The 264337-nt window shown below is 40.8% G+C and overlaps 12 protein-coding genes and 1 long non-coding RNA gene across 47 annotated transcripts; 10 read left to right on the forward strand and 3 right to left on the reverse strand.

The window, feature by feature from the left end:
* The first annotated feature begins 1138 nt into the window (after nt 1-1138).
* On the forward strand, nt 1139-35019 carry LOC119501315 (hemicentin-1-like). The gene is made up of 20 exons (XM_037791621.1): nt 1139-1319; nt 4067-4342; nt 4418-4744; nt 6131-6367; nt 6839-7066; nt 7145-7408; nt 13229-13498; nt 13581-13739; nt 15389-15607; nt 15713-15955; nt 16992-17193; nt 19871-19887; nt 21965-22240; nt 22336-22656; nt 22773-23030; nt 23632-23787; nt 31655-31921; nt 32008-32340; nt 34195-34449; nt 34526-35019. The coding sequence occupies exons 1-20, from the start codon at nt 1265-1267 to the stop codon at nt 34531-34533; spliced, it is 4371 nt and encodes a 1456-aa protein (XP_037647549.1). The 5' UTR covers nt 1139-1264; the 3' UTR covers nt 34534-35019.
* Nucleotides 8048-9429, reverse strand: LOC119502479 (non-receptor tyrosine-protein kinase TYK2-like). Its single transcript, XM_037793491.1, has 2 exons — nt 8726-9429; nt 8048-8529 (listed from the first exon to the last, which is right to left on the reverse strand). The coding sequence occupies exons 1-2, from the start codon at nt 8958-8960 to the stop codon at nt 8522-8524; spliced, it is 243 nt and encodes an 80-aa protein (XP_037649419.1). The 5' UTR covers nt 8961-9429; the 3' UTR covers nt 8048-8521.
* A 1485-nt stretch (nt 35020-36504) lies between the features above and the next one.
* On the forward strand, nt 36505-37803 carry cmc4 (C-x(9)-C motif containing 4 homolog (S. cerevisiae)). Of its 3 annotated transcripts, none has more exons than XM_037793493.1 (4): nt 36505-36641; nt 36723-36786; nt 37381-37527; nt 37645-37803. In XM_037793493.1, exons 2-3 carry the CDS (start codon nt 36729-36731, stop codon nt 37509-37511), a joined length of 189 nt encoding a protein of 62 aa, XP_037649421.1. In that variant the 5' UTR covers nt 36505-36641; nt 36723-36728; the 3' UTR covers nt 37512-37527; nt 37645-37803. The 3 variants fall into 3 exon arrangements, with proteins under 3 accessions (XP_037649421.1, XP_037649422.1, XP_037649420.1); XM_037793494.1 differs by having other exon boundaries at nt 37648-37803; XM_037793492.1 differs by having other exon boundaries at nt 37381-37803.
* Nucleotides 37804-39067: 1264 nt separating this feature from the next.
* On the forward strand, nt 39068-44554 carry LOC119502478 (hsp90 co-chaperone Cdc37-like). 2 transcript variants are annotated; one of them, XM_037793488.1, is made up of 9 exons: nt 39068-39188; nt 39301-39491; nt 40388-40669; nt 41028-41133; nt 41224-41339; nt 41485-41607; nt 42901-43083; nt 43179-43250; nt 43366-43596. In XM_037793488.1, exons 2-9 carry the CDS (start codon nt 39384-39386, stop codon nt 43519-43521), a joined length of 1146 nt encoding a protein of 381 aa, XP_037649416.1. In that variant the 5' UTR covers nt 39068-39188; nt 39301-39383; the 3' UTR covers nt 43522-43596. The 2 variants fall into 2 exon arrangements, with proteins under 2 accessions (XP_037649416.1, XP_037649417.1); XM_037793489.1 differs by having other exon boundaries at nt 39107-39491; nt 43366-44554.
* A 1646-nt stretch (nt 44555-46200) lies between these two features.
* On the forward strand, nt 46201-59734 carry LOC119501700 (non-receptor tyrosine-protein kinase TYK2-like). Its single transcript, XM_037792269.1, has 24 exons — nt 46201-46396; nt 47984-48186; nt 48287-48407; nt 48492-48624; nt 48723-48886; nt 49785-50160; nt 50251-50427; nt 50700-50857; nt 50942-51059; nt 51138-51321; nt 52108-52214; nt 52303-52473; nt 52760-52847; nt 53093-53220; nt 53452-53587; nt 55392-55543; nt 55636-55786; nt 55864-55955; nt 56039-56228; nt 56499-56617; nt 57590-57762; nt 58564-58681; nt 58788-58898; nt 58984-59734. The coding sequence occupies exons 2-24, from the start codon at nt 48003-48005 to the stop codon at nt 59125-59127; spliced, it is 3495 nt and encodes a 1164-aa protein (XP_037648197.1). The 5' UTR covers nt 46201-46396; nt 47984-48002; the 3' UTR covers nt 59128-59734.
* A 3408-nt stretch (nt 59735-63142) lies between these two features.
* On the forward strand, nt 63143-90052 carry raver1 (ribonucleoprotein, PTB-binding 1). Of its 8 annotated transcripts, none has more exons than XM_037792492.1 (15): nt 63143-63574; nt 64995-65061; nt 66590-67059; nt 70743-70934; nt 71485-71605; nt 71688-71788; nt 71923-71994; nt 72331-72409; nt 73213-73415; nt 73527-73608; nt 74108-74274; nt 74471-74542; nt 75496-75630; nt 75823-75888; nt 89773-90052. In XM_037792492.1, the coding sequence occupies exons 1-15, from the start codon at nt 63230-63232 to the stop codon at nt 89803-89805; spliced, it is 2205 nt and encodes a 734-aa protein (XP_037648420.1). In that variant the 5' UTR covers nt 63143-63229; the 3' UTR covers nt 89806-90052. The 8 variants fall into 8 exon arrangements, with proteins under 8 accessions (XP_037648420.1, XP_037648419.1, XP_037648421.1 ...); XM_037792491.1 differs by lacking the exon at nt 89773-90052 and adding an exon at nt 81639-82858; XM_037792493.1 differs by lacking the exon at nt 89773-90052 and adding an exon at nt 79591-79812.
* Nucleotides 90053-94405: 4353 nt separating this feature from the next.
* On the forward strand, nt 94406-149040 carry pde4a (phosphodiesterase 4A, cAMP-specific). Of its 4 annotated transcripts, none has more exons than XM_037792151.1 (15): nt 94406-94707; nt 127740-127925; nt 128321-128357; nt 128500-128570; nt 129361-129410; nt 130425-130537; nt 136403-136496; nt 137260-137423; nt 138141-138239; nt 139642-139806; nt 139911-140010; nt 141638-141792; nt 141887-142009; nt 144629-144811; nt 145016-149040. In XM_037792151.1, exons 1-15 carry the CDS (start codon nt 94406-94408, stop codon nt 145541-145543), a joined length of 2370 nt encoding a protein of 789 aa, XP_037648079.1. In that variant the 3' UTR covers nt 145544-149040. The 4 variants fall into 4 exon arrangements, with proteins under 4 accessions (XP_037648079.1, XP_037648080.1, XP_037648082.1 ...); XM_037792152.1 differs by lacking the exon at nt 94406-94707 and adding an exon at nt 122175-123877; XM_037792154.1 differs by lacking the exons at nt 94406-94707; nt 127740-127925; nt 128321-128357 and having other exon boundaries at nt 128502-128520.
* A 1512-nt stretch (nt 149041-150552) lies between these two features.
* Nucleotides 150553-162258, forward strand: prkcsh (protein kinase C substrate 80K-H). Of its 4 annotated transcripts, XR_005209870.1 has the most exons (19): nt 150557-150672; nt 150954-151104; nt 152563-152679; nt 152891-152986; nt 153075-153132; nt 153295-153412; nt 154387-154516; nt 154784-154868; nt 155761-155839; nt 156606-156689; nt 156780-156944; nt 157028-157121; nt 158462-158531; nt 158688-158777; nt 158860-158934; nt 159034-159133; nt 159236-159395; nt 159656-159769; nt 162028-162258. XR_005209870.1 is itself a non-coding variant. In XM_037792158.1 (18 exons), the coding sequence occupies exons 2-17, from the start codon at nt 151002-151004 to the stop codon at nt 159380-159382; spliced, it is 1611 nt and encodes a 536-aa protein (XP_037648086.1). In that variant the 5' UTR covers nt 150553-150575; nt 150954-151001; the 3' UTR covers nt 159383-159395; nt 162028-162258. The 4 variants fall into 4 exon arrangements, 3 of the variants coding, with proteins under 3 accessions (XP_037648086.1, XP_037648083.1, XP_037648085.1); XM_037792158.1 differs by lacking the exon at nt 159656-159769 and having other exon boundaries at nt 150553-150575; XM_037792155.1 differs by lacking the exon at nt 159656-159769.
* Nucleotides 162259-168200: 5942 nt separating this feature from the next.
* On the reverse strand, nt 168201-183453 carry elavl3 (ELAV like neuron-specific RNA binding protein 3). Of its 15 annotated transcripts, none has more exons than XM_037792161.1 (8): nt 182877-183451; nt 176262-176481; nt 176058-176161; nt 171751-171904; nt 171396-171621; nt 171072-171125; nt 170521-170559; nt 168201-169762 (listed from the first exon to the last, which is right to left on the reverse strand). In XM_037792161.1, the coding sequence occupies exons 1-8, from the start codon at nt 182883-182885 to the stop codon at nt 169414-169416; spliced, it is 1155 nt and encodes a 384-aa protein (XP_037648089.1). In that variant the 5' UTR covers nt 182886-183451; the 3' UTR covers nt 168201-169413. The 15 variants fall into 15 exon arrangements, with proteins under 15 accessions (XP_037648089.1, XP_037648087.1, XP_037648090.1 ...); XM_037792159.1 differs by having other exon boundaries at nt 171396-171624; nt 182877-183445; XM_037792162.1 differs by having other exon boundaries at nt 168201-169741; nt 171396-171624; nt 182877-183444.
* LOC119501659 lies at nt 173087-193451 on the forward strand. 2 transcript variants are annotated; one of them, XR_005209871.1, is made up of 5 exons: nt 173087-173967; nt 177993-178084; nt 181183-181272; nt 184098-184204; nt 192121-193451. It is a non-coding gene; the product is annotated as an uncharacterized LOC119501659 (long non-coding RNA). The 2 variants fall into 2 exon arrangements; XR_005209872.1 differs by lacking the exon at nt 192121-193451 and adding an exon at nt 190762-191308.
* Nucleotides 193452-194601: 1150 nt separating this feature from the next.
* On the forward strand, nt 194602-231356 carry LOC119501653 (dedicator of cytokinesis protein 7-like). Of its 4 annotated transcripts, XM_037792149.1 has the most exons (50): nt 194603-194826; nt 197142-197229; nt 199075-199253; nt 199434-199502; nt 199645-199771; nt 200209-200421; nt 201625-201710; nt 201827-201893; nt 202157-202306; nt 203109-203189; nt 203413-203569; nt 203695-203825; nt 205081-205174; nt 205282-205444; nt 210579-210696; nt 212195-212265; nt 212354-212492; nt 212609-212710; nt 212795-212881; nt 213890-214121; nt 214775-214939; nt 215066-215238; nt 216755-216856; nt 217229-217315; nt 217778-217873; nt 218610-218750; nt 219043-219156; nt 219256-219426; nt 219615-219754; nt 219901-220070; nt 220205-220356; nt 220660-220842; nt 222195-222321; nt 222412-222496; nt 222607-222703; nt 222793-222927; nt 223047-223199; nt 223374-223532; nt 223615-223715; nt 224744-224936; nt 225698-225841; nt 225983-226114; nt 226239-226253; nt 227177-227302; nt 227396-227485; nt 227579-227815; nt 227997-228140; nt 228303-228409; nt 228508-228681; nt 230087-231356. In XM_037792149.1, the coding sequence occupies exons 1-50, from the start codon at nt 194777-194779 to the stop codon at nt 230127-230129; spliced, it is 6360 nt and encodes a 2119-aa protein (XP_037648077.1). In that variant the 5' UTR covers nt 194603-194776; the 3' UTR covers nt 230130-231356. The 4 variants fall into 4 exon arrangements, with proteins under 4 accessions (XP_037648074.1, XP_037648076.1, XP_037648077.1 ...); XM_037792146.1 differs by lacking the exon at nt 217229-217315 and having other exon boundaries at nt 194602-194826; nt 215063-215238; XM_037792148.1 differs by lacking the exon at nt 216755-216856 and having other exon boundaries at nt 194602-194826; nt 215063-215238.
* On the reverse strand, nt 206058-209275 carry si:dkey-114l24.2 (uncharacterized protein LOC107990273 homolog). The gene is made up of 4 exons (XM_037792175.1): nt 208763-209275; nt 207729-207872; nt 206607-206717; nt 206058-206514 (listed from the first exon to the last, which is right to left on the reverse strand). The coding sequence occupies exons 1-4, from the start codon at nt 209072-209074 to the stop codon at nt 206497-206499; spliced, it is 585 nt and encodes a 194-aa protein (XP_037648103.1). The 5' UTR covers nt 209075-209275; the 3' UTR covers nt 206058-206496.
* Nucleotides 231357-235133: 3777 nt separating the features above from the next.
* Nucleotides 235134-260935, forward strand: kank2 (KN motif and ankyrin repeat domains 2). Its single transcript, XM_037792132.1, is given in 15 exon segments — nt 235134-235248; nt 251991-252073; nt 252370-253734; nt 253948-254157; nt 254241-254349; nt 255054-255235; nt 255238-255311; nt 255313-255599; nt 255697-255784; nt 256188-256407; nt 257020-257162; nt 257345-257386; nt 257388-257546; nt 257656-257754; nt 259406-260935. Coding segments are annotated over 14 exon segments (3072 nt in total). The 5' UTR covers nt 235134-235248; nt 251991-252036; the 3' UTR covers nt 259463-260935.
* The last annotated feature ends 3402 nt before the right edge of the window (nt 260936-264337 follow it).

Raw genomic sequence — 264337 nt, forward strand, 5'->3', positions numbered from 1 at the left:
GCCCACGCCTCCAACCTTAGATCCAGTTCTTTTAATACATCCATGGGGCTTGGGCCAGCTCAGTCGTCGCCATGTTGAGAGCCCTGTAGAGGCAATAGAAATACTCCCAATCATGCATTTAGCACCTTTAAAAGAAACTTCAGTGGTACTAACTCCTAAAACACTCTATATGTATTTGTAATCACTCATAACAAACAGATTCAAATATTTTCAGATTTGACAAATAAATACAAACATGATTTTATGTAAATGTGCTAAAAATAAGATTATGACAGCACTCATGAATAAATCCCACACACACACAAACCACCAGAGAGAGAGAGAGAGAGAGAGAGAGAGAGAGAGAGAGAAAGAGAGAGAGACACACAAACCACCAGAGAGAGAGAGAGAGAGACAAAGAGAGAGAGACAGAGAGAGAGTATGTGAGAGAGAGAGAGAGAGCGAAAGAGAGACAGAGAGAGAGGGAGAGAGAGAGAGAGATGGAGAGAGAGAGAGATGGAGAGAGAGAGACAAAGAGAGAGAGAGAGGGTGAAAGAGATGGAGAGAGAGAGAGACAGAGAGACAGTGTGTGAGAGAGAGAGAGGGAGAGAGAGAGAGAGAGAGAGAGAGAGAGATGGAGAGAGAGAGAGACAGAGAGAGAGTGTGTGAGAGAGAGAGAGGGAGAGAGAGAGAGAGAGAGAGACAGAGAGAGAGAGAGAGAGAGAGGGCGAGAGAGAGAGAGAGAGAGAGAGAGAGAGAGAGACACACAGAGAGAGAGAGAGAGAGACAGAGAGAGAGAGAGAGAGAGCGAGAGAGAGACACAGAGAGAGAGAGAGAGAGAGAGAGAGAGAGAGATAGAGAGACACACAGAGAGAGAGAGAGAGAGAGAGAGAGAGAGAGAGAGAGACAGAGAGAGAGAGAGACACAGAGAGACAGAGAGAGAGAGAGAGAGAGAGAGAGACACACAGAGAGAGAGAGAGAGAGAGAGAGAGACACAGAGAGAGAGAGAGAGAGAGAGAGAGAGAGAGAGAGAGAGACACAGAGAGAGAGAGAGAGACAGAGAGAGAGAGAGAGAGAGACACACAGAGAGAGAGACAGAGAGAGAGAGAGAGAGAGAGAGAGAGAGACACAGAGAGACAGAGAGAGAGAGAGAGAGAGAGAGATGGCTGTATATGTCTCTCTTTCTTCATTGGTTTCTAGGAGGATCCGGATCAGGACAGTCCAGCCTCAGAAGAGAAGTGGAGCAGATCTGGACTAAACGACAGAAGGACGTTTTTCAAATCAAATGAGTGAAACCGCTTCATTAGTTCTCTTCGTGGGGTTCCTGCTCAGTGCGACAGGTAGGCTTTATAATTAACTCATATAATGTATGTGTGCGTCTTATATTTAACGATAACTCCTATACAATGAATTAAACACAGTGAAATGTGAATTATTAGCATCTGTGCGTCACTAACAATAGAACAGCTGCAGGTAAAGTGTTGCATGTCAGTCTGGAGGTGCACAACTTTAGGTTTAACCAGAAGGGAGCAGTAAAGAAAGATACTGATGGGTCACTGTGTACCGAGAAAACAAACAAACAAACAAATAAGTTATTAGAAAACCACATATTTTAGACTCATTTACACTGAATAATCCTTTAATGAGAACAGTAAACCTTTGGTTTCAGCAGGTATCAGGGGAAAAAACAAAAGGTTTCTATGATTAAATCAGACCTAATTTTCTCAAATGAATAGTGTTAAGTAACAAGATAAGCTTATTTCTGTAACAGTGTGTGTCACACTGGATTTACTGGTACTATACCGGTACTGTGAATTTTAGTTCTAGTGAGCTATCGTACAGATTCAGAGGAATATGATGAGACCACAGAGATAATATTGCTTTAAGTGCAAACTTATTAACTTTTTAATTTGATCACACTGCTGATTAAATTATAAATATACATTTTTTAATCTTCCAATAATTTTTTTGTAGTATTTTCTAGGGCTGTCAATCGATCAATAAAGCATTTAATTACGATTAATCGTCCATAGTTGATCGTGGTTAATCGCACATTTTTAATCTGTTCCAAATGTACCTTAAAAAGGAGATTTGTCAAGTTACTCATACTCTTATTAGCATGTGAGTGGGCAAATATAATTGCTTCATGCAAATGTATGTTTACATTTATCATTAGAAATCAATTAACAACATAAAACAATGACAGATATTGTCCAGAAACCCTCACAGGTACTGCATTTAGCATAAAAATATGCTCAAATCATAACATGGCAAACTCAAGCCAAACAGGCAACAACAGCTGTCAGTGTGTCAGTGTGCTGACTTGACTATGACTTGCCCCAAACTGCATGTGATTATCATAAAGTGGGCATGTCTGTAAAGGGGAGACTCGTGGGTACCCATAGAACCCATTTTCATTCACATATCTTGAGGTCAGAGGTCAAGGGACCCCTTTGAAAATGGCTATGACAGTTTTTCCTTGCCAAAATTTAGCGTGTTAGTCTGGAGTGTTATTAAGCCTCCGTCACGACAAGCTAGTATGAAATGGTTGGTAATGGATTCATTAGGTTTCTTAGTTTCATATGATGCCAGTATCTTCACTCTAGCTTTAAATCTCAGCCCGCTACAAGGTTAAAACAAATTTGCATTGACACGTTATTATTGCGTTAACATTGACAACCCTAGTATTTTTGTGTAATTAAGTCATCATGGGGATAAGTAATTTAGGGACAGTTTGGGGAAAGCACCCAGCTGGCAGGACATGATGTCTTTGTGCTCAAAATAAAAAGTGAAAGGGCATTTCTTTCTTCATAACCTACCGCACTACTAGATGTCTTCTCAGTGGGAAACACTGCATGGGTATATGATGATGATATACAAAATGCTTTAACTCTTCGACACATCAGGAAAACCAGGATTTTAGAGATGAAGGGTTGATGCTTACTTGGAGTTAAGTCGAAATTTGTCAACCTTTTTATTACATAACTACAGTGATAAAAGTCTCTGTTTTGCTGAGTGAAAAGTCAAGAAAGTCATTAGTCTTCCGTTGTCTTACAATCGAGTCTAAACAACACAATGTCTGTCTACAAACTGTCTTATAACCTCTCTGGTTAGACAGGTCGGGACATCTTCAATTTGCTGACAAAGTAAGGGAAAGGACTAAAACGACCAGTGTGTAACAATTAGGGGGATCTATTGGCAGAAATTTAATATAATATTAATAAGTATGTTTTCTTTAGTGTATAATCACCTGAAAATAAGAATCGTTGTGTTTTTTTCGTTACCTTAGAATGAGCTTTTAGATGAATTAGTATGAGAATAATATTTACATACGGAGCAGGTGTTCTTCACGTCATATTTCTACAGTAGCCCAGGAGGGACAAACCAAACACTGGCTCTACAGAGGACCGTTCGCATTTTCACGTCGGCCACCTTAGTTCTCCTACACGCTTGGCACGCGGGAGAAGTTTCAGCAGGTTGCAATCTGCACTGCTAGATGGCGCCAAATCAACCCGTTCTCACTCCCAACTCATGATTATACGAGAGATTATGTAAGTGCCCCTCGCCTTAGTGACAGTATGTGATGAACCGGGCTTTCATCTAACTCCAATGTAAACCCATCCGTTCTTCGACGGTTGGAGCAAGTGACGGAGTATTAATAGCGAGACAGTCCGTTCAGGGTGGGCAGGCAGGTGGGAGGTGTGGTGGATGGGTCAAACAAACACAAGACTTTCAACCCGGAGACCGCTGTTCGTGTCCCGTGTGAAACTATAAGTAACATTGATTTTATTCGTCACGTCAGTCTTTAGTCACGTGACTTGGCGGTATCGTCTGCCCCGTGAGTCGGTAGTCATGCGAGTCGTTAGTCGCGTGAGTCGATAGTATCGTCAGCCCTGTGAGTCGGTAGTAACGTGAGTTGTTAGTATCGTCAACCCCGTGAGTTGGTAGTCCCGTGAGCCGTTAGTATTGGTAGCCCTGTGAGTCGGTAGTCACAGATGTTGAATTAATTACCTTACTGATGACACATAAAAGGCAATGAAATGTTTCTCTGGCATCTATACATGACACATATACTCCCATGCTGTAGGTGTGCGTGCCTCCTGTCCCATTGAGTTGAGCCCCCCCAGTGTTGTGGTGAGATATGGAGACTCGGTGTCGGTCAACTGCAGCACGTCGGCGAGCCTGTTTGAAGGGATGGGCTGGGAGGCTACAGAGGGAGGCATCAGTCTGGAAAAGGTCAACCATATGGTCTGGACTGTGCCGAGTCTCACAGAGTGGACCATCTCCCCCTTCTGCTACATCAACCCTGCATCAGAAAGTCAGTTTGAACAGTGCACCCAGAAACCAAAAGTCGTACTTTACAGTAAGTATTGCTCATTTGGCACAGAATCCGATACTTTGTGTACTATATGTCTGATAACGTCTGCTTTTCCTCCAGCATTCCCAGATAACATCAGTATCCGCTCCAACAGCAGCGCAGGTGGTGTGATGAAAGAAGGGAAGGAATATCACTTCACGTGTGACGTCCACAATATAGCTCCTGTTCAAAACCTCACTGTGAGGTGGTACAGAGGAGATGCACTGGTCAAAACGGATACTGTTGACAATCCCAGTAAGAAACCAGAGAATCACACATCTGTATTCAGCTTCAAACCGAACAGACAAGACGAAGGAGCCACGTTCAGATGTGAGGCACATCTGGACCTGAGGCCAGAAGGACCACAACTTAATGCATCTTCACAAGACTATAATATCACAGTTTACTGTAAGTATGTCATCTGTGTACTGACCACTCACAAATATGTCCCCAAAGGCATACAGTATTTAGGTCATTTAAAATGGGCAATTTCAATGTCTGTTATGTTTTTCTATACTATTTTCACTGGAGCTGCAACGCTTATTAAATTATTATTATTATTATTATTATTAATAATAATAATAATAATAATAATAATAATAATAATAATAATAATAATAATAATAATAATAATAAATTTAAAAAATAATAATAATAATAATAATACTCACAACATAACAAAATAACTTTTTTTGTATAGAACCTTTCATTCAAGAAATGCAGCACAAAGTGCTTTACAATCAAGGAAAATATAATGAACATAAAAAGAAAACCATAATTAATGGAAAATAAGAAATAAAATAAAACACACTTGATAAAATAAGATGAAACTGGATATAAGATTTAAAAAAAAAAGAAATAACAGCAGCATATTGCTGCCACACCAGTAAAAAAACAGATCAGTATCATGTTATAACATGAAAAGTTTATTGTTATAACAAGATATTTTCACGTTATAACAACATACAATCTTATCACGTTATAACAAGAAACATGTTATAACAATATGCTATTTATCTTGTTGTAACGTGAAACATTTCATGTTAAAACGTGATAACTTATTGTTTTTCACGTTGTAACAAGATTATCACTTATATTGTTGTAATGTGAAATCTTAAAACCCACAAGTCTCCCCTCTACAGACATGCCCACTTTATGATAATCACATGCAGTTTGGGGCAAGTCATAGTCAAGTCAGCACACTGACACACTGACAGCTGTTGTTGCCTGTTGGGCTGCAGTTTGCCATGTTATGATTTGAGCATTTTTTTTATGCTAAATGCAGTACCTGTGAGGGTTTCTGGACAATATCTGTCATTGTTTTGTGTTGTTAATTGATTTCCAATAATAAATATATATATACATTTGCATAAAGCAAGCATATTTGCTCACTACCATGTTGATATGAAGCGTATTGAATACTTTAAGGTACATATTGAACGTGCAATTAATTAGTGATTAATTGCGATTATGTATTCTAATCGATTGACAGCCCTAGTTATAACAAGATAAATAGCATATTGTTAGAAAAGTTTCATGTTATAACGTGATCTGTTTCTTTTTCTGGTGTGGCAGCAGTACGCTGATTAAAATAATCGTTTTTAAGCTCTAATTTACACCCTTCTATAATACGATTTCAGGTAGTGTAGCTGTAAATGATCTTACATGTCTAAATGTCTAAAAGGAGAAAACACCAGTATTTCAGTCAGTTCTTCGTGTCTCATGTTTGTCTCAGCTGCTTTTAATCTGTAAAATTAAAGTCAAATAATTGTTGCTGTGTCTGCTTCTCTTTAGTTGGACCAGATGTACAATGTTCTCCTGGTGAACCGGACAAACTGGAGTTATTGGAAGGAAAAACACTGGAGAGTCAATGCAACGTGACAGGAAATCCCAGCCCCGAAGTCAAATGGCTGAAAGATGGACAGCCCACAAACTCGTCCGTCGCTCTGAGCCGGAACGATGCAGGCCTGTACACCGTTAAAGCTGAGGGAGCCAAATTAACCGATATGACATTCAGGGTTCTCATACTGTGTGAGTGTCACATCCCGTCATCAGCACAAACAGCAGCATAGATATTTAAAATAAATAAATATAAACATACATTTGCATAAAGCAATTATATTTGTCCACTCCCATGTCGATTAAATACTGGACAAATCTCCCTTTAATTGAAAAATGTGTGATTAATCGTGATTAAATATTTTAGTCAATTGACAGCACAAATAAAAATACATCATTTTTTATACATACTGTATATAAATTGATCATATGTTTTGTATGTAAAATCCTCTAGTGAAGTAAAAAATTACAATATTTGCCTCTGAAATGCAGTGGAGTAGAAATATAAAGTAACAATATAAATATTCAAGTAAAGTTCAAATATCTCAAAATCATACTTAAGTACAGTACTTGAGTAAATGTACTTTACATTCCACCACTGGCTATAGGTGATGTATTGTTACTACACTCTAAGTCTAAAGAACAAAGTGTTTTTGCTCTCAGATGGTCCAGAGTTGAAGTGTCCAACCACTTACACAGCACTGGAGGACACTCCTCTAAACTTCACCTGCACCAAGGCGGGCTATCCTCAACCTAACATCACCTGGTCCAAAGACGGCGAGGAGGTGGTGCTCCCAGACAACCTGAAAAGAAGTGATGCAGGGCAGTACTTGATCACAGCTTCAAGCAAGCTGTCAAGCGTCAACCTCACAGTGGAGATTAATGTCATATGTAAGTGATTTTGATGAAAACACCTGAATATCTACTGTTAGTATCTGCTTTACTCTGATTTTATATTGTTGCCTCTAGACCCGCCATCACAGATAGTTGAGCTTGAGGACTCTGAAGTTGACGTTGGTTCCACTGTGGGACTGAAGTGCGCCTCTACGGGCAACCCACGACCACAATACGTGTGGAGTTATTACCGGACCGACAATGTGATAGAGGAAACTGACGATGGAGTGTCCCGTCTGCACATCCACAACGCTACTGCATACAACATGGGCTCCTACACATGTAACACCTGGAACGACGCAGGAAATGTCTCTAAAACAGTCAGAGTCACCGTAAAAGGTAGGCTCAATATAATGTAACCAGTGTCTCATCGGTAGCCTGCTCATTACATTATTACATCTAACTAGAGAGATGCTGTGGTTTGTTATTGCAATATGATAGTATGTGTGATATAAGTACATCAAGTACATGATGTAAAATTACCTCACTCCCTTACTTTTATGGTAAAATGTATGTGGTTGAATCATAGACTGTAAGAAGTGGACGTAGTCACAGTGATGTCACCTATTGCTTTGTGGACTGCTGTCTTGAGGCCTTGAGTTCGGCATTTTGGCCGTCGCCTTTTTATTTTTTTTTGCAACCAGAGGTGACACAAGAGGGTGGAGCTAAGTACAACCGAACGTTGAATAAGAAATTTTTAGCCGACCAAAATGTTACAATTAACTTACGTGATCTGAAAACACACTGTTTGAGGAATACTACCGGACTGGACAACGCCGTGGTAGCGACCTGTCAATCACAAGGTAGCCACGCTCTAAAGCATACCCTGCTTTATGGTCTAGCTGACTCTAAATGGGACCATAATTTACTAAATGAACATCATGCTGTATTGAAGACTTGAAACTAGTGATTGAGACCATAAACTCATGTTTACAATGTTTACTGAGGTAATAAATCAAGAGAGAAGTAGGCTCATTTTCTCATAGACTTCCATACAATCTGACTTATTTTTGCAACCAGAGGAGTCGCCCCCTGCTGGCTATTAGAAAGAATGACAGTTTAAGGCACTTCTGCATTAGCTTCACTTCTCAGACCCGGAGGTCACCGCCTGGGTTGAATATTGTAATATCAGTTGTTTTTTTAGCCATGACCAAATGTCAGAGGAAAAGGAAACATTGGACTGTCCTCATCTTCGCGGTCACAATCTCTAGATCTCGCCTTCAGGGATGTATTTTGTCATTTTCCATTAAGACATTACAGACACCTCTGCAGTTTGCACACAGCATCAGGAATGTTGTAAAATCAATCGGGAATGTAAATAATTAGCACAATTAAACTCACCTGACAGATCTGCTGAGCAAACATAAGGCTGCATCAGCTGCACAATGCAACAGTGCTTGTCCTCCTGTTTCCATCACTGTTCAATGGCAAGACTGACCGGCTGCCTGGTGCTCAGCATGCTGTGTGTTGAAAGCTCAAATTATTGACATACAAGGGAAACCGTGTTGCACTTCCAATAGATTTTGATTATTTACAGAACAACAGCAGGAACCAGAAATCAATGAACCATCCACTGAGACAGAGCACTGAGCAACCTTTGCACACGCAGACACTGTATGTTGACGTATTAACACATGATGAGAGCTGAGGACTCACCCAGTTCAGTACAACAGCCCTTGTACTTGACGATGTTGCTGTGATAAAGAGACTTCAGGATCTCGATCTCCTTCATCCAGCCATCTGGAACGTGACCGTTCTCTTGTTTCAGAGCCTTCCCTGCCACGTGCTCTCCTGTCCCATCGTTGGCCAGGTCATACAGGTAGAGAGTCACCTCTCCAAAGTGACCCTGCAGACAGAGCAACCAGCAGTAGCTTACTCTCTGGATCGCCATGAAATCTGGTCCAGATGTTCATGTCTCAGGATCAGTTGTTGGTGAACTCTGGTGACCCCCTCACTAATCAGTTCAAATTGTCAATTTGCTCAACAACACTTCCAGAACTTATGACATGCCTATCTTTGTACTCTGCACTTTGAATTTAGTGCTAATTAACAAACGTTACCATTTTAACACTCTAAGATGGGGAATGTGGTAAACTACACCTGCAACCTGTTAGCATTGTCATTGTGAGGATTCAAAGGTTTTGAAATCCTCCCTCTTCTTGAGGTCTCAAAGTTGGCAAGTATGCACCGTAGTTTTTTTGCACACTGAAGGAGATTCAGTTGGCTGCAACCTGCAGACTGATCAATCTGTAGATGCCACCAATAGTTAGGCAGTTAGGCATAACAATTGTGCATTTTGCGAAAAAAAAAAGCAACAAATTTGGCACAGATGTAAGTTTATACGTTATGAAAAGATACTGTATACAGTAGATATCGGGGGACAACAAATTTGGCCCCTGAGGGCCATGGCAGCCGTTTTGTTTGTCAGTTGCCATTCTATTATGAAGGCAAATGTTTCTTTAAAAAGTACCCTTAAAAACTTCTGATCTCATCAGCTTGAACACACCTTGGAAACCATCAAAAGTCATAATATCAGTTTTCTGCAACATTTAGAAATATTTAGCACCTATTTGGTGGCCATTTTGAAAAATGGTTGCCACAGCCGTCAGGGGCCAAATCATGGATGTATTGAAAGAACTGGATACAGCGTCGGATGCAGGGCCCCGGTCATTCCTATGAGAGTTACTCATTGGCGCATGAAGCCTAAATGGCTCGACTTCCGTCTGGAAAAATACCCGGATCTTGGCGGAGTGGCGTCCGCTCGGTCACATGACTTGGTCGAAGGGTCCTAACGTCACGTCACCAAATTTGCAGCGCCCCGATATCTGTCTTTTCATAACATATAAACCTACATCTGAGCTTTTATCGCAAAATGCACAATTGTTATGAACATTTCAGTTAAGCGGCCCCACTACAAATCATACACACTGCACCTTTAAATGTTACCTTCATATCTATCCATCCATCTATCTATCTATTTATAAAACTAAATGGTGCTCTGGCATAACTTCTAACTTGTTGCCAAGTGGCACAACTGCAGTAGTGTATTTATAGAGCCAGTGGGTGTGAGGAGGGCTGGCAGCAGGCAGGGTTGGGGGGAGGGCTGCTTCCTCTCTGGTGATGAAGACCAGCTCATTTAGCCTAGCTTAGCTTAGCCTAGCTTAGCTTAATTTAGCTTAGCCTAGCTTTCCCCCAAAAAGTCAACAAGTCGCTTCTGGCTGAGGAGAGGAAGCAGGAGGAGAAACCTCAGAGGAGAAACCTCAGAGTAACAGCAGAGAGGCTCGACAGACAGCTGCTGTTGGACTAACTTTATTTAGTTATTTATACAGTAATGGAGGATTTAAAGAGTCTTCGTCTGCTTTCAGTCCTTTTGACTTTACAGCTGCTGTCGCTTTCTAACGGGATCACACCGAGTGAGTTATAACGGAGTTATATTCACCTCTTCTGTGTCGAGATTCAACCGGCTCCTTTACACTTATAGGGAACAGAAAGCAGCATTGTTTTAATCTATTTATGATTGTTTTGGTCTATTTATGTAGCTTGATGAGTGATGAGGAGCTGTAACTTAAAACAACACAAGTAAAGTTTTAAAAAGTTAAAAGTTCAGAGTGTAAATGTGTAGCTTTGTGCTTTGAATGGGTGAGTAATGTTGGTGTGAGTGGTGTGTGACTATGAGTCAGAATTGTGTCTTATCTAATCTAATGTTTTATCCTCTCACATTCTGTGTATATTATAGTTTTTCTTGTTAAAATAAGTGTCTTTCCAAGTTGTGATTATAATAGTTGTGTGTAATGTGACGCATTTAACTGGTATTAGAGTTTAAGTCCAGCACAAAGAGAATGGTGGGCAGCAGCAAGTGCATACTTTCCTATGGGAGGGTCACATCCTTCCTGAGCCTTTTTCCTGTTGCCTCTTGAGGCTCTTGTTTTGTTTCACCACAGCTCTGGATGTGGAAATGTTGTGTTAAGATAATGGTCAGCAAGCATTACTATCAAAAGAGCCATTTTAGGCAAAAAAAAAATATGAAAGCCACAAAACATTTGAGCATTGTGATGAAGGTAACACAGTTTATAGTCTAAGTATATAGTATATAAGTCTAATGCAGTGAGGGCCAAAGAGCAAATGTACTACGGCGTATTAGGGTCACATTGAGGGGAAAAACATCTGAGATTTCCAGAATAAAGTCATAACTTTACGAGAAAGAAAGTCGTAATATTGCGAGAATAGTCATAAGTTTACGAGAAAAAAAGTCGTAATATTACGAGACTAAAGTCGTAACGAGAAAAAAGTTGAAATATTGCAAGAATAAAGTCATAAGTTTACGAGAAAGAGAGTCGTAATAATGCGAAAATAAAGTCATAACTTTACGAGAAAAAAAGTCGTAATATTGCGAGAATAAAGTCATTACTTTACGAGAAAAAAAGTCGTAATAATGCGAGAATAAAGTCATAACTTTACGAGAAAAAAAGTCGTAATAATGCGAGAAAAAAGTCATAACTTTATGAGAAAAAAAGTCGTAATAATGCGAGAAAAAAGTCATAACTTTACGAGAAAAAAAGTCGTAATAATGCGAGAATAAAGTCCTAAGTTTACGAGAAAAAAAAATCGTAATATTGCGAGAATAAAGTCATAAGTTTACGAGAAAGAAAGTCGTAATATTGCGAGAATAGTCATAACTTTACAAGAAAAAAAGTCGTAATAATGCGAGAATAGTCATAACTTTACGAGAAAAAAAGTCGTAATAATGCGAGAATAAAGTCATAACTTTACGAGAAAAAAAGTCGTAATATTACGAGAATAAAGTCATAACTTTACGAGAAAAAAAATCTTAATATTGCAAGAATAAAGTCATAAGTTTACGAGAAAGAAAGTCGTAATATTGCGAGAATAAAGTCATAACTTTACGAGAAAAAAAGTCGTAATATTGCGAGAATAAAGTCATAACTTTACGAGAAAAAGTCGTAATATTGCATGAATAAAGTCATAACTTTACGAGAAAAAAAGTCGTAATATTGCGAGAATAAAGTCATAACTTTACGAGAAAAAGTCGTAATATTGCAAGAATAAAGTCATAAGTTTACGAGAAAAAGTCGTAATATTGCAAGAATAAAGTCATAAGTTTACGAGAAAAAAGTCGTAAAATTACGAAAATAAAGTTATAACTTAACGAGAAAAAAGTTGTAATATTTCGAGACTAAAGTCATAACTTAACGAGAAAAAAAGGCGTAATATTGCGAGAATAAAGTCATAACTTTACGAGAAAAAGTCGTAATATTGCAAGAATAAAGTCATAAGTTTACGAGAAAAAAAGTTGTAATATGATGAGAATAAAGTCATAATATTACGAGAAAAAAGTTGTAATATTATGAGAATAAAGTCATAATATTACGAGAAAAAAAAGTTGTAATATGATGAGAATAAAGTCATATTACGAGAAAAAAAAGTTGTAATATGATGAGAATAAAGTCATAATATTACGAGAAAAAGAAGTTGTAATAATGCGAGAATAGTCATAACTTTACGAGAAAAAGTCGTAATATTGCAAGAATAAAGTCATAAGTTTACGAGAAAAAAGTCGTAAAATTACGAAAATAAAGTTATAACTTAACGAGAAAAAAGTCGTAATATTGCGAGAATAAAGTTATAACTTTACGAGAAAAAAAGTCGTAATATTGCGAGACTAAAGTTATAACTTTATGAGAAAAAAAGTCGGAATATTGCGAGAATAAAGTCATAATTTTACGAGAAAAAAGTTGTAATATTATGAGGATAAATTCATAACTTTACGAGAAAAAATAACACGTAGAATTACTATTTTATAATATATTGACTTTATTCTCATAATATTCCGACTTTTTTCTCGTAAAGCTTTGACTTTATTCTCGTAATATTATGACTTTATTCTCGAAATCTCAGATTTATTTTTTTTCCTCAATGTGACCTAATACTCCGTCGTACCGTCGTACCATAGACCTACAACAATGATAAATAACAATGAATATGTAAACAAAAAACAGTTATTCATTTCCATTTTTAAAAATCCACAGGGAGCCACTGGAGAAGGGCTAAAGAGACGCATGTGGCTCTGGAGCCGCAGGTTGTAGACCCTTGTGCTAAGATAATGGTTGTACTGGAGAATAACATTTCTACGTTCCACAGGTGCCAGAGGAGAATGCCCCATCTATATAACTCCAGACAGGATGGTGATACAATACCAAAGCAGAGGCCAGCTAAGTGCAACATGCAAACCAACATCCACCGACTCCAGCCATGTGAAGGAAATCTACTGGCAGGATCGGCAGGGCGTCAGATTTAACAGCACAAGTTGGTTTCCTGACACCGATAAGGACTGGGACCCGAGGCCTGTTTGTACTGCGACGTTTTATATCATAGAACCATGCTCGAAACATCTAAACTTCACCTTCTACAGTATGTGTTTCTAACATTTGTACTTTCACTGTCTTCTTTTAATTTTGAAACAGTCCTGACTATTATTTTCTCATCCCTTAAGAAACACCAGACAGCGTCTCCATCCATCTTGACAACGGGAGCTCAGTGTGGGAGGAGAGAACATTCCAGCTGCGGTGTGACATCACCAACGTCGCTCCAGCAGAAAACCTCGTTGTGCGTTGGTACCGAGGGAATGAAAGCTTCGAACCACTTATCAAAGGTGGGAAATCTTTCCTAAAGGGTAACTTAGGTATTTTTCAACCTGGAACCTATTCTCTCATGTTTTTGTGTCTAAGTGACTGATGGGGACAACAATTTTTGAAAGTGGTCCAGTATTGAGGGAGAGCGCTGTAACCAGCAGCTGCTAAACGAGCTGTGAGGGCAAGTAAGCAGCGTCACGTCCACTATAAGTGCTTGTTTTTGCCACTTACAGGCTCAGATTGTTATTATAAGTGTCTGACAACATTATGGAAAGGACCCTACAGAGAAATAAAACCTTTTTGTTACCTGACCTTGAGCGAGACTCTTTCCATAATGTCAGACACTCATAACAACATTCAGAGCTTGTCGTGGCAAAAACAAGCACTTCTAGTGGATGTAAATGATGGTGCCAGCTTTCCCATATAGCTCCATATTACAGCCTGTGAGCAGCTGCCGTCTACAGCGCTCTCCTTCAATACTGGACCACTTTCAGAAATTATAGTCCCTATTAGTCAGTTAAACCCAAAACATGGGAAAATAGGGTCCAGGTTGAAAAATACAGAAGTTACCCTTTAACACAAGTTCTACCTTTTCTGTGAGAACAAGGACGTCTACCAGTGCTACTGTAGCTCAAAACAATACAGCATCAACAGACGTTTGCTAACATAAAATAATTATTCCGCATTCATTAAGAGGAACAATTATGGAAGACAAATTGGGGGTTGTATTCACCGAAGTAATGACTGCAGATACTTCACAAGTCAATATTAATTAGTTATCCTAATGATGCAAAGCTTAATTTCCTTTTTCAATCAGATATTGCTCAATAAACAACCAGCATGATTAGTAGGAAATGATTTTCATAAGCATTGTGTGCTGTGAGGGAAGTGTGTTGAAGTGATGATGTTTTGATGTGACATCCAAAAGATCGACCGCAGTATTCAAAAAAGAACAACCTGGTTTCACGCCATCTTATCTAGGGCTGCACAATTAATCGAAATGTTATCGAAAGAGCAACATGGTCTACTGAAATTTTCAAATCGCTTGAGGTGCAATATTTGTTAAAGGCGAAATGTGTGTCTAATTACCATTTTTAATTAAATATAGTTGTGCTACAAAGATGTCCTGGCCTACAAATCATATACTACAGACTTAAGAAAATATCTTTGTTTGGTACAGATCCCCGCAAAAATAATTGCAAATCATTATTGTCATTGCAATATCCAAAATTGTTCAGCCCTAATCTTATCTCTTACTTGCGTCAGTGTTTCATCAGTGTTCTCATTTTAAGATACAGAACTCTAAAAATCAGCAAATTAATTATTTGTTTTTGTCTGTCTGTACTCATCACCATGGGGACAAGAAATGCATCATGATATCAACTAGGGGGGCATTCGGAGAGCGCAGACCTCCGCCAAGGCCAAGTGCCCTATCTCGTAATGTTTACCAAAACTGAAAAATGATTTGTGTATCCGCCCTGTGATTCGGATCTGCTCCAAAATGTAATGGCTTCACCCTTCCACCAAGTTTCATGAAAATGGGGCCGCTTGTTTTTCTGTAATCCTGCTGACAAACAAACTGAAACAAAAACATTAACTCCTTGACACAATCTACTTTTAGTCTTTTTCTTATTTTATATTTCCTCCCAAATGTTCATTCATCCATCAGACTCACTGCGAGTGACTGGCTGCCCGCCTGACAACGGCACAGACTGTGACATCAGCGATGTCCGATCGCCGCTGAACGTGTCGTCGACCATCAGCGTCACTCTAAACAGGACCCAAAACGGAACAGAGTTCAGCTGTGGGGCTCAGTTGGATCTTGGACGTGAGGGATCACAGCCTCTTCCAGACATGATGTCCGTTCCTCTGAAAATCTCCGTCTACTGTGAGATCACACTCACATCTGCTTTACATTACGTTTGTTTTCTTACAGTCTGAAATTGTAAAAGTGCATATTCATACTGTTTTATTGGTGTTTCTTTCTCAACAGATAAGCCCATGATTAACACCACAAAGCTTCCAAAGAAGGTCCCAGTGTTCAAAGGTTATCCAGAAGAGCTGGTCTGTGAAGCCGATGGTCACCCGCCTCCAGAGATCAAGTGGGTCTACAGCTCAGACAAACCACCCCACGTTTCTGGAGACAACCTCATCGTGTCTGAAGCCGGCGTCTACAACTGCAGCGCCACCAACGAGGTTGACTCCATGTCCCATGAGGTCGTAGTGATTTTAAAAGGTACCAACACCCTTAATGTAAACGTCTTCCTATAAAATGTTCTAATAGATCTCTTTCCTAAATATATAAAGTGCCGCAGCTGTGAAAGCCAGTAAATATATCCTCCACTCTGCTCCCCTTCATACAAACTATATAAGAACTTTCATGGGTTTCTGTTGCTCAAAACTTTATTTAGATATAATTGTTCTCTGGACAGCCTCAATTTATTTAAGTAGAAATTAACCTTAAAGGAATACTTCACCTCCAAAATGACCATTTATCTATCAATTACTCATCCCGTGTTACCTTGAGTTCTTGAATATTGAATATTGCAGCAAAACTGCACGAGTTGTGTGAGGGTTTGTAAACGGATGTTTTGATATAGTTTTGCTGTTGTTAAACGCGGCCCCCATTCACTTCACTTCATCAAGACTTTTATCCATTTTTGGATTCTTTGTTCACCGTGGAGGCGTGAAAGAAAAACAAAGTTCTCTTCAAGAGTTCAACGTAACACGGGATGAGTAATTGACATACACATAGTCATTTTGCAGGTGAAGTATTCCTTTAAGTAGCAGAGCAAAAGACATACAGCTTCAAGGAGGATCCTATCCAGACATATACATTTATTTCAAAATAGCGACGTGTGACTTCTTTGAGCGGTTTGCGTTCAAAGACAGAAACAAAAAGGCCAGTGGAATGGTTGGAGGTTTAGGTAAGTTTTGTTGAAAATGGAATGCTCTTTTTTTAATATACAGTGACTTGTTTTCTGCTGTCAGATGTTATAATTAGAAGGGCTTCCATGTTTTCATTATACAAATACAATTAGCCTCTCTTCCTCATATGTCATGTGTTATAACTGTAAGTAGATAATTAGCATCATTTTCATGATTTTCTTTTGTTTTCTGCATCCACATTGTAAAGTGCATCTTATTGATTTTAGGAATAAACGTTCTCATAAATGTAGTGAAGCATGATAGAAATGGAGACACTTGCATTTATTACAGTTTATTTTGACATTCTTAAGCATTAATATGTTGCCTGTTTGGTTTCATTACAGAGGACTACCTTCCACTCTTAGCTGGATTCGTGGCCGTCACAGTGGTCGCCATCTCCATCGTCTTCGTCTTCATCTACTCAATCTACTACAAGAACACCAAGATGCGCCGCTACAGTCTGAAAAACCCCAAACTCGACACCCCCAGTGGCAACGTGGCTCAAAACGGCTGGGACATGCAGTTCCCAATGACCAAACTGTCTTAGCAGTAGATAACACAGGACGGATAGCTGACCACTCTGAGCTGCACTTCTCTGCCAGAATTATAAGAATGAGCAACCTTGGCTTGAGATGTACCATTTTATATTTACTACTGGATTTGACCTGTTTTCACTGGACACAAAGAAGAGGACTCGCCAGAGAAACTGTTTAGATATTTTTCATGAGCACAAAGGGAATTTAATATGAATGTTTTTTGATCACCTCGGCTTCACTAATGCTTGACCTTTATTTTTATTATGCCCCCTTAATATTCACCCAAACTCAGATCTCAGTATGTAATTATTTTTATAAACCGAACATGATTTTAGCATGCATATAAGAAGCGGTTAACAGTCACTAACGGGCAGTGCACTACGTCTGGCCTCTCTGAAGGTGTGACACATTACATCTGTGAAAAAGGAGACCTGCTCTGCTCAATTTGTGGACACTAATGTTTGTGCATACTTTCCATTGAGCCTTTCACTATTCTTTATAAGCCACTCTGCACTTCTTTCTGCCTTCTCTGTGGCTGGCGCCTTGTTGTGCCAAATTGTGCCATGCTCTGGCCTTAAAGGGACAAATTGTCTTGTTCCACAGTTCTATGCTTTTGTATGAATGACTGCAGGCATTTTAGCCTAATGCCTATCAGAAATGTATATTCAGGAGGATATTTTATGTAAATGCAAAACATTATATTTATTTATGAGAAACTGCAAAGATGGAACAATTTAGTATTGAAAAAGGACTGCAGACAGGTTTGTAAAAAAAAAGTCCCATCTGCGATGTTGGGGACATGAAGACATTGTAACACATTTGTGAATACGGCTGTAAATATTTGAGACTGATGTAAAACTGTATTTTATTATTAAAAATTTGGCTTTTCAAACAGATTGCTTCTTTATTGAACCCTTACAGCAGGCCTGAATAGGGCTGGGCAATATGATGATATATATATCGTCAAAACTACATAAAAATGTCTATCATACCATTTCTATTGCAATATAGGCTAGGCCTAGGCTTTACTATGTGACTATTACATATATATTATTTATTTAATTATTACCAGAAAACATTCAATATCATGATATACAGTATATTGTTATTGAGATATGAACGTACCTGTATCGTGATGGAAGATTTTGGACATATCATCCAGCCCTAAGCCTAAATGTAAGATCAGAAACACGAGACTTGTTTTGTTGTGTTTTCAAACAATAATACAGTGCAATAGCTTATAATAAAAGTTGTTTTGTCTGGTAAATCCACCTCAGAGCACAGACCTGTATTTTAATTTCTATCTTTTTGGAAGGGATCTAAAGATTTAATATCGAAATAGTTTTTAAAAATAACGAAGAGGGGGCATCTGTCTCCATTTACCTAGGCTGCACCAGCAATATGGTATCCAGCAGACTTGTTTGATGTTTCAGAAACAAATCTGTGGAAACCACACAAGACAAAAATCATCCTAATCCTTGTGTTTAGGTGGTTTTGGTAGCCCTACTCCTCAGGAGGGTGCTATAATCGTAAATTTGTGAGCCTGGTTTGATAGCTCAGGGCTTTTGCCCTTTTCTATCCATAGGCAATCATTGAAGGGAGGAGAGAGGAGATGGAGGAGGAGCACAGTTGGTGTTGAGGCAGCATGGCCCATGCCCGGCCAGTTGAGGAGGTAACAAAAATAACACATAACAAAATAAGATAAAATGAAAATGGAGAAAAAATTGGAGAGAAAAAAAAAAAATGAATAAAAAAAAATAAAAAAATGTAATTAATGAAAAAGAAATAGATTAAAATAAAGAAATAAAGAAAGAAAGAAAACTTTAAAAAAGCTAACAACTGGGCAAGATCAATATCATGCGACTGTGTACAGTGTGTGCGCTTGAGAGGGGGTGGCTGGCTGTCAGTCAGATTAAAAAGAATAAGATAAAATAAAGTAAAATAAATATAAATAGGTAGATAGAAGTAAAGAATGATGGATAAAAGGATGGTGTTTAATAAGGTAATGGATAAAAAGATGATGTTTTAAAAGGTGCTGTAAACTGCAACCAGCAGCTTTTACAGCTGGACTGTATGTATGCTGCCTTCCGGTGCCATCGGAAATACTGCTTACATTAAATTACTCAAGAACTACTTCCTACTTGGGAAAGAGGGGGATTTCTGATACTTGAATTGCTGGATGTGACTTTTTTCGTGTGGGGGGAGTATGGGAATCATGTGGCTGGAAAGTGAAGTTTTTTTTCATTCAGGGGAGTGTCTAGTGTTTTAGTGTCTAAGCTAAACTAACTGGTTCCTGGCTCCATTACCGCCAATTAGCTACTGCTGAAAACAAGAGACTGATATCAATCTCATCTAACTCTCTGTAAGACAACCATTTCCCCAAATTTGGAACTATTCCTTTAAGGGTGCTCAAGTCCAGTCCCCGCCTCGACCACCCCAAAAATGGTGTTGACATGCTAAAACTACTGTTTATATTCCGACCAACGTCCTCCAGAAACTGCAGTTTACAAGGAGCACTTTAACCCATCCCGACAGTGTTCGGGACTTTCTGTGACGTCAGCTTCCAGGTGAAAGGAAAAGTACGACTGCGAGGCGACAAGGACCTGGAGACTGGACCATTTACATATTTAATTTAGTCGTTAAAGTGTTTCTGGTCGGTGCATCATGAAGTTGTTCTTCATATTAAGCGTCATAGCGTGGACAGGTAACTATTTTCTGCCTTGTTACCTTGTTTTTGTGATCATTAATGTTACTAGTTCCATTAGTGTGTCTCAATAACGTTACAGCGTCGACTCCTCAGTCCAGCCTACGCCCAGTGTTTGTTTGTTGAATGCTTAAACCTGATGATCACATCAGTTTGCTTTTTTTTTTATCAGGGGATCAAAATGTGTAACCATGTTTTTGGTGGATCATTTCTGAGTGTTTTTGGACAACTTGCAGATTATCTACTTAACTTTAACATATGTGCACACCTTTTGTCATTATTATTATCCCAAATATCCCATGTCTGTACAAGAGGTGCTGCAGCAAACAAGACATGGATTTGTAGTAAACAAGGCAAATATTGTGATTGTTATGAATATTATTGAACAATTTAAAAACCTTTTCAAGCACCAGAAGGAGCAGGGTCCCACATATTGTTAGTGTAAAAACAAAAAATGCAGTTTTATAATAATGAAAACATGTATTTACATCAGGGGTGTTCACAGTTTGAGACTGTCATGGCACCGCCCTTATTTTACTTGCTTAATTTTGCTCAATTCCTGGATGTCTGTGGGTTCATAAATATGATATTTGATCCCATAGACATTCAATAATTGAACCAAGATAGCCTAATATTGCTGTTTGACTTCACCTAACTACACCAAATACATAAAAAAAAGGTCTGTCCTATAAGACATGTATTGGTTTCTGACTCTGGGAATGTGGGGAAAACAGTCAAATTCCCCCAAACTACTGCATCTCTGAACTATCTCTTAACCAAATCACACACGTAGGTTAATGTACCTTAAAGGGAGATCTGTCAAGTATTTAATACTCTTATTAACATGGGAGTGGGCAAATATGCTGCTTTGTGCAAATGTATGTATATATTTATTATTGGAAATCAATTAACAACACAAAACAAAGACAAATATTGTCCAGAAACCCTCACAGGTGCTGCATTTAGCATAAAAAAAATGCTCAAATCATAACATGGCAAACTGCAGCCTAACAGGCAACAACAGCTGTCAGTGTGTCAGTGTGCTGACTTGACTATGACTTGCCCCAAACTGCATGTGATTATCATAAAGTGGGCATGTCTGTAAAAGGGAGACTCCTGGGTACCCATAGAACCCATTTTCATTCACATATCTGGAGGTCAGAGGTCAAGGGAACCCTTTGAAAAGGGCCATGACAGTTTTTCCTGACCAAAATTTAGCGCAAGTTTTGAAGCGTTATTGAAGCTAGTACTGTATGACATGGTTGGTACCGATGGATTCTTTAGGTTTTCTAGTTTTCATATGACACCAGCTTCACTCTAGCTTTAAAACTGAGCCTACAGCTACAACCTCCGAAAGATTGATTGCATTAATGTGTTAAAGAAGGTTGGTTTATATACTTCATCAATATCTGAGATCATTGAACTGGTTTTAAGTTTAAGTTTTAACTGGTGATCACTCTGTAATTCATTCAAAGTGTCCCATGAGCCTTCGCTGGGTCAAAATCCAGACAAACTTTGCTATAATGCTTCGAAAAACTGGTCTTATTTCACCCATCAGCTGCTATATACAATACAGACTTAACTCAACTGTACAATTATATGTGAAATAATTCAACTGTGCAATATTGTCATTAATACTACAATTAGACTGTACATTTCAAGAAATATTCTTATTCTTATTAATACCATACTGGCATTTATATTGAACACACTTCTCAGCATTTTGTATTTACTTATTTGCACTGTGGTTATTTGTTATATATTGCACGTCTTAATGCAAATATTTGTACATATTTCATATTTCTTATATTCTCATTTTCTTATTTTTAATTTTAGTGCTTAATTATATTTCTTTACATATATTGTTTTTTTTATAATGTAGCATTATGTACATAATTTACATGGTACATACTCCTTTATTTCTATTTTCTTACATTTCTTTATGTTTATACAAAAGCAACTGTAACGCCCCAATTTCCCCCCCGGGGATCAATAAAGTGTTTCTGAATCTGATAAAACTCTGTTTTGTACATGTCTGCTTGTACTGTAAGCTATAACACATTCTGTGTATTTTTAGGGAAGCCTGTGAGGTCCTCCTGTCCATTCGAGATAAGTCCTGCTAGGGTCGTGGTGAGATTTGGAGACCCCATCTCGGTCAACTGTAGCTCACAATTAGACCGTATCGAGTCGATGGGCTGGGAGTCTGTAGTCGGCGGCACGGGAACTCAATTTAATGTCTCTTCTGTTGTCCTGGAAGTAGAATCTGTGAAATACTGGGAACTAAGACCGATCTGCTTCATCAACCCGGTCGTTGGTGATCAGTGTCATCAAACCCTATCGGTCACCGTTTACAGTAAGTAGTCCTTAACTTCATCTGAAGTGGCCCCTTGTAGTTCTTCATCATTTAATACTTCTGATGTTGGACTTGTCTTTTATTTTTTTATACAGATCTGCCGGAGAGTGTGTCCATCTCTCAGCCAAGTGAAACGGGCCCCATGGTCGAGGGCGAACGGTACCGCATGCAGTGTGACATTGTTAATGTTAAACCACTAAAAAACCTCCTTGTGCACTGGCACAAAGGAAATAAGATCATCGCCACTGACACGTTTGACCAGTCCAGTCTGTCCGATCCAGTCAGTACGTCTTCTTTCTACAATCTGACCGCCCAGAGGGGTGACAATGGAACTGAGATCTGGTGTGATGCAAAGCTGGACTTTTTACCAGATCTCCACACGATCCATTCAAAGTCACGTGAAGTGATCGTGCTGTGTAAGTTTTTAATGATTCAACCATCACAGTTGTTAGAGCATATTGGGTGTCCTTCTCTTGATTGTATGTTAATTATTCTGTGTTTTTCTCTCTCTGTCTGTATTTAAATTCCTCAGACTCACCAGCCTTCACCAAGCCTGAAAGTGAGACGCTGGAGCTGAAAGCTCGCAGTGAAATAATTTTAAACTGCACTGCTGAAGGAAACCCAACGCCGGTATACAGCTGGCATTTACCACACGCAATACAACGGACCAATCAAAATGAGAATCAACCCGTTTTGACGCCGTCCCCTCAGCTTCCAGGCACCTATAACTGCACAGCGTCCAACAGCCAGGGCACCCAGACCAAATATTTCACCGTCATCGAACCTACAAGTAAGATATTGTTCAAAATGTGATTAACATAGACTGTATATATAGATGGATGACGCATGAAGTGATGCCAAAATATCCCAAATACGACGTCTTTGGAGCCAGACAAATATACTGTATAACAAAGATCACGCCCCGTCCTCACTTGGAAGTATAATGTATTTATATTTTCTTTTGCTAACATTAGATATTTACACAGCTAACAGACATATTTAGCATTACGAAAATTAGTTAGCCAGGGCGTTCGCGAATGTTATCGAGAGAGTGTGTTGCTGAGACAGATGTTTTGGCTTCACTTTTGGGAAGCTGACATGTCGTCCATCTTTATATACAGTATCTATGTTCATTACCTTCTCAGCTTGTTCTACTCCATCATTGTCTTGCAGTGTTGATTATTCGATAATTTCCTCATGCTGTTGTTTTCCATCAGGTAGTCAACCTGGAACCACTGCTGGGATTTTAATGGCTGTGTTCTTTGTTTTAATTTTTATTATGGGATGTGTGGTTTATCACAAACAGAGAAACTCTTCTGTAACGAGAGACCAGAGGGTCTGAACAGATGAGCCGAGAGAGAGAATGTAACAAAAACTCTCATCTCCCACAGGGAACTACACAACCATTGCAGCCCTGCTGGGAGTAGGTTTGTCCCTGGGAGCCGGGCTTTTCGTTGGCCTTCTTTTTCTTCTCACACCGGACGGAACTTTTTCTTGCAACAAAGGCAGCTATATGCCAGGACGGCCTACCTCATCAGGACCCGTATGAGGCTGACTTTTTAAAAATTCAATTTTGCATGGCTTTACAATGAAAATGGTACCTGTTTTTTTGTGCTTGGATAAATACTAGTATCATGTGTGTTAAAGGCCTAGAGGCATTATCTGTTCTGCATGCTCAGCTGGTGGACTTCTGCTCATGCTTGGTTGCTGTTGCATAATCCAATCAGCTGTCTTTAAAGCTCAACTAATCAATATTACTTTAATAACAAACTGTACATTTACATGCACTCTAGAAATCAGGTGACTTAAGGCCCAGACACACCAACCTGACTTCAGAGAAATAGCGGCGACGAAGGCCGCCTGTTGAGTCGCCTTTGTCTTGGCCAAAAAGTTGCACTCGAACACACCACAAAGACTACAGCCGACGGCCAACTACCACGTACATTCTGCGCCTGCGTGAGAGGAAATAACTCTCCACACCAGTAGGTAGCGGTAGTCTGCATTTGTCATTGAAAAAGGGAAACCGGATCCAACATGCTGAACTAGAGCCAACGGTGCGGGACACACCGGAAAAACTAGGCCGACAGACGCTCACTGACGGCCCAAAACTGTCCGACGGCCGACCGCCGGCTTGGTGTGTCAGGGCCTTTAGATAAACCAGAGTACGCAAGTAAATTGAGAACACATTTACATGCACTGTGGTAACCTGTAGGGAAGCCTGAGATATATCGGGCTCGATAAATTATCGGCTGATAACCGGAAATGTATATTATTATGTATTATATTATTGGCTGATGATACAAAGCCAAATTACTTTCATTGACGTAACAAGCGCAGCATCTAAACGCTCCGATGCGGTAGGTGGTTTAAAGTTTCTTTGCGATCCGCCAATACACACAGAGGATAAGAGTTACAAGCACAGCACGCTGACTAGAGAGACAAATATTTCATCGCCGGTGTAGATGTTTTTCACAGCTTCAGAGGAAGACAACAATTTAATTGTTTTTAGATGTATTTTACTTGAAAAAATTGTGATTTCAGTTTATCTTTGCTCACTACATCTCCACTACATCGCCCTTCTTACCCTCAGGTGTGCATAAACTATAGGAAATGAACTTCTTTCTAAAATATAAAAATGTGAAATTACCGGTTGTCGTATCGGCCACGAGAATTTGGTAATCATCAGTTATCATATCGGCTGAAAAAAATCCATATCGTGCATACCTAGTAACCTGGATACTGTAATCAGTGTATACAGGCAGCAAGTAAGTAATCAGATGTCTTCCCTACACCCGACCTTATTTTAGACGTTGTAGTGATTCAGCTTCCTGGCTGACCCACTTGTTCAGACTTCTAGAGGCTACGCTGTGTTCACTTTCAGTTTTGGTCTGACTTTGAATGGAATCATTTTGTATAAACATCAGTACATGTCACTCCTTTCCTCCTACTGCTCTGCTGTTACAACAATTAATACTCTCCCTGTCTGAAGTCTGTGTCCTGCACATGCACACATGTAAAAAGCTGACTGTAACCTGTTTATTTAGGTGCATGCAAACGCACTGACTTGACCAAATTACTGTTGAACCCAGGAGCATTAATACCCAACTCTGCAGTGCTTTTTAGCTTCTTTCAGCTCCTTGTTTTGGTTTTATGACCTGCATGTTTGCTGTATGGTTCAGTCTGAGCCACTTTGAATCAACAGGAATTTGTTTCCAACAACACTACTGATAAACCCACTGTATGCTGCCTGTCCAACACCAAAGTGACGAGATGGTGATGAAATTCAAATATGGAAAAGACACATATTCTCCATATTTAGTCTCCGGTGGAGACTAAAACAGAGCTGAAAGAAGAATCTATAATGGACACAGTAGACGTAGAACATTTATAAGGCCATAGTGGGTCCAGACAGTGGGTTTGTCAGCTTGTTGTAGAGTTGTTCTGCCTCCAAGTGGCCAAAACGTTAATGCTTTGTGTGTTCCTATGGTCAATCAGTAGCTGCACTCCAGTCTACTTTTATTGATTTAACAAACTGTCTGATGATAATTCATAATAGGTAGTACTTAATGGTGCTGATTCAACAGCCATTGTTGCCTTATTGCCTCGTTAATTATCCTTTTCTTAATTCTACAAACAACACAAGAGCTCTAACCCCTTTGCACACAAGACCAGATTTTAAAGGGTAACCCTGGTATTTTTCAACCTGGACCCTATTTTCCCATGTTTTGTGTCTAACTGAATGATAGGGACAACAATTTCTAAAATTGAGGGAGAGCGCTGTAGACGGCAGCTGCTCACAGGCTGCAATATGGTGCTATTGGGGCAAGCTGGTACCGTCATTTACATCCACTAGAAGTGCTTGTTTTTGCCACGACAGGCTCTGATTGTTATTATAAGTGGCTGACATCATGGAAGGAGTCTCGCTCAAGCAGAAATCTCGTTGTGAAATCTGGCGAGGTGACATGATGCCGGAAGACAACGGTGTAATAGTGGAATACATCCAATGGTGGAAACGTGAGTGCCAGCCGGGCAGAGTTTGTTGTGTTGGAGCACAGAAAGCATAGCTTAGTGTTATCTAAAAGATTTTCAGTGTCATGGCTGAATATTTAGATGATTTCAACAATGAGGATGAGGTCTTTGATTTCAATGGCCGCCCGTATTTATTTGAACCAGAATATACAGATATTCAGATTTCACAATGAGACTTCTCCTTGAGCAGGACTTAGATACAATAACAAATAGACCGGATCAAGATAAAGGTAAGAAAACGTTTTATTTCTCTGTAGGGTCCTTTCCATAATGTTGTCAGACACTGAAAATAACAATCTGAGCCTGTCTATGGCAAAAACAAGCACTTTTAGTGGACGTTACGTTACGTTGACGCTGCTCACTTGCCCTCGCAGCTCATTTTGTGTCTACCGTCTACGGCGTTCTCCCTCAATACTGGACCACTTTCAAAAATTGTTGTCGCCATTAGTCACTTAGACAAAAAAACATGTGAAAATAGGGTCCAGGTTGAAAAATACCAAAGTTACCCTTCAAACAAACTATCTGGTGATAAGTCATAGGATGCATGACTGGGTACTACTTAATGGTGCTGATTCAAATGCCATTATTGCCTTGTTAACTAATCATTTTTTTAATTCTACGAAGCCACAACAGATCACATTTTAGGACAAAACTGGAGTTGCTCTAAATGATGTTTTTATGCACTCAGGTACATCTTGTTTTTGTTTTCCACTACATACTTTCCAGACACTACAATACAGCCACAGTCATTACTTGAGAGTGCTCTGCACACTGCAATGGGGCACAATGTTGATAACAGTAGTTTTATTATTATTATTATTATTATTATTGTATGAATACATTTCATGTTCTGCAAAACTATTTTTACCAAATGATTTTTTTATTATGCGCTGGGGCTGCTCTGGAATGTTGAATTATTTTTGCACTGAAAAGACTGACTGTGCCATTTCTGTGATGATGTGTGTACAATTTCATACGATAAGAAAATCAGTTATTGAAATGACTTGATTATGAGACACTAAATCCTGTGTTAGACATACGTGTACTGTACAGTTTGCCTAATGTACCAGTAAAAAAAGTACAAAACTCTGATTTCTTTTTGCAAACCTTTATTATGAAAGTTGAATTAATTGAAAACGGGATAGTTGGAGTAAGAGAAGATATTTTAAAGGGACTGTACAATCAAGTGGAGACACTACAGGTGAATAGGGTAAAACTTAACAAAGAGATATTGCCATGAAAGCTCCCCAGTTGATTACTTACATTAAGACAATTTTTTCTGTATTACAAGTTGTATGTTTAAACATGCAAATGAGGCATCATCTTATTAAATATGTGCTAATTTTTATACATTTCCAGAACAGAGACTGAACATTGGATAAAACCAGATTCAAAATTCTTGTTTCATTTTGTTGTCATATTAGAGTCAAAAGTTTTTACAGAGGGAATATCTGTATTTATCAATCCATAAATCAGAAAATACTGTCAACAGTCATAAAAAAACAAAACATTTCACCATGTTTTTAGAAATCAAATGTTCTATAAATCAGGCTATGAATGATATATGAACAAACCCCTCTGTAAAAACCTTCAGAATATAGATAAGAATGAAAATGAAAAGTATATAAGTACTACTGAAGAGGAGATTTCTGGCTCAGAGTCTGAGAAAAAACTCATTTTGAGAAAACGGCCTTTAAAGATATAGATTGTAAATTTTGTAATTTTAAATATTGAACTAATAGATATCACCATGAAACATCCTCAGTTGATTACTGACATTACGACAAATATGTTTTCTGAAATTTTATGTTTAAATATGCAAATGAGGCATTATTTAATATTAACTTTTGATTAATTTAGGAGAAATCTACAGACACAAATAGACAAAGTGGTAAAATAAACACCTAAATGTGTATTTGGATGTTTTCTTTCCACTAGTCTGAAAGAAGATGTGTTATGGAAGCAAAATAGCCCAAAATCTTGCAAATTGACCAATGCATGAAAAGCAAATCATTTTTCAAACAATTAGCTTCTCTGTCAGTGACATCCGGGGGCAGAATACTGATTGAGGCAGTCAAACCGGTGTCTTTCATTTCTATGTTTCACTGCCACCTTTTGTCAACTTCTTTCTCTCTGGCTCACATATACAGTGCTGAGGCTGCCATACTAATTAGTCCTGCACAAAGTGAATGTAAAGGAGAGCCCACGGTTGCCAGTATAAACCTATTTCTTTTCTGAACCATTTTCTTTATGTTCAGTCTCTGTCATTCCCACTAGAGGTTTTGCCAGAAAGCACTGTTTGTGTACGCTCTCACTGTGTTGCCATAACAACCTGGCAGAGTGAAATATTGCTCAATTTGTCCTGGAGTTATAAAAAGAGTTGTATTATAGACACACAAGCTTAACATACTCCTCTAGAGAGCTTGAAGAGAGAACATGAAATGTACAACTGTACATTGAGACTCCCCAGCTGTGCTCTCCATGAACACAGCAGAAAAAAAGCATCCGATTACTCGCTCACTTGCACTGCGGTTGCGGTCAAAGCGGCTACGCTGTGTAGCATTCTGGTCACAGTGTGAGGCTTACAAGCTGCACGCTGCACCAACACTGCTGCCTGCTGGGATTTCACAAAGCATGGAGTTCAGAGGAGACGAGTATGCAAGCAGAACCCAAAAAAACTGTCTTTTTGACCACAGCCAGTCATGATTAGACAACCAAACAACAGATTAAATCACTGGGTTGAAAGCATAACATGGTCACACATAAGGCTGCAATTAGAGAATATAGTAATATATAACTATATAATAGTAATATAGTTCAGATTTATGTCTATATTTACATGGGTCAAAGGTTATTCTTTCAGTTTAAAGAAGAAAAGAACGATTTCAACTTTCAATACATGATGTATTGGTATACTTCAAATATACATTTTGTCAACAACATTCTGCTCTGCTTAGACTATAATAAACCAGACAATATTATCCCCTCCCTGTACTGTACAGTACTGTGCTCCTGTGGTAGGCCTATTGTATGCCTACATTATCCCTGTTGGGACATTTGCTGTAGTGTTTGTAATTTCCTGCTAAAATGCTTATAAGATCAGTGCTGTACAAAGGATCAGGCTGTGTTTTTCAGAATCCTGCCACCTGTTAAATTTCCCTCTTTCTCTTTCACCCCCCACCCCCAAAGTCAGCTGGGATGAAGGGGGCCCTTTTGTCCCAACATAGTTCCCTGCAGAGTTGCCAAGTTGCTTGTTCTAGTTGGAATTTTCTCTCTCTCTCTCTCTCTCGCGACGGCTCGGTGCAGAAAATAACATGGGAAACAACTTTCTGAAATGGATTCTGACGCTTTGCATGTTTTACTCAGGTAAGATGTTGTTGTTTTTATCACTTGTTGGGGTTGTAGATTATGTTTAGTGCTTATGAAATAGTGGTGATGTAACAGGCAAACTATAACCTTTAGTCGGTGATAATATGAACATGAGAACGACCATCAGAGCAACAACAAGTTAATCATAACATTGTGATTAGTATTGTGTGTATTATAGATCTTTGTAGCATGGAAATACGCCTGCTTGTGTTTGGATGGCTGCACTATATTCTACAACTAACTTTATGAAACTGTAGGTCTAATTCTGTAGTCCTGTACATCAGGGCTTCTCAAACCTTTGGGGCCAGGGACCCATTTACAGGGGAGAAGATTTTCCAAGGACCCCCGCATATTTGTAACACTGATTACACATACTAGTTTACAACAGGTGATCTAAGATAAAATAATCCTTTATTAGTCCCACAGCCGGGAAATTTGAAGGATTACAGCCACAAAATGGTATAGTGCAAAAAACAAAGAGACATCAGTAAAAAACAAAACAAGATCTAATAAATAAGCAGGTAAAGAATAAATATGTATTAAAAAATTAAAACAACATATCAAGAAAATAGACTGAATGAGTGGGTGGGTTATTATTTCACATATGAATATGACATGTTGATATTGCACATCTGAATCATTTGATAATTACCTCAGTCAGCCAAAATGAGTGTGGAAAAAATATGTCTCACAAAAGAAAATGAAGACACAATCCCCCTGTGACATGCTTACTACCATTTGTACTCTTAGATGCCATTGGAGCTATATGTACTCTATAACTACTTCAGACCTGTTTCATAGTGATAACCAGAAACACATTTCAATTGAATCATATTAAGATGAGATAATCCTTTTAGTAAATTTGCAGTGTTAATGAATGTTAATACCACTTATATACCTTTAAACAGAGGGTGATTTTATTCAAATTGCATTTGGACTCAACTTGACAGCATTTATAGCCTATATTTCAGAAAATAAACAGTAGCAAGACTGGCATTGTCAGAATAAATCCAGATATTTAATCTTCTAAAGCTCTAAAGCTGACTTTCAGTAAGTGCTTCAACTTTAAAACACTTAACTTATTGCTGTGTGTCACAATCATATCAGTTTCTATTGGCCCAAAGCTGACATGGGTGGGAGTAATGGACACAATATGTTGTTTTATTGGTGCAAATAGTCCCCATCTGTATATATGTACTTTTTAATGATACAGCACGAAGAATTTAGAATATATATCAAATTATTTTGCAGACCCCCTGACAGAGTGCCACTTTGAGAATCACTGCTACAGATTAAAGGTCTAGTGTGCATCTATAAGCAGAAATGTAATATAATATTCATAACTAGGTTTTCTTTAGTGTATAATCACCTGAAACTAAGAATCGTTGTGTTTTCATTAGCTTAGAATGAGCACTTCATATTAACATAGGGAGCGGGTCCTCTTCACGGAGTCCACCATGTTGCACCACCATGTTTCTACAGTAGCCCAGAACGGACAAACACAACAATGGCTCTAGAGAGAGACTTTCATATTTTTACGTTACATGAAGGCCACCGTAGTTTTCAAACACGCTTGTATGGGCCCAGACACACTAACCTGACATCAAGAACTAGTGGCGACAAAGGCTGCCCGTTGCATCGCCTTACGTCGCCTTTGTCTTGGCTAAAAATTTGCACTCGAACACACCGCAAAGACTACAGCTACCAACTCAGTTGGTTGCAATCTGCAACCACACCACTAGATGCCGCCAAAAACCAACACACTGTACCTTTAAGTAGGCCTACAAAGTGCACATTTTGTTGCCATGGCATAGAAATAAATCATAAACAAGATAGCTATGAATTAATTATTATACACCGGCGTATTTTAGAAATATTAGTCAATTCCTGATGTACAGTGTGAGTTTCCTGTGTGTGTTGTAACAGGGTTACATAATAGCTACAGCCTGCTTGTATACTAAAAATGACAGGTGTAAAGAAGGTGATGATGATGCGGACTGCTGCTGTGTGTCTCAGTGTCAGGTGAAGGTTGCTCACTCATCCTCAAGCCCTCCAGGGTCGTGGTGGGCTTCGGGGAGCCGGTGTCGGTCAGCTGCGAGGCTGCTCGCCCGGTGCGTGTGCTGGGCTGGGAGTCGGCCATCAGTGCTGCACACACTCAGCAGGACCTGTCTGTCCAGTGGAAGGTAGACAGCCTCATTGACTGGATAGAGGAGCCCATCTGTTATGGTGTTTTCTTCACAGCTCCCAGACAATGCGAGGAGAAACTCAACCTGGTCCTGTACAGTGAGTTAGCCCCTGTTTTAATACAAAGCGTTGAAATGGATGGCTCACATTGTTTGACTTGAACTTTGTGTGTATTATTCATTTAGAAACCCCGGATAGCATCTCCATCCGGCCTGTGAACAACACCGGCCCCATGGTGGAAGGAAAGGAGTACCAGCTGCTCTGCGAGGTTCAGAACATCGCTCCGGTCCAGTACCTCACCCTGAGGTGGTACAAGGGGCAGACTGAGGTTTACAACCACTCCTTCACCGAACTCACGTCTTCCTCGCCTGTCCAGGTGTCCTCCATCCTCATGGTCACACCAACCAAAGCTGAGAATGGAGCTCAGTACAGGTGCGTAGCAGAGCTGGAGCTCGGACCAGAGGGACCACAACCGCCTCCTACTGTGACCTCGGAGCCTCTTAATGCCTCTGTGTACTGTAAGTCATGAAGTTAATCTGAAAAAAGAGATCATATGTTTTATACATTTGTGCCCGCAAATCAAAAGTTTAATTTCCTTTAGTGGAAGTTTTCTCTGGGCTTGCATAAGCACAAAGACATTTTCTAAATTCCATTTGGGCACACGCGGACTACAGTTTTTGCAATAGACTCTGATATATTTTAGGAAAAAATAAGTAGTCACATGTGTTCAAAGACTATATATATATGATAATAAAATGGCTGTATCTCAGAAACCACAAGGAGCACAATCAAGTATCTGGTATCTATGAACTCATAACAAGTTCAATATCAAAGATATTAGGGGTTGTGAGTGCCCAATCTGTCCCAGCTGCTCGATCCGTTCTGTGCATGTGCGGGCGCACCAACCCAGTATACCTTTGCGGGAAGACCTGCCCATACTCTGCTTCTATTGGCTACTGGCTTCCAACAAAGAGATGCAAAGAGACGAAACTCTTTTGACAACAGCAACATTTTGGACTGAAAACCCTTTTTATATTTATAATATTTTTCAGTTTCAGTAGAATACAATAGAATAGAAATCATTTTGTTTTACTTTTGTACGGCACTTATAGGCGGACGTTTTACTGCCATCCGGGCGTCGCTTTCAGTCCAAAATGGCGGAAGCGTAGCTCAGCTGCAGGGCGCTGACGTTGTAATGGAACGAACGATTGACTTTCACTTCTTGATAATATACTGAACGTTCTTTGCTTATAAACCTAAACACTAACGGTATGCAGCCAAGCTATGATGCTAACCGGAGCCTCGGAGCTGCTGTGGCTGAGGAGAGCGACTCAACCACAGCAGCTCTGAAGGCAGGCTACCCGGTCCGAACACCGGTTGTTTCATCATTAAATTCACCTCTGAGAACTTTTGGGGCGAGAAATCAACAGTGTAGATTTCGAATATCAGTTTTACGAAAATTGATTGAAGTTTTCGGAACGCTCACAGAACCAGAGCTTGCTGTCACACCAGTTTCTGGAGCTTCTCAGCTCTGAAGATGTCAATCAATTTTCGTAAAATTGCCAATATTCAAAATCTACACGGTTGATTTCTCACTTCAAAAATGTTCCAAAATGAATTTAATGACACCGGTGTTCGGACCGGGTAGCCTGCTTTCGGACTGCAGCTCCGAGGCTCCGGTTAGCATCATAGCTAGGCTACTGACTATTACCATTTAGGTTTAAAAGCCAGTAGCCGATCAGAGGCAGAGTAGGGGTGGGTCTTCCCGCAAAGCATCCTGGTTAGGTGAACCCACACACAATTTAATATGAAAAAACATTTAATGTGGTAATTTGGAGGGATTATTTATCCTTTTTATCAATTCTTGTGTAGTAAAAAAAAGGTTTCCAAACCCAATTATTTATAATTATTTATTATTACAACTTATAAGACATAAGTCAGCACGTGAATGGGGTTTATGACTAGAACAATTTGACACACAGTGCTGAGCAGCATCTCAAATTAATCTTCAGGTTCCCACTTTTCAGATGATGTACACCACTTCTATGTGACATCTACTGTTGACCTGCTATCTCCCCCTAAAGACCCCCTGTACCCTTTTAACAAAAGACAAAAACAAATCTATTGTCAGTCTCAGAGGGTTATGTTAGCGTTTTTTCTCATTTAAAAAAAAATCCTGACTATTGATAAAAATGTCAAAGTTGTACTGTTAGCTACTTGCCCAAAGTATGTCCGTTCCAAATTTCAAGACTTTTGACCAATCAGAACAAATGTTGTGGCATTTGTCCTTATCATACTAAAGCTAGTCTTTGGACACCAATGGGTTAATACATTGAAGATGGTGCATCTAATCCCTGTGATCTTTGCTCTAGTTCCCCCAACATTCCTCAGTCCTGAACCAGAGGTTTTGGACCTTGTAGCGGGTGCTGAAATCACCTTGAACTGCGCTGCCACAGGAAACCCCACACCTGTGTACAGCTGGCAGTCCTCCAACCCCATGCAGGACAGGATGGAGGATGAAGCAGCTCTTACCTCCTCCTCACTGCTGCCAGGGACCTACACCTGCACCGCCTCCAACACGCTGGAGAAGAAGAGCAAGCAGTTCATTGTCAAGGCCATGACCAAAGGTATAAGGAGACTCTGAAGTGCACATGGTGTCTTTTTACACGGCGTCCTATAATAAGCATCTTCTTTTGCTTTTAGGTGTTTGAAACAAGAGATGTTGAGATGGGATCAGATGACCACATTGGACACACAATCACAATCCAACTAAGGGGATTTTACTGCTGCTGCGTGGAAATGACAATGCATTCATGACTCAACAGATATTTATGACGATCTTGCAGAATTAGATCTCATTTATAAAAAAATATATTTGAATATACTATGTTTGGTAACTGTCATTTAATTTGTCAGTATTTTTAACATGAATGTTTTCTGTGAGATAGACTTGTGGTTTAGGGTATAGTTTATGCTTTCCATGTGATATCCTGTCTCTAATTTATATTTTTTTTGGCTAGACTTATTTTCGTATTAATTAAATCATCTTGTAACATTGCAAATGTGTAGCTTGATATAGCAATGATGACTACATTATCATTAATGTTTGCTGGGAATTTAATAGAAGATCAGCAGGCCATTACTGTAAATATGAACTGTTTCTTAATTTTCTTATCTTTATGAATAAAAGTTAAATGAAAAAAAACTGTGTTTTTCACTTATTTATATAAGTCTTATTAAAGGTAGATTATGTATTAATATTACAGTTTTTTGTACTGCCAAGACACAAAAATTGGCACTTGTGGCACAATTATTGAAACCACTCATATATGCATCTATTGACCACATATGCTGAACCAGGTTCACATTGTCTGCTTTACACTGAGTTTGAAATTCTAAAACACACTTTTTGCAAATAACTACACAGAGTACTCTACATTAGACACATCATTCAAAGCTAAAAGCCTGTGTGTTGTTTGCTAAACACTGACATTGAAATACCACACTCAATTGTCAATCACCTGCACCCAGAATGCACCTGTTAAAAAACACCTTGAACCGATCGAAAAATCAGAGCTTGAACACTAAATAGGATTCAGGTTTGCTCTTTGTTGTGCACAACAATAGAGGCCAATTTTGTAGAGAAAGTTAGAAGACTGTAATTGCATTGCACTGAGAATAAACAAATGTGTTTGTTTCACCATTGCATTAGTGTTCATATATATATGTGTGTGTGTGTGTGTGTGTGTGTGTATGTATATACTGTATATTAGGGGTTTTGGATTAAAAACTACCTTTAAAAATTACAAAATTATAAAGATTATATAAAAAATATGATTTTGTATTCCTTTATATGTTTTCACGTTTATATGTTTTTTTGGGGTTTTTTTTCTATGTGTGTTTTCCAAAACCTCCCTTGGATAATGTTAATATATATTATATATGAATACAGATCTGAATGATGAATGAATTGGTTGCACTAATTACTTAGGGATACATTTATATTAGAGGAAAAAATTTCTTTTTCGGCAAGGGATTTGCACTTAAACTGCTTCAGGGTGCAATGGTAAAAAAATGTCATACTATGTGCATGTGTAGAGAATTTTTTTTACATTAAATATTTATAAATATATATATATATTTATATAATCAAATATAGTCAATTTTGCCTCTTTCCTCAAGTTTATTGAATTTTATTTTGAAATGTGGCTGTATATATATATATATACATATATATATATATATAAGGGGTTTTGGATTAAAAACGACCTTTAACAAGTCCTGTTCAAAGCAACTATTTATTCATTTGTGCCTTTTATTCCACTTTGAATGTCTTTGGTGTCCTCACCTTCCACCACCAGGTATATATACTGTATATATATATATATATATATATAGTGTACTCACCCTCCACCACCAGGTATATATACTGTATATATATATAGTGTACTCACCTTCCACCACCAGGTATATATACTGTATATATATATATATATATATATATAGTGTACTCACCCTCCACCACCAGGTATATATACTGTATATATATATATATATATATATATATAGTGTACTCACCCTCCACCACCAGGTATATATACTGTATATATATATAGTGTACTCACCTTCCACCACCAGGTGTCGCTGCTGCACTTTTTTTATCAGATGATTTAATTGGCTGTCGACTCGTCACGTGATCAAAACATTGCCTCATCACGGAAGTGGCATTAGTTTAGCGGCTAACACTGGTAGCAAACGACCTTTAATCTCAGACTTTACCGGACTAATACGTCCTTGACAACCATCCTGATCGATAAAGGTGTGAGTCAGTCCTTTGTGATGCAGTTGCCTGGTGTGTATTGACAACTTCTGAGTATGTTTCCTCTTTATTTCCTTCCAGGTAACTATGCCACAGAAAGATCCGTGTCAGAAGCAAGCATGTGCGATCCAACACTGTTTACAAGGTACATTAAAACACTTCAATGTGTTGTTAAAAATAAGGAATATGGAGGATGTTTTTGAGAAGAGATGGAGTCTAACAGAAGGAAACATATAGTTACATGGGTTAACATGCATACACATATATATATATGCTTGGAGGTGACATGACGTTAAGGAGGATGCATGTGTGTGTGCCCATGTAAATGATATTACTATATATTTGCTTTTTATTTTCTCTTAACTTATTTGTTGATTTAATTTATTATTACTCTCGTATTTTGTATTATTATTGGGGTTTTTTTTGTTGTGTGTTTTTTTTTTCTTTTCACTCTATTCTTTCTGTTTGTCATTATTATTATTGTTAATTATTTTTTTGGTTTTGTTCTGGTTTTGAATGTTGAGGTTGTTTTCTCTAGAGTACTTGATGGGTTTGTCTGTAAGCTCACCTACATAAAAGTTGGTTTATAGACTGTTGTAATTAGGCACAGTGGATTGCATGTATGAAAACAGCCTTGAAAAAAGGGGGGAAAAAAAGATTAAAAAAAGAAAAGAATATGTTGTTAAAGCAAATCCCACATCATCGTTTAACTGACTATACTCCGTCCTCCTGTTAACAGCTAACAAATACGTGGAGAGCATGTGTGAGGATGTGATCAGGGATATGAGGCGGTGCTGCAAGATTCATGCTGGAAACTCCATCTGCTGCTCCGGGTTCAAGGACTCCAGACCTCCGGAGAACAAAAAGTGACACATAGCAGCCTTTGGTATGCTTTTGATGGGGATAGTGGAGGAGAGAACATTGTATCAATGTGCCATTGAATGTAAAAGTGCACTTACATTACCTTTTATTATCTAAATTATCCTTTAATTTCTTCTTTTAGCAGAAAGACATATAAGAACCATGGAGCTGGCAAACTAACAGAAACCATTATTAATGTTGTTAATGTTAAAATGTCACAACTCTCTGGTGCAACATAAAGTGGAACATTATAATGTAAGCTGGCAAATGTTGTATTTATTAAATGGAAATGTTTTCTGTGGCTTTTCATGTCATTGTGTCCACACCCTGTTATCAAGTATGAGGCACATGTTTGTGCATGTCAGATCTGAACTACTGAGAGTCATATTACAGATGTCCCTTTGTTAGAGGCCCTGCACACCTCATGGTAAACCCACACAGGTGATTTAAATTATTTTTGACTGATTAGATCAGGGGTCTGCAACCTCGGGCTCCGGAGCCACATGCGGCTCTTAAGCCCCTCTCCAGTGGCTCCCTGTGGATTTTAAAAAAAAAATTAGTGGAAATGAATAACTGTTTTTTTGTTTACATTTTCAATTTTATTTATCATTGTTGTAGGTCTATGGTACGACGATACGACGGGGTATTAGGGCCACATTGAGGGAAAAAAATCTGAGATTTAGAGAATAAAGTCATAAGTTTACGAGGAAAAAGTCGTAATATGAGAATAAAGTCATAATATTATAAAGTAGTAATTTTCCGTGTTATTTTCTTTTTTTCTCATAAACTTGTGACTTTATTCTCATAATATTACAACTTTTTTTATCGTAATATTATGACTTTATTCTCATAATATTACAACTTTTTTTCTCGTAATATTATGACTTTATTCTCATAATATTACAACTTTTTTTCTCGTAATATTATGACTTTATTCTCATATTACAACTTTTTTCTCGTAATATTATGACTTTATTCTCATAATATTACAACTTTTTTCTCGTAATATTATGACTTTATTCTCATCATATTACAACTTTTTTTTCTCGTAATATGACTTTATTCTCATCATAGTACAACTTTTTTTTCTCGTAATATGACTTTATTCTCATAATATTACAACTTTTTTCTCGTAATATTATGACTTTATTCTCATCATATTACAACTTTTTTTCTCGTAATATTATGACTTTATTCTCATATTACAACGTTTTTCTTGTAATATTATGACTTTATTCTCATAATATTACAACTTTTTTTCTTGAAATATTATGACTTTATTCTTCAAATCTCCGATTTTTTTTCCCCTCAATGTGGCCCTAATACTCCATTGTATATTTGCACTTGGGCCCTCACTGCATTAGACTTATATACTAAATTATTAACATTATGCCAGGAAGGTTTTGGAAAACACACACATATAAAAAAAAAAAACATATAAACGTGAAAATATATAAATGAATATAAAATAATATTATTTTTTTATATAATTTATTACGTCTGTTAAATTAATTTATGAATGTGAAACAAAAAAAACGATTGCCAAAAGAAGCTCTTCTTCTCTGTCTTCCGACGTCATACGTCGTACGTGTGACGCAGTGACGTGCTGACGTCAAACGGAAATTTGCAGCAGCAATTCTTTCTAGAAATCAGTAGCAGAGTCTCGACCAGTCTAAACCACGTTAGGTGCGTTTATCCAAGTTTATCTGTGCTAGAAACAGCCTGCTGCTGCTCTGAATACTAATACACATTATCTGAAAAGTGCTGCGTTTGAGTGATATCTGTTATCTGATTGTAGATTGGAGTTATCTTCGTTTAGCCCACTGAACTTAGCCGAGTCATAGCTCGAAGCTAACGCTGTTCGGCTGCTATACTGGCGTCATGTCGAGGATAGACTACAGCGTGTGGGACCACATCGAAGTGTCTGATGATGAAGATGACACCCATCCCAACATCGACACACCCAGCCTCTTCAGATGGAGACACCAGGTATTTAAACATGTTTATAGTCACTGGAAGTGGTGCACATTATGCTATGACCATTAGCTGCTTCCTGTGCTGACTCCAGTGCTGTATATACAATGATTAGATTATTATATACTTTGACTATAAAACTGTGTTACCTTCATCACAATGCTCAAATGTTTTGTGGATCCAGATAGTTTATTTTTTTAATTTTTTGCCTAAAATGGCTCTTTTGATAGTAAAGGTTGCTGACCTTTTTAAATAAGTGAAAAACACTTAACCATTTAACTTTTATTCATAAAGATAAGAAAATTAAGAAACAGTTCATATTTACAGTAATGGCCTGCTGATCTTCTATTAAATTCCAAGCAAACATTAATGATAATGTAGTCATCATTGCTATATTAAGCTACACATTTGCAATGTTACAAGATGATTTCATTAATAAAAAAAATATAAATTAGAGACAGGATATCACATGGAAAGCATAAACTATACCCTAAACCACCAATCTATCTCACAGAAAACACAATATTTATAAGTATTTAATGTAAAAAATGGATTAGACCCATAGACTGTAGATAAAGAGATCAAAACTCTTCTCAGAACTCTGTGAGTGTGTACAGACTTTTTTATTCTATTTGTGTTGTGTTACCACATCCACCACCTTCAGCTCATCAACAACTTTACCACCGGTCATTGTGAAACCCCCATCCAGCAGCTACATGGCACTTTGTCTTCTATGTTCATTTCAGATCTGGGAACTGTTTGTCCAGTTCAGCCTTCCTAGACAGCTAGAGACACACAAAATCATAAAGTAGAACTTGAAAACTTGCAATATCTAGATACACAGACAACATGAAACTCTTGTAGCTGTGGTTGGGACTGATATGTGACCTTTTTTAATATTTGTACTTCAGGCACGTGTGGAGCGAATGGAAGATTTTCAGAAAAGAGGTGAAGACATGACCAAGGCGCTTGGTGACAGCCGGCGTAAGCTGGCAGAGGCACAGAAGAAAATGCAAGAGCTGAGCTGTTCATCAACGGATGACGCCAAAGCAGAGCTGAGCAAAGCCCAGTCTGAGGAGAAGAAACTGAAAAGAGAGGAGCGGGATATGGAGAAGAAAGTGGCGGAGCATAACCGGGAAGAGAAGAAGATGCCGTGGAACGTGGACACGCTCAGCAAGGTGGTTTTCAGCAAGGTGAGGCAGATAAAGGGGGGCGCTGAATGGATGACACACCTAACAAAACATAACTTAATGTATGGTATGGTGATAATTTTCAACCACATTATTCACCAGCCCCTATTTCAACAAAATCATAAGGCTTAGAAGATTGTAATAATACAATAGTAACAGCTAAATCAATGTTAACAGGACTTCAGACTATCTTTTTTCATTGGTTGCACTGGTGCGCCTAACCTTTTCTTTACTTTACTTTACATATCTCTGACCCTTCTTGTAAGTTTCTGATATGACATTTCTGATGATGACATTAGTTAATCTTTACACCCCTAATTTCCATTTCTAATTTCCCACTTCAACTGTTTGTCCACCACAGAGCGTTGTCAACGTCAAACCTGATTCTGCTGATGAGACCGAAGAAGAGAAGGAGAAGAAGCATAAAACCTTTGTGGAGAAAAATGAGAAGGAGATCAAACATTTTGGTAAGGATCATTGACATCCATTCTTCCATGCATGTTACAGGGTGTTGGTATTATAGGAGAGATGGTCCTTCATTGCTGTCTTTACTACAGGCATGTTGCGACGTTGGGACGACAGCCAGAAGTACCTCTCTGACAACTCTCATCTAGTCTGTGAAGAGACGGCCAACTACCTGGTCATCATGTGCATTGACCTTGAAGTTGAGGAGGTAAACACTGCAACTCGTATTACAAGTTAGTGTTATGGGGTGTAACTCAGAGATACTCTATATCTGCCACAACTTGTTTTCTTTACACAGCCATTGTGTGTTTTTTAAAATATGTTCATTAATCTTCTTTCTTTTTTTTTTGTAGAAACACGCATTGATGGAGCAGGTGGCTCATCAGACCATTGTCATGCAGTTCATTCTAGAGTTGGCAAAAAGCCTCAAGGTGGACCCCCGCGCCTGCTTTCGGCAATTTTTTGCCAAGATTAAGGTGACTTAACTGGGTTTTTATGCTACAATATCTAATGAAATAACTTAAGGCGTTTTTTGACCAATCGTTCCAGGAACTATGGAGAAACTAACTGAAAACTGAGAAACTAAACTCAGAACATAAACTAGGATTTAAGCTTTCCACATTGCTGTTTGCGTTTCCTTCACATCTGAAACAACTTTGTGAATATTAGGCAAATTAGTCCAGTGATGTTTTGAAAACAACAGCGTTTAGAAATTAAATTTTCAATTTTACACGCGAAGAATTAACACAGAGTCATCTTGATGTTCTGTGTATTTATTTTTGCGACTATATGCGTTTCGGACAAAACAGTTTTGGGGACTCCCTGACAGGAACTGCCCACTGGGGAGCTCCCCCGAGAACTACATACCTTCAAGGGCTATTTTTCTGTGAGCATTCGCACCGCCAATAGGAACGCTGAAGTGACGTAAGCCGTCCGGCGACGCTGGCAGCACACATCTCCAGCTGGGAGATCGGCAAGCTCGCTACGTTCCACAAGCTCTCTTAGCATTTTTTAGTAATATAAGAATAAACAAACAACTCTGTTACATGCCACAATCATATAAACACAAGCAAAATAATCATCTCGACAGTATCTTTTGCGATTCAATATCGATTTACAAGTGGGTGTAGTTTGTCTACTATGTTAGCCCGCCGAGCAGCGGCTCTCACTCGTTTTTTTCGCTCAGTGGGAGTGTTCTCATGAATGAGTTAACTTCTCGTGCACTCCTCTCTTGCACAAAGCGTCATGTTTTTCTAGCGTTTTTTTTAGAAAGGTTTAGATATTCTCAACATTCAGTGCCAGGCACGGAGTCGCACCGCTCATCAATGTCACTTGACTCAGGCAGCCAATCAAATCAAGCAAGAGGCGGGCTTTATTACTTTACCACTTTACCACTTACTTCCTGTTTTGATGCTGGTAGATGTGGTAGGGCTAGCTAGCTAGTTAGCTGTTGGACTTTGAGAGGGAAACAGGAATTCATATCTTATGTCGTGATAGTTTCATGTAGGCTACTGTCTTTGAGAGAGAGAGAGAGAGAGAGAGACCACATTTCCCATTAATCACATTTGATCGCTCGGTTGCAAGCACACAGCCCCACTCCACAGGCACACTGCTGTTTTGCAAGGTCAGCAAAAATAAGACTTTCAGGGGGTGTTAAGTTTCTCTTTAAGTTCCCGAGTTCCTCAAAAGATCCCTGTGTTGGAAACGTCACAATAAAAGCAAACACTGAAATGTTCAATTAAATGCTAATGATGTGTGTCCCATCACAGACAGCAGATGTACAGTACCAGGATGCCTTCAATGACGAGCTGGAGTCATTTAAGGAGCGGGTTCGGGGCAGGGCGAAGATCCGCATCGAAAAGGCCATGAAGGAATATGAGGAAGAGGAGAAACAAAAGCGCTTGGGACCTGGAGGGCTAGATCCTGTTGAAGTGTACGAGACGCTGCCAGCTGTAAGTTCTTTAGTTTTCAAGAAAACTCGGGCACCCTCGTTTTCGTATTATCTTGTCAGTTTAAAATGCCTCACAAAATGTGTTCTTAATCACAGGAGATGAAGAAATGCTTTGATGATAAGGACATCGGGATGTTACAAGATGCTATTAGCAAAATGGACCCAACGGTAGGTTTCTTTGTTAAAGCCTCTGCTTGGAATCATATTTGAGTTATGTAAATGTATAGTTATCTGATTCATGTGTATTTTCAGTTAATAAGTATGGTTGTTTTCCATGATTTAGGAGGCAAAGATTCACATGAAGAGGTGCATAGACTCGGGGCTCTGGGTCCCCAACTCTAGGACAGACGATGGGGACGAGAAAGAGGAAGATGCTACCTACGAGGAGGTGAAACTGGAGCAGGAAGAAACTAAGAAGGAAGAAACCAAGAAGGAATGACCAACATTGATCCCATGATCTGTTGCTTCTGCAAATGTATTTGTCCCACTGTATTGCGACTCCACTATGTGTATGACTAGTTTGCCAATCATGGAACAGTGAAATAACTTCTCTTAAATATTTAGCTGACAATTAAGGGATTAGCGTTCACCTATCTGCACAACTGCGTTGCATCGGTAACTCCTGCTTGGAAAAGAAACTGCTGCTCTTGTTTAGCTCTTTTATTTGTTTCGGCTGTATTCTGACCTTTATTTGTGTACACCTGTCAGTTTGTGTGGGAGTGCCTGCCTGCTTCACTTGTGCTGTTGTATAGTTGGTCTATACAGTTTCAGGTTGTGCATACAATGAATTGGATGGATGGATTTTTTTTTTTTTGTCATTTCCAAATTTAAGATTTTGTTTGTTAGACTTTTAGGGCTTGAGCAACCAATGTATTCAGATAGTTATTTCCCCAAAGTGACATTTTCTACAAACTTGCTTAACTAAAGGTTGAATTATATCCAACTACTCAAAACCAAGGTGGTGTTGTGGTTGTCTCTAAAAACTCAAGGTGTGGGCGACTTTTCAAATCATAAAGTTAGAGGTAAAAAAATGTGAGAAAATGATCCATCTGCAAGACATGTTTTAATTTGGAGCAACTGCATCTGTGCATGGGTTCTCTAATGAAGCAATACATCAACATTCAGTGGTACTGTAGGTAAATAGATGGATATCGATGGCCTTTGGTGCAGCACCTACAGTGTATTTTAATTGTTAAAAGGACAGCTAGCTCACAGTTGATGTTATTTTTCATTTAGTAGTTAATTTAACATGTTATGGTGCTGCAAACATGTAAACAAACATGCTTCAGTTAGCCAATATAATAACATGTTATAGTTACATGCTATTTTTTTTATCAAGTTTATAAATTAGTTTATTATTATATTTCTGTTGTCATTCCTTTAATAGTCATTGTAACTGATAATAATGTGAAAATCTCACACCGTTGCAACCTACAACAAATATCAAACACATAAAGTAGTCCCAAAAGTGCTATATAGGTGTGGTTGGATTCTGAACTTTCACTTTCAATGCTTTTATTTTGAAGGTGAGAGTGTTTAGTTGGAAATATGCTTGATGTCAGAGAGCTGAAATTATAGAAATAAACTAATATTAAGTGAAACAGCTTAAACAACAGCACCTGACACCTGAATTGTGACACCAAAAAAAATCAACTAAATGATGGACAGTTGAACCTCCATTTAGTCTGACAAAAGGCAGAACAGAGGACACCTATGAAATTGAAATGACACAGACAAAGGTGGCTGCGATGTCCTGAAGTAGCTACTGAATTGAGGTGGAGGCATGACAGTGCAGTATTAGACAACACCTGACATCAAACAACAAATACTCATGAAGAGAAGTGGCCAGTTGAAATGATAAAATCCTGACATCTAGTGATGAACAGTAGACCCACACCACAACATGAAAACTGGATGAACCTGTTTACTACAGGTGCGTTTGAGGAGGGTTTTTAATTTGACTGTTGGTGAATGATAATAAAAGTCCAGTGTATATATAGACTCATTCTATACTTTCAAACATGTCAGGACATCAGCTTGATTAACGTTGTATATTGTTATTGCAGGGTAAGCACAGGTGTAACTGAAGGGGGGTGGGAGGAGATTGTGTTTTGGCTTAAAGTAACAATGAAAAGTCAAAGTGAAACTTAAGGTTGTGAACACAAAGACAACTACATGATGCTGGTTTCATGCGTGATGCAATCCCCCTGTCTCCTTGGTGATATTATGCAACACATCTGTGATTTTCATCAAGTCAAAATGAATGAAAAACGGTCTGTTGTGGTCACATTACAAGTGCCCTACAATACTCAAATAAGTACGGAGATATCTCACTCAATTAAAAGTAGCAATACCAAGATGTAAAAATGATCCACAAGTAAAAGTCCTGTTTAAATTCTTAGAATACTTAAATCAAAAGTAAAAGTTATCATTATGCAGAATGGCTCCCTCTAGATCATTTTCACTCATTCTTGTGTATGGTGAGTAATTTAATCAATAACATCTTTATAAATGTATCAATGTTTTTTTTATGTATTATTAATGCAAAGGGAAAATATTGCAGAATTAAATAAATACATATACTGTACATACATGCATACATACACATACATACGCATACACATATACATACCTATATACACACACAAATACATATACACATACACGTATATATACACATACATACACACACAAATATAAAGAGGAGTAAATAAAAGAATAAATAAATAAATGTAGAAATATAAAGACAATTAAATAAAATAACAAATATATGTGGAAATATATATATATACATATATATAAAATGAAAAAAAAACATGTGAAAATAAATGGAAATGCTTATAAATATTGTTTAATATTTTGTTATTTGTCTTTATATTTCCACATATATTTGTTATTTTATATATATATATATATAAATATAAAAAATAAATAAATGATTATAATAATAAAAATAATAATGATGAAGATACAACTACTGGCTACTCAGAGATTACTGTAGTGGGTTTCTCAACAAATTACAAAACCACACTATTCTTGACGTTTTATTTTGAAAGGTCAGTTCTTGTGTGTGTATGTGTACGCCGTGCGTGCCAGCTCGGAGGGCGTGGCCATGTTGGTTTCAGGAACCAGCGGTTTGTCTCGTCGCTCGCTTCACCAGAACCTCAGAGAACACGAAGAAGAAGAAGAAGAAGAAGGAGAAGAAGAAGAAGAAGAAGAAACACGCTCAGTAGATATAATAAAGCCATAATGTGTCAGGTCATCTCTCCGTGTGAGGTTGTTGTGTAACACCGTCAGAAGCTCTCCGTTCAATGGTAAGAGACTTATTAGTCACTCGTTGTTAAGTTCAGTAGATAAAATAATGTTTACATGTTTTATTTCTCATATTTTCGGGTACAGAATGTGTGATGACGCGTTCACGGGCCGCTCGGTGACGCAGTTTATTATACATTAATATATATAAAGACAAGTTAAATGGGAATATAAAGAGTATTGTGTAATGTTAACTAGTTAGATGAGGAATAATTCCCGGAAGGCCCTCTGACATATCGATCTGCTTACCTGACGTCATTTTTATTAAGTTATTTCTACATTTTTTCATGTCATTTGTCAATAAGTTAGTTCTTCAAAACTAATCATTGTGTAAAAATGAAAATTATTACAGAGAAGTGCAAGGTGTCGCTTTAAAACTGGTCTTACGTTCGTGTTTACGTAAGATTGCGTACGTGACCTCTTCCAATGAAACAGCTGATTCACTGTAACAGTCATAATAATACTGTGGAAGAAGTACTCAGATATATTATACTGAAGTAAAAGTAGTAATACTACAGAATAGAAATACTTTGTTACAAGTAAAAGTCCTGTTATCAAAATCGTATTTAAGTAAAAGTACAAAAGTGTCACCATCAAATATACTTAAAGTACAAAAAGTAAAATTACTCATTATAAAGCGTGTGTGCGTGTGCGCGTGTATATAAATGTGTGTATGTATATATGTATTTATATATGTTTATATATGTGTACATATATATATATAAATATATATAAATACATATATACATACACACATTTATATGTATATAAATTTGTATTTATATATAATGGTTGTATATGTGTCAACATAGATATGTATATATGTATATACTTGTACTGTATGTATATATATATATATGTATATATGTATTTATATATGTATATATATATAATGTTTGTATATGTGTCTATATATACATATATACATACACACATTTATATGCATATAAATGTATGTATGTATATATATATATATAAATATATAATGTTTGTATATATATATACATATATATATATAAATATATAATGTTTGTATATGTGTCTATAGATATAATGTTTGTATATGTGTCTATATAGATATGTGTATGTGTGTTTATATGTATATACTGTACATGTACTGTATGCATATATATATATGTATATATATATATATATGTATGTGTGTAGGTGTGTATATATTTATGTATCTATGTGTATATATGTATTTATTACACGGCTGTGTTGAATACTCTTTTCTTATTGGTCAATCACGGGCGCTCGCTGTACATTATCCCTTACATGTTGCTGGGTAGCAGTCAAGTCTTTATCCATAAAGCTACATCATAATTTATTTGTTGATTATATTTTGGATTATTAATCTGAATTTGCAAAATAACTAAAGCTGTCAAATGAATATAGTGGAGTAAAAAGTACATTATTTCCCTCTGAATTGTAGTGAAGTAGAAGTATAAATTAGCAGAAAGTGGAAATACTCAAGTAAAGTACAACCTCGAAATTGTACCCAATTACAGCACTAGAGTAAATGTACTTTTTTCCACCACTGTTTACATTGATATGGGTGTCTCTCTCTCTCTATGTGTGTGTGTCAGTGATTTGGCGTTCCCCACCATGTCCAGAAGTGGGTTGGCCAAGTGTTTTAGGTCAGGGGCGACCCCGGGCCTGTGTGAGCCCCCTCAAGGTCCGGGCATCCATGTTTACCTGTTCTGGTCTAAGGAAGGGGAACGATATCTGTCCCACACGAGTGGAAGAGTCACAGCAGAGGGGCTGTGCATCTCAGCTGCGGAGGCTGTAGGTGAGAGTGACCACATAGACAGATGACCGGTATGGGGTTTCTTTTCGTGTTGGTATTTTAGCCTGCTGGCTGTGTGTAACATCCGTGTGTTATTCCCCAGGGATAACTCCTCTGTGCCATGTGTTGTTTGCTCTGTACAATCCACAATCACGTTGCTGGTACAGTCCAAACCACGATTTCAGTCCTGAGGACTTCAGCCTCGTACTTCACTACTGCATGAGGTTAGTCTGTGGTTTTTATAACAGGAATATAGATGAATCACACTGAGCATGTTCACATTGTTTGTCTGGTTTCCTTGTATCTAGGTTTTACTTTCGGAATTGGCACGGATTAAATGAGAAAGAGCCAACTGTATCCCGCCATGCCCTCAGGTCCGGATCAAGTCCGGGGGGTTCCCCTTTGCTTGAAATCACATCCTTAGAGTACTTATTCTCCCAGGTTGGTGTTTATATTATATTTTTTTTTACTGTGTATTAATTATGTTGTGTTCACAATAATTAAGAACTTAACCTCTTTGCTTCTTGTGTCTCCAAAAGGCAAAATATGAATTTGTGAACGAAGTAGTCCAAATGGAAGACGTTAAGTCAGAGGAGGAGATGAGTCGCTTCAAAAATGAGAGTTTGGGGATGGCTGTACTCCAGCTCTCACACCAGGCAATGCAAACAGGCTGCACCTTACAAGATGTTGCAGAAAAAGTCAGGTAATTACTTTGGAAGGAGTGAAATAGTAACAATATTGTTAATAACTGCACTTAAAGGGAGCGTTCGGGTGTTTTGAAGGGGGGTTGTATGAGGTACTTATTCATAGTCAGTATATAATCTACAGTAGATGACGGTCGGTACGCCTCCAGTTTGGAGAAACAGACAGGAGTACCAGCACAGGAGCAAAGTAATGTACTGCTGTGGACGGGGGCAGCAGCAAAAGTATTTTAGACACCTAAAAAGATCAATATCGGTTTAAGTCTACGCTATATTTAGAATAGTTTCACCACTTTATCTTGCTGGGAGACAGCTTTCCGATAGGGAACTGATGCTGTTTTCTATGGTCCCGCCAAAGCCACCAGACTCCTTTGGAAAAAAACTGTTATTTTACATCGCAGAACACGGGGTTGCTGGTCTGCAGTCGTGTCTAGAAGGTAATCCGCAAATTGCGAAAACTTCCAAAAACTGTCACGATACTCGCTGCCCAACGTGAGAGTTTCGCAATTTGCGCGTTACCTTCTAGACACAACCGTCAACCAACTCCTGTCTGTTTCTCCAGACTGGGGGCGTGCCAACCGTTATCTACTGTAGGTAATACACTGACTATGGATTAGTACTGTACCTCATACAACCCCACTTCAAAACACCCGACCTATCCCTTTAAATCTGTTAATTTGTCAACAAGTACGTTAAATGGCCTATATTAATATTCTGATGATAGATAAGTACAGTATTTGTTTCATTATAATTAGGTTGTTTGTTGTACTGTTATTTCTATCCTATTTTCTGCTACTGTGACAATCCAGTTTCTCCTCCGGATCATCAAAGCTTCTTATCTAATTTAATCACTGGATCGAGCATTAACGTGGATCATTAAGATATCTATTTTTTTTTCAGCTACTTGCGATGCATTCCAAGGTCTTTCGCCAAACACATTTCCAGAGACAACTTCCTGACAAAAATCAGGATCAAGCGGGTGTTTGCAGAGTTTGTGCGGACCTTCCAGCAGCACACTGTGGATAAGGGGCGACTGGGCGCCCACGAGATCATGTACAAGTACATCTCTACTCTCGAACACTTGGTGCCGCGTTTTGGAACGGAGACCTTCGCAGTGCCCTACCTGGAGCTGAGAGAGGACGGGGATGGAGGTTACTCTAACAACGCCCACGCGCAGGGTGGTGCCTCTAAGGACAACTTCATCGGCCCCGCCACACATGAGATAATGGTGTCTGGCACCAAGGGGATTCAATGGAGGAAGGTGTCTGTGCAGAAGGTTTGTCAAAACACAAACATCAAGCTTGTGACGGTCTAATTCTGTTTGTGTATTGTGGACATTTTGTTCATTCAGTCTGTTTACCTCCAGGCGCAGGAAAACACTTACCTCAGGAACGACTACATGAAGAAAACAAAACAACAGTCCAGCGAACCGAATGCGAACACTCCCGACAAATGGACGTCCTTCTGTGATTTCCCTGAAATAACTCACATAGCCATCACTGGAGATAAAGTGTGCATTAGCACTCTGGACAATCACTGCATGGTGAGAGCACTTGTTTACCCTGTTATGTAAAAGCTGCAGTACATTTATTTAATTGGTAAATGTGCTTGTGAGTGATGCATTAGTCCAGTTGATATTAGTCATTCTCCTGATCAGAGTGAATATACTGTGCAGTGTGCCTCATATAGTCTATATGACTATAAGAGCTTTGGGTTTTGGTACGCTTGGGGCATTTTATTATGTTTTGAATTTGTATGTGTCTGTACGTGGGAGCTCTGATTGTAAGCTAGTGGTGTTTCTGTATGTGTATGTAGGAGGTTGAGATGAACTCCAGCCAGGAGGCCCGTTCCTTCATCTCCCTCCTCGATGGATACAACCGGCTGACTGCATTCGCCCACCACTATCTTTGTCATGAAGTGGCTCCCCCAAGGGTAGTGCTGAGTGTAGCAAATGGACTGCATGGACCTATGCAGTGAGTTTTCTCCTCTTACACATGCATGCACAGGCACAAGCAGGCTATAGCGAAATTATATCACAAATTCTGGTGTGTTTCCAGTGATGATTTTGTGCTGCTGAAGCTGAAAAAGGAGGCAGCAGAGGAGGGAGCTTTCCTGGTACGTTGGAGTGCTCTCGACTATCGCCGCATCATCCTAGCTGTCCTGAGCAAAAGTGAGGTAAGTCAACGCCCACACTCCTCTGGAAATGATCGCAGTGCAGTGATGGTGAAAATGTACTTGTATTTATGCTCACAGAACGGATCAAAGCCGAGCCACAAGCAGTTTCGGATTCAGCTCAAGGGTTTGATGTTCTGTCTGGAGGGCTGGGATCGAGAATTCTCCACTATGAAGGAGCTCACTGAAAGCCTCAAGACCTTCATACTGAAGTCTGGTTCAGACAGCTTTACCGTCAGGAAATGCTGTTTGCCAAAACAAGCAGGTTTGTGTTTATTGTAGGGCTGTCAGTCGATTAAAATAGTTAATCACGATTAATCACAAGTTAATCGCACATTTGTATCCGTTCAAATTGTACCTTAAAGGGAGATTTGTCAAGTATTTCATACTCTTATCAACATGGGAGTGGACAAATCAGCTTGCTTTATGCAAATGTTTGTATATATTTATTATTGGAAATCAATGAACAACACAAAACAATGACAAATATTGTCCAGAAACCCTCACAGGCACTGCATTTAGCATATAGATATGCTCAAATTATAACATGGCTCTAGCCCAACAGGCAACAACAGCTGTCAGTGTATCAGTGTGCTGACTTGACTATAACTTGCTCCAAACTGCATGTGATTATCATAAAGTGGGCATGTCTGTAAAGGGGAAACTCGTGGGTACCCTTTGAACCCATTTTATTTTAAGGGACCCCTTTGAAAATGACCATGCCAGTTTTTCCTCGCCAAAATTTGGTGCAATTTTGGAGCGTTATTTGTCCTCCTTCACGACAAGCTAGTATGACATGGTTTTCTAGTTTCATATGATACCAGTATCTTAACGCTAGCTTCAAAACCCTAAAAACCCCAAGTTTTGTTAATGCATTAAAGAAATTAGTGGCGTTAAAACAAATTTGTGTTAACACAAATTATCGCGTTCATTTTGACAGCCCTAGTTTATTGGGTTTTCAATCCTAGACATGTTTTGCTGCTTTATACCACAATCCTCCCGTGTATTTAAAATATTTAAGTCTTAACATATGTGTGTTTATGGGATGTAGAGCTATCCAACCTTGTGGTGATGAGGCAAGGTGCTTCCACTGAAAACTCGTCCCTGAACATGACCCAGTTACGCTTCCACCAGATCAAGGACACGGAGATCGTACAGGTGATAAGAGACCCACTTTATTTCCACCTGACTAGCTTTGTTGTTCTCAGCTCTATGACTGACCAGTGGGTGTTGTGTTTACGAGCAGGAACTGCATCTGGGCCGCGGAACCAGAACTAACATCTACTCAGGACGTCTGCTGGTGCAAGGTGGAGGAGAAAACAGAAAGGATGACGAGTTCAACAACAACTCTGCTGAGCGCCAAGGGATCCAAGTGGTTCTCAAGATTCTGGATCAAAGCGATAAAGATATTGATATAGTGAGTCTTGTGATCATTAATAGCCATAAAGGGATAGTTTGGGTGTTTCTCATACGATTTTGTCGACTAATACGATTAGTTGATTGACAGATCTGAAGAGTTTCTCCACAAAGAATCACACAAAGTTGAGTTGAGTACCTCAAACAACCCCACTTCAAAGCATCCAAACTATCCCTTTAATGGTAACCAACACTCAAAGAGAATAACCGTGGTAGCATGTACTGTATATATTAACATCTAGTATCATCCTAACTCTTCATGTATTTGATCTTTACTTTCCTTTTAGGGATTTTTGGAGACTGCAAGCCTCATGAGCCAGGTGTCCCACAGTCACCTGGTGTTCGTACATGGCATGTCAGTCAAAGGATCTGAAAGTAAGAGTAATAACACCGCTCACTTTGACCAACTTTACTTTTAGGTGTGTGGCTTCCTCGTTTGCTACTTCCCCATCACACACAGATGATCTGTGTTTATAATCAAATAGTACCAAGTGAGCCGTGACGCACATGCAAAACCACATTCTGCCTGTTCTATTTTAAAGAGGATGCTATGTTGTTTACATTTTTGCTCTTGGCTTTACCACAGACTGGACTTCTCATACTTGTTTCTACCTTTACAGACATCATGGTGGAAGAATTTGTGGAATTTGGGCCTTTAGATGTTTTCCTTCGCAAAGAAAAGGCGTCAGTGACTCCTCAGTGGAAATTCATTGTTGCAAGACAACTTGCCAGTGCCCTCAATTATCTTGTAAGTTCAAACACTACTTTGTTTTTTTTTTGTTATGCCACAAAATTATATTTTAATACAATTCACTTACATAACCACACAGCTAAGTGGTCATTAATGTGAGTTGAGAGTGAAGTAATCAGCCAAGTTTGAGTCTGAGCTGCCGGCAAGAAATGAAATAATCTCATTATCAGACCAAACTTTACGATAAGTGCTGCAAGCGAAGTTCATTTGTGCCTGCCATCATCGTAGGAGACCAAACGGCTGGTTCATGGAAACGTCTGTGCCAAGAACATCTTGGTGGCGAGGCGTGGTCTGGAGCACGGCACTACTCCGTTTGTGAAGCTGAGCGACCCAGGAATCGCCCTGAGTGTCCTTTCCCGGGAAGGTTAGGACCAGAAACTCAAACTCTTTATTGACCTCACTTTATGATAAAGTCTTAGTGTTGTGTGTGTGTTTTCTGTTCTGCCTCATTTTAATCAGATTTAGGAAACCAGACCATTTCCTGTGACTTATTTCCTGTTGTCTTGCAGTCTTATCTCTTATTGGGCCTCACGCAGGAAGCGATATAAGAACAAATTACCTCTTATTTTGTTCTTATCCACGATTTGTTCTTATTTTCTTAGCACCCATTGATTTCTGGGATTCACCAATGTTTTCTTGTTTTTGCTCTTCTTTAAGCTAAGAGAACATTGTACGCGTGGTCGAGAGCACTCTTCCCAAGATAAGAAAAAACATCTTGTTTTCACAGCCCACAAATTGTTCGTCCAACAAAGAAACACAAGTTTTAAATTTGAGGAACGTAAAAAACGATGAATATCATTTAATCAAATCTAGATTAATATATGTTTTAGAGTAATTAGAATGATTGAATTATTAAAGAAATACTATTGGTCCATTGATCCCAATTAAAGATAGGATCGACGAAGACCATTTCAACCAATATAACAAATAGTGTATTCTGGATAACATCGTCAACCCTGCTTTTAAGAATATAAAAACCCTTGGATAAGTGTGCATTCAGCTTCTGATTTTCCTGTAACACCAGTACTGACGCTCTGGAAAATCATGGTTACTTTATTTAACAGTACCTCGATTTCACTACTGCTGAAGTTCCTCTTTCAGCCATTTTTTTGGTGTTATCTCTCCATTGTGTCAGAGTATCTGCACACAGCACAACACCTGCCATACCTACAGTATGCTTATAACAAACATTCGGCCACACGCCTCCCATTTCGGATCAAGTGGGATTTAGGGATGTACCGATACCGATATCGGATATCGGGCTGATGCTGACTTAAATAGCTGGATCGAGTATCGGTGACAATGGGCCGATCTGTTCAATTCAATTCTATGTTTATATACTATTTACATTATATTCTGGAATTTAAATTCCGGTTTAATTTTTGACCGCTCTGTTGCTGCATTAAAAAGGTTTACACTTGAATTGTAGTTCTTGTTAATTTTGAAGATTTTTTTACCAAGTTGCTAGTGAAAGGTTTATTATTTTATTAATAATATATAATTTACTAAATTCATGTATTTAATTGTTACATTTTGTTTTACAAAGTTAGGAAAACAATATTGAAGTCAAGCCTGATGTTTCTTTACACATAGAAGAATGATCCCAGTCACCTCCACACAGTGAGGCATACAGCTTATTATTCAAACACTGGTATCGGATCAGTACTCGGTATCAGCCATACCCAAAGCCCAGGTATCGCTATCGGGACTGAAAAAGTAGGATCGGAGCATCCTTAGTGGGATTTATCATTCAGCACACCTGGTTAAGAGCAAATTTGGTTGGTTAAGAAAATATAAGAAAAAATGTAAGAGAATGTAGCTGCATGAGGCCCAATGTGTCATTTAAGGCTGTCAGAAATGAAATAATCCAGCTCAAACTGCTCAGAGGTGTTTTTTTTCCCCATCACCATGGTTGGTTTTGTCTGGAGTCTGTGATCAAGGCTCTCCGAAAGACAAGATAATCAAAGACCTGATATCATTAAGTAGCTGCTGTCATTTAATACACAACTTTGCTTATTCTTTAGGTATTTTTATTGAATTAAGTTCATTTTATATAAAAGTAGAACATTTTCTAAAACTAAATTCTGTTGTTTTTATGGAGTTCTTCCTCTGGCTTGAGATCACCCTAACATGATTCATGTAACTTCTGTCATTTTAATTATCGCTAGAGCGCCTTGAGCGTATCCCGTGGATCGCCCCTGAGTGCGTTGACAGCGATGCACCCATCGGCATTGCTGCTGACCAGTGGAGCTTTGGCGCCACGCTGCTCGAAATCTGCAACAATGGCGATCTTCCCATGAGTAGCGGCACGTTGTCCGAGGTAGGCCATTTTATTTTTCGTCCAACAGCCACAAGCTGCACCTGCTCCTTTTATAGTAATTGTAACACCGTAACCTCTCCTCCCCCGAACAGAAAGAGCGCTTCTATCAGCAGAAGGGCCGTTTAGCTGAACCGTCATCCCAGGAACTTGTCACCTTCATCAGCATGTGTTTGACCTATGAGCCCCGGGAGAGGCCTTCATTCCGCACCGTGCTCAGAGAGCTCACAGAAATCATGATCAAAAGTGGGTCTTTACTTGATCACCTTTGTTTTTCTTTCAACGGTGCATTCGATAATGTGTTGTTGTTTTTCGGCTCTCAGATCCTGATATCTCCCCCAGTGAAACTCTCCCTGACACGGACCCAAGCATCTTCCACAAACGCTACCTGAGGAAGATGCGTCTCTTAGGAGAGGTGAGTTCTGACACCACATCACCTGTAGTTTTCTTCTTCCTGTATGTTAGAGAGTAACCCAGCAGTGGTTGTTCTGTCTGCAGGGTCACTTTGGAGAGGTGACTCTCTACCTGTATGACCCGGCCAACGATGGGACAGGAGAGCGTGTGGCAGGGAAGGCTCTGAAACAAGAGAACGGTCATATTCCTGAGGGCTGGATGAAGGAGATCGAGATCCTGAAGTCTCTTTATCACAGCAACATTGTCAAGTACAAGGGCTGTTGTACTGAACTGGGTGAGTCCTCAAAATATATACTTCAACATACAGTGTCTGCGTGTGCAAAGGTTGCTCAGTGCTCTCTCTCAGTGGATGGTTAATTGATTTTTGGTCCCTGCTGTTCGTCTGTATATAATGAAAATCTATTGGAAGTGCGACACTGCTTCCCTTTTCAATATTTTGAGCTTTCAACACACAGCATGCTGAGCACCAGGCAGCAGGTCATTCTTGCCATTGAAAAAGTGATGGAAACAGGAGGATAAACACTGTTGCATTGTGCGTTGACAGGAGGACAAGTGGTGCAGCTGATAATGGAGTACCTTCCTCTGGGGAGTCTGCGAGAGTACCTCCCCAAACGTAAACTGGGAATGCCCCAGTGCCTTATGTTTGCTCAGCAGATCTGTCAGGTGAGTTCAGGTGGTTTTGTAGTTTTACAGGATTCCTGGTGCTGGGTGCAAAACTGCAGAGGTGTCTGGTTATGTTCTCCTTCCTTCAGAAGAAGCTGTGTACAATATAGAAACTTCAATACATTTGAAATTGCCTTTAGTAGATAATCCATCACACTAGACGTTAATGTTTCTGTGTATTGTCATGAATTCATTCATAGTTTAGCTGCACGAGCATTATGTTAGACTGTATTTTCTCTCAGTAATCAAGAAATTATCACCCAGCATGCTGTTTATTGACATCATCATTTGCATCACATTTCCAGCCAGCCCTGATATTGTAAACTTGTCATTTGTCACTTTGCTTTTTATAAAGTACAATACATGTTGTGATGTAAAGTTTGATAAAAGGTGTAAGATTTTAAGCTAGACTAAAGGCACTTTCACAAGCCAACATTTAGTCAGTTTTAATTGAACGCTGGTGCGCTTCGTTTGGGCGGTTGTGAACGCAGTAATCGTACTCTGGTGCAGACCAAAACAACCGGACGGTAAGGTGTCTTGGACCGTTTCCAAGCGAACCAAAGCGCAGGCTGCCTGTGCGAGCATTTGTTGAGATGGACACAGGTAAACGACAGGTTAAAATGAGTGGGAGAGGACTGACCTGGACTTCTGCAGAAGTCTGATGTTTGCTTGACATCTGGGCCGAAGAGAACATACAGAATATTCTAAATAAAGCCCACAAAAATAGTGACGTTTATAAAGTCATAAACTAGAGGAGAAGGGATCCATGCGAGCTGCTCTATGAGGCTATACTGTATAATAATGTCAACATGCTGAAGTTTTTGATGACCAACCGACAGACAAACACATGGCTAAAAAACTACATACTAGGAAACTATAAAAGACAACCATTTCCTTTTGAAAAACATTATACTCTTTACTGTTCTCCGCGTTTCTTTACACATCATTTATTTCTGTTGTTCTCTTTTTAAGGGTATGGAGTACTTACACTCTAAGCGATACATCCATCGAGACCTAGCTGCCCGTAATGTCTTGGTGGAAAATGAGGGTTTGGTAAAGATTGGAGACTTTGGCCTGACGAAGTACATCCCTGAAGGCTCGATCTACTACCGTGTCCGTGAGGATGGGGACAGTCCAGTGTTCTGGTGAGTTCATGCAGCACTTAAAGGGTAACTTCAGTATTTTTCAACCTGAACCCTATTCCCTTGTTTTTGTGTCTGAGTGACTAGCTGTGAGGGCAAGTGAGCAGCGTTTATGTAACGTTACGTCCACTAAAAGTGCTTGTTTTGCCACTGACAGGCTCAGATTGTTATTATAAGTGTCTGACAACATTATAGAAAGGACCCGATAGAGAAATAGAACATTTTTCTGACCTTTCTCTTGATCCGGTCTGTTTGTTATTGTGTCCAAGTCCCGCTCAAGGATAAGTCTCGTTGTGAAATCTGAATATCCGTAAACTCAAATAAATACAGGCAACCATTGAATTCAAAAACTTCATCCTCATTGTGGAAATCATCTAAATATTCAGCCATGACATTGAAAATCTTTTAGATGACACTAAGCTACACTTTCTGTACTCCAACACAACAAACTCTGCCCAGCTGGCACTCACGTTTCCACCATGGATGTATTCCACTATTACACCGTTGTCTTACGGCAACACGTCACCTCGACAGATTTCACACCTCTCCTTGAGCGAGACTCTTTCCATGATGTCAGACACTAATAACAACAGTCAGAGCCTGTTATTGCAAAAAACAAGCACTTTTAGTGGACGTAAATGACGTTGCCAGCTTGCCCCAATAGCACCATGTTGCAGCCTGTGAGCAGCTGCCGCCTACGACAAAAACATGGTCCAGGATGAAAAATACTAAAGTTTCCCTTTAACCGTGTTATTCAATGCTTTGTTCAATGACCACTAAACTGTATTTGTTCATATTGTGCAGGTATGCCATTGAGTGCCTGAAGGAGAGTAAATTTTCCTTCTCCTCTGACATTTGGTCGTTTGGCGTTACGTTGTATGAGATCCTGACCCGCTGCGACCATCGCCAAAGCCCTCCAACCGTACGTCATCACTGGCCTCTTATGACAACCTCATATATTTAGACTAATCAAGTCAATTTTGAGTCCCTGTGTTAAATGCACAATGTACTCTTTTGTGTTTTTGTAGAAGTTCTCTGAGATGATGCAGGGAACTCACGGACAGATGACTGTGATGAATCTCATAAAACTGTTGGACAAGCAGCTGCGGTTGCCGCGTCCCAAAGACTGGCCGCATGAGGTAACATGCCCATTAAACACCACTGACATTTTATTGGCATTATGAGTAGCCTGATAGTTTCACATTTACTTGTTTTTACCAACAGGTGAGGAAGATAATGGAGCAGTGTTGGGATGCAGAACCGGCGGAACGGCCCTCGTTCAGATCCCTCATCGAGAGGTTTGAGGCCATTCGCCAAACATACGACTGGCAGTCGAATATAAACTTTTCCTCGGCTCAGATTTGCTGATCAGAACTCTGAAGATCTGCTTGTCTACATGTCATCACTTTGCCACTATGGCCACCGTATATTAGTGTTTCTGCATGCTGCCTCCATTTAGATGTCTTTATACTGTGGGTTTCCTTTTGATAAACGCACACTGCTCTCCTCTCATATGTGATATATCGGTGTGTTTTTCTTGGCTGGTGAGTTAAACTTCATGAAGAAAGGTGAAGCCTTGGGCAGTCAGCCACGGTAGTGGCTAGAAGGGAACCAGCAAACTGGGTAAACTCTCGCGTGATTCAGGTTAGACATCCATCTCGAGTGGTTATGATTAGGATAGGTCGTCGGGCAGCGAGACTCGTGAGAGCTTTTGCAGATCTCAGATAAGATGTTGCAATTTGTGGGCTCCCTTCCAGACACGGCCGTCAGCCAGAGTGTCAGCTTTTGTCTTTTAAAAGTTCTAGGTTTGCATATATCACAGTAAGTATTAAGACGATTACCATCTTTCATTTTGTGTTTGTACATTTTGTGTATGTTAACTTTGCATTTAATTTTGTATAAACCAAAAGAACAAATTCATAATCGAATAAACCATTTTTCATATGATCTTTTATTAAAGACCGAAATAGATTGATGCATGTGTCAAAAAGTGTATAAAAATGTATTATGCCATGCAGATCTGTGTGACCAGATTTCCACTATGCAACAAAGCATATCTACATATCTGTTATATAAGAACTCACTGATCACAGACTAAGGGATGAACCATAACAAACTTCTACACTTAACATTGTTTCCTAATACCCTATGTTGTCTTGACCATGTAGGTATAAAAAGAAGTATATCCAACTTGTGAAAAATGAAAAAGTACCACTGGCTGCACCACAACAGTCCAGCTGTTGACAATAATACACCTATGATCCTGCTACACAGCAACAAAGAAATCAAGAACACTGCTGCTCTGGTATTGGACTAATTTATACTAATATACACGTTAACCACATATCATTTTGAAATCATCTGACATATCTTCTGTCCTGTCCTGCAGCAAATACTCCTATTTAACAGGTGTTAGAATCAGTGCATGCACCTTGATAAAGAGCCTTAAATACCAGGTAGAACCTGATACATGGACAGAGCCTCAACTTCAACACTACTGCAGACATTTATTCCACATATTCAACTCTTGTACAATGCAAATTAACAGCTACAAAATGGGCTTTCTCACCACACTGTATACATGACAGACCTGCTGAGGGCATCTCACTGTGTTTGAAGGAAAGGACCAAAGGCTAGTATGAGGATTATATCACTGGACATACCCAGCATTAAGGAATACATTTCATTAATAACTTAGCAAAAAATGATATGGCTTAAAAGACTACCCTCCTTTTATATTTTTAAAGATACTGTTTCTAAAACGTGTATGAGTACTATCGAAAACTTAAAAATTATAAATGGCAAAATCTATTACATTATTTAGACATTTACTCCAATTGTTTAGCAGACCTGATTGTTTTTGTTTGTTAATTTGTTTTATTCTTCTTTTCCTTTCCTTACATTTTGTTATGCTGTATTATTTATTTTATTTTTATATTGCTTTTATAATGTGGAATATATTTACTATATTGTTCATAATGAAAAAAAGGAACATTGATTTATGGTGCATTTTGGGAACATAAGACTGTCTCCTTAAACCAACCAACACACTTACCAGGTGGCATTAAAAACATAAGATTATCCAGGAAAAACATTGAAATAGCACATGTTTAAATAAATACACCAATATCTTAATCAAAAACAAACAGTAAATTACATTAACATGAGCATTTATCAAAGTCTTTTTAAGAGTTGCAGTAAGATAGGCCTATATTTTGTTTTTTTTTAATGTGTTTTCCTGTGTTGATCCTATTAATCTAGTCAATCCATACTCGTGATGTTAACCAATCTGTTAAAAATATTCTTTATAGTCCAAATCTTGACATCCAATCCAGCCTATAAATGCAAGGCTGCTCATGGTTTGAAGACAAATTAAAACTGTGATTATAAATGTGTAGTTTTTTCACTGGACTGAAGTCTGTGTAATTAAAATTCAATGTGAATCCATAAAATTAGTTTTATGGCCCCCGCTGGCTTTACAGTGGCAATCCTGAAGATATCAGTCCTGGTTGATTTCTATTTGAGTGAGAACAATGGGATTGTGCTCAGAGTTTATCAGTGTGGGGTCTTTTTGTTGATACATGAGTATAGAAATAGAATAAATATATATATATATATTTCTATGAACAAGAGCTTCAAGTTTTCAGAACTATGTGCATAGGTCCACTTTTTGTGTTTTTCCAGGAATGTCACCACAGACACCCAGTTCATAATATTGCAAATATGTAAATATTGCAATACTTTCATCAGTGGGTCATAAACTCAGTCACCATTGTGGTACCTCCTTTAGTGATAGATAGTGACTTAACAGACATTTATTTAAATGAAAATCTTCCAGATTGCCACTTTAAAAGGCTCCATCTGGAGCATTTTAGTTGGAAAGTTCAATACAGTAGTTGCCTAAACATGTTCAGATTTTTCATTACAACAAATAAAATGTAAGGAAAGGAAAATGAATGATGAATAAGAACAAAAAAAAGAAAAAGAAAAAAGCAATCAGGGTCTGTTAAAAAATTGGAATACATTTGAAATGTCTAAATAATATAATAGTTTTTGCCAATTTATAATTATTGAGTTTCAAGCTTTTAATCGTGTTCAAATATGTTTTTAAATCAGTATTTTTAAAATATAAAGGAGGGTGTTCTTTTAAGCCATACCATTTTATGGATATAATATTTTGCTAGATAAGATAAGATAAGATAGAACTTAATTAATCCCGAAGGAAAATCTTGTGCCAGAGATTGCTCAAAAATAAAACAAAAATTACAACAAGTTCAAGTGTGTACAATACATACGTATAAAATAAAAAAAGTACTATTTCTAGCACCAGTGCCTAAAAGAATAGCAATTAAGTAAGATAAACAAAGGTAAAGTAAGCTAAAAAACAGAAAAATAAGTAATATTGCACATAATGAACAGTGATATTGCACATGAGAATGTAAAAAGTAGTATTGCAGATATTAAAGGGACTGTTTGTAAGAATCAGAAATTGCTTGTTAACAGCGAAACCTGTGGCCGTTAAGTCAACGAAAGTCAGCGTCGGGCTCACGCTTGCTCGCTCTACATAGACATGAACGAGCATCGCTCAAAACAGTGAGGCGACACACGTCAGCTAAAACCACAATATCACTCTATATTTCACCTGCTTGGCAGTAATGTTAGCTGACCAGACGAAGGTCTCTCCATGAACATGATTTAGATCTGATCCTAGTGTTGGCTTTTCCTGCCTCAGCCTCCTGACCAGGAACAGGGGAGACACCGGCTCCCGGTCGGAGACGATAACATTTCTCGCTACGGAGCCCCGTCACTTCACAAGACACGGGAAACCTCTGTTGGTCTGGAGGAGCTGCAGCATTTATTTCTGCACAAACGTCCCCTGTACATTCACTAGATATTCTCAGAGCTAAACTAACTCTTCTGTAGTGTGTAGTGTGCGCGCATGCACGTGAGAGTGGAGCGCGGGAACAAGCGCGGTATGTGAGTGAAGACAAGCACGCAGAGGAGCAGAGTACAGCAGAGACTATAGACTAGATTTATACGTGTAAAAAGTTACAAACAATCCCTTTAAGTGATATATGTGCACAAATACTAATCATAGGTCAAATCAGCGCTAAATTTGGCTGAACTATAAAAGGCAGAAGTGGTAAAACGAAGAGCCGTTTGGGAGCCGAAAAAGCCGACTCTTTCTTGGTGAGCTGAGCCAAATGATCTGGCTCACTAAAAAGAGACGGAATTCCCATCACTACTCTCCATCTGCAGCATTTATCCAGTTTAGAGCAGAACACAGGGAGCAGGCGAACAGGCCCCGCCCCCCGCCCTCTGTTACGTCGTAGTCATGGAGATTGCGTCCCTCCTCTCGTCCAATCAGAAGCGGCGCTGGGTCCATGTGTGTATTGTTTAAACTGCTCAAATCAGGCTGACTCTCTCAAACCGAGTAACAACTTCCACCACCAGACTGACTGACTGAGCGATGGCGGCCGTCGAGTCTGTTACCACCGCTGCTGCCGGAGATGAGACCACAGACACCGGGCTCAGCTTCAACCCTCGTCCGCTGAACGAAACTTACGACCTCTCTGCTTCGGACCACGAGAGCTGGATGTCCGGTCCTGTAGACCACCACCGGAGGTTCCCCGAGCTGGAGCCCGGAGAGGAGGACTCTCCGTCGGACCGCGAGAGTTGTCAGCGGAGGGTCGACGAGGACCTGACCTCCCTGAGCCCAGAAGAGATCCAGAGCCGCTTAGAGAGAACCCGCCGGGAGTTTTACAACCGCAGAAAGATTATCATTAAAAACCTGCCCTCTGACGTCAGCAACCAGGTACGAGATCAAACTATTGATTGATTGATTGACAGGAGCCGTTGGGCTAACCGTTAGTCTAGCTTTGCCATGCTACATAAGTTAGCATGCTAGCATATGTTAGCATGCTACATGTAGCATAATGGCTAGCATGCTAACATATGGTAGCATGTTAAACATATGTAGCATGCTAACATATGTTAGCATGCTATATATGTTAGCATGCTACCATATGTTAGCATGCTACATATGTTACCATGCTACATATACTAACATATGCTACATATATTAGCATGCTACATATGTTAGCATGCTACATATACTACCATATGCTACATATGTTAGCATGCTAGCCATTTAACTCTGTTAGCTGTCTAGTTATAAGTTTGATTTATGCGACATTTTTGCTAATTTTAAAAGGCAACACAGTTAATTGGCAGCCACCAAACACTATTCATATTATTATATTATTAGTTATGGTTGTTAGCATGACTGTCAGATAACTGTCAATAGTGGTCATCTTGTGGCCTTGTTTGACCTGCCAGTCAGGCCTCCTAGGTAACCTTTTTATAACTTTAATATTCATGATTTTTTTCAAAGCTTCCAAGCCAAGCTGTGACTGATTATTCCCCCTTCATGGAGGTTAACTTTACAGGTGCACTGGGGACTTCTCCATCAGCCCATCTGTTGTTTAAAGCTGCCGACCAGACACTGATTTATCTCATGATGCCACATTTTTTGCCTGACTCGTGGGGAGCTTGTGGGCCTGCGGGCGGTACCATTGTTCACACACAGGGGGGGTGGGGGTGGGTAGTGGCAGTTCGAGATGTGAGTTGCAATACAACAAAAGGTGTGAAGGTGTGCACACAAAACGTTTCAGAAAATGCTAGACAGCATCGCCATTTTCGCTTGTGAATGGTAAAAAAAAAAAACAGCGATGAACCTACAACAATGAGTCAGTTATTCACCTCTCACCCCCTCACAGGTGCAACTTGTTGCTGGGTTCCCCCCAGTGGACATGAATGAGTTAATTATCTGATTGACCAAAATCTACAATTAAGCAATCTACAATTATATGAAAATCTACACATAACATATTGCAATTTAACAAAAGGTGTGAAGGTGTGGACACAAAACGTTTCAGAAAATGCTAGACAGCATCACCATTTCCGCTTGTGAATGGTCAAAAGCATCGCAGAACAATTTCTCCCTACAACAATGAGTCAGTTATTCACCTCTCACCCCCCTCACAGGTGCAACTTGTTGCTGGATTCCCCCCAGTGGACATGAATGAGTTAATCATCTGATGGCCAAAATCTACAATTTAAGCAATCTACAATTATATGAAAATCTACACATAGAATATTTGACTTTATACGTTATAAAGTGTTTGAATAGTTTAAATGTCTGGATGTAATTATTGTCTTTTTCTTATTTACAGGAGGTCCATGAGCTGTTGGGCAACTTTGACTTGAAGTACTGCTTTGTTGACAAATACAAGGGCACAGGTAGGTCTAACTGCTTGTCCACCATGTTAGGCATTGCATTGTCAGTTTAAAGGAATAAATTATCACAAATGCAAACAAACTTGATAGTCACATAAACAACTTGGGTTGTCTGCATTTAGAGCAGTTCATTATAGGGCTATTCTATATCTATTGATCTACATCTATTGTATATATTTTTCTATATTGTTTCTATTGCAATATAGGCTAGGCCTATATATATATATATATATATATATATATATATATATAATTTCACTTAAAACTATTATGTTCATTTTGCTCTTAAGTACTTACAAATTCAGAAAATACACAGTACTTTTCATTTGTCAAGTGTTTAATTCACACAAAAGTATACAAAAATAGGCTTTACCATGTAGTTATTTCATATAGACTATTTATTTAAAGTGGGAGTAGGCAGAATATTTTTGGCATCATTGGACAAAAAATACATAACCTTTCAGCATATTGTAAATCAAGTGTTCTGAGAGATAACTAGACTTCTGCTCCTCCTCATGGCTCTGTTTTCAGGCTTTAAAAAAATCTAGCCTCTGACGGGAGACTTTGACCAATCACGGGTCATTTCAGAGAGAGCGTTCCTATTGGCTGTGCTTGGCCGTGTGGGCGGTGCTTGGCATTTTGTCAACTGTTCTCAACATGGCTACCGGCTCATAAACTTGATCATTTTACAGCTAAACAGTACACTACAAGATGTTTCTGAAAACATTTGAGATGAGAAATAGGCATTACAGTAACAGAATATTGATTCATATTTGATCAGTGCTGCCCAGTTTGACCATTTGATCGGAGTTTGCGAGTGATTATCGGCAAACAAACTTTATTTACATAGCGCATGTCTTTCATATACTTATGTTCTTATGGTCGTACACATTGTTGTCCGTTACCTGTCTGTCTATTTTGTTGACAAACGGTGGAACTCACTTGGCATTAATGTCACAACACAAAGTCATCAATTTGTATGCAGCAACACAACAGTTTCTGCAATTAAAACTCCAAAAATAATCCGTGTTAAATTATCCTTAGGGGGGTGAATCAACCTTGTATGCCCCAAAATGTGAGCTGCGTCTCAATTCAGGGGAATTGCCTGTTTACAATGTCTAGGTGCACGAAAGATCCACTCGTCATTAGAAGTCTCAAAGTCGAGTTGTCAGGAAGAAGTGACATTAAAAACAGCACTGAAACAAGAGGCTGTCACATTGGCAGACTTTCTGAAATTGGGTGCCAATAACATTAAAACTCATACAGGTCTAGATGTGACTTTTTAGCTATCAACATGACGCTCATGTCAGGTAAAATTCCAGCCAAGATGACACCCATTGTAGTCTGAATAAGGGAAATGTTGGCAGTGACATAAAAGCTGGCGTGTGGTGACATTGTGCCACCAGCGTTGTCTTTTATCAAACCTGCTAAAGGAGAAAAGGTGTCACAGCCAAGGTTTGAGACCTGCTGTGTATGAAACTTTCTCTTAATGCTGACTGAACAAATGTCACTCCCTCCCTTCCCCCCTCAGCCTTTGTGACGCTGCTCAATGGGGAACAGGCCCAGTGTGCCATCAAGGACTTCCACCAACATGTGCTACGGGACCGGGAGATCTCTGTGCAGCTGCAGCCAACAGATGCTCTGCTGTGCATCGCCAACCTGCCTCGAGCTTTCACCCAGCAGCAGTTTGAAGAGCTGGTACGACCCTTTGGTAACCTGGAGCGCTGCTTCTTGGTGTACAGCGCCTCCACGGGCCACTCCAAGGGCTACGGCTTTGTGGAGTACATGAAGAAGGACTCTGCTGCCAGGGCCAAGTCAGAGCTGTTGGGAAAGCAGCTGGGCTCCCGCATGCTGTACGTCCACTGGACTGAAGTGGGCTCCCTAACGTATCCACTGCTGCACTCTAAATGCCTGTGTGTGGACCGTCTGCCCCCGAGCCTGCTGACAGCACAAGACCTCCGCAGCGCCCTGGCTGACACCCATGCACCAGTCTTCTGCCAGGTCAGATCTAACACACAAACACACTGCTACATGTGAATGATTTCAGAAGGATTCAGTATCCAGGTTGATTTTTACGGCAGGAATAATGAATGTAATACCAGTTTAGAGCTGCAAAGATTAATCCATTAATCAACTAGTCCACTGGTTCCCCAACCTGGAGGTCGCGACCCCCACTAAGGGTTGCCAAAGCTTGGACCGCAGAGGGCCAGCCCTACAAACGCAGAAGCCTGTCAGTGAGTGAGTGATGAAGTTATACGATTGGTCGGCCGAGCGTTGGAGTTTCCTCACTGGCTGTTGCTCTTTCAAAATGAAAAGATGGGAACAGTTCTTTATGCAAATTAACCCGTCCAGAAACTTGGATCAAGTTGTCAAACTAGGCGATCTAGTTCTAAAATGGAACGAGATTCAGCAGTGGCATAGCCTATTTCTCCCTTAAAATGTTTTCAGAAGTAGATTTTGGTGGATTGTTTAGACAGAATAACAGAAAGTTTACGAGCAGGCCGCCATGTTGTTTCCTGTTTGAAACGGCGAGCAGAAAACCAGGGACCAATCACGTGCATTTCACGATAGGGTACGTCACCGCTTAAACGGCCAGTTGAGTGGAGCAGCGGGTCCCCTAGTGTCCTCGCACTCACTACTTAGCTTCATTCCAGATGGCCATGTTGCTGTGAAAATCTCTCACTGATGGGCGCTGCCGTGGGCGGACTAGGGCCGAACTAGGCCGACAGATGCTCACCGACAGCCCCAAACTGTCCGACGGCCGACCGTCGGCTTGGTGTGTCGGGGCCTTTTAGGGATGTAAGGTGTACATTTTTGAAAATATACAGTTAGCCTGTATGTCAGCATTTTAATCATTTTTTTTGTTGAAAACTAAATGAAATTGTTGTTTTTAAAGTTTGGATTGATATTTATTATATAAACAGGATAAGGGTTATATTATTAAGTTATGTTCACAGAGCCTTCCCTCTCTGCTAAACAGCCTCGTCCTGCATTAGGAAAGTACGCAGTTAAAATATCCAAAGAGCTGATAGAACAGATAGATGTCAGGAAGAAGAAAACACAGAATTTGTCAAAAAGAAGCCTATTAAGTATGAATGATTGGGGGGGGAGACAGAGATTTGTATTAAATTTATTAAATTAACAGGAAAACTCATCTCTGATCAGGGCTGACCCGAATGCGTCAAAGCTTTGACTGTTGCCATGGTAATCGACCACCAAATCAGTATTCAAATACTTCATTTTTTTGTATTTTTATATATAAGTATGTAATAACAATGTATTAATCCCACATTATTCAGTATTCATATTCATCATTAATTATTATTAGTTATTCTCAGACAGATATCGCTGTTTGGTGTGTGTGTGTGTGTGTGTGTGTGTACACAGTAGTGTGGCAGCAGCATTGTCCCGAAGCTTTGAATACTTCTCACTGAAGCTTTGAAGCCCAAAAAATGGTATTCAGGACAGCCTCTGATGCAATATTCACAGGAGATAATCTGCTCAAAATGCATCCAAATTGCTCGTTTTACGCAAACTTGCTGCAGTTATTGTGTTCACTATTTGGGTTAATTGTACGGTTTGTCATTTTTTCTGTACTGTTATTGTTATCCATTGAATATAATGTGAAATATTCATAAAATGTCATTTAGTCAGGGGTCGCCAGTTTACTCAATGATGGAAAAGGAAAGGAAAGGTTGGAAACCACTGGACTAGTAGATTGACTGAAAATGAATCGGCAACTATTCTGCTAATCGATCAAATGGTTAGTCATTTGATAGAGGTTACTGTTTGTGCTGCCATTTGTATCTGAATGTTGTAGAAATGCCACTGAAGGGTTGCAGATGGCAGAAATAATTTTGTTAAATGGTTTTCCATATTTGATCTTTCTGTACCTTTCACCTTTACCCCAGTTTTCCTGCGGGCACTCAAAGTTTCTATAGCAATGAGCATTGCTGGTTTCTATGGTGATGACCAGCTGACTCCCCCAGGTGGTGTCATTCAGCAGGCTTTTCTGGAACCAGAGAGAGGGGTGTCCTTTTTAGCATGACATGCTTAGTGGGACTTTTCTGCTGGTTCCAGGTTTCTTTTTACAGGATTGTGGTAAAAACAGTGATTAAGAGTCATATGATCATTTAAAAGATACAATTTCACAGTTTAGTTTTAACAAGATACAACTGCTCTGGTTATGAACTGTTGAAACCTGGTGGTATTAAATCATGAGGCCACATCTAGTAACTGACTGTGAGTAAAGGGCCTTCAGTATATGTAGAATAGTATCTATAAGTAATTGTAAACGGATGGTTTGATGTTTAAAGTTGTCAGATTTGATCTTGAACTGGACAGGAAATAAAATGCAGTGGATGGCTTGAAGACTGATCCACTGCAAATGAGTCCCCATCATGAGCGGAGAGCTTATATTCTAACAACAGTTCTTTGGCAAGCCTCATTATTTATGGTCCCTTTTCTTGCAGCATCCAACAGATTTAATTTTTGGACTTGGGAGGAACAGTAAATCATGAGAGGATGATAAATGAGAGGCTGCTATATGAGAACCTGTCAATGCTAGAAAAATTGCCTACGTGCCTCCCAGTAGGGGAGTCGATACATTATGAATTAACAAAACTTAGTTTGAGCAGTGATTCTGGTACATTTCGGGGGGTTTTACAGGACATTTCCAACATAAATGTGCTTTTACGTTAGGGCCGCAACTAACGATTATTTTCATTGTCGATTTATCTGTCGATTATTTTATTGATTTGGTTTATAAAATGTTGATTAGTGTTTCCCGAAGCCCAAGATGACATCCTCAAATGTCGTGTTTTATCCACAACTCCAAGATATTCAGTTTACTGTCATAGAGGAGTAAAGAAACCAGAAAATATTCACATTTACGAAGCTGGAATCAGAGAATTTTAACATTTAAAAAATGACTCAAATTGATTATCAAAAAATACAGTGGAAACCGCTTGATCCCATCTGTCTAGGTCAAATTGATCACTATAAGCAGATGATTATTATAACCATTTTTGTTGTTGTGCATCATTTCATATGCAGATTACCATCTAATTGACATTTGTATATTTATTACATGAGTAATTACAAAGTAATGAAACAGACACTTTGCTATTTACTGGCTCGCTGGCAATTCTTCTGCCTTTTCCCTCACCGAGGGTGAGGTATTGCCGTTTCTTTCCGGCTCTGCAGGGCGAGCGTGCATGCAGAACGGCACCCCTCGTTCTCTCATGGAGGGAGACGGGGGTCGGTCGGCATGTGTGCCGCAGAGCCGGTTGAAGATCTGCAAAGTTTCACTTTGGGGGCATTACGTGACCAAGCATTATCAATCCACTGGACTAGAGCGGCTTCATTAGTTTTTTATTCAGAGGGAATTACTTTCTTTTTTCCCGTCATGATATCACACAGCACAGGTACCCAGCCGGAAAGCAGGCGGTCTGTGAGGCAAATTATCAACGGAGTAAAGTTAAAAAATAGTTGTCAACTAATCGATTAATCTTTGCAGCTCTATTTTACATAAATGTTGTGTTCATATGTGCTGTAAGTGGGGAAAACCCCAAGCCTACCAGTCAGCCCATACCTTGTGTTACTGTATTTATTATTAGCAGAACTTAGGCTAATAGTGTAATTGTGAGATTAGAATAAATGTTGAATGTTTTTCATCTCCACAGTTGGCTCAAGGACAAGATGGAAGTTTCCGGCGGTTTGCGGTGTTGGAGTTTGCCTCGGCTGAGATGTCCGAGGAGGCACAGCGGCTCGCTGACGGCAGGCTGCTGGGCGGGACACACATCAGGGTGTCCTTCTGTGCCCCCGGCCCTCCTGGAAGAAGCATGTTGGCTGCTCTGATTGCTGCCCAAACCATGGTAATGAAGTCAGACTGATATACTGCATTCACTGGGGGTGTAACGATACATGGATGGATATATCGATTCAATGATCCAATATCATTGATGAAAAGTGCAAACACCGATACATATTGTCATCTTCACCATACGCCTTTATTTTGAAATTCTTAACTGATTTTAAAAAAAAAAAAAAAAAAAAAAAATTTGCTCTTAAACATGAGAATTGTTGCACTTTATAGTGAACAACAGGAGGTTTATTTTTATTAAAAAGAAGATTTTTTTCATTTAAATTTAATTTAAAAGTCTGGAAGAGCCCAGTAATAAAATTGTCAAATCATGATTTAGTTGCTTTTTGTGAGTTGATATAAATGAAACTGATGATTGGATCTAAATCGTATCGTGGCAGACTTTGTGACATCAGCAAATATGGTATCGTTGTCCAAAGCATCTATGTAACATCATATCATGATGAAACTTGTGATTATTAAGTATTCACATGTGCAAAGCTACTATTCAGTTTGCCATTGCTCTTGTGCTAATTACCTGACTTGTGGCGTCTCCCTTCAAGGCTGTGAATCGGGGTAAAGGTCTCCTCCCTGACCCCACAGCCATGCAGATACTTACAGGCCTCAACAACCCCGCCACCCTCAAGATGCTGCTCAACCCACTGTCACAGGGACCCAAACAAGGTGAGGACTAGCTCTTAATCAATGCCTTCAATTGAGGGTTTGTTCTGGTACTGCAGGTCCTGATGTCCTCTTTTGTGTGCAGGCCTCCTCGGGGCCGCCCCCACGATGCCCCTGCTGGCCAACCACGCCCTCTCCGCCGCCCTGCTCCAGCTGCTCCTCCAGAACCAGGCCAAGGCCCAGCAGGTGCTGCTACCTTTCTGCCTTTTCTCTTACGTGTGCTTCCTTTGCAGCTCCGCCTGTTTTTAATTCATCCTCTCCTACTCATTCACCCTTTTTTTCCCCCCTCTACTCTCTGCTGTTTCCCTCTTCACCATTAGCACGCCTTTCTGGGGAATCATCTTCTGTGGGCTCAGGTGCTGCACAATAAAGAAACCCCTCTAGTGCCTTGTGTGAGTGATAATGGTGTTTGTGTTAATGGTGGTGAAGCTAGATGGTTCCTGGTCTTTTATGTGATTGGTGATAAAAAAAAAACTCAACGCCTGGGTGGGTAAGCTCTCGTTAGGAGACTTGTTTTTGTGTGGGGTGTACTTTTGAGTGGTGCTGAGTGATGTGGTAGGTGTACTTCATTGTGCACAAAAAGTGTAAATACCCTCTCTGCAAGGACATAATTTCATATGTGGTGAGTAAGCCTTGGTGCTCGTGCAGTGCAGCAGTTTTTCACCGCTCGAGTGACGCTATGTGACCCTCTCCTGACTCTGAACTCTGCTCTGTCCTCTGGCCTACAGGCAGGACTCATCGGGGAGAATCCTCTGGCCGCTCTGCCCGTCCAGCAGGGAGTCCATCTGCTCGGAGACCTGCCCCAAGGTTTGGCATCCGCCGACTCCAGCCGTCGCTCCTTGAGCCACAAACTGCATGTTTTTGCTTTGCCTATGATGCTAAACATCTGTGGCCTCTTTGCCTGTTGATCATGGTTTCTCCTCTTCACGTTGGTCATGATAAGTCTTAATGTTGTGTAGGGAATTCACTGTGGGGAAATTTTCCAATTTGCAACAACACTGGTGTTACCGATTTGCAATTCAGACGGGTTAAAAAAAATATTTGTCTCTCTCAGTTGACTATCGTTCATATTTTTTCTGAAATTCCATGGTGGTCCGGTGGAAGGGGAGGGACTTCGCCTCTCTATACCATTGGGTTTAAATAAAAAATATTACCAAATAGGCCATTTTGCTTTTTGCTTTCACAACAAATCCTCCGCCATCGTCTTGTCTGTCAACACTCTCTCGTCCAGTGTGTGAAATCTGACTCCTGCTACTGTGAGATGAGACTCCGTACGGAGCAATCACATTCAGTTTGTAGCATCAGTTGTCCGACTATGTATTGATAACACAGCGCTATTACACAACAATAAAAAATGGGTTTTATTTTCCTAAAAAAATAATGGTGGCAAGTAATGTAGTCGTTGTGTGCCCGGACACCGTGTAACACCGCCTACCGCAGCAAGCCTAATGTTGCGTTGTAGAATGCCATTTACGTGATTAGAAAAAACGTATTTGATGCAACTCTGACTCTCTGATTTTGTGTGAAAAACATGAAAGTGAGGTATTCAAATGGATCGAAAGTTAAAGATTACAATAATTTACAATCATGCCTCTATCTAATTCCCCTAGGTGGTGTAGTCCCAGGTCTTGGTCTTCAGACGGATCCCCTGGCCCCCCTAAAGCAAATGCCACATGGTAGAGCTCTGGCAAGGGAGCAGGAGTCTCCCACAGCAGCGTGCAACTTCCCCCAGACTTCCTCTCCCACCCTGCAGGGCCTCTCCATGCCCCTGATGGGTGGCATGCTGGGGGCAGATGGCCTCACAGCACAAGGGGTGAGGTCCCATGTAATTTCCATAATGTTTTCTGCCTTTTTGTATTCTAGTCCATCTTTCTACCCAAGTGTAAATAGTAAAAAAAACTAATCACCTTTTCCCTCCTGTCAGATATCCATCCTAGGAGATCCCCCCAAAGATATGAACCATCCCCAGAGTGCCTTCCTCTCTGTCAACAGTGTTTTTCCCTCAGGTGAGATGCGTTTGATTTTTCCTACTTGGCAGTCTGTTTTTGTTTGCTGCATCAACTCAAGTAAATATATTCCAGCCAGTGGCCAACCTCCATGTCTGAAAATTGAAGCCAATGCTGAAGTGCCTTAAACTTGCATTCTCTCTGATAGCTAGCAGGAGGCGACTCCTCTGGTTGCAAAAAGAAGTCTGATTGTATAGAAGTCTATGAGAAAATGAGCCTACTTCTCACTTTTATTACCTCAGTAAACATTGTAAACATGAGTTTATGGTCTCAATCACTAGTTTCAAGTCTTCTTCAATACAGCATGATGTTCATTTAGTAAATTATGGTCCCATTTAGAGTCAAATAGACATAAAGCAGGTGATGCTTTAGGGCGTGGCTAACTTGAGATTGACATGTCGCTACCACAACGTTGTCCAGTCTGGGAGTTGTCCGTGTTTTCATCTTTGAACTTTAACCCTTTCACAGTGTGTTTTCAGTTTCAACTTGTTATATACAGTCTGTCTGCCCCCCTCTACTCCAGGAGGAAGCTGCAGACCTCACCCCTATAGGAAGAGGCCTACTCTAAGCAATGTGTCCAACCAGCACATCCACCAGAGCATTCAGCCAAATTACAACCTGCGCTACCAGGACTCCTACAGCCCAGAATATCCTCCTCTACACCAGGTAACCAGCAGGTTTCCACTGCTTTGTCCATGGAAAGACTCCACATTGTTTGTTACATAAATAGGGTGGCTTTACTAGATGTCACGGTGACCTGATGAATTTACAGTGTAGTGCCTGGGTGGCTGCTGATAGCTGCTCATTCAGTAGTCTATATGATGTGATCTGGTTTGATGCCCATCTGGTGTTTTCTCCTCAGGATCCTCTGGCCCACTTGTATGAACAGCAGGAGAACCTGGATGCTGGAGCCTTGGCAGGATTTGGCCAGCAGGTAGTGTTTAGTCAGCTGTCTCAAGACTGTGTGAGCCTATTTTTTATTAGATTAGACCCACCCCATACCTCGCGGTGCTAAATTATTAAAGACCGTAGTATTGATGAGCTCTGACCTTATCGGTACTTTATGTTTTAATGTAATTTATTATCACGGTGCAGCATCTCCTCTGCTCTCTGTGTCGGCGCTGAGCTCCTCCAACTACACACAGAGCAAAGTCATTTCAAGAGATGACGTCAAATGCTTGTTACTGTAAGTGCCTTCGAGTAAATCGCCAAGACTTTATCAGTACACATGTTCAACAAGCATAAACATGTAGAAAAGCAACATTTCAATCCGCTCGGTCTCTCATTCACCGGAGCGACGCCGTCACCACATACAAGTATTCCCAAGGGCCTATTTTTCAGGGTACGACGGCTGCACCCTCAAGACGCTGCAGTGCGCACTGTGTGTCGTGTGACGAGAAACAACCAATCACAGCCGGCAGATATCTTTTCTTTCTTCTGTAAATATCAGTCTCTCAAATATCGTGGTCTGTCCCACGGACTATTTTACGAGCTCACAACATCCGCTTGAAAGGTCAGCCAAACTGGCTCTAGCAGTAATGTTACTGTGCGGGATTGAGGGTGCTGGAAATCCATTTATCTTTGTTTAGTCAGTGAGGCTTACCGCCAAATTACCGCAACTTCATCATCATCATCGCAGCATGCAGGTTTTGGTTGCTTGGTAACGGCAGGCGTGACGGGAGCACAACCTCCCAAGCACCTTGGACAGAAGGATGGCTGGCGTTTTCAACACTTTTCTAGACGCTACATGTGAACGGCCCCTCATGAGTATCGATAGAGCAGTAGAGATGGATATCCTGACGATATCTAGAATAAAAATCCAATGCGGATCTTTAAGTAATAAGTTTGAGACTTCCTGCCCGATAGTAACCCAGTTTGTCTCCGCAGCTCTCTCATCACCCCGACTACAGTGAGTGTTTTCCTCACTACAGTTTCCCTCCCAGTGAACCCATGTCCTCATACTTCAGCTCAGGGCCGGAGGCCTCCAGTGACGAGAACCTCCCTACCCCCCATCTCAACAGGGTAAGCCTAAAGATTTGGACTTTCTTTTTTCTTTTTTTTTTCTTTTTTTAGAAATAACCTCTGGTTTGGTTTCAAACTATGAGGTTACAGTAGATTAGGCTCTAAGAATAAACCCGTGTTCAATAATTAATGTTGTTCTGTGAGTGCAGTAGAAGAATTTGAGGTCACTGAAGGTTGTTTGTTTGTCCTCAGGCTGTGGGAATGCCTCCTGTGAGCCACACCACCAGCTACCCCCGAGGCCTGGGAAATGCTGCCAAGGTAATCTAGACACTTTTTTGTCTTTGTCATTTAGATTTTTGAGTCTTAACTTTTTGTATACATTTTTTACTAGGGCTGTCAGTTGATTCAAATATTTAATCGCATGGTTGTCCATAGTTAATCGCAATTAATTGCATGTTTTTTATTGGTTCAAAGTGTACCTTAAAGGGAGATTTGTCAAGTATTTAATACTCTTATCAACATGGGAGTGGGCAAATATGCTGCTTTATGCAAAGGTATGTATATAGTTATTAATGGAAATCAATTAACAACACAAATCAATGACAAATATTGTGCAGAAATCCTCACAGGTACTGCATTTAGCATAAAAAAAATATGCTCAAATCATAACATAGCAAACTGCAGCCCAACAGGCAACAGCTGTCAGTGTGTCAGTGTGCTGACTTGACTATGACTTGCCCCAAACCTAATGTGATTATCATAAAGTGAGCATGTCTGTAAAGGGGAGACTCGTGGGTACCCAATAGAACCCATTTTCATTCACATATCTTGAGGTCAAGGTATCCCTTTGAAAACGGCCATGCCAGTCTTTCCTTGTCATAATTTAGCGTAAGTTTGGAGCGTTATTTAACCTCCTTCTTTGACAAGCTAGTAGGACATGATCAGCACCAATGGATTCCTTAGATTTTCCAGTTTCATACGATGCCAGGATCTTCACTCTACAACGTCCAAAATTGCAAGTTGCGTTAATGCGTTAAAGAAATTAGTGGCGTTAAAATGAATCTGCATTAACACGGTATTATTGCGTTAACTTTGACAGCCCTATTTTTGAATTTTAGACCAAGCTTCTCTTTATTGATTTTTTTTTATTGATTTTTTTTACCAATTCTCATAGACTCCCATTGGTAGCCACAAGCGTGTGTCCTCCCGGCTGATCCCGTCTCCGGAGCCGAGCCCCGAGGGCGGCTACGTGGGCCAGCACTCCCAGGGCCTCGGTGGCCATTACGCAGACTCCTACCTGAAGCGAAAGCGTATTTTCTAACTGCAGCTAGATGCTTCTCGCTGTAGGAGTAGCCATTCAACAGCCAGGACACAATGGCATCTCCTCTGGTCTCTTCCAATGAACTGTATGGATTTGTGTGCTCCTGGTAGTGACCCCTGGAGGGCACCATCAGGGAGCGCAGCCTGTTGCTATCTGGACAGTTAGTCACTTCTTGGGAATTCTTGGTGCTTGTATTTTTTCTGTTGTGTGTGTATATATGATTTTAGTGTGTTGGTAAATTAAGTTTTTACTTTTTTTTTTTTTCTTTTTTTTAATTTGATTTTAATTTCCTGTTGAAAAACTTGTACAGTGAGAAAAAATGGTTATTTCGCAAAAATGAAGCATTTTTTTTTTTAATTATAATTCCTGTGTTGAGTGGTGTATCAGCAGATAGTTTGGCCAGTTTTCAATGGTAGCTGCTTTATATTATGTTTGACATCCCACTGAAGTGATGCTGTCCACAAATTCAAGCAAAGGGACTTGCATAGTATTAAAAACAAGCTTTACTTCAAAGGCTATACTTTTTTAAATAGCCTTCCTGATTCAATGTAAAAAGTTCGCTAGTTTGGTGTTTTTGTTTCCCCTCCTTCCACTGGGTTCTATATTTTGCTCTTATTTCTGGATTCAGGCCTCTCCTCATTGGTTAACATGCAGCTTTCCATCCACCAATGACAGCTGCGTGTACCTGCCTGTGTATTACGACGGTGAAGCTTTTTACCGTTCGGGCATATTTTCTTAACTTTTCCACGTGGTTTGTCTTTTGATCCACACCCTCCAACTTGTCTGTTCTCTACACCGGTTGGTTGAGTGATGCACTTGGAGGTCACGATCCTAATCTGTTCTCACCACGACGATAAGACGCCATTTTCAAGTCTCCTCTCACTCACATGTCCAGGAGTTGAGTATTTTCTGTGTGTTTTATGTGAGTTCTGTTTTGCTAAGTTTAAATTTTGAATGTGTTAAAGCCCCAACACCACACCTGGATGGCTGAGTTGGGTAGGTGGGTGGGGCGAGTCTGGCAGGTGATTGGTCGGTGACATGATTGTCCTTGTTTTTCTTTTTTTTTTCTTTTTTTATCTGGTTGACAGTTTGATTGTGAAAACCCATTACCTCTGACTTCTGCTAGGAAATGCAGCTACACTTGAGCCTTAACAGTGTTTTCTGTGACATCATCCTGCCCTGTGTTGGCTTCCACCTACATTTACCATTTCTGTGTTTATTTGCTGTGTAAATAGTTAAGCTTGATCATAGTCCAACACTTTTTGTTTTCTTTAATCATACTCCAACACTTTTTGTTTTCTTTAATCATACCTGCCTCTGGTCTGGTTGGTGTTTTGAATGAATTATTTGCTGCTCAGTGTTTTTGTTGTTTTGCCTGTATGCTTGGACAGCTGATGTGGTGCCGCAGCAGACCGCTCATGTTGTGTATGGACCAAGAGATGCAGCCGTACTGTATGATGATTTATTCATTTTCAACTGCCATCTTCTCATCTGTACCGCCATGGTTGTCTCTGTATGTGTGTGTGATGTGAGCAAGTAAATGTTATTTAAACTCATGTGGTTGTCAAATCGTCATTTAAAAAAACTTCCAGCTTTAGATTTCTGATATCTGTGTTTGACATTTTTTGGGTTTATCTTTCTGTGTTTTACCCAAAACGGTTAACCTGTTTCTTGGGGAATGCCCCTTGTGTTGGGTTCAACACTTTACAAGAGCTCATCATTTGTGCCTAAAGCACATCTGCTTAATTTGGGACTGGTTCCCAAATTAATTTTAGAGCCAAGCTGAGTGACCATTAACAGATTTGCATAATTTGATTTAAATTTCTGCCTTGAAACCCAGAAGGCAAAAAGAGATGCCTCTGATTATTTTTCTGTTGAATGTAAAAACTTATCAAAGACTTAAAGGTGCTATATTCAAAATTCAGAGCATTAATATAACTGCAACTATTTGCTATGTAAAGATATAGAGGAGTAATGTCTACCTGAGCAGCTCCTGTTATCATATGAAACTAGAAAACCTAAGGAATCAGTTGGTATCAACCATGTCATACTAGCTTATCGGGAAGGAGGCTAAATAACGCTCCAAATTTGCGCTAACTTTTGGCGAGGAAAAACTGGCATGGCCATTTTCGAAGTGATCCGTTGACCTCTGACCTCCAGATATGTGAATGAAAATGGATTCTATGGGTACCCACGAATCTCCCCTTTACAGACATGCCCACTTTATGATTATCAAATGCAGTCATAGTCAAGTCAGCACACTGACACACTGACAGCTGTTGTTGCCTGTTGGGCTGCAGTTTGCCATGTTATGATTTGAGCATATTTTTTATGCTAAATGTAATATCTGTGAGGGTTTCTGGATAATATGTGTCATTGTTTTATGTTAACTGATTTCCATTTGCATAAAGCGAGCATATTTGCCCACTCCGATGTTAAGAGTATTGAATACTTGACAAATCTCCCTTTTAAGGTACATTTTGAACAGATAAAAAATGTGGGATTATTGTGCGAATAATCGCAATTAACTATGGACAATTAAGTGCAAGTAAATATCTTAATCGATTGACAGCCTTAGTTAAAATCTCTTAAACTTGTGTTAACCACAGACCTTATTTCAGGCATCTAACTAAAAACCAACAATTGTCATTGGTTTGTGTTAATTGATTTTCAATAATAATCTTTTTATCATCTTTCAGTATGGAATACTTTGAGTCAAACCTTTCCTGCTCGCATGAAAGTGACAAAAACATTTTGACTGCTACAACCCTAAATTGTAATGCACTACAAATGTTATACCAACTGTTTTAATGTGCTTTTGAGCGACATGAAGAGGGACACCATAGTGATCATATCACATTTTAGCCTGATTATAAAAGTAATGAACCAGAGCTGATGTGCCTCTTCTCAATCAGCAATGACTGCATGCACAGCCAGCTGATGTTTTGCTTTATTGGACTGGCAACCGACCATAAAACTAATGTTTCTGCACACTTGCAGACGGGTCTTAAAGGAACAGGTGGCGGCAGAAAGAAAGCATGAAGTAAACCAAAGGGAGGATGCATCAAAACTGCTTGTAAACGGCAAGGTCTCTTCTTTTGTTGCCCAATTTGGATTAAGCTGGAGGCTTATAGCTTCGCCAACAGCTGTATTAGTGTTTCATGATGCACATAATGACTATTAATTAATAACTAGGGTTGTGAATCAATTATGTAATCGTGATTAATTGCACAGTTATCTGTTCAAAATCTACCTTAAAGGCAGATTTGTCAAGTATTTAATATTCTTATCAACAAAGGAGTGGGCTAATATGCTGCTTTATGCAAAAGTATGTATATATTTATTATTGGAAATCAGTTAACAACAAAAAAACAATAACAAATATTGTCCAGAAACCCTCACAGGTACTGCATTTAGCATAAAATATATGTTCAAATCATAACATGGCGAATTCAAGCCCAACAGGCAACAACAGCTGTCAGTGTGTCAGTGTGCTGACTTGACTATGACTTGCCCCAAACTGAATATGATTATCATAAAGTAGACGTGTTTGTAAAGGGGAGACTCGTGGGTACCCATAGAACCCATTTTCACTCACATATCTTGAGGTCAGAGGTCAAGGGACCCCTTTGAAAAGGGCCATAACAGTTTTTCCTTGCCAAAAGTTAGCGTAAGTTTGGAGCGTTATTTAACCTCCTTCGTGACAAGCTCGTATGACATTGTTGGTACCAATGGATTCCTTAGGTTTTTCTAGTTTCATATGATGCCAGTATACCTGTAGCTACCAGTAGCTTTAAAGCAGCCTTTGACTTTTCCTGTGTACTTCAGTTACAACATGTTATGAGGTAGACTCTAGTATCAGAGCCGAATTGCTGTGAATAAACCTGTATGAATGTTAAACAAGTTATTACTGAGAGGATGATTTGTGCTCTCTGAATGAGTAATTTAACAACAACAATCTCCGTCAGTTATCAGCTATGAAGGCTGATAACCGGCTGCTCAAGAAATAAAAACAACCCGAGGAATGTGTCGAACTGAGAAGTAAATGGAAATACATTTCCCTCTGATAAGATGTTTACAGAGAATGATGACATACAGATTTAATTAAAAATCAAACTAAAGAATTAGCTGAAATTCCAGTTATATTGTTCAAAGTCCAGTGTTTCCTATTGAGCAGACCCTTAAGGTAATTGCAGGTCAATTTAAGCTTGAAGTCGTCTGTGCCCTTTGCGTTACCGTCCCTCACCCTTCAGACTGAGGTCCCGCGGGGCAAGAGGCGGTGAGGAGAGCTCCTCATCCTCTCAGCAGCCATCACGGTGAAAGGTTTTAATTAACTGTTGTTCTTGTGGACCCGCCGAGCCTGGAGCTGATGGAGCTTTCCCCTGATGGCCTCAACTCGTAAAACTCCCTTTTTAAACACAGATATTGTTTGTGACATTTCAAGAAATATGTCTAAATTCTCCTGTTTCTTATCATCAATCTGTAAAAAGGGACAATGGAAATGAGAACACTGTGAAGAAATGATGAGGTTGTTTTTCAGACCTGCTGGCATTATATTAATGGCTTTCTCCCAGCCGCTGGGGTTATTTCTGTAATATTTGTCTGTGATGCTTCAGGCACCCTTGAATTATGTTCTCATACCTGCAGCCGGTCTACCCAGAGTTCTCAGAGGGATCCACCGAGGCTCGGTGGACGCTGTGTGTCAGACACATTTAGATTTCTGCCTTTCATATTTCCACCCACACAGTCACCCTGCACAGTAGCTGGCGAACGCTGCTAAAACCTGCCGATTCTCCCAAATGCAGAGAGGAAGGAGGAAGATCACTGCGGCAGCGTTTCATCACCAATTACAAAACACACAAATGAAGGGAAAAGTTATATTTCTCATGCCTTTGTGTGTAACTGCTCCCTCTCACTTTATTGTCCGTGTGTGTTGAATAGGAATGGGTGTATTTAAATATTCACTGTCATGTAAAACACACACTAAATTCACATGGTTTATTACGGCTTTATTTCAGTATACGAGCAACAAAGAGTAACCAAATAGGGTATGTCACCGGAGCTGTTTATAGCAGGATTAGTCATAGAAAACAGCCCACTCCCCCCTGTGATGAACAGTCTATAAAATACAACATCTTGATGGACCAGGAGAAAGCTACAAGTCTGAAGAGGCTCGCTGCTCCTGCTCTTACACCCAAACAAGATTATATTATAGTAGGGATTTAAATTACAACCCTGATCCCCCTGAAATAAGCTTGGGTATTGTTACACTCTTCATTTTCATCTGTTCCAGTCAATCCTCTGTGTAATCGTATATCACTGTGTGCTGAGGCACTACAAAATAAGATAAGCAATGTTTCCCAGCACGGCGTTATTGTTCTGATGCACAGAAACAACACACCTGGTTTCTGAAATGAAGAGAAAAACAAGCACACAGTCAGGCTCAGTTTTGGGTTTGTCTTCCAGACACTGACTGTAGCAGTGAGATGAACCTGGTTTTCAGGAGAGTTTCTTTTAAAGCAAAGCACCATAGAGGTGATAAAGAGTCTTGAAATCTTTCCACCACACAGCCAAAAAAACTCATCTCTTCAAGAAGCATCTCTTGTCCTCCTCTCCTCTGTTGAATCATATCTCCTGTCCCATATTGTCCTCCTTAACATTAAACACTTTTATCTAGAAGCGCAGCTCCCATTCCTCTTATTTCCTTTGCTGCCACTTGTTTCTTACACGATCACTACAGAATTACGAGATATTTTATAATATACAGTGTATTATATTCTTTATCGCTGACCAGGGCTTTCTCTATTTTTCTCTCTAAGAAGTTTATTTTTCGTGGAACTCTTTGTATATGGCTTGAAGTATGGAGTCACAGGAGTGCCATAAAAAAAGAATAAATCTGTAAAAGAAATATAAAGAGGAATAAATAAAAGAAAAAGTAAATAAATGTGAAAATGTAAAGACAAATAATAAAATATAAAGGAACAATTCTAAGCATTTATTTTTGTGTATATTTATTTATTTATTTATGTAAAATAGAGTATTTCATATGCAAAAATGAAATAAATAAATAAATTATGTATATATATATATACTGTATACAAAATGAACAAATACATCTGAAAATAAATGGAAATGCTTATAAATATTTGTTTATTTTTTAATATTTTGTTATCTGTCTTTATCTTTCCACATATATTTGTTATTTTATTTATTTGTCTTTATATTTTATACATTTATTTATGTACTTATTTATTCTTTTATATACTCCTCTTTATATTTCCACATTTATTTTCTTATTATTTTAGAGATTTATTCTTTTTTATGGCACTTATTTTATGGAATAAATCTGTAAAAGAATAAGAAAATGATATGTGGAAATATAAAGAGGAATAAATACAAGAATATAAAAATACATGTGGAAATATAAAGACAAATAATAAAATATAAAAGAATAATTATAAGCCTTTTTATTTATTTTCACACTTATCTGATGATTTATTTCAGTTATTTATTTTTGTATTTTAAAACATAATAATATTAATAATTAATATATTATACTATTATACTTTTTTTGCAAATAAATTACTAATTAAAAAAAATAAATTGTGAAATAGAATTTATGCCTGCTGGAATTAACTACTCGGCCTGGACAGCTTTGCCCTTCATGAAATAGCAAAAACAATAGGGAGAAGTATAGGGATAAAACTAAATAAATTACATTATATAAAATCAAATAAATAGTTTTTGTGAATATACAGGAAAAAATAGAGTAATTTATATGCAATATTAAATAAATATATACATTTTAAAATGTTAATAAATGTATACAGAAATAAATGTGAAAATAAAAGAAATTATTATAATTATTAGTTAATAGTCTTTATATTTCCACATATATTTATTATTTTATCTATTCCTCTTTATATTTCCACATTTATTTTCTTATTCTTTTACAGATTTATTCTTTTTTTATGATGTGAATGTAAAAACTGACTTAACAACAAAACAGATTTTATACTTTCCTATTTAAAAAACTGTCTTTTTTTTAAAGACACAATATGTGATCCCAATGTAAACCAAACCTGCCATCACTCCCGTCTTGATTGACAGGTCTTTTAATACAATGACTGACACAAGATGATGATTAAATGCAAGTTTTACTAATGTGTTCTTATGCTGTTAAAGGTTTTTTGTGGCCAGTTGTAAAACACAAACTATGCTTTTCATTTATAATTCAAATTCTTCAATTAGATATTTCAACATGCATAATTAATGTGGTTCTAGACATGACTGATGTTGTTTTTCCTGGTAGTCTGTAAAGTTTCATCATTAATATATCTCACACCAGTGACCATGAAAGTGCATTTGCAGGAGCACAAGAGCAACCTTGTGGTCATCCTGACACTTGACTCTCATCTGCAGTTTCCATTAAAGCTCCACAACATCATTAGTAGAAGTTTTTAGAAGCTCTCAAATCTAGTTATCCAGTCGTTTGAGGTCTCGCTGGTCCTCAGCTTGTCCCTAAAGTGAAACCTCGCCTCCCTGTTGCAACATTTCCCATCTAACTCCTCCTCTGGCTTCTACTCAACAGACATTTCAGCGACGTTTGATTGGTTTGGAGAAAAAACAAGAACATACTTTAGTGAAAATGAGGTGAAAAGTGGTGGCTCGCTCTTACTGCTACATCTCAGGATCACTTCTGAATGATCGTGTTGTTCAGTGTGCGGAGGGTCTGTGCAGCTTTGGTTTACACATATACACATGGATTTGTGCACCTCCACAGAAAAAAAAAAGTTATTTCAGGAATGTCATATAAATGACCCGATCGCTTGCTTGCAGATCCTAGTGCTTTCCATTTACTTTTCATTGTCCTACATACTGTACGTGTAAACACACACGTGCGGACACACATGGCCATTAGCTGCCAGACCATTGCTCACTGTCAAGAAAGAGGTGTGGATTAATATTTCATGGCCCTCCACTGGCAGAAAGTGGATCCATTTCCCAGCCTTCCCTGATGCCTGATGTGTAGACTCGGTGTGGGCCAGAGGCCAGACAGGCTCCTGATGGTCTTTCAGAGTTCGCTGCCTTCTGTGATTGGTTGTAAACTGGAGAAATTGTTCAGTTTAAGCAAAATTTCTACCGTGTGCACTCCCATCCACCAACATCAAAATCCAAATGGGAAGAATGCATTACACACAGTACTTTTCTTGCCTGGCCTGCACAACCCTCTTATCCACCTATACTGAGTTAAGTTAGACTGCTTGGCATTTCAATTATTCCTCACAATATGAATGAGAGCCATTTGGCAGCGAGGTTGATCATAATAAATCAGATGCTCACTAAATGAAGCGTGCAGCTGACTCAAGCAAGAGGAAAGATTTTTTTTCTCCCACACCACAATGGAGCACTCCAGTCCGTACTGTGGTCCGTGGTCATTCTCTCATCCGATGTATCCCCGCGGCATTACTTTACTCATTCGGGGAATATTAAAATGTACATACATTAGGGCTGTCAAAGTTAATGCAAATTTGTTTTAATGCCACTAATTTCTTTAATGCATTTAATGCTACATGCAATTTTTAGGTTGTAACAGTTTTAGTTTTTTGTAGCAGCACTCAGTTTTAAAGCTAGACTGAAGATCATATGAAACTAAAAAACATAAGGAATCCATTGATACCAAACATGTCACACTAGCTTGTTGCCAAGGAGGTTAAATAACGCTCCAAACTTACGCTAAATTCTGGCAAAGAAAAACTGGCATGGCCATTTTCAAAGTGGTCCCTTGACCTCTGACCTCAAGATATGTGAGTGTAAATGGGTTCTATGGGTACCAACGAGTCTCCCCTTTACAGACATGCCCACTTTATGATAATCACATGCAGTCTGGGGCAAGTCATAGTCAAGTCAGCACACTGACACACTGATAGCTGTTGTTGTCTATTGAGCTTGAGTTTGCAATGTTATTATTAGAGCATATTTTTTATGCTAAATGCAGTACCTATGAGGGTTTCTGGACAATATGATTTCCAATAATAAATATATACATACATTTGCATAAAGCATACATATTTGCCCACTCCCATGTTGACAAGAATATTAAATACTTGACAAATCTCCCTTTAAGATACATTTCGAAAAGGAAAAAACATATGTTATTAATTTGAGATTAATCGCGATTCAATATTTTAATCGATTAACAGCCCTAATAAATAGTAAGAAGCAAAATAAATCGGCATATGTGGTTGAGAGCAGGATGATGTAAATTGCCTTCAGCCGCGTCATCTTTTTATTAAGTCGTTTTTCAGTAGGGAAAAGTATGTATATACAGCATATACATATATACACTTGATGATTTGACATAAGGAGTAGGCCTACTATAAATAAAAAATACATAAGTAGAACATGTCATTTCCATTTCAATGTAATTTTATATTTAAATATTAGAACATTTTAAATGATAAAAGTTTACTTGGACTCCACAGAAAAATATCACCTGTGTTACATTCCTGTGGTCTGCATGTTTTTTGGGGGATCAAGGTTTTGTGCAGATGAAGGCCGTGTGACGAACAGCTTGGGTATTTAATAAAATACAGCACTGTGTGTGGGCAATTTTTCCTTCATGTTTGGTCAAGGTTTTTTGAGATGAAATGAAAGCAAGCAAGTCTCTTTTGTTGGCATGCAGGAATGGACTCCTGGAGTCTTTGTGTGCTCATCCGCATCCTGATGAAGCGACTGAATCATTTGTTTAATTGTGCTGAAATTGTTCTAGTTGTCCTTCAGAGAGGAATTCCTTTCAGGGCAATCCAACTCAATTGGAAATTCATATTTCTATTTTAAAGTGTTTCCCAGACAAGCAATACTCTAATCTGTGATTCTGATAAACAGCCTGGAGTTGCTCATTTAGGGCTTTTTCTGAACCCCAAACAGCCTTTTAATAAAACACTATTGTTTTATTGTTTCATCAGCTTCAAATAGGAAAATACAGTCATTTCCACATATTCTCTCTGCATCCAGTTACAGACAGCTTTTTCATTTCGTTTCTTTTCATTTTCTAAGGGCATGTACTAGACACTGTCAATTTTCTCTCAAGGAGACAGTATTGAATGTACTTTAGAACAGCAGCCCTGAGAGAAAATAATCATTTAAAGTTGAAATTCAATTGCAGGTTTATTCTCTGCCGTAGCATGGAAGTAAAGTAAGAACAGAATAACATGAGAAGCCCAGAGTCATCAAACGGTTCAAGGGCAATAGTCAAAATATTTTCTTTTCATTTTTAAGCTAAAAACATTGCAATCAAATGTCTAATTCAGTTTGACAATTTTTATTTGTAAGGAAACACAGTTATTGCTTCTGATTGTATTCAACCTGTATACGTCTGAGTCCTCAGATATTCCTCAAAGCTATCAAAACAAGACATGGTTGTGTGTATTTTCAGGGCCGGCCCTAGGATTTTGTTGGCCCTAAACAACGTTTTGTTTGTAACCCCCCTCCCTCCCTTTTTGCGGACTGACATAGCCTCTTAACCTGCTTATAATATACCATATTGACCTTGATTACAAGACCCCCCCCCCCTAGGAAGAAACGCCTAAAATAACATACCCAAAATGAATCAGGAATAGCTCCTCAACTATATGGCTTATATGCATATTTCTGGTCTTCTTTGAAAGATAAGAAGCTAAGAAATATGAATCCATTGTTAGTAAACATATTTCTGTTACCATTTCAGAGTAAATGAAGATGCATTAAAGGAAAAAATATATCTGCTGTCTCCTCCCTGAGCCTCACTGTGACTTCCCGTCAGGCCAAGCTTGACGGCAGAACCGTAAGTAACTAAAATCTGCTGTTTTTTGCAAAAGTAACATATACTGTAGTGAAATATTATTGTAAGAACATAGATTTATGTCCCTGTGAATGTAAAATGTGAAGTTTGACTGCTTTGTTTCGAGTCATGGTGCGTTTAGGTGATTTGGAAAGCTAGGAATTTATACAGTAGTTTCCAGTGATATTAAATATGTTATTGCAGAAAATCGCAGAACACAACACAGAAATCGGGTGCACCTGCATAGAGTGTTAATGCAAGTAGGTGTATTTCTCTAGTAGGTGTATTTCTTCAGTAGGTGTATTTCTCCAGTAGGTGTATTTCTCTAGTAGGTGTATTTCTCTAGTCTGTGTATTTCTTCAGTAGGTATATTTCTCCAGTAGGTGTATTTCTCTAGTAGATGTATTTCTTCAGTAGATATATTTCTCCAGTAGGTGTATTTCTCTAGTAGGTGTATTCCTCCAGCAGGCGTATTTCTCTAGTAGGTGTATTTCTTCAGTAGGTGTATTTCTCCAGTAGGTGTATTTCTTCAGTAGATGTATTTCTCCAGTAGATGTATTTCTCCAGTTGGTGTATTTCTCCAGTAGGTGTATTTCTCCAGTAGGTGTTTTAATTCAATAGGTGTATTTCTCCAGTAAGTGTATTTCTCCAGTAGGTGTATTTCTTCAGTTGGTGTATTTCTTCAGTAGGTGTATTTCTCCAGTAGGTGTATTTCTGCAGTAGGTGTATTTCTTTAGTAAGTGTAATTCTCCAGTAGTTGTATTTCTCCAGTAGGTGTATTTCTTCAGTAGGTGTAATTCTCCAGTAGGTGTATTTCTTCAGTAGGTGTATTTCTCAAGTAGGTGTATTTCTCCTGCAGGTGTATTTCACCGCCACATCGAACATGCATGTCAACATCAAGACTCTCTGACCCTTAGAATAAATGAACATAAACCAGCTACAAGATCTCTCATTGGCCAGACATTTTCAGCTTGCCATATTTGACCCATTAAAAAAGGCAACAAACAAAAAAGCGTGTTTAATTGTGCTTCTTTAATTCAGCTGAGAAAACACTTCTAAAATTAGGCCCTGGCTTTTAAAGACAGACAAAATGATTAATGCTTTTGTGTTGTGGCTGAACTACTGCAATGCTTCTGCAGCTCGGCTCCAGTTATAATGCTGCTGCTGTTGCTGCTTTTCTCTGAAGGTTACCACAACATTTCCAAATCAGTTTAAATCGCTTTGAGTTTTGTGAAAAGCATTTCATGATCAAGTACCACAGTATACGTGTGAATACTTTTAGGGCCATTAGGTCCTCCAGACAGGAGTTCTTGCTCATTCCAGATGGCATTTTTAGTGCTTAATTTATGATCCAGTGTCAGCATTGAAATATTCAGTGAAAAACTGCGTGATCCCATTGTCACTTAGCTATTTAATATTCCCCTACAGGCTATGTAAGCTTACATCCGACCACATTTGGTTAATATAATATCTATTAATGCTACTTTTCATACATCACTTGGACCTGCATGTGCACACTTTCCAGTCACTTTATCTGAAGCGGCTTAACGTCTTCAATCATTCCCTTCAAACGATTGTGTTGTTTGTGTTTAATTTCTTGTACTGTCGCTCTGTTTCTTCACATCCAACACAACAAACAGAATGCAACAGCGGTGTGTTTTTGGACACAAGCACAGAATAAAATAATGATTTCATTTAGGTTGAGGCAGAGAAGAAAAGAGCGCTTGTGGACAAGAGGAAAACAACTTTTTAGAGTGTCGGTCTATTTTCAAAGCCGGTAATTACAGTGAAGAAAGAAACCAGACTAAGAATCTATAACCACGCTCTGCTGCTCTGTGAGGCTGTGATGCTCACCAGAAAATAAAATAGCTGGTTTAGATCAAGTGTCGGTTTATAGGTATGCATTTGCACAAGGTATGTGAGGGTTGGCATGATAAAAATTCATTGTCAGAATACATGTAATATTTTGACATTTGGTAAATGTGTTTTTAGTGAACTCTCCAGATATGCTCTACATTTCTTTCTGGTCACGTTCTTCTCCTCTGTTTCAATCTATCAGAGCGGCGGCGGCGCCACCACAGGGGAGAAATGAGAGAAAGCTTTCAGGAGACCCCAAGGAAAAAGTGGACTTTTAGTTAATTCTTAGTGGCACCGCTGCTTCCCCAGCACAGTCTTTCTCCTGCTGTAGCATGCTACACATGGAGGGCAGCAGCCGTTTGTCTCTGACGGCCTCCGGCTAATGAGCTTGACTGTCGACTATAAGGCCTGAGGTCTTCCTGCGCTGTATAGTTCAGCCAGCCAGCGTTGGATGGAGCAGTGGGAGGGATGGTTGTAGCAGACCTCCACCAAGACTCTCCACAGCCCCTCACTATGGCTTTATCAAAGTTACTACCTGTTTTTATTCAGTTTACATACTTTGATTATCATACTTTTTGATGCATGACCCTTAGTGAAAACTTATAATGAATTGTTTCTGAGCATCAGAAAACACATTGCCACCGAGATCATCAATTTATAGCGGTCAGTGCCACCATTCATGCTATTCAGAGCATCACTCCGGAGAGCGTCCAGGCTGCGCTGGCAGGAGAAGAAGATCGGCACCAACTTTGAAAAGTTTACAGTGCATCCAAACATCCATCTGTCTATCTTTTTAGCTTCTTATCTGTGTCAGGGTGACCAGTGGCAACCAGCAGAGCAGCCCAGATGTCCTGTTTCCTGCTCCAGCTCTTCTCAGGGATTCTGAAGGCGCTTCCAGGTCAGCTGAGGCTGTAATGAGTCCAGTCATGGTGCTCATTCCTGGTCACCACTAGACTCCTCTCAGTGCTCAATAGCTGTGTCTTGACTGCGAGGTCCTTGTTAAACTTTTTTTTAGCCATGTGCTTCAGAGCATGAGGTAATATCCTAACTAAGGATATATTATTTCTACCCACGTATAAGACACAGAGAAATCTGAACTCCTCCATTTGAAGAGCTATTACGTTCCATCTAAAAATGGCACAATGATTCAGGACTGAAACATGGTCTCAGATGTGTGGCACGCTCGTATTCATCACGAGCTACAAACCCCTCCAATGCAATGAGGACAAAAGGTTGACACATCTGCAGACACCAAAGATACACCTAAATGCCACTGAACTGAAGTCTGTCTAGACTTCAGCTGCACCCTGATTACTGTTTGACTCAGGTGTTTATAATCAAGAGGGCTTCATTTAGTTTTTCTCAATTTCTTTGGCTCATTTTGAACATTATATAAAATGGTTCATCACAACTTTGCAAATCTGCAGGCAACTCACCCAAAACACTTCATTCACGCTTCAAAACCTAGTTATTGTTGTCAGTAAATTGGCCAATGGCACCAAAATGAAAAGTTGTTTTGCCATCGCGTGAGGCGTACTGGTCAAAATGTTTAAACAATCAACCCTGGAAATGTTTCTTATATACAAATCTCTGTTTTGTTGACACTGACTGCTTACTGTACTGTACCCGAATGTCAGTTCTGTCTGGCTGAATGTGTATTTCACTGAGCTTTTTAGATTCACATTTCAATAGAAGGTCAAAGTTTACTGGCAAAAGTGAAGTCCACAGAAAAACAGATGTATTTGTGTAGCAATGTGTTACATGTGCTGTAAACAGAAAATCTTCCATATAAAGTCACATGCAGTGAACAGAACATTTGTCACAAAATGGCATCTAGGCCAATAACAAATTGCAGAAAACCCCCAGCAACAATGAAAAAAACGGCAGTAGTTCAGTAAAAAAACAACACATTGAACATCCTCACAGTACGTAACACCATGTTATAGACATTTCTGGAATAAATATGTTCTATATGTCTGTTTTGATAGTTGAATGGATCATTTTGCATGTGATGCTCAAACGATGAAAGAATATTTAGAAGTTGTGACAATTTCACTGAAAGTCAACTCATCAGTGGTTATTGTGCAAATTGTAGACAATTGTACTTTCTATTTTGCACACGTGTGCCAAAACAAATGCAATTTGCTTGAATGAATGAGAAATTCAAATCTGTTGTGAACAACAAACAACAACAAAAAAATTCTCATCCAAGAATTGAGCCAAAGCGAAATAGAAGAACTGTAATACCTCCAGAGTGTTTGATTGCAGTTCAATGTTGGCTAAATACTGTCAATCTAATGTCCAAAACTAGAGAGAAAAAAACATAGACTGCACTTTAGGAGCAAATGAACTGCTTTGTAATTCATCCCAGACAGACATGGACCTCAGAGGGAACATCATGTCTACCATTATTTTTGTCAAAGTTACATTGTTGTTATGTTCAATTCAAGTCACTACAACATTTGATCGTTTAAAGGAACAGCGTGTAACATTTAGGGGGAACTATTGTCAGAAATGGAATATAATATTAATAAGTATGTTTTCTTTAGTGTATAATCACCTGAAAATAAGAATCGTTGTGTTTTCGTTACCTTAGAATGAGCCGCTTATATCTATATAGGGAGCTAGTCCTCTTGACGGAGCCGACCGCCATGTTTCTACAGTAGCCCAGAACGGACAAACCAAACACTGGCTCTAGATAGGGCCACCGTAGTTCTCCTACACACTTTGCCAACCGGTTCTCATCCCAACTCGTCACATATGGCCGCTTTGTCACGCCCCGTGGCATCACTTTAGGATTAGGCAACAACACGACATGGTTAATGGGCTGGCTTGGCACACGAGAGAAGTTTCAGTTGGTTGTAATCTGTAACCTCGCCGTTAGATGCCGCCATATCCTACACACTGTTCCTTTAAGGTGTTGTGATGTAATTTAATGTAAGATAACCCTGTGATCCTTTAACATTTGCAGATAATAATAGCATGTCCCCTTTACTCCTACTCAACCCAACTAGCACCTACAAAACTGAAATAGCCGGCGCCGTCTGACCAAGAGAGAAATCTGATTTAGCATCAATTACAAGTCACTGAAGTAAACATTGATCCCAGACGGACAGAGGTCAGCTCATTGTCACTCTAGTCAGATGCTTTCATCCAAAGTGTTTTACAGTACCATTAGCTGTGGTGGCCCTTGTGGGAATAAGACCTTTTACCAGCTGCACAGCTTCCAAAGCAACAGGATAGACTTTGTTCCTCATCTAAAAATACTGTGTGCAGGAACACCACGGGAAGGACTGGAAGGTGCTGTCACTCCATGAACATGTACTCCTCAAATCTGGACCAAGTGAGTCAAAGTGACAATTTTGGGCTCCAAATAGGTGAAATGATAAACAGGATGTCATGCCTGATCTTGTAAGCAAGCTGCCATCATTTGAGCAAATTTACTGTGTTTGTTTTCTGTCAAGGAAATGCGCAGTAAATGCACGCATGGGGCAAAACATAATGGATGAGCACATAAAAGGTTCAAAACCCTCCAGTGCTGACAAATCACTGAGGAGGAGATGAACAACCACCCAACCAGCACAGAGATAGACTGGAGAAGCCTAGAGAGAGAGAGAGAGGGAGGGAGAGAGAGGGAGGGAGGGAGAGAGAGAGAGAGGGGGGGGGGGGGGGGGGGGAGAGAGGGAGAGTAAGAGAGATAGAGAAAGAGAGAGAGTGTGAGAGAGAGGGAGAGAGAGAGAGAGACTGGAGAAGCCTAGAGAGAGAAGAGAGAGGGAGAGAGAGAGAGAGAGAGAGAGAGAGAGAGAAAGAGGGAGAGAGAGAGAGTGTGAGAGAAAGGGAGAGAGAGAGAGAAAGAAAGAGAGAGAGAGAGTAAGAGAGAGAGAGAGAGAGAGAGATGTGGTGAAGCCAATGTGTTTGTCGTCGAACTGAACTCCAGCTCTGATGAGAATGGGAAGATGATGATGACCATCACTGAGCAGGATGACTGAACCTCTGTGCGTCTATTTATGATGCATTCTGGCAAAAAAAGACAAGACAAGACCTGGAGAAGAGAAGAGAGTCTGGACAGCAAGGAACAATGTGGTTTTTTTTTTTGGACATGTCCATCCAATCCTCACATCTTCATCCTGATGTATTGAGAAGGGATGTTTATTGAGTATCCAGTATGACATCTTGCTGAAATCTCTGGATCTCCATGGAGGAATTATTACTGGAGACTTCTTCTTCTTCTGCTGCGCGCACAGAGAAGACGCCGTATAGCTCTACATGAACCGTGACCAGATTGAGTACTTTTATGGAAATTTGCTTGGAAATTTCAGCTCAGCTGTAAAGACATACGGGAGGCAATAATACCACACACACACTCACACACACATTGAATCCAGCCAGCGCCGGTGATTCTGTGTGTCTCTGCAATAAGTGGCTGATAAAAAGCAATAAATTCTCTTAGAATAAACACAGTCATCCGGTTTGTGCGCCACCATGAGCGAAGAGGCGTCAAACTTCAGGAGAAGAAGCAGCAGCAGGACCGGTGTCTCATCACCAAGAGATTCAGGAGATTCTACTACATTAAAAAACTGATCCTCAGCTGACAAAACAATGAGATTAATGATTTTTTTTTGGATGACTTGTCAGATTACCACTGTGACAGTTTTTTGATGTTATACAGAAAACAAGATCTGGGCTGTGCTGGACTTGGTCACTTTGATTTGTGCGCGCAGAGATCAAGTAGGCAGAGATGGACGTTTTTGTTTTGTGCTTAGAATAAACGAGCCATAATAATTTCATCAATAAGTTTTAAAGGGGATTTTTTTTTTTTTTTTTTTTTTTGCACTATGATGGAACCACCACCATGCTCGAAGAAGAGCCTGTCTCTGTCTCTCCCGGTTCCTCGGGAAGGACAGGCGACTCTGAAGCCTCCGCAGCATCTCTGGAGACAACCCCGGACACCGATCAAGATCAAACACCGCGGCTACTCCGACACGGACCGGCACCACCACCAGCAGCGGCACATGGAGCGCTCCGACGCCGTGGATACGAGCGACCGACCGGGGCTGAAGAAGTCTCGCATGTCCTGGCCATCCTCCTTCCACGGGACCACAAACACATCCATCGGAAACTGTGCCGGGAATAAACGGTAGGAGAGAGAGGAGTGCATGAAAACATCCCAATAATAGCACAATGACAGCCCACAAGGCATATGCGTAAACGAGAGAGGAGGAGGAGGAGGGTGTTTCATTTTAAGGAGTGCGTAATAACGCAGTGCGCCTAAAGGGTTAACTGATATGAAGCGCTTTTCTACCAGGAGGCGGGACGCGTGGGTTTTGCGGTGCTGATGCGTTATGCGTCTTTGGATATAGACTGTCAGATCAGTGGCCGCTGGTGGAAATGTTTCTAGGTTGGGCTGTGCCACATCCAATCAATTTCAGCAAACATCCCAGTATGATTTAAAGGGACTGTTTGTAACTTTCAGGAATGCTTGTTAAAAGCGACACCTGTGGCTGTTGGGGTTAAGTCAAGGAAAGTCAGCGTCGGGCTCGCGCTTGTGCTCGCTCTACATAGACATGAACGAGCATCGCTCAAAACAGTGAGGCGATACACGTCAGCTAAAACCACAATATCACTCTATATTTCAGCTGCTTGGCAGTAATGTTAGCTGACCAGACAAAGGTCTCTCCATGAATCACTGCTGATCCTAGTGTTGGCTTTTCCTGCTTCAGCCTCCGGGGCTGAAGCAGCGGGGCTCCGCAGCGAGTAATGTCATCATCTCCGACCGCGGGGGGAGGAAACAGGGACATTCACTAGATATTCTCAGAGCTACGAAGTCTTCTGCAGTGTGTAGTGTGCGCGCATGCACGTGTGGTGGAGCGAGAACGCGCGCGTTGTGTGAGTGAAGACAAGCAGGCAGCGAAGCGGTCTGAACAGCGTATCCAGACGCGAGCTCGCTTATGCGAGCGCGCATGGGACACCGACCCGGTAGATTTATACGTGTAAAAAGTTACAAACAGCCCCTTTAATGCAAAAAAAGTGAAGGTATCAAAAACACATTACTACTTTGCAGTTAAATAATTAACAATTATTTTATTCCAACAGGAAGAGTAAATAATGCTTTTAAAAAACACAACAGTATAAAATGTACTCAGTGGTGGAATGTAACTAAGTACTTAAATACAATTTTGAGGGAGTTACTTTACAGATTCAGATTATTAATACATGCGGGACGCGTGGGTTTTTTCGGTGCTGATGCGTCATGGTCCGTGTCCACAGGCTCCGTGCTTTCCACGCTCCCCACTCATTGTCTATGTAAGTAGCCGCGCAATGCATTCTGGTAGCGTGGCGTCGCGATTCGAGAAACGGAGCGCCGCGCCGCCCGCTCCTCATTTGCATAAAGTTGAGGGCTAGTCTACTTTATGCAAATCACGGTGTGTCCGACGCGACTTCGCCGCCTCTCTAAACTCCCGAGAATCTTTTGAAATAAACGTTGTCGATCGAAAATGAAGACAGATTCAGCAACTGCATGGCTTATTTCTCGCCTCAAATGTTTTCAGAAACACATTTCGGTGAACTATATTCGTGAAATAAGAGAAGAAAGTTTCCAAACGAGCCTCTATACTGTTTCCGGTTTGAAAGCTGGGAGCAGCAGCCCACGGAGGGAAAGCATTCGTCCAATCAGGTGGGGACAGCCTGTGTCTAGCGACAGCCCACCAAGCGTCCAATGTTGGGAAGCGTCGCGTCCCCTCGCGATAAAAACACCCCTGTGGACACGTATCATAATGCGTCTTTGGATAGACTGTCAGATGGAAGCGCAAAACCAGTCCGCTCTCTCGAAGCGCAGGAGCTGCATCTGTAAATACCAGTAACAATTTTTAAGATGCGGCCACATGTTAGTAGATAAGAGACACGAGGCTGAGGTTGGTTTAATGGCACCAAAGGTCTGGTGGGTGCGCTCGAGCGTGCAGCACTGAGATACCGACCATCCAATCCGGGGCCTTTATCAGCTTGTTTGCAGAGGGAGGTCTGGGGCCCAGTGGACCAGAAGTGTTTACTAGTTTGCACTGTGCTGAAGTGCCCTTTAGCAAGGCACCGAGTCGCTATGATCCTGACATTTGACCCCTAGGTGTGTGGTGAAAAGACACTCTAAATAAGATGTGACAAAGTTGTGAAGTGTTACCTGGACTGTCAGGTTTCAGACTGCTTGGCTGCTCTCTGATCAGATGTGACAGTCAGGAGAGGACATAAAACACTGCAGAATGATATGATACTTAAACTCCACCAGCCAAATGAAATTAGACCATGTATGTTAATCAAGCAGATCAGATTAAAGGCATTTCATTAAGTGACTCATGGAACGATACAATTATGATACAATTACACAACAACGGCTCCATTTGTCTTCTTAAGAATGCAGCACCTGGTTGTTTTTATTGTTCGCTAGGACACATCTTAAAGAACATCATATAATTAACAGCCTCTTCGTATGGACAGGGGTTAGATCGGCCGTTTACGTGACTCATTTATGTTGTTTCACATGTTGCAGCCCAGTCGCACAGCATTTCATGAAATAGTCTCGAAATTGAATGTATTGATTCGTGCATAGACAAGAATTTCAAAATATTTTTGTGATGGTCAGCACGAAATCAATTTGTATGGTATACATGTAATCGTGAACCAGGGAGTATAAAGAGCGGCAAACGCCACGTATAGGGATGAAGTCAGATGGGTGGGTCAAAAAACACCAGACTTTCTCTCAGGTGGACAGCGTTCATGTTGTGAAACCACAAGTCAAACTTGATTTATTTGTCACATAACTTCCGTACTTAAACTACAGAACTTCTGGAGTTATTTAAACACAAACCGCGATCTTTTCCTAAACCTAACGAAGTAGTTTTATTTTTAAAAAGACTGGAGCGGAAATTGACCCATGCGTCATGTGTTGTTGGACATTCGTAGGAAAACGCACGAAAAATACATTGATGAATGTTGTGCTGTGTCGAGTGTCACGAAATAAAGGGAGATTTTTGTCTAAGTACACGAATCAAATAGATTCAATTTCGTGACTATTTCACAAACTGCTGTGAGACTGTGTTGCATGTTCATAAACGGGGATATCCCTGTTTCTAGAGGAGACTGTCAGAGAGAAAAAGTCGAGGCTGTAAACGTTGTTTTCTCTCTTACACTCTGTCCTTTGTGTGACCTGAAATCCCCAGATGTTCCCTCAAGTAAAAGAGTTAGTTTACATGTTGGCCTGTTTCTGACTCCTCGCCCTCTCCCAGTCAGCCCAAATGTGCTCCTTCTTTCACAAGAGCAACACATTAACAGGGTGATTATTGCTCTAGTAACACATCCCTGAGAGTGTGCTGGGTCTCGATGGGACTGTTGGGGTCCTGTTTTTATTAAAATCCTGTTATTTGTTTTGTTTCTTTTATTATTTTTTTTTTTAAATGCCACAGACGGCCTTCCCGGCAGGCCCCTGGGAGAAGGGCCAACTCCAGCTGACTGAAGGAAGGGCTGATTTGTATTTTAGTCCTCAGGACACGCTCTGAGGCGGTCCAATCTGTAGTGCATTGGGACTGACTCTGCTTGCCCTTCTCCTTCTGTGGGCGGCAAACCATGAGAGGGCAGAGAGAGAGAAAGAGAGAGAGAGAGAGAGAGAGAGAGGGAGAGAGAGGTAATTCGATTCAAGCTCAGTTCTCAGATCACGCCAAGCTGGCTGATGTTGATGTGTGTGTGCCTTTGCACATCCATGAGGTGATGTGTACGGTCTGTGGGTGTTTGTACTACACGCTGGTCAGGAAGGAGGGTGCACAGAGGAATGGAGGCTGGTAGATAATGTTGTGTGTCATGAGTAGTGGTGAAATGCGACGTGCACATGTGTGTGTGTGGAGGTATTTATGAGTGGGCTGTGCACTGAAGGTTAGCGTCTGACCTGCAGCCCGTATGGATCGCAATCGGCCTCATTTCATCTGTTTTCATATCAGTGGGAGGCCAGAGGGATTTCCGTTGCGTTGATATTATTTTCATTCTTTCTCACATATGACTGTATATTCTGCCTCCTTACTTATGTCCCAGTAAAGAATGCTTCGAGCTGGATGCCTCGTCTCCTCGCTGGATTTATCACAAGTTATGAACATCTCTGTGTTTTTAGCTCAAGGCTAACTTGCGTTGAGTCTGGCCTGTTATATGAAAGGCAGCACCATGCACATCTGCTCTCTCTACCACTCTTAATGACTACATTTACATGCACACTGATATTCTACTAGTGTTCTGAATATGACAATATTTGATACGGGTCATGCAAACAGCCTATTCTGTTTGGATATTCTAAATTAGGCCTTATTCCGACTGGAGCATTTTCAGATCAAGACATGTTGGATATGCAGATATTATTCTGGTTTTAGGAGCATTCTTTGGACGTATACAGCGAATTCAGAATATGCGTCTCAATCAGGGTTTTTACGGCAGTTTGCGACACACAGCCTTTTGCGTGTTTACGTCTAGCTCTGTGTGTTGTACACAAACCAACTAGCTGACAGTTTGCAGAGATGCATGCCCAATAGAAAAGCCCACATTTCTGGTCAGAAGGAGACACACACCTACTTGTAAATGTTTTGAAACACTTGGTTATCAACAGGTTTTTGGATATGCGCAAATATCGCAACGGCGACCTTTTCAAGAAGGTGGTTGAAGGAATGAAAGAGCGAGGCTGTCTTCGCACGGTCCAACAAGTCCAACACCGGTTACGTTATTGGGAGTATGCACGGCTGCATGTTAACGGGAATATTAGTGGAATATTCATTTTCATTAGCCATGTAATCGGTTTAGTAGGAATATTGTTTTTTTTCAGAATAAGGGCAAAACACGGAATATTTTGTGCATGTCAACGTAGTCATTATCTGTAAATATCATTTCACTAAACCCTGAAATATCACCCAATTGACTGTTATCAGGCCATTTAATAGGCATTATCACCACCATAGATGTGGGTTATTAGGGGCCTACTATGCCTACTACGTTGTAAAAGTGAAAGTGAAATTTAAAAGCAACACGTTCTAACATGTCACGTTTTGAAAACAAACAAAAAGGCTAATTTAGGTTTAGACAACTAAACTACAACTTCTTTATGTTCAGACAACAAAATCCACTGAGTTAAGTTTAGGGGGAAAACATTGTGTTTTGGGTTAAAATGACTATGAACACAAAGAAAACTACACATTTTTGGTTTCACACACATGTTTTCCTGGGTGAAAGCACTGTGGTTTGTGTGCCATCCATTGTTCCCAACCTCCACCCCTTATGGAGTGTCACACTGTCTATACTACCGCGCCTGACTTCCACTTCTGCTCCTGTCATATTTACTACGGTCGCTAGAGGTCGCTGTTGTGTTCTCTTATACCTTATTTCAGTGATCTACCATGTGAATAGATGATAAAACCTACTAGTGGGTGTAATAAGTCCCTATTGACCCACATCTATGAGGCTTATAGCGACTGATAAAGCCTATTTAATAGCCTGACAACAGTCTAATCGGATGGAAATATGGAAAAACAGACTAGGAGCTCTAAATCCTGCTCAGATTGACAAAGTTACTAAACAAGCACAAACAGTTCTGAGCAAAACTTGAGGCTTAAAAACTCTCCTGCTGAGATGTTTTAATGACATTTTTTAGCTTAGTACAAACATGTTTTTGCCATTATAATGACAAATACTGTTTGAGTGGCTTAATTCGCCGAGGAACACGAAGTGACTTTGTTGTTAGAGTGTGGAAAAAGTAATTGGTCTTTGATTGGTTGGGCCCCGATCGACCCGGCGATGACCTTATTGTCTCGAGGAAGCAGACCGTTCAATCACTGAAGAGCTGGTCAGGACCTCATCTGGAGGCTCAAAAGATCAATCAGCCTGAGAGATGCTGGTGAAATTGTTCAGGACAAGGTTCATAGAAAAACAGATTGCACGGTGTTACTGTAATTGATACACTTGCTTTTTGAAAATGAAGCGCTCCCACCAGTCACCAGTCGAGGAGATGGGTGGCACACAAGAGGGATTCTGGAAGTTGTTTAGCATAATTGTTTGAAGAATCATTGTCTGCGACTGTTTTCACTTCTCTATTTTTGTCTCTGTGTTGTATCCCACAAAATGGCAGTCTTAGTGGCAATCAGCGTCCCCCCCTTCCACCCAACAGTGTCAGTCTGCCTCCTCTTCCCACCCCCGGTGTCTTTTGTTCGACCGTCTTGTCACTCCTTTTGTCAGAGGATGCTAATATGAGCGTATCAGTCATCAGGTCCCATGCCCAATACGCTCGGGGAAGTTCCAACACGAAAATGACTGACTGACACCGAACGAGTAACAGCTCTTCCCGCAATTCTGTTGCTATGGTTACTTGTTTTGTGCATTTGTAGAATCGATTTCATTTACCCAAAAAAGGCGAAGCCTACAGGCTTCTTGATGGGCTCGACTGTATAATCTGTCAGTATGTGGCAGATCCCACCGGATATGCATCATGACTTGTGTGTTTATAAGGTGAGAAAGTGAATATTAATATACCTCTGCTGAAGAACTGCAGTCAGCCGATACTTTAATCACAGCGCAGAGCCGGTTTCCCTCACCTACCACTTCATGCATTCTTTACACCTTTTTTTTTCTCCCCTAAGCTGCGTTTCAGGGCTGATTTGTAAGCCGGAGCTGCTCATTTGCCTGCCAGACTGGCCGGCTGCATTAATAATTTAGCTCATAATGAGCTACAGCTCCATTTAATTACCACAACAGCTGTATGTTGTTGTTGATCATCATACATTTACATTTCTAGAAAAAAAAAAGAGTCTCACGCAGAGCGCATTCAGGAACCAACAAATGTGTTTTAATAGCATTAAGTAATAGACCTCTTATCTCGTTTGTGTGTAGTGGAACCATCTGTTTAAGCTACAGATTGCACTCTTGTGTGAATACATTGTGCTTTTCTCACTACTCTCAGCGCTAATTAGTATCTGGAGGCAGTTCATGTACTGGAACGGCGCTCGCTGCTGGTTGGCTCAGGCGGATCCCAGAGACCTCAGGTAAAATCCCTCCGAGATCCTTTAAGCAATGACACCAAGCGGGTTTGTTTGCTCGAAGGGGATATGTATGCAGCTCTCGTCCAAGGTCCTTCTTTGTGATTGTCCTCTTCTTATCACTTTGACTCATTTGGAGGAGGCTCCTCAGATACTCTGGTAACCACGTTTAGCACAGTCAGTTTGCGTCGTGAAACATTGGCATCTTTGCATTTTAATTACTTTCACACTGAATCCTCTTGAAGTGGTGATACACTAGTCATTTGTTTTGTTTTTTTGTTTTTTGACAAGTGTGGATGGGCAACGATCCCAGCAGGAAGAAACAAAGCGAGCCGTGGCATCAAAAATCCAAGTTGCACAACAAGTCCACCTGTTACCAACGAATATCGCCCAGTTTTGGTGCAACTATTTTGTCTATAACAATCCTTTAATTCCTTCTCATCATCTTCCTTTGTCCGTTTAATCACCTTCATGGAACAGTTTATTATGCGACAGCTTCCTTTCTCAAGATGTCCAGTGTGATTGCAGTAAGCCTCTTTTTTTTTATCTCTCCTGATATAATAATATTGTTTGAACCACTCTTTTGTCCATAAAATTACAGCCTTTGATTGCTGCTTTTGATCCCGTCAGTCCTTCATTTAACCCTGGTGTAAATGGGGAGCATTGATTCCATCTCTCTCTGCTTTGTCTCTCTATTGTTTGGTGGTTCTCTCTGATAGCCTTGTTCTTGCTTACAGCGACATTAAGTCTATCTATCCATCATTTCATCCCACTCTCCCTTGTCTTGTCCACGGAGATCATCAGCTGCTTGCAGAGTCTCTCCCCCCTCGAAGCCATATCTGAATCTCAAACCTTCATATCCCCCAGTGGTGGAATGAACTGCCCACCACTGACAGAGCCTCATTTCTTCCTATATTGTTCTCCTAAAAGGTATTTCACACTGATGCAGTTTTTCATTCTTCATGCTCCAGCCGTTGCTTGAAAAAACCCACAGACGTCATAAGCAGAGCAGACATAAGCTCCTACATCATGTGGCTGGCAATCAGCTGCCATCAAAGAGGGAGTTCAAACACACCATGTGCATCAAAGAGTAGGAAATAATAATTATGCTGTGCGATGAAAATGCACTCTAAAAATCATCATGTGTGAATCCAGAATGAACTTTTCTTTGGATTAATTTTCTCATGTCGCAAAAACAAAATCAAGCTTTTTAGTAGTAGTAATAGTAATTTATTCTTCAAGCCCAAAGGCGCTAAGAGGATAAACCTTTTAGTGTAATCAAGTCACCCACTTCAAACCAAGAAAAAGGGCTTCATTGCTGAGACTGGGGAGAATTTAAATGTCAACATGTGCGGCGTGTTCAATTTCAAAATAAATGTCAGTCTTTCACCTCTCAGCAAACAGCTCCGCTTGAGATTTCCTTCCAAGGCAGGCGTGTGAACGAGGATATTGAGTCCATGTCGCGTTCCAGCAGGCGAGACCGACCAACACAATTCAGACACAGTCGGCGGTCTCGGCTGCTGTGAAGCCAGAGGCCGTGTTCAGACCTGGTATTAACGTGCATCCTGAGTGATCGGATCACAAGTGTGGACAGCTCTAAGTACAGATGTGAACGCACTCATTCAGGACACATTGAGATTCGCTCTCTCATACCACATTTAGAGGTGGTCTGGGTCACATATGGCCACATTCTTTTAGCAGTGTGTACGTGAATGTGTGCTGGGCCACATTAAGGACTGCCTACTCAACCTGGAAACGGCCTCTGTGCTCTACTGTATCCTGTCGGTGCAGGTGAATTTTAATAAAATGTATCTTATCTACAGGCTACATATCTACAGACTATCAGACTCGGCACAGGAAGTGCATTATTATCATACTGTCGGAGATGTGTCATGTTTTTGTTCCGCTGCTTTTCACGAAGCACCCGCCTGCCCGCTCGCTCTCATCCCCGGCACTCTGAAGCTCTGTGCCCCGCTGTTGCCTGGCAAAGGCGGCGGTGGCGGTGGCACGGAGGTCCCCAGGAACCACCGGTAAAATAACCTTATATTTAGATGTTAATAAAATGTACCCAAATTCATGAATATGTAGGATACTGATATTCCTGTAATATTACGTCAGACCTTCTGCTGTATTAGCCATGTGTTTACTACGTGTTTATTTGCAAATAGGGCGGAAAAGTGAAATGCGATCACAAGTGGTCACTCAACATGCATGTGGAGACGTATTCTAATGCCAGGTGTAAACAGACATACTTAGAGCTGTCCACTGCGTCCACCGCTCACCCAGGACGCATGTTAATGCCAAGTCTGAACTGGGCCACAGAGAGGACAACCCCGCTGAAATGTGCTTTCGGCTGCTGTCGTAGCGCAGACCTGTCTGAATGACAGAGACTGACTGTCAGCTGTGTGTCCACACACAGCAGAGCAGAAAGAACAATGAGCGTACACCTGTCAGACTAATGCGAGGTACGTCAGGGGAGCGCGCAGCGAACCTAGTTCAAAACAAGAACTCACAACAAATCAGAGCTGAAACGAGATGAAGGGGTGCACCTGGAGACCACGCTTGGCACGGGCAGACACAGATGAAGACCACGTGTGCTCGTTCAACTGCCTGCTGATGCCAGCGTCTCATCTGAGGTATCGCTTCCAGACCTCCCGCCCCAGGACAGTGTTGTTGCCAAAAATTACTGGCAGATTATCAGCTCCACTGGATGATTATGAAAGAGTGTCAGTCCTGCTTTCGAGAAGAGGGACAGATGGCATTAATAGTGGCGTAACATGTCACGGACTTCCTTACTGTACACTGTGGCCCAGTCCCAGTTCAAGTTCATTATTACACTGTTCATCATACTCGTATATATGCCTATATATCATCCTGAGACCGCGTTGACAGATATAGAGTACGCCCGAGACAGAAACACAGCAGAAAATGGTCTGTTTTTATCCATTCGTAGTCTGACTCAGATCCACTGTTGTCGTGTGAGCGTGATTGGAAAAAAAATGTTGCAAACAACAGCAAATCATATTCAGATGCTATCAAAACAATAACAGCACAGGGGCTTGCTAAATGTGACACTAAATATTTCATAGTGTGCTAATTTGGAAAGCAGAAAATCAAATCAACCGGCAAATATTTAGTCATTTGAGCTGATGAAAACCTTTTATCTCACAAGCAGTCCAATCCTTTACTAAAGAGTAAAAAGTGAAAAGTGAGAATAATGCGTTAACACAAATTTCTTTTAACGCCACTAATTTCTTTAACGCATTAACGCAACTTGTGATTTTTAGGTTGTAGCGGGCTCATGTCATACTAGCTTGTCTCGAAATAGGCAAAATAACGCTGCAAATTTATGCTAAATTTTGGTGAGGATGGCCATATTTATGATAATCACATGCTGTTTGGGGCAAGTCGTAGTCAAGTCAGCACACTGACGCACTGACAGCTGTTGTTGCCTGCTGGGCTGCAGTTTGCTATGTTATGATTTGAGCATATTTTTTTATGATAAATGCAGTACCTGCGAGGGTTTCTGAACAATATTTGTCATTGTTTTGTGTTGTTAATTAATTTCTAATGATAAATATATACATACATTTGCATAAAGCAAGCATATTTGTCCACTCCCATGTTGATAAGAATAATAAATACTTGACAAATCTCCCTTTAAGGTACATTTTGAACAGATAAAACATGTGCGATAAATTTACGATTAATCGAGATTAACTATTGTCAATCATGCAATTAATCGCGTAAATAATATGTACTTTAGCCTCTTGAACCCTAGGCCTCTGGCTCAGGCTCCTGCTCGAAAATGACTCCAAAATGAATAGAGTGTATCTCTGCAACTTCAAGGTCTATTTGAATAATCTTTATATCATAACAAAGGTAACACTGGATATATATGTCAGAGTAAATGAAGATGGAACAGAGTATAAATGAAAGATTTTATTTCCGCCTAACAAAACTGTACACTTTTAGAGTGAATATCTCTTTGGAATGATGCAGTTGCAGCACAAAACCTCTAGCAAACCATATCACAACATCTGAACATCACCTGTGCACAGGCTGATGCTAATACAGTGAAGCAGAGCAAAGTTGGAGAGGTTTTAGTAGAAGCATGTTAAGGCGGAATCTTCAAATTGGCCATTGGGGTACATTTGGGTACCATGTGTGCCATTTGAAATTTTCTCAGGTAACTGTAAAACTAATTTCATTTCATTTACATGTCACTATAGGTATTAATTCCTTCTAAATACAACTGTTTCTGGCTTTGTTTTTAAAAAAAATGAATCAATCAGACCTCTATACATGTTCCCTTTCAAAGAAAACCAGTGGTCTATGTGGACACCACATGCCTGTATTGAGGGCCAATGCCTTGACTGTGTTTTCATATGGATGGCTGAGGAAACTAGTAACTCCAGCTGTCAAATAGATGTAGTGGAGTAAAAAGTACACTGTTTCCCTTTGAAATATAGTGGCGTAGAAGAATAAAGTATGGAAAAGTAAAGTAATTCAAAATTGTATTTAAGTACAGTACTTGGGTAAATGTATATAGTCAACAAAAGTAGGCATCTTTTTTTCTTTTTTTTTAGCTTTGTGACAAAGCAGTCTTGAAACAATCCAGAAGATTGTTATAAGAGTTGGGAGAATTTTCTCATAAAATTATGACTTTATTCTCGTGATATTACGCCTTTTTTCTTGTAAACTTATGACTTTATTCTCATAATATTACAACTTTTTTCTCTTAGACTTATGACTTTATTCTCATAATATTACGACTTTTTTTCTCTTAAACTTATGACTTTATTCTCATAATATTACGACTTTTTTTCTCTTAAACTTATGACTTTATTCTCATAATATTACGACTTTTTTTCTCTTAAACTTATGACTTTATTCTCATAATATTACGACTTTTTTTCTCTTAAACTTATGACTTTATTCTCATTATATTACGACTTTTTTTCTTGTAAACTTATGACTTTATTCTCATAGCATTACAAGTTTTTTTCTTTTAAACTTATGACTTTATTCTCATTATATTACGACTTTTTTTCTTGTAAACTTATGACTTTATTCTCATAATATTACAAGTTTTTTTCTCGTAAACCTATGAATTTATTCTCGTAATATTATGACATTATTCTCGAAACCTCAGATTTTTTTTTCTCCTCAATGTGGCCCTAATACTTTGTTGTACTTCAGCTACTCCAAATTGTTGAAATGTTTTTCTCGTAACTAATTCTTCATTCTTCTAAAAATATGTGACACTATAAGGGCTTAAAGTTCCTTGTATATTATTATTAATAGGTAACATTTACAGGAGCAGTGCTTGGTACAAATGTGCACACTGCAGCAGTGTATTTGTACAGTATGGTGCTGTTTTATGCCAGCTGAGGCTTCTGCTCAGGAATGCATCATGCGTGTTGCTTCCTGTCGAAGTCAGGGCGAAATCTGTTTTCATTACCACTGAAACAGAATGATTCAGAAACCCATGAAAATATAACAGATGCAATAGGTTTATACAAGGAATATATTTAAATATAAAAATAACACCGGCAATCTGTGCAGCTGTAACAAGGTTTGTGGGCACACTTGAGAACTTTACATAATGCATGAAGCAGCGTATGATTTATAGCCGACTGAAGGTGTGGTACACAGGCTGATGCACACCTCCGTTAGCAAAAGAGCGGCGTCTCTGGCTCCTGACCCATCCTAGATCAATGTCTGAGCGTAACCTGCCTTGTCAGAGCAGTGAGCCCAATTCTTGTAGGTCATGTTCATGTTCACACATTTACACTCAACATTGAGGCTGGTGGAGGGCAGAGAGGGGAAAAAAGAGGCAGCATGGCCCGAGGGTTCACCGTGGTATTTTCATTTGATGCTCTACTTCTCAGTTTGAGATCTGGGTGTTTTTTGGAAGATTGTTTTGTTCTTGGGTTAGCCACATACAGACCTCCATTATACGGGATTTCTAATAATGCTGACGCAGACTTGGCGGTTTGATTTTACCCCCAACGAAGGCAAAGTAATTAGGCTAACACCAGTGAGGCCCTAATTCGAGTTTTCTTTCTCTCGTTATTGTTGTGTGTGTGTATCAAGAGGCTGGATTACTTGTGTGGTTTGGGGGGTTTTGTTGTGAGAGGTTTCCTTAAAGAAGATCAGAATTGAGTCTTCTCTCACGCCATGCAGCTTTGCTCCAGAGCTTTTTCAATTTTGTTGTTGGCATTTTTTAAGAGCTTGAAAGGTTGCTGCTGCAATACAAATACTGGCAGCGCCCAGTAAAAGTTTCAACGTGTCCCGACGCAAAAGTACCTAATCTTCATGCATGTTTGCATCAGCGTGTTCTTAAAGGCCCCGACACATGAAGCAGACAGTCGACGTCGGACAGTTTGGGACCGTCGGTGAGCGTCTGTCGGCCTAGTTTCTGAGGTGTGTCCCGCACCGTCGACTCTAGTCTGCTTGTGTTGGAGGTTTTTTTGGCCAATTCAGTGTGTTGAACCCGGCGGTGAGAGAAATCACTCTGATTGGCTGTTCAGCTTAAACGAATCAGTGCGCAAGAAGAGAAACAGAAGGGAGGAAAGCAAGCAAACGAGTAAAGTCAAGAGGGCACACACACAAGGCTCTTCTCATTGTTCATCTTCATCTCATCTGATCATTCAACACACTGATATTTTCAGAACAAGTGAAGCTAAGTGGTGAGTGAGAGTGAGAGTGGTGTGAAAATGGTCGGCAGACGCCGCTTTGTTTCATGTACGTATCATAACAACTGCTTGTATATCTGCCATCCTCGGTCTTCCGGTTTCCCTTTTTGAGTGATAAATACAGACTACCGCCGCCTGCTGGTGTGGAGAGTTATTTAATCTCAAGCAGGCGCAGAACGTAGGTGCTCACTGGCCGTCGGCTGTAGTCTTTGCGGTGTGTTCAAGTGCAACTTTGTCGGCCAAGACAAAGGCGACGTGAGGCGACGCAACAGTCGGCCTTCAGGCCTTAAGGGACATACAGTACAAGTGGCTAAAACCAGCTGAACCCATCCAAGAATTTTCATCCTCATCCTCTGTTTGAATACCAGAAAATACCAGAGAATCATATGGGTTTAGAAGAAGAAGAAGAAGAAGAAGAAGAAGAAGGTTCACATAGATGCTGCCTGCTTTAATAGACAACCCCTGAGCCCATTCCTTTGCATCAAACAGGTGGGACACCAGGGAGAAGGTGTGAAGACGAGGAGAGCAGAGAGGAACAGAAGGTAAATGTGGCGAACGAGGAAGCGCGCATGTGTCTGGAGAATAGAGAATGAGGGCGGTTGTCTTCACAGATCCATGGCAATTGTGTCTTTTGTCACATCAAATTTGACGCAAGACCCGTCTGCCATTGGTCGTGTCCCTTGCCACTCGCGGCCGCAGTTGCACAAGCCAGTGATGCTGTGTGCACGAAGGCCGGCCCTCCTCTCTCTCAGGGTGCTATAAATAGGGGAAGCGAGGCCTCGGGCTCTCAGTGTAATGAGATTAAACCCAACCAGCCTCGGCTCCCAGTGTTTTATTGAGCTTTATTTCAGTTTCCATTCTGTGTTTCAATATGTATAAGGAAGATATTGAGTGTGGCTGCTTCTGCGTGCTGGAGTCCGTGGAGGAACATTCGGTTGTGCATCAGTATGTCAGTGTGTGTTTGTGTACATGTATTCGTGTGTGTATGTGAAGGCAGCAAGAGCGAGAGATAATGTGAAAGACTTGTGTGAGTATGTGTGTGTGTGTGTGTGTGTGTGTGTGTGTGTGTATGTAATGTCCTCATTCTGCAACCCGCAGGGCATGGCACATCTCCTTAAGATGTGTTCATCATGATGGTAAAGCGTTTGTCGACATTAACGTTCGTGCCGTCACGAAGCTCCGGCGACCGCTCCTGACTTTTCCAGCAGTTTTTCCATTTGATTCACGTGAGAGGCCCGTCTGTTGCCGCCAGTGGAAAAGTGATAGTTAGCCGCAGTGCACACCGCTTTTGTTGAATCCTGAATTCTGTGAAAGGCAGACAGAGAGCCGCACTGGCACGGCTATCTGTGGCTGAACGTCTGCACGTGACCATGTGCTCGCGCGAATGCTTTTGTAAGACGGAAAGTGTCTGGGGACATGCAGAGTGGGAGACATTCATTCTGTTTGGACATACTGCTGATTCTCACAGCTCATATTCCCAGACTCTGACGTTTTGGAAACGGTCTGCTAGACTCTGACTGCCTTTCTCTACCACGCCGCTCAGGCCCCATTAACCAATCACAGCTTCTTCCTCCATCATTTTGCCATCCGTTAGGGAGACTCCCCAGGTTCACTCGATTCTCTGCTGATAAATCTATCTGTTATTCATCTCCTGCTTCTAATCCCATTAGTGGGAGAACATTATCAACATCGTCTGCACCTCTGAGACTCATCGTAGGAACACATTCATCAGTGGTCAATGGAAGAGAAAGATAAACACAGTAATGCAGCTAAAAGCAAAATGGATCCATCTGTTACAGTTTTGTTGACGCGTCGCTTGGTTTTTATTTAGCGTAGTCAAAACAACAACCTCTCCAGATTTAGGATATGCGACTGTTGGTCAGGTCTGGTGTGACAGAGTAAAGTCAGACAGATGCTGAAAAGTTCAAGCTGCTGGCGTGAAGTGATGTGAGGAAAGAAGTGGAGACAGAAAGGCCACATTTTGAATTGGGGAACATTTTTGAAAGTCTGAAATTATAGTGCTTATACTTTTTTTTTTTTAAGAGAGACCATGAAGAACGGGTCATCAAATGACACAAGAATAAAAATGACAGACATATGAGTCATCAGACGAGCATGTCGCATTCACTGCCCCGCTGCAAGGCAACGGCCCTGAGGCAGTTTCAGGACAAATGAATCCACACAGATAGTCCTGCCTTTTCCTCACTAATGATATCTAACTGCTATCCAGGACGATCACACTGATTTTCTTATTGTTCTCTCGCTAACAGCACTATAATTGGAGTACAGTTTTACTAATTGTCCTTGTTAAATTTATGGCATATTTTATCTCCAGGGATGTAATTTACCTTTATATAAAATACTCAGCGCTTAATTTAGTAAAAGAGATGTTACTGATCTTTTTAGGGGTATAAACCGTAAATATATATGTCCATAGTATGCATCATTGTAAGTGTTATCAAGAACAGGGTAATTTACAGTGGATAACATGACTGAGTGTGATGTGAAAGGGGTTGTTTGATGAACTCGCAGAAGCTTTATTGCATCTTTCAGCTCATTGTTTTGGTTCAATCTCACCGCTCTCACAGCTTCCCGAGATTCTCAGTGGTAGACTCCCAGAATGCATTGCTTTCACAACAATATACAGCATAAGCATAATACAATAGGTCACTGTTAGAATTTCACTATAAATTTACATCGAAGTATTACGCTTAATTCACACCGGGTGGCAACAAAGTGTGGCTCGCCGCAGCAATTAAATGTTTCTGCAGCCGGGAGGCGTGTTTATGTGTTTCAGGCGGGAAGAATTTTTTTGTAACAGAGGTCAACATTTCACAGGAGTCACAGGATCTGTTTACTGATTGGCTGCGGGTACTCTCTGGCCACACTTCGCTGCTAAAAGTTCAACTTTTCTCAACTTTCATTTGGCTGCACTTCGCCACAGAATCAAACAGCCGCAGCTCGCTGAGCTCAGGAGCGGCCGTCGCAGCTTTTCATAGACACTGCATGGCAGCTCGCCGCAGGCCGCACTTCACAACTGCTCTGGTGTGAACTTGGTGTTACAGTGTGCAATCTCACTCTTTCAGTCATTACCCAGAGCTCAAGGCCATATAGGAGAAGTAAAATTGTTTTTGCTTCATATTGCTGGTGGTTTTTCATCGTCGTATCCATCAACTGGAGCTTACTTACTGTAAGACTGCATTCGTTTTTAAATCAGTTTCTTACTGTATAGCGCTGCTTATACATGTGGCTGTATATGAAGGATACAGCAAAGCGAACGAGGGGGAAGCGATTCAATGGTGCACTCACTTTTATCCAGCCACGCCATGAATGCATTACAGGACAACAGAGCACCGAGCTAAGTGGACCATTTCACTGTGTATTCAAATCAACCTTGAGCGCTCTCTCACTCGGCTGCACCCTGCCCAGCATTTGTTTTTGCACCCCCATTATATCAGTAATTATCTATCATTCCAGGGTAATACGCAGCCAGCCATCTTTGTGCTGCAGAATATGTATGACGAATTGGATGCCAAGACTGCTTATTAGTCTGCCTTTCACTTCTAGATTGGATTAAATATGACAGGATTTGAAATTACAGAATGAATATGTAGATTTTCAACCCATGAAATACAGATAGATAGATAGATAGATAGATATGTAGATAGATAGATTCAGAAATGGATAAATTCATAGATAGATGGATATATATATAGATAGATAGATAGATAGATAGATAAACTCTTACATTAGCCAAGAGTGCCAGACTGAGTGAATAGACAGATGGAGGAAAAGATGGAGGGAAAGATAGTGAGATGGTGAGGAGGCACAGTGACACAAAGGTAGCTCTGGATGACTCACTCTCTCTCTCTCTCTCTAGTCTGGATTAAAATAAAAGAGACCCAGCAGCCCCAGCCTGCAGAGAGGGAGTTACGCGCTCCATCTCAGAGATAGGGTGATGCGCTAAAAATACCACTCCTTGTGTGGGCTTGTTCAGGGGGGGGGGCATGGGGAGGGTTATGGATTTGGTGATATAGTAGAGATGCCAGTGCTGCTATCACTACTTTCTACAGTCCAGCTCGATTGCATTTCCATCTCCTCTCAGCCGTTTCTTTTCTCATCATCTCTGCTCCACTAACTGGGTTTTTCGTAATAGCACTCTTCCACTCTCTAGGAATGCTGGTCAGTGCATTTAGTTCATTAATTCAGCTGCTTTTTTCTCGTTGACCCCCATTCCTTCTCTCCATCACTGCTAGTGTCTCCTCTCTGAGAAACCCCATTAAACACCAAATCAATATCGCTGTATTGCTCTCGCCGCTGCTGGACAGTCGCTCTCCGCCGTCGAGGACTTCGTCTCTCAACTCCTAATTTGTCTGGATGAGAGTGGCAGGAGACTAAGCAGAGCACCAATCGAACACGTCTCTCCATCTGTCATCTCTCAGGAGTGTTCTATGTGTCAGCTGATCCATCTGTTTAGCCCAGCCTCAGCCTCAGCCTCCACAACAGCAGAGGGGAGGAGAAATACAGTGTAGCACCAAACCTACAAGGAACAATGCTCATTAAACAAACAGTTCCTCTGGTTTCCCTGCTGATATTTGGGAATCTGAAGGCTGGTTATAAAAAGAGCCGGGTGTTTATTGGGAGTCACGATTCTTAAATGCTTACCTTTCACACTAAACGGCCTCCGGGGGTCACAGGGAGGATTTACATATAAAAGAGTAGGGAGCCTCCCTGAAGTGGCAAGGATGAAGGAGGAAGAATCAGAAGGAAGATGAGTTCTTGCTGGTGCTGCGTGTTCCCAATCTCAGTTGTAATTAATCATCTTGTGTGTGGCCAGAGTTTGAGAGTGAGAAAGACACTCTGACAGGCAGAAGGACTGAAGACACAAAGAATATGAAACAAAAAATAAGACAAGCTGTGCTGACCTTGTTGATCCCTGTTTCTAATACAGTACATGCTGCAATAGTGCAGCAGACAACAGCAGAACAGTGTGCAGAGACACAGAGCAGTTGGAAAGATGTTTTTCATTTTTTTGGCTTTACTCCAAGACAGTGTCTGTAAAGATTTTTAGCTCTTCGTGTACCAAGTCCTCCAATTTTAGGACACCACAGCAGGAAGATGACCATAAACATGCAGACGAGGCAACCGATGATTTTTTGATGTCCAAATAGTGAAATAATCCTGACTGGTCAGGTCAGTCGTCTGAGCTCAGTCCAACTGAGCATGTGTCTGACTTCCCGGAGACCAGATTGAAGGCAAAAAGGCTGCAAAACAAGCAAGAAGCGAAGATGGCCGCAGTTCAGGCCTGAGAGTTACACTAAAGCCCCTTTCCCACTGGACTACGGTAACCAGACGCCATGGTTTATCCCGGCAGTTATCTGTAAAACACTAAAATGTCTTTGTTTTCGCATCAATTAAATAATATCAATAGGGCTGTCAAAGTTAACGCGATAATAACGTGTTAATGCAAATTCGTTTAACGCCACTAATTTCTTTAACACATTAACGCAACTTGCGATTTTTAGATTAGTGGGCTCAGTTTTAAAGCTAGAGTGAAGATACTGGCATCCTAATAAACAAAAAAACCTAAGGAATCCACCAACCATATCATACTAGCTTGTCGAAAAAGAGGCTATATAACGCTGCAAACTTGCACTAAATGGCGATTGCCGATTTTTCAAAGGGGTCCCTTGACCTCTGACCTCAAGATATGTGAATGAAAATGGGTTCTATGGGTACCCACGAGTCTCCCCTTTACAGACATGCCCACTTTATGATAATCACATGCAGTTTGGGCAAGTCATAGTCAAGTCAGCACACTGACACACTGACAGCTGTTGTTGCCTGTTGGGCTGCAGTTTGCCATGTTATGATTTGAGCATATTTTTTTATGCTAAATGCAGTACCTGTGAGGGTTTCTGGACAATATTTGTCATTGTTTTGTGTTGTTAATTGATTTCCAATGATAAATATATACATACATTTGCATAAAGCAAGCATATTTGCCCACTCCCATGTTGCTAAGAGTATTAAATACTTGACAAATCTCCCTTTAAGGTACATTTTCAACAGATAAAAACTATATTTTTTCCCCCGTGTTTAAAGAACCTGCATGTACGCGCACATTTTGGCGGGAAAAGGGTGTTATGACTGCAAGGGTTTGCATCAAAATGTTAAATATGACAGTTTATTCTGACTTGTTGAATTACTTTCTGTCCTCTAAAATTAGTTTGACAAAAAAAGGCATCATTTTCCACAAAGTCCATCGACGTAAACACCCAGATATTAAAGCAAGTCTGGATTTTAACCTAAAACTCACAGTGTCATCCAGTGAGCTGGAGGACAGAACCAGCACAACAATAAAAATGTATGAATGCCCTTTAATAGTTTCTCACTGCACTCTGTTGATGCATTTAAAATGTAACCCACATGAGCCGTGCGCTGTGCGCTGTGCAGTAGAGTAGGCCGTGTCACAAAGTTGCATCTAAACAGAGTTGGAAGTAGAGCAACGTGTGAAGCAGACACGGCGGTGACAGAACAAGTCGACCTCCACCTGAGGAGAGACTCCTGTGGGTTTGTGGAGTTCAGAGATCTGCTGATGTGATGTAAAGTGACGGACTCCTCTGGTGGGTTTCGAAGAATACAGAGTGTAAGACAATACACAGAGCAACGAAGCCCAAATTCCTCAGGTGAAAGAAACCACTGTACTAAGAGCTTTGTGTGTCTAATGTGAATCACTTAATCCGGGTGGAATTCATTTTGCACAGTGCATTAATAGATTAGGAGGGCTGGCGGTGGGTGTCCTTTCAATACGTGGAGGGCCTGTTGCTGTGCGGAATAAAGGCTGATTATCCTGTCTAGTGTAGCCCATAAAATAAATCCCTTTCCTGTGGCATTTGCCAGGTGTGTGATTGCGGCCAATCCCTCCGGGTTCCTCCTGAAAGGCATGCGTTCTGCACTTTCAGAGGCTGAGGAACGGCCGTCTGTGTTCGGCCGCCCGGAGTTGGGTCGGTGATCCTGTGGGCAGGATAATCTGCTGTAATCCCCGGCTCTGTGATCTGACCACAGCGCAGTGGAGAGCTGGATGGGTGGCAGAGGCGACGCCAGGAGCAGACAGCTGGGGGGGGGGAGGGCAGCGGAGAGGTCAGGGAGGTCAGGGCCACTGCACTGTAGAAACCTCCTTCCCTTTTTCCACCAAAATTACAGCGTATATGTCTTTTTAAACATAGGAAAAGGTGATGGAATTCTCTCCCATTGCCAGTAGTCAAGTATGCCTTTTCTTTTTTTTTCTTTGATGCGTCACATTCAACGTCACAAACACGCCAGAAAACATGGTTAGTAAGCAGTAAAATATTACGGTGGTTACTTCTTTTTTTTTACTTCTTCAGTCTCTTTCAAACTGTCAACCCAGAGCTGGTGATTGTTGGAACAGTGGAAAAACTAACAAAGACGGTTTTGATGAGTTTTAATTTGTTTCTGCTGAGTTTGTGTGAAGTGTATTTTGATGATTAGCGAGGTACAATTACTGTTTCTGTCAGAGGAGTCTGGTAGGTTTGAGGAGTGCATATAACAGCTGCTTCTTTTAACATCTACTGTAACTGTGAATTAAGGGTTTATTTTCACCAAACCGGAGTTGGTGATTGTTGGAACAATGGAAAGACTAACAAAGATGGTTGTAATGAGTTTTATTTTGTCTCTGTCAAGTTTGAATTAAGTGTTTCGACGATCAGCGAGGTAAAATTACTGTTGTCTGACTGAAGTCTGGTAGCTTTGAGGATGTTTTCTATGTTAAGAAATTCTAATAATTTTCTAAATCCATGGTTTTATTTATTATATATTCACTTTAATGCACGTAACATAGCATCACACCCTGGAAAAGGGGCAAAAATTAGCGTGTCCACCATGTTTCCATCACTGCCGATCGAAGCTGGAGCCGATAAATACCCGGGACTGCTGCAGAGTCATTTGTCCTGAAATGAATGCAGATTATAACCGTTCCTTCCAAAGACAAAAGCCAGATGTTAGTGGGTGCTAGATTGTTTTTTTGCCCAGTGGGAAAGGGGCTTTACTCTGCTTACAAAATGACCAGACATTCACATAAAGATAAACCTACAGTAAGCTAAGAGTTTCAAGTCAATCCTTTCAGTATTGATGTAAAACGCCATGCACAAACTGTGCACAGCCACATTCAGTCCAGTACTAGTACTGACATGTAGATCTCACTGCAGCTCTTCTGACTAATAAACTGGAGTATGAGGGTAGCTGGGGCTGATGTGGATTTGAGTTTTCATCTGGGTTGGTATTGTTTTCATTTTTATCTGAGAAAATGTCTCTGACTCATCTGAGATGCACGCATGAAAAGACTCATAACAAGTCTCCATCATGCAACTCTATTCAAACTGTGTAAAGGGAGAGTTTCTGTGCAGAATGCAATGTATGCTGGGCAATATGCTAATAAGATAATGATGTTTCTCGGCCAACATATAGTTGATGAGTTTAATGAGCGTTCAGCCGCCAGGTTGCAAGAAGTCACAAAGCTTGAGTTCATGATTATAAGCTCTGAAATGATTTAATCTTGAACTAATTACATCGAATTAGTGACAATAGATGAGTTGATTTCACTGAAGATCAGATTTAACTGCGTGACTACTGACCAACCTGTCACTGTCACACTGTTTATTTCTGCTCCAGTGGCCTGCCATGTATTTCCCCCTCCTCCAAGCATGTCATTGCCTTATTCTCATCCCGGCTCTGTGAAGCTCCGGTGGCCAGATGCCCTCTCTTTGCCCATGTGGCGTGGCGCCAGCACTCTCCCTTCTTGTGCATCGTACTGTAAATGTCGACATTAAAATGGAAGCAGTCTTGAGCGTGCCTCTGTCTTCCTATCCCTCTAGTGATTGCCTGAGAGGCACAAAAGGGCAAGCCAAGGCAAGCGGCGATGGCAAGCCTGCACTGGACATGTCATTTGAGATGTGTCAGTTACGGGCATGTTGCCCTAAAAGCATGCCCCAGCCAGCCTGAGAGTGCTTCATAATAAACCCCCCTAATGCGCTCGATAGATCTGCGGATGATTCAACCGCTACAGCAATGGAGTACAGCTGTGATTACATGGTCAGCCTATAAAAGTAGCACCCTTTCCCAATTTGCAAGTCCCAGCTTCTCTTCCCTTCAACTCCCCTCTCACTGCCACCCCCACGTTGGTAGCAATCAGCCAGGTGCTAAATGCCTGGGTGAGGCACAGCTCATGGGTGGGTGGGGGCAGTACTGGAGGAGGGAGGGGGGGGGTTGAAATTGCACGTGGAAATAAGCATCTGTGCTTGCTTGGCAGAGGAGGAAGCGGGGGCAGGAAATAACTGTCATTCTCTACTGAGCTGAGCGTACGGACTGTGTGTGTGTGTGTGTGTGTGGTGGGGAGAGAGAGGGTGATGGACTCAGGCAGGTTAATCATTAACTTAGTGAACTGAAGAGAATGAAGAAAAGGGGGTGAGGAGGGGAAGAGATTGACTGTGAGAGTGTGTGTTGATTTTTTTTTTTTAAAGTAGCTTAACCCCTTAAAACTCCACCGGCGGGCCGCTATTCTGTCTTTCAGAGGTTGTAGCGGGCTCAGTTTTCAAGCTAGAGTGATGATACTGGTATCATATGAAACTACAAAGCCTAAGGAATACATTGGTACCAAGTCTGTTTACCTCTGAACTCAAGATATGTGAATGAAAATGGGGAGATGGTTCAGATTGCAATCATGGAGGATGGATGTATTAAGAGAACTGGATACAGCGTTGGAGGCGAGCTCCCGTTCATTCCTATGAAAGTTGCTCTGTGGCACATGATGCCACAATGGTTCGACCTCCGACTGGAAAAGTACCCGGATCTTCTGGCGATCTTCCGCATCCATTGGGCCCATGGAGCAGGAGCAGTAGCGTCCGCTCGGTCACATGGCTCGGTCACGGCATCACAACCGTCATGCTGTCGTCACGGTCTGCTAACTCCGCCTCCCAGCCCTCGCTCCAGCCTCGGTCTGGGTCTCATTCACATGAACGGAGGAAAGAAAATAACTCTGGATTTGGCTATTAGTGCATTTTACAACTTTTAGGACCTAATGATTTAAATAAGGGCTATTAGAGTGTTCGTACTGGGAAGTTGATTCACCTCAAAAAAAATTGAGATACAGACGTCTCTTTCCCAATGTAAGTCTATGGGAAAAAGTATTTTTGGGCCCAATGGCATCACGTGACTGAATTGGGATCAACAACCGGCGCTCTTCCTTGGGGCTTGTCGCGTAGAGGCGTTACTGTAGGTTCTACGCTCTTATACACTTTCACAATTTATTTTAATTGATTAATTAATTTATTAATTCATTTTTATTTCTTATTAATGACTAAAACAACTTGACACATGGTACTGAGCTGCATCTCAACTTAATCTTCGGGTTCCCAGCTTTCAGATGATGTACACCACTTCTATGTGACATCTACTGTTGACTATTTATCTCCCCTGAACATCCGCTGTCCCCCATCCTACCCCTCTGAAAAGAGGGCGGAACGGTAAGGGGGTTAAATGATATAAGGATCGGTGCATCCCCTCAGAGAGGCCTGATTAACGGTACCGTACAGTGTGATGCATGCAGGGAAAGAAGAGCTGACACCAACCAGACTGTTTGGAAAATGCTGATGTGGCAGCAGCCAGCCAGGATGGATGGGAAAGGGGGGGGGGGATTTGGGGGCTTCCCCGTGATGATTGTTAATGAATAATCGATTGCAAGACTGGGTCAATGGAGGGGATGTATGCGCATCTCCTCTACACTCTCACACAGACTTATAGGTTTAATTAAACTAATCGCTGCATTGACTCGGAGCTCCAAAGCCCTTTGAAGCCTGCCGTGTTAATGACATGAAATCAAGCTCCCCCCTTTTGTTGCAGAAGCAGAGAAAAGAGAAAATGAAGTGCCGCTGCAGAACAGTTCAATTTCCCCGGCTTACTCTGCACACTCTGTGAGAAGATGCACAGCTGTAATTTAATAATAAGTATCACAGTAATACCGGTGTGTAAGATTTCTCTCTATAAATCCAATTCAGCTCGATGTCACACAGCTGCTGCACATGCGACAAATGAGCTGTACATTTTCCAAGTCAGTGCCCATGTCTCCCAGTCACGCAAAAATGAATCACGTTGTTAACATATCCATTACCATAGGTTTGTCTCTGGCGTGCGTCACCGAGCCGCGCTGAGTTAACAGAGCGAGGCAGTTCAGGTAGCGGGGCTACATGAGAGACTTTAACGTGCTCCTCTCTCCATCCTGACAGAGACGGTTTGTTATCTTCCGTAAGAAGGAGTCACTCAGCCGGCACAAATCCCCTTCCTTCTGAAACCTCTGATCATCATGTCATTGTCCGCAGCGATACACTCCAGGGACTCTGCTTTCACACAATGAGACCAAGAGAGCTGCCCACAGCTCGGCTCATCATCACCCTGTGTACGGTCTGTGTGTGTGCACATGCATCTAGATGAAACAAAAGAGCTTCAGCGTTAATGTGTTGTGTGTGTGTGTGTGTGTGTGTGCTGAAGTGCACCATGGGGGTGTGTTTTTCCAAGTTGTGTGTGCGTCCACATGTGTGTGCACATGAGTCACTTTGAGAGGTTTCACCAGCTATTATCGAGCTGGGACTATTTAATAGTAGATAGAATAATTGTCTCCTCATCAGCTCTCCAGAGATTACAATAGTAACTGTCATGTGAATTATAATTCTTGACATTTTTCCACAGTGTGTCTTTGAAAGGCACTGTTCAAACACACTGTGTGTGTATGTGAGGCCTTTTCATAAGCGACTTTCCAAGACGAGCTCCTCCATCCGTCCCCCCCCCCCCCCCCTGCGTTATAAACAAACGATAGTTACTCTCTCCCAGGAAAAGAGGGGAGGGAAAAGCGAGCCTCAGAAGAAAGAGGAAGGCAGGAGGAGAGGAGGAGGAAACAGCTTGACAAGGCATCTTACCTTCACTGTGTTCTTCGCTGTGCTCGGGCTTTAAGCCGCTCGCTGAAAGGTGGAACACTGAATTCATGCAGCAGGTTTTTCTTTTTTGGTTTGCTGCTCTTGCAGAAAAAGAAGGCTGAGGGGAAAAACAGATACTATTCACCAGCCGTCTCATTTGTGCTCTCATTTGGTATGTGCACAGTGTATATTCAAATCGTGACACGCAAAAGTTTGAATATCTTCCCTCTTTAGTGTTTCAGTCACAAACAAACACACAATTGTCACGCAGACGTGCCGGCACACACACACTTTCTCTCTCACACACAAACACACTTGCACGCATAATTTAAAATACCGAATCTGTATTCCAAACACTGACTAAAGGTTAGACCCGCTACCGAAAACAAAAACTTGTTTGGAGTGAGTTTCCACTCATGCAAGCAGAAATTAAGAATTAGGTTTAATCAAGAATCAGCAGCAGGTGATGCTGGAGAGTTTGATCTGTTCTTATTGATTTACTTCAGCCTGCAGCACAGACATTAAAATAAACACACATTTTAATAGGAATTCCTCTTAATTACTTAGGCATAAAAGATATTTTATTATGACTTTTATTTATTTTTTGTATTATTTTTTTTAAACATAGTCTTAAACAGCTCCTTTGCTTGTAAATGTTTGTCTGGGTACGTGTCTGCCTTCATGGATTAATAAAAGTTAAGTAAAAAAAACAACTGAAACACGTTCTCATCTCAACAACATACTGAAGCTCTGTCAGACCAGACGGCGTGACTTTTCGGTCGCAGTAAACACGTACTTAACGTTGTGAATTAAACAAAAACACTTGCTTAGGTTTAGGCAACAAAACCACTATAGGTACAGGAAAAAAACAACATAGTTGGGCTTAAAATGACATTGTTGTTTGTACATTGAAAATGACACTTGGCGCAGTGAACACGGGACATGAACGAACAGCTGATTGTAACGTTAAAGTGAAACGTAACACGCGGAACACGAACAGCGTTCTCCTGGATGAAAGGCTCGTGTTTGTTCGACCCATCCACCTCCCCTCCCGCCCTGTGTGTCTTTCGCTCTTTAAACTACGTCACCAAAGCACTTTCTCTGTGCGTTTACTGTTGCCACAGATAGGTTTACATTGTGGTTAATGGAAAGCCCGGTGTTTCTCATACCGGCACTAAAAGGTGCCTTGTGCGGTAGTATCGAACGCTGACGAAACGCCATGACAGAATGTCGGTATTTGTGGCACTGGAAATAAGAACGGGCTGGCTATTGTTATGTCATTTTAAAGAAATCACCATATAGGCCTACCTCTATATTACTCATATTATCTGTTTTCTGTATATTAAAAGTTTGTTTATGTCCAAATTAAAAAAAACGTGATTTGGCAGCTTCTAGTGGTATGGTTGCGGTTGTAACCGACTGAGTACCCCTCCGCTCACTCCTCCCTTTCCAAGACTGCGGTAATGTGAGCCGCCGAGTGCAAAACTGTTGCAACGCCGTTTTCCTCGCTCAGAGGCCATCCATACCATGATAACACTACTTTAAGAGCAACGGAAGTCAGACAGCGGTCAGACCACAGTTTCACAAGTGCGTTGGAAATCAATGGTGACCTTCAGGTCACGTTAAAAACGTGAAAGGCTCTCTCTGGAGCCAGTGTTTGGTTTGTCCGTTCTGGGCTACTGTAGAAACATGGTGGAGCAACCTGGCAGACTCCATGAAGAGGACCGGCTCCTAGATATGAAGGGCTCATTCTAAGCTAATGTAAACACAACAATTCTTAGATTCAGGTGATTATACACTAATGAAAACATAATTATGAACATTATAATCCATTTCTGCTAATTGATCTGCCGAAATGTTACACACTGGTCCTTTAAACAGTTTAGTTAGTCTGTTAAGTAGCTATAATATCTATGTGAAGATGTGGAGTATTAGACAGTGTCACAGGAAATAAAGTGGTAAGATGTGCAATCAGTACTGAGAAGTTCTAGTTCTCTCTTTAAAAGGAAATTGCCACACTTGTTGTTTCCAAATGCCATTTTAGTATTTCCGGTGTTAATACGTTATAGTTGCCCTGCTGTTAATCCAATACCTTCTTATTATTAAAGCAATAATAATAACACCTCAGGAGCTGCCAGCAAACCTGATACCTGCAGTGGCTCAACGGCTCCAGCACAGTTTTTTATTATTAACACTGCAGTCAGATATTTCTGCATTTTGAGTTGCAGTGTTGAGAATATGTGTTAAAAAAAAAAAAAAAAAGTCCTGCTTGAGGCTGTCTACCATTGCTATCTCGGATGTCATCACTGAATTAGTCGTGGTTGACCTAATGCACCTTGTTTGAAAGCTATTTCATGGTCTAATTGTTGTTCGTGGAAGAATATTAAGGCATCACTGTGTCTGCTCTCATCTAAAAGGCCAAGGAAAGTGCTGTTTGGTGAGAGCAAGGCTGTTGATGTCAAAATAAGACATGTTTTGGGCGCAAACCTTGCACGCTGTTTAGTAGAACATGTAAACATTTACACAGGGGCATGAGTCAACGCGTGTTCTCTTTCCTCCCTCTTTTTCTGGGGTTGTTTCTCTTCAAAAATCCTCATTACACACACAGACTCTGTTGTGCGCTACTCTTCCTGTTGCTGCAGAGGAACTGCGAGCAGTGAGATAAGGACAGTGTGTGAGAGCACATAGCTTGCATCAGGGGGGGGAGGAGATAAAAAAAGTAATAGATACAACGTGAAGGGCAAAGAGAGGCTGCCTAATTAACAGAGATCATCACGGTTTGTTTTTGCAAGCGCGGGTGTCTCTAGAGGATGTGAAACGCAGCAACCTGGAGACCAGATGGGGACAGAGGTCCAGTTTGGGCTGGCTGGTCCCAGCAGCAGCATCAGCAGCAGCAGCAGCAAGCAAACAGAGCTGAGGTGGTGAAATATCAGAAGAGGTCTCGTCTGGGAGGCTCAAACAGACCTGCACAGAGAAGGATTAAGGAGACCTGCATAAAATCCAAGGAACAAACCGACGCGCTGGAGTTTAAGCAACCTGCAGGGCCCTGAGGATTACACAGTGCAGGATGTGCATGCTTTATGCACTTTGACTCCTCTGGCATGAGATACGTGGGAGAGCAGGACTAAAGGGGGGTGGGGGGATCAGGCCTGGTTATTTATTAGATATCTCGCTCTGCATTGAGGACAGTGTGCACCACGTACGGGCAGGTGCTGGCGGTTGTGTCTGCCTGAGACGTGAGTCGACGCACTAAAGAGTCGATGAGGGGGGCTGCGTGGGAGGCAGGCAGCCAAACAGAGAGAGGCAGCCGCTTTTAAGTGGAGGCTGGGGGAGTTTTCTTTCTTCAAACTGGTCGGCTCCACCAGGGCCAAAGAGCTGGCAGCGATGAGTCAGAGGAAGCTGACACGACAGCTGAGGTTGTGGGAGAGTCCGGAGGGTCCACCTCCTGCGCCCTCTCTCACCTCACCTGTGTCACCGATGGATCAGGCTCGAGGACACGGCGGCTCGGCTCTGTTCCGCCGCATGAAACTGAACCGCAGCATTCAGGAGCGCAGACGCTCAGCTCACTGTTTATGCAGGTACAGTTCAAGATCTAGAGTTTGACCCAGTCCTCACTAACTAACACGTACCCAGGGTCTGAAAATAACTTTTTTTCCACTGCCTGACACTTTTATCTGCCACTTTTGAAATCTATGCGCTATATAAAGTAATTTAGATCTGTTTGATATATTTTACTATTTTATAAAAAAATAAAAACTATTAAAATAAAATAATTATTATTTGTATTTAAATAATTGCTCTGATTAATTATTAATATGAGGGGCATTATTTTTTATAAAAATATAAACTATTAAAATATATTATTATTTCAATTTAAATATTTGTTTTGATTAATTATTAATATGAGATGCATTAATTTTATAAAAATAAAAACTTTTAAAAAATATATGATCTTTATTTAAATATTTGCTTTAATTATTAACATGAGATGTATTCTTTTTTATAACAATAAAAACTATAAAAAATAAAAAAGTATTATTACTTTTATTTAAATATTTGCTTTTATTCATTATTAATATGAGGTGCATTATTTGCAGCTCACTGGCTGCAGAAAACATCAGATGTACGTCCCTATAAAATTATTTGCATACATATCTGTTCTATTAAGAAGAAGATGTGGTGATTTGTGATTGTTCTGCATCAGTTCAGATGAGCATTATGAACATAAATTATTCCAGGCACACACTGTAATAACCACAGTCAGATGGATTAGATTTTATGGAAGTGTTGAATTCAGAATGCTGAAGTCTCATAATTACTCTCAAAGTTTGCAAAAAAAAATAAAAGCGGGGATTAGCTCGTGCAGCTTGCAGAGGGTTCCCCCTGGCAGACATTTTTGATGTGTTTTTCATTACCGGGGAAACTTGTTTAATGATAATTTGATCTGTAGCCGTGTACACAAAGCCTTCTGGGGAGAGGAGTGGATCCTAATTGGCCAATTTAGAAGTAAATTCTAAAAATATCACGCTTCACACTTAATTTTAGAAGTCAAAACCGTTCACAACTGTGTTGACGACAGAAGTTTGAGAAGTTTAAAGAGAAGTGTGGAGATAAAAGTTATCCTACATTAAAAATAGATGCTGCAGCTACACAGCAACCTGCTTCCCCATCTGTCCTTATCATCCCAACATCTGACAGCAGCCTGGAAGTGACAATTATAGATTCAGATGATTATATATCAGTGAATATATGTAGTCGTGTAGCTGTTTTTATTGTATAACAAACAATTCAAGCTGTATAATTTTCACAAATATTGTCAGATAAGTTGGTATCTGTTAATACGGAATTGTCCATCATTTTCTTGCCAAACTCTAAAACCCCATTCGATCAATAATGACTTCATTTCTTAGCTGCGAAATCGAATCTTTTCTCATCTCAGAAAATGTTGGACTGCAGAGTTTTATTGAAGGCTGCTGGAAAATAAAGGCGTGATGACTGCAGGTGTTGGAGACAAAGAGACGAGTGTAACCTGAGCAGCATGTTGCCGTGTCCTCTTTGGCTGAGCTCGCTCTTTGAGTGGATCTGACAGATTAGTTTCAGGTTTAATGTTAATGGGCAACCTGCTGGCAGAATACTTCTGGGTTGGATGTTATATATATGTGGTATATACAGCATCAGTCTTAATATATGTAAGTGGTCTTAAAGGTGCAGTGTGTAGGATTTGTTGGCGTCTAGCGGTGAGGTTGCAGATTACAACCAACTGAAACTTCTCCCATGTGCCAAGCGTGTAGAACTACCAGCTCGTTGTCATTCCCAGGGCTCAGAGAAAAGTAAGTCGGAAGTTTAAAGAGTGAAAGAAACACACTGGGAGGTCGGGAGAGGAGGTGGATGGGTCCAACAAACACAGGGTTTTCATCCAGGAGAACGCTGTTTGTATCCCTTGTTAAGTTTCACGTTACAATCAGCTGATAGTTTGCGTCCCGTGTTCACAACGTACAGGTACATTTTCACTTTACAAACATAGTAGTTTTAAGCCCAACCATGTTGTTTCCTAAACCTAACTAAGTGGTTTTGTTGCCAAAGTTACACCAAGTGGCGTGACAAAGCAGCAGTATGTGATGTGTTGGGATGAGAGCGTGTAGGAGAACTACGGTGGCCAACGCGAAACCTTGAAAATGCAAATGGCTCTCTCTAGAGCCAGTGTTGGTTTGTCCGTTCTGGGCTGCTGTAGAAACATGGCGGCGGGCTCCGTGAAAAGGACCCGCTGCATGTAGATATAAACGACTCATTCTAAGGTAACGAAAACACAACAATGCTTATTTTAGGATGATTATACAATAAAGAAAACATACTTATTAATATCATATTTCATTTCTGCCAGTAGATTCCCCTAAATGTGACACGCTGTTCCTTTAAAAGACTACCTCCTAAAAGTAGGACTTTCAAAGTTAACGCAATAACGTGTTAACGCAAATTTGTTTTAATGCCACTAATTTCTTGAACGCATTAATGCAACCTGCGATTTTTAGGTTGTAGCAGCTCAGTTTTAAAGCTACAGTGAAGATACTGGCATCAGGTGAATCTAAACAATTTAAGGAATCCATTGTACCAACCATGTCATACTAGCTTGTTGTGAAGGCGTTATATAACGCTCCAACATAAATTTTGGCCCTTGACCTCTGACCTCAAGATATGTGAATGAAAATGTGTTCTATGGGTACCCACGAGTCTCCCCTTTACAGACATTCCCACTTAATCACATGCAGTTTGGGGGAAGTCATAGTCAAGTCAGCACACTGACACACTGACACCTGTTGTTGCCTGTTGGGCTGCAGTTTGCCATGTTATGATTTGAGCATATTGTTATGCTGAATGCAGTACCTGTGAGGGTTTCTGGACAATATTTGTCATTGTATTGTGTTGTTAATTGATTTCCAATAATAAATATATACATACATTTTCATAAAACAAGCATATTTGTCCACTCCCATGTTGATAAGAGTATTAAATACTTGTTAAATCTCCCTTAAAGGTACATTTTGAACAGATAAAATGTGTGATTGACAGCCCTATCCTTAAAGAGATTTGAATCCAAATAAAAAATCTCACTCACTCTTGTCTTCAGACAGACACCTTTGGCCCAGAGAGACGCTGCAGTTGATGGGGCTCATTTTGCTCAGTTGAATGACTTGCTCTCAAATATGACTTGTCAGTAAAGTGTAGTCCTAACTCTCAGGGCTGCCCGCTGGCTGTCTGCCAATCTAACAGCACCTCAGAGTGTCAAAGCTGCTCGGGTTCACGCTGTAGCTTCTGTCACATCTCTCTTTCTCCAACTTCCTCTCTAAGAAACCACAAACACCACAGGAGGATGGACTCCGTGGCTTGTGATAAGAGAAGTAGCAGCAAAAGAAACACCAAAATTATCAGCCCGTTCTCATTCCCAGGACGTCAAATACCGACGCTTTGTCACGGCTGTCGTCGTTAGACGCTTAAGGCACCCTTTAGCGTCGGTATGAGACGCACTGAGCTTTCCATTAACTACAATGTAAACCCATCTGTGGCAACAGAAAACGCTCAGAGAAAGTGCGCCGGGAGTGTTGTGACGTTCTTTAAAGAGCGTTAAAGACACACACAGGGCGGGCAGGAGGGGGATGGGTCCAACAAACACAGGGCTTTCATCCAGGAGACCGCTGTTGGTGTCCCGTCCATCATGTTACAATCAGTGGTTCGTTTTTGTCCCTTGTTCACAATGTTTAGTTTCATTTTCACTGTACAAACGAAGTCATTTTAAACCCAACCATGTTTTTTTCCCCCTAAACTTAACTCAGTGGTTTTATTGCCAAAAGTGAATCCTAGGGGTCTGACAAAGCGTCAGTATGTGACGAGTTAGGATGAGATATTAAATGATGTACAAAACCAATTTCCTCTCTAACCCTTCAGCTTCGATTCAGAGAATGGTCCCTCGCCAGGCCGCAGTCCCATGGATTCGCAGGCGAGTCCTGGGCTGGTGCTCCACCCTTCGTTCCCCCAGAGCCAGCGCAGGGAGTCCTTCCTGTACCGCTCCGACTCCGACTACGACACGTCCCCCAAAACCATGTCACGCAACTCCTCCATCAACAGTGAGGGGTAAGCATCATCCTGGATCCATCACGTGGCCGAACTTAAACATGTTTCTTAAACCTGCAGTGTCCACACACTCGCACACACACCACAGTAACTGCTGCACATTATTCCAATCAACACAGCCGTGGTTATGATTGTAATTATGCAAACATTATGCTAATGAAATCATGATGAATCCTCTTAACATTAACTGTTGTTCTCTGCTTCCCTGGCTTGTTTTTGCAGTAAGTTTAACACACCCCAAAACCTTTCGTTAGTGTATTTCAGGACTGTTTCTCTGTTTAGATCCACATAGGTCTGTGTAAACATGCAGCTCACAGATGCAGCCTCTCATATAAACACTAATACCGAGCGCCTCAGCTGCCCAAAACCACTCACATTCATCTGTTGCCCTGCAGGCACGCCGAAGACATGATCGTCACCCCTTTCGCTCAGGTATGTTTTCCTCGTGCACCTTGTCTGACATGTTTAATTGCTGTAAACGACTGGAAAAGGTGGCTAATTAGTGCAGTGAACTTGTTCCCTCCCTCCCTCCTTCCTCCTTCTCTCCCTCCTACGCTGTCCATCCATCCCTCAGGTGTTGGCCAGCCTACGAACTGTAAGAAGCAACTTCACCATCCTCGCCAATGTCACAACACCCACTAACAAGTCAGTATCATGCTGTCAGACCACCCACCCCCCCCCCCCCCCCCCCCCCCCCCCCCACTCCCCCCCACTTACACTCGTCACGACTGCCTGCTCAGTTTGCAGTGTGTGTTTGCTGATGTCTCCTTCTCCCGGCTCCCGTGGGGAAACACTTTTGCCATCATGATTAACCAGTTTACGATCATCAGGCTGTGCTCAAGGAAAATGTGAGGTGTATTATTTGGCGTCTCTCCAACTCGCTGGCTGCAGAGAACATCAGATGTACGACCCTGACTCTGTACCCAGACGAGAGAGAGAGACGGTCAATAACACTAAAATTAGTCTCCTTTGTAATGCAGCTCGAGTTGGCAGGCTTTTAACTCCACGTCAATATGATATATAAAGCAACGCAATTATAAAGCATCTATAATTATTCAGAGTTGTGCCCTGAAAATGCCTCCCTCACTACACAATTATTAGACCACACAGGCTATTTAAAAGGAGCGCAGAGCTTTGACTATTTTTGGATTCTTGAATATTTGACGTGAAACAAAGGCATTTTTATGCACTTAAAGAAAAACGTACACATTCACAGTTTTATTCGATATTTAAAGACATTTTAATCTAGACTTGTGCTCCTTCGTTTGTCTCTTTCTAAGGGCATATAAATGAGTAACATGCCTAAAAATATTCATCCCCCCTCTGTGAGCCTTTTGTTGCCTCCTCATGCTGTGATGCTGAATGTGTGTTGAACCCCAGCAGGCGGCAGCAGTGTGTGCTTCTCCCTCTCATGTAATGACGTGTTTGTCCACAGGAGGTCACCAGTGACAAGCCAACCCACTGTTCCCCAAGCTACACTCTCTGGTATGTTGTCAGCTAATTAAAACTCTTAGTCCAAAGAGTCCCACAGTCCCCTCACACTGCTGTGAGGACACACTGAAGGCTCCCACACTCCCCGAATGCATCATCAGTAATGAAAATGACTGCACACAACATCATGTGGCTATTATTGAGGATTTAATTAACTGAACTGCATAGATCTTAAGTTACTCAACGTGTAATGCTAAAGTTACCAAAGATATGTGTGTTAAGAGAGCGGATGTATGAAAAGCTTCATTTTCACAATGCTGTAACCTTTACGGTTTTTATTTGGAGAACAAAATTTATTCAGTTTTAAAAACATTGCAGAATTGCAAGACCACAAACTCGTTTAATTTACTGTGCAGAATTAGATGCTTCAACTGTGAGTGCCTTCACATTTTTATTTAGTTCTAATCAGTTATCTGAGAGGCACAATCAAAGAGTTTGTCCAATTGACATTTATGTAAACATTATACAATTTTTTTTGTTACTCAGCTGATTTCAAACCTGAATTGCAAATGTAGCCCAGTTTGACTGTGTTTATACAATCAGTTTGCAGAGCACACATACATCTTTATTAAATTGTATTGTGATTTCTGTTTCTAAATGTAATAAAGGTAAAAAAAAACCCAAAAAAAAACATATATCAAATGGAGAATTCTAGTCTTTAGGAAGCAGAAATGAATGTATTTATAAAGATGTCTAATATTATTATATCAGAACTAATGAAAAACCTTATTTTATTTTTAATTTAGTCGTCTATTTTTGCATGCATATTAAAATGGTCAATTTTAAATCTGATAGCTATCATATATTTTGAATTTAAATTACACTTTTTGTGTTACTCAGCTTATCATAATTCAAAGTATAGGCCCACTACACTGTGTTAATGATATATATGATATGAAAACTGTCAGCTAACTTACTGAGCTACATGACCTTAACAGCCACAGAGGAGATTCAATCAGCTCATCACTGTTTGTACATTGTCTGTCTGTGTGTGTCTGTCCTTCCCAGAGGAGACGTACCAGCAGATGGCTCGGGAGACTCTGGATGAACTGGACTGGTGTCTGGACCAGCTGGAGACCGTTCAGACCCACCGCTCCGTCAGCGAGATGGCCTCCAACAAGGTGCACACCTGTCCACACACAAACATGTTCTCTTGTACTTTCACCGTCCTTCTGCCTCGACGTGAACTCAGTATGGTGCTGGGCTTGTTGATGAACAAAACTGTGTATTTCATGGTTCATGAGGAGTGATTATTTTTGGGTTGCAGCTGCATCACAAAATACATTATAAGTTCCTGTTTAAGCTTCCACTCTACAAATAAATACAAACAAGGCAGCTACACCAAGGTCAACTATTAAAGTAAATTGGAAAAAACAACCTGCATAAGTAGTTTGTAGGGCTGCAACTAATGATTATTTTCATTGTCGATTATTTTCTCGATTAATCGATTATTTGTTTGGTCTATAAAATGTCAGAAAAATTATGAAAAATGTTGATCTGTGTTTCCCAAAGTCCAAGACGACGTCCTCAAATGTCTTGTTTCGTCCACAACTCAAAGATATTTAGTTTACTTTCATAGAGGAGTAAAGAAACCAGAAAATATTCACATTTAAGAAGCTGGAATCAGACAATTTAGACTTTTTTTTCCTAACAAAACTACTCAAACCGATTAATCGGTTATCATAATAGTCGGCGATTATTTTAATAGTTAATAACTAATCGATTAATCGTTGCAGCTCTGGTACTTTGTAAAACTTGCTCGTTAAAAATACACTGCATTTGGCTGTAAAAACTAAAGTTATTCTGATACTGATACTAGTATCGGAAATGCGGCCGATACTGCCCAAAATTCGGAATCGGGTATCGGCGAGTACACCAGTCTATGCGCCGATCCGATACCATACTTTATTAACCCAGAAAATTAACTTGTTTAATCAGAAATCAATTCTTCTGCACCGCTCCAAAACAGCAGCCTTCACTGTGCTGTCGCCCTGGATGTATCATGGCTGCTGCTGGCAAATATTGTTTTAGAGCAGCGAAGAAGAACTGATTGCCTTTGCGTTCGTCTCGTGGCGATAGTGAACAACAACAGTGTGGTGCTAGTTGAGAGTGTAACGGTAACAGTAGTAAGAGCGAGGAAAATGTCAGCCGTTTGGCAATATTTCACAGTGGAAAATTCAACAAGTAAAACGGCGATATGTACAGCATGTAAGGCTTCCGTATATAAATATTTTTTTGTCATGCTGGTATCGGATCGGTACTCAATATCGGCCGATACCGCAAGTTCAGGTATCAGAATCGGTATCGGGAAGGAAAAAATGGTATTGGAACATCTCTAATAAAAACCTTCATCTGGCTTAACACCTGTCACGTTGAACCTTCACACATTTCCCCCAAATATTGTTGAGAAAATTTGCAGAGTTGTTCATTATAAGTAGTAAGTCTTGAAAATATTTGTTTCCATGGGTTTATTTGCAATCCTGTGGTTGTAATTGTATTGATGAATAATTAATAGCACATAATGTGATCAACCGTCTCTGGGCTTTTATGGCATTTGTTACATTCATTATGTCGAGTTAAGCATTTGTGTTTTACAACTGGAAGAGATGCAGCCAGGTTGAATGCTGGTGTGAATTTTGCATTACTACATCTACATGCCTGCATGCATTTGTATTTGTGGGGGCATAGGGAGAGATAGTGGGAGAGAGAGGAGAGGGAGGGTGACGGTCTGTGGGTATGGAGGACATGAGAGGGAGGGGGGACGGGGCCTGATGCTGATGTCTCTGCTGTAACCTTGGTTGCTATCGAACAGCAGCAGGGTCTGCCCTTCCCTTTTAGTCATTGGCTTGCCACTCTGACCACAAGCCATGTGGTTTGTGTAACAACCAATGAAATAGAGGTGATGCTCCTTTAATAGTGTTCTATCTTAAAGAGACAGCAGCGTGATACCTTGTTTGTTTTATTCTGGAAATTCTTCCCATGTTGCACATCACTATTAATGAATGGTTTATTACCAGACAGGCTTATGATGAAAGGACTGAGGGAGAGATAACAGGAGAGTGTGTGTGTGCGTGTCTATTTCTGTGTGTGCACATGCAATGTGCAGAGAGAAGTCTCCCGGGGTAAACAGAGTCTCTGTGAATATGTTGCAGCCTTTTCACAGCCGCAACTAAGCTACAGAAATCCTCCGTGCGGTGCCAACATGGAGGTACACATGAATATTCCCACTCAGTCTCTCACTCTTACTCACACCCTTGCACACACACATATTTTCGACAGACGTACATGCTGTCTTGTCGCACATGCGCACTCAGGCTGAGAGCAGAAGCAAGCACAGACACTCACACACACACACACACACAGACACACACACACACGCATGCATGCGCCTGCAGCCACACTGCCTGATTAGCTTGCGAGAGCTGTCTACAGCATCCAGGGAAATGGCGCAAGAGGCAGAGCATTGGAGGAGGAACGACAGCCTGGAGCGGCAGGATTAGACCTCTGGCATTTTGGCCAGCTGAGGGATGGATTGACTCGGAGCAGGGGACCGGGCTACGGAGCAATCAGGAGGCAGCCTGACTGACTGTGGACTGACGGTGTGTTGCTGGGATCGGTGTGAGGCGGGCTGATGCACCGGTAGGACTGGGCCGGGCCTCTGGATCCGTACCGTGGGGGAGGGGCAGTCGACGCAGGGAGAGGGAGCCTGTTTTTCCAGACCACAGCTCTGGTGTGATTCTCCAGCCTGACCGTCTGCTACAGGCCTGCCTGCATCCCTCTCTGTCTCTCTCTCTCTCTCTCTCTCTCCCTCTCTCATCCTCTCCATCCTTGTTTCTCTCTTGCTATTGTCATCTGTTTCTCTCTTCTTCCTTCCCCGATGTTCCCACTGTCATCCAAGCTCCCTGTACCTCCATCCCCATCACTCGATACCATGGTCATCTTTCTGTCCTGCCGTCACCGTCACTCCGTCCCTCTCACCTCCATCATCTAAATTTTTTATTACTGTTTGCCAAGCAGCTCTCGCAAACATCATTTTTCCGTTCACATCTCTCTCACAGTCCCACTCATCTCCTCTCTGTGCCCTTCAGACGGTCCCTCGCTCCCTCTCCTTTTCCGTTTCCCTCCATCTTCCCTCTTTCGGCTCCCATCCACCTCTACCCTGCAGTGACTGTGGATTTGGGTCAGTCTGCTCAGCAAATGGGATGAGATGTAGTCTCCACAGCAGCCGGATCCAGGGGGCTCCTGGTCTGCCCATCAGGGGGACCCTCATCTTCGGACCAAACTGAGGCTGGAGCCTGACTCTGGACTGACTGGGTGGCCTGCTTTGGGGTGCTGCATGTAGGCAAGGACAGTCTGCACCAGCACCCTCACCCCTTTCCCCCGCTCCTTCGCCCCCTCTCGGGGGGGCAGCCGTCACTCTGGAGTGTCCCGGCTTGACCGGCTGTGGCCTCTCCTCACACACCCTGACGACGCCCTCATGCCACTGGGGCACCCGCAGCGCCCCCGCTCCGCTCCACTACCGCACCTCCTGCCTGTGCCATCGGCCCAAACCCCCTGTCACCCTCAACATGGGTGTGGTGGAGGCCATTGACCCGGCGCCATCCCCCTGCCCTTCGCCTGTACCAGGGGGCTACAGGCTGCCCCGCTCCTCCAGCTACAGCCTCCTGCAGGGGAGGGCAGGGGCAGAGCTGGACCTCGATGCGGCCGCTGGAGGGGTTCTGGATGGGAGTGGGACGGCGGCGGAGCGCAGGACGCCTTTAGTGGACCTGTTCTGTGAGACCTGCTCCAGGCCCTGGCTCATCGGCTGGTGGGACCAGGTAGGGCTCGGAGAGCTTGCAGAGGGCAAACAAGGCCTGACGGTGGCCATCTTGGATAGATGCTGTGGACTCTTCAAGTGTTACATCCAAGCATGCATTAACAATTCATTTATTTGCTTACTCTTATGTGCTTATGTGTGTTTTATTTAGGGTGTTTTGTGAATTTTATAAGGGAGAATCTTACAGTTGTTCTGAGTTTATGTGGTGAAGGAAGGTTTTGACAGTGGCTTTGTGAGGAACTGTGAGGCAGTGTGTTCCCGTACATAATTTATACATGAATCCACTGAAGGGGAACAGGGATAAAGGCACAGAGTTTATTAACTCTGCTCAGTGTCCCTACATCGCAGCTGCACTGTAAACAAAAAGACAATATCACTCTTCATCCTTCTATATCTGGTCTACATTTCTGTCCTTTGAGGACACACCAAGCTGCTTAAAATCTAAGAGATAGCTTTGGGGTTTTGTGATGAAGTAGTCTAGCCGTCTTTACTGCAGGTACATTGCAGAGTGTCACATAATGTCCATCTCCATCCTCCACACCTGCGTCCCACATCCCCGTGTGTCTCTCTACCCTGAGGCTGCTGGCCTCAATACAGACTCAAGGAAGCCAGGCGTATTGTCAGTGAAGGACAATGCTTATTGTCTCAGCACTGAGGAGATGTTTCTTTTGTCCTCAGATGTGCCAGCACATAAAAAATGTCAGACATTGTGAGTTTTCTTTGCTATGTCAGGTTTTCATTAGTATCCTGCACTGTGTTACCACAACAAATTCTGGCTTTTGTCTTTACTGTTTTCTTGAGTAACATTAGGATATATGAGTTTGTTCTCTGCTGATGTTTTTACAGTCAGGTTGTACAGGTTGTTGTTCAGAGGAGGGTCACACTTAGCATGTGTGTTATTCGGTTATTGTTATTCATGATCACAGGCAGTTAGAAGAAATGAAGCTCTCCTGGGTCCCTCACATATGCAGGTGTATAAGTGTGTGTGTGGTCATGTCTGTGCAGCGTTCGCATGTTTGCTTCATTAGTCAGTGTCAGAGGAAGAGTGTTGTTTGTCCTGGCACTCGGACTGGCACCGTGGAAGTGTTGGTTGGCAGCTATGACTCAGCGTTACAGCATTAGGAAAGGAAAGAACGAGAGAGAGAGAGGAGAAGGGTTTGGGCTGAGCCTGCTGCCTAAGTGTGCCACGGGGCTTGACTTGCTTTCCTGGCTCCTGGTGACTGATTCTGCCTGACTGCCTCTACGATTCGCTGTCGGAGCACCTATTTGCTCGGCCTGTCATGTGACGAGCACCAGGCCCGGATGGGATGGGTGGAAACAGAGCGATAACTGGGAAGAAAAGGGTGAAAGATGGAGGGGATGCATGAAGTGTGTGAAATGGCACAGGTAGGCAAAGTGGAGTCTGTGACAGAGGAAGATTCTGGGGCTGGAGGGCAGTAGCGAGAGAGTGTTGTTTATCTCGAGAGGGAGGGAGGAGCAGATGTAAGCAACAGAGAGGGAGACAGCAGAGGAGGGGAGGGCTGACCTTGGTAAAGGTCAGAGACACCTGCCTACTCCCTCAGATTGTCACCCAAGCAGCCACCGCTCTCTCACATCAAGCTGAAGGACTGACTGTGAGGAGGCAGTTGCCACGGCAACCGCTCTGGTTGCCATGGAGATTGTTATGTGTGAAAGATCAGTCGGTAGGACACAGACTGAAGGGGTCTTGTCCGAATCGTATTGTTGCCTTCACATGACTCGTGCAACAGGTGAACCATCGAGCCTCCAGACGCCACCTTTATCTTTCTGTCTGTGTTCGCTTGATCACATTTGTGCCTGTATTGCAACGACCTGCAGACTCGTCGTTCCACTGTAGATGTATGGAGAACAATAAACATGCCACATTACTGCAGAGTATAGATACAAGGCAATCAAAATGCAAACACACTGAATTGGGGGTATTGAACAGTATGTTCTCAAAAAGAGGAGGAATGATTCATCATCGATTTCCTCACCCTTTAGTGAATGAAGCCAGGATGAGGGTGATAATTTATTTTCTCATATTTGACTCATAGGGATGTTTTGTTGTTATGTATCAGTGCAAATGTAATATAAAGCACAATGTTCATAATTCTGAGGATTTACCAATCTGAAGTCACTCACTTCCTGTGTCTGTCTGTCCTTCTCTCAGTTCAAGAGGATGCTGAACCGGGAGCTGTCCCATTTGTCAGAGATGAGTCGCTCAGGGAACCAGGTGTCAGAATACATCTCCACTACCTTTCTAGGTAAAGCAAACCTGCCATCCATTTGCAGGGGTGAAAGTAGATTGAAGTTCTTGCCGGTACTACTAGGCTACCTCAACCGTAATCGTTTAATATTGTTCTCCTTCCACCCTCCTGCTTCATCTTCCCTGAACACACGACTCAATGTCTGTCTGGTGTAGAAAGAAATTAGAAACACTTGACATAATGTATAGCAAATTATTCATTTAAATGGTGAAAGTGCTGCGGAATAATTTATAAATGTTGACAAAACTTTTCAAGTTTTGAGTTTTTGTTCCGACTGGAGGCATTCATGTGAATTTTACCAGCTGGGAATTCGTATTTATTGAATACAGCATGCCATATCTCACAATGTTAATGAAAGAGAAACAGCATTGACACGTGTCAACAAATCAAGCTGTGATTAGGGATATTTGATACACCCCACAGTTGCATCGGCAGGGATGCATAGCCTACGTACAGTAGTGCACAGATGCCGTTTCCATGGTTGCCACGCATAGTGCCTTGCGTTTACTCGCGGAGATCTTGTCTGCATGAGGAGCGCAGAAAAAACTCTGAGAGTGACGGGTTGTATGTGGGTTTTGGCAGGCAGCTGCTGTCCCCTTTTCCCGGTACTACGTACCGACATTGAATCTTTTACAGGTACGGAGTACCGTACCGTAACGGTCTGTTTTCACCCCTGTCCATTTGTGACCAAGTCCCTTCTAGCTTTGACCCTATAGGTCAAGTCTCCATCCTGGCTGACCTCTGCCTCTTGACCCTCCAGATAAGCAGAACGAGGTGGAGATCCCGTCCCCGACTTTGAGGGAGAGGGAGAAGCCCATGTGTCAGATCAGCGGTGTGAAGAAGCTCACGCACAGTTCCAGCCTTTCAAACTCCAGCACGCCTCGATTCGGCGTGAAGACTGAACATGAGGAAGCGTTAGCCAGGGTAAATACATCACTATCTTACTGTTGTTTTTTTTGTGTTTATGGTTTATGTCTTTATGCTGCAACAGAAAATCCTCTTGTGGGACAATAAAGATCTGAACTGAACTAAATGGTTGGAGAAGCAGCTGAGAAGCAAGTTATTGCATAGACACGCACACATAAACCCACACAGTAGATAACAAAGAAGACAAGAGATTAAAAAACCTGTCACTCTTCTCTACATATTCTACCTCTTTATGTACATTTTGTTATGCATTTCAGTACACATTTCCTTAGCTTTCTTCGACCATCTGTATATCCCATTATGTGAACAGTTAAAGGCAAAATGACATTGTCCCTGTGTTTTCAATTTGCAGTGCTTTGAGCTCTCAGGGCCACCGTAGAAAATGCCCCCAAAACACTGTTGTCATACAGGACAAGTACTTTTAAAAGCAGAAAATGTTTCCACAACTTAAAGCATCACTTGCAAATATCTATTTGGCATCGGTCCATCAGAGTCAGCACTTTTTTATTATTCATTGTGGAAAAAGTGTTTTGCAGTAGATGAGAAACCAGTTTCTCCACTGAAAAGAACCACATGGCAACACAAGTCATGTAGCCACAAAACATGATGTTTCGTGCAACCTAATTCTAATCACAACTGTAGTATCATGCCCCTTTATGCGTGGATTTAGATTGTTGTACTGATGTGTGTTAATGTTGTCTGTTGTGCCTTCAGGAGCTGAACGACTTGAACATGTGGGGCCTTAATATCTTTCGTGTGGCAGAGTTCTCTAATAACCGACCCCTCAGCTGCACAATGTTTGCCATCTTCCAGGTGAGAGACACTTCTGGGTTTTTCAACCTGGACCCTATTTTCCCATGTTTTTGTGTTTAAGTGACAAATTTTTGAAAGTGGTCCAGTATTGAGGGAGAACGCTGTAACCAGCAGATGCAAAACGAGCTGCGAGGGCAAGTGAGCAGCGTCAATGTAACGTTACGTCCACTAAAAGTGCTTGCTCAAATTGTTATTATAAGTGTCTGACAACATTATGGAAAGGACCCTACAGAGAAATGAAATCTTTTTCTTACCTTTCTCTTGATCCGGTCTGTTTGTTATTGTGTCCAAGTCCCGCTCAAGGAGAAGTCTACTTGTGAAATCTGAATATCCGTATACTCAAATAAATATGTGCGGCAATTGAATTCAAAGACCTCGTCCACATTGTCGTAATCTTCTAAATATCCAGCCATGACATTGAAAATCTTTTAGATAATACTAAGCTTGTCACGGTGTGGGGTGAATTTAACATGGAACCCAAACGCAGAGCAACAGGCAGGAAAGTAGTTGAAATAAAAGCGAGCTTTAATAATACTAAGCTGAATATTCAAACAACAACCAAAAGGCAGGGAGGGGAACAAAGTACAAAAGAACAAATAGAAACAAACAACAAAAACCAAACAGAGGACCAAAACCAAAAATCACTAACCAGGGAAACACGAGGATCAGAGCAGGAGGTAACAGGTAACATGGAGGACAAGGTAGACGGGGCTGGAGAGACAAACGAACCGACAAAGACAGAGGGGAACACACAGGCTTAAATACAAGACATGATTACACACAGGTGAAACAAATCAGGGCGGGGCAGACAATCAACAAAAGGCGGGAAAACAAACAAAGGAGGGAAGTAAAACCAGACAAGACACAGGAGGAGTGAATTACAAAATAAAACAGGAAACTGGAATGAGAATATAAAAGAAACCAAACACAAACCAAAATCACATAAACATAACTAATAACAAAGACTGGCACAGCCAGAACATGACAAAGCTACACTTTCTGTACTCCAACACAACAAACAACAAACTGCCCAGCTGGCACTCACTTTTCCACCGTGGATGTATTTCTCTATTTCACCGTTGTCTTCCGGCAACACGTCATCTCGCCAGATTTCAGATCGAGTCTTCTCCTTGAGCGAGACACTTTCCATGATGTCAGACACTTATAACAACAATCAAAGCCTGTCATGCCAAAAACAAGCACTTTTAGTGGACGTAAATGATGGTGCCAGCTTGCCCAATACTGGACCAATTTCAGAAATTGTTGTCTTTGTTAGTCAGTTAGACACAAAAACATGAGAAAATAGGGTCCAGGTTAAAACATACCAAAGTCACCCTTTAACTAACAATGGATTATATCATGTAGCATGACTTATCTGTGACCGTGACCCCTGTGGCTGCAGGAAAGAGATCTACTGAAGACCTTTCGGATCCCCCAGGATACGTTTGTCACCTATGTGATGACCCTGGAGGACCATTACCATGCCAATGTGGCCTACCACAACAGCCTCCACGCTGCAGATGTCACTCAGTCAACCCATGTACTGCTATCCACACCAGCTCTAGATGTAAATACCTCTACTGGTCTGCCAATACACATCTAACTTCACATGCACAGACTCACAGGTCGATTGTAAGCAGCAGTTTAACTGATTATTTTTCTCTCTGACAGGCTGTGTTCACTGATCTAGAGATACTAGCTGCGTTATTTGCCGCTGCCATCCACGATGTGGACCATCCAGGAGTGTCCAACCAATTCCTCATAAACACAAGTGAGTCCAAATGAGATTAAAGAGACGACACACAAAGGCTGCGTCTGAAATTGCATACTATTCACTACATACTCAATATGTGTACTAGCGTTCAACATGCTTTTGTGTGAATAAACGGTTGTGTGTATGTTTTTGGACGTACTGAACTGTAATTACCACATCACTACCTGAGAGCGTCCTTGCTGGTTGGAGTGTAACCATGGTAACCCGTACCAACGTCATTTGACCAAACAATGATTTGTTAGAATCATAAAGTCTGAACTAATTTAAAATATATATTATGCCTAGCAAAGTGAAATCTTATACTAACAGTTAAATTGAAACATTATTGATGTTACAGAGCTGTCCGTCAACGTCTGTTATGAACGTTGCCGTCACTACTGCATTGCATTGCGGGATATTTATGCCACCCTGGTGTCCAGTGTTTACATACTGTAATATTTCACCGGAAATAGTATGTAATCCGCGTACTATTGGTTTCATACTAAGGTTTCAGACATACTAAAATATCTCACATTCTGTTTTAGCGTACTAAATAGCATGTTAGTATTAGATACTAATAGTATACTACTTTAGAATTGTAAACAAAATAGAATGGGAAAAACAAAGGATGGCAAAGACAAACAAAAATACAAATTGCAGAAAAATCCAAATGGTTCAGGATTGAATTCACCTGATGCGTGTTGTATGTAAGTCTCAGCTATAAAAGAACCAGTATAATTATAACGACAGGTCTCGTCTGTGAAAGTCTCTGATTTTAGATCCACTATGGAAGAATTAGATGAGGCCACTTTTCTAGGTCAGCTATTCTGATTAGACCTGGCGTTTCATTTCTTTCTACCCTTCTAAAGTCTGTCTTAAATGTTGTTTTTAAAGTCTTTTTTTGTTGTGAACAAGTTTTTATTGAGATGAAGGATATTCATTGGAAATTATAACAAAAACGTAATAAACAAAACATTAATAATAATAAAAAACTTTCAAACTTCACTTTAGTTGAAATTCTCCTATATTTTTGTATATTTCAGTTTGAGTGAAAAAGCACACTTTTTGCTTGTTTTTAGTACACGGCTTTGTTGAATACTCGATGCTGATTGGTCAATCACGGCGTTCTACGGTCTGTTATTTCTTCATAACAGACCGTTGCCATGTATAGCAGACTGTTGCTATGTATAGCAGACCGTTGCTATGTATAGCAGACCGTTGCTATGTATAGCAGACCGTTGCTATGTATAACAGACCGTTGCTATGGATGCAGTTCTGATCTTGGACTCTAGAGGAACATTTTTGTGTCAAATAATTGATTTCTCAAGTAAGTTATTGTTTAATAAGCGGGATAATGTACAGCGAGCGGGTCATTGTTGTGAAATAAACCCCTTCAGGGCGATGAAGGACCCCTCCGCTTTGCATCCTGCATCGCCCTGTCGGGGTTTATTTCACAACAATGACCCGCTCGTTGTACATTATCCCTTACATAGTACATTAATCTGTAAGTCTGTAAATTGTATGCTTTTAGTTGTTGTAAATGGAGATCTTTGTATCTGAAGCTTAAATCAACTTGTACATTTTGAACCAGTGCAGTCAGATTGTAACACTGCTGGCGGTGGGTGTTGTGTGGCGCTTCCCTCAGACTCAGAGCTGGCCCTGATGTACAACGACGAATCCGTGTTGGAGAACCATCACCTAGCTGTGGGCTTCAAGCTGCTTCACGAGGACAACTGTGACATCTTCCAGAACCTCAGCAAGCGGCAGCGGCAGAGCCTGAGGAAACTTGTTATTGATATGGTGAGTGTTGGCAGCACACTCATTTTGTGTCATATTACCATCTCTTTCTATTTCTTTGTTCTCTCTAATGTATTCCTATCAATGTCCTTCCCAGGTTTTGGCAACAGATATGTCTAAACACATGAGTTTGCTGGCAGACCTCAAGACTATGGTGGAAACCAAGAAAGTGACAAGTTCTGGAGTACTGCTGCTCGACCATTACACTGATCGGATACAGGTGAGACGTCAGCTTCCACTTCATTTACAAATTACTTCAACTGACAGATCTGTTACAAAAGAAGTGAGCATTACTGAAGCATTGACGGGATATATTCAATTAACTGATAACACTTCATTTTACAGGTATTCAAAAATTTCATGGTAATTAGGTGATAATTAGCAATTAACCTATTTGAAATTTATTTGGAATTACTGCCAAATTACCCCAATATTTATCTTAAAATTGATCGAAAATTACTTTATTATAAACATTATTGAATAATTATATTCCGCTATTTCCAAATAGCTGGTAATTTATTTAATACATTTCCAGGAAAAGAATACAAAGCTAATTGATATGCTTTATTTCCATGTCTGCTGATAAATAGATAATAATTAGTAAATCATTTATTTGAAATTTCTTTAAAAACTCCCTGAATCATGACATTAGCTACCAGGTTACATGTGTGTAGACAATAAGTCACACAATGGTGAGATTTGTGCCTGATCAGAAGTGTCTTCTATTAGTTTTGGTTTTCGACCTCCGATGAAGAGCAGCGCACAGCCGCTTCTCAAGCCTAAGGGCCCTATTTCAACCATTATATGCTATTTTAGCATACAGTTATTAAATAATGTTTATAATAAAGTAATTTTCGATACATTTTGAGGTAAATATTGAGGTATTTTGCAGTAATTGCAAAGAAATTTCAAATAGGTTACATGCTAATTATCACATAATTACCATGAAATTTGCGGACCTGTAAAATGAACTGTTACCGATTAATTCCTTTCCTTAATTACCTCAAAATGTCGTGGCATGTAGGCTACTGGTTAAACTGCGTGTGGACACCACAAGATCTGTGAACTGGCTTTTTTGTCATTTCTCCAATGTGTTTCCAGTGCTGGTAACGTTTGTTCATAGTTAAGACAACATGTAGCAGGCTGAAAGAAAGGTTAAGTAGGTTCTTCTTTTTAAGGGGGGATTATAAGAGGTAGAACCACAAGATGCACCACTGATCCACATCTGTATGATCTGGTTATCAGGGATTATTCTCAAGTATTTGATGGATGAAGCAGGTGTTACTTTATAAGAGATCTAATGTGGGACAAGATTTTGCAGAAAAGAAGTTCAGTATTGATGTCAGCCAGGCATGCAGAAATTTATTTGATTTGTGTCAAAGATTTGAGTCGGAGGTGCAGCAAATCTGTGCTTTCATTAAGAGGACCATGGGAAAGGAAGGAAGAGAAACATGCCCAGAGTTGTTGTTGTTGTTGTTGTCGTCTAAACTGAGTTCAGAGGCCTGTACTACGAAGCAGGATTTGCGGTTATCAAGGTAACTTCAGGGTTAACTCTGGGTTTTCCGTACTACGAAGCTGGTTCACTTCTTATCGGGGTAGATCACCATGGTAACTTATGCTGAACGGCTAACCTGCTCCGGAGCAGGTTATGTTCCAGATAAGAGATCTACTCCTATGAAAGCACCTTCTGCTGACCAATCAGAGCTCAGTGCGGTGATTATATGATAATATTACACACATATGAAGAAGTTTAAGTCATAATTCAGGCTAAAAACAACATAGTTTAAACTGACAAATACAGGAAGGACAGCGGACTTTATGTTGTGGGTGTTTACCTCTTTGAATTATGTTTTTATATTTATTTTTTTTACTTGCTCTTGAGTATGTTTCACACCGCCACAGAGGAGGGAAGCAGGTGAAAGAAGGTTTAAATAGTCATAGACGCAACATCATACGCGCAATGTAAAATGATGAGTAATCTATTCATCTATTACACTCTGAAAAGTTATTTATATTTAGACGAGTATATCTGACTTTTGAATGTTCCGTAAAATTAATAAATCTGTTAATTTAAGCATTCACACATCTCGCCAGCTGTTCTTCCTGCATTTAGCAGCTTCAACTGTGTTACTTTTAGTCTGGATTAAGTGTTTAACTTCTTCGTATTTGTCTTATATAATTTCTTCCTTTGTAAAATGTCTCTTTCTGCCTGTCTGTCTGTAGTCAGTAGTCTTGTTCATATCTGTGATTGGTCAGATGCTGCAAACACCTGAGAACAGAGAAACGCTGGGTTGATTTACCGAGTTGATAACCAGCTTCGTAGTACAGTTTAGCGAGATCTCGGTTGTTAGGGTTAGTGAAGCCAGATAACGAGAAGATACCCTGGGTATGTTGAACTCGCTTAGTAGTACAGGCCTCAGGTGACTCTCCTGTCGAATAGGCAACAAAAAACAAAAAAAATTCCGTCCTTTTCCCAACCACTTTCCTTGACCTCAATGGAAAACGTCATGAGGTCAAGGACAGATGTGAAGGAGAATTCATAAGGACTTAAGAAAACCTCATGGTGATCGAAGAACAAATTTCTTATCACAAAGATAAGACAAGAAGTAAAGGCAGCCTTAGAGGCAGGGGACTAGATTTTGGAGTTGTACTCACAATTCATGGAAGAGAAAGGAAGAGAGAATAAAGTAAAAATGAAAAAGGTAATCAGAAAGCTGGTTGTGTATCACCTCCTTTCAGCTTCTAAAAGATTTGTTGCATATCTGAATTCAGTGCTGCTTATAACTTTGCACGTACATGATAATATCAGTGTGTGACGTATGCCTGTGTGTTTGTGCAGGTGTTGAGGAACATGGTGCACTGTGCTGACCTGAGCAATCCCACCAAACCCCTGGCTGTGTATCGACAATGGACGGAGAGAATCATGGAGGAGTTCTTCAGGCAGGGAGATAAGGAGAGAGAGCGAGGGATGGAGATCAGCCCCATGTGTGACAAACACACTGCATCTGTGGAAAAGAGCCAGGTAAATGAAATATACAGGAATATTATTCTGTTATCACAACTGGATGAGTGTTAATGCTGTAGGCGGGGTGATAACCACAGTGATCTGTCATCTCTGATCACAGCAGTCGTCCTCGTACATTTTTAATGCTCATTTGTAGGGAGTGAAATGACACCACTGTGATTTATTTGATATCTGTCATTGCTCTTTTTTTTCTGGATGCAGGTGGGCTTTATTGACTACATTGTCCACCCGCTGTGGGAGACATGGGGGGACCTCGTGCACCCTGACGCCCAGGACATCTTGGATACTCTGGAGGACAACAGGGACTGGTACCAGAGCAATATCCCACAAAGCCCCTCGCCGCCTTCCGTGATCCAGGATAAGGATCTAAACGCCTGCATAGACAAGTTTCAGTTTGAGCTCACCCTCGACGACAGCTCTCAGAGAGACGAGGGGGACGAGGGGGACGAGGGGGACGAGGGGGACGAGGGGGACAAGCCTACGCCAAACCATTTGGCACAGGACTGCAGTCAGGGGGAGGAGGAGGAGGGTAAAAAAGAGGAAGACATAATGGCAGAGGAGGAAAACGAGGACATAATAGAGGAGGAAGACGAGGTGGCAATGGAGGAAGAGGAGCAGGAGGAGGAGCTGAAAGCTCAGTTGGAGGTGAGATCGGAAAAAGAGAGACTTTCTGACACAAGTCCTGTAGAGGAAGAGGAAGATTCTTCTTCACAAGCTGAAGATACATGAGTTCTGCTCCTGTGTCTCCCACCTCACTTGCACACATTATCTTGTTCATCCTTTCAAATGGCCAAACCAAGAACAAATAAGACTGCAATGACAATACAGACCTTTAAATATATTTTTCAAAAAGGGAATAAATTACAATCGCTTAAAGAGAAGGTAATTACACAGCAACTGTAGATTTGGAGCGGTGACGAGTCCTCCGACTGACTTCACAACGAACTTTAGACCAAGAGGAATTTAGGAGAGCATCGACGACGGGCAACTGAAGACAGCGTAGCACTCTGGGACGGGAATGCACACACACAAACACACATAAAGTGACAACGTAGTAGGAGCAAGTCATGTACACCAATTCAACGTGTGTACCTGCAAGCATCAGTCATGCAGTATAATTGGAGCGTCCCTCCTTTCTTGCAAACGCACACTTGACTGTATGTTTGTATGTGTGCATTAACACGAGGGACATTGATCAGTAATGAATCTCTTTGGAAAAAGCCATCTCTTAATGGAGTATTAACTAGTGTTCAGTCAGTATTAGTAATCCATGTTCGTTAGAACCTCAACAGAAACTGTTCTCCTCAGAAAAGCTACACACCCGAGTGACTTTTTTTTCCATTTCTGTCGGAAAGAAAAATAAGAAAATCCACAGAGTTAGAGGAGGAGAGAGGAAGACGTCGAAGGAAAAGAAGATGCTGCGACGAAGGGGCCGCCAGGTCCCATACCCCTTTTCCCTTTACGAGGAGAGTGCTACTGGTGCAAGATGGCTCTGTGCCTTTCTGAAACACCAGCTTCCTGAATGGAGCTGTCGTGAAGCAATGCATTGTGGGACAGGAGTGTCTGATTTTTGTTATCTTTTTTTTTTTTTTTTTGATTGTCTCTCTTGTTCATGGTATATTGTGGTGTGTATCTCACACGTACAGTTTCTGTGGTGATATGTTTTAAGCTGAAAGTCTTCCTTTGTTGCTCTTCTGGTAAAATAATAACTCTCTAGATGCAGAGCAATCACTACCGCCACCACAACCACCAGTGGACTCTTTCCAGCTTATGTTTTGTTTTTCTTATTAGAATTATTTCCTTTTTTAACTTTCTTGAGAATAAGCCATGTGATGCTTTGAAGCATAAGTTTTGCCTATTTTCTATTTAACAGTTTAAATATGTTGAAAGGGATACAGAATTATTTCATCAGCAGAACAAATTTCCACTCGCCATCTCACACCCACTTGCACTGCGTGGTTACGTCTCCTCACACACAATGATTCTCACCAAAGTGAAGGATGAGAAGCTTCAGTGGGTGAAGTGATTTGAAGGAAAATCAGGGAGGCAGGAGAAAGAAAGAAAGAAAGAAAGAAAGAAAGCGTGGTCTGGTAGTCCCTAATCATCCTTGTTATGTTTGATGCTTTTTTGCCTTAATGTCAGACGCAGGATACATACCTGCCAGTATGTAGATTTATAAGATATATAATAGATATCCTAGTATATTTATATCACGTCTGTATGCTTATTTCTGTGAGTATCAGTGTGTCTATACACAATGTATCCAGCATTGCATTTGGAGGGGAACGGGAAACATTGCTGCCAATTAGTTGTTATGTTGTTGCTGTGCTCGGACCAACATAAAGAATGTGTTGTTTTTTAATCAGGACGGTAAAATGACGATCTTACAGCAACCTGCCGAGGAAATAAGAGGAGTTAAGATGTTGCAGACGGAGAGAATGGATAAGGATGTTTGAATCTGACCAGATATTGATTTGTTGACATGATGGAGTCGATGCGTGTATGTGTTTGTTTGTGTGGTCATGAGTAAGCGAGTGAATAAGAGAAAGAGAAGGCAGGATGCTTAAGATGCTGTCATATGTGTCATTGGTCTCTCGCTGGCTTCGCCACCACGTGTTGTTGAATGGTGTTCAGGATTCGATCAGCACAGCTTAAACAGGTCACAGTTTGTTTAGGTGTTTGTTTTTCACAGGGTATAAAACTAAAATAAAAGAACATGAGTGTGGTTCTTTCGAAGGGTAAGAGCAAGTTTCTGCAGGTCAGTAACTGAGCTTATCTGAAGACGCCACAGCTCGGTGCAACACAAGCCTGTGTGTTTGATCTGCTCCGTCGCAGGATGGAGCAGAGCTGCCGGGCCACCACACAGGCTTTCATCTAGTGGAATGGGAATCCAGGATTACTATTGCAGTTACTTAAATAAAAAAGATTCCCATATGCATCGGCCTTTTACTTTCAAGATGTTGCTTTGTTTTTGTGGCTTCTTGTTACGTCATAAGCTATAAAAACATTAATATTTACTTGCCATACAAACACGATACTGTAGCAATTGTTTCTTATTAAGAAAATTATTCAATTGATTGATTGCTGCCATTGTTTTTAAATGATGAAAAGAAAACCATGGGAAGTGTTTTCTTTGAACAGTTTGTGTACAGTTTATTTTTATATCATTCTGGTGGATGGTCTGGAAAATGAATCACGTGTTGATGATATATAGCTATAAGCATTACCACTCTTGTATATAATGTAATATTGGATTGTAAATTATAAATTTATCCAAGTCATAATGGTTGACAAATAATAACCACTTGAGGTTGTTAAGTGAACCAGTAAAACACTGCAGGCCACATCCTCACCTTTTCATTCTCTGGTTATGGTTTTGCTCACTTGTGCTAACATTTTTTTTAACTGTCCACATTTATTGTTAAAATCAAATATATTTGTACCAGCACTTTATTTCGTCAGGGTTTGAGGCAGACCGTGTGTTTCAGGTAGTGTACAGTCTGTGCTGGTGGTTTGGTCTTTGGCAGTCACCTGTTGATTATCTCCCACTGGGCCAAATCACAAACCGTCATTGTGCAGTAGTCAATGTTAACCCCTTTTCTAGAGGCATAATCAAACCAACTAGTCATCCTCTATTAATAGTCCATGTGAGATTGAACTAATTTGACTGATAAAGTCAAATGTAAGATGTTGATGTCACATAGGATGTGACATGTTCAAAGGAAATAAATGTGTCCTTATTTAACTTGGCCATTTCTAGTACTACCGCCACCTCTATTTCTTAGTAACTTTAATCACTAGCCTAACTGTCCGTCCAGTGGTGGCCTAACTAGCTGGTTCCCATCTGGGCTGCTGTCGGGTTACTTTGTCGCAGACTGACTCCCTCTGTGAATAATTCTCTGGGCTTTAATTCATGTGTTTGTTCACAAGTAAGAAAGATTATTCAAGGGGAAAAAAACAACATGAAATGATTGTAATATTTGTAAATGATCTTGCTGTAATGTGTAAAATGTGTCCAAGTTATTTTTTATTATATTATTTTTATGAAAGTTTTTCCTCTCAACAGAGCTGAGGTGTCATTTTGTGAATAAATGCATTTAATAAGCAAACATCTATATATAAAACAATATTATAGTATATCAGTATATTTTTCTTTTATTTCACTGTTCGGTACTGTAAAGTGTGTTAAAAATACAAATAAAGTAAGATTTTTATATTAAATGCAATACCGTTGTCTTGTTTGCTGTTGTTACAGTGTCCTTGTATGCTACTCCACTGTTTGGTGGGTTGTTAACAAATCAAGTGTCAGCATTTTACTGGTTTGTATTGTATTGTTATTAGGGTTGTCAAAATGAATGCGATAATAATGCATTGACGCAAATTTGTTTTAACGCAACTAATTTCTTTAACCCATTAACACAACTCTCGATTTTTAGGTTGTAGCGGGCTCAGTTTTAAAGCTAGAGTGAAGATACTGGTATCATATAAAGCAAGAAATGAAATGGAAACCTAAGGAATCCATTGGTACCAACCATGTCATAGTAGCTTGTCGCAAAGGAGGCTAAATAATGCTCCAAACATATGCTTAATTTTGGCAAGGAAAAACGGTCATGGCCATTTTCAAAGGGGTCCCTTGACTTCTGACCTCAAGATATGTGAATGAAAATGGGTTCTATGGGTACCCACGAGTCTCCCCTTTACAGACATGCCCACTTTATGATAATCACATGCAGTTTGGGACAAGTCATAGTCAAGTCAGCACACTGACACACTGACAGCTGTTGTTGCCTGTTGGGCTTCAGTTTGTCATGTTGTGATTTGAGCATACTATTTATGTTAAATGCAGTACCTGTGAGGGTTTCTGGACAATATTTGTCATTGTTTTGAGTTGTTAACTGATTTCCAATAATAAACATATACATACATTTGCATAAAGCAAGCATGTTTACCCATTCCCATGTTGATAAGAGGATTAAATACTTGACAAATCTCCCTTTAAGTATATTTTGAACAGATACAAATGTGCAATTAATCGGGATCTTCAATCTTATTTCTGCAAGACTTTAGCAAGACCGCATTAACTGGATATTGCAGGCAACATCCCTTGGTTGTTAAAAACATCTAGACTATGTCTGAAATACATTTGAATGATTTTGTTATTTTAAAATAAGTTATTTATTTGTTAGTTTTTTAGTACAAAAAATATACCAGATATAAAAATACAAGGAGATGAAGAAAACTGTTAAAACTGAATATAGTGCAGGGTAACAACTGTGATACAGGACTGTTAAAAAAGTGAATTTAGTGCAGAAGAGACTGTTAAAAAAGAGTATAGTGCAGGGTAACTCCAGTAGCTTAGTCTATGAAAGTGCCCTGTATGCATTATAATCTGTCCTGCAGACCGTAGTATTATATATATATATATTAGTATAGTATAAGGATAACAACAGTGTAAAGAGTGATGAATACCTGCACCTGTCTGGATCTCTGGCATGAGATGGCTGCATCCTTCCCAGAATCCTCTACTTCAGACGGTGCCACGGCTCTCCACCAATAAGAGGGGCTGAACGAAAGCGTCGACCAATCAGAGAGGGGCTGAACAAAGCCTCGTCCAATCAGAGAGGGCTGAACAAAGCCTCGTCCAATCAGAGAGGGGCTGAACAAAGCCTTGTCCAATCAGAGATGGGCTGAACAAAGCCTCGTCCAATCAGAGTGGAACAAGACACAGTGGATATGCGCATGCGCGTTGACACTAACGGAAGTAGGTGGTGAATTGACCGGTAATGATTAGCTATTAGCTTCTTCTAAGAACTAAATTAAAGCGTTTTTTCTTTGTCTTTACCCACTTTATTAACCTCGTACGTACGTAAATGTATTATGATGTTATTGTGACGACATATGGTTTATTGATATTATATATAAGTGTTAGTTTATGGGTTTCTTTTAGCTAAATCTGTTAGTTAGCATTAGCTCTCGGCTAACTAACAAGACGTCATTGTGTTCTGTCATGACGCGTTAAAACAAGCGGAGATACTTCATGTCGTGTTGTCGCTGTTGTGTCTTTATAACCTTATCATCCTTGTCACGGCATGTTTGTAGTTACTTCCTTTATTAATCAGATGGTTTTTGTGTGATTGAGGTGGTTCCTGTGCAGCTGAATCTTGTCCCAGTGTGGAGCTGCACCATCATGATGTCCTGTCAGTCCCTCCTGATGCTGATGATGCTGAGTGTCCTGACTGTGGGAGTCTCAGCGGTGGAAGTCCAACGCCCTCGCGGTGTCCCTTTGTCAAGTAAGTATTTATAATGTAATAACAAACTTAAAGGTCCCATATTGTGGAAGGTGAGATTTTCATGTATTTTTCATGTCTTTTTCAAGATGTTTACTATCATGTCTTTTTCTAGATGTTTACTATCATGTCTTTTTCAAGATGATTATTATCATGTCTTTTTCAAGATGATTATTATCATGTCTTTTTCTAGATGTTTATTATCATGTCTTTTTCAAGATGTTTATTATCATGTCTTTTTCAAGATGATTATTATCATGTCTTTTTCAAGATGTTTATTATCATGTCTTTTTCAAGATGATTATTATCATGCCTTTTTCTAGATGTTTATTATCATGTCTTTTTCAAGATGATTATTATCATGTCTTTTTCTAGATGTTTATTATCATGTCTTTTTCAAGATGATTATTATCATGTCTTTTTCAAGATGTTTATTATCATGTCTTTTTCAAGATGATTATTATCATGTCTTTTTCAAGATGTTTATTATCATGTCTTTTTCAGGATGTTTATTATCATGTCTTTTTCAAGATGTTTATTGTCACGCCGGTTATACAGGTACAATCGTGTGAAGTGCTTTTTGCTGGGAAGCTCCATTAAAATAATAAGTTATATTACAATTATAAAAGGAAATACTTTGTACAAGGGCATATTAAGAACATATACAGTATATACAGTATAAGATATATTTTTGTGTGAGAAGGTGTCGTATGAATATCTATTTAAAAGTCTGATGGCCTGGGGGAAAAAACTGTTCTTCAGTCTGCTGGTGAGAGTCCTGGGGGTCCTGTATCTTCTACCAGAGGACAGGAGGGAGAACAGGCTGTGGGGGGGGGGGTTGTCCTTAATGACCCTCAGGGACTTCCTGATGCACCGCTGGGTGTACAGTTCCTTTTATATTATAAAGCAGGTTTAAGTGCTATATAAATACTGTTAAACTATCAAAACGCTCAATATACGGAGGAACACACACACAGCCCGTATTCAGAAATTGCACGTTTGAAACAAGCCGTTAGGATTTCTGTCCATTTGTGATGTCACAAATATACAATATTTAGACCCATGACACGGTTTTAAACATTAACATTCAAAATGTGTCCCAGTTTATTTCCTGTTGCAGTGTATGTAAATAACATCAGCTGACAGGAAGTAAACATGGACCCAAACTGTTGCCTAGCAACGCAATTAAAACGGAGCGTTTCAGACAGAGGGTAAATACAGGTATATTCAGGCAGACAGTACAAGGAAAATAATGTGTTTTTTTAACATTAAAGCATGTAAACATGTTCTAGTAGAAACACAAAATACAAGTATGAACCTGAAAATGAGCACGATATGGGACCTTTAACAAGAAAGATCCGTGAGTACAGTTATATAATGTGCACTGGGGTGAAAGTTCACACAGAGTTTTGTGTAGTTTTGGAGCTGTCATGACTCGTTTCTTCTGTTAAACCTCCACAGAACGGCAGTTCTATGAAGAGGGCAAACCTTTTACCTGCCTGGATGGCTCCCGCACTATTCCCTTTGACAGAGTGAACGATGACTACTGTGACTGCCAGGACGGCTCTGATGAGCCAGGTAACGTTACATATACCCCGTACAGTGGCTGTTCGGTAAAACTGTTACAGCCCTACTGTCAAGTACTATTTTTTTTCACAGTTCACTGAATTAAACAAAATAGTAATAAATGTGAAGGAGGCCTGTTTAGGCTGTATGATTCTAGCTTTGCCAGGCCATGACAATATGGAGCAGTTGTTTTATATATAATCTAATTCACATTTATTTGCAGGCACTGCTGCCTGTCCCAACGGCAGCTTCCACTGCACCAATGCAGGTTTCCGACCAGGCTTCATCCCTTCTTCTCGCATCAATGATGGAATCTGTGGTATGAGTTTTAGACTGTGCTGATAATGTTTCTTTTCGGGTGTATTGTGTGGGCAGGATTTTGTTTAACGTCTGTGTTTCTTGTACAGACTGCTGTGACACAACAGATGAGTACAACAGTGGTGCTGCCTGTCAGAACACCTGCAGGTGGGAATGCTTTTGGGTTATAACTCTAATAACTTATGCACGATTCACAGTCTAAGCCCGATATGCCCATTGAGCCCATACATATGCTTACAAATACATTTAATTTCCATAAAATGTTAAATGTTTTGTTTTTGTTGTCTTTATATCGTGTGTGATTTGCAGGGAGATGGGGCGCAAAGAGAAGGAGAGCCTGCAGAAGATGGCGGAAATCGCCAAGGAGGGCTTTCTGCTGAAACAGCAACTTATCCAGGATGCCAAGAAGGGCCTTGAAGATAAGAAGGTGTGAATGAGAAGAAAACCTTTTGTATTTGTTTGTGTATTAATCAAGATCCAGAGCCCTGAAACATGGATCATCGCATTGTCAAATATGTTTTTATACAGATATACTGACACTTCAGAAGAGACATTTGAAGGTGTCTACACCAACTGTTGTTGCTGCTGTAATATCTAGTTATATCACCTATGTTTTGCTTATTATACACAGAAAAACTGAAAGCAGTAATAGGAGTGAGCAGATGTTGAGCACATTAGGGTTGAGCGATATGTTAAAAGTTTCCAACCGGCCATCATCTGCCCAACAACTGGCGATTGTCGATATATTCGTCCAATCGCCCAACCCTAGAGCACACCCCACTCACTCATTCTGAATGGACCTGGTTAACATCCAGAAACTAGACGCTGGCCATCTTAAGCCTCCTGTAAAACACAAACAAACAATTAAGCTAATTCCCTGTTGCCTTTGTGAATTATGTTACTTTAGCTTTTTATGTGACAGGTTGTTGTGGTTGCATCTGACAGTTGTTTTCTCTGGAATAGATATTAAGCAGGGCTGCAACAATTAATCAATTAGATGTCAACTATTAAGTTAATCGGCAACTATTTTCATAATTGATTAATCGTTTTTTTAATATTTTTGTTTAAGAAAAGAAAGCTTCTTCTTAATGTGAATATTTTCTGGTTTCTTTACTCCTCTATGACAGTAAACCGAATATCTTTGAGTTGTGGATAAAATTAGAAATTTGAGGACGTCATCTTGGGCTTTGGGAAAACACTGATCGACATTTTTCACCATTTTCTGACATTTTATAGAACAAACTACTAATCGATTAATTGAGAAACAGATTAATCAACAATGAAAATAATTCTTAGTTGCAGCCCTAACGTTAAGACATTGTTTTGTAAATTGAATGGAGTTTTCAGGTATTGTGTAGATCTTAAATTGGTTAAAGGTATTCTCTTGATTTGTCTCAACAGGCCAAACATGCAGATGTTCAGGTCAGTAGGAAAGATTTGGAAAAGAGGGTGGAGGCTCTGAGAACTGAAAAGGAGACTGTAGAGATGCCAGAGAGAGAAGCCAAAGAGCGCCATCTGAAGGCCTGGGAAGGTAAATTAAGATGTGAAAGCATATCACCATCTACTGTTTGTACAGAGCATCACATCACAGATAGTGCAGTCTATCTTAATAATATGTTTGAGTTCAACTAAGTTGTCTAGATGCCACACACACAAATAGTACTCAAAAAACTTCACTGATGCAAGATGTTTGACCTGAAGTTAAAATTCTGTCAAAACATGTAGTAACACTGTTTATAGAGTAAATATGTGTTTGATCAGAATCACTGATCACTCAAAAATGTAATTGTTGTTTCAGATCAAAAGGCAGTGATTCAAATGGAGAAGGACAAGGCCAAAATGGCTGAGGTGTTTCTTGAACTGGATGATGATGCAGATGGCCTGTGAGTATCAGCACCCTCCACAATGATTAGCACCCATAATGAGGGAGCTTAGCAGGGACAACTTTCAAAACAAAGTTGAATAAAATAGCACAAAGAAGAAATGCAGCATTTGTTCATCTGGAGTGATATGTATTTTAAGTTGTCTTGTTGCTCTGTATCTTATTTATTGGGAATCCAAAATGCTGCCACACAGCAGACTGAAAACTAGATAATAATAATTTATCTTCTTTCAATGGAATCATATCGTGATGAAATCATATATCGAGATATATTGATACCCAATTATGTTGTCTAATTTGATAAATAACAAGCACATACTAACTCAAAAAATCTGAATTGATAAGAATTCTGCTCATGGAGGAATACCCCAGTGTAGTTAAATCAGACTATTGTCTTATTCAGATTACTACAGTATGTATTGTGTGCATGCATGTAAACATAGTTTGTATAGCAAGAAAGCTAGAAATATTTATTCTGTTTTTTCTCTATAATTTGACTTGAAACTGTTCTGTTCATTTTGCACTAAAGTTCTTAGTTAAATGAGAAAATACACCATACTTTTTAAGTATTTAATTCACACAGGAGTATACAAAAGTAGGCTTTACCATGTGGTTATTTGATATAGACCATGTATTTATATATTGAATTACCAGAAAACACGCTATATCGTGATATCGTTATTGAGATAGAAGATTTTGCCCAGCCCTATTAATAACCTGATGGCATGATATAGAGACATTTTTTTCCGAATAAAAAATGTCTGAGAATAGATTATGGCTTTTTAAAAAGATTACATGTTAATGCCTTTCATATTTTCACTTTGGCTGATCATTACGGTTATTCAGTTTTTGTTACTATAACTCAATGAATGATGTATTTTTGTTTGTGTCAGTATCTCGGTGCCTGAGCTTCTGTCCCATGCTGAGCTCGACCCAGACGCAGATGATACCTTCACAGAAGCAGAGGCTGAGGTAAATGTTTTCTTTTTGTATTAATCGTAATATAAAAAACTGATGTTAAAGTGTTATCATTAGGGCTGTACCGAATTTTTTTTTTTACATTGAAAGCTTCTTCTGAGTTTTTTGAATGAGGCTTCAAATATCTGTCGTCATATTTTCTGACGTCATCACCCTAAAAAAAAAAAGAAAAGAAAACCCTTGAACAAAATCCTCAATTTGAATAAAGTGATTCATCGGATTAAATACATTTTTCTTATTTTAAAATTAAATCAAGTTTCTTCTATGAATATAACTAGTCAACATAAATACAGTAAATGTAGGACTGAGGACGGAGCGCCGTGGTGCTTGCTGTTTGTGTGTGTGTGTTTGAGAGAGAGTGACAGAGAGGGGAGGAGAAAGTCGAAGGTGGACTATTGCACGCAATGTTTCTGTAAGTTATTATTAACAGTCGGAATGCTGCTTTGCCAACTGCCTGCCCAAACCAGTGATATTTTCTATTAAAGGGGAACACCACTTAAATTAAGAGTTCCAATATGTTATTTCCATGGTTTAGGAAAGTTCAATCAATATTTGTGAACGTGAGCTCCTCTCTCTCAAAGCCAGAAACCAGAGAAGTAAGTCTCAAACTTCTGATGTTATAGGGTTCAACGTTATGAATGAAGCTTTGAACTATTCGGTACAGCCCTAGTTATCATTAAATGTAAACATTTTAAAAAATGTAACGCAACTTAAGGAGGTGAACAAATGTCAATGTGAATATTGTCTTTGGTTTGTTTAGGGACTGTTGGGAGGAGTGGACAAAGTGGACACCGATGCATTTGAGTCTGTTTGGAATAACATCAAAGAAAAATACAAATCAGAGGTGAGAAGCTGATGATTATTATTATTCTCGTAACGCTCCACGTGTGTGAAAGCCTCGGCTCCTCTAAATGTGCGACTTTCCTGGCATCAGGCCAACGCAGACATCCCAGCGCCAGTGGAGACGCCGCCGGAGGAGATCAGGGAGCCAGTCCCCGACAATGACTCTGAGCAGTACCCTGAAGACGACATCCAAGAGGAAGAAGAGGAGGATGATGAAGAGGAGGAAGATGAGGACCAAGATGACGGAGAGTATAAGGTAAGCCCACTGAGTTCCTACATCAAACTTGTGCTGGATGAGTTTATTTCGGTGAGTCACTTTTATCGGTGTTTGATATGCAGAGCCCTCCTACGAAGCAGACCCAAGAAAAGAAGGATGACGATGGTGAGGGGACGATGCCACCCTACGACCAAGAAACGCAGAACCTCATTGATGGTAAGTGTGTGTGTATGAAAGTGAGTGACTCAGCCGGCCCTCGGTTATGAGTAAGTGAGTCAGGCTGTGAAATACTAAAAGAAAGAAAGCACAGATGTGACTGCATACCTATTAGTTTCAATTTTTAATGTGCTAAACTCATCAGTCATCATCAGCAACACATAAGTTGTTTATCAGCAGAACAATGTGATTTATTGAGCAGATGTGTTGCTGTTATATGACTGAGGTTTATTGCTTGTCTTTTAGCAAAAGCATCAACAAGAGGACATGATTTGCTCAAACTTTTTGTATATGTGTAAGCACATGTATGTATGGGTCTGGACTGGATTCACTTCAAAGGAGTACTTCACCCACAAAATGACCATTTGTATATCAATACTCACCCCATGCTACCTTGAATTTCTGAAGAAATCTTGTTTTCTCACATGCTTTCACGTTGAACGAAGAATAAGAAAAAGTCTTGATGAATTGAAGTGGAGGCCACATTTAACAACAGCAAAACTACATCAAAACATCCATTTACAAACTCTCACACAACTCGTGCAGGATAATCCAACTCGCATTTCTACAGTCGTGTGCTCACTACTTTCCAAACACATGCATCTTCGCTAAAACCTTACTACCTAGCTAAGCCTAACACTTCGAAGTAGTCTGGACTTGCACATAAGGCTGCACAATTTATCCAGAATTAATCATGATCATAATTTTTTGGCTTCCCACAATTAAATAAAGTTGATCGACTGCGATATTGACGTTTAAATGCGTGCTTGCTCATAGAAAACCGCTGCAAATCAAATCAAGCACTTCGTAAACTAACAGCCAGCCACCACCTTCACTTTTGTTGAGCTCTCTTGCCGCTGCGTGCACAACCTACAGCGGGAGCCTGTGAAAAACTTCCCTGAATGTTGTGCCTCCAGTCCCGAGTAGAAGAGTAATATACCGTTTATTACTTGTTTTTCCCGAAAATGCCCTGAATTCATGTGAAGAAGAACCTTATTTTAAGGCTGATTTTGATGCAAATATTTCTACATTAGCAGGAATGTAGCACAACATGGAAGTGGAATCAGTGCTCTGTTTATTTAAAAGTGAAAGTGCAATAAAAATATTTTGTCCCTAAAATCAATGAATAATAGTGATAAATAATCGTGATCTCAATATTGATCAAAATAATCGGGAGTGTCATTTTGGCCTTTCGTTCGCCGTGGAGGCATGAGAGAAAAACAGTTTTCTTCAAGAATCCAAGGTAACACATGGTGAGTGACTGATATACAAATAGTCATTTTGGGGGTGACGTATTCCTTTTAAAGGGTATATTTTAATTCTGTGCATTTGATTCCCAGTTGCTCAGAAAGCCAGGGATGCATTTGATGAGGCTGAGAGAGCTCTCCGGGAAGTTGATGATCAGGTCAAGTAAGTAGCAATATGAAGGAGATTCTCTGCTAATAATGCAATCAGTGTTTGTTACCACAACTGCAGTCTAACTCTCAACAGCTACAGTGAATTTTTTTGTTGCACAATCAAGTGTTTTGAAAACAAAGATTACATGTTGGATTTTCTTGTCTGCAGGAACCTCGAGAAGGAAATCTCCTTTGACTTTGGACCCAGTGCTGAGTTTGCCTACCTCTATAACCAGTGTTATGAGTTGCCTACTAGCGAGTATGTGCACATATGTCTCGTGTTTATTAATTATTATTTGTTATAAGTTCCTACTTCTAAAGGATTCATCTTTTTCTTTCAGATACGTCTACAGACTCTGTCCTTTCAGCAGAGTGTCCCAGAAACCAAAGTACGGTGGATCAGAAACTAACCTGGGGTGAGTGAATATCTGTGTTGTTTCTTACTATTTTGTGTTTTGCACGTTTTTAATTCACACTTGACTCATCCAATACTTTCCATTGTTTTCTTTCTGTAGATCATGGGGACATTGGGCGGGTCCTGAGGATAACATCTACGCTGTGATGAAGTATGAACATGGGACAGGATGTTGGCAAGGCCCTAACAGATCCACCACGGTGCGTCTCAGCCAGTCAGCCCCGACTTGATCTTTTTCTACACCTCATTAATGTTTCTCTTTGGACAAAGCACAGACAATATATATTCTTTTTGTCTTTCAGATTAAGTTAATATGTGGAAAGGACACAGTTTTGACATCTACCTCAGAGCCCAGTCGTTGCGAGTACATGATGGAGTTTACCAGCCCTGCTGTCTGCCATGAGCCTTCAAGCCTGGATCCAGCGCTTCCTGAGCACGAAGAGCTCTAGATCCACTGGATTTGTGAGTAACCTTTCTGTGTTTATTGCTGTCAGACCTCAAAAACAAATTGACATAATCTCACACTGTGTACTGTGTGGGTCACATACTGTACAGTAGGTGTGCTGCAGGACCACACCTTTTCCCCGGTAGGATCTTAATCTTTCTTGGCCTCATTGGGTCAAGATTGTGTAGAAGAGTCATGTTTTTGAGCAGAAAATATACTGCACCTACAGTGAACCAAGTTTCTAAATGGTGCTTTACTCAAACAAAACAAAAATCAGGGACAGTCAGAGCTGCATAATGTTTCAACATTTTGGAAGAAAGGAAAGGAAGAAAATCCCCAGTGCAGTTACAGCTTCCCTTTAGAAGAAGAGCAGGACGGCAGCAAGAGCAAGGTAACAACAACTTCATTTGAGTTCATTGTAGTTGTTAAGTTGATAGAGGATTAAGGATAAGAGTGTATGGGTGAGACAAATGCATACAGCACTATATTGTGCCACATTTCCTTTGGATACATTATTGATAAACTGGCTGAAATAATGTGATGTATATTTACCTTACTGGTGCAGTATTGCATCCATCCGTTACTGCAGACATCTTAACTCTAAAAGGTTTGTGACACGTCAGCCTTTTGCAGTGAATGGCTGTTTTTCATTTTTCATTTCCATTTAGTTAAATGGAAAGCATTTCATAATGCGTTGAGTTAATAGAGTATTTGATTTATTCTTTCTTTTTGAAACATTATTTAACAGTTTTTTTTAAGGTTACAGATACTGCGATAGCTTGCAGTATTTTGCGCATCATAGAAATAGCTTGGTTTGGTGACATTACTGACTGCGTTTACATGCATCAAATATTCAGGTTTTTGCCTTTATTTCGAAAAAGACAATATTCCTACTAAGGTCTTCACTTGGCTAATGAAAATGAATATTCCACTAATGTTCCCCATTACTTTCAGCCGTGCATACTCCTATTAACGTGGACTTGTTCGACCATGCAAACTCAGCCTCCCTCTTTCGTTCCTTCAACCACCTTTGGCATTGCCATATTTGCACATATCTAAAAACTAGGGCTGTCAATCGATTAAAACATTTAATTTCGATTAATCGCATGATTGTTCATAGTTAATCACAATTAATCGCAAATTAATCACACATTATTTATCTGTTCAAAATGTACCTTAAAGGGAGATTTGTCAAGTATTTAGTACTCTTATCAACATGGGAGTGGACAAATATGCTGCTTTATGTAAATGTATGTATATATTTATTATTGGAAATCAATTAACAACACAAAACAATGACAGATATTGTCCAGAAACCCTCACAGGTACTGAATTTAGCATAAAAAATATGCTCAAATCATAACATGGCAAACTCAAGCCCAACAGGCAACAACAGCTGTCAGTGTGTCAGTGTGCTGACTTGACTATCTTGCCCCAAACTGCATGTGATTATCAGCTAACTAGCTTTAAAACTGAGCCTGCTACAACCTCTGAAAGATCGGCGGCCTGTCAGATTTTTAAAAGGTTAATCAAATATTGCAAGTTGCATTAATGTGTTAAAGAAATTAGTCGGTTAAAACAAATTTGCGTTTGTGCATGTAGAGAAACACACCTACAGTACTTTGAAACATTATGAAAGACTTGGATATGAAAAGGTTTTTATTAGGGCTGTCAAAGTTAACACGATAATAACCTGTTGATATCCAAGTCTTTCATAATGTTTAAAAATAGGTGTGTTTCTCCTTCCCACCAGAAATGTGGGCTTTTCTTTCAAGCATGCATCTCAGTAAACTGTTGACTAGTTGGTTTGTGTGCAACGCACAAGAGCTGGACGTAAACAGGCAAGAGGCTGTGTGTCGCATATTGCAATAAAAAAAACAATTTAGACGCATATTCTGAACGTGCTGTATACATGTCCAAAGAATGCTCCTAAAACCAGAATAATATCAGCATATCCCACATGTCTTAATCTGAAAATGCTCCACTCAGAATAAGGTAATTCATGATATCCAAACAGAATATGCTGGTTCCATGACCTGTATCAAACTCACAATATTGTCATATGTGAATAATAGTTCAATATTAGAGTGCATGTAAAAGTAGTCAATGTTACCATCGCTAAACAATCTATAGTGACATCATATTGTGAGCTTTCCTGTGAGGCTCAGCCATGATGCTGTACAGAGTGAATAGAAATCAGGTGTAGCTTCCCTTAAAATAAACAAGGACTATAAAAGGCTACTGTAACTTATTTAACTTTTCAGATGGATTTGGTGTTTTAAACTCATCAATCATTTATCTGTTTTATAGTTTTTTATGATTGATGGTGATGTTGTAGACAGGGTCTTGAACTAAGCTTTATTATAATGATAGTATGGATGACTTTAGGTCTGTTCAAGCGAGTGTGGAGGTGAGAGAGTCTAATGTATTGTGGACCTAAATAAACACAGCATAACCCAAATGTAAGTGCTGACTCTAAGATAACACAAGAAAGGGATTTACATCACTGCTATAAATGCTTAGTCCTTCGGAAAACAAACCTCCGGGGATTAATTGCAACTAAATTGCCCTTCCCTTTTTAACAACTAGGAAGTCATGACTTAAGCAAACACGCCATTGAAATGAATGTGTCTGCACTCACTCTTTCAGGTTGTTCTTGAGGGACCACAGTCGCCATAGCAACCTGAAGTTGCCATGCCATGCCGGGAGCGAGCGGCACCACCTCGGCGTCGATAAACAATTGAGAATAAACGATGGAAATTCCAATGAGTAGTTATCTCGTCTGCACATCCAACTTCCTCTGCCACCTGTTGTGTTGTTACTGATTTGTGTCAAATATAGTCATTCCATTGTTTTCAAATAAAGTTCATTTTATCATATTCCAAGCATGCGTCCATTTTTAAAGGTTATATTGATAACATTTTTATGTAGATGAATCTTTTAAAAAAAATTCATTCACTCAAAAAAGTTATTATGACTGTGAATTAATAATTTTAAACATTTTGAGAGGTCCAAAATTAATGTTTTGTTTATCTCTGTGGAAGATATCTGACGTTTGGCTCCCACTTCTAACAAGGCTGGTAAGCCAATAGTATAATGATGTTGGTATCACGTGGTATCTCTTGTTTTTTTTTCATTTGTTGTGAAGTGAATGCAATGCAACGGGGGAGGGAGATGCGACAACTAGTGGCTGAATGTTATCAATGTTATAAATTGTACCTTAAACTCCAGTATAAAATTAAATTTTTTTATTATTAAGCACTTAATCGATACAAGTGGCCTCCTAATAAGGTGCATTCAATCTTAATTAATTGTAGTAATTAAATATACTTCTAAAACATAAAATAAATAACACATTAAGACGAGCTTTGTAGAAATATTTAAACTCACAATATGTAATTTTCTGCCGTTAGGTGTCTCTCAATCAAAACGATAATAAAAGACGGAGTTGTTTGATGTTGTTAAGTAGCGTGGGATCATGTGAGTTGTTGTCTTCAGTACCATTGCCGTCGGCTTTTCTCGGTTAGCAGAGCCGGCCCTATAGGCTCATAGGCGGTATAGGCGAATGCTAGGGGCACCATCCATCTATATCGGTGCCCAAAATGAAGGGGAAAAATTCAAAATTTATAACTTTTTCATAATTTTTTTACTTAAACTATTATTTTGAGATATTACACAAAAAGCCCACAACAACATACCAATGTAGCCTATTAATTACAACCAAGAAAACAACCAAGATCTGAAAGGTGTATCATAAAAATGTGGCTTAAAACTTGATAAAAGGTAAAATGATGACAGCTTCTGGCAGATAACCACAACGCTGACGCATTGCAAATTGGATATGACGCCATTGACAGGCGACCAAATGAATCGGGCAGTTACCTTTTATTAAAATTACGGATTTCTCAAGTTTGAAAATTGTTGGAAACATTTGAGATAATGTAAATACACAACTCAACAAAATATATAATGTAGGTCTAGTCATTTTTAGACATTTTAATGAGGAAAAGTTACATATTATACCTTTTAATTAAAGGTCAACTCTCAAACTATTCAGCCTAGTTCTTAATCTGCATTCATTTAATGGATATAAAATATATGCCTACTTATATAAAAACACCTATTCCATAACTAACTGGAGAGCGTAAGGAAACAACTTGGTATCAACAGAAAGGTTTGGTCATAACATTCAATAATATTGTTTAGACAGTCAATAAAAATTGGGTCACTCAATATTTGTAACTTTTATTTTATTTTTTTCTGGCATGTAAAGTACAAATAATTAAACAATTCCATGAAAAAGTCTTCAAGCGTCTTCAGCTGAAATCCCAGTAATAAATATCCTAGACTAAACTGAAAGGTTTATTTTTTTTTTCTTTGTTAAATTTTGACATTGTTCATTTGGTCATGTTTGGAAGTATGAGATTTTGTATTTCTTCCGCTGACGTTGGCGTCAGCAGAACTGTTTTGATCATTTTCACCTTTTTGATTTGTTCTACCATTCCAGGAAAATGTAAGAAAAACATCACTAAGTTACTGCGTCCCCTCTTCTAAATAAATAGACACAAAATACAGTTGGTTGAGAAACAGAAGGACCACTCACCCCTTTACTACCCTAGAGACTCCCAAGAAAACCTTCCTGCAGCTTCTCTGAGCTCGGTAATATTTTGCCGGAGCTCTTGGCTGGGTTTCCAAATACATCTTGGCGCTAAAGAACATCTTAGTTTCAAGCACAAATTTGATATTGAAATTGATACAGATGATGTCAAACAGAACCCCTTAATATCTTTTTTTATAAGTCAACCCATCAGCATAAACAGGAAAGCCTCTTGCGAGCGTATCAAACCCAGGACATCCCCTCTGTTCCTGGCTAGTTGCTGCACCCTCAAATGGGCCAAAGCCTCGCTACAGGGGCTGTCCCACGTCTCAGGGGTTCACAGAGTGGTTGAAAAAACAAGACTGTGATTAGATTAAATAATTAAAAGATTTTCATTTAACAAGACAAACAGAACACAGGCAGTAAAGGCATAACATCTAGCACACAGCATGTATGTTTATACACTTCAATTAGTTAAATATAGCAGTGCATTCTTTGACTATGGAGAACGTTTCCAAATCGTACTTCTAAAGCTGTTTTTCTATTTGTCCCCCTTTTTAAGAAACGAAATGGTGTAACCACAATTTTGGCAAACTTAAAATCTTTTAAACTTGCAAATATAATGAAATAAACCATAAATATACACAAAACATACTTTATACGAGGCAATAATAATAATCATAATAAATAGTTTTTAAGTTAACAATAAGTTAAAACTACAAGCTTAAAGTCGCCCAAATAATACAAGTTTGTTGGCGCTATTTTGAATTTTTTCTGTTTAAATTATTTTATGTTGCAACAAAAGCTACCACAGACTTTTACAAACACAATTGAACACAGTTTGATTGAAATAATAAAATCTAACTAAGTCTAAAATCTGCATACACTGTAAAAACTGCAACTAATTAAATAATGGAAGAAAAATAACAAACTGTACCCAATCAATGCAACCAAACATAATCTTTGACCCATGTGTGTTCTCTATGGCAACATCAACAACACAAATACGCTAATTTAACAAGTGAGTCTTGATATGTAAATGAAATCAATAAATTACAGGAAAGAAAATGATATTTGAAATTGACATGGGCTAAAACTGATGATATATTAGACAGTATTCCTTTCAAGGTCGTTGAGATTTGCTCTATTAAGTCAGCCAAATATGCAGTTTGTTTGAGCTTGCATGGTCAGAGCACAAATTAGGGGCTGAGGAAGTGATTATGGAAATTTACAGATCAGACCTCTCATTGCTTGTTTGATTCTCTTAATGTTCATTTTAATGTTTTTGTCTGCTCCTTTCACTATTCCGCAAACCTTTTCAGTGTGACGTTTAATTTCTTTTTTAAAAAATATATATCATTTGTTCTCAGTCAATATAAAAACAAAGCACATTGCACTTACTGTTCCATAGGAAAGTTTTTTTGTCTTTTTAAATGATTATTGTTGTTGCTCAAGCAGTGTAGTACTGTTTCCTGCCATGGTCCTTGGCTCTCTACTGTACATCAGGTGTGGGTCTTTTGTATAGACTGTGTATGAAAGGTTGTTTTGGGCTGTGGGTTTTGGTTTGTGGGTTGACTGTACTACATCGGACACGGCTGGGTAAACAACTCCAGCTGCAGTTCAACGCGGCCTGTTATCTCGGTTGTTCGTAACGTCTATCACTGGTCTGACCAAGTGCTCAGTCCTACGGTGCTCGACCCAAAATAGCTAGATTATATCCTTTTTATGTGGTCAGCTCTGGAAATGCCAGCAACAATCATTCAGAGTATTTCGGGAGATGAAACAGTAGAAGTCAGATCGAAAGATGCCAGAGTAAGTGGTGCAATGTTAACAGATTTAAAGGATTAAATTGGTCACAAGACAAAGCAGATGATATAAATGTCGGGGGAATACATCCAATTTTTTCCTTTTTGTCAAGAGGCGAACTGATTCATCGTTATTTATTTTTGATATGCCTTTTTTTATCATTCGGTGTGTGCATGAAATTTGTGCAAATGGGATTTGCTTGCAACTGTTTTAGCATTTGGTTTAGTGGTTATAGGATTTACAAACTGATATGTGCAACTTAGGTATTCAAAAGTAATGATAACTGAAATTGTAGAGGGTCCTTATTCAATAAATAACATAGATTTGTACAGCAATTACTCAGGGAATAATATAGTTAGTCTTAATTTATCCTTCTTGGTACTGACTTGCAAAGCAATTCTTTGGCAAAAATCAAATCTATCTAATCATAAAGAATCATGCTCATTATGAATCTGCATCACTGTTTGAATCTGCGTTTTACCTTTTTTTTTAATTTGCAAGCAGCTATTCGGTTTTTCAGCTGGTCAGTGAGCCGGTCTCACTGCAGCTTTTGTCTGGGATTCTCAAGTCAAAGAACTTCACTTCACTGCACCATCATTGAAGCAACACTGTACACAACTTCAGGACAAGAGATGAGAGTGTGTCGAAGCACTCAAAAGTATAGATGTGTCTGTCAGGTTACACCCCCAACTATTTCATTTTTTATTTTTTTACATCGAATTTGTTAGTTTCAATTGTTGTGATATGGTTGAACGGTTAAGTTTGTACGAGATACAATGTTCCTTCGCCCCCTCCCTAAATCCCCACCCATACACCGCATGCTTATTCCCCCTTGCTCTGCAAAGATCAGAGGGTTTAAAATAAAGCCATGCGATGTCCCAATTTTTCCAAGCTTAAGAATCTGTAAAAATTCAGCACAAGGTCTTGTTCCTTTGTATGTATAAAAATAGATTTATCTCTAATGTAATCCTTTCAAAGAGATCGTCCTCTTTGGCTAACACAGCGTCATTTAGAAAAGCAAAAGCAAAAATGTCTTGAATATAGTTGACCTTATTTAATCTATTATCATGTTCAGATGTCTTGATATTGAAAGACATTAGCTCTCCCCATGGTAAATCTGCAGTCTGGTCGGTGACAGACGTTTCAACTAGACAGGTTGGCCTTAATGTTTCATCAAGGGTGCCATAAATAATTTTCATGCAATTGGGTTGGGGATATTTTGAGAAATGCTATTTTTGTGGCCAAACAGATCTGAAGCAAATAAATAAATACCCTTTCTGTTGTAAACAGAAGTATAATTATGACACTTGATGTTGTACAGTCATCTTTTGAGAGGGCAGGAGTTCACCGTTTTTGGGAAGCTTTTAAGAGAGTTGAGGGGTTTTAAATAAAACTGAGGAGCATTTGGCAAAGCTGGAGGAACTGGTAATCTTTCTCCTCAAAGGATCAGTGATCATTTTACCATTGCCCGATATTATCGCTCACACACGTGACTGTAATTCAGTTTAAATGTTCAAACACAGTCTCACGGCAGTTCGTTAAATAGTCCCGATATTTAATGTATTTGATTCGTGTGAATAAACACAAATTTCCCTTTTTTTCCGTGACGCTCAGCACGACTTTCAATAACGTATTTTTTGTGCGTTTTCCTACGAATGTCCAGCAACACGTGACGCACATGTTAATTTCCGCTCAAGTCTTTTCAAAATAAAACTTCTTAGTTAGGTTTAGGAATAGATTGACTTGGTTAAGTTTAGGCAACATAACTACTTAGGTTTAGGAAAAGATCGAGTTTTGGGTTTAAATAACACCGGAAGTGGCGTAACTTAAGTACGGAAGTTACAAATAGCGACATAGAGTAGTGACCCCGACGCCGCTCTTGATACTTCCCGGTACACAATTACGTAGCTAACATAAGAATTGATTTTGTGCGGACCATCACAAAAAAATGTGAAATTTGTGTCTATGTACATGAATCAATACATTAACGTTCGTGATTATTTCACGAGCTGCTGTGCAACTGGGCTGAATGTTCAGTCATTTGGAACTGCAGTCCTCTTATTCTGCTCTATGCATGTTGGTACTGTAGATGCTGAATGGTAAAAATTTGACCTCATTTATCCGGGGAGCTTCTATCTGTGCACTAGACTGAAGAATAATACCGGTGCTCTTGAGTTTTTTGCTCATCTCTGTTGTTTCTCTGCAGACCAGCCTAGACCATTGTTCAGTCCATGGGGTGTGTTGAGTTACTTTTAGCAGCTACGTGGGTCGTAATCATATTCAAACCATCAAATTTCCTGCTTCCATTTATCTAAATGAATCGTACAGTAACATTCATCATGTTGTTTGCTGTTTCTCTCGACCTCTTGACACCAGATGGTCTTTCAGTTAAAGGGATATCACACCAAATCATGGCTGACAAAGCCATGCAAAGTAAAATGGCCTGTGGATAATATAAAATACAGGTGCAATGAAAAAAAATGATGCAAAAAGTGAAAAAAACACCGGTATTTTCCTTTGACGTGGCTGTGTTATGGTGAAACAGTTTTTCCCCTCGTACTCGTCGTCACTCTGCCGCTCACTAGAGATTTACTAATGAACGCTGTCACCATGGGAGCACCGCCACACTGCTCTAAGTTCACAGACAGTCTGCTTGTGTTGAATCCATCCTGACGATAGATTAGAAGAAATACAGGAACTTTTTTTTTTTATGTTTTTGTGGACTAAATATACCTTCTAGTTATTGAACTGTGTTTTCTGATACAGAAGTGTACTCTTAATGTTGTTCGGTGTGAGACTGTGAGGGATTCTGATGGCTTTCGGACTACTCTTTTCTGTGATCATTGGTTAGCCTAAATCCTATTGGGTCTGAGCTAACAAGCTCACATAGGGTAGAGAATCTGCCTTTACGCTAGGCACCACCTAATGCAGGTCAGGAAACAGTAGTCAAAGTTTCTAGAAAATGCTTACATACTCGGCTATTATAACCACCTTAAATATTGAATATATAGTTATATTTTAATAGACGTATATAAGAGAACACTGTGTTTTTTAATTTCATTTTCTTTGATCTAAAAAAATCGCTGATTCAAAATGCCCAAGTGTAAAAAAGTGACTACATCCTCTCCAGCAAGATAATAGGAGAGATGGTGGGGTAAGAGTTTGGGTAAATTGCACATATTCGTTTAAATTTTTGATCGTTTTTGTTCATCAGTTGTTCGTTATTTGCCTGAATTCAATCAAAGCACTCCGTACACATTCTCTGTCACATTCGTTAGACTGTCTCCTAAATAGATAGCTCTTGCCCCTACCCAACAAACCAGCTACGTACCCCTTCTAATTCAATCCAGGCAAATATAGGGAAGGACTAGCATGTTGTGTAAAGAGAAAAGAAAAACTCCACTAGTGTGTTTGTTTGATACTCTGACTCGTGTATGCTTGCGCATATGGATATGTCTGGTCATGTCTGTGCGTGTATGCATGTATGTCTGTGTTCGTGATAATATATTATGGATTTGTGTGAGAATGCGTCAGAGAGAGACTCAGTCCAGGCCCATTTAGAGTGATGACACAGGGAGCTCAGGTTGCTCTCCCTGCAGGTCGAAGGAGCTGGCGCCAGCAGCCTCTCTCTCTCAGGCCTTGTGCTGCTTGCTGGTCTTGAAGGAAACCTGCAGCACGCGGTCGCCCAGGCGGTAGCCATTAAGGCTAGCGATAGCCATGGCAGCTTCGTCGTAGTTGGTCATGGTGACAAAGCCAAAGCCCTTACATTTGTTGGTGGTGAAGTCACGGATGACCTTGACGTTGGTGACGGCACCGAAAGGCCCGAAGAGCTGCCACAGGACGCTCTCGTCCGCCTCTGGGGACAGGTTGTACACAAAGATGCACCAGCCGGCGCCAGTTGGACCAGTAAGGTTGACCCCGGCCAGGCTGGTCATGCTGTCAATGGTGATGGGGGAGAATCTGGGGAAGAGAGTGGGAGAGCTACCATGGGTGTCATTCTGAAGTTCCACACAGGATTCACTTTTCTATACTGTCTCTTATGGGCTGTGAGAAATGATAGCGATTGTAGTCGGGTATGGAGTCGGGGGACACCATCTCCATCCCCTCTGCTGTACAGTATAAATATGTGTGGGCACCACAGTGGCTCCAAACTACCTGCTTTTATACAGAATGACACTGTGTGCCCTGAGACACAGACACCCACACAATGTGCATATTTTTCTCTGCTGACCAAAGCCTCTGGAAGAATTAAACACATGAATCACAATGTTCAACAGAAACCACAGTATTGAACAAAACACAGAAACCTAGAGAGGGATGAAAAGCAAATTTGGAATCAAATCATACACAAACTGGAGCAAACAGAGGAGACGCAAACGGAATCTGGTATGTCCATGCTGGTGAAAAAAAGGGGACATTAAAGCAACTGAAACTGACAATGTTAGTTCATAAATAAATACATATAAATTATTTCTATTAATTAAAATAAAAGAACGAAAAGGTTAAACAAAGCCATGCCAGAATACCCTGCTGTTAGAAGCTTGCATCATTGCAATTACAGATAGTATTTTGTTGTCTGGGCTGCTTCTGAAACATGGTTTAAATGGGCAGTGGGTATTAAGAATTATGGCCATTATATATCTGATTTCGAGATGAAGTCAGCAGGCGGTATTCCAGGCACTTTGTTTGAGGTTTTATTTTGGCATGGATGCTTTTGAAAATACACCTTTGGCATTTACCTCTTGACTCCGTAGCTGGCGTTTAGTAAATTGTCGAGTCTGCAACGCAAGAGGGAGAATGAAGGGGATGCAGAAGTTAGTTATGAGATCTACAAGGAAGGGGGGCTTTCAGTTAACATGTTGCTCCTTCACCAGCTGGCCTCCAGAGGGCATCCTTCACTGCAACGCAGGCCCAAACCATCCAACCACAAACTGATGGTGTGTAAAATAGTTCTGTGAGTATGTGTCTCAGCTGGTATTTATTATTCTTCATTGTGATTTCAGTTGGTAACAAATCCTGTATCCTAGGCCATTTCACATCTACTGGTTAAATATAATTATCCATACTGAGTTTGTGATATTCCATGAAAATATTTAATACTGGAAGATAATGACTGGACCTTTATTCAACCATGTAGATGTGGCCAACATCTGGCAATTTCACTCTTTATGGTGCCTATAATGCCTATGTAGTATAGGCAAACATTAAAGGTTCAGTATTATTCTTCTTAAACCAAGATTTTTTAGCTTTAGATTTTTTTGATTGTATTTGGAAAAGTCTGGTCTCTTACATTGGTTTTGAGCTGTTATTTGGATCTGGTCCCTTTCCAAGTGAAGGGATCATGCTGCAGTTTAAAAGAAAGTCAGAGAAAAAGAGTGAGAAGGAGGGACGATGCAATATTGCCAATTCCTTCTGTACTGTAAAGCAATAATATTGCTTAAAGGAACACTTTACTAAGAAGTTGTGTTAATATTGACAGAAAATGTTTTTATATTTTGAATGTTTTCGATTACACAATTTAGACCACATTTGCAGTTTTTGGGGTGTGCCACTTCAACTGATTGATTTTTCTTTTCACTCTTAGGCGGCGTGAGGTTGCCAAAAGGTTCAGTACCTGAAACGCTGAGTCTGGTGGTGCAGGGGCCCCGTGTAGCGGCGGGCAGCAGTCTGGTACAGCTGAGTCAGTAAGGCCTGGCCTGTCTTCTGGCTGGGGTTGTTGGCGAACTTGACAGTGATGGGCTCGGCGGCACCCAAAGGCTTCTGTCCGTTCAGACCTTTGATGGCCTCTTCCGCTTCGTTGCGTTTGTCAAACCGGATGAAACCCACTCCTCGTGATATGCCTGCTCCGATTAAGAATACAAACCAATGTTACTACCTTGGCATCAAGGACCATCGCGGCCTACCAGTCTTTCATTCAGAGAGGGAATGGCGCTGAGAGTGACAGCATGAGAAGTGCAATAAGGCTATACCTGTGACCTGGTCCACTAGAATACGGGATGTGATGATGCGACCGTATTGGGAGAACAGCTGCTCCATGTCCTTCTGGCTCATGGTTTTGGGGAGTCCACTCACGTAAAGGTTGGCATCACGAATAGAAGCCGAGCTTGGCCGGGCATATGATACCTGTAACACCGAAATAAAATAAATCAATGAGTGCATTATATTTTAGTAATGCAACGGTCCAACAAGCCCACAGTTCAGTTTGTATTGCGGCCTTTGGGTTTCTGTTTCGGTTCGGTTTGTTTTACACATTAGGGAGAAGAAAAACAACCATTTCCAATGTGTTTGAACTCCAAAATATATTAAAGGTCCAGTGTGTAGGATCTAGCGGTATCTACTGGTTGAATCCTCTCCCGTGTGCCAAGTGTTTTGGAGAGCCACGGTGGCCGACGCAAAAAACGCAAATGGCCCTCTCTAGAGCCATTTGGAGCAGAGCCAGTTCATAGAGTGCGTGTCTATGTGGGAAGTGAGTGATGAAGCAAGAGAGAGAGAGAGTGGTGACGGGAGTGAGTAACGTTATGGACTCCGGCCCAAGCTGGTTTGTTCATTCTGGGCTACTGTTGAAACATGGCGGTGCAGCATGGCGGACTCCGTGGAGAGGATCCGCTCCCTATGTAGATATAACGGCTCATTCTGAGCTAACAAAAACGGAACGATTCTTATTATCAGGTGATTATACACTAAAGAAAACATACTTATTAATATTATATTCTATTTCTGCCAATAGATCCCCCTACATGTTACACACTGGTCCTTTAAAAGATGTTCAGATAATTGCCTCTTCTATGTCTCTGGTACCTCATCAAATAATTAGCAGGCCTGTATTTAATAGTAGTGCAATGGTGCAACAAGCCCACGGTTCGGCTGGTATTGCGGTTTTTGAGGTCACGGTTTCAGTTCAGTTTGTTTTGCACATTAGGGAAAAGAAAATCATAACCATTTCCAATGTGTTTTAACCATGGATGTATAAAGAGAACTCGATACATCGTTGCATCCTTTGAGCCAATAGAGCAGGCGCAGTAGCGTTTCTATTAACCCCGCCTCCCAGCCCTCGCTCCAGCCTCGGTCTGGGTCTCATTCACATGAACAGAGGAAGGGAAATAACTCTGGATTCAGCTATTCATGCATTTTACAACTTTTAGGACCTAATGATTTAAATAAGGGCTATTCAAGTGTTGAAGTTGATTTACCTAAAAAAAAGTTATCCACAGAGTTACAGACGTCTATTTCCCAATGTAAGTCTATGGGAAAAAGTATTTTTGGGCATCACGTGACGGACACAAAATTTGTAATTCCACTGTTTGGCCACTACAAAAATTTGCTTCAAAGCCCGACGCACTTCCTGGGGGCTCGGTTTGAACTCCAAAATATATTAATAAATGTTCAGATAATTGCCTGTGTTTAATGGTGGTGCAATGGTTCAACAAGCCCACAGTTCAGTCTTAAAGTCATTGAAGGGTTAATATTTTTACGGTGCGGTTTTACATCCCTATTATATTTATATACCCAAATCACAAGTTTGTCTCGGAGGGCTTGAATCAGAAAAAAAACACGTCAACTTGAAGAACATGTTAGAAAAACCTGATGTAACTGGAGTGAGTTTCCAACAAATAGTGTGACTCTGTCGATGTATCCTCATTAGACCCAACTGTCTCTTTGCTATCTGTGGACTTAATCAGTGCCTTCAAGCTCACAGCCACAATGAGACCGTCACAGACCCACTATGATGACTGTAACCATTACCCAAACTGATACCAGTCATCAGTTAACAAGCCCAAGTGTCAGCTTTGTTTTGCACTGAAACACATCAGCCTTAGATGATGTATTTTCCTGAATTCACTGGTGACTTAATTAGTGCACGGCCATTTTTTGGTGCGTCTGTGTTTATATCCCTTATGGTTTTATGTTGGTCTACTTTTCAGAACATTTTACATCATCTAGCACTGCAGAGGGATATATATCTGATTGATTGTGGTCTTGTTTTTGTGTTTATGGCAACTTGTAAACACGTGTGATAGATAATCCAGTTCAGTGCATTGTTGTGAGTGCTGCTGTGTTTGTGTGTGATGGAGAGACAGAGTGAGTGTTGTCTGAGATAGGCTGAGCTGCCCTCCCTGTCCTGCTGCCTCCTTCCTTTGTCTCTATCCTCTGGGGGAGAACAGCTCCACTGGCAAACAGCAAACAATGTAAGTGCATCACAAGACTTGCAGGAGCCTTGACTACTTTTAAACACACACACACACATTGTTTGCATGCGTATGTATTGGTATCATAAACATAAATCTTTGCGAATTTTACTAATTTTTAGAAATATTTGTCAACGTTAACGCAATAATAACACGTTTTCAGTCAGTTTTAAAGATGCTGGCGTCATATGAAACTAAAAAACCTAAGGAATCAAATGGTACCAACCATGTCATACTAGCTTGTCGCAAAGGAGGTTAAATAATGCTCCAAACTTAAGTCAAATTTTGGTGAGGAAAAACGGGCATGGCCATTTTAAAAGGGGTCCCTTGACCTCTGAACTCAAGATATGTGAATGAAAATGGGTTCTATGGGTACCCACGAGTCTCCCCTTTACAGACATGCCCACTTTATGATAATCACATGCAGTTTGGGGCAAGTCATAGTCAAGTCAGCACACTGACACACAAGCCTGTTTGGCTTGAGTTTGCCATGTTATGATTTGAGTATATTTGTTATGCTAAATGCAGTACCTGTGAGGGTTTCTGGACAATATTTGTCATTGTTTTGTGTTGTTAATTAATTTCCAATAATAAATATACAGTATACATACTGTATGTTTGCATAAAGCAGCATATTTGCCCACTCCCATGTCTATAAGAGTATTAAATAATAATAATAATAATAATAATAATAATAAATTCAACTTATATAGCGCTTTTAAAGAACTCAAAGACGCTCGACAAATCTCCCTTTAATGTTAATTTTGAACAGATAAAAAATGTGCGATTAATCTCGATTAACTATTTTAATCAATTGACCACCCTAATATAAATGTTTGCGAATTTCACTAAATATTTGTAGGTTTAAAGTTGCTTTCCCTTATTGCACAGACACAAAGAAAGCGGTGATGTGAATTAAAAGTCCTTCTTTCAGATGAATACAGGTGTTCTGATTTCATCCATCAGTACTAAGCACCAGTGTCTATTGTGTACACAGACGGACTGTATGAGCAGGAGGGTTGTGTTGTGCAGTGATTAGGGTGTTCTGGATGAGTCAGGGGGGAGTTGCTGTGTTCGGGGAGCAAAGGCTGCCCTATAATTAACCCTCTCCCTGTCGCTCCCACAGTACAGATGGTGCCTGAAGCCCATATGGCCTCTAATCCTGTCATTGGCATTCTGCTCTCCGAGCTACCCCCTACCCTCCTAACGCTGCCCCCTCCCTCACAGCCTCACCCCTCTCTATTGAAGCCTCCTACAAAATCAGAAAGATAAAACTATTTACCAGAGGAATTATTTTTTACATTTGAGAATAAATTATTAAGAGCGATCTATGTATAGATAAATGATTATTGAATGTCATAACATAAGATCAACTTTATAAAACAATAATTGTCATGACAATCAGCACTTTTTCTACATGGTTGTTCCAGACTAAGAAGTAATTTCCCTTGTGCAATCTTGTGCAAAATATTTGACATTATACACGAATATTAACTATTTGTTCTTCCAAAAAGTGACCGTGTCCAGTACTTTCCCTGCTTGTTGTTTGATCAGTCATTAGTCAGATTTAACGTCCCCATTCATGGACAGCTGTTGGACGATCACCTGCTCTGCTCTCTCAGAGATTCGATTTCTCAATCCTGCAGTTTGTCTCAATCTTTGATCTACTTTGATCAGGTCGGAGGGGCGGTGGAAGGAAGTAGTGTCTAATAATATGCCCCCTCTCTCCCTCATCTGATTTTGGGACAAAGAAGCCCCCTAATTAGCCAAGATTGGAGGCAGATGGGGTAACCAGGACTGACCTTAGTGCACTGCAGTCAGACTTCCTAATTACATTTCCATCACAATAACCTCTGCATGCTGTCCGCCCCTTGCTTTCTGACCTCCACTCTCTCCTGCTCTTTTCACCCTTTTCTCTCACTTCCTTTGTTCTGGCCACCGCTCCCTTCTGCCTCCTCCTCCTCCCCGTTTTCCTCCCCTCCCTCTGTCACGTCTGTCGCCACCTCTCTCTCTCCCCCTCCACTTCCTTTTCTTTTTGTCTAGCGCGTCTTCACAAATCAAAAAAAATAATATTGTAGAGCTGTGCTCACCTTGATTGTTTTAGTCTGCAGTTTGAGACCATTGAGTGTGTTGATGGCCTTATCTGCATCATTTGGATCCACATAGTTTACAAAGCCATACCCCAAACTCTGACCTGGAGACAAAGAAAGAGCCGCAGTGGCGTCAGTGATCCTCAAAACCATTTGTGTGGTGTGATTATATATTTTTTTCTCAAAGTGGACAAAGTGTTGTACCTGTTATCTTGTCTCTGACTAGCTTGCAGGACTCAATCTCGCCAATGCTACCAAACAAACTTTTGAACTCCTCCTGCGTCATGTTCTGAGGCAGATAGTTGACGATCAGGTTGGTTTTGCTGTCGTCTGTGGAGCCATTGGTGCTAATGACTGGACCGTTGGGCAGACTGGTTCCGCTTGGACCGTTGGACACCTGGGTTTCCATGGTGCTGATTATCTGCTGAGGAAGAGGGTGGAGTTAGATTCACAGTTCACATAGAGACACAATAGGACACACGGCTGTATAAATGTGCTAATATTAAACATATAATACATGCACACACACTCTGTCCACTCTGTCACTGTCAGAGGGAAAGGTCAGGAATCAGCATTGCTAAAATGGAGATGGATACAAGGTCTGATTTATCGTCTCCCCTCCCCCACTTTCACCCCATCTCTTGCTCCCTGCCTCTGGTCCTGCAGATGTCACAGTCCCTTTTTCTTTACTCCGCCCCTCCCCCTACCCTCTTCCAGGGTCAAACACCATTACATCATTACACAGGGATGGATAATAGTGATGGTGGTGTGTGTGTGTGTGTGTGTGAGGCTGGGGGAGATTGGGGTGGCAGGGTTCAGGGATGACGGACAAAAGGGAGAGTGACGTTGTTAAAGGGATTCAAGATATTGGTAGAAAAATAAGTTAGGATTACACGTTTGTTCTTCGGACTTTCTTTGTGTTTTTTGTTTTTGTAAGTGGAGTAAGGGTGTGTGTTAGTGCACAGTGTAGTGTTTGGGTTGCTCTGGAGTACACCGTGTTGTTTAATTTGATCCACTGGGGCTCCTCAAGGATAATCTGCGTGGCCAGAAACGAAACTTCCTGCTCCACTTTCCCTTTCCTCTACACTCAACACCTACAGTAGCTCTCTGTCTCTTGATCATTATTTCCAGTGTAAATCTACATGGAAAATCACTGCAAACTGCACTGATTTGTTCACCTGTTTGAATTAGACACAAATATCTAATAGGGGTATGTACTGGCAAATCCTAATGTTACATCCTATTTCATTGTGCACATATTGAATATAAGGGCTGGCTTTTTTCATTTGCATCTTATGTTATTTTCATGTTCAAACATCATTAGATTAGACATTTGATTCACTGCACATGTCAAAGTAAATAAGTTGACTCATGCAACTAAAATTAGTCTCTATAATGTGTGCATTTGCAGTAGACTATTTGCATTTAAATGCCTGCATTCCTTCTCACAAACAAAGGTATAAGGTGTTTGAATAATCAGTTTCAATGCATATACAGTGAGCTTGTTGTGCCATAATATCAGATTGTTGGTCCGAGCTGTTGCAGATCTCTAACTGGTGGGTGTTATGTTTGTTAATAAGGCTAAATGAGTCTCCTCTAAAGCTCTTAGGGTCTCACAATGAAGTCCAAAGCAACAAAGGGACTTAATAAATTAATTTTCAGAATTATTCCAAAATGATATTCAGGGAATGTAGAAATACTGTAGGTGTCACTGAAACTTAAACATAAGTATTTACCTGGCCCCTGTAGCTTTTTGGATTATATCCTCTGATAACAAGCTGTATTTGTATTCCCACACATCCATCACCATCTCATGAAAATCCACCCTCGTGTTGTGTTTGTATCAGCTGTGTTTCTGTATTATTACCACATTACTAATATAATTGATTTCTTAACATCTGCGTGCCATTTCATGTCTTCTCTCTCCTTTTCCAGAGAGACGAGTGGCTCTGTCTAACCTGCCTTTTCTCCTCGTCTCTGTAACCTGCCGTCTCGCTTTGAGCCTCACCTCGACTCAGGTTGCCCAGGTAACAGCCCCTCAAAGACTGCATTGTTTCTAATGGCTTTCTTACTCTCAGTGTGTGTTTGTGTCTTAATATGTATTAATATTATATGGCTTTCGCAGAAGCAGGGAATATCAGCAAGTCAGATTGATAATGACAAGGGGAGAAGGAGCACAGTGACGGAGTTAAGACCGCCTAAAAATAAAATACTTCAGACACACATCTACGCACAAAGGCGGTGAAACACAGATCGCAATCTGTCACAAGATTTTGATCCACTGGCTAAAAATCTTTTTCATGGCGTTATGAATTATGATACGATTAACACACACAAAAAAGGTGGAATCAAGCTGTATTTTTTGTACACTGGTGTGTGATGTGATGCATCTGACTAACAGAAATATGAGCAACTGACTGTGTCCCAAATCTGACAAAAAGCATTTTGAAGGAACAAAAAAAAAAAACATATTAGGGCAAATTTGACTCGCCAGCTGAAATAACCCTCAACATGGCAGAACACACATCCCCAGTGAACAGTGTGAAGTTATATAATTCACTGAGATGTGGCTGACACAAGCAGCAACCAAGATTAAGATTTCCATGCAGAAATAGAGAGGAACAGCATGCTTTGAAACAAATAGAAAGGATAAAAAAAAAAACAGAGGATAGTTTCATCTTTAGGCCGTCATATTTCATATTCCAACAGCAAAAATCAAATAGAGTTTTGTTTGCAGAAACCCAATTACTATGACAACGAGACAATAAATCATTGTGATGTTGTAGCCTACAATAGCATGAATAATCCTAATACGCCCAGTATAGATCTACTAAAGGCTCCAGACATTTTCGACTACTGGAGACAATAAAAACGTCCATCCCAGGAGTACCTGGTAACCATGACGTCCTGCGTCCTTTGTTGCATATTATTGCTCCTTCTCTCTCAACATATTTCTATCTAATCAGGACGAAAACATGCCACAAAAATAATCTTTTTAAATTTCCTCAAATATCCCGGTTGTTAGGGTAGCACTATGTGTCCCACACTGCTTTTTTTTCTATTTTGGGGTTCTGTGAGATCTCCCTTAATATTTAATGTACTGCATCAGCATCGCCCACACATGGTCCCAGACTCGCACGCAAACAAGAGCCCTGCCTCCTCTGCCAAACACATGAACCCAGACTTGCACGCAAACAAGAGCCCTGCCTCTACTGCCAAGCGAGCACACGTACCACCACCTACACTGTTCACTATTAAATTACAAAACACAGAAGCGTTACATGACTGAATGTAAATGCAGCAGCCTCTAGTCTTCATGATGCCTGTAAACCGCTTTGCCTCAATTCATTTCTGCTCCAAATGCAGCACAGCACTGGAGGCTATAATGTACAGAAGAATAAGCGTCTCCCAGTTTTAAGTCATAACATGAGATTTGTTACATGTTTACAATGCACTGAGAGTGTGAAGATATAACAAGAGAGAAAATGACATAGTCACCATCAGTATTTTCGATTTGGCATGCAGTCCCAGCTAAAAAGATTTGGTAATTTTAGGCTTAGTAGATTTAAATTCACTGTGCAGTGTGTGTGTGTAATATCTTTGTGTTGACACAACTGATCATCAATCAAAATGAAGAAACACTTTTAGAAATCCACCTGGATATTATCAACCAACAATGATCTCCTTTTAACATATAACCTTGTCCACATTATATAAATTATTTTTTTCTCTGGAAGGCATGAATTAAAAACTGAATGCTAGGCTGAAGTGTAAATGAGCCCTCTAAATAACACAGATTACCGGATTATCCCAAACAAAGGGCATTAGCCACACTCTCTGCAGCTTAAGGGATCATGGTGGCAGCTGTAAAACAACAGGACGACAGGAGTCACAGCCCTCTGTCAGCCATGCACCGAGGCTACCCTCCTATTCTCCTACTCCGACGACTAAAAAGAAGAGATTTCTAAAAGATTTCAGCCTCTGTGTGCTTTGATAAGATGGGAGCAGACAACGTCAGAGGCTCAGATGAGACAAACGTGTCCTGTGAGTCCTTGTAATGTAGCAGTGGGGCGCTATCCAGCGTGCTGAAAAAGGGAGTGGCTTTCTCATTGGTCTCATTGAGGCCACAGAGGCCTGAGAGATCCAGCAAAAACACCACCAATCCTCTTTATTATATATATTTAATCATCTTTAAAAACGAGCAATTAAGAAATAAATCACATATATTTTAAATGGCACAACATAATCTCCTTTTATTATTATTTAGCGTCCTTTTTTTTTTATTATTATTTAAAGGCCAGTGTTGCTCTGCTGTGCTCTGCAGGCATTCATGGAGCGCCTTTTTGCTGAATAAACGTATTGAAAGGAGCAAACAAAAGAGCCACCCGTTCCTCCTCGTCTCCCTCGCAGAGGGCTATGGCAGCACTATGAATATTAATGTAAACAGTGGCGCTTTGTGTCGTGGCCAGGAGGCTGCAGGACTCTCAGGGAACAATGACTGTTACAGTCGACAGCCACAAGTCAAAAAATGCCATGAAAAACACCAGCAATCCCACATATTTATTTACAGAATTAATACTGTTGCATTCAAGTGATGTTTGGAATTAAAAAAAGCTGTAAACTGGCTTTAATTTGGTGTGTATATAAGGCCACTATTATCAGAGAAAATAATATTTTAGCATACTACTCATAATATTATCAAGCATTTTTATGCACCCTGTTCATAATATTGAAATTATATATGCTTATACATAAAAATGTTGCAGTCTCATCCACCTCTTTCTTCCCTACAGGCTTTTATATTTGTTGCTGATAATTACATGAAGTCGTTGGCAACAGGAGGCGAACCACCGCTTACATAACATAATTACATTTCATATAAGTTAGTCAGACCATATGTCTGAACTGTGCTACATGAATTCCTTTTCATATTTTTTTATTTTGGACAGAGAATAATCCTTTAACCTATAACATATTTCTATTTAATTCAGTATTTTTTAACCTTAACCGTTTAGACTGGTTTTCCAGTGATGGCCTCGGCTGCCCTTGTCCTTGAATTGTGTAAGTGCCTCGGATAGGTTATCTGACTCAACGCTTTTTATTTGCTTGGCACTGCGGTATACAGGACTGGAGGACTGCGGACCATGTGGAGGGGAGCAGCAGTGTGCCTGATCCTGATCCTGATCCTGTCTACAAGGCCTGCCAGGGACAATAGGTGATGTGCAACAAAGAGGGACTAAAACTGGGATTGGAGAGATGTGTTCAGGTGGACAGTTAGAGACTCACACATGGTGAAAACTGTCCACCTCCATTTTGCATTTTATTCCGGAGCAATATTTAAATTCAATGAAATGTTAAAGTTGTTCATATCTCTCACATCCTGTTTCCTCCTATATGTGTTAAATAATGTTAGTCTGAACAGCCTGACATTTTACCATCATTAGATATAATTCGAATTCGAATTCTAAAAAATAATTCTAATTCTAAGAAATAATTCTAATTCTAAGAAATAATTCTAATTCTAATAATTCCACAAAATTAGACTATAATAAAATAGTTTTTTTATGTCACTTTAAAAACATGTGATTTAAAGCAGCATCCACGCTGATTCTTGTTTTCTATTTTTCTATAATTTAATGTAAATGTGTGTTTAATTGCGCTGCGTAAATGAACTCTCTCTGTGCTGTGTGCAGCGTGGCCAGAGAGGTAAAGCTGTAGAGTAGCCTAAAGGCCTCGTTGGAGGCTTCAGGCCCTCGTTTAGTCCAGCAGAGACAGAGACACGCCCAACCAACCAACCCGGCCGTCGGCTCTCACAGCAGAGCTAATTTATCACCGCTCACATCCTCCTTTTATCCGACACGCGTCAACGCCAGCATGGCCATCTTGTACACTGTATGAGATGTGATATACTTGGAGGAGGAAAATGCGCTTAAAATGGATGGAGATGTCCGTGCGCGTCCTCACTGTCGCGGCCTCTCTGTGAGGTTTTCCAGCCCATTTACTCGGTTGCATCGCAACGAGATACCCTGAGGAATTTTTGGGACTTTGTCTGATTCAATGCAAACCAATGGATGCGTAATCTCCCTCCTCCTCTCCTCCTCTTCCTCCTCCATCCCCCCTCCCCCTCCCGGAGTGACTCGACCCTTTTTTTTTTTTTTTTCTCCTTTGCCTTTTGCTGGATGGGGCCCTCAGCCTCCGAGGCATCATGTTTTGTCTCAGAAAGCTGTCTCCAGCATCCTTGTGCTGCACCATGCAAAGAAAGCCTCCCCCCACTGAACCAGCGCCTCTCTCCATCAACATCTCCATCACCATCTCCATCTCCATCACTGTAATCCTGCGGAATTCCTACATCCCTGACTCCTGTATCCTTTAGGAAATAATAACCAGCAGAGCTTCGACATTCATTCGAAAAGGCTGTGGTACAACACACGTAAAAGGCTGTGCTATATCTAAAATGGCAGGATAAAGACTTTATGATGACTGCAGGCTGGAGCGCAGCCGGCATGGCGCATCACTCAGTATGAGACTGCTAATTACCGCTATCGATCGTTAATCTTATCATAATAATACGGCATCAGCAACAAAAACACAGCACACTACTAATCCCAAAGATCGTCTATGTTGTGGCATGTGGGCACAGCCAGGGAGCTCCGTTTAAAATAACATCAGTAATAGATATCAGTAATAAATAAATCTGGCTGCATCACATGTGTACATGCATTGTATAGTGCATAATAAATCCAAAATAAAGGGATGCAGTGTAAGCATGCTGCCACAGCATCCCCTTCACTAATATAAGAGAAATGGAGTCATACGTACAGTAACCATTCTTGACGTACAATGAAAGAAATCTAGGTCCTTCTTTCCACTGGTCTTGAAGCTGGAGTCTCTTATCTGCTCTTCGGCCCTTTCTATTATATGGCCCTTTATGTTCTGTCAGGAGTCCAAATGAAAAGAAAAAAAAAGAAAAAAAGGAAAAAAATACAATCTTCGCCAGGGAGTCTCAGCCCTCTGAGATTGTAGGTGTCCTCTATAGGATGAAAATGAGGAGAAAGGGGTTTTCTACTGGATGATGATGAGGGAGAGCGTTCTCTCCGAGTGGCGTGGGCGATGGTTTCAGAAAAAAAGAGAAGCAGTGATCCTCAGCAGGGTGTGTCCAGGGGAGGGTGTTCTGCTTCTGCTGTCTTTATGTGTAATTCCCTGCTCCTCTCGCAGTCTCCTTCTGTGCCTCTGCTGCAATGTTCTTCTTTTATGCGTCCTCCTGGCTGGCAGAGCGCGCTGCTGATTGGCTAATTGTGCAGGGAGGGTACTACATGGCAGCCATTGCAATGCGCTCCTCTCCCATTATCCCCTTCAGGAGAGATCACCAAGAGCCCCCCCTCCAACATCCCCTCCCTCCTCCATCCCTGCCCTTCCATCTCTCCACTCCCTTTTTTCCTCGCTGCCCTTCCTTTCTTCCTGCCCCCCTCTTCACACACACACACACATGCAGAGCGGAGTGAATAGGGCTCCACCTGCACTTTCAGAACAGATGGGTGCAGCACAAGACAGCAGACTTGTCTCTCTCATTCCCCACACTTTGCACTCACTTCTCCCTCAGCAGCGCAGCCCCTTCCTTTTCTCTCTTATTCTCCATTTAGGTTCTGTTTGAAACCATAGCAAACAACTTCACTCCTTGGGCCTTTGTCTTTGCAAATAAAAGCCATTTTTTGAGTGTGAATCGGCAGACTTTCTGCGTCCACATTCTCAGCTGATAATCACAGAATTGAAGCAAAGGAGGGGAAAAGACACAAAATATGCAATAATTGGGTGTGAATTGTGGCGACAAACAAAGCGTTAAATCCATAATACGACTAATGAGTGGATGATTTCTGGACCTCTCAAGGCAGATGGCTAGCTAGCTATAGGGTCAGGTGCAGACATGAGAATAACAAATTAGATGAATTAATTCATGTCCATTCAGTGAAAAGTTGAGAAAGGTGCAGTTGTAGCTGTGATCAGGCCGTGCTGAATGATCTCCTTTCTTTGCTTTCTGAACAGAAATGTGGCCAGCAGTGATTTTTGTCTTACTTTACGACATCCCTGCATCCCCTTCCTGAGGAGTTCTCACCCCTCTCTGCCCACCTCCTGCTGCTCCCTCCTGTGTGGTGAGTGCTCACTGAGACATGCTGTTTGGGCTCATCTATAATGCATCCCCTGCCCCGGGACATCATGTGTGACAAATGACCTATTTCTGTGCAGACCCCCATAGGGCCTTGACCTGGGGGGGTGGGCGTGTGTGCGTGCAAGGGCGCCTAAATCAGTGTATGTTTGTTTATTTGTGTACGAGTCTAGTTGCTTTTCGTGTGAGGAGGTGAGATGGTGAGGTTGTGCTTTGAATTAGTGTCTCCTGTTTATCTGTCGATGAGCGGACAAGTGGTGCTGATGTGAGTCCTCCTGCAACAACAACCAGTCCCTAACTGACCTTGAAGAGTCCTTAGACGTCTCTGGCTGTAAGGAGTGATGGTGCGAGGGAGGAAATAGTTTGCATTATTGACTACTTGTCCTTGATGGATATGTGGATGCTGTCTATATACGCAGATGAAGATATAGCACAGGACATGCCACTAGCTAATTTCCTCGTACTGTATCTCTCTTATTGTTTCTCCCACCTTCCCAGTCACTCTTGTATCCCCCCTCTTTCTCTCTGTCATTGTCCTGCAGCTCTCTTCCAGTCAGTTTCTGAACACGGGCCCTGTCTGATATTTTACATAATTGCCTTACATAAGTAGCGAGCTCGGCTCAGAGCTTGGATGATATTAGTGGAGATGAATATTGCATGAGGAAAGCACTCGTTAAGCGTTAATAAGAGGATAGAGATGGAGCCCCACTGTCAGTCTGTCTTAACCCCGCCCCCACCGCTCTGTCAAGCAGTGACTCAACTCAGCCTGGATGCGTTGGAGCCTTTGAGTCAGTTTGGTAGAGAGGGAGGAAGAGTAGCGTGTGTGTGTGTGTGTGTGTGTGTATGAATGTCTGAGAAGAGATTCGGTCATTAGGTGCTTGTGTTTTTTCCGTCTTTGTTTGCTGCATAAAAGCGGCTCTTGTAACACAAAGGCGCCCAGGTCCGTCGACTGACTGCAGCCCCACTTACAGTTCACACTTAATGTGAATAAATGGGCTTAATTGTGGCCCCTCATTAGAGCCCCGGTTAGTAGCACGGCAGCTGAATCCTCCCTGTGGGTAAGAGGGCATTTGAAGCGCCCATTGTACATTACTGAATCAAAGGATCAAGCATTGGTTTTGCTTAAAAGCCTTTTTGTTATTCTACTGATTATTTTCTTATTGTTGAGGGTTCCTCCACTAGTGGTGATTAGGAGTCTTGTTGCAGCGGTCCTTTTCTCTTAGCGTATCATGGAATGCTCCTCGGTGTCAACGGGACGAACGCTTAGCATTTACAAAATTAGTTCACTGATTTTTGAAGTTCAGCAGCCCACAGACGAAACATACTCAGCAGAAAATGTAGTAGGAAGAGCAGGAAAATACATATGCTTTAGATAGCAGTTTATTTCTTTTTTTTATTACAACTTTATTTATAAGTTTACGTCCGGTTCCCTCATCTCGAAGTCAATAGGTTTTTCTGAATGAGTTTTTAGTTAGATGTCTGAAATAAGGTCTGTGGTTAACACAAGCTTAAGAGATTTTGACTAGGGCTGTCAATCGATTAAGATATTTGATAGCAAATGAATCGCATGATTGTCCATACTTAATTAATCCCACATTTTGTATTTGTTCAAAATCTACCTTAAAGGGAGATTTGTCAAGTATTTAATACTTTTATCAACGTGGGAGTGGGCAAATATGCTTGCTTTATGCAAATGGAAATCAATTACCAATGCAAAAACATGACAAATATTGTCCAGAAACCCTCACAGGTAATGAATTTAGCATAAAATATATGCTCAAATCATAACATGGCACACTGCAGCCCAACAGGCAACAACAGCTGTCAGTGTGTCAGTGTGCTGACTTGACTATGACTTGCCCCAAACTGCATGTGATTATCATAAAGTGGGCATGTCTGTAAAGGGGAGACTCGTGGGTACCCCTAGAACCCATTAACATCCACATATCTTGAGGTCAGAGGTAAAGGTATTCCTTTGAAAATGGCCATGCCAGTTTTTCCTCGCCAAAATGTATTGTAAGTTTGGAGCATTATTTACCCTCCTTCGCAACAAGCTAGTATGACATGGTTTTCTAGTTATATATGATACCAGTATTTTCACTCTAGCTGAGCCCGCAGTCACCCACAGTCACATGAGCACACAACAAGGCTGTAAAGGCGAACGAGTCGGCGTGATGACATTTAATAGTCTCATTCAGCCTCAGCTTTCAGCTCAGTTTTAAAGCTAGAGTGAAGATACTGGCATCATATGAAACCTAAGGAATCCATTGGTACCAACCATGTCATACTTGCTTGTCGTTAAGGAGGTTAAATAACGCTACGAAGTTACACTAAATTTTGGCGAGGAAAAACTGTCATGGCCATGGCCATGTCATGGTCCCTTGACCTCTGACCTTAAGATATGTGAATGAAAATGGGTTCTATGGGTACCCACGAGTCTCCCCTTTACAGACATGCCCAATTTATGATAATCACATGCAGTTTGGGGCAAGTCATAGTCAAGTCAGCACACTGACACACTGACAGCTGTTGTTGCCTGTTGGGCTGCATTTTGCCATGTTATGACTTGAGCATATTTTTTTATGCTAAATGCAGAACCTGTGAGGGTTACTGGACAATATTTATCATTATTTTGTGTTGTTAATTGATTTCCAATAATAAATATATACATACATTTGCATAAAGCAGTATATTACTCCCATGTTGATAAGACATAAGATAAAAGTATTAAACACTTGACAAATCTCCCTTTAAGGTACATTTTAAACAGATCAAAAAATGTGCGATTAATTTGTGATTAATCGCGATTAACTATAGACAATCATCTGATTAATCACGATTAAATATTTTAATTGATTGACAGCCTTAATAGTTTATCATTATTATTATTATTATTATTATTATTATTATTATTACTAATATATATTTATATATAATATTACTTGCTGCCAGTAGCAGCCATGATACATCCAGGGCGACAGCACAGTGAAAGCTACTGTTTTGGAGTAGTGAAGAAGAATTGATTTCCAGTTAAACAAGTTGATTTTTTTCTGGGTTAATAAATTATGGTATGGGATCGGTGCATAGACTGGCGTACTCGCCGATACCTGATCCTGAATTTTGGCCAGTATCGGACGCATTTCCGAAACTGGTATTGGTATCTGAAAAACTGTAATACTGACTGGCAGGACCAAAACATACGACTCTTACATAGCATTTTTTAATTGTAATGATAGTGTTTTATCTATACAGGACTACCAGAACAGTAGTGAATTAGGGCTGGGCGATGTGGAGAAAATCAAATATCCCGATAATTTTTACCAAATACCTCGATATCGATATTGTAGAGTTCACTATTTTGCTTTACAAAATATTTAAACAATGAGACTTTTGATAAATAATCATCAGTAATGTGGATATAATGACTAAGTGGGTAAAGGCAAATAATAGAACAGCTAGAACAAGTTCAGAAAATTACATCACTTGCAGCCTTTAAAACCAGGAAAAGACAACACTTATGCCATATCACGATATTATGACATCCAAAATCTAAGACAATATCTAGTCTCATATCACAATATCAATACAATATTGTTATATATTGCCCAGCCCTAATAGGAAATACAAATTCATTATGTGTTTGAACTCTGGATAGTAAATATATAATGATACTTGTCTTTGTAAGTCGCAAGAATCCCCCTTTAGGTCTGAATTCCTAAGCCTCGCCTTTTCTGTTCCTCATCTCTATTCTTCTTGTAGTATTACGTCAAAATGAATGCCTGTTGCCATTGCCCTGCGGTAATCTAGTGGCCTTGTGTGTGTGTGAAGGAGAGAGAGTGACACTATGACAGTGTGTCTGGGGGATGGGTCGGATGATGTAGCCTCAGGTCTGGTTAATTCAGTGGTCTCTCCACTGGGCCTGGCTCGTGGCAATTCAGGGTTTTTTTTCGTGGCAGCAGCAGTGAAGCAGTTATTGCTTTCAGGAAAGCATCCAAAATTAAATTAGCCTCTTTTTTAAAAGGACATTTGTTGATAATGGCAACTGGCCTAATTCAACCCTTTATGTATTATTTGGCAATTTTCTTGTGGTCTCCCTCTTGGGTTCACTCTTGCACTTTCTCTCCGTCTCTCTCCTCTCTTCCTCTCTCCATCTCTCCCTCTGTGTGTCTGGATGTGTTGTCTCTGGGCTATTATTAGAGTAGACAGGCTGGTGGGAGGAAGTCTCTGAAGTAGACGCTCTTGTCATCTTTTTATTTATGGATTATATTCTGCTTTCCATGTGCCTGTTTAATTCTCGGCGAACAGTTATCTGTCTTTTGTTTGTTTGTATTCGGTGCGATATGAGATGAGGCGATATTTATGTGCCACATTTCTTATTATTTGTCTAAAGAAAAAAATCAAGGTGCTGGTATATATTAATACGTGTTAATCATAACAATATCTGTGCCACCTTTGAGTGTGTGTGTGAATGTTCACGTGGCTTTGAGGTTGGGTGAAGCAGGACTAACCTCCTTCGCAGAGACCATGTTTTACTGAAAACCTTTTTAAATATAAAGCCGCATGGTTATTAATCTTTCATTTTGTCCTGTCTGAGTTGGTATCTGGGGAGAGACCTTAAATACACAAAGCTCTTAGACATTCTCTTTGTTTTTTTCTCGCTCCTTTTTCCTGCCGAACAAAACACACAAGTGACAGACACAAAACGAATAGAAGAGATACACGTCTGCTTCTGTTAAGATGAGCTGTTTTTAGCTTCATGAGCTGAGTAAATGCTCAGACTTTTAATGAGCAATAAATAATATAAAATAACCTGAAATGTGCTTTCATGTAGCATTTGTTGCGTGTTTACTTGACAGATAAAGAGTAGATTGTTAGATAGACAACGCGGGCTTTGATTTGATAATGTTTGCTAGAGAAACTCACTGGTTTAGCCGTTGCACTCTATTCTCTCCCCCTCCATCTTCTCCATCCTTCCTCCTCTCCTCTTTCAATCTCTTGCTCTCACTCCCTGTAGTCCAGCTCTCTCCCCATCATGGCCCTCCCCTGTTTCAGTAACAGGAGACTTGAAATCAATAGCACATTAGTCTGGCCGGAAACTCTTGTGGAATTAAATATGAATGACTGAGATTGCAGCTCTACCTGCTGCTGAGAGAGATGCATGATGGCTCTTGGGGATATGGGTTTTAGTTTTTCGTTCCTCCCTCCAGTAAACAGCCAAAGCCATTTTGTGCTGCTCTTACAGCTCATCGGATCACCGGGCTACAGTAGCTTGTTTTGTCGGAGCTCAGTGTGCAGCACTTTGATAGGTATTGTCGGGGTTGTCATTTTGTCCTCTGAACGGTGACCGGTCCGATAGCATAATTTGATAGAGCAAATGGACGTCACAAAGCCGCGACAGCTCAGGAGGCAAGAAGAATCAACGGGCCACACCCATCCTCCAAACACAGCAGCAGCACCATTTAAATATGAAAGAGCTCTCTGGTTATTAGCAGATTGCATCTTACTTTTTTTTTTTCTCCAGTATTTCCTCCAAATACAATATGTGCTGCCTCTTTCATTAAGCTTTCAGGTTCGCTGCTCTGCACATTCATACTGGAACTTTTTACATGCAAATTTCGTTACTTGGTGGTGTTCCACTTTCATTAACTGGTTCACTGTGTAAAGTGGAATAATTTCTTTTAACATGCTGTTTGGCTTAAAAGCATAATTTGCAAGGTGGTTGGAGAGTGCTGGCTGGTGGGAGGAAAGTAATACGAGACAAAAAGCCGCTGCGTATGCTTCTGGGAATTGGTATATGGCTTGGGCACCAGTAAGCTAATACACATAGATGATATAGAGGTAGATGTATTTGCGAGCTATATTTCATCCCATCAGAGATGAAACGGTTTGTGACAGATGGAGTGATATTGTTCCCCTGTACGGCCCGTGAGTGCGGCCCCTCCTGCTTTCCCTCCCTGACAGATGTAGGGGGAGGACCACAGTGCACTCCTCTTTCTTTCAATTGATTTGGGTGCTTGAACCCTCAGGGACTGGAGGATGATGGTGGGATGGGGGTGGTGGTGGTGGTAATGGTGATGGGGGTTTGGTCGTTTCCTGCAGCACACAACCTGTAAAAAGACTAAAGCGAGTGCTGTAAAGAAGTCATAAACATATTAGATGCATATATCTGCATATATTCCAGCATGGAGCTCAGTAATAGCAGTGGGCTGTGTGCACTGCACTGAGTGGAGCTGGAAGGGAATATTTCCATAAATCTTGGTTAGTGAGTGACAGCATCGCATGCACCCATGCATGTAATGTAGGCAGAAGAGAAAGTGTGGCTGTGCATACTGGTGGCTAAGCCTTCTGTGTTGCTGCCCAAGATACAATTGATTCTTTACAATTTATCAGTTAATAAGGATAAACTGCAGCTATTTTTTCTTCTGTCTGAATAGCTCAATTTACTGTTTTGTGTCTGGAGGAGGGGTGGATGTAGATTTGTGTGTTTTGTAGCAATTAAGCAGATTTTAAGTGATTCAGCAATGATTACCTTTACCCCCCCAGCCCCGAACCCTGACTGTAAGATCAACATTAGGAGACATAACAGCTGTCTTGCAGCAGATGTGTCCTGTTGCTACACCTCGCTCTCTGTCCCTGGAGGGGAAAGGTCAAGACAGGGGTTGAGGTCGAAGCAGAGATTCTCCTGAAGAAGCTACATGTTGATGCTTTGAGAGAAACAAACAAATGAGCATCTGCCTGCCCCCTGTATCACCGCCACCACAGGACAGAGATTAGAATTAGCATTATTGATTACAATATTCAGTCTGGTGTAATTCCTCCATCCTGCTTTAGGAGCTGAAGAGTTGAAGAGCTCGAAGGACCTGGAAATCATTTTTTTTTTACTTGTAAAAATGTATTTCACATTACGGGTGTAACAATATGTTTTTACAACGATACGATGTGTGTACGACGTGTCACTTTTGGTTCTGATACGATTCAAGGACGATATTTGGCTCATCTAGAACGATATGATAAGATTCAATGACTTGAAATCGATACAGTAACTTTTTTTTTGCCAAAATTTAAATCATTGTGACTGTGAAATAAATAGCTGGATACTGGACAGTGCAGGTCAGGATTCCTCAAAGTTTTTCTTGTAAGGGAATCAGGGATAAATTAATTATGGATATAAACAAGTAAACACAACAATTAATGGCAAATACATACAGCTTTTATTTGAAAATAATAAAAAGTGTAACTTCAGGACCCGCTGCTTCAGTTCTCAAGATACAAGGCAGTGCAATATTTACCAAAAAATAAAATGCAACCAACTTCTCTTCAGGTCGAATGAACAGTGATTTAACCACCTGCTTCTCTTCTCATGTTCAATATAAAAGGTAGAGCAATAATATTTAACAACAAATAAAGTGCAACCAGCATTTCTTCAGGTTGATATCATAGTGTTTGCAGAAAACCGTCGCTATTTATCTTTTTAAAGTTATTGCCTGTGTATTTTTTCATTGTTGGTAATTGTTTTTCCTTTTTATCCATAAGATAGATTGTGGGTTTGTCCTTCCTTTTTATGAGTTAATGTTGTTAAAGTTTTTACTGCTGGCGGAGTAATATCCTGGAAGCAGACCCCTGTAAAAAAAGTGGTTAATGATTTTAATAGGACTCCCTGGTGGGGTGGGATAGAGAGGGGACGTGCCCTGGCCACGGGCGCGTGGCGGCGGAGCAGGTGGATGACGGGCAGCTGAGTAGTGGGCTCCAGGGGGAGGGGGGCCTCCATTTTGGAGGACTCTTGGGGTTGAGAGAAACCCTGAAAAAAGGCAACCCCATCTGGAACTGAGGTGGGGGCTCTCGTGTGAAAGAGATCTAGTGGGTGGTGTCTGACACTCTCTCTTTTGTTCTTTGGTAACACAGCAGTGATGGTGGTGGTGGTGGGGGCTCTCGCTGCCGTGGGGGCTGGGCGCTCAAACAATAGTGCCGATCTAGGAATTGAAAGCCTTCGATGAACAGAAAAGCAAGGAAGCAGGCAGGGAAGGTGCAGACAGAAGGATAAAGCAGGCATGGCTCAGCCCACTTATATATAGTAGGTGGGTTTTCCAACTATACAAGGACACTGCAATGTCACACAAACATAACATATATCTATGAATTCATACTGAAATGTTCATGGTAAATATGTAGAAATATATTTCTTCAGGTATGCACATATGAATGCCTGGAGAAGAAGAATATTATATGTCATTGATAAACAAATCAATTATGGAAAGCACAATTAATTAGAATTTGCTGAACCCTGGAGCAGCAGAGGAAAAAAAGACGAGTTTTGGCATTGTGATGGAAGCGTGCCTGTATAGGGGGAGAGATAGAGAGCTTCATTTATTTTCATTAGCAGCATCTATGGACCAGACTCATGCCTGCTGCGAGCTCTGATGCTGCTCTGACTGCTGCTCCATGCATAAACATATATCCCCAAGACGTCTGTCCTTGCTCGGCTACAGCCAAGCCTCTGTCACGCAAGGTTAATTTTACCTCCGTCTCCCCTCTTTCCATTTTTCACATCCCTCCTATACAATTCATGCCATTCATCAACCATCTCGCAGAGGACGGCCAGGCCGAGTACCTGCAGCAGCTCTCCAGGGTGCTGAATAGGACGACTGTGGGGTAGAAGGAGTGAGCTGTTGGGGGGGAGGGCTGCTGCAGCGAGCTTTGCTATATTAATTCCTCATACTAGGCACGGTGGTATGGAATGATTGCATGCATGCAGGCAGGGAGGAGGGAGACGTAGACCTGCCATTACAATAAACTGACAAGTCCTCCATTAGTGGGGAAGACTCGCTGACAATGTCATTCCTCATTTGCTCAGACAGACAGAGAAAGGGCCTGTCAAATATGCAGTTTCTGACATATTTGTTTTACCTAACGAATCCTTTTATGGCGACTTGTTTTAGAACCGTAAACATGTTTTTATACCAATTGTCTCTCTAATGTGACTTCCAGTCACTGTAAGGCAGTAGGCCAGTAAACAAAGCTGTAGCCATCTCCTCGTAGAGGTCAAATTTGAGGACTGAATCTTAAACAATCACTGATGAGGCAAGGCTTTCTTTCTTCTCCAATCATGGTGAACAGCCCCACCTGATGGTGTGGTCTCGGTACAACATGCTCTGTTGTCTAACAGAGACATGATGTGTAGTGCAAGCAGTCCTCTAGATGCTGCTATTGTGCATTTTGTTTTCTAATGAGATTAAACTTCAACAATAGGACCAGTCCTTGTGAGCTGGAGCTAATGGAAGAAACCATCAAGAACAAATCCTGTCCACTCAAATAGGACATTTCATGCCAGATGGTTTTCTGAGTGAAGTCATGTTGTCAAAGTAAAAAAATCCCCTCTACAGTAGGACATTGTGAGAGTAATTAGGGCTGGAAACTTCTCTGTCCTGCTTCCTAAATTTTAAACAGAAATGAAACCAGTGAAACCTTAAACTGAGGTGGATATATGTGCCACTAGCAGGTCGCTGTAAACCGGTCAGGTGAGATTTCTGCAGGAACAGATGGTGGTTATATCCACCTTGTGCAAGCTGCTCATATTAGTGGGGAAGAATAGTAAGACCGGAAGTAAAGTAAAATACATTGAATACATTGAAATACATCTATATGCTCATTTGAAATTGCTACATCTCTATCCAAAAGAGACTATTAAATAGATGCTAAAAAACTAGTGTGATCTTATTGCGTATAAATACTTTGCTATAAAAGCAAATCTGATTTTATTGTGTGTTTTATTTTGAAGTGTCACCGGATGTAGTACATATAATCAAGGCCAATCTTGATGCTAACGGTTCAACGGTCGTGTCTAGAAGGGAAATCTGATCTGAGATCTGCATAAACTCTCGCGAGACTCTGCCCTACGACCTATTCTAACTTTAACTATTCGACATCAATGCCTAATCTTTAACTATTCTAGGTCAATTCCTAACCTTTAAATATTCGATGTCAATTCTTAACCTTAAATATTCGATGTCAATGCCTAAATTTAACTATTCGAGATTAATGCCTTTACCTTTTCACAATCTCGCGAGAGTTTCCCCAGTTTGCTGGCTCCCTTCTAGCCACTACCCTTAACGGCCGCGGTTCAGCTGCCGTGTGTAGAATGGAAATCTGATCTGAGGTCTGCATAAACTCTCGCGAGACTTTGCCCGACGACCTATCCTAACTTGAACTATTCGACCTCAATGCCTAATCTTAACTATTCAAAGTCAATTCCTCACCTTTAAATATTCGATGTCAATGCCTAAACTTAACTATTCGAAATTAATTAATTACCTTTTTTATAATCTCGCGAGAGTTACCCCCCAGTTTGCTGGCTCCCTTCTAGCCACTACGGTTCTGCTCCCAGCCGCTAGGAGGAACAAGGAGGGGATCCGGTGCCCAGCAGTCCCAGCGTGGAGAGAAGGAAGCGGTCGGAAGAGTCCGTGGCATCACCACACAAGACGGGGACTTTAGCCAAAGCGAAGGAGGAGGAGAGTACTTCCAGTTTGACTTCGAGGAGCTTCTTTTACATGGGGGATTAGAAATGACATCTACAGCGAGCGAAAGGAGGGCGTTTGCTCATAAAATCAACCGGTGAGACTGTGAACAGAAGTTATTGTTTAACAGCTGAGAGTGACCTGCTGGACACACGGTGTATACATATATATAGCCACTATGCTAGGATCTGAAAGGTTTCACTGACCATAAACCGGTCAGTGTAAACACAACTACCTTCCTATAATATAAAAGCATGTTTATTGAAGGTCTCTGGCACTTTGCAGAGTTGAATAGCCTGTTTTGTGTACAAGAAGCATTGTCATCAACAATGATTGAGCTACTTTAAGGATTGCCAAGCTAATGGGCTAATGTAATGACTCAGATTTGTCATTTTGTGAGTAATAAAAACACAATAACAACGAGGGAAATGCTTTAACACATAACATAATGTCATTTATTATGATGTTTTTGTTCTTGTCGTGTGAACGCCTTGCAGCATTATAGTAGCAACCTGTTTCCACATGTTGTAAACTGGTTTTCCCTTCTCATGGAAAGGTAAACAACTACTACTATTACTACTACTACTGGAAATATAGTTTGTCTTATTTTACTAAATAAACATTCATCAGATTCCAGGAGAAAGAGTAAAGGCATTCCACATCTGTCAACTGGCTCTTAGAATAGCATGCTTTAACAACACTGGTGTGTGTGGAAGTATTTGCAGCCAAGTGTCTCCCTGTTTGCTGCATTAGATCTTATTTTTATATATAAACTGGGGGAAAAAAGGTAGGAAATTTGTGTTTGTTGGATTATTTCTCTGTTGTTACAATGCTAATTGGCATTGTATTTTACATCGTTGGAAAGCCTGTTTATTTACCTTCACAATGATGTCCAACTTGTAAGGATTCTCCTGTTTGTTCCTTGTTACTGATAGAGAGTTCAATCATCCAATCCACCAAACAACTCAAAACAAGAGTCAATTCCAACAGGAGAATACACTGTTTGCCATTATCAGAGCATTTTGGCAAATCTTTCTTGGGCGTTACCCACATAATCAGCTCGGCTGCTCATCCCACAAATGCATGATCCTTACAAGTTGGACATCATTGTGAAGGTAAATAAACAGGCTTTCCAAAGATGTAAAATACAATGCCAATTAGCATTGTAACAACAGAGAAATAATCCACCAAACACAAGTTTACGAACTTTTTTCCCCAGTTTATATATAAATGGGGCTCCTCCAAACCTTGATTTTGTCCAGGGTTGTGCCTCTCTGTGCTTTACATTTTTTGCACCAAACCTTGTCGTCACAGTTCATTTAATCGAGAAACAGCTTGCAATAGCTTCTCACGGAAACAAACAAGGATGACAGATTCTTATCATTGACCTGCAAGTGAATATTTTCTCAGCCCAGTGAAAACCTTTGCTGAAATCAGTATCAGTCAGTACAGCGGTTATTATACACTTTGGATCAGGCTCCATCACAAGGTGGATTTATTTTGATTCGTATATTGCACTAATGGTAGCATATCACTTTGTTTAGATGCCTGTCGATCGTCAATAACACATACTGTAGAGATATTAGCTTCATCGAACAGTCTCCTACTGCATTCCTTAAGTCCAGTCCGTCCTCTCCTAAGTGGGACCGAGACCATTGTTTAGTGCCGGATGCAGGAAAGGGTGGGAAGTGGGTGTTCGGGCTATTGCCCTTGCAGTCGATAGCTTTCCTCTTTCCTGTTTTAAACTGAAGGCTGCAGAAAGTGTTTCCACATCTTGTGAGGATATAGCGCTCATAAAATTCAAACATGCAGTCTTGCATCATCTTAGAGATGGAAGTAGAGGTCATAGGACTTCTTCTCTGCATATTGATGGAATGAAGTATGAACCATAGCTATGTAATCATGAGGACCATGGTTTGTGAAACGTTGAAGCCTTTGCAGCTGTATATATGTAAGAAACAGACGTTTTGTGGTTCTGGAGGAGCAGCTGCTTGCTGTCTCTGTGAGGATTGTTTTTTTTTTTTTTCTGCTTTGTTTCTCTTTAAGCCTCCCATTTGCCGTTAGTCCATAAAGGCCACGAACAGAGCTCTGGCTCGGTGCCTGCTCCCTGGAGCCAGCTAGCCACCTCCCTATGAGATCCGCTTGAGTCCCTGTTCAGAACAGCTGCTGGCCTTTAGCATTGCTACTGGTACCAGAAGCTGAAAAATGTCTGCTTTGCAGATTGTATAGTTTTAACATGGAACCTGAAACATGTAAATTAGCATCATCATTTTAAAAAAGCATTTTATTTCTGCAGTTTTCAACACCACACATCTTGACCATTAACAGGATTATTACAGCTAGTTTTCATGTCTGAAAATGTATGCCTTTGTTTACTAGCTGACAAATCTTTGACATCTTTCTCTTGCTCAGGACGGTAGCTGCAGAGGTCAGAAAACAAGTGTCCAGAGACTATGGCTCTCCTCAGCTGACCAAGAAACGAGGAGGCGCACACCAACCGGTGAGTCACACTGCTTTTGACCTGCCAGAGTTTCAAGCCAGTAGGTTTTAAAGCTTCAGTTAGCAAAGTCAGAAGTGGATAGGTGTAACTTTGTGAATTAAGTTAAGTTACAAGGAGTGCAGAATGCGGATGAGTGTAGTTTTAATTAGTGTTGACAGCAGACGTGAAGGGAGGTGGTTTTGAAACATGATACACCTGCTGTCGCTCACCTGTGTTGTTTAACAGCCAGGCGAGGTTTCTGCATGGATGCTCACCCAAAATAGAGTAATGGGGAGTTATATAAGACACTGTGTTTTGGAAAATGTCTGTTGTCAATTTACAAGGATGACGGTGGAGTTTTGATGTAGTCCAGCAGAAATTTATGAATACTCTCTATGGACTCCGCTGCGAAGCAGAAACCAGACAAAGGTTGTTGAGAAGAGACTGTTAACTCAGTGCAGTCTAGAGGTGCTCCAGAAGAGCCAAAGAGATGAGCGAAAACAGGTTTCAGGGTAATATTACTGAGACAATGTATAAACCTTTTCCACTCAACCCCTCTTTTTCATTGACACGTTTTTGTCTTTTTTAGGGGGGTGAAGGAGGTCTTTAGGGGGACATAGCAGGTCAACAGTAGATGTCACATAGAAGTGGTGTACGTCATCTGAAAGCTGGGAACCTGAAGATAATTTGAGATGCAGCTCAGCACTGTGTGTCAAGTTGTTCTAGTCATGAATCAGAAATAAAAAGTTGGGCTCATTGGATCCACAACAGTCTCAGCTTTACAGTGATACCCAATTTCTGTAACTCCAAGACTGTTTAGAGACCCCAGTATGCAGAAGAAAAGAACCCATTTTCATTCACATATCTTGAGGTCAGAGGTCAAGGGAGGGACCCCTTTGAATATTGCCATTTAGCATTTTTCCCGGCATGCTAGCATGACATGGTTGGTATTAGTGGATTATTATGCTTTCTAGTTTTATATGATACCAGTACCTTCACTCTAAAACTGAGCCTGCTACAGACAGCCACCCTCAAGGAGTGGAAGAGGTTAAACTATCATTTATTTAAGCACTTAGTGGTTTTACATACGTTAAGTGACTGCTAGTCGTCGTGTCTGGCAGATTCGTCTGCTGTAACATAAACAAAGGAAGGTACGTGCATCGAGATTTGAACAATGGAGAACCGAAAACCGCAACACCATTCACATACAACGTTAAACTTATCAAGTTTCAAGTTATTTATTATCAAATGCACAACAATTACAGAAGCAGTTATTGTCAATGAAAATCTTGGGTCTCGGGCTCATTAAATATGTATAAAAGAAAATCACACAAGTAATAAAAACAGAATGAGAATCTAAGAAATAAAATAGTGCAAGTTAGAATATAGGGATAAAAATGAAAAAAATCTTGTTAATGTGAACATGTACAATGTGCAGGAATGTACAATTTTTGACACTGTGTTTTGTGAAAAGAACAGAAAATATTCACATTTAAGAAGCTGGAATCACAGATTTTTTTTTGAAAAATTACTCAAACTGATTAATCGAATATCAAACTAGTTGGCTATTAATTTAATAGTTGACAACTAATCGATTAATCGTTGCAGCTCTATTTTCATAAACATATTCACAAGGTCACCGGAGAAAAAAAATATTGTTTTTTACATGACTACCTCTCTGTTTTATTTTCATCCATTTCCTGTGTTTTGTACGATGTATAAATGTCTTAATATCCCGTATCGGTCTACCTAATGACATCCTGTCTCCTTTTACTGCTCCTTGTAATTCCTTCTGATCCTGCTGATCAGATTAGGATCTGTCATGTCATAGTTACTGGTACATAACAGTCTAATGTTGATTGACAGTTGCCCCTGACGGAGGTGGTTGAGCCAGTCGACTACGAGGAGTATGTGAGCAGTCACGCTCCCGGGGTGGAGCCCGGCCCGCTCCGACAGCTACTGGAGTTCCCCCAGGACGACCTGGAGCTCCTCCCGCTGGACAAAGAGTGCATTACACTGGAGCCCCCGCTGCCTGAGGAAGAGGAGTGAGTCCAACACAACCCTCATACTGTAACACACATCCCACACAGAGGACTAATATTACTGTAATGGAGGACAAACATTACCACAGACAGGAACAAAGCCTTTCTCTCTGTGACACTGAACGAACATAAATATTAAAAGCATGCTTTGCTCAATTATTAATGTGTTTTTTTCCTATGTAGCTCCCTGGATCCCAGAGTGAGAGACGCCTTGGCAGTCTACACAGATGACTGGCTCGTCATTCAGAGGAAGTAAGTGGTGTCAGCTGAATTAACCCACAGAACATGTTTCATCTATTGTTTAATAATGTGCACCGCTTTTCCCTGTTCACTGTTGACGTGATTGACAGTTACATGATTACTGGGACGACTCTTTTTGCCTGATTTCCTGTAGATATCAACGCTACAGCACCGCACACACCCCTCACAGCTCTGAGCGACAGAGGGAGAGGCAGCGAGGGCTCGCCAAACAGACCTTTGAGCTGGACGAGGCTGCTGCTGCTGAGCGCCATGATGACCAGGTAGCTGATGGGGATGTTCAAAGGACACGCTATCGTAAAACCGCTGAGTTACCGTTCAGCCACTTTAGGTTCATTAAACTAATCTACTGTACATACAGTGTTGCCAGGAGTAAAAGCTTAGAGGCTTCATCATTTAATACCTGCACAAAGAGATGTGGAGAGTGAAGCTTGTGTGTCATTATGATGGAGAAGGCAGTATGAGTGGTATTCTACTCAGCGAGTTGATCATATGGAGAATGAGTAATGGATAAAAGGATATACCTTGTCCATTATCCATTACACCGGCTCCATATGACTCATATTAATGGGTAATAAGGTAATAGGATCTGAAGCATATTGTTTCTAAAACATCTGCTCTGAGCTCTTAAAGGTGACATCTTTGCCTGGAAGGAAAAACAACACATGATCTCACCTCTCTCCGTCTCACTCTGCTTCAGGATGACGCAAAGCGGCGTTCAGTCAGCCTCGATGAGACTCCTCGGGGCAGCTGGGCCTCCAGTATCTTTGACCTGAAGAATTCCTCCCCGGACGCCCTCCTGCCGTCTGTGCTGGAACGTGCAGCTGCAGAGGACATGGACCACCGCAATACCGAGGCCCGCCAGCAGGGGCGCCACAATGATCTGCTGGGCCTGTACCCTCCCCCTGATGAGGTTTGTATTAAACCAGCCTGTATCTGCCTCTTGTTGTGGAACAGGATATGTTAAAGGGATAGTTCAGATGTTTTGAAGTGGGGTTGTATAAGGTACTTATCCATAGTCAGTATATTACCTACAGGAGATGACGGTCGGCACGCTTCCAGTTTGGAGAAACAGACATGAGTACCAGCACGGGAGCAAAACAATGTACTGCTGTGGACGGGGGCAGCAGCAAAACGTATTTTAGACACCTAAAAAAATCTGTATCAGTTTAAGTGTACGCCATATTTAGGAAATGTCACTGCTTTACCTTGCCGTCAGACAGCCTTTTCAACAGGGAACTGAAGCAGTTATCTATGCTCTCCTCAAAGCCACCAGACTCCATTGGCAAAAACAGTAATTTTACCTCAAAGAACACAGGAGTTGCTGTTCTACCACTGTCTTGATCGGTTAGTTTGTTTTATGTGACTTTGGTGAATCCAAACTAACCCTTTTAAACACCAAACAAATGAACTGTTTGAGGCAGCGATAGACCAGCAACTCCCGTGTCTGCAAGGCAATCTACTGTAAGTAATACACTGGCTGTGGATAAATACCTCATACAACCCCACTTCAAAACACCTGAACTATCCCTTTAAAGTTAAAAAAAACTGTGATTTTATTATATAAATAAGTATTCTTCATGACTCTTGATCACTAGTTTATATTAAATAATGCAGTATGTTAAGCTTTACCATCACTGCCGATCGGAGCTGGAGCCGATATATACCCTTGACTACTGCAGAGTAATTTGTCCTGGGAATGAATGCAGATTGTGACCTTTCCCACTAAAGAAAAAGCCAGATGTTAGTAGGTGGTAGTGTTTTGTTTTTTTTGTCCAGTGGGAAAGGGGCTTTACTGTAATGTATGCGTTTAAAAACACAGAGTGAATACTTGGTTGGAAATGTTGGTTAATGTAGTAAGTGCCATTTGCTCAGCTCAGAGTAACATTATTGAATGTTCCCTTAAAGTGAATGTCCATAATGTCTGCAAACCCAGAGCTGTTTGCATTTTTCCCCTCAATGTTCTCCTTTTCTCGCTCCATCCTTCTTCTTTTATGTCTGTGTCCACACTGTCGCTTTCTCTGCCGCTACGTTGCCATGACATCTGTGTAAATGTTATGCTGGTGGGTGTATTGTACATGGCCTTTTTGTGTGTGTGTGTGTGTGTGTGTGTCAGGATGAAGCAGTAGAGAGATGCTCTGTCCCTGAAGTGCCCAAGGAACACTGTGGCCAGAGGATCATGGTCAAGTGTCTGTCTCTGAAGTGAGTAACATTTAAAATATAGCAGCTGACATTTATGTCTTCACGCTCTTGATTCATTATTAGAAATACCCGCGATACTCTCCATATTTAACAACTAGATTTTGTATGTTTTTCAGGTTTGAAATAGAAATTGAGCCAATATTTGGAACCCTTGCCCTGTATGACATCAAGGAAAAGAAAAAGGTATTTTTTTTTTTGTTCCAGCAGATCATTTTATATTTGATGCAATGAGTCCAATGACTTTCACTCTCTGAAAGCGCTTACGTAATGCTGAGCTCATGCTTAACTAATCAAATTTACCGTGTCTCAAAAAGGTCTAAGTGGTCTTAGTGGTTTAGATCACCGAGTCAAAACTGAATTAAAATCCCTTGACGTACATTTCCATTATCATCTTTCCTTCCCCTCCCTCTGCTGTTTCCCGCTTATCTCAATCTTCCCTCCAACAGATCTCTGAGAATTTCTACTTTGACCTGAACTCGGATCAGATGAAAGGGCTGCTGAAACCGCACACACCCAACATGGCCATTTCCACACTGGCCCGTTCTGCCATTTTCTCCATCACATACCCTTCAGCTGATATCTTCTTGGTCATTAAGGTACTGAGAGAACACACTTTTACACAGAATAATCTAAATGTTAATGGAATAAAATCATTTCTTATCAGCTCATGCAGAAGCTCACTCGCGCTTTTATTTGGCATTTTAAAAGGATAGTTCGGTTGTTTTGAAGTGGGGTTGTATGAGGTACATATCCATAGTCAGTGTATTACCTACAGTAAATGGCGGTCGGCACGCCCCCTGTTTGAAGAAACAGAAAGGAGCACCAGCACGGGAACAAAGTCAAATACTGCTGTGGACGGGGGAAGCAGCAAAATGTATATTAGACACCTAAAATAATAAATGTTAGTTCAAAGCTGCAGTGGGTAGAAATGGAGTAAATATGGTTCAAATAAATATTTTTATAAAACGGTCACTATATCCTGACAGTAGTGCATGAGACAGGTAATCTGAAGAAAAAAAACATGTGCCTCTGAGTCCTCCGGTGCTCCTAATGGCATCTGCAAGATTTCACAGACCGGAGGAAAACAACTAATCAGCTGCCGTCTATGAGAGCCGGCTGTCAATCACTCGCAAACTTCGATCAAACGCTCAAACTAGGCAGTGCTGATCAAATATTAATCAATATTCTGTTACTGTAATGCCTATTTCTCGCCTCAAATGTAATCAGAAACATCTTGTAGTGTGCTGTTTAGCTGTAAAATGAGCTCATACAACCCACTTCAAAACACCCAAACTATCCCTTTAAGCACTACTTAACTTATATTAATTAAAAAAAAATCAAGTTCAAATATTAGTATGTGATAAAAGATGTGTTAACAACAGTGTGCGTGTATTTCAGCTTGAGAAAGTCCTTCAACAAGGAGACATTGGAGAATGCTGTGAACCCTACATGGTCATGAAAGAGTCAGATTCGTCCAAGGTAATGAAGCCAAAAATATGTTTTAAACTGTTGCAATGATCAGGGCCAGCAGCCAGGATGCTTATCGGCACTTTTACTGTCTAGTCATTATCTGCATTACTCAATTCTGTCTGGGTAGCTGCAATATTTACCATCGTCTGTGGCAGCTCAGCAGATATTTTAAGCTTGTCTTTATATTTATATATATTTTTTTTTATCTTGTCTGCTCTTCGTCCCACCTCAGCACAAGGAGAAGCTGGAGAAGCTGCGTCTGCAGGCGGAGCAGTCATGTAGTCGTCTTGGCCGTTTTCGAATGCCATTTGCCTGGACGGCCATTCACCTTATCAACATCGTCAGCAGTGTGGGAGGTCTGGATCGGTCGGACCCGGACTCTGACTCTGGTACTGCTGACTTCAGACACGTCCTCAACTTCATCCCGTGTCAGACATGCACGCACAACAAATATTACATAAGTAACATTCATGCCTCTCTAATATATGTTCTGATATGATTTTCTTCCTGCCAGAGCGAAAAGGTCATGGGACCTGGAATGAGAAGAAGAAAAAGGGGTTTGAGCGGATGAGTGTCGGGGATGACATGTGTAACTTTGCCACTTTCCGTCCAGCAACGTTAACTGTCACCAACTTCTTTAAACAGGTCAGACTCTGTCTTATAACACATTTAGTAGTTACTGTTGTTACCTTTATCCTGACTGTAATGTGGCTAAATATTTTACTAATAACGCTGAGTATTGTTACTGTATCGGCAAAAGTAAGTCCAGATTTGAGTCTTGAATTACACGACATGTCAGTGAAGAAGCCGAGGAAACAACACAAGTTAAGATGACACTACTTTGACCATTAATCTCTAAACAAAAATGAAACTTGTGTATTTAACAATGAATGAATCAAGGATGGATTTCTTTAAAAGAGGCTGGACACTTGCCATCATAAAAGTACGGGGAAGAATTGGCAAGCAGCCCCCAGTACCCCCAAAAATGTACACAAACCACAGATATTTTCATAAGAAGTTAAAATTAGCCATGTATCCATTCACATATTTTTATGCGTGCATTAGAAAAGCTGTTTGAAAACATAAAAAAATATATATATATACTCGTTTGAGATGTTTTTTGCCTTTGCCGAGTAAGGCCCCGATCAGACACAGCATGTTTTAGCAGCCTTTTTGTTATTGTTTTCAATGAGACCACAGTTTTGTGCGCTGCTTTTGCGTTGCTGAGCGCCTCGCGTTCATCCACTTTATGTGCCTCGCGTTTTGCCCTGAAAAAATTCAGCTCAGAACGAAAAGGCACCCAACGTCAATAGCGTTGTTTCTCATTGTGATGACTTTTGCTGAATACCTGGAGCTTTATGACTTTACCATCCGTAGTTACCATGATCTGAACAGAAAACAGTAGGAAACAAAGTAGTGCGATACTTGAGGTTTCAGGGTAAATTATTTTCATTCATTTAAACTGTACTATTAACTATTTGAGTGGCGTACAGTTCATGGTTTGTAATAATGTAATGTTAGCACTCATTTGGTGGTTGCCTGGGAGAAAATACAAAGTAGCAGCAAACTGCAATAAACGCTTTGTCTGATCGGGCAATAAAAAGGCAGTGTAGTGCGCCTCACATTTTCCGCCTGCAAAACGCGCTCAGTGTGATCAGGGCCTAAGTTCTGACGTAGTGAACATTGAACTCACATGACTGATCAGCTGTTTCCGCTGTCGGTGTCTTCTCGGATATTCCCATAAGGAATATGCTTGACAATTGAACTGTACTACAACACAGCTATTGTAGTGCAGCCCTGTTGTTCCTCTGTGTATGTTAGAAGTAACAGTTATTATAATTATATTATAATGAGGTTTTTGTAATCCTAAAACTCTGCTCTTCTGTTTGTGTACATGAAGGAGGGGGACAGACTGAGTGACGAGGACCTCTACAAGTACCTGGCAGATATGCGTAGACCATCCTCTGTTCTGCGACGACTGAGGCCCGTCACAGGTAAACGCCATATGCTCACACACTGTAGATATTTATGTGAAATGATCTGAATTCATGTAGAAAGGATTATGGGTGATTGTGTATCCATGACTTATTCTGTCCCTCAGCCCAGTTGAAGATCGACATCTCTCCGGCTCCGGACTCGCCTCATTACTGTCTGTCACCGGAGCTGCTTCATGTGAAGCCTTACCCCGACCCACGTGTTCGCCCAACCAAAGACGTGCTGGAGTTTCCCGCTCGCTACGTATACACACCGCACACCACCTACAGGTGAGTGTTTACCTACACTCTGTGGGCTCTTGTCATGTTCAATGTTAATTATGACATAATGAATTTTCTTTGGGGGGGGGCACAAAAGCTCATTTGGACAGGCATTGCCCCTCAAAGCTGCACCAGTCAATAAATAGGTTATCAGTGCATTTGCTCATATGCAGTCAAGTGGAGGCAGAGGGTGCACTGGCTGTGGATCACATGTATCACGCTTTCACTTTGCACACAAGCAGATCCGTTTCCTCAGCAGAAAACCGCTCACTTCTCTAATTTGCCGAGTCCGTCCTTTAAATAGCAATGTCCAGGAACACCTGACTTTTAAAGGGAATGGGAGATGACACTTGGTTTGATTAATATTACGTCCAAAACACACCTATGATTAATTAGGAGACTAAATACAACCCCTTTGTCCCTTGGGCCTTGCTTTGCGCCCAGATTATGCGCCGTTTAACTAGACAAAGTAGAGTTGGACACGCCCTAAATGCATTTGCGCCATGCATGTTTAAATAGGGCCCTGTAAGTTGACCCATAGAACAAACATACATTCACCCATTCATTGCATGCATGGCGTACTGTGTTTGTGTGGGTATTGATTTTTGACAGTCATTCTGAATTCACTTTAGTTTGTATTTTTAATCAAATTGAAACACATTTTATTGATGATTATTTTTCTGTAAAATATATAAATACAAAAAGCAAGCTATCATCTTTGAGATTTTTCTATATATATATATATGTATTTACAGATGACTCTTTAAATAAATCTTTAATAATTTAACAGATTTAATTGAATGGTTCATTTTAAAAACAAGGTTTACTAAGTACATCAAAGTTAAGACAAACAAAAGACACAAACATTTTTACATAAGAAATAGATGACAGCTGCAACAACAAGGATATAATCATATGAGTACTAACAAATCAATTTCCTGGCCATACAGTAGATCTATAGCACACGTTGCAGGGTCGAAAGGGAGTGCAGTGACGTTCCAGAGTTGAGATCTGGGTGGACGTGAGAGACTGTGAGACCTCAGTGGTGAATGTTGAAACAGCTATGTCATAGCTTCACTCTGGAGGGGGGAAATAAAACGGGAAATTTAATTAAATGAAAACAACATCAAAAGTTTAAAACAGTACATGATGTTCTGAACAAGTGACTTTCCATCGCCTGCAGTTTGGAGAGCTTCTCATTCATAGTCTCGATGTTCTCTTTTTGGAACTGGGTCAAATGCTGTAAACTTTTCAAGATGTATGACTGCTCCTCTGCTCTCTCCTAAAAAACAGGAATAAAGTTAAAGTAACCTGTACTTCCTGTATGTCAATAAATCAGTGACTGCTGTTCAAATATGTTAAGGTGCTTTTGCTTGAACCAAAAGCAAATATAAGCAGGCTGGTGTGACAGTGAGGGTGTTTCTTAAAGCTGCTGTCAGGAACTTTGGTCAAATATGATAAAGAGTTATATTTATAAAACTGTCTCTATATCCTGACGGTAGTGCTTGAGACAGATAATCTGTGAAAAAAAATCATGTTCCTCTGCCTCCTCCTACTGCTCCTAATGGCATTTGCAGTTTCTACCGCACCTGAACCAAACCAACCAATCAGAGTCAAGTACAGTCTACTGTTTAGATGTAAAATTGGGAAAGTTTGTGGCTTATGGCAAAACAAAAAAAAAATGTATCTTAAATATGACGGTCACATTCTGGTAAATTCAGGGACCTCAGAAGGGATCGGGATTTGCATGTTGATTTCTCATTTACTAACTGTTTGAAACAGTTTCAATGTAACACTGACGTTGCCTCTATATGACCTAAATAAGTAAACGAGACCATCAGCGAGAATATTGGCTATATTATTTGTGCCTCCGGGTCGGATATTTGCGAAATCAGACGAAATTATGCAGGTTCACAAGACACCTTCAGTTCACTTCAGCGGGACCTCCGGCAGCAACCACCCCGCAATAAAATGAGAGGTTTCCTAAAGGGACTCTGGTGCTCGGAAACACTACCGCTTTTGATTGGAGTTTGCAAGTTTCGTGAGCAGTGATTGACAGCTGCTGTAGAGACTCCTCGGCTCTGATTGGTTGTTTTCCTTCAGTCTTTGAAATCTAGTAAATGTCATTAGGAGCACAGGAGGACACAGAGAAGCATGCTATTTTTCACAGATTATCTGTCTCATGCACTACTGTCAGGATATAGTGATAGTTTTATAAAAATAACTTTAACATATTTGCTCAAAGTCACTAACTTCAGCTTTAACTACAGAGAGACTTTCAGCTTTCTGTTACCTGCAGCTCTTTGATGCTCATGTTGGTGTTGAGAAACATCTCCAGCTTCTTCACTTTTGTCTTCAGCTCCACCCCTTCCTGCTCCTTGCCGGCCAGCCACTCTTTAGTCCTCTTGGTCTGAGCCTGTTGCTTGACCATCTGGGCCTGTCAAAAGAGCATCTGCCCATATTATCCTCATCCCCCAACACCGATCCCAGTGCAGCTGGCAGCTGCCGGCCCCACAGTGTGACATGCAGCTTTCTAATGACACTCGCACTCTCTTATCTCAGATGAAAGAGTCACATTTATCCATATACATCAGAGAAATAAATTAAAGAGTCATATGATGATTATGGGTCTTACAAAAGAAGAAGAGATGATTGCCCAAGCAAGAACATTAAAGGCTTTTACACACCGGCAGCGTTTTTTTTCCCGAGCGATTAATTTGTACGTCAGTATATTTTTTAGAAATGTTTTTGTCGTGAGTACTTTCACACGGAACACGAATGCAGTGAAAAAGCAGCTTTTTTTTTGGAATGAGTTTGATTTTTCTGAGTTTTTGCACTGCGAATAAAGGCATCAACCAATCACGTTTTGCGGAACAGGTTGAGTTGTGCCTATATATTTATAAAACAACAACACGGAGGCAGCGCAGACCAGATCCACTCCTTCTGTTTCTACCTTTCACAATAACATAGAATAATCACAGGCGAGTATTTCACATTTTCGTGTCGTTTATTTGTCATGCCCCCGGTGTGTAAAGGCCTTTACATAGGGGTTTTTTAGGTTGTGTTGTTTACCACTTTAGCAAATGAGCAAAGAGCTGCTCTGTTATGTCTGTTCAGCTGTTTTTTTCTCTTTAGAGCTGAGAAACAGAGAAGTTCAATCTGATGGGGATTTTACATAGTTGACATACTTCCTCTATCTCCCTCTAACTCCTGCAGGTTGTGCCTTTCAGATCTGCAGTTTGATTGTAATTCTCGGTGGCGATCTCTCTTGTAATAACACAACCATTCATCAGCACACAGGGAATCCGTTGTTTACATATTTCTTACCTGTAGCAGCTGTATTACTTCTTTGATCTGTCTCTCCACCTCTGCAGCCTGCTCAGTCTGCCTCCCCAGCTTTTCGAGAGTCCCCTCATGGCTCCTCAGAGTCTGGCTGATTCGAGCTATCTTCGCCTCAGTGCTTTCATAAACATAGTTAAGGGATTCGCTGAACTGTATGACACCAAACATGAGCACGTTGACCTCTTCCTGTGGCGCAGTCTTGTCTTCCATCTTGCCGGTCTTCCTGACCGGTGCTGCGATGACCGCTCTTAAACCCCCGGCCAAACAAAGCAGACACAGGCCCCAGATCGTCTTCATAATACCGGCAGTCGCTTACAAACTATAGTCTACTTTCACTCAGTTGTTCAAAAGTTTGATTTCTCAGCCAGGAAAGGCTGGAGGGCGGTCAGTGCGCCTTATATTGGATGTGCACGTGCAATACCCTGGCAAACATTAGCTCAGCTGTGGTTCGATCACAGGTCTTTTCCATGACCCTGCCTTGAAGTTTAACCCCTGAGAGACTTATTTTGTCATGTAGGACACGAACATATGTTACATACTTAACGATGTATGTAACCCTCCTGTGTTTGATATAGAAAATGTATGAGCAGCATCATAATCTGCGCAGTATTTAATGTTATTTTAAAGATATGTGATTTTGTGGTGTGTCATTGCCTCTTGACAAGTGGATGAACTGAGCTGTTGCAAAATATGAACAAATGTTAAGTCGAATGTTTACCTTGGACGGGAGTTAAGGTGACAAGCCAACACTTTTCCCCATGTGCAAACATGACACTCTATCTCTTTCTTTTCTGGGAATAAGACGATTAAATGCTTTTGTAAGTTGTCAGGAGCATAACAAGCTGAAACCAGGGTGTCAAAGTGACTCCCACGATTAGTATATTATGACTCTGATTGTCATTTAAGTACAATTTAAAAATAAAAAAAATAATGGGCCTCATTCACAAACAGTGCATCTGCACAAATCTGTGATCTTTAGTAAACAAACAAATCTTTAAACCGTGTGTACAAATACTTATGTACAAATAGTACGAACAAATTTAAAACTGCCTCAGACCATCCATACACACAAATGATGAAGGCCCGGCTGTCTTAGAAAACGTAACACAAAGCTTTTAATTAAAAAAGATGAGATAAGATAATCCTTTATTCGTCCTACAGCGGGGAAATTTGTAAAAATGCATAGCATATTAAAATCGCATTCATTAAAATAAGCTTTAATAGACAACAATATTTAAAACAGTTAATTTACTAATGCTATGGCCAAATGAAATTGACGCCTTTTCATCCTCATCAATTCTTGTCATGATTACAATAGAGCATATGAAAATGTCCATATTAAAAAGTAACAGCTTTCATTGTTTTTATTGACTTGGCCTATAATGATCAGCTACTCCCACCAATTTATAGTGCCATGGAAATGCGCGTATGTAGCCACTGTTGAGTCGCGAAATGATTTAGCTTTTTTTGCTTTAGGGGGCATGTTTCTCTCTTACAACAACTTCACTGCTTTCTCCATAATAAACCTCTCTAGGCAAACATATTTCCTTATATAGAGAAATGGCGACGTGGCAGTATGCTGATTGCACACGGCTGTCAATTTAGAATGATTCTGATTCACTAACATACACACGGTGGTAAGAACAAAGTTGTCCGGTACGCACGTGTCATGAATCCGACAGCAATTTTGTGTGCGCAAAGTAAGAACATATCTGAGCACACATAAGTGAATGAAGCCCAATGTTACTTTAAGTCCTTGTTTTCTTTCTCATTCCCTACCTTGCATCCTTTTGCCTTTCAGAAACTTGCTCTACGTTTACCCACAAAGTCTGAACTTCAGCAGCCGTCAGGGCTCAGTGAGGAACATCGCTGTGAAGGTCCAGTTCATGGCAGCAGAGGATCCCAGTCAAGCTCTGCCGGTGAGTCACAGTCGAGGATAATAAGTGACTGCGATGTTGTTGTGAGGAAAATGAAACTTGAGTCACACAGAACAGCTTGAGGCAGTGAAACCGTGTATGATGTCTTCTTGTAAACAGTGAACTTCTTCAAAGGGAAATATTTTCTTGAGCACAGAGGGAAGAATCCTCCAGTTACATTTAGTGATCTTTCATGTTTGAACTGCAACTAGTTTTAATGAATATGAAATGGTTGAATGGTAAACTTGGAAGGCTAAAATTTGTAATTTTTTTTCATTTATGGAGAACAAGGCTGTTGTCAGACATCCACAGAAACTTCTCAAACTCCTCCTCCAACATAATCCAGTTCTCTTCTGTTGTCCACATGCTTATAATCAAAACACTGTTATACTGTATACACTGTTTGGGTGTTGCCATCTAGTGCTATACTCAGTGTGGTGGAGTATCAATTTAAAATGATTGCTCCATATAAACTGTCTTAATTTACCTGTACAGATAAATAGGCCTATTAATATTGCCTATTAGATTTTGATTAATAATAAAAAAGAATAATATCAATGATTGCTAACTTTCTTTAAAGTCCCTTTGCTTATGTTACTGGTAGCAATTTATAATAACCATCATTAGTAAATGGTAAATGGATAGTTAATTTAAATTCAGTTAATAGTAATTTTATTGTTAACAAACAATTAAATGATAATTAATAATGTTTAATAATTATAAGTTAAGCTATAATTTGTTATTTTATCATTAGTTTGTGTAATAGTATATGAGGTTTATAAATTATATGATTATAATTATATCAAAGCTGATAAGAGATGATGACTATTAAATTCTGATTACATTACTAAACTATTTATTAACAGCTTATTGTTTCACACATGATATTGTATATATTTTATATACTATATTAACTATTTGTTAATTATTACGAAATGATTTGTAAACCTTTAAAAAATTGTTTGTAAAACATCTATAAACATTATGTTTAAAGATGGTTCAATAAGGTATTATAATTATCACGTGCAACTTCATAATAGCCATCCAAATGTTTTTTAAACAATTTACAATCCAATTAATAACCATTAAAGTGTTACAAATATCTGGTCTATCAATCTGTGTAATGTTTATAGATGTTTTACGAACAATTTCTTAAAGGTTTACAACTCATTTGGTAATCATTAACAAATACTTGATATAATATATAAAATGTTATAATGTGTGCAACAATAAACTATTAAAATAACATAAATTATAGCATTACTAATAATTATTTAGCATTATTAAATATAATTTCATCATTTGTTAACAGTAAAATCATTATTAACTAAAGTTTAATCAACAAATTTACCATTTATTAATGATGGTGATTATAAAGTGTTACTGAGGCGGTTTTAAGAATTTTTAAGAAATCAAGTTTTGTGTGGGGAAACCACATCAGACACAGGATTTCCTCCTATTTGTCGTGGAACAACCATATTTAAACTCTGCTGTTTGACAGGTCATCTTTGGGAAGTCGAGTTGTGCTGAGTTCATGCAGGATGCGTACACTCCCATCATCTACCATAACAAGTAAGGCTCCATCACCTGTTGACCTTCCGCTGGAGTCGGTCCAGCTCGTGGCTTCCTCTAAACGTTGTGTTTAACTCTTCCTCTAAAGGTCTCCTGAGTTCTATGAGGAGATGAAGATGAAGATTCCTGCCAATCTGACAGACAACCACCATCTGCTGTTCACCTTCTACCACATCAGCTGCCAGACCAAACAGAACACTCCTCTGGAGACTCCTGTGGGCTACACCGTGAGTACTCTCCTTCAGCTGGCCCACGTTTAATACTTCCACCCACACTTACTTGTGTGATGGCTCCTTCTTCTGTTGTCTTGCCATCGGTGAGCGATCGCGTTTCTCTCTTTCAGTGGATCCCTCTGATGCAGCACGGCCGACTACGCACCGGCTCCTTCAGTTTGCCCGTCTCGGTGGAGAAGCCCCCACCCAGCTACTCTGTGCTCACCCCTGACGTGAGTGTGTTTAAAGAGATAGTGTTTATATCAGTCATTACCTATTCCTTTGTGTTAAATGAGTTGGATGTCACTCTGCGGCAGGTCCAGCTCCCAGGCATGAAGTGGGTGGATAATCACAAAGCAGTGTTCAATGTTGAGGTGACGGCGGCCTCCTCGGTTCATACTCAGGTACACAAATGTGCTTTTCATACTATAGTTTCTGCTTTTCCATGTTTTTTTTCTCCCACTTTTAAAAACCCTATTGAAATTAGGTTAGTGTTACTGTGGGACGTTCTGAAACTGTAATTCATTTTTACTAATAGTTTTCATCTATTATGAATGGAAATGCCCATAGCGTTTGTCTGGAGAGAAAATTAAACTAACTGAAATATATTACAGACATTTGAGATATCAACAACTCAGAGTTTTTTTGCTCGTCCAGAGCGATGTCTTGATAAAATAATCAAAAGGCATTACAGAGGTGAATTTTATATTTTGTTTTCTATGGTCAATTACAGTAATGATGTTAGCGAATAATTCAGACAATGCACAGGCAACTTAGTGATATCCCTGCAGTTGTGGTCTTGACCCGGTCTTGAAATAAAATCCAGAGTCCTCTTTGTCTGAGACGACACAAGGCAGAGTAAAAATGCGATCGATCCCGAGACGAGACCTTCAAAAAGTGGACCTCGAGTACTACAACACTGTGAACATTTTTAAACGACAGCTGAAAACCTATTTATTTAATTTAGATTATAATTAATGTCATACTATTTTATTTTATTTTTTTTCTAATTCTCTCATTTTTTTTATTCTTAATGGTCTCTGTTTTTATTCTCACTTATATATTTTAGCATCCACTGTCCTATTGTTGTCTCATTTTCTCTTGTCTATCCTTGTTTGAATATGTTGCATTTTTATTTATTTTGTAAAGTACTTTGAGTTCAGTTGTTCTCTTGTATGAAACATGCTCCATAAATAAAATTATTATTATTATTATTATCAACGCTCCTATCAGCAGTGTATGCATGTAATGTCAGAACACTGCATTCAGAAAATCACAGACCCTCAATCTTGTCTCAAAAAATGTATTGGATTTTCAACCTATCAAAAATGTTATTGCAAAAATTGCTGCCAAGTTAAAATTCATCCCCCAGTTCAAGTGATACTTCATATTTATTCTGTTGTTAACTCCAGGACCCCCACCTGGATAAGTTCTTCACTCTAGTGTATGTTCTGGAGGAGTACTCCTTCCCCTTCCGCCTGAAGGACGTCATCATCACCGAGGCCAACATGGAGGGGGAGCTGAAGGCCAGCATGGCTGCTGTGAGAGGGGCTCTGCTGGATACCTGCGTCAGGTTCCTGCACCAGCTGCTCAACAAGCTCATTCAGCTCATCGTCTACCCACCGGTCATTGCGGGCCAAATCGGTGAGCGAGCTCTGAAGGACGGCTATTTGAGATTTGAAGTGCACTTCCCGGAACAAGGCTGAAATGCTAATTCGATCATTTGAGTAGATAATGTGATGGATAATAAATAATTACTTCCGAGGGGAGAGAAAGGACTAGAGCACACCGGTTGATTTGCAGCATTTAATTGTGCATGCTTCAACACTACTGTGAGTCAAAGAGAGCTCTTTAACGCAGATGAAGTTGAAACGTTAGTCAGTTTGCACAATTAAAGGCTGCAACTCAATCAGTGTGCTTCAGTCCTTTCTTTTCCCTTGGAAGTTCTCTGTCTTTGAGCTGAGAGGCACCTGATTTAGCTGCTGGAAGATGCACAGGGAGCCCTGTTTCCATGAAAAATTACTATTTTTTATGATTTAGGCAACAAACCTGTTTCATTTACTTTATGCATCTTACTGTACATCCAAATCTTTATTGTTTCCAACTTCAGTGACACACAAGACAGGACATCAGATACTTATTTATAATTACATCAAATTGTGTTAATGTTTTAATAAGCATTGTGGCTAATTTGTGAAGCATAAATCGTGCCAGTTTGAAATTATATTCTACAATAATGCTAAATGTTTTTTTTTCCCAGTGATAGTTTTAAGTTCTACCTCTTACTGTATCCACAGTGAACCTGGGCCGGGCTGCCTTCGAAGCTATGGCTTTATTGGTCAACCAGATCCACAAGAACCTGGAGGGGAACCAGGACCAGCACGGCCGCAACAACCTGCTGGTGTCCTACATCCACTACTGCTTCCGCGTGCCAACCGCCGAACCCACAATACCCCCGACATGTGAGTCACCAATCTGAGAAGCAGAAAGAGAGCCTTTCACTGGAACACTAGCAGTCATTTGATTGGGCACATGGCTGCTGACTTGCTAATATTTCACCATTTCTATTTGTCCATCTCCATGAGTAGCTGGCACGCAGGCCTACGATTTGCCGATGCAATACGCCACCATATCGAGAGCAACAGCCCGCCCGAGCAGCCTCCACCTGTCCCGCTCCAAGAGCATCAGCAACTCCAACCCGGACCTGGCCAGTACCCCAATTTCTCCTGATGAAGAGGTGCAGAGGATCATGGGGAGCAAGGTGAGCTGCTCTTGTCTTCTTATTAGAGCTATACCACTATTGCTGTAGTTAGTGTGAGTGGAAGTTCTGGAAAAGCCTTAAAGTGGGGCTGTACTGAATACTTTGAAGCTTCATAACGTTGACATTCAAATTCAAAATCAACATTCGAATTCTGCGCAGCTTTATATTTTTTCTTTTGCATGTCTGTTCAGTCTGTTCAAACCCGGCATTTCCGATAACACCAGAGCGTTGTAAAGTCCAAAAGTTCATATTTATTGAAAACAGATCGATAGTAATCATTTCCAAAATTTCCAACATGTTTTTACTCACGAAATATTATGCTTCAATCCATATTTTTTGGCATTTAGCCTTTCAAGAATAACATTTTCACTGCAATCTCTCAAACCAAACACTGGCTTTAGAGAGAGCCTGTCATCTTTTTACGTTACCTGAAGGCCACCGTAGTTCTCCGACACGCTTGTGAAACTGCTGGTAACGTGAGCCGCAGAGTACAAAACTGCGGTACAGCAGTCTTGGAAAGGGAGGAGTGAGCAGAGGGGTACTCAGTTGGTTGCAATCTGCAACCACACAGCTTGATTATGCCAAATCCTACACAGTGTACCTTTTAAAGAAAGTTAATTTGATAAAAAGAGACTAGCTCATTTAATTCGATTAATCACTTTATTCGAATTGAGGATTTTGTTTGAGATATTTTATATATTTTTTTTAGAGTGATGACCTCATTAAATATGGCGACAGACATTCGAAGCTTCATTCGAGAACCTCAGCAGAAGCTTCAAATGTATAAAAATGACGGTATAGCCCTGCTTTAAAGTCATTTTGAAAGTCATGAAAGCAGTCAAATAGTTCATATTTAATTTTAGAGTTCTTAAAATGATACATTTCTTAGTCGTCTTCTAATATTTTGTGAGAAATGTGTAATGTATTGGCTCTAACTTGTGTTGTCGTAGGAGTTTGTTGTTCATTTCATTCGCAAATTGTCTCATATTTTATTTTGTCTAGCATTAAAGGTCATTTTTAAATAATGACTCTCCATCTTGTTATTCTCTATTTATATCCCCGTTAGATTAAAAAAGAAACAGCAGCACAACAAAATGATCAAATCAGTGTTTTTTTACGGTAGCTCTTATGACATATTCCCACTTTCTGTTTATCCCATATCAGTCTGTTATTTTGTTGTAATGACTGTCTCAGCTCTTCACAGCAGATTGAATAAGCTCAGTTGACTGATAACTCTGTGCCAACAGTTAATGATGCTGCTCATGTCAAAGATGCAATTATGCTTTGTGCCTCTGTCCCTTTTGTTTCATTCAGTACCTCCAGTCTTTCCTTTGCTCTCCCCTCTCTGCTGTCCTTGCTTCACCTTCCTACACTCCACGTCCCTTATTTGTTTCTTCCCAGTTTTATCCTTCAAATAATCTTATGTGGTTATTACCTTCCCTTTACTCACCGTGCCCTTGCCTCTTGCCGCACCGTGTGTGTGTGTGTTTTGTGTGTCTCTGGTGGCTTACGGCAGGGTATTGACCGCTCCCACTCCTGGGTAAACTCTGCTTATGCCCCCGGGGGCTCCAGATCTGTGCTACGCCGAAACCCCAACTCCAGCTGTGAGCTCAAGCAGGTGCCAAATCCCTCTTCCTCCTCCTCCTCCTCCTCCTCCTCACCTTCACCACCTCCATCCTGAACCATCTCTGATCAACTCACCTGGGTCATTACCTACCTGAGGTCGCGTCTGTTTTCCGTCTGCCTCTCACTCTGCTAGCCTGTCACACCTTTTGCATCTCGTCCGTCTTTCACAATTCATCCTCTCACCGCCGACTAACAGACCACATCTGTTGTGTTTGAGAGAACATAATCTCTGCCCGGGGCTCATCAGATTGCTTTACCAGAGTTCATAGAGAGTTCTCTGGCCACCCATCCATTTCCATTCATCCATTTTCACATCACTTTGTCCTCATCTCTGTGTGTTCACCTCACCGCCACTCCATGTCAGGCAAACGACCGCAGCAACAATCGCATGTCTGCCTTTCTGGACAGCGTGGCCTCTTTTTCAGTTCCCACAAGGCAGATTACCAAGAAGGTAAAACTGACATCCACTATAACAAACTGTAAAGTAACAAACTAACACATTTTGATGTCCTAACATTCATCAACTTTCCATTTCGTCAACATTCATCACCATTCATGACATTTTAACAGTTGTGTCTTCCTGTAAGTTGGTGTGAATTTGTATTAGTTGATACACTGACATTTAATAGTCTTTTATCTGAAAGTCTCAGGCCTCAATCTGTGCTAGATTTACTGATGAATGAGTTAAATAAATTTTTACTGTCACTATCACTATAAATCATATATAATAAAGCTTTTTATTTCAGGTTGTTTTAACAACAACAGCAACAATTGTTATCTTTTACAAACCACGGTTACAGCTCATAGCTTGCGTCTTGTGAAAACAAGCACACACCACTTTAATAGTTCATCTAGTTTCTCAAATGGTTTGCTCGTGTAAGCTAAAAGGATCTCTGTGTTGGTTCACGTGTAGCTGCTCCACGAGGAGCTGGCGTTGCAGTGGGTGGTCAGCACCAGCTCAGTGAGGGAAGCAGCGCTGCAGCAGGCCTGGTTTTTCTTCCAGCTTATGGTGAGTATGTCTTTATGTATGTATATTAATGTTACACCACTTTCTTAAAGGGATAGTTTGGATGTTTTGAAGTGGGTTTGTATGAGGTATTTATCCATAGTCAGTGTATTACCTACAGTACATGGCAGTCGGCACACCCCCAGTTTGGAGAAACAGACAGGAGTACCAGCACGGGAGCAAAGCAGCGTACAGCTGTGGACAGGGGCAGCAGCAAAATGGATTTTAGACACCTAAAAAAATCAATAACAGTTTATGTGTATGCTTTATTTAGAATATTTTCACTGCTATACCTTGCCGTCAGACAGCCCTTTCCGATGGGGAACTCTCTTTCTTCAAAGCCACCAGACTCCATTGACAAAAACAGTAATTTTACCTCCCAGCACAAGGGAGTTGCTGGTCTACCACTGCATCGGTCAGTTAGTTTGTTTGTGTTATTGTGTGACTTTGGTGAATCCAAACTAAACCTTTAAAAAAAACAAAGTCACACAATAATGCAAACAAACTAACCGATCAAGGCAGTGGTAGACCAGCAACTCCTGTGTTCTGTGAGTTAAAATGACTGTTTTTGTCAAAGGAGTCTGGTGGCTTTGAAGAGAGTGTCGATAACAGCTTCCCCCGTCAGAGTCCCCGTAAGAGTCTAAAGAGAAAAACAACCCTCAAAGCACACATCATATAGGAACCATTATTATAGCAGGATAGTTCATATATTTCATCAAGTGACTCTCCTCTCTTCTAGACAAAGAGCATGACCCATCACCTATTCCTGACCTCCAAATTGGACGTTGCCAGGCGTCAGCGTTTCCCAGACCGCTTTGTGGACGACATCGCTGCTCTCGTGTGTGCCATCAGCGCAGACATCGCCAATCGATACCACAAGGTACACAGCCCAAGCACACTTGGACACACTTCAAGCGATTAACTGTTCATTTAAAAAAAACATGGACTTTCAGTAAAGTACAGCAAAGAGTAATATTAGAAGGCCAGAGGTTGTTTAAAAAGTGTTCAGTTAATAGAAAGTTGCCTTATCTCTTACGTAATGCTTTGATTTGAATAACCCAATGTGACCAGACATGTCTGTTTTTCTTTTGATATCGTATCTTCCCTTTTATGTAATCATATGTACTCTCTCTCTCTTCCTCTCCCTCTCTCTCTCTCTCTCTCTCTGTCAGGATGTGGAGCTTGTGGAGAGGCTGAATAGCAGTCTGGCCTTCTTCCTGAATGACCTGCTGTCTCTCATGGACCGGGGCTTTGTCTTCAACCTCATCCGCTCCTACTACAAACAGGTGTCTATTGCTCCCCTCTCCATTTCCCTTTAATATCAAACACTTTAATGCTCCCACGCACATTTTATACTGTCTCAAACAAACCTGTGTGTTAAACAGATTGCCAACAAGCTTCACACTGCACAGAACCCGAGCTCTCTGAACGCCCTGAGGGTGGACTTCACTCGTATCGTCTGCAGCCACGAGCATTACGTCATCCTCAACCTGCCGTGCTCCACTCTCAGCCCTCCGGCCTCCCCTTCCCCCTCCACCTCCTCCACCACCTCACAGGTACTGAAGCAGGCTGCAAAGTAACCTACGTCACTGTTTTTTTACTAACGGCTGAGTGGGCGCTTCCGTTTAAAGAACAAGCAGAAGAATGCAGATGGACCCGCGCTTTAAACTGCTCATATTTTATTTTCATATTCTTCTATCTTTCTACCTGATCTTCACCCTCCTATCGGTTGTTGCATCCTCAGAGTTCAGCGTTTTCCAGTATGGTGCAAGACCAGGGCGTGGCCACCATGTTTGAGCTCTCCGTCCCTTTCCGCCAGCAGCACTTCCTGTCTGGCCTGGTGCTGACTGAGCTCTCTCTCATCCTTGATCCTGATGGAGAAGGGTAGGCTCTAGGAGTTTCATTCAATTTCCCCATAGGAATTATCAGAGTTTGAACTTTAAAATGAAATACAGGAGAGCATAAGGTAAATGTGCGCAGTGAGAAAACACACCAAATGTGCTGATGCACTGTTTTTTTTTCCCCCGTAGGGTTTTCTTCCTTCATAAAAAGACCATTAGTGCCGTTCACTCCCTGCTGTGCAGCCATGATGCAGACCCTCGATACACTGACCCTCAGGTCAGAGCCCACGTCGCTCAGCTCTACCTGCCCCTCATCCCCATCGTCATGGAGACGTTGCATCAGCTCCACGACTTCACTGGTCAGCACAACATATACGCAACCCACTGATACTGTTATGGCTCTCCACCTCCTCCGCACACTCATTTCATTTACAAGATGGTTTTATTTGCAGCATTACTGCACCTGAGAGTGCTTTTTCTTATTTCTTTCCAGACTCCTCGCCTGCTCGGGTCCGCCATGCCCCAGCCCACGCCGACGATTCTGACCCAGACGGCGGCAACCATATCAGTCAGTCTGTTGCCATGGCGATTGCCGGCTCCCCTTTGCCGCATGTCAAAGCCAACCCGTTTGCGCTGCCCACAGTGGTGAGTGATAGCGGCGGGGTCAGCCTCTTCCCCCCGGGCCCTACAGACTGACGGGTCACAGATCAGCCTCTGTGTGTGGGAGGCGATCACTCTCTGGCCTCTCTCTAACTCCACACACACACACTCAGCCAAAAAGCATTTACATTCCTACCATGTTACTGTTCTTTTCTGAAGTACATCTGCTCCTCTTAGCCTGTAGGTGGCTCTCTGTCCTTTTTCCTTTATAACGCTCTGTAAACAGCCATTTTGTACTGAGACAGATTAAAAGACCGGCACCGAGTTTGTGTGTTTTGTCTTCACCAGGCCGGGCGCCAGTCCAGCTCTCTGTCCGCCGAGTGCAGCAGGACGCTGCTGGTGAGCTTCCTGTGGGTGCTGAAGAATGCAGATGCTGCTCTCCTGGAGCGCTACGTGTCTGATTTGTCTGTGCTGCAAATCAACCGCCTGCTGGATCTGCTGCACCTATGTATCTCCTGCTTTGAATACAAGGTACAATAAACCAGACACTGTCACTAATGTGAGAGACTTTTGTCACTCTGACACCCAATAGGACTCAAAACCAGTTTACAGATGTTTAATTTGGACATGCCAGAGCTACAGCACATCATTACATATACTGTATGTCCGTAGTAAGAAAGTTGCCTGTCTTGATTTGTCTGTAGTGCAGTGTGCTGTAGTTTATTTTTTTTTTTTAAGTGTTTGTGTTCAGTGTTCAGTGTTTCCCAAACTTTTTTTTCTGGGAACCCACTTTTTTAAAAATGACAACGCGACCCAGTTCACAAAAGGTCTTTTCTATAAATCATGAGAAGAGCGAATTTGTGCGTAAATTAATGTTCCTGACTTTTCTTACCGCCATTTACGAATCACCTTTATTATCTTTATAGGTAAACCAGTCATTTTGAAGAGATATACGTTTGATAAATCACAACTTAGTTTTATGCACGTATCATTGAAAACATATTACACGTTAAATACTTTATAAATGAAAGCAAATAAACACCATTAAGGCGTAGTTAACACTCTCATTTTTTTTCCTCTCATCAGTAAAACAAACAGAACGGACGTTAGCCTTTCATATTACATTCAATGTTATAAGTAGGCTACAATTATCAGAACAATCCGAACATTCAGGCTCCCTCATGAGGCTCAAAGGTGAACTGCAGATATAAATAATAAATAAAAGACTATGGAAGAAATTCACTAAATTTATTTGGCGACCCCAATAAAATCTTGTGCGAACAAGTCTTTGAGAATGACTGCTCTAAAGTATGTCCATGTTACTGACCACTTCCCTACCATTATAATAAGACCTGGGCATTGTGCAGACATTATGCATTTTTGTTAACAAAGCCTGAGAGTCCATTTTATTTATTGTTTTGGTTGTGTGATCTCATTTAATTTATTTTATATATATATAAAGAATAAAAAATATATATTTATTTTATAAATGTTTTATTTATTTAGAATATTTAAATTTTTTTTCACATTAATATTACAATGTCTGAATATTCTTAAGAATTAAAAGTTCATTGCTCTTTGAAAAGGTGTACTTGCATAATTATGATATTATATTAGTGGTATAAAATGGTCTTAAAATGATAATAGTATCGTTTATGGCAGTTATTTCTGTGACGATATATCATCCAACAAAAATGGTTATTGTGACAGGCCTAGGTGCTTTTAGTCTAATTTATGTAAATTCACAGTTAGCTCCCTCTCATTTCCCTCTCAGGATTTTATTTAATTGAAATTTGTTCGACCAAATAATCTTGCTCTTCCTGATCTATCTATTTAGTTGTTGTTTGTCCCTGCCCTGTGATGTCTGATGGTTGTTGTTGCAGGGGAAGAAGGCTCTGGAGAGGATCAACAGCCTGACTTTTAAAAAGTCTCAGGACATGAAAGCCCGCCTGGAGGAGGCCATACTGGGCACCATCGGGGCTCGTCAGGAGATGGTCCGCCGCTGCAGAGGTAAGCAGCATGAGAGCAGTCAGTAATGAGTGTGAGCTGTTTTTGTTTGAGTTTGTGTTCATGGAAATTGTAATTTGTTTACTCTTCCAGAGAGGAGTCCCTACGGCAGCCAGGAGAATGTCAGGTGGAGGAAGAACGTCACTCACTGGAGACAAAACACAGACAGAGTTGACAAGTATGTTTACATTCATTGAATTGTTTTAAATTATGAATATGGTATAATATGGTGTCTCTTGATCTAAATAGTGCTTAAATATGATACTGATGAAATAACACCTCCTCCAGGACTAAAGCTGAGACGGAGCAGGAGTCTGTGGTGGATGGAAACTTAGCAACTGAGGCCTCTCTGATAGTACTGGACACGCTGGAGATTGTAGTCAAGGTAAAGCAATCATCATCATCATCATCATCACAGTACTGTTAGTTTGATGCAGAATCACCTCACTGTAATCTGTTTTGTCTCTATGTCAGACAGTGGTGGCGTCAGAGCTGAAGGAAAGCGTTCTGGGTGGCGTGCTGAGAGTTCTTCTCCACAGCATGGCGGGCAACCAGAGCGCCCTCTTCCTGCAGCACTGCTTCACTACACAAAGGGCTCTGGTCTTCAAGGTACACAAGTGAAACGTCTCTATTAGAGTTTGTTGTTGGTTTATTTGTTTTTTTTATTGTACCTTTAATATATTTGTGTAAACAGCATACAAAGTGAGAGAGTGTGTTTGTGTGCGTAGTTCCCAGAGATGCTGTTTGATGAGGACACAGAACTTTGTGCCGACCTGTGCCTGCGTCTCCTGCGTCACTGCAGCAGTAGCGTCGGCTCTGTCAGAAGTCAAGCCTCCGCCTCTCTTTACCTGCTCATGAGGCAGAACTTTGAGATTGGAAATGTAAGTGTGGACACTGTCTTTGCATTGTAGATCATTTTGTATTTTAATGTTCCTGTTATAACCAGGGGAATGCCAGTAAAACAAAAAATGGATCTATAGGAAAGGATGTTTGAGGGATTGACACTTTAATATTATTGTGAGTCACAATCTGTCCTTATTTTACCCTTGGAACAGAACTTTGCCCGAGTAAAGATGCAGGTCACAATGTCCCTGTCATCACTGGTGGGAAGGTCACAAAACTTCAACGAGGAGCATCTTCGTCGCTCGCTCAAGACGATCCTGACGTATGCTGAAGAGGACCTGGAGCTGCGAGAGACACCTTTCCCAGAGCAGGTGTGTAACAGCCTCATCTGGAGCTGCTAGAGTGGATACGACTTAGATACTAATGTGCTGTGATGCCCTTTTTAAACTGTAGGTCCAGGATCTGGTGTTCAACCTGCACATGATTCTTACTGACACTGTTAAGATGAAAGAGCATCAGCAGGATCCAGAGATGCTCCTTGACCTCATGTACAGGTACTATGATGCACGACTTGCAGTTTTTTGCATGCAGTATAAATGTGTTATTTCCGCCTATTATAAAAATGGTGTGTTTGAATATTTCTGCATACTGGGGTCCATAAACAGTATTGGAATTACATAAATGGGTATGACTTTAAAGATGAGCCTCTTGTGGATCCAATGAGCCCAACTGTATTCATGTGTGATGATGTTAGTCCCCATAGGAGCCATTTCATTATAGTGAGATCATTTTTCTATATTTGACCTCACTGTATTAAATGACCTGTGGTGACCTCTAGGATAATCACAGCCTGATGAAACTTTACAACCACAAACTACAGACCTAGAGCATTCAGAGGATGGATGGCTTTCCTAGGTAGATTGACAATAATGGAGTTTCTGAGCAGTTTCCAGAACAGAAGTGCTCGCCATCCAATCGCCGAAAAATGCAATTCTTGCAGAAATCTCCAAATGTCAAAAGTTTTTGAAACCAAATCAGAGCATGGCTTTTTGTATGGTGCTCCTCAAGATCTTGGTGTCTTAGTGTGGTATTTTAGAGGGATTATTGATCATTTTGATCAATTCTCGAGTTGTAAAAAATGGTAAAATTTAGCACCAAAGCTGTGTAACTAATGGTATCATCCCAAAAATTGCTGCAACAACTTATGAGACATAATATAGCATGGGAATGACCATCATATACTCCCATCATAATGTTCTAAACCCTTGTACAGTCTTAACTTTCAACATTTGAATAGGTGCCTAACCGAAACATCTTTATTTCTGAACATTGACAAGAACAATTTGACACACAGTGCTGAGCTGCATCTCAAATTAATCTTCAGGTTCTCAGCTTTCAGGTGATGTACACCACTTCTATGTGACATCTACTGTTGACCTGCTATCTCCCACTAAAGACCCCGTGTACCCCCCTAAAAAAGACAAAAAGGTGTCTCTGTGGGTCTCGTCGAGTCAATAAGGCCTGCATACAACAAGAAAATGTCAAAAATATAATCTCAGATTTTTGCTTGTTTTTGTTTCAGGATTGCAAAGGGCTACCAGAACTCCCCAGACCTGCGTCTGACGTGGCTCCAAAACATGGCAGGAAAACACTCTGAGAGAGGGAACCATGCTGAAGCTGCACACTGTCTGGTCCACAGCGCCGCGCTGGTGGCAGAGTACCTCAACATGCTGGAGGACTGCCGCTACCTGCCGATTGGCTGTGTCACGTTTCAGGTCAGTGCATGCTGTTTAAGGGCGCTTTCACAAGCCAAAGTCCGTTTGAGTGAAATTTACACTTTTTGTTTGTTTTCTTTTTAGTCTGGTTCAGTTTCAGAGTGCACAAATTAATGCGGGCCAAATATTAGTAACTTGCTGAGTGGCGTGTACGGAGGAGCGAATTTGTCTTTTTCGTCTCAAGAGCTGCTATTTTTATGCAGGGAATCACGGACTTTGACGCTGTCAAAGGTTTTTTCATTTTGACTCGGCACTGATCTACTGCGAGCATGAATCCCTTCTCCTCCAGTTTTATCTCGAATTACTTTATAAACGTCACTATTTTTGCGGACTTTATTTAGCATATTCTGTATGTTCTCTTCGGCCCCGATGTCAAGCAAACATCAAACTTCTGCAGAAGTCCATGTCCGTCCTCTCCCTCTCATGTTAACCTGTTGTTTACCTGTGTCCATCTCAACAAATGCCCGCACAGGCAGACTGCATTTTAGTTCGTTTGGAAACGGTTGTTTTGGACAGCACCAGAGTAGGATTACTGCATTCACAACTGCCCAACCGCACCAGGGGTTGAACCGCACCAGAGTTTGATTAAAACTGACTAAATGTTTGCTTTTGACAGCCCACAAATTTGGTGACTCACTCCGCTGACAGCAGTATGGCAGAGTGAGATGGGAAGTTGTCCCTAAAACTGGACCACCAAGACTCAAGCCTGTGATTGTTGAAACATGCAAATACAAGCATTTTATTCTCTGTTTTTCCTTCAGAATATTTCATCCAACGTATTGGAAGAGTCGGCCGTATCCGATGACGTCCTGTCTCCAGAGGAGGAGGGGATTTGTGCTGGGAAGTACTTCAGCGAGTCTGGCCTGGTGGGCCTCCTGGAGCAAGCAGCTGCCTCTTTTAACATGGTACGACTCATATTCTCCGACCACATGGTGACAGACTGTATGTTAACACAGCGCGAGGCTACAGCACTAACGTGGCTGAAGGAGTGTTATGTGATCGGGTGGTATGTGTAAAACCGGCTTTCCATTGTGCTGCAACCCCAGGCCGCCATGTACGAGGCCATAAATGAAGTGTATAAGATCCTGCTGCCCATCCATGAAGCCAACAGAGACTTCAAAAAGCTGGCTACCGTCCACGGGAAGCTGCAGGACGCCTTCAACAAAGTCTACAACCAAGTGAGTTGACAGTTTGACCCTGAAATCACCAGCAATTAACTGCGCTGTAAGTGTTGATGAGAAGATGAACTTTACCCTGGACTCCTCCTCAAATGTGTCTTTTCTGTTTTCCCAACTTTTCCAGAGTTCAGGATGGGAGGTAACACTATCATTTATTATTGAGTATATCACATTTAAGGTAATTCCTTTTATTTTGTATTGACGATGTTTTCTTTCTTCCTCGTCGTTTGTCCTCTTCTCCCCTCCTGTGTGATGGATATGTTACTGGTGAGTGATACCCAACTTGATTTCACACTTTGACATAGTCAAACCACAGTTACAAAACACTTTCCGTCCCTTTTTGCTGCCCTCCTACTGTGGTGAAACTAGCTTAGACATATGTTTTCTGTTTGTCCTACAACAGTTGCTCTTCTATTACTAAATATTGTGTCATCTTTATACAGTAAGAGGAGACCAGTCAGTTTAGCCTTGATGTGAACCTCTTAAAGGAAAACTTTACCCACAAAATGACCATTTGTATATCAATTACTCGCCCCGTGTTACCTTAAACCCTTGAAGAACACTTTGCTTTTTTCTCTCTTGCTTCCATGGCATGAAACGGAGAATAAAAAAACGGAGAAAAGTCTTGATGAATTGGATTAAATTGGGCCACGTTTAAAAACAGCAAAATCATATCAAAACATGCGTTTACAAACTCTCACGCAACCCGTGCAGAATAATCCAAGTCTCATTTATCCAGTCGTATGCTCACTACTTCCCAAACACATGGATCTTCATTAAAACTTGACAATTTAAAACAACAGCAAAGTCATGTAATGAGACCCCAAACTGCACAAACTTCATTTGTAATAGAGGGAATTGATAGACTTGCAGCTTCAATACATCAAAAATGTCTTATTTCTCTTTTGTTTCCTATTTAAATTTCCCTGGGCTGCTTAGAAAAGCAAATATGTAGTGTGTTAAATATACTGTATATAAGTCACATAACCTCCCAGTCAGCTGATTTTAAGTCACTCAACCTCTTCCATCATCTCATCTCCTCGTCCCATCTTCAGTGTTCAGAGAATGTTTGGGACCTACTTCCGGGTGGGTTTCTACGGCTGCCGGTTTGGAGACCTGGATGAACAAGAGTTCGTCTACAAGGAGCCATCGATCACCAAATTAGCCGAAATCTCACACAGACTTGAGGCATGTTACCTACTCCGGATACTAATAATAAATGTTTCATTAGTGATTTATGAGAAACGTATTTCTAAAGGTGATGATCTGTTTGGTGTTCAGGAGTTCTACTCAGAGAGGTACGGGGATGAGCTGGTCGAAATTATCAAAGACTCCAACCCAGTGGACAAAAACAAACTGGATCCCAACAAGGTCACATGATATATATATACATAGTGTATATACAGTATTTATCAATAGAGATTTTGCAAAAAGTGTGCTGACGACAGTTTGTGCATGTTTCAGGCCTACCTCCAGATCACCTACGTTGAACCGTTCTTCGACACATACGAGCTAAAGGAACGAATCACCTACTTTGACAAGAACTACAACCTGCGTACGTTCATGTACTGTACGCCCTTCACTCTGGACGGCCGAGCCCACGGCGACCTATATGAGCAGTACAAACGCAAAAGCATCCTCACAACATCTCACGCCTTCCCGTACATCAAGACCCGCGTCAATGTGATCCACAAGGAGGAGGTGGGTGTCTCTCTCTCTTTCAAACACACACATAGCGAGTGACACCGTGCTCAGCCCTCGATTGTCTCTGTAACATTAATTGTTGTAGTCCTCACTCCAAAAGTCAAAATGTATTGAAAAAAGATATGAATGTAATCATCTCTAGTTGTTATCAACTATTTCTGTTGTCTTGGTTCTCCAGATTATTCTCGTCCCCATGGAGGTGGCCATTGAGGACATGCAGAAGAAGACTCAGGAGCTCGCCTTCGCCACAACCCAAGACCCTGCTGACGCCAAGATGCTCCAGATGGTGCTGCAGGGCAGCGTTGGCACCACCGTCAACCAGGTGCCTGTTCAGATATTTACAACGGATGATGTATAACCGTAGTGCATTTAAAATCCCACATCCTCCTGGAATATTAATCCAAATGGGGTTGAAAGTCAGTGTTTTATGTAGTGACAGACATTCCTTAGCAGATATGTAACAGTCCCTCCCCCCCCCTCACAGGGCCCCCTTGAGGTGGCGCAGGTCTTTCTCTCCGACATTCCTGATGACCCAAAGCTGTTCCGCCATCACAACAAACTGCGCCTCTGCTTTAAAGACTTCACTAAGAGGTGATGACACACTCCGCGGCCCGGACGCAGACTGCTGTGTAACTAATAAAAAACAAAAGCCCGACTCCCCGTGTCTTCTCTGCTCTTCTTTCGTGCAGGTGTGAGGACGCCCTGAGGAAGAATAAATCCCTGATAGGACCAGATCAGAAGGAGTACCACAGAGAGCTGGAGAGGAACTACAATAAACTGAAAGAAGCTCTGGGTCCTCTCATCAACCGCAAGATCCCCCAGCTATACAGAACCCTGCCAGCTCAGACTACGCAAACACAACGGTAACTTGAGACACTAATCACACACACCCACGCACAGATACACTCAGAATGAGCTCATGCTGCTTCTCCAATACAGGAGTAACTTAAAACCAGACTTGATCATCCTCCAGGTCGTAGACGCGTACAGTCTGTCACGTTCTGTGTCCCATTTCTCTCAAAGATGTTTCATTAATCTATAACGGAAAGTTGGCGCTAGTCGTGTAGCCTGTTTGACTACGGAAACTGTCACCATATGTTTTTTGTTTTTCATCTGCTTTTGGCATCGGCTCTGAGTTTGCATGTGAGCGTCTGAGGAAAGCTGTTTCATAATGAGAACCAGAGCTACAGTCAACAGCACCTGCCAGAGCGATGCTTTGATACTGACAACAAATGTGTATTTAAGAAGTAGTTGTTTTGGTAACACTTTCTATGACGCACATTTCTATAATGCATTATAATCACTGTTATAATGTACTATAATCTGCTTATTAGTTACTCTAAATGGTCCTTGTTTGCTTTAAGTAAAGTAAAAATTAATTTTACAACTTTTCTGACATATCTTTTCTGATATTTTTTCACTTTACTTAAAACAAACGATGATCAAATAGAATAATTTATAACCACATTATTACACTTATTATTATGCATTATAAAAATATTATTATATATTACAACTATGGCAATTATAACACACTATGATCCATGCAAAAAAAATAACAGTGAGTGACCAGCAATTATGAAGTATTATGATACTTGACCTTATGAGTCATTAGAAAATGCTTTATAATATATAATATAATAAATAATAATAACGATAATACATATAATGATTATTGTTTTAAAGCATTATTCATATTTATGAGTGCTTGTATCTATAACTATATAGTGCAGATTATAATGCATTATAAGTATGTTTATAATGCATTATCGTAGGGCTGCAACCTCTTAGTCGACTAAGAGTTCTTGTTGATTAGTCATTTATTTTAGTGTTAGTCGACTTAGAATTTCTTTGGTCGACGACGGCTCTACTTTATCGACATGGGTGTCATAGAAAGTGTTACCGTTTTCTCTTCCAGACTTGTTAAACTAAATTAAAACATTCTATCGAGGCAATATGTCAGGTAGTGATATTACTCTGTGAGCACAGAACCAACACTGAATAAAATGATGAGCTGGTTTTACTCTTTGAGAGCAGATTCAAAGTCATGCAAACTCATTTATAGTGGGGCACCACAAAAAAGACATTATTCACAGCTTTCACTCTTTGGGTTGGATTTTATCTCTAAAAAAGAGGTAATTGTGTCACAGAATGCAATATTACACTCATTAGACCTCAGTTTTGCAACTTTCCTGATAAACTTTTCAGCAAAATCAACCAAAACACTTGGAGTAAAACACTGTGTATGGTCTTGCTTTTGTCTCTTAGGAACTCCTACAGTCGGTCCAGTCTCCGCCGAGTCGACTGTTGAGGCAGCAAACTGGATAACAACGCAGAAAAACAAGCTTTAGAAATTAGCCCCATCTCATCCCGTCTGTTCCCCCTCCCCCCACCGTACCGCACACCAACTGTCACAAGCACACACGCACCGTCCTCTTCCTCATCCAGATCGTTATTTTACCCCCCCCCCCCCCCCCCCCGCCCACCCAGACACGCCATAATCCCCCCCCCACCCCCCATCACACACTTGTCACCTCTTTCCCATCTCCCCCATCACCACCGTCTCTCACACCTCTGTAGGAGAAAACCTCGGCTGTTTACACTGGAAGGTTATCTGCACTGTAAACATCGACGTTTGGAGCGAGGCTCTGACATGTCAGTGTTTTAAAACCAAGTGGTCTCCTCACAGTAATCTCTCTGAGCTTGATCTGCTTTTAACTTTTTACAGGACTAGAGCTGCCAAACACATTTTGTATCCAAATCATTTGGGGGGGGTTTTGTTCATCTGTTTTTCTTTTCGCTTCTCATGTTTGCGTTTGAAGAGGCTCTAGTTTGTCTGTTTTGTGTCATGGCCTTATTATATTTGTATGTTTGTTTCTGAACTATGCCTGGTAGCAGTCACTGCCAGACCCGGTTATTAAATAGTCCCAGGGAGTTTTCTTTTGTTATCAACAGACCAAATAACTGACATTCCTTCTTCCTCAAGTTGTCTCATTTATCTGCCTATCTCTCGTTAAAAGAATTCATTAAAGAGCGGAGGTGGGTCCTAGTACGAGTCCAGCAAGGAATCAACTGCAGTTTTAGAGAGAAAAAGATTATTGTTGTGGGGAGGAAAAGGCAGGATGGGATGTTTAAATGTGTTTTTTAAACTGTGAAATTCTCTTGTAATGCACTGCAGTCACATCAGATGTTTATCACAGGAGCACTGCCGTCATCATCAGCCTGCAGTACAGTCTGATAATAACTGAATATTGATAATGTGTGGTATATAAGGCGAGTCCTCCTTTGAACTGCTGTCACTCTAAATGTCTTGTGGCACATTTCTATTGTAGCTATTTCCAACTACTGTATCTATTATATTGCACTATTGTAAACAAACTGCAGCACATTAATAATGTAACTACTAAAATATCTGTGCTTTTGTTATTTTATGAGGCTGGAAACTGTTTTGTTTTTTTTACCAATTAGATTACAGAAACATTTTTTTTATTTATTTACATTGTCTTTTTTACTGCCTTCTATTAAATTTTTCTTCCTACGCCTCTGGTCAGTTTGTTTTTGTGCGGGGATGCAGAGCTGAAGGATAGACACTGTGATATGTTTCACTCTGTATAATACATTCATCAAAGTGTTTTGTTGTGACAATAACTGAAAATATGTCATATTTAGGGCTGTCCTCGACCAAAGAAATTCTTAGTCGACTAACACTCGCACCATTTTGTTGACTAATTGATTAGTTGTTTTAATCGACTGAGTTTCTCCACAAAGAATCACACAAAAGCTCCACTTTAAATCTTATGTTTACCAGAGATGTGCTCCTAAGTTTCTTTGAAATAAGTCATTCAGCATGAAAAAAGCTTAAAAAATTACCAATCGATCAAAGAAATCTTAGTAGACTAAGACCGAGAGGGCAGCCTTAGTAATCCCTTTAGGAGTCATTAGTGACTCTAAACTATTGGTTTCACATTGTAATGTAGTAGGCCTGTGTAGTATCTCTAATGCTAGCCCACAGTAATATTTCATAAAAGACTTACATGTAGATATCTGATTTCTATGATAGTATTATGGTAATTTCTTTAAGCAGAGTCGACGGTTTTATTTTAACCGTGGTAAATAATTTTTTTTGTGATCAGTTCTTTATTGTATATTTTATCATACAGAACAAAGAAAAGACAAACAAGCAAAAATAATATGACAGATTCAGACTTATGAAGGACAGAACCTGCCAAAATCATAAATAGATAAATGACTCGATAAATAAATAAATGTGCCATTAAATGAACCGAAAATAATATTAAAAATAAATGTAGGCATTAATTAATTGATAAAATGTGACATAAATTGATATATTTTTTTTCCTTTTTATTTTTGTATTACTTCCCCTATCTCTTCTACTCTTCTATTTAATTGTTTTATTTATATTAGCTTTTAAATGTATTATTTAATTTTGCATTTTTTATATATTTTAAATGTATTATTTAATTTTGCATTTTTTATATATTTTAAATGTATTATTTTTATACATGATCTCATACATATTTACTTACCCCATGTAGCTTTATGTAACTTTCAGTAAAAGTTATCTCATACTACTTGCTTCAAGTCTTATTCTTAGATTAAATAGTTAATGTCTGAGGCAAAAACATGCATTGATATATCAATATTCATATATATATATATATATATATATATACATTTTACATTTTTCACTGCGGATACAGGACTACCTTAGTGTTTGTTAATTCTGAACTCGGTTGCGTTTTAAGAACTTTAACCAGGAACATCTGGTCAACCTCTGCTGTGAATCACCTGCAGTTAACTATCTGATGAAACAGCTGCAAGGGATTTGTGATTCACTGATTAGTTCACCGACTGTAGACTGTTGGTAGACAAACTGAACACCTCAGCACTTTGGGCCCTCTGCTGAATCTTATTGCTTTCTACATTCACAGGCCTGCTGCTTTATTCACTCAAGTTTGTGTTACTTGGTTATAAAGATGCATGTGATCCAGATGTCTTCCTTTTCTGTACCATTAGTCTTCATTTCCTGTGGCTCCTGTGGGATGATCCACATTATAGCCGGCGATGTTTGTCTAGTTTGCCAGAATGTTTATATTCGGGTACTTCACAGAGACTTGTGTTGTCTCAGTCGATCAGAGCTGAGGACTGGAAGTTACTAATATTAAGTTTAAAACTGTGAATCTCAAAAAAAAATTGTTTTTCTGAATGGTATTCACCCATTACATCTTATTTCCTGAACATATGTCAAACATTTACATGTTGTTATTGGATTTATTATTTTTTTGTTCTATGTGTATGTGTGTCTGTATTTGAGCGGTACTTGGAGGTTTGTGTAGGTCTTTAACTGTCCTTGGAGGTTCTTGGACAGGGGTCTGTAGATGATGGTGGCCTCCAGCTACCTCCATCATCTACAGGGGTCTGAAGAGACCTTCATCTACCTCCATGTAGATGATGGAGGTAGATGGAGGCCTCTCAGATGGGTGGAGACGTCTGTAGATGATGGAGGTAGATGAAGGTCTCTTCAGACCCCTGTAGATGATGGTGGTAGATGGAGGCCTCTCAGATGGGTGGAGACCCCTGTAGATGAGGACCTTTCAGATGGATGGAGACCCCTGTAGATGATGGAGGTAGATGAAAGCCTCAGATGGGTGGAGAACCCATAGATGATGGAGGTAGATCAGGACCTTTCAGATGGATGGAGACCAGATGATGGAAGTAGATGAAGGTGTCTTCAGACCCCTGTAGATGATGTGATGGAGGTAGATGAGGACCTCTTAGATGGGTGGAGATAAATGTAGATGATGGAGGTAGATGAGGACCTCTCAGATGGGTGGAGATCCCTGTAGATGATGGAGGTAGCTGGAGGCCTCTTCAGATGGGTGGAGATCCCTGTAGATGATGGAGGTAGATGAAGATCTCTTCAGACCCCAATAGATTGAGGTAGATGACCCTCTCAGATGGGTGGAGACCTGCTAACGGAGGTAGATGAAGGCCTCCGATGGGTGTAGACCCCCGCAGATGATGGAGGTAGATGAGGACCTGTCAGATTGGTGGAGACCCCTGTAGATGATGGAGGTAGATGAGGACCTTTCAGATGGATGGAGACCCCTGTAGATGATGGAGGTAGATGAAAGCCTCAGATGGGTGGAGAACCTATAGATGATGGAGGTAGATGAGGACCTTTCAGATGGATGGAGACCAGATGATGGAAGTAGATGAAGGTGTCTTCAGACCCCTGTAGATAATGTGATGGAGGTAGATGAGGACCTCTCAGATGGGTGGAGATAAATGTAGATGATGGAGGTAGATGAGGACCTCTCAGATGGGTGGAGATCCCTGTAGATGATGGAGGTAGATGAAGATCTCTTCAGATCCCAGTAGATAGAGGTAGATGACCCTCTCAGATCGGTGGAGACCTGCTAACGGAGGTAGATGAAGGCCTCCGATGGGTGTAGACCCCCGCAGATGATGGAGGTAGATGAGGACCTGTCAGATGGGTTGAGACCCCTGTAGATGATGGAGGTAGATGAGGACCTTTCAGATGGGTGGAGACCTGTAGATGATGGAGGTAGATGAGGACCTTTCAGATGGGTGGAGACCTGTAGATGATGGAGGTAGATGAGGACCTTTCAGATGGGTGGAGACCTGTAGATGATGGAGGCCTCTCAGACGGGGGGAGATCCCTGTAGATGATGGAGGCAGATGATGGAGGCAGATGATGGAGGTAGATGATGGAGGCAGATGATGGAGGTAGATGATGGAGGCAGATGAAGGTCTTAGTAGATGATGGAGGTAGATGATGGAGGCAGATGATGGAGGTAGATGATGGAGGCAGATGATGGAGGTAGATGATGGAGGCAGATGAAGGTCTTAGTAGATGATGGAGGTAGATGATGGAGGTAGATGATGGAGGCAGATGAAGATCTTAGTAGATGATGGAGGCAGATGATGGAGGTAGATGATGGAGGTAGATGATGGAGGCAGATGATGGAGGTAGATGAAGGAGGTAGATGATGGAGGCAGATGATGGAGGCAGATGAAGGTCTTAGTAGATGATGGAGGTAGATGATGGAGGCAGATGATGGAGGTAGATGATGGAGGCAGATGATGGAGGCAGATGAAGGTCTTAGTAGATGATGGAGGTAGATGATGGAGGCAGATGATGGAGGTAGATGATGGAGGCAGATGAAGGTCTTAGTAGATGATGGAGGTAGATGACGTCAGCAGCCTCAACAGGGTGAGCCTCGTGGCTGCTGGCCCTTTAAGAGGAGGAGGATGATGATGAGGAGGAGGAGGAGGGGTCGCTTGGAGCATCTTGTCTGCGGTGTTTTTGTGTTTCTCTTGTCAGTGAGCTCTCCTCCCGGGCCGAGCGAGGCGTGCTGAAAGGATCTCCATCCAGAGGACAACAGGTAAGAGCTGCTAACCTCATCTCGCCTCTCCTCTGTCTCTCCCCGGTAATCGGTGTCTCTCCGTTAAACGGTGGTTATAAATCCTTTACAGACGAGGCGCCTCCTGGAGAGGAGACTTCTTTTGTGTCCTCCTGCTCGTTACCTCTTTATCCCCTTATCCCTCCAAAAAACACCCCAGCTCCAGATAAACTCATATTACTATCTAATGTTCAGATGAATTATGTTTCATAGAGTATTTATTCACCTTTAAGAGGTTTAAGTCTCATAGTCGCTCCTCTGGTGTCTTTTTGTTCAGCGCATCACTGGAGGCGCTGAAAACCTCCATAATAATAAAATAATAAATAATATCATCATCATAACAATATGTATATATTGTGAATCTGTCAAACTGAAATGTGAGTTTGCATTGAAGCTATATTTAATTGGGTTTTTTATAATAATAATAATACATAAAAGCATTTTCTATACAGTAGCCCTGTTTAATTCACCATGTGCAGTCTTGTTTAAACTGGGAAAAGAAAGTTTGGAAACTTGTGTTTGGTAGATTGTTTCTCTGTTGTTACAATGCTAATTGGCATTGTATTTTACATGGTTGGAAAGCCTGTTTATTTACCTTCACAATAATGTCCAACTTAATGTCAAACATGTGTCAGAAAGGTGTTGTGTAAACTCAGTGATCTCTTACTGTATGAAGCCATAGTTTGTTGTTGTTGAGGGTCTTTCTCTCTGTTGGTATGAGTCTATTTGTGACCATTGTTGATCTTTGCCAAAGCAGTGTTCCAGTGTTTGGCTTCTTTTTTTGCTCCCATTTTTTGCCTTATTAGGCATACCTCCAAGTTGCCCTATGTTGCCAAGAAAACTAACATAAACTGGGAAAAGAAAGTTTGGAAACTTGTGTTTGGTGGATTATTTCTCTGTTATTACAATGATAATTGGCATTGTATTTTACATGGTTGGAAAGCCTGTTTATTTACCTTCACAATGATGTCCAACTTGTAAGGATCATGCATTTATGGGATGAGCAGCACAGCTGATTATGTGGGGAGCGCCCAAGAAAAATTTGCCAAAATGCTCTGCCAATGGTAAACAGTGTATTCTCCTGTTGGTATTGACTCTTGTTTTGAGTTGTTTGGTGGATTGGATGATTGAACTCTCTATCAGTAACAAGAGCAAACAAGACATATTGGCTATTTTACACTTTATTCATTTAATACCCCGTCAGGAGCCTCAGTGCAACACAAGCACAAGTTTCCAAACTTTTTTCCCCCAGTTTATAGAGAGGGGGTTTTACCATGCAACTTCAACTTTAGTGGATTAAAGCAGGAGTGTCAGTGTTGCAGCTACACTGTGTGTTGCTGTGTTGCATTGCCAAATCATTCCCCACCCTATACCTAATTTTCTGAACGAGCAACACATTTTGTTTCTGTCTGCCCTTCATTATGAAACTTTTTGCCTCACACATGATCTGTTGCATTGTAATTTTTCATAAAGCAAGAAATGAGAAGCTGAGTGCAGAGACTCCTGGGAGAGGGTGGGACCAGTGCTTTCTGCAAAGTCTTCATTACTTCCAGATGTTCCGTCAGCTTGTCTTGCACTCAGATTTAACTGGTCTGGCCGCCTGTATAGCCGGTCAGTTTATGTCCTGGGAAGATGGATGATGAGGGCTGATGGAGATGTGTGTCAGCTGGGCAGACAACTTAGAAAACTAAGAAGCTTATTAGAGGCACTTAAATGGATTTCCCTTAATAAACTAATGCCTTAGGTCTAGCTCTTAGGTCTTAAGCAAAGATTAATCTATTAGATGTCATCTATTAAATCAATCAAACTATTTTGTTAATCGATTTGAGTATTCTTTTACGAGTAAAAAATTAAATGTGAATATTTTCTGGTTTCATTACTCCTCTATGACAGTAAACTGAATATTAGGGATGACAATCCGACTTTTTCAGTCCTGATACCGATACCTGGGCTTTCGGTATCGGCCGGTACCGAGTACCTATCTGATATCAGTGTTTAATCAATAATCTGTATGCCTCACTGTGTGGAAGTGACTGGGTTCATTCTTTTATGTGTAATGGTGCCTTCAATTGGGGTCGTGTTTACCGTGTTCACGAGATGAGTCCATATGAACGCCCCCCTCATGTCGTATTCACGACCTCGTAGGGTGGAAAGTTTCTGAAAGCTCCGAGTTCACGAGTTGTGACATGTTTGTTGATGTTGTCAGAAATGGAGGAGGCCTTGGAAGTTAATTTATCGGCGCATAATAAGTTAATATATTGTAATTTTAGTTCGGAATTTTATAATATGTCTGAGGAAAATGTTGATATTTCCAACGGCCTCATCTTTTACCTCCGTCATTATGCCTTTGCATTTACTGCATTATGTTACCCGCTTGCTAGCGTGCTAAATTGTTAGCCTCCGTGGCTTCTAGACGCCGTCAGTAACGTTAATATTGCCGTTGCTTAGCAGCGGTGTTTGAACGCCAAGCATATCGTGTACACGACTTCCCATGTTGTAAATATGACCTCACGAGTTTCATTTGAAAGCAACATCAGGCTTATCTTAACATTGCTTTCCTAACTTTATAAAACAAAATGTAACAAATGAATACATAGATATACGTTTACTGACTGTGATGGAATAATTGATACACAAGTTATCTTTGGAAGGAAGAGGTCCGGAGCTGATGATGTCTTACAAAAGAAGGTTTATTGAAGCTTGATCAAGGAGAATTGTCAGGTCTCCACAATAGATGCTCTCTGCGTGAAGGCCTCACAACTCTGCCCTTCCTCCCCGGTGCTCAGTGTCTTACCCCTTATCATGTTTTGACTTACTCCGTTCCTCTGGCATCTCTGACCCTGGTTGCCCTAGCGACTGGCTCTACGGTCTCCACTACAGGCACAGCTGTACAGATAACGGTGGCTCCTCTAGACAGGACTCCAACCCAAGAATGTCAACAGAGGGACACTCTGATAAACACTCTGACCTTTCTACCAATAAGAGAGGAATTGATGGAAAATTCCATCACACTGACTTGTAATTTGTTATTAAAATAATAAATCGTTCACCAACAACTTGACAAAAAATCTTCAAAATTAACGGGAATTACAATTCAGTGTAAACTTTTTTAATATAGTAACAAATTGGTCAAAACAGCAATTAAAATTCCAGTATATAATTTATAGAGTTTATAAACATTGAATTTAATTGAATAGATCGGCTCCATTGTCACCGATATGCGATCCAGCTATTTGAATCAATATCGGCCTGATATCCGATCCGGTATCGGTGCATCCCTACTGAATATCTTTGAGTTGTGGACAAAACAAGACATTTGAAGACGTCATCTTGGGCTTTGGGAAACACTGATCCACATTTGTCACCATTTTATAGATCAAACAACTAATCGAGAAAATAATCAACAGATTAATCCACAATGAAAATAATCATTAGTTGCAGCCCGATAAGCTACTTACTTCTAAAACTACTGTGAAGGCACGGCCACACATACGCAAAATTAACATTCACCACCCGTTCACTACAATTCTATGCAAGCGAAGTTGCGAAAAAAAACATTTGCTTCCGTTGGCGAAGCAAATTCGGATTTTCGCATCTTCGAATTCATGTGGAGTTCAACTTTGGTGAACTTTCAGGCGAATATCACCTCGGCAGGCGATGGTCACTCGCGCATGTATAACGTGCCTTAAAACTAAATATGTAAAAACTAAACCTTTCTGAGAAACTGAAACTAAATTAAAACTAGCAAACGCACTCTGAAAACTAACTAAACTAAACTAAAACTTTGAATTGAAAAGTCAAAACTAAAATAAAATAAAAGCTAATTGAAAAGTCTAAAATATTCTAACCTTGCTGGTGAGTGTCTGTGTGTGTATACTGTATATGTGTATGTGCGTTACTTTGAGGACGTCATCTTGGGCTTTGGGAAACTCTGATCATTTTCTAGTTGCAGCCCTGGTCTTAACTGGCATACATGAATGTTTTCCCCCTGATTATGTAATTGTCTTATGTTAATGTATGGATGATTGTTTGTTTATTAATGGACTTAATGTGACAGGATGTCTCATGATCTGTGTGGTACACTGTCCTGATTCATCAGTAAACACATCATTGTTGTGATGAGGGGCATGCAGAAGTTGACAGGATGTGGGGGTGTAGTCATCACTCCATCATACATACAATACACCACTGTCCCGCTGCTGTTGTGTAATGGGCTGCTGGCTGTATTAAATCACCTACCGGCGGAGAGCCAACGACTGTAGCAGCTGCATGGCACTCAGACGGGCTCTGTGCTGTCATTCAGGGGCCGTGGCTCCAATATTCAGTCTAATATTTACTTAACTGCAGGGATTAGTTTGAGCCAGGTGTACCTAATAAACAGGCAACTGGATATTTCCTGATTGTTTTGAGATCTAGTGTGTAATAATAGTGAAAACTGACTCTTCCTCGTCTGTCTGGGGGGACCCCCTGGAATCCCATCGGAGACCCCTGGGAGTCCCTCAGACTGAATCTCTGCTCAGGTTTGTGTGCAGCTGGTATTTCTTTTTTTTCTAACCGAGCTGGAATGTGATTGTCTCATTACAGCTTTTGGACCCAGGGGTGCAGTTGAGGAATGCAGGGTTATAAACCCCATTTGCACACTGGGCCACACGCCGGGCATTTAACTGGTTTAGTGAGGATAATGAAATTACACCCTGAACCTGCACAAGACTGTCTGTCACTGTCTATAGGGTCTATTGCTGATTAGACAGATTTACTGCATGATGAATGCACTGTTTTGTTAAAACAACACACAGCGTTCATGATCATTTACATCACTGAAATAGGGCTGGGCAATATGACGTTATATGATGTCAAAAATAGGGCTGTCAATTGATTAAAATATTTAATCGTGATTAATCAAACATTTTTATCTGTTCTAAATGCACCTTAAAGGGATGTTTGTCAAGTATTTAATACTCTTATCAACATGGAAGTGGGCAAATAGGCTTGCTTTATGCAAATGTGTGAATATATTTATTATTGGAAACCATTTAACAACACAAAACAATGTAAAATATTGTCCAGAAACCCTCACAGGTACTGCATTTAGCATAAAAATATGCTCAAATCATAAGACGGCAAACTGCAGCCCAACAGGCAACAACAGCTGTCAGTGTGTCAGTGTGCTGACTTGACTATGACTTGCCCCAAACTGCATGTGATTATCATAAAGTGGGCATGTCTGTAAAGGGGAGACTCGTGGGTACCCATAGAACCCACTTTCATTCACATATCTTGAGGTCAGAGGTCAAGGGACTCCTTTGAAAATGGCCATGAAAGTTTTTCCTCACCAGTTTGGAGCGTTATTTAACCTCCTTCACGGTAGTATGCCATGGTCGGTGTATACAAAAATAGGTTTTGCCATGTGGTTATTTCATATAGACTATTTGAATTACCATAAAACATGCTATATTGTGATATATATCATTATAGAGATATGAAATGACCTATATCGTGATGCAAGATTTTGGCCATATCGCCAAAGTTAGATCTCTAATGTCGTTAACAAGACTTTTTCAGTGAATATACATGCAGGCAAGTTGTGTTTTTCTTTTTATTGTAGCTGCACATACCCCATTTAGATCAGAAAACATTATCAGAAACCGAAACCATCTGTTATTTTTTAGTCGTCCAGCCTCCAAAGCAGCCTATACCTTTTTCACACCATCACAACATCATGTGATGATTAAACCCAAAGTTCTTAGTTGCATTAGAGGTTGATTAGTTTATAAAGTAGGGATAAACATACGGCCCAGTATTGGTCAAGACAGAGAGGGTTAATGCTCCTACTTAACTATATTGATTGGGGCAGCCGTTTTCAGTGAACATATGGTCTAATCTGGCTTTTGATGTACTGGAGACAGTGATTATCTGCCTAAATAATCTCACTTGATCTCCTTAATCACTCAGAACAGTAAGATGGACTTTTCTGTCCAGTAAAGCAACGCTTAGCACGACTTTCAACAACATCTTTTTCGTGCTTTTTCCTACGAATGTGCAACAATTTCCACTCCAGTCTTTTCAAAATAAAGCTACTTAGTTAGGTTTAGTAAAAGATCGACTTGGTTAGGATTAGGCAACAAAACTACTTAGTTAGGTTTAGGTCAAGTTTGTGGTTCGGGTTTAAATAACACCGGGAGTGCTGTAACTTAACTACGGACGTTATGTGACAAATAAGTTCACTTCTTGTTTCACATGGGACACAAACACCGGTGAAAGTCCTGTGTTTTTTGACCCACCCATCCAGCCTGACCACCTGACACCCTATGCTGCGTTCACTGCTCTTTATCCTTCCTGGTTCACAATTACGTGGATTACATACAAATTGATTTCATGATGACCATTTACGAAAAAAAAGGGGAAATACATGTACACAAATCAATACATAAAATGTTGTGACTATTTCAGGAACTGCTGTGTCACTGCGCTGGTAAAGCACACGCACGTGTTGGACAGGTTCGCTGTTGTGGGTGTTTTTTTCCTGGCCTGTTTTATTGTCTTTGTGTCCGCAGCTCTCACTGAATCAGGAAGTAATTGATTAGAACACCGGCAGTAAAGTTACTTCCTCTGCTGTGCCGTCAGCCTGGCACCACAACACACGCTGACCTGAGCTTGTAACCCCAACGCTGCTCTGACCGGCTCCACGCCATCTGGACTTCGTCTTCCTCCCCTCCAGACCCCACAGTTTCCTCAAAACAGTGCGGCGCTCTGGCCTCTCTGCTCGGCATCACTCTTAATCCCCCACCTCCACAACTGCACAGGAATTTTCTCCCAAATGCCCCCTTTTTTTTTTTTTTGTCTTTTTTTTCCGGTGCCGCTCCTTGCCGCTCAGCCCCACCCTTGCTCAGTTTCCTGTTGGAGGTCAGCTACAATGACCAATAGCAGACTGGCGGGTGTTTACTCTGCTCCTGTTCCAGGAGTAATGGGAGCTGGCCAGCCCCTCCTCTTGGCCGTAGACTGCTCAGCCCAGCGCCGTCTGCTTCTCCATACCACCACTCCTTAATGTAAAAAACAGGGCTTTTTGCTAAAGGGCAGAGAGTCCTGGAGGGGACGTCCCACTGGGTTATGATTTCATTCACTGTCCTGAGTTTAAAGCCCGAATTAGTCAAAAGCCACATGTCCACCAGCAGCACAAGAGCACACTGTACTGCCATGTTGATATGAGATCATCTGGCCTCGTCACACATGGTGAAGGCCTCGTCTGTCAGGCGGTGACGTCTACCGTTCGGCCACATTATGCTCGGTGACAACTGGCTGTTGTTGCTACCACATTTAGCATTCTTTAGCTGTTCAGGGGTTTGTTGTAATTTCTTTTCTGATTTATTATTCATGCAGGACCATTTGGCTGAATGAAGCCATCTGTGCTGCAGAGTGAGGAGGAGGACAAAGGCGTCTTAGTAGATACATCAACAACCGTGTCTCCTGTTGTGATCTTTATGTAACGCCTAAAACTCTTCTCCACGGCTATATTAAGGTCTCCGCAGGCCTGAGAAGAAAACCTCCGAACAACAATCAGCTTTATTTAAGTGCAGCTTCTCCGAGGGATTCTCCATTGTCGGACTATTTTTAGGGGTGGAATGCACAAATGATGGTAATCTTCTAGGCGGAGCCATTTAAGATTATGAGGAAAGGTCCTTTGAAACAGTATTGTGAGGAGTTATGCGATCTTTCTGATGTTATTCCCGCGTTAACAGCAGCAGATTATATTCTGGTGATTCATACTGGTGGAGTCCAAATCTGAGAACAGTCATGGTCTTCTCATTCGAGAACTTTCCATCTCAAACTCTCAGCAGCATTTCTTTTTTTTCTTCCCCTCCTCCTCCTCCTCCTGCAGTTTTGCCTTTCTTTCCTCACATTCCCACCCTCCCTCACATTACTGTACTGTTCTCCTCTGCTTTCTTCTTACCCCTTCTCCTTTTTCTTTTTTTTTTCTTTCCCGTTTACGCTCTCCTCCCCTTGTTTCTCTTTCTCCTGGGCTGGGAGGAAGTGACTGGGTTGTTTCTGGATCCTTTGGGAGTAGAAAGATGGAGCTCCCTTTTCCTGTAACCCTTTCTTCATCAGACTGTTGCCACATATCGTCTCTGCTTTGCCACATCAATTAGCTTGTAGGGCTGGGACGATACACCTATCTCCTGATTCCATACTATCACAATACTTGGGTGCCGTATTGAGATTTTACAAGTATTGCGATTGGATATTACGATTTATTGTGATTTTTGTTAACTTTTTTATCCCTAGACCATGAAAAATAGTTGAATCATACACTTCTAGGGACTTTTACTTTGTAAAATATCTAAATTAATACAGTAAAAATGTATAAAATATGAGGAATAAAATGTAAGGAAAGTAAAACGATGAGTTAAAAACAAAAAGAAAAAAACAATCAGGGTCTGTTAAACAATTTAAATAAATTTGAAATGTTTAAATAATCTCATAGTTTTTGACAATTTAGAATTTTTGAGTATTACATTTTCAATTATAGTCAAATATGTGGGCCGGCTGCGGTTTGTTTTGGTTGAAGGATACATGTGACGTTACGCCGACTACAACAATTGAAGCGGTAACTTCCTTTTACCTCCACATAGACTCAAATGAAACAAATATATCGATTCTGGCATTAAAAAATCAATTTCAAAATAGCAAAAAAAAAAAAAAAAACATCGATAATAGTTGAATCGATTTTTTCTCCCACCCCTGAGAGCCATTCTATGCTAATCTAACTTTAGAAAAACAGCCATTTTGGCATCTGTTGTTAAAATGTTGCTTCTTATTTGGGCGGATAATAAATCAGAAATTTATCACCCCACCGTCAGATTTATCACGTTGAAGTCAGATATATTAAAAGCTGCTTAATCACTTGGCCCTCATATCATCTTTGCCCTCTTACCTGAATAAATCAAGTTAAAAGCTACAGCTGTGTTTGCTGATCTGTGGGAGTCTTCAGGCCTCGGACGGCGGCGTTGGGAGATCTGTGTGTTTTCATCTGCGCTGTGTGGGAGTCGGTGGGAGTTCAAGTTGTCTCCTGTAACGTTTGGTATTTGTCTAACACAAGTATTTGCCAACCGCATAGCTCACTGGCTTTAATCCTTTCCCTTTGAGAGCAGTGTTTGGCATTCATACACACGTTTCTATAATTGGATGCGTTCATAATATTGTGTTATTTTACCCAATTAGCGGCACAGATAGACGGACATTTTTTGAAGCCTCTGGGCACTTCTAGATGTGGATATCAATCATTTGTCCGATTTTTCCCCGTTTCTGTCAGTGTGTGGGTCCATAACAGCACTTCATCCACTGTTTGTTTGTTTTGAGGCAAATTTCCTCACCACACACTCACACACATACATACATACACACACACTGTGTGTCTCTGAGATGCCCCTCCTTGCTTTATATTAGAACCAGCTGTGGAACTAGAGGCTGAATGAATGGCTCTTTGTGATTTGGCCGTCGTTCCAGTCTAAAAGGTCTGTTTCTCCCCCTACCCCTTCAGCCTCGGCGGTACTGGCATGACAACAATATGAAACAACGGACTGAACAACAATAAGTCTTGTTATGATATGATGCAAAGGTGTTTTTTTAGGATGTGAGACCCGCCCCCCCGCCCAACAAAATGTCGACCACAGTTCCACAGCAGCAGCCCGACGCTGAGCAGCCGGAGCAGAATGTATGAGAATCAGCAGACACAGTCACGCAGCTTATCTGATGGACACGCATGCAGAGGCTACAGCGCCAGCTTCGAGTCCATGAAGGGAACGCATTATAAGACTCATGAAAAATCAGTCTGGCTTTAAAGCTGCAGTCAGTAACTTTGAGCAAATATGATAAAGTTATTTTTGTAAAACTGTTACTATATCTTGACAATAGTGCATGAGATATAATCTGTGAGAAACAATCATGTTCCTCTGTGTCCTCCTAGTGCGCCTGATGGCATTTACAAGATTTGGAAAACAACCAATCAGAGCCGAGGAGTCTCTATAGCAGCCGTCAATCACTGCTTGCTAAACTCGTGAACTCCGATCGAACGGTCAAACTAGGCAGCGCTGATCAAATATGAATCAATATTCTGTTACTGTAATGCCTATTCCTCACCTCAAATGTTTTTAGAAACATATTGTAGTGTACTGTTTAGCTGTAAACTGTAAAAGTTTGCTCTAAACGCTGGGAAATGTTTTTTTTTTGGCTCGACAGATCTCAACATTGCTGCCGGGTCACAAACTTTCTCATTTTACAGGTAAACAGTACACTACAAGATGTTTCTGAAAACATTTGAGAAGAGAAATAGGCATTACAGTAACAGAATATTGATTCATATTTAACAGTGGGCAACCTCCGGGTCTGAAAAGTGAAGCCGATGCTTAAGTGTCTTAAACTTGCATTCATTCTAATAGCCAGCAGGGGGCGACTCCTCTGGTTGCAAAAAGAAGTCTGATTGTATAGAAGTCTATGAGAAAATGAGCCTACTTCTCACTTGATTTATTACCTCAGTAAACATTGTAAACATGAGTTTATGGTCTCAATCTCTAGTTTCAAGTCTTCTTCAATACAGCATGATGTTCATTTAGTAAATTATTATAGAGTCAAATAGACCATAAAGCAGGGGATGATTTAGGGCGTGGCTACCTTGTGATTGACAGGTCGCTACCATGGCGGTGTTTTCGTCGTAGAACTTTAACCCTTTCACAGTGTGTTTTCCCTTCATGAAAGTTAATTGTAACATTTTTGGTCACCTGAAAATATCTAAGAGAGTCCCCGATTGACAGATTGGTTGTTTTCCTTCGGCGCTCTGAAATCTTGCAAATGCCATTAGAGGAGCACCGGAGGACACAGAGGAACAAGATGTTTTTCACAGATGATCTGTCTCATGCACTTTTATCAAAATAACTTTTTATTATATTTGCTCAAAGTTACTGACTGCAGCTTTAAGGTGATCGGCGCAGATGACGGCTGTTCCCACCAAAACTGGAGGGCGTGTGTGCCCGTGGATTTGGGGTTGTGAGTCACAGAGGCAAGAAAACAGAAAACATTGCCCAATCACATGGCAGGGAGGCTCCCAGCCTTGAATTGATTAGAGAGCCTTGGATTGGAGAGAGGAATGGGGTGGGGGAACGTGTTGGCAGAGGAGGAGAGCAGCTTTGCATGGATTCAGGCTTCATCCAGGCTGCACTACAAGGAGGTCAGAGAGTGATTGGCGTTTCATGGGGGTATATTGTTCACATCCGGTGTCAGTCAAAACCACTGGAATGTTTTTTCTGGCTTTGCAACCTGTGTTTATAGTCTTGCGGAGGCTACTCTTTTGTAACCTGTCTGTTTTTATCTCTGTGTCAACAGAGCTACACACCTCCTGATGATTACATGTCTAGATATCTCCTTTTATTCTCACGTGATCTGGGCTGCAAACTGCTACAACCAAAGGCTGTGACCGCCAAAGTTCAAGTTTCCTTTATTCTGGTTTCCCCACAGGTGCTGGCTGTAAGAGTGCAAGGAAAGGAAGGGAGAGTAAGGAGCCTGGGGAGGAGAGATCCCGTCCTCGCAGCACAAGCAGCTGGTATGAAGCGGAAAATAAATCTTTTCCTAATTCATAAACCATTCCCAAGCTTGAGCAGAATAGTAATCACTAAAAGGCTGAGAGAGTCAGTGGAAAAATCCATAAAGATCTTCTCTGGGTGGTGGGAAGAGTGGTATTTCAGCAATACTGACGTCTAATCCTTTGTAATGGCAATAATAATAAGGTGACTCAATGAGTGGAAGCAATGAGTTTGATAGACTTGAGAGAGCTGACCTCGAAATGAAGCCTGGCATCTTAAATTACTTTTCAGGGTGGTCTCGATCCCCTGATGCACCAAAGGCACAATAATCTATCCACATGCTGTAAATCAAATCCAGTTTTTAATCCTGCATGCAAGAATTTGGTTGTGAATGAATAAACCTTAAACTGCCTTACACTGTAAAAATATAATGTGGCACAACTTATAAAAAAGTTTAGTAACAAGTGTGAATGCACCGATCTGACTTTTTCAGTCCCGATACCGATAGCGATACCTGGGCTTTGGGTATCAGCCGATACCGAGCACCGATGCGATACCAGTGTTTAATTATTGAGCTGTATGCCTCACTGTGTGGAAGTGACTGGGATCATTCTTTAAATGTGCAAGGCAACATCAGGCCTCAACTAATTTAGTTATCAAAAATTGGTCCAACAATACAAAATGTATTACGTCAACATTAATCAAGGTGGCATTTTTAGTGTACAAAAAAAGAAACGTTTTGCACCGGTCGCTGCAACAGACGCGACAGTATAATGCAGTTGTTCTCATGCCATCTCACAGGACATACCGCAGATGTGTAATTTGTGCTGGATGACCTGCATCTTACCCCCCTGAGGGTCTTAATCTTAATAGCAGAGGATGGAGGGAGTAGACCCGGCCATGTTAACTTCCGTTAGTATGGTATGCAGCTGTATGGGGAGGTAGGGGGGTGTAATGGGGGCAACAAGGCATTTGTCCTGGATGGAGCCGGCCGGGGAAAGTCGTCTGAAGAATGGTAGTGTGACGCTGGGGAAGGGCGCACACTGGTTTCTGTTCAGATGTCATCTCAAAGGAACTCTGTTTGAGAGCCGAGAGAGAGGAGGAGGAAGGTCAGCCACTCCACCCTGCAGCCATACACACTCGTCGGGGGGGGTTCGTGCACACATGCTTACACATCTGAAACACCCAATGAGCCACTGTTGGAGAAGCAGATGTGGAGGCCTGGTGGCGTGGGCGTTTTGAGGGGGTGATGTGGGACGAATGGTTCCCGGTGGGGAAGCAAAGAGACATTTTGAAGCAGAGAATAATGTGTGTAGATGTGATTTGAAGGAGTAGAAAACTGCTTTCAAAGGGAAATGCAGTGGACAGTGTGAGCCGTCTCGTCTGCTGGGCTGGGATGTTTGGTTGCTAAACTGCAGACTCTAATTATATCTCATCAACTGTCCCCTGTCAGTGCTGTCCTCCACCCTGCAGCACACACACACATACTCTCTCACACACACACATAGACAACCAACCACTCCCCTTCTCGCTGTCCTGTCCTCACTTTCTCACACAAGTAGGCAAACCCAGACCGCACTGTACGACATGCAGCACATAATCAATCTAACGCTTTCATTCCATACTGGAGATAAACAGACACAAACAGACACAAGCCTCGCCTCAGATGCCTTTAGTTCGTACTTTTTCACATAACTTGACTTGTGTTTTTTTTTTAGGGGATTTTTCGGATCCATGCCGTGCTCCTTATCTTCTCTTTGTCCTCTACAAATCTAATGTAAGGAAGTCTTAAAGAGTAACTTTGATATTTTTCAACCTGGACCATATTTTCTCATGTTTTTGTGTCTAAGTGACTGATGGGGAAAACAATTTTTGAAAGTGGTCCAGTATTGAGGGATAACGCTGTAACCAGCAGCCACTAAACGAGCCGCGAGGGCAAGTGAGCAGCGTCAATGTAGCGTTACGTCCACTAAAAGTGCTTGTTTTTGACGGGCTCAGTCTGTTATTTTTAAGTGTCTGACAACATTATGGAAAGGATCTTTTTCTTACCTTTCGCTTGATCAGGTCTGTTTGTATCCAAGTCCCGCTCTAGGAGAAGTCTCGTTGTGAAATCTGAATATCCGTATACTCAAGTAAATATGGGCGGCCATCGCATTCAAAGACCTCGTCCAGATTGTTGAAATCATCTAAATATGCAGTCATGTCATTGTTATCTTTTAGATAAGCTATGCTTTCTCTACTCCAACACAAAAAAACTCTGCCTGGCTGGCTCTCGCGTTTCCACCATGTATGTATTCCACTATTCCACCGTTGTCTTCCGTCAACACGTCACCTCGGCAGATTTCCTAACAAGACTTCTTCTTGAGCGAGACACCTTCCATAATGTTGTCAGATGCTTCTAATAACAATCAGAGTTTGTCATGGCAAAAACAAGCACTTTTAGCGGACGTAAATGACGGTGCCAGTTTGCCCTGATAGCACCATATTACAGCCTGTTTAGCAGCTGCCGTCTACAGCGCTCTCCCTCAATACTGGACCACTTTCCGAAATTGTTGTTGTTATTTGTAGACACAAAAAATATGAGAAAATACGGTCCAGGTTGAAAAATATCGAAGTTACTCTTTAAAATTGACATCTAGGACGTCTGATAAATTCCTCAACTGTTATATAAATCTTAGTGTCAGTGCCCTTTAAAGTTAACAGTGTAATCTTTTCCTATCATTGTGGAGTGAGGAGTACTTTTGATTCTGTCAGTGTATATGCACGCATGCAGTATTTCCATGCCTCGTAGTGTGTGTGGCAATCTTGGTATGAGAGGGTGATGAAGGGGCACAGATAAGGGGAATCTCACCAGGACATTAAACTGACTGCATGACTTCAAAAATACCAAGTCAATTCAGTCAGTGTTTCCAAGTGCCCTACTTTTCACAAACGAGTAAGCACTGACGAGGGTCACAAGATAGAAGAGAGAGCAAGAGCTCGACTAAGAGACTCAGTGGAGGTTAGCAGTCCAAACTTCCCATCTTAGCTCTGTAAAGTCTACAGTAATGTAACGATGTTCTGCTTTGGATGGCTTAAACATTACATCCTCCGTTCCCACATTGTGATGACCTAGAAAGTTAATCTTTTCCAAGCAGACACTAACTCAGAGGCAGTGTCGTTGCTGGCACTGTGTTGTTCTTTCTGTTGGAGGAAAAAGCACAATATTTTGTGTATAAAGAGTCAGAAAGCATTGCCCCTGATGTGAAAAATGTGTTAAAGTTCTCAGCACTTCACTATGCTTTCTGTGTCGAAGTATGTGGAGGGAATGAGAGAGAGACGGTGAGCAGCTAAAACCTCCTGATCGTCAGCTGACGTTGAGAGAGGGGGGAAAGCACCAGAATATAACATAAAAATGAGAGAAGACACAGGAGGGGGAAGATGTGGAGAAAGTGAGGCAGAGAAGGAGCAGAGTGTCTGTAAACCCTAAATTGAGAGGCGAAGTTAGCGTGCACAGATGATTCCTAATAAGGTTGTAACCGGCGGCCTCAAATCTCTGTCCTGGAATTAGCTGCCAGGAAACTTTCCTCTGTAACTCCTCTTCTCTGAACGCTAAGAACAGAAACAAACACACAATCCACTGTGACCCACTACGCTCCCAAAAATGAACAGATAAAATTAGACAGGAGGGCGAGGTAGTGAAAGAAACAGTAAAAACTATTTATGACCATCAGGCTAAAAAGAACAATCGTTTATTGCCAGAATGCAAACCATATGTAGTGGAGTACTCACATCTATATAGTCCATATCATATGCCTTTTTTACGGAAGACCAGTGAAGCACAGGTGTAAATAATAAAATGATGGCTGAATTCCATTTAGCTGCTTTTTGTTTCAGGGTCCTGGTGTCGTGCATGCTGTCACTCTCACTGGAGCACTTGAACAGAACAGAGCCATCGATATTAGTAACATCTGCAACATCTTATTAGGGATGCACCGATATCAGATCGGATATCAGGCCGATGCAGACGGAAACAGATGGACCGGGTATCGGTGACAGTGGGGCCGATCCATTCAATTCGATTCTACGTTTATATAAAATATACTATATATTATATACTGAAATTTTGATTCCTGTTTCAAGGCAGGGTGGGCGATCTTGAGAAACTAGCAAGAGTACACTAGATTTTTAAAAATAATCCAGCTGAAAAACAATAGCCTAGTGTTGCCGACTCTTTTCCAATTAAAGTAGCTAGCAGCACTCGCTCCATACGTCCTTAAATCTAGAGAGAAATTCGCCAAGTCGGCAACACTGACAGTCCATTGCTTCAGCTCCCCTTCCAAAGCCACTCCCCCAAAATTATCATTACGTACATAAACATATCAAAATGAATGTAAACAACGAACATGGCTATAGGTAGTACTCACAGCTGTCAAACTAGCGGCTTGTTGAAGACTCCGGGGATGCACAATGAGTGCACGGGAGGAGTGCACGCAGACAGGTAGACAGGTTGCACGTCCAATCAGTACATTCGGGCGTAATGAAATGAACGGATGGGTTTATTACAGTCCTGCGACAACCCCAGATACCGTCTTTTTTTTGTCAGAGCATTTCATTTATCCAGGATGTGAGTAACGAGTTTAATTCCTCCAGAATCTCCGGCTCCCTCCCAGCTCTCTCCCACGTCGACCATTAACAGGGCGTTATCTCCATGTGGCCCCCCCCCCTACGTCCCCATGCATGTAGATGAACCGTTGTGATTGGCCTGTCTGAATCCAGGGCATGTAAGGGTCGTAGGTTTGTTAGCCGCCATTCTAAAAACAACTTTACATTTAGAAATACCCAGACGTTTGATAGGCAGAGATCTCAGAAATCTCAGATTGTCTGCTGTCACAAGACTACGCCACCCATGTCTTGAGAACTACCTTTGCAAAGGTGCACCATATTTTCTCGCAAGCCAATCAGAGCAGACTGGGCTTTTTCTGGAGGGGGGCTTAAAAAGGTGTATTCAGACAGACAGTATGAGAAAAATAATGTGTTTTTTGAACATTACAGCATGTAAACATATTCAAGTAAAAAACCCAAAATACAAGTATGAACCTGGAAATGAGCATAATATGTCTCCTTTATAAATATTTGGTGTAATCATTTCAACAGGTGTCTGTCTCTCCACAGGTGAGAATTGGTGGGTGACTGTTTGAGGAGCAGCCACAGGCTCATTATGGCTCAGGTGCTGCATATGGACCCCGGCTTCCCAGGTGCACCTTCTATTTATTTTACTGATATTTCACCACATGATAATGAAGTTAAGATAATTAATTATTTTTGTTAGGATTTAAACTGTCAGACAACTTCCAAGTAATTTAACTACCTAAACACTTAGTAGGTCAGGTTATAGTAACTGTGCCAATTCCACTTTGTGTCTAATTTGCTGATTGTTTCAGAGCACATACGTAAATAACAATAGCCCAAAGTTAATGCTATTTTCTAAAGTCTGAGCCCAAGATTAGACGCAGATTTCCGTCTGTTTAAAGTTGATTTCCTTCCTCCTCAGGGAAACTCAACCCGCCTGCTCCCCCTTCCCTGCACGGCAAAGAACAGGAGGCGCCCTACTCAGTGGAGACCCCCTATGGCTACCGTCTGGACCTCGACTTCCTCAAATATGTTAACGACATAGAGAAGGGAAACACTATCAAGAAGGTACCGATCCAACGGCGGCCACGCTATGGCTCCCTGCCCCGCGGCTATGGCTACACCGGCTCCTGGTGGACCTCCACAGAGTCTCTGTGCTCCAACACCAGCATGGACAGCCGACACTCTTCATTCTCTTACTGCGCCCCCGGCTTCCACACGTCGCAGAGGCCCAGCTTCAGCAGTGCCCGGGTGGAGAAGACCCTTTTGGATGCACGCAGGAAGCTGGAGGAAGAGAAAGAGGGGCGGAGATTCTCCAACCTGGGCAGCATGCACAGCAGCGTAGCAGGCTCCAACACCTCTCTCAGCAGTGCACACAGCTACAACCGAGCCCACGGTGGAGGTGGATCCTACACCCCATTGAGTTCTGGCCTGTCCACCCCAGTGACCCCAACACCAGCCCACCTGCAGCACGTCAGGGAGCAAATGGCCGCGGCCCTCAGGAAGATAAAGGAGCTGGAGGAGCAGGTGAAGACCATCCCTGTGCTGCAGGTCAAAATATCTGTGCTGCAGGAGGAGAAACGGCAGCTCAGCGTCCAGCTGAAGAGCCAGAAGTTCCTGGGTCATAGTCTGAGTTTCAACCGAGGTCGTTCCCGAGGAGAGCTTTACATCGACATCCCCGAAGAAGAGGTGAGCACAGGAGCTAAGAGCAGCAACAAGCCACTGTCTCCCACCACACCCGAGGGCTCCAAGCTTCAAGATTCAGGCTGTGAGATTGAGGACACGGTGATTGTGGGTGGAGCGCGACCAGATGCAAAGCGGGAAGTGCGCACCATCGGAGTGGGACCAGAGGTGATGAGGGGGAGTCGTCAGGTGGGAGTCGGGGTTCGGGAGGAGGATCTGGGGCTGCTGCCAGAGACGGAGGCTCTTAAGAATCAAGTGGGTCAGCTTGAGGGCCAGCTAAAGAGGACGGTGCAGGAGCTGCAGGACGCGCAGCAGCAGGCTACAGCGATCCAGAGTGTCCAGAAGGTCCCTCAGGCAGAGCATCCGGTCATGGCTACCAGCGTGGGCTGGCAGGAGCCACAAAGCTGCAGTCTGCACACTCTGGTCAGCTTCACACAGCTGCCCCAGCAGAGGGAACAGAGAACTGTGGGGATCCAGGTGTACACACTGGAGCAGCCCACCGTGGTGGAGGTGGGCACACTGCTCCGAGCAGAGACCTGCAGCTCCCCCTCCCTTCAACCAGCTGGAGGAGTCGTGGAGGGTCACCACAGCGGACAGGCTGAAGGTCTCTGACACTAAAACTTAAGATAATAAAGCAAGATTAACTGCATTACCATTGGATTGTATTAGATTGTACAAGTGTAATCTGACAACTCAGGGTGTATGAGCTTCTGTTAAAATGTCGGATACAGTAGTTTACTTTTATCGTATTGTATTCCTCCATAAGAGTTTTGATCAGTTAAGGCTGAAAAGTTGAAGTCTTCTTTCTGTCTCACAGATGCTCCAGTTGAGTTGCCGATTGCAGTCAGCTCCAAGCAGGTGCGCGACGTCCTAAAGAGCGAGTTATCCACTTCGGTACCTGTAGCTAATCCTGCCATCGCTGTCGGCACATCTGGTAATCAGATGTCTTTGTTGCATTCAAAAGAAGAAGAAACACACCTGCATACATCCACAGAGGCTGTCCAGTCACAAGAAGGCCCTAAGACAGGTAACTGGACTGTTCAAAACACCCCTCGACCATCACTCTAACTTTGTTCCTACTGTGTGTCTGATCACTGGTATCTTTTCCAGCCTCATCTCCACAGTCCTCTCTGAGGTCCATAATGAAGCGGAAAGCAGAAGGTGAACCAGGATCTCCCTCTACAAAGAAGAACCTACAGTTCATTGGAGTCAATGGAGGGTAAGTGTCAGTCAAAGGTATACTGTCAGAGATATAAAGTAGAAATGTTGCTTTATACAGTGATAAAAACAGGTGGGAGTTGCAAAGACATGGTCAGTGTCGCTGCTAGACACATGCGCATCATGAGCATAGCTGTGTGGCACTACGTGCCGGAGGGGGCACAAACAGCCTGGCCATAACACTGCTCAAGAACTGATTCCAATTGTAAGATCATAGTGATCCATGAGTCAGGCATAGTCTAAGAATTTAGACTTTTAGATTGTTTAAATTATGTTAGAAATGGGCTGCAGTTTTTTGGCCTATTCAAACAAGACAATTTCATTTAAAAGATATATATATCAGCTTACATTGTCTTTTTTTCAATGTTACTGTTACTGGTGCATTCTGGTCACATTTTTTTCTTTTTCTTTTTATAAAAACAAGATTTGATCTTCAAAAAATCTTTTTCAAAATAGGAGTCTTGAAAAAATGGGGTGTCTCACAATCAAAGCCAATATGGAAGCTATATTATAAGCAGGTTAAGAGGCTATGTCGATCCTGTATGCACAAAAATAACACTGTTTTAGAAAGTTTGTGAGCGCACAAAAAAAACGTTGCACTCACTTTTGCGCATGCAAAAACAGGTAGGGGCACCAGCTAAAATCTTGCCTAGGGCACCAAATTGGGCGGGGAGTTTGACAGTGAAACGTGTGTTTGTCTTGCAGCTACGAGTCCACATCGTCAGACGACAGCAGCAGCGAGAGCTCAGATGAGGCGAGTGACTCCAGCGAATATCATGAAGCCAGAGAAAAACTAGAGTCAGCGGCCCAGCACCAGCAAATAACCCACAGCCAGGCTTCCCAGCCTCCAGAAAGCAACAGCGTACCTCAACAGACTGCCGTCATACTACAGCCGTCATTCCAGATTCACAGCAGAGTCCCAACCAGCCTGCACCTGTAGACACAACCCCCCAGTCACCAGCAACGGGACACTGCCTCCGACTCCACTCCTACACCTCCATGTCCAGCAAACGATGCTGCCTCTACAGAGACTGTCACCCTGGAGATTACCTCCACATCATCAAGCACTGAATCCACTCCTGAACAAAGCTCAGTTACTTCAACGCTGTGTGTCACTAAAACCACTGAGATTACCGAGCAGCAATACACCGTCCAGTCAGAAACAACCGTCCTCTCCAGCCAGTCAGAGCCAAAGCCGGCAGCTGAAAGCATCCCAAATAACACTGCCACAGCGTCTGCCAAGCAAGTCAGGTAAATACACACATGGTTGACAGACAGACTGATATAATGGTACTTTATGGTAGCCTGTGAATGAGCATCACTGACATTGTCTCCTCATCTGTCTCAGGCTGGACCTGAGTGACAGCCTGATGTCAGCTCTTCATGCCCTGCAGAAAGCCCTGGGGGAACCCAACGCCTTCAGCCAACAAGGAGCAGTAGGTGTTCATTTTATTCACTTTATCTAACCAGGATAATCCACTCAGTATCAACACTACTTTCCAGGAAAACCAGGAGTGTCCTTTTTTAAAAGTGATCACACTGACTCACACTGATCTCTAAATGTTTGAATTAGCCCAGACAACATAAGCTTTTGTAACAAAAATAATGAGAAAAGGGTTTGCTGCGCTGAGCTCTTTCAGCATTTTTGCAAGTACTGGCAGAGCCAACAACATATTTCCTGTGTTTCTGCAGAGGTTTGGTTTCCAACAAACCCTTTTCTCATTTTTGATTTTGCTATGCTTATTATGGTCAGTCTGCATGCCTGTGAGCTGTGCTCTTGCATTTCTCTAACAGTCTGTCAAATGTGTCTCTAATCGTCCTCATTGTGTCTGATCTCAGAGGGCGGCCTACACCACCGTGCTGCAGGAGTGGCTGCGCGTGTCCTGTCACAAAGCGGCGGACACGGTTGTTGTCAAGGCCTATATGAACACCTTCGGCTCAGTCTCGCCTCAGCTGCTGGAGTTTGTGATCAACATGGCAGACGGCAATGGGAACACGGCGCTTCACTACACCGTCTCCCACTCCAACTTCCCCGTGGTGAAACTGCTGCTGGACACCGGTGAGTAGGGTTATTATAGTAAACTGAAACTGAAATGAAAATAAGCAGAGAAAAATATTGTTAGTATTGTTAAAACCATATCCTCTTAACTGAAACAATATTTCCTGGTCATAAACTAATGAAAATAAGATAAAAATGAACGGAAATTCATTTCAGTTGTAGTTTTTTATCTATAATATATCACTACTGAAAAAAGGAGACCGTGAATTTACATCAACCACAGAAATTAAACAGACTTGACTCTCCAGGAGATGGCGCTATGCTGCAATCGTTTCAGATCGGACATAAAAGTAGCACAAATATTAAATCGACAATGAAAGTAATCATTAGTTGCAGCCCTAATAGCTACATTACATTTAAGTGTAGAGGTGGGTGATATGGACACTAAATGTCCATATTCATAAATTAAGAATATTAACTAAGATCTATGATCAAATTCATATGAAAAAGTTAAACTCCTTTTCATCCCATTGAGTCAGATGTTTAAATGTTTTCCTGTATTCAATCATCAGGTTTGAGTGTCACACGTCTTTAAACACGTCATACATCCCTGTCTTTGTTTGTGCTGCTGTTGTATCACCTGTCACTCTGATCGCCCTCTATACCTGACAGGCCTGTGTAACGCTGACAAGCAGAACAAGGCGGGCTACACGGCCATCATGCTGACAGCTCTGGCCGCCTTCCACTCTGACAATGACCTTCAAACCGTCCTGCAGCTGCTGCGCACGGGGGATGTCAACGCCAAGGCCAGCCAGGTACGCCCTCTACTGCTCATTATGTGTTACTGCACCTCCACACACACCCAAACCCCTGTGACTTACAGAGCATTTACATGAACCTTTAACTGCAGCATGTAAACAAATGCAATGACAGAAATAAAGCTCTGAAATTAGACCAACATGTTGAAAATGAGTTTAAAGATTTGAAATGTTTGTAGGCCGGTCAGACGGCGCTGATGCTGGCGGTCAGCCATGGTCGAGGGGGACATGGTGCGGGCGCTGCTGTCCTGCGGGGCACAGGTCAACATCCGTGATGACGATGGCTCCACAGCGCTCATGTGTGCCTGTGAACACGGTCACGTGGACATTGTGCGTCAGCTACTGTCTGTGCCAGGCTGTGATGTCACTCTCACTGACAATGTAAGCATATATTTCATTTCTCTGTCTACCTCTTGTTTTTTGGGGGGTTTTTTTGGACATGTCCTGCCCAAAACCCATCATCTCACCATCATCCTCTCGTTTCTCACAGGACGGCAGCACTGCTCTGTCCATAGCCCTGGAGGCCAGCCAGAACGACATCGCTGTGCTTCTGTATGCTCACCTCAACTTTGCAAAGCCTCCTTCCCCTGTGAGTACTTTGATTCACTGCTAACACACACTCACCGTTGTCATAGGGGCCGCCTTTTTTATTTTGGACATTCAACAATCATACAGGGAGAAATCTATCATAGAAGGAGAAGATATCGGTGACTGAATTGTCCACTTACTGTTGCCTCAATAAGGCACAGAGTTATAATAAAAATAATAAATACTAACTTTATTTATAGAGCACTTTTCATACAAGAGATGTAGCTCAAAGTGCTTTACAAAAGAAACGCAAAATGCAACACATTCAAACAAGAGCAGATAGGCAATACAATTAGACGGCAGATGCTAAAATATATAAGTAAAATAAATTTATAATAACAAGAGACCATTAAGAACAATAAAAATGATAAATAGAATGAATAGAATGACATTAATTATGAGCTAAATTAAAGGGACTGTTTATAAGAAATTGGTTGTAACAGCGACACCTGTGGCTGTTAAGTCAACGAATGTCAGGGTCCTGTTGCTCGCCCTCGCCCGTGTGCATGCACCACCTAAATGTGAGCGAACATGTCAAAACAGTGAGGCGACACACGTCAGCTAAAACCACAACATCACTCTATATTTCACCTGCTTGGCAGTAATGTTAGCTGACCAGACGAAGGTCTCTCCATGAATAATGCTGATCCTAGTGTTGGCTTTTCCTGCCTGAGCCTCCCGGCCGTGGCTGGAGGGCGAGCTGAGCGAGCTAGAACGAGCGCGCATTGTGAGTGAAGGCAGGCAGGCAGAGGAGCAGCGGAGCGGAGAACCACAGAGACTCCGGCCCCTGAGACTAAAGCTACGGTCTCCCCCGCATCCTCCGACCGCAGCCAACACTGTTTAACAGACGGGCTTCACTAGATAAAACGTTGCGGTTTGGGTGCTTCCGTGTAGTTTGTGTTGGAGTCTGAGTCTGAACAGCATAGCCACACGCGAGTGCGCATGGGACACCGACCCGGATTGATTTATACGTGTAAGAAGTTACAAACAGTCCTTTTAATTAAATAGGTTTTCAGTTCTCATTTAAAAGTGTTTAACTGAAGAAAAATGTGGATGAAGCAGATTGAAGGTACAAGAAAATCGAACATCAGCACAGAAAAAAATGGAAAAAACTAAAATCACACATTTGATGCTAACTTGTATGATACAAGTGTAAACAAATCTGGACTCTTTAATTTTCACATATTAGCTGTCATTTTCCCTACAGCTTTACGACAGAGTGTAACCGCACAGAATGTGTGCTTGTTTTTCCTACAGTTCAGCAATAGATCTGCATATACACAGAAAACAAAACCTTACAGCCGACATATACAGTACAGGCACGTGTGTTCACGTGTGCAGACAACTAGTTTGTGTTTTCACGTGTTTTTTTGTTGTTTTTCAGTTCAAATTAAATACTTAATCCTATAGCAGGAAATAAAGAAACAAAAATTATAATATTAATATTATTATTATGATGTCATAGAATAATCATAACTCAGAATCACAAGTTTTTTATATAAATAAAAACTTCACCTCTGTATTATCGGGTATCTACAGTATACTTGGTCCCAGCTAAGGACATAAGTAGTTGCAACTCCAAATCACACCAACACTCATTAATTACATCAAAGTTTTCCAAAATAATACCTTGTTTTTTCAACTTTGTCCAGGTTTCACCGAAGGCTCCTCTCTTGGGTTCCTCTCCTCCTGCCGGTGAAACAAAATAAAGCCTGCTACAGCCAATCCACAGTAACTACTCATATTACAGTGTGATTTTTTTTTCATTTTCATCTGTGTAATTAAGAGCAACAATGAGTTTGCGTTTGTTTTCACCCTCCATAATTTAAGTACATTATAATGCAGATAATTACATGACAGCGTGCACCACTGTTATCCATTTTTTTTTTGTACACTGTGGTCGAAAACACGGATTTCTTCCGTGGTACAATCCGAAGAACTGAACATCTAGCGGCTGTATAGACACCTGTCCAGTCTTGCAGTGATCCAGTCGTCATCACCGTTTTTAGTGGCACTTACAAGTCAAAACTCTTCACTATACAGTTCATTATTATACACTTGTTGTTTTGTTCCATATGAATATCATATTCGTAGCTTTATAGAGCGATGTGTTTTCATTGTAATGTGTACAATAGCTCTTACAAAGTAGCATCATTATGTGTGTGACCATCACATCACGTCATTTGGAATAACAAAAGCCTCTCATGGATAAGTGTCCTTGCATCAAATAGCTCGTTGGTGCTACAAAAATCTGATATAGAAAACACTACTTCAACAGTATATCAATATTTATACACAAGATTTATTTACTCTAGAGTATTTTTGATATTGATTTTCTAAAAATTTTGACTTAATTCAGGACCTCAGAGGAACACAATTTTTATTTCCAAAGCAATGGTTAACTTATTACACCTTTTCAAACCAGAGGACAAAAATGTATTTTATGTGTCGACCACATTTCCCAAAATAAACCCAAAGATGTATCTCTCCTATCAGCTCTGTGACACTGTATATTGTGGTGATAATATTAACACAAGTCTAGCATAAGTGTGAAGGAAAGAAAGAGGTCAACATTATTCTCTGAAGGCTACGGTACTATGGTGTTTGTATTTTTTTATACGTGAAGGTATTCTGGATGGTAGTAAGGAAAGATTAGAGTGTATCTGTGTTTGTAATATTGTGTGCGTTTATGATTTAACGAGCTTTGTAGAGAATTGACTGAAAGCACTGGTGTAGCCACCTCCGCTGTGGTCATACTGGTAAGACTTGTCAGGGAACCAGAAAGTGACTGATTGGGGGTCTTTAAAGGACGTGCCGTGTAAGATGTGAATATCAAAATAATATATGTCCATATAAACTGGTAGTTATTATGCCTAAAATCAAATTCAAAAGTGCTTAGGCTATTGATGTCAAAATTTCTATTACTTTTTAAAGACTTTTTCACAATTTTCATATTCACTTTTAAGCAATTGAATTTTTATAAAGGTTCAATTTTTTTTAATTTAAGTATCTATCTTTTTATACATTTAGTATTTTTAAGCTCACACCTACTTTATGTAACCGCACAGCTCTTTAGTTTATGTTTTATGAAGGTTTATGTCAAATTCTAGACTGTGTTTCTCCTCTTCTAATCTGTGCATTTTTGGATAAACAATGAATTAATAAATGTGGACCACACTGTTTCTATCGTATTTATTTAATGTTACTTTTGTTTGCATGTAAGTTGCCATCAGTGTTGTAAAACAAGGTAAAACAGTTTGCACTAGGAAGTTCTAATAAAGTCATGTAGCTCATGATAACAGTGGGTCTCTTAGGGGGGAAACATTGTTCTTTTTCTTCCATATGTTTGTTTCATAAAAATATACTATATATATATTTCAAAAAATATTCTATTTCTATGGCTTTATATAGAGTGCTACAGGTCCTAAAACACGGAAACGAATTGGCATTTTAGCACTTTTGGTTCCCACGTCTGGAAGTCGATGGGTTTTTTGAATGGGTTTTAATAGGACGCATGAAACAAGGTATGTGGTTAACACAAGCTTTTTGTTCTACGACATAAAATACATAATTAAAAACCCCACTCGTTAATTTTTAAGCCTTAAAGTGGCAGTAAGCAGACAGTTTTTGGCATCATTGGGCAAAAATCCCATAATAACCTTTCAACATATTGTAATTCAAGTGTTCTGAGAGATAAGTAGACTTCTGCTCCTCCTCATGGCTCTGTTTTCAGGCTTTAGAACATCTAGCCCGTGACGGGAGACTTTGAACAATCACAGGTCATGTCATTGAGAGAGCGTTCCTATTGGCTGTGCTCCCGTCATTTGACCGGTACTTGGCGTTCCTTCACCAGATTTCACAATTGCAACGGCGTCACAAACTTTCTCATTTGACAGCTAAACCGTGCACTACGAGATGATTCTGAAAACATTTGAGGAGAGAAATAGGCATTAACGTAACATAATATTGATTCATATTTGATCAGCGCTGCATAGTTTGACCATTTGGTCGGAGTTTGCGAGCGATTGAAAGCCGGCTCTCATAGAAGGCAGATGGACAGCAGACCTCAGATCAGCTCTTACTGCTTGTTTTCCTCCAGTAAGTGAAATCTTGCAGATGCCGTTAGGAGCACTGGATGACACAGAGGCACATGATTTTTGTCAGGTTACTTGTTTCATGTACTACTGTCACCATATAGCGACCGTTTTATAAAAATAACTTTTTTAAATCTCGCCTACTTCAGCTTTAATATGTCTTAAAAAAGGCGGTTACTAACAAGTGGCTAAATAAGGCTAATAAACGTCATCACGCCGACTCGTCTGCCTTCACAGCCTCATTGTGTATACTCGCGTTCATAGCTTTATGTTGGCTTTTTGTCGAGGGAACCCATGGATGTATTAAAGAGGGAACCCATGGATGTAATAAAGAGGGAACCCATGGATGTATTAAAGAGGGAACCCATGGATGTAATAAAGAGGGAACCCAGGGATGTAATAAAGAGGGAACCCATGGATGTATTAAAGAGGGAAACCATGGATGTAATAAAGAGGGAACCCATGGATGTATTAAAGAGGGAACCCATGGATGTATTAAAGAGGGAACCCATGGATGTAATAAAGAGGGAAACCATGGATGTATTAAAGAGGGAACCCATGGATGTATTAAAGAGGGAACCCATGGATGTATTAAAGAGGGAACCCATGGATGTAATAAAGAGGGAACCCATGGATGTATTAAAGAGGGAACCCATGGATGTAATAAAGAGGGAACCCAGGGATGTAATAAAGAGGGAACCCATGGATGTATTAAAGAGGGAACCCATGGATGTATTAAAGAGGGAACCCAGGGATGTATTAAAGAGGGAACCCATGGATGTAATAAAGAGGGAACCCATGGATGTATTAAAGAGGGAACCCATGGATGTATTAAAGAGGGAACCCTGGATGTATTAAAGAGGGAACCCATGGATGTAATAAAGAGGGGAACCCAGGGATGTATTAAAGAGGGACCCATGGATGTAATAAAGAGGGAACCCATGGATGTATAAAGAGGGAACCCATGGATGTAGTAAAAGAGGGAACCCTGGATGTATTAAAGAGGGAACCCATGGATGTAATAAAGAGGGAACCCATGGATGTATTAAAGAGGGAACCCATGGATGTATTAAAAGAGGGAACCCATGGATGTATTAAAGAGGGAACCCATGGATGTATTAAAGAGGGAACCCATGGATGTATTAAAAGAGGAACCCATGGATGTATTAAAGAGGGGAACCCTAGATGTAATAAAGAGGGAACCCATGGATGTATTAAGAGGGGAACCCATGGATGTTTAAGAGGGAACCCATGGATGTAATTAAAGAGGGAACCCTGGATTTATTAAAAGAGGGAACCCATGGATGTATTAAAGAGGGAACCCATGGATGTATTAAAGAGGGAAACCATGGATGTATTAAAGAGGGAACCCATGGATGTATTAAAGAGGGAACCCATAGATGTAATAAAGAGGGAACCCATAGATGTAATAAAGAGGGAACCCATGGATGTATTAAAGAGGGAACCCATGGATGTATTAAAGAGGGAACCCATGGATGTATTAAAGAGGGAACCCATGGATGTATTAAAGAGGGAACCCATGGATGTATTAAAGAGGGAACCCATGGATGTATTAAAGAGGGAACCCATGGATGTATTAAAGAGGGAACCCATGGATGTATTAAAGAGGGAACCCATGGATGTATTAAAGAGGGAACCCATGGATGTATTAAAGAGGGAACCCATGGATGTATTAAAGAGGGAACCCAGGGATGTATTAAAGAGGGAACCCATGGATGTAATAAAGAGGGAACCCATGGATGTATTAAAGAGGGAACCCATGGATGTAATAAAGAGGGAACCCAGGGATGTAATAAAGAGGGAACCCATGGATGTATTAAAGAGGGAACCCATGGATGTATTAAAGAGGGAACCCAGGGATGTATTAAAGAGGGAACCCATGGATGTAATAAAGAGGGAACCCATGGATGTATTAAAGAGGGAACCCATGGATGTATTAAAGAGGGAACCCATGGATGTAATAAAGAGGGAACCCATGGATGTAATAAAGAGGGAACCCATGGATGTATTAAAGAGGGAACCCATGGATGTAATAAAGAGGGAACCCATGGATGTATTAAAGAGGGAACCCATGGATGTATTAAAGAGGGAACCCATGGATGTATTAAAGAGGGAACCCATGGATGTATTAAAGAGGGAACCCATGGATGTAATAAAGAGGGAACCCAGGGATGTATTAAAGAGGGAACCCATGGATGTATTAAAGAGGGAACCCATGGATGTAATAAAGAGGGAACCTATGGATGTATTAAAAAGGGAACCCATGGATGTATTAAAGAGGGAACCCATGGATGTATTAAAGAGGGAACCCATAGATGTAATAAAGAGGGAACCCATGGATGTATTAAAGAGGGAACCCATGGATGTATTAAAGAGGGAACCCATGGATGTATTAAAGAGGGAACCCATGGATGTATTAAAGAGGGAACCCATGGATGTATTAAAGAGGGAAACCATGGATGTATTAAA

Source organism: Sebastes umbrosus, chromosome 14 (assembly GCF_015220745.1).
Source record: "Sebastes umbrosus isolate fSebUmb1 chromosome 14, fSebUmb1.pri, whole genome shotgun sequence".
In the NCBI taxonomy this organism is placed as follows: domain Eukaryota; kingdom Metazoa; phylum Chordata; class Actinopteri; order Perciformes; family Sebastidae; genus Sebastes; species Sebastes umbrosus.

Coding starts and splice junctions, on each gene's coding strand:
- prkcsh (XM_037792158.1), top strand. CDS start 151,002: ATGATGTCCTGTCAGTCCCTCCTGATGCTGATGATGCTGAGTGTCCTG. Junction 154,517..154,783: donor CCATCTGAAGGCCTGGGAAG/GTAAATTAAGAT, acceptor TTGTTGTTTCAG/ATCAAAAGGCAGTGATTCAA. Junction 159,134..159,235: donor GCCCTAACAGATCCACCACG/GTGCGTCTCAGC, acceptor TTTGTCTTTCAG/ATTAAGTTAATATGTGGAAA.
- raver1 (XM_037792486.1), top strand. CDS start 63,230: ATGGCGGCCGTCGAGTCTGTTACCACCGCTGCTGCCGGAGATGAGACC. Junction 70,935..71,484: donor TGATTGCTGCCCAAACCATG/GTAATGAAGTCA, acceptor TCTCCCTTCAAG/GCTGTGAATCGGGGTAAAGG. Junction 72,410..73,212: donor GCTCGGAGACCTGCCCCAAG/GTTTGGCATCCG, acceptor TAATTCCCCTAG/GTGGTGTAGTCCCAGGTCTT.
- LOC119502478 (XM_037793488.1), top strand. CDS start 39,384: ATGTCGAGGATAGACTACAGCGTGTGGGACCACATCGAAGTGTCTGAT. Junction 41,134..41,223: donor GAAGGAGATCAAACATTTTG/GTAAGGATCATT, acceptor TCTTTACTACAG/GCATGTTGCGACGTTGGGAC. Junction 41,608..42,900: donor AATTTTTTGCCAAGATTAAG/GTGACTTAACTG, acceptor GTCCCATCACAG/ACAGCAGATGTACAGTACCA.
- si:dkey-114l24.2 (XM_037792175.1), bottom strand. CDS start 209,074: ATGAAGACGATCTGGGGCCTGTGTCTGCTTTGTTTGGCCGGGGGTTTA. Junction 207,873..208,762: donor AAGTAATACAGCTGCTACAG/GTAAGAAATATG, acceptor CTCTTTTGACAG/GCCCAGATGGTCAAGCAACA. Junction 206,718..207,728: donor TGAGCATCAAAGAGCTGCAG/GTAACAGAAAGC, acceptor CCTGTTTTTTAG/GAGAGAGCAGAGGAGCAGTC.
- LOC119502479 (XM_037793491.1), bottom strand. CDS start 8,960: ATGGCGATCCAGAGAGTAAGCTACTGCTGGTTGCTCTGTCTGCAGGGT.
- pde4a (XM_037792151.1), top strand. CDS start 94,406: ATGATGGAACCACCACCATGCTCGAAGAAGAGCCTGTCTCTGTCTCTC. Junction 128,358..128,499: donor TCGTCACCCCTTTCGCTCAG/GTATGTTTTCCT, acceptor TCCATCCCTCAG/GTGTTGGCCAGCCTACGAAC. Junction 142,010..144,628: donor ATTACACTGATCGGATACAG/GTGAGACGTCAG, acceptor GTGTTTGTGCAG/GTGTTGAGGAACATGGTGCA.
- cmc4 (XM_037793492.1), top strand. CDS start 36,729: ATGCCACAGAAAGATCCGTGTCAGAAGCAAGCATGTGCGATCCAACAC. Junction 36,787..37,380: donor GATCCAACACTGTTTACAAG/GTACATTAAAAC, acceptor TCCTGTTAACAG/CTAACAAATACGTGGAGAGC.
- LOC119501315 (XM_037791621.1), top strand. CDS start 1,265: ATGAGTGAAACCGCTTCATTAGTTCTCTTCGTGGGGTTCCTGCTCAGT. Junction 4,745..6,130: donor CTATAATATCACAGTTTACT/GTAAGTATGTCA, acceptor GCTTCTCTTTAG/TTGGACCAGATGTACAATGT. Junction 7,067..7,144: donor AGTGGAGATTAATGTCATAT/GTAAGTGATTTT, acceptor TGTTGCCTCTAG/ACCCGCCATCACAGATAGTT.
- elavl3 (XM_037792159.1), bottom strand. Junction 171,625..171,750: donor TCTAGTGGACCAGGTCACAG/GTATAGCCTTAT, acceptor TCTTAATCGGAG/CAGGCATATCACGAGGAGTG. Junction 171,126..171,395: donor CACCAGACTCAGCGTTTCAG/GTACTGAACCTT, acceptor TTTAAACTGCAG/CATGATCCCTTCACTTGGAA.
- LOC119501700 (XM_037792269.1), top strand. CDS start 48,003: ATGTCCAGAAGTGGGTTGGCCAAGTGTTTTAGGTCAGGGGCGACCCCG. Junction 48,887..49,784: donor GATGTTGCAGAAAAAGTCAG/GTAATTACTTTG, acceptor TTTTTTTTTCAG/CTACTTGCGATGCATTCCAA. Junction 50,428..50,699: donor CTCTGGACAATCACTGCATG/GTGAGAGCACTT, acceptor ATGTGTATGTAG/GAGGTTGAGATGAACTCCAG.
- LOC119501653 (XM_037792149.1), top strand. CDS start 194,777: ATGACATCTACAGCGAGCGAAAGGAGGGCGTTTGCTCATAAAATCAAC. Junction 201,711..201,826: donor GTCAAGTGTCTGTCTCTGAA/GTGAGTAACATT, acceptor TATGTTTTTCAG/GTTTGAAATAGAAATTGAGC. Junction 215,239..216,754: donor AGAGGATCATGGGGAGCAAG/GTGAGCTGCTCT, acceptor GGCTTACGGCAG/GGTATTGACCGCTCCCACTC.